Below are 288,358 nucleotides of genomic sequence, written 5' to 3'. Positions count from 1 at the left end.
TACATCCATTTGTGTGATTCATGGGTTTAGTGAGAGAATATTCACTATCAATCAAAGGTCCATAACTTGAACATCTCATCTTTCTAAGGAATTCATAGCCTTTTCCATATCTTTTAGGAGAAATAAGAGTTACAAGCATGATTTCATTTGATGTCTATTCTTCTCTATTAATCTAGTCTCTAATAACTTGGTCTTCCTTTTCATCTTTCAAAGTAATTGAGGATTGAACAAATTGTTATATATAGTCATAGCTAAAGAAAAGGGTTCCATGTTTTCAGATGACTTCCCATAAGAACAAGGAGAAACTAGAAGCACAACAATGGAGTCAAGAGTATAGTCTCCCATACCAATGTTCATCATCTTGAGCCTCTTCTCACAATTAGCAAGTGGTTCTAGCTTCATTATAAGCTCTGTTATTTGAAGCTAAGGACTCAATAATGGTAAGTGTATTTACTAAAATAAAATTATCTCTAGGAATAGAGACTTTAATGTCATTGAAGGTAAACTTGATACATTGATGATAGGTAGATGAGATAGCCTACATTCCATGTATCCAAGGCGTTCCTAATAACAAGATGCAGTTATATGCAAATGGAATATCAAGAACTTGGAATGCCACATATTTCTCTATAAGACCCACTCAAATAGGTAGAAAAATTAGACCTTTGGAAGGGTGCTCAACTTCATCATAAACTTTGATAGTGATTTTTCTTCTAGGGTCAATCAAAAACTTAGAGAGACCCAATATTGCACAAAAATGATGGAAATACTATTCAACCCCACACCATTGTCTATCAACATGCATCTGACTCAAGCACAATAAATTTGAACTTCAATATGAACTGCAAGGTTATGTGGGTGACGAAGAACTTTATCATCTTCTTTAGAAAATGTTAGGTAATGCAGAGTGGAGATATGGTTGACCGTAACTTGGAACTTATCTACATCAATGTTAGTAGGAACACTAGCCATTAGTAAAACTTTTTGTGAGATTTTATTTTGGGGTAAGTGCACCAAGTTGTGGTGCCAAAAAGATGACACCCATTTTTTTTCTAACTTTCAATAGCGCATACGCGCTATAGTGCATACACGCTTTTTAAAATCCCAAATTATTATAAATGGGTTGCAAACTCGTAGCCCATTCATTTTTTCCTCATTTTCCAACTTCCTCTCCTCACACTGCATATGTGAATTGAGAAAATTGAAGATTTTTGCCACTCGCCTCATCAATATGCCTCCTCATTGTTGAAGTTTGAGATCATGATCACGTCGTATGTTGTCTAACCTTTTTGCATTGTTTTATATATTTTTGTATTGTTTTGTAGGTTTTTTTCAATTTTTCTTTAAATTTATTTATTTATTTAGATTGCAATTGATTTCTTATTAGGAAATGTGAATGATGAACCACAAATCCCCAACAAGATCAAAACCAAAACCCTCAACAAGATCCAAACCAAAACCCTCAACAAGATGAGAATCAAAACCCTCCACAACAAGAACAAGAAATTTTACAATCTGCATTGATTGGAAGACCTCCTCCTGGCACACAAGAAAACATAATAAATGAAATATAAAGAGGAAAAAATGAATTAGAAGTACTCATTAGAAGGTTGAAATCTTGTGGACAAACCAATCCAATGTGAGCTCAATTGCCATCCTCCCTCGAGTCCATTATGACTCACGTAGATTCTGTTAGTGGTCAGTTCGATATATGGCAGGTTAAGAGGGATGAAAAAAAAGATATTATGCAAACAAATTATCATATCAAGATGTCAAAAAAAATGATATTCCAAAAGGTAGCATTTGTGCATTATTTAGAAAGCCAGGTGAACAAGATACTGTTACAGAGACAACTAAATGGCTCCCCATCCATTGGTACACACACGATGGTATTAGAAATGATTTTTGGGATAGACGGTGGATGGTTTTTGATGACCCTCCCTACAATAATCACGAGGTCCCAGTGTATTTCTTAAGTAAATTGTATTGTGAGTTTGTCCTTGGGGAGATCCCTAATTATTTTAATATATTAGAATCGCAGGGTAGAGGGGGATCATCCTTTGAGAGCTTGGGGGCACCTCATTATCCTAATGTAGTTAGGGCACCTATGGTCAAGCCACAGGATGAGCATGTGACTATTACTTTAGTTGTGAAGGAACATGTAAAGGCCAACACTCTAGGAACTATTAATACTTTGATGCAAACCCTCATTCATTGCACAAGTCCATTAGTTGAGGGGGAGTCTTTTGCATGTCGCAGTCACATGTGAACATCATGTAAATCCTTATGTATATTTGGTAGTCATGCTAGAGATGGTGTGGATGATGGGCTAGTCACTGATCAGTTCCAGAATGAGACATTTGGCATTGACACATAGGTAAATTACAATTATAATAAATTAATTTGATCACATTTCATATGTATAGTGAATGACTAATTAATTAGCATGTATTGACATTATTCAAAATTCAAGGTCAGAGTGTTGGCAGCCCTAGTAGCAATCCCCCAACCCCATTTTTCATCTCGTTGATGAGTCCAAAGGTATGTATCGATTTAATCATTTAAATTAATACATATATTTATTAAGTAATCATATGAAGGATTGACAAAAAAATTTATGCATGTGCATTAGTTCTCTATAGGACCATTGACATTCACTACAAACTCTGAGCCTAGACATGATGCGAGCTTCATAGAGGTACATTATGTTAATTTACTTCGTTTGATTATATTTTTTTCATGTTTCATGTTACATGTAACATGTATTGTATGACATGTAGCTCTTGACATTTGAGACTCCTCCTCATCTTCGGTAGTTTGTCGATCGTGGAGTGGCTACAGCTATGGCTAGTTCACAGCCATTGACTGAGGTATGAAAGAATTTTCTTGGCTTTAGTTGTTGTTTATAATAGTTAGTATCAAAATTTCTAATGATATTTATAAGTGATTATATTGATTGAATTGTTGTAGGGTCTTGTTACACCCGATTGTCCATGAGCCTTCGAGGTGGACTTGTAGAGCAACTATTTGATGGCAGTAAGAAAATAATTAATTTTGTGTGTACATATATTTTATTTCAATGTATAATAATTATTGATTCATATCTACTTTTTTTGTATCAGCTTGAGTTAGAGAAGAGCCTCAACAAGAGGATGAGCAGGTGTGTGAGGAAGACTCCATCATTGCCATCATCTCCCTCCACAAGACTGAAGACCTCTAGAGATTTGTTTCCTTCCCCTCATGGGAAGGAGAAGATATAGTTTATATACATACATGTATAGGCATCAACAGACATATATGTTGGATTTTATGTTAGTGGACATATTCGATATACATTTGATGTATATATGAAATTTTATATTTGATGTATGATATTTATTTGATGCATGACATTATTAGACTTATGATATTATTGGTTAATATATGATATGTTTGTTCATCTATGACATTATTGGTTATCATAATATATTATTTGTTTGTTAATGTATGATATTATTGGTTATCATTTTATATTATATGTTTGTTCATGTGTGACATTATTGGTTATCATAATATATTATATGTTCCTTCATGTATGAAATTATTGGTTAACATAATATATTATATGTTCGTTCATGTATGACATTATTGGTTGTCATAATATATTATATGTTCGTTCATGTATGACATTATTGGTTATCATAATATATTATGAGGTTGCATGGGTACTTGTACCCACACCCCTGGTACTCGTACCCACGTACCCAAGTATTGGGTACACATATCCCAAGTACCAAATACTCAATGGAGAGCATCATAGCTAAGGACATTGATTGAGATTTTAGATTATTTTTTTCAATTTTTTGTTTGTGTATCAACTCGTTGTTTATCAAGCTTAATTCAATACCTAATTAGTTCAAAACTTTGATAGAATATTGATTAACAACATGAAGGGGAGTGGGCAGGGGAGAGATCGGGAAGTGCATGTTCAAATTTCAAACTTGGCACTAGGCAGGAAATCTTAGGGGAGTGGATCTTGAAAACCAGGTACGCAGGATGGGATCTAGGCTGACTATGTAGAGGCAGAGCCTGGGGATGGGGACCCACATGTAGATGGTGGAACCTAGCAAAAGCCAGAAACACAATCCAAGGTGGACAGACCAAGGAATCTCCCAGTAAAATGGGCCTCACTCTTTGGTGTTAAGCCTTCGGGTAAGTCCTCTTTCCCTCCGGTTAAGGTTGTGTCAAGTCTGGAAAAGGGATCGTGCATGATTGCCATTCCAGATGAAATTGTTGACCACACTATTGCTATGATGGCTTCCACACTTGTGAGGAAGTTTATGGGTCAGAGACCACACATTGATGTTGTCCAGTCCTTCACATCGAAGAAATGGAGTCTAAAAGGGGAGGTCAGTGTTACTGCTATGGCAAAGGGATTTCTTTCTTTTGAATTCACCTGTAAAGAGGATATGGCCGACATCCTATGTAAAAAACCTTGGATCATTGGAAGGGCTACCCTGATGTTGCAAAAATGGTGTTCTAAACTGGATTTAAACAAATCTTTCTATCAACAAGCTCTAGTATGGGTAAGACTCCTTGAGCTGCCCTTGGAATTCTAGAGTGAGGATGTTTTTATGGGTGTGGCTAGTTCTTTTGGAGAGCTTCTCTCCATAGACCCAACTACTGCTTCTAAGAGAAAGTTGACCTATGCAAGGATCTGTATAGGGGTAAGGGAAGGGGATGATATACCTGAAGTGGTGTGCTTTTAGTCAAAACTTGGCACACATATTTAGCAGTTGGATTATGAGAGTGTCCCTTTTGGATGTTTTCATTATTTTAAGATAGGCCATAAGGCCTTTCAATGTCCGAAAGCAAAGTCAGTTTAGAAGAAGAAGAATCCCTCTGCTGCTTCTCTCTTAAGGGTCAAGAAAGTATGGAAAATAAAGACCACCAACTAGGGCTAGAAGGGTCCTCTTTCGGCAAATCAGAAGGTAGCATAATATTCAAAGAAGGTAAATCATTTGCAACCCTCTGATTCGACTCTGCCTCTGGGCATGGATGGAAAGTCTATTCCTCAGGTTGAGCTATTGGAGTCAGCCCCAAAATCCTCTCTAGTCATTAGGGAGCGACAAATGATTAATGTCCAACCCCAACTGACTGAGGGTGATCAGGCTGAGGGATGGTTGGATCCTCAAGTGATTTCAGGAGATGAGGAAGGCATGGAAGCCCCACATCAGGCTGTTCAAGAGGCTGTGATGTTAAGCTCACCACTTTTTGTGGGTAGGCTTGACCTAGCTTCCTTTGAGGTGGAGAATGATAGAGTTAATAGGGATATTATTATTTATCAAGACCTAGAAGAAAATCTTGTTTCCTCTATTGTTGGAGGGACCAGCATAGGAAAGTTGGATGTTTTGGTGAAGGAACTGGACCAGTGGGAGGATCTTCCAACCAACCCAAGGATTGCTCTTAAGGCTTCTAGGTCCTTGAATTTTGGCATGGAGAGTGAATTTCTTCTATCCCCTAATCCCAAGAAGAAAAATGTGAGAGAACCTTCTTTGGCCTCTCCGATGGAGACTAGAAGCAGCTGCAAATCGGATGTGGGCTCAATGGCCAAAAGAGGCAAAAAATCAGAGAAGGAAGCCAGAGAGGAGGAGACTAGAAGAAGCTTGGAGAATGGGCACCAGAGAAATCTTCAGGAGTGTTCCAAGAATTAATCATGAAGATCATATCATGGAATATTAGGGGCCTTAATGGAGCCCATAAGAAAGAAATTATTAGGAACTTGATCAAAGATCAGAGACCAGACATTTTGATGATCCAAGAAACTAAGATGAAAAAGGAATTTTTGGGGAAGATTAAGTTTAGCAACTTGATGAGTGGGGAGGCTTTGGACTTTGATGGTGCCTCTGGGGGACTGCAGACCCTTTTTAACACCAAAATTTTTAGAATGGAATCTGCTTACAATGAAGGTAATATTCTTTTGTGTAAAGTTTTTCATATCCCTTCCAATGATAGCTTGTTCTTGCTGAATTTATATGCTCCCAACAATAAGAGAGAAAGAAAGAATACTGGACTAGAGCTTGGAGTGTGGTGTAGAGTAGCAATTTAAAGAAATGAATTATTATGGGTGACTTTAACACTCCTCTATTGGACCTTTCAAACTTCATTAATGGTGTGGCTTTTCTAGATATGGACCTCATGGGGGGTGCCTTTACTTGGTCAAATAAACACATTGGTCAGGAATGTATTTAGGTCAGATTGGACAGAGCTCTTATCCCTCCCGACTAGCTACAATCTTTCTCTTGCAAATTAGCTCTTTTGCCCAGAGTGGGTTCTAACCACTCCCCTATTTTCTTTTCGGTTGTTCCTTTAGGCCCCAAAAGGCCTCCCCCTTTTTGTTTTGAAAAATGTGGACTTCCCACCCTATTCTTTTAGACAAGATTAAGCTCTGGTGGAGTATTGATGTGGAAGGCACAACTATGTACAGGGTAGCTAGAAAACTTAGCAACATTAAAAGGATGGTTAAAGCTTGGAACAAGTCTAATTTTGGCCACATATTTTTTGAGAAGGAAATCCTATTTGACAATCTTTCTTCTATCCAAGCCTCAATTCAAGAGGATGGATATGACGAGTTAAACAAGGAGCCTGAGTTGTCTATCCTTTCAGATTTACACAATATTATCAGTAAAGGGGAGAAGTTCTAGAGACAAAGATCAAGGGTTAACTGGCTCAAAGAGGGAGACCAAAATACGAAGTTTTTTCATCTTACTACTCTAAAACATCATGCTAATAACATAATCACCAGTTTAAAGAAAGTTTAGGGAATGCTGACCAAGGATGAGGAAATCTCAATTGAGGTTGTTTCTTTCTTCTCCTCCCTGTTGTCTTGGGATCCTCTACTTTCCAAAGTGGATTAGGATGACATTGTTTACTACATCCCTCAGATCATCCTCCCTCCCCATAATAAACTACTTTGAGCCATTCCCTCTGCTTTAGAAGTTGAAGAAGCTCTCTTCTCTCTGCCGACAGATAAATCTTCTGGCCCTGATGGTTTCCCTTCTTTCTTTTTCCAATTGTTTTGGTCTGTTTTGAAGAAGGATGTGGTGAAGGCTATTAAGGAATTCTTTGGGGCTAGAAGCATTCTCAAGGAGATTAACTCTACTTTTTTAGTTGTCATTCCTAAAGTTCCTAGAGTCAATTCCTTGGACAAGTTTAGACCAATTAGTCTTTGCAATTCTTTTTACAAGATCATTTTGAAGGTTCTTACTTCCAGGTTGCTCAAACTCCTCCCTTTGATTATTTCTCAATAGAAAACTGGTTTTGTCCCAGGCAGACAAATTTAGACTCCATAATGATGGTGCACAAAGTGATTCACTCTATGGAAGCTGGAAAAAGGGAAGGGATGTTACTTAAACTAGACCTTTCAAAAGCCTATGATAGGGTTGACTGGTCTTTCCTAGATATGGTGCTTAAGGCTTTTGGGTTTGATGAAAAAACTTGTAAGCTAATCTCTCAACTGGTTACTACTTTCTCACTTGCTATCTTAGTCAATGGATCCCCCTCCAATTTTTTCAAACCTTCTTGTGGTCTTCATCAGGGGGATCCTCTCTTGCCTATTCTATTCATAATCTTGGTGGAATGCATAGGCAGACTTATAGAGAAGAATAAGAAGGAAGGGAGAATCAAAGGTTTTAAACCTTCTTCTAAAAGTGCCCCTTTTACACATCAACAATTTGTTGATGATACTATAATTGGAGGGGAGGCTTCTGTTAAGGAGGCAAAGGCAATGAAGGACATCTTGGATATCTACTCCAGAGGGTCGGGACAGTCCATCAACTGGGAAAAGAGTTCTATTTTCTTTATCAACACTCCTGAGGACATACAGAAGAAAATCTCCAGAATTCTAGGATGTAGTGTGGGGAAGCTTCCCTCTACCTATCTTGGGCTTCCTTTGGGCTCGAATCCTCCTGATTCTTTCTGGAACGACATTATGGAAAGATTTGGTAAGAAGTTGGTTGGTTGGAAAGGGGCCTCTCTTAGCCAAGCTAGAAAATGCCAACTGGTTAAATCAATCCTTCAAAACTTGCCTATTTATGCTTTGAGCTTTTTTGTGATCCTCGGGAAATTTGCTAAGAGGATGGAAAAAATTTAGAGAGACTTCTTATGGACAGGGGCTGAAAAGAATAAAAGGTATCCTCTTGTTGCTTGGGAAAAAGTCTACCAACCCAAGAAATATGGAGGTCTAGGAAGCTTACTCACCTCAAAAAGGCTCTTTTGGCTAAGAAAATATGGCATATCTTCAGTAGCATAGGGGAATGGAGTGACATTATGGAAAACAAGTATATAAAGAGGCCCTCTAAATAGTTTAACCTCTTCAACCAAGATATCCCAAGAGGTTTCGCTATTTGGAATGGTTTTTTAAAAGCTAGGGACCTGGCAAATTCTAGAGTCTCTTGGAAATTGGGAAATGAAGAGGATATCTAGTTCTGGTCTGATAGCTAGCTTATTTAGGGCCCTCTTATGAACAACCACAGCTATGAGGTTTGGGTGAATGACTGCATCAACCATTTTGGGCAAAAAGTTAGTAACTATAGGAATGACCTGGGATGGATAGACCTATCCATCATCTCTGAAGATCTTAATCCTATCATGATAATGCTTAACTCTATGGCCCTAAATAACAATAGGGATGAATTGGTTTGGGGAGATAATGCCAATGGGCTATATATTGCTGCCTTTGGGTATTCAACCCTTTGGAGATTAAATGAGATTCCTCCTTGGTCAAGGGCTTGGCTTCCTAGCCTCATTCCAAAATTTAATATGTTCTATTGGCTAGCTCTACAGGAAAAAATCCTCACCTAGGATAACCTCATTGAAAGAGGTTACTTTATGCCCAGTAGATGTGTGTTATGTAAAGATCAGACAGAGACTGGCAATCATTTTGTTCATTCATTGCTCTTTCTCCAGGGAGGTTTGGGTTTTCCTAACCCATGACTTGGGCTTCAGTTGGTGTGTGCCTTTTAACCTTCTAGATTTCTTCTGTTAGTGGAAATGCATGTTCAATAGGTCTGATTTGTAGGAATTAAGTTCTTGGATCCTGCCTCATTTCTGTTGGAGCATCTGGAAGGAGAGAAATAATAGAATCTTCAGAGATAAAGAGGAGCCAGCTATAGTGATAGGAAAGAAAATATTTACAAACATTAAGGAAAACTATTTAGTAAGGAAAGGGGGAGCTATAGAATTAGGTGGCAAAAAAAAGGAGAAAGCAAAAGACAAAAAGATGAAAAGATAGGAAGCCAAATGGCTTCTCCCCTTGGAAGGATGGCATAAAGCCAACTTCGACAGAGCATCCAAGGGAAATCCTAGCTCCTTGGGAAGTGGGGGCATAATAAGGAATGAAAATGGTGATGGTATTGCAGTTTTTTCCCTACCGCTGGGATTTCAAACCAACCACTTTGTAGAAGCAAATGCTGCATGTAATGCTGTCTAACTGGCATTTGAAATTGGAGTTACTAACCTTTGGCTTGAAGGGGACTTGAACAACATTATAAATTTTATTAATGGCAACTGTCAACCATCATGGTCGATTGCAAATCTTATTGATGAGACTCGTGAGACTCTTGCCAAATTCGGATGATAGGTTTGCTAATATTGGGGTTGGCGCAAACCAAATTATGACATTACATCCCGAAAATATTTTACCAACAAATGTCAAAATCATGATCGAACTAGACAAGATCTAAGGAAGTATGAAGAAGATCAATGTGCAATTATGAGTATGAATGGATCAAGGGGAAAAGGTACTTCCCAAAAAGAGAGCATGGGAAATTGTAATTGTTGTAATTTATTACAGACTTTTCGACACGCTTTCTAGGTCTTTTTTTTGCATTTGCAATAGGAACAAAAGAAAGGTTATTTCTTTCTGTATTCTGCTCAACCAAAGAGGTTCCTATCAGTCACAGTGTGAGGTGCATATGAGAATTGAGGGTGCATAGAGTGCATATATGGTAGGTGAAAGGTGCAGAAAGGAGCCAGTTGGTGAAATGGAGAAATGGAGTAGGGAAAAAGTTTGGGAGTAGCTAGATCAAGGCAGGATTACCAGATTATACATTGCAAAATTGCATGGTTTTGATCAGGAGGTGACCAATAGTATGGTTGGTTCATGGAAGGATGACAAAGTTAAGGTGGACGAGGTTTCTTTCATGATCACTGAGGAGGTGATATTGACCGTTTCTGAAATCCCAATTGAGGGTTTTAAGTTTTTCAGGGACAAGAAGCTCTCGGCTAACATTGTGCGAGATTTTGTGAAGGATACGGAGGAATTGAAAGCCTTGAAGAAGATTGAAAAATACTATGTTCCTGATACCATTAAGAAACTGTGGACGTATGTTCTAAGAGCTGTAATCGAGTACATTACGCTGGACCCTCGGTTTGATCGAGCTCGTACCCACCACTTTGTTCTTTTGAATCATTTTCAGCACAACTATAAAATTTCTTTTCCTTTTTACTTGTTAACTTCCATGAGCAAGGCGGTGGTTAGTTTCAAAAAGAAGCCCACTAATAACCCCGCTCTACATGAGGGGCTCTTGCTGCTCATTTATGAGCACTTTAAGGCTTAGACTATAAGCAATGCCCCCCCTCAGACTGAGAATGTGACCTCTGGAAGCTCCAGCTTCTCTTCAAACTTAGATAATATTCAAAGCTTTAGCTCTAAGGATGGCAGGATTTCTTCAGTTGATAAAATTGTCACCCTTCAGGTCAAGAATTCACCTTCTTCCATTACCCCAAGTAGGAAAAGCCCTAGGGCTCATGGGCAAAAGCAACCTGTGAAGGATGTGAAGGTTGACAACGATGATGAGGAGGATGTGGAGACAAAAGAGGAGGAAAATAAGGAAGATTGGGGAGGGAAGAAACACAAGAGGGAGGGTCTACAGGATGAGAGATTGCGGCAAGAACGGGATATGTCTTTGCTACTTCTTTCTCCTATCCATACTCAAGCCCAACCTGAGGAGCAAAAAATGGATTCTGAGACTTAGTGTGGGGAGGTGCAGGTTAAAGAAATGAGGAAAGCTTGGAAAAAATTTAATGTTAGGACCTCAAAAATGGGCATTTTAGGGAGGCCATGAATCCGTAGGTCCTTGTGGAAAACCAAGAAGAGGAGCGGCTTGAAGAAGTTATAGACCCGACGATTATGGCTATTTCGGATAATGCAAGGGAATCTGGGCTGAACCTCTTAAACAATGCCCGCAATAGTATGATTGATATCTTTAGATCAATCAATTGGCTTTTCCATGAGCTGGAGGAGGTCAAAGAGTAGGTGGGTCATATGGAGGATAACAGGAATGGAGTGGATTCATATAATAGAGATGGCAATAGTGAGAGGCTCGGCCTAGCAGAGAGAAGGATTAATAACCTCAAAACCTACAATCATAATCTCTCGAACCAAATGATTTCGCTACTAAGCTCCATTAACAACAACATTATTTCTTTAACTGGCTAGATCAAAGACAAAGTTATGAGGGAAGAAGAGGAAGGAAAAGATAGGGAAAAAGCCAGATTGGAGGTCGACACTACAAAGGACAACATCAACAATGGTTAGGACTAGGAGGATCAAAGGGCACACCACCAAGAGGCTGAGGAGAACTAGATGACGTATGAGGCTGCTCAAGCCATGCAAGACCTGGAGAGAAAGAACGAGGACTAATCCACTACCTGTTCTTTTGTCTCAATCTATTTTTTTGGCTTTTTGTAAGGGCTTTTGCCTTTGTCAGTTCTAAGTAGTTTCTATTCTTGGTCTTTTCTATGATCTTTGTTTTTAGGCTAGGCCTTGGGCTTATTTTCAGCCTTTGAACTTGAACTCTTTTGGCTAGGCTTTTCACACTTATTATCAGCCTTGTTATTGTTTTAACTCTTGAGTTTCAAGGTCCCTATAAAACCTGCTTATCTAATAAAAAATAATAAACTTTATCACTATTTAAGCATAAGTTTATCATTTACAATATGTCATCATCATATGATTTATGATCTTGTTCCTGTTTAAAGTTTTTCTTTTCTATTTTTTTTTTTATCAAGCTTAATTCAATACCTAATCGATTTGAAACTTTGATACAATATTGATCAACAATAAACTTTATCAGTGTCAAAGCCAAAAACTTATCATTTGCAATATGTCATTGTCATATTATTTATGATCTTCTTTTTCATGTTTAGACCTGCCTTCTATATTATGCATCTAAACACTTATCATAAATTGTTATTACAAACATATAACAAATCTAAAACTGAAAATAATACATTACATTTGCAAACTTTATCACTATTCTTGATTTGAAAAATCATTGTCATGACTCATAAATTTAGGTTTTCTATAAATATAAAAGTATAATTAAAAATAAAGTTTGACATACCCAAGTACCCCCATCCCCTATTATAAAAATAGTTGTACCCATACCCGTACCCATACTTGTACCCTAAGTACCCCAAGTACCCCCGTCCCTATGCAACCTTGTATATTATATGTGGATCTTGGTGTTTTATGTACACCTATGTGGTCTATAGGATCTCTTACTACTTAGAACATCCCTTGACCTTGCCCAACCTCCTCACCAAGTTAACTGATCCAAACTTGCAACATCACTCCCTTACTCTTCTAGGAATAATATCTCTCCAAAGGTTTTATAGGTCTACTAGGGTACCATAGCACTCCCCAGTCCAACAAAGGTTTCCATGATGTCCTAAGGTGTTATTGGAACACTTTTACTATGCTTGAATGGATGACAACAATGGATTTGTACCCGATTTAAGGATTTCTTCACAAAAGGGCTACAAGGAGAGCCCCTAATTAGGCCTCCACCCAGATTTCTAGGGCCAATAGCTCCTTTGTATTAGAGTTTAAACACCTCTACCCTTAAGAATAATTGATACATAGGACTCATGCTCAAGGATTTTTAGGGTCTCAGGGTGCGTACAGGTCGTACAACAAAAATAAAAAAAATTGAGGGCTTGGTAAGGTTTTCTTGGCTGCCTATTGTTCCCACTTTTAAGACACCTTCCACACTTCATCAAGACTCCTCCTCCACAAGTAAGAACCTCCTCATACCCCTCTTTAATCCCTTAGAAGGGAAAGTCTTCATTCTTCAAGCTTTGCTCTCAAGAGCTCTTTCTTTGCTGACAGTCCCTAGTCAAGCCTTGCTTAGCTTGCCTAGGGCTTGGTCAAAGAATTCCTTGTACTCACTTTTAGTGTCCTTTCTTGCATAATATAATACATTAGGGTTTTTAGCCTTGAAATCTAGAAGACCATGGAATTTCCATGATGGAGACAAGATTTATAGCCCTTTCATGATAAACAACTCCAAAACTAGCAGTAGACAAGTATCTTTGAAGAAATTTACAAAACCTTTCAAAAGTTGGTCACAAACTATAACTAATGCATGGAAAATGGAATCCCAAATATCTTAGTTTGTGAACCATTGTTGGGAAAATTGGAGTTTGTATTCTCTAGACAATATAGTAGATCTCAAAAAAAGGAAGGTATCCTTGATTCTATATTTCAATAATTACAAGACCTTAACTTCTCACCAAACCTTACAGGGTCTAGGAGAAAAGAAAAAAGTAGACCTTCGTCTCCTTTGAAGGAAACCTAGTCAACTCCTACCTTACTATTTGGAAAACTTAAACTTTGCATGGGACAAATCTTCCCCCTAAAGTCACTATCTCAATTTTAATTTTTGTAATAGAACTACTCAAAAGAAATTTTTCTTTGCGAAATAAAAAAATAGTCATTAATTTCTCAAATATTTTCCTTTTTCAGATTTCTTTGTAAAATAAGCGAATAATCATAACAAGATACAATCAAATTGTAAACTCTAGAAATAGAGCATGCATAGTAAAAAATATTCAAGCACAAGAGAAGTAGAGCATTTCCAAATCCCGACAACAGTAATAGAAAGATGAAGAAAATTAAATCTTACAAACACAAAAGCAACCAGAATTTAAGATGTTTTTTGTCTACAATTTATGTATCTCCAAGATTTGAAGACCTAGAAGATTTTTTATATCATGTTTACAAAATTATTCATTTACAAGTGTAAATAAGGAAGCCATTCATACAAGATTTTTACTCACCAATTGAGCGAAGAAGTTTCCTATCATGACCTTGAAAAATGAGGCTCCATCATATTTCAAAATCAAAGATAAATGCAAACACAAACAATTGTGCGTGTACTGTTCACATGCCATTGATAATAACAACTTCCTTGCTTGCTCTTCTCACATTTCAAATTTTAGAACCTATAAATTCATGCATTTGTTAGAAGGTACTAAAAAAAATCACTATTGGCAAGAAACAAATTAAAAATCTCTAAAAGTTTCCATAACCTTCAGAGGAGGTGTGAATCGATTTGAATAATGAAATAGAGAGGCAAATGATTTAAAAAATATTTTCTAAGTTTTTATTGGCCAACACTACGAGTTTCAACATCACCCAAGATGGCGTCGCAAAATTAAAGTGGAGTAAAATCTCCAAAAAGTGAGAGAGGTTATTATACGTCTCCATAACATAGTTCTATAGGACCTAGAATCACATCCATACCTCATACGAGCTTTGAGATATGTCCCATCAAAGATCGCTACCCTATGGCATTTAGTGACCCTTAGGGACATTTCGATTTGGCATGCCCAAGAACATTTGAGTTCTCAACATGATGGGATGAGCTTGGGGATAGGGTTTACCCAGCCACCTAAAGCTAAAAGAATAGATAGTTCAATCCCATAATGAAAGGTGAGAGAGATTTGGTAGCTGGAAACTTTCTACTAGCCAATGCTACAAGTTTTAGCATCAACCGAGATAGCATCGCAAAATCAAAATGGAGTCTCCAAAAAGAGAGAGAGATTATTGTAGGTCTCTACAACATGATCCTATAGGACCTAGAACCGCATCCATATCTCCCATGAGCTCTGAGATATGCCGCATCAAAGATTACTACCCTATGACATTTAGTGACCCTTAGGGACATTTCGGTTTGGCGTGCCCAAGAATGTTTGAGTGCTCAACAGGATGGAACAAGCTTGGGGCTAGGATTTACTTGGCCACCTGGAGCTAATGGAACAGACAGTTTGATCCCATGACAAATTGTGAGGGAGATTTGGTAGTTGGCAACTTTGTATTGGCTAACGCTACAAGTTTCAACATCACCCGAGATGGCATCGCAAAATCAAAACGGAGTAAGATCTCCAAAAAGTGAGAATTGCATCCATATCTCGCACGAGCTCTGAGATATGCCCCGTCAAAGATCACTGCCCTATGGCATTTAGTGACACTTAGGGATGTTTTAGTTTGGGATGCCTGATAACATTCAAGTGCTCAACGAGATGGGACAAGCTTGAGGCTAGGGTTTACCCAACCACTCAAAGCTAACAGAATAGACAGTTTGATCCCATGAAAAACAATGAAGGAGATTTAGTAGTTGGAAACTTTGTATTGGCCAACACTACAAGTTTCAGCATCACCCGAGATGGCATTGCAAAATCAAAACAAAGTAAGATCTCCAAAAAGTGAGAGAGGTTATTGTAGGTCTCTACAACATGGTCCTATAGGACCTAGAATCACATCCATATCTCGCAGGAGCTCTGAGATATGCCTGTCAAAGATCATTGCCCTATGGCATTGAGTGACCCTTAGGGATGTTTTAGTTCGGTGTACCCGAGAATGTTCGAGTCCTCAATGGGATGAGACAAGCTTGGGGCTAGGGTTTACCTAACCACCCAAAGCTACTAGAATAGGCAATTTGATCTCACGACCCTTTTTTCACTAAGTTACAAATTTGAGCAACTCTTACAACTTTCAACAATGCAAATTTGCACAAAAAGTGCAATTTTTACATTTTTCACTCGATTCCACTACTACAACTTGGAAAAGGTTCAACAACACTAAAATAAATTATTTCCAAATGCTCAGCCCTTCGCCAATTTTCAAACTCTTGCCATTCACAAATCAACACACTACAAGAGGTCAAATCCTTCATGGTACTTGACCTAGGGCTTGATTCAAAAAATCAAAAAATACATCCTCCAATCTTGAAACCCTAGAATCTTAAAAAGGACCCTACTAACTACGATTTCCAAAGTGGGCATGAAATTTCAACCAAGGAAATTGCAGTTAGAGGGCCATTTTTGCTATTGCACCAAAATGTTATCCTAAAAACCTAGTTTCACTAAAAATGCAATAACTTGAGTTAAAAAATATGTAGAAAAAAAAGACCAGAAGAAAAAGAAAGCTAATTCGAAGTTATATCTTAAAAATCTATCACATCTGGTCTAAAAGTTTGTACGTTTTGTGCAGAGTGAAAACAATAGTCAAAATAACTCGAAAACTAAATTTCTTTCTTTGTAACTTCTTCCAATCCATATATTAATGCCCTCTAGAATCAAAAAAACCACTTGGGACTCTTCCTCACCATGCCAGAAATCCATTCCACCCTTCGCCTAGGTCATTACAAAAAGTTTGAGAGTTTTACACCAATTTCTCTTCAAAACTAGGCTAAACACATGATGATGTTCAGCCTAGGGCCTGCAAGAAAAAATAGTAAACCAACTTTTTTGTCTCTAAAATTATTGCATATGTAAGAATACACCCCTAAATTACTTCCCACCAAATGGCATCAAGATCCCATTGTTGGATTGCAAGTTAGAGGGCCATAAGTGCAATCTAGTCAATTTACAAGCTTACCCAGGCATCCTTCAGTAAAATGGCAATATCTTATACAAATGAATAGATCAAAACCTCAAACCAAATGAAAATTAAAGATACTTAAAATACCTATCCAACCATATCAAATTTTTACATGTGACAATTTGTACACATCTGTACAATAGTAAAACACAAGAAATATGGCAGTAAATCAAGTTTTTATTGCTTCAAAAGACATCAAATCCGTACAACCATCACCCACTGAGGCCTATATGGTCATCTCATACATATGTGCTTTGATTACAACAGTTATAACCACATTTAAAATGGTGGTTGTAATGTACACTTGGTTTTTCAACAAAATTGCAAAGTTGTCAGCATTTTTGCAATTTTGCTTTGACAACTTTTGCAATTTTTTGCAATTTTTGACATCTTAACTCCTAGACACCTAAAGCTTAACCCAATGACCCTAAGGAACTTTATAACTTTTTAAGAAACATAAAAATCCTTTTTTCCTTGAAAAATCACCTATATTGCTCATTTTTGACCCGTTGGTTCAATTTGGCACTTTAGCTTATAATGGCACCTAGAGTCCAATTGACCTTACATCTTGGGTCTTATTACATCATTTTGCAACTTTATTCCTAATTCAAAACTAGGATGACACCTATCTATTTTCCTTGGTTCCCTGCACCAATGATCATCCAATTGGACAAGTTTGGAGTGCTTGGGTGCATGAAAATGCATTAAATTTGATGCCATAGGTATAGCAGCGGGAGATCTGCCTAAAGGAGGCCATGGTTTTATGTAAAAAATTCAAATTAATCATCATAAATATGGTGTAGGATCAACTAACAGGTCCTGAAAGTGATTTCTTAGTCAAATTTGAAGAGGCCCTAATTTTTGGCCTTGTTTGGTGAGGGTTTCATAAAGAGCACATATAGAGAGTTGATGGGTTCATTCTAGTTGAAGAATCCTCACTTTAGGATCATATTAAGATACTTTACCAATTTTTATGGTTGGGGGATAATTATTCCATATAGTTCCTTTGTAAATGGAGGGATTTTTATACCTAAAAAGTGGTCCATAGTGTAACAGCAGAGACTTGGTCCAAAATAACCATACCTCATCTTTTGATATGTTATATAGAAGCCAAATGGGTATCCTAATCTTCAATTTATTTTCTTTATGTTATGAAAAAATGTAGAGAAAAATGCAAGAGGATAATATTTTATGCCTAAAAATTGGCCCATAGTGTAACTATCATCGAATGACAGTTGTTCCAAGCCTATAAAACTTCAAACTTGTTCTTGGTTGGTTAGGGCAACCTATACTTGGTGTTTCTAATTTTTGGTCTATACTAGTAAGTTAGTGGGGTGTTCACTTGTCCATCTTTCTTAGCATAACTTATATTGCTCTTTTTATCTTATTTTTGCTTGCTTCACAAGTTTTGTACATAGAAAATTTACCCATCACTTAAACATCTTTGGACAAGTTATATTTTCTCTTCTTACATCATCACTTTGAAAAAGTGGAAATATTACTAACCTAGTTTGAAAATCAAGTCTATTTTAGTTATCCTATTGAATTATTATATCATCTTTCATGCCAACTACAACTACATATAAGATTCACCAAGGAAAATGACCTAAGACTATATTTGACATATCACCTAGAAGAGAGTTAGAATTTTTGGGTTTTAATCCATTTTCTACTGCCTTTAGTGAGTATACACCCTCTTTACCTAGATTTGGAAATAGTGTCTCAATGACATTATCTAGGGAGGAGCATAAAAAGAGGATCAACAAACTCCTATCTAGGATGGTAGAAAAATGGTTATAGCATATAGAATGAGAAAAATAAGCCTATATGGAAGAAGCATGTCAATTTTCTCAAGGATTTACCAATTTAATTTCTAGACATTGTTCACTTTCACCTCAAAAGTCAAAACATACTAAACATGGTTGACAAGATAATGATCTAGATTTAGAAATCACTAAGAGATCTTACAATTTCAACAAGAGAAATATTGACAAAAGCTCATGAAATTGAACTTGGATCAAGAAAAAGATAAATGCTTCGTGCACTTATTCTCTCAAGGAGTAAAATTTCGACACAAACTCAATGTTGACAACTTGATTCAAAAGGAGGAACCTTCACCTTTAGAAGTTGTTATGAAACAAATGGAAGAAATGAGGAAGGATATGTTACACATGAAAAATGAGTAAGAGAAATCTAAGCCATCTTTTTCACTTGAGTTTATATGTCTATTTTCTTTTGATATATTTATCAACAATCTTGTGCCTTAATTGCGACATGAACTTAGCAAACAACTATTTTCCAATTCCTTTCAAATTGAGGATGTTTTAGTTAAAAAGGGTGATCTCAATTGATAAAGGACAAAACTGAAATAGCAACGATTAAAACAACAATAATGTAAAGGGTAAATCATACTCATGGAATAAGAAAAAGAATGTGGTAAATGATGGTATAGTGGACACACCCAAACCTAAAGTGCCTAATATGATCAACTTGACCAATGACATTCAAACTACAAAACAATATGCTTCTCCAAGAATATTGACTCAAACAAATCTAATGACACTAGTAGAGATAAACCATCATGGGTTTCCAAATCTAAGCATACCTGTACACTTTTAGGAGACTCACTTGAACTAGTGTTGAATACTTTGATATCAAATAAGATCATTACACTACCATATAACTATAAACTTTATGAACCCAAGGTTAAACTTAAAATTTGGAATGACAATCACTATTGCATCTATGATAGGAATGAGGGTCATAAGACTAAAAATTATGGTGCAGAGCACCTAACTTTCATTTATCAATATGTTTGTAATAAGGTCAGGGGATAGATCTCATGATCTCCCTATGACCCATCCATTTTGTTAAGGACACAAGACCCCTTGGTGTGTTTATAAACCTTGGGCATCATTTGGTCCTAATAGATGATATGTTAGTCATTTCATGTTTTTCTAGGTTGGCTTAGGGGTTTGGAAGCCTAACAAGGTTTCTAAGTGTTAATCAAGTTTAAATGCAATATTTCTTGCTATAGCGAAAAAAGTTTCTTCAAAGTTGTTAGCAACTTTTACAATTTGCTAGCGAACTCTTGTCAATTCTCCAAACTATCTTAGACATGCTTTTGTTGATTCTAATATTCCAAGCAAGGTTTCTTTGGTAAACTTCTCAGTACAGGGTATGAGTAGTTGAATCATCTGTCCGACTTTCTTGAATGGTGGTGTCAAATTTTTCAAGATCTTTGATACAACATCATCTTCTTCCTTGGATCCACCATATGATTTGATTCCTACAACAATCTCAAATATTCTACCAACATATTTTCATACAAATTCATCTTCCATCATTTTAGCATCTTGAAATGTGCATATCCAATTCTGTAATCTTATTCTCTTCATATGCTTATCACCTTCAAAAGTAGATTCTAATGTTTTCTAAATCTCATAAGATGCTAATAGAGACTTTACCTGATTGTATTCATTCTCTAAAAGAGTTGATAGTAAGGCTTCTTTAGCTTGCATATTACACATAGACATATCTCTTTCTTCTTCACTACATTCTTCAAGCTTTTCTTCTTTTACAAATTCCTTCTTGCCTTTTTGCGAAAGCCAATAACTTGGATCCATACATAAAAGACGAATCTTCAAATTATCCCTCCAACTATCTTAGTTTACCCCATTAACTTGAGGACTATCTTTAGTTGTTAAGCTTTTCCTTCGAGGGCCTGATGCTCTGATACCAAATTTTAGAATATACAGTCCACTAATATAACTAAGAGGGGGGTGGGGGTGAATCAGTTATCCAAATATTATCACAACTATCAACCTTAATAAAAATTAACCATGTGAACAATGAAATCAAAAATCATAACAAGATGCTCATACACAATAACACTAGATATGTTAACTAAGGAAATCCTTGATCAAAGGGAAAACCCTAGTAGGGATGGTACCCACAAAATGATGTACTAATATAAATATTCCTTGTTAGAGGATGGACTCTATTAGGAGTCAATAAAAAATATTTAGTACATATCAATCCCTATTAGGAGACTTTGAATCCATGTTAGGAGATTTCAATCCTATTAGGAGTTTGTAGAAAGCATATGGACTCACTGTCCAAACATCTTCAAGGGAAAGATGAATGAACTCACTGTCCAAATGATCTCTATATTATTGCTTACAAAATAATATAATTGTACTCTAGCACTCCTTCCTCTTTCTCTGTCCTATCAACCAAACTTCTACTCCTTTTGATCTTGATACCAGATCACAAAATTTGCATCTAATAATCCCTTGGATCACTTACTCGCATTTACCACAACACTCTACTCTAATTTGCACTTCCTTGATCACCTCACATGCTCCAATCACATTCCATACATTACAAACAAGGAAAACATCTTTCCTTTATACCTTGTCTTCAATATAATTCCTTGAGTTGGACTCAAGGCTTTCCCAATTAATTATAATAAGATAACTAATTAATTTATAATTATAATAGCATTTTCGGCTCATAGTCTATACAAAACATCATACATGTGACTTCAAGTCTTTCACACTTACTGGTGTTACTATGAAACTATCCTAGATCATTGTCTAATTGTGCATCACTAGATTATATCTCTTCTAGAAGATATAATAGGATCATCATAAACTACTTTCCATGCACTATGTCTCTGCACTGCTCTGTGTAAATCACTTATAGATTTCGTACATTTGTAATTGAGACTCCACACAATTAACCTCATCATTAGGACATAGGGTACAACATGTCCTTAATCGCACTTCACTTTTACATCAAAAATTTGTCTCTAAAAGTATGTCTCTATCTGCTATTCTACCAATCTTCATAGAGTTATTGCTATGTTGACATCAATGACAAACACAGTCATGAATGCAATATGTCAATGCTCTCTGATGCTTAGATACACCCTCAAAGTAGTATCATTAGCATTCATGCTAAAAAATCCCATTATGGTGTCATGGATATAAAAGTACATCAATGAAGAAGGTGATGAGTTCTTAAATGTAGATCTCCTCCCTTGATGTCCAACAATAAGCTAGATCTTGAAGAGGAAATGCTCACAAAGGGTCCTTCAACGCTAGATAGAAATTTCCTTTGTTAAATGCTTAAAAATATTGAATGCTCGAACTTGTTGGATGTAAAAGGAAGAAATTTGGATTTGAGAGAAAGAGCTTGAGAATATGAACTTATTTTATGAAAATAAAACATCCAAGTCTCCTTGTTTATGAGTTTTTGGGTGGGAAAACAATACAACATGACTGGAGAATGAGAAAAAACTAATTAAACCTCTAAGATCTTTCAGGCTCGAGACCTGAAACCTCCAAGGACTAGGGTGACCTGGATTGACCTAGTCTAGAACAAGTCGACCTAAGAAAACCTAGTCTAGGAAGCCACAAAAAGAAGGGGAAGTTACCAGATAGGATAAGGTGGAAAGAGGAAGAAGATAAGGAAAAAGAAGAATGAGCACATGCATATCCATGGTTTGAAGAGGGCATTATGAAGAGGGAGCTAAAATGTCTTAAAAAGAAAGTGCATCCATTTTAAGATGGCACATTTAGTTGGAGTATGAGTTTTTTCAAACTTACAATAAAGTAGATCAAGAGAAAAAGAGAAAATCTTATCATGATTTAGGAGGAAAAGAAATCATCAAGACCCCAATAGACTTGCATCTTTATTACATCTAGAATCATAATAAGAGAGATAAATGTTACAAAAAAAGGGGTGTATTTACTTTCCCAATAAGATTTGTGTTCCTTATTGTGAACCACATAAAAAAAAAAAAATCAAAAGAGGGGGAAAGATATTTGAAAAAGAAATAAGGGATGTCATTGAATAGTCTAGAAAGTGTGTGTGGCATGCTAGTCAACCTATCAAAGCTGACCCAAATGGTCTAGAAAGTGTGTGTGACATTCTTGTCAGTCCATCAAGGGATTCAACTTCAAGAGAACACCTTGTCCCAAAAAGAAGAATCGAAAAGTGACCAGGCATAAGGATGTGTGTGTTCTTAAGGGATCAAAACAAGACTAGGCTTCCCAAATTGTTAATAGTCAAAAGAAGGGTCAAAATATGGATTGGGCCTCCCAAATTGTTAATAGTAGTTTAGAGAGAGATCCAAAAAGAGACGAAGCACCTAGGAATGGTTCCTTGAAACTAGAAGGAAAAAGTGAGAGAGGGGATAAACATGAAATAACAATGCATAGATTTGGGTATACCTTAGAAATCATACCAAGAACTAAAGAATGAAGTACTCCAAGTTATACACAAAATTCATATTTGCATTCCATGGAAAAAAGATGAGCAAAGTGTATGCCCCCTTGTTAAAGAAATTGTAAACACCTTGATGAGAGAAATGACTTTAATAGAATTGTACATTCATCCACTAAATAATGTTTCCACTATGACATGCCTCCAAGAAGAGAAACATATCAAGGGAAATAAACATATAACAAAAAGAAAGAGCACAAAAGGGGTCTACTAACTTTGGGGTCAGTAAGATCATATGAAAATATATAATAGTATATCAAATATGAAAATATCATCATTCTCCAAAGGAGGTAGAACTACAATACAATGGAGGAAAAGAATATAGAAGAGCTATGAAGAAAAGTCTTTTTGAGCCAATAACATGGAGACTGAAAAGAATCGGTGCTACCATATCATAAGCAACCAAGAAGACTATACAAGATCATTGGTATAGAAAATAGAACAAGAATGACATATATGTAACAACATATAGAAGAAAAAAGATACAAATAAAATAATGTGTATGATAGGGCGATTATTTTATCCTCTTGAGCTCAACAAAGAAACAAGGATTGTCTAAAGCAATCAAAAGACAACATAAAACATAAACACAACATGAGGGGAAACACAACAAAAGAACACAAAGACTACTATGATGAATGAAGTCCACACCGATCATTCCATGTTCCCCCCAATTTTGGTCTGAAATATCAGGGGAAGGATGGTGACTCATGAGAGGAACACCGTCCATTACAGTAGGAGTCACAATGAGTTCTAAGCAAGGACTTTGGGAGTCACTATGCTCAGTACTAGGAGTGATTGTAAGTTGCATAGAAAGCATGTTAGGAAAATCACTATCCATATCAATTAATTCTACATCACTAATAACATGTTCATCATCTAAAGTATCCTCCATTTCTAGATTAATAGACTCTAAAATACAAACATAATCATCATATTTATCCATATGCAAAATATTACCTTGTTTATCTTCCTCCAAAGACTCACACATGGTTTGATCAAAGGAAGGTAAGGGTTGAGATGAAGATGTACATTGAGAAGTAAGATAACAAGATTTAGCCTTAGCTTTAGCTTGACCATTCTTGCAATGCTAATGAGCATGTTGATTATGATAGTCTTATGAGATATAATAGAAGGATTAGGATCAACTACCATAGGTTCCTAAGAAGGAAAATTAATAGGTTTAATAGATGTAGAGAGAAAAATAGTTTTAGAAGTATAAGGAGCAATAGGAACAATAGGTACTAGTGAACAACCTTGAGGAAGATTCAACTCGATGATCTTGACTACTTTGTGCTATTGATAATTTCTATGGAGATGATCATGATGAGTAGGTAGTTTTTTAGGATGAGATGGCCAATAAAAATAAATCTTAACATTATTGTTGGAATTCATTAGAATAATTGAGAGGGGGTGAATTAGTTATCTAAGGTCTAGATGCACAAATAAAACTTTTCAATGCTTAGTAGACTCATACCCATAAAACTTTATTATGCATGTATTCATTAGATCATACAACACTTAAAATTTGTAGGTTATTGTCCTAGGTCAAACCAACTTTGCATAAATGTAAATATGAAACATAATAGATTCAATAACACATTTGACACAAGGATTTTATGTGGAAACCTAATTTGGAAAAAACTACTAGTATCATGCTACTCATTCTCATTCTTCTAAAGTGATGCCCTGTGAAAGGCTAACCCTATTAAAGGTTAAAATACACACTACTAAATGTGACCTGGTTAGAGGATTTAAATAACTCTATTAAGAGTGAGCCTTGCTAGAGGACTTTAGACCATTCACTTGGAATGTCACCCAATTAAAGGATTTACAAATGACTGTTAGGTCAACCTGAATCCAAAGGATTTACCCCAGATTGATACAATGATTAGAAAATAATAGTAAGGCTTGATTTGATAACAAAATACAACTCACTTAGAGATTATAGATCTATGTTTCAGTCCTCCATTTTGCTTGTCTTTCACACACTTCAGCTTTGATAGCTTGTTCACCATTCAAGCATTCATACTCTTTAAGCCTTCTTGCTTTGCATGCCAATTATAGTCTCTTCTATTCGTCCACTGAATGAAGAAATGCCCTACACTTCTTATCTTCCTTAGGTTTTCGCACATGACAACCTTTTCTTCTAACCATCTCTCTCTATATATAGATATTTAAGATCTTTTGCCGCTTAACCTCAATCATCCATTTTAGGGTTAGGTAGGATTAGGTAGGATATAATAAACCTACCCACATTTCCATTTGGTTCCTCTAGAAACTTCTTCGATCTTCCTTGAATTTGCCACAAAATGGTTTACCTTAAATTTTGTGCCACCAACTCATCATAGTTATCTTCTACACACTTCGTACAATTCAAAAAAAAAATAGTTGTCTTAGATTCCTCAAATCTATGATTTTAACATGAATACTAGCACTCAACATCAATATGTTATCACTCAACTTCCATATTGTTCTTCCACTTAGTCAACACTAGTTTACTCAATGAACACTAAAGTTTACTGATGCTCTATACCAACTAAACTTTACTCAGCTTACACTATATTCATTTGGCATACATTGAATGTTCAACTTGGCTCCAACTGATTTTCTTTTCAATTTTCTCTAACTTTGTTCAAAATCTACTATGCACTCAGTCAAGCTTGGCAGACACAATTCTTCTTACTTGTTCTTCTAGACTTAAGCAGTATATCCAATCTTTGTAGCTTTAAGTAGATAAATAATACACTATATCATCACTGTCTTACTTGATCTTTGTACTCTTTTTTCAGATCATAACACACCTTTCCTCAATGTGCTCTTGTTATCTCATTTGATCAAATCCTCTTCATCAATCAAACAAATGATAGTACTCAAATCAACTAAGTAATTGTCTTACCGGTAAGTAGCATGTTTGACATCAGTGACAAAAAAATGCTTGAAACATATCCTCATACTTGTATCAATCTACATATTAACAATCTCCCTCTTTGGCATTGATGGAAAACCAATACCAACAACAATATTGAAAAGAAAATAATTTTTTGTATTGAAATCTCTCCCTCTATCAAAAACTTTCATCCTTTGTATAGGCCAAAAAATTATGTTCTAATCAATAGACAATCAACTATTCCTTATGACTCCCTTCATTTGTCATCTTGCAGGGCTTCTCCTTCTGACTTGCTCTAATCACTCCCTCTTTCTGATATTCAGGTATCTATCTCTTTGTCTGTACTTATTTCTCCCTCAGGATTATATATCCCTCTAAGTAGATATTTCATATTTCTTTCTCCTTCTAAGGTATTTATCCCTCTTTCTAACTTTGTTTGGTATTTTTTATTTCCCCCTCTTTGACAACAATGCCAAAGACTTGTCATCTCAACATGCATATGTTAACAATTTCAATTTCTCCCTCTGTCACCTAACTTGTGACTAATAAATCTTCTAATTCAATTCCCTCATTACTTTAGGAAACTCCTAAAGTAATATCCATTGCATCAATGTGTAATAAATTTCATTCATCTTAGTTGATGCAGGGCACTTCTCATGCTTCTTAAGAAGCTTTAGATAGGGGTATCACCCCTAATTTACCTTTTAGATATTCATGAGCATCCTTAGGTAATGCTTTTGTGAAGATATCATCTATATGTTCTTTTGTATTCACATATTCCGTCTTCACTTCTTTGTCTTGAACTAACTCTCCCAAGTAATGATACTTGATTGTAATATGCTTAGTATTTGTGTCCATCACAGGTTTATTGGATATGTTTAGTGCACTTGTATTATCATAATAAAGTACCATAGGTTCAATAATTTCCTCCTTCATACCTTTGAGTAGTTGTTTGATCCATACAATGTTTGCACAATTTATTATAGTAGCCACATATTAAGCTTTAGTAGTAAATTGAGACATGCAGTTTTGTTTCTTGTTGGTCTAGGTGACCAACATCTTTCCTAAGAAAAATGTTCCTCCACTAGTGCTCTTTCTTTCATCAATGTTTCTAGCCCAATCAGCATCAGTGTAGGCTCTCAACTCAAATTTTTCATTTTTCTTATAGTATAGACCATATTCTTCTGTTCCTTTCAGATATCTCATAATTCTCTTAACAACCATCAAATGATTCTCCATCAGATTAGTGGAGAATCTTGTAACAATCCCAATAGATAATGCAATGTCGAGTCTCCTATGTACTACATATTGAAATTTTCCAATCATAAACCTATATAGTGTTTGATTCAAATCAATTGAATTATCATTCTTTGATAGTTTATGTCTTGTCACCATAGGTGTGCTAACTGGTTTTGAATCTTCTAATCCAAAAATTTTCAATATTTCCTTCACATGCTTAGACTAAGTGATGCATATACCATATCTCATATGATATACTTGAAAACCAACAAAGAACTTGATTTATCCAAATATAGACAGCTCAAATTATATCTTCATTTCATTTGCAAATGTCTTACATGACCCATCTTGACCTCCAAATATGATCATATCAACAACAAAAAATTCAGCTAGTAAAATACCTTTACCTCCTTTTGTCTTCAAGTGTAGATTGTTGTTATCATCAATCCTCTCAAATCCAATCTTCACAAGATAATTGTGAAGTCTTTCATACCTTGCTCTTGGGGCTTTCTTTAAACCATATAAAGCTTAGTGTAGTTTATATACTATGTTCTTGTTGTTAGCATCAACAAATCCTTCTGGCTATTCTATGTAAACCTCTTCTTCTAATATACCATTAAGAAATGTTGACTTCACATCCATTTGATAAACTTTGAAACCTTTTTATGCAGAGTAAGTAAGAAAAGTTCTTACTCCTTCCAATCTTGCAATAGGAGAAAAATTTTCTCCATAGTCTACCCCTTCTTCTTGTCTATACCCCTTGCAAACTAATCTTGCCTTATTTCTTGTGACTTCGCCATTCTAATCTAACTTATTTCTATACACCCACTTGGTTTCAATCACATTCTTATCCTTTGGTTTGGGAACTAGAGTCCATGTCTTGTTCTTCTCAATCTGCTCAATCTCTTCTTTTATGGCTTTACTTCAATCCACACTTTCTAAGGCATCCGTCACTATCTTAGGTCTATGCATGTTGAACAAACATTTATCACTTCTCAGCCTATTTCTTGTCATTGGTCTAGCATCTCTGTCAATAATAATTTTTTTAGTAGGGTGATGTCTTTTGACATACTTTGACAATCTTGGTTCTACTCTACCTTCCTCATTAGGTCTATCAACTTCTAAATCACTGTGTACTTCTATATTTGGTAATTCAACATCTTTTTCATGTACACTAATCTCAGAATCAAAATGTGCCTCAATTTTTGTCTGCAACTTGATTCTTGATTATAGCTCGATTTTTGAATGCAACACGACATTCATTATATGTGACTTGGTAGTCAGTGAAACATGTTGATTTGCAATTTGATTTACAACATCTTCATTAGCAAGCATACCTTCACAAAAATATACAAAAGATTTGTATTCCTCTGGTTCTTTCATAGGTTCAACCTCATGTACCTCTATATATTCATCAAACTTCACATTTGCACTTTTCACAACTTTGTTAGTGTTAGTATTTAAACACTTATAAGCTTTACCTCTTGTGGAATAGCTAAGGAATATACCTTCTTTACTTTTAGCATCTAATTTACCATTCATGAAATCTTTAAGAATGTAACACTTACTTCTAAATACCTTAAAATATTTTGCATTGGGTGAATATCTATACCATAATTCAAAAGGTGTTAAATGAGTACCTTTCTTGACTTGCACATGGTTCAAAGTATATATAGTTGTACTTATAACCTCTCTCCAGTATTTCAAAGAAACATTTTTCTCCATCATGAGTGTCCTAGCATAGTCCATTACATATTTGTTCCTCCTTTCAACAATTCCATTTTGTGGAGGGGCCCTATGTACAGATGTGTATCTTTTGATTCCTCTATCATTATAGAACATCTCAAACTCATTTGATGTGAATTCTCCACCTCTATCAAATCTTAGACATTTCAGGCTTTTGCCTGTCTCCTTCTTAACTCTTGCTAAGTACCACTTAAACATTTGGCAAGTATCATATTTCTATTTCAAAAACATAAATGTCATCATTGTAGAATAATCATCAACAAATATGATAATGTATGTATCACTCTTATAGATTTGTACATTAATTGGTCCACACAAGTCAGTATGAACAATCTCAAGAATTTATTTAGAGGTGTGAGTCTTACTTTTAAAACTAGATTTTGTCATCTTGTCTAATGGACATTATTTGCAAAGTATATTTTTAGATTTCTTCAAATTTAGGCAAACCTCTCACTCTTTTCATGTTACTAATACTTACTAAGTTATTAAAGTTATCATGACATAACCTCTTGTTCAATAACCATACATCATCAAATTCTATAACAAGACAAGTAGCATCATTCATATCAAGATAAAATAGATTACCTTTAGTTTGATCACCTTTCACAATTAGTTTCCCATCAGTGTCATAGATCTTAGCTATCTTGTTCTCAAACTCAACCTTGCAACCTGAACTATTCAATTGTGACACACTCAACAAATTATAGTTAAGTCCTTCAACATAATAAGCATTGACACACAAGATCTTTTCTATGAGTTTGATAAATCCTTTTCCTTTTATCAAATAGGGTGCATCATTACCAAACCTTACATTATTTTCATCATAATAATTCAGGATAATGAACTTACTTTTATCTCCAATCATGTTATGTGAACACCCACTATCAATGATCCATCTATCATGCTTGTTCACATCAAAATACACCACTTCATCACCATGGTCATTAGATCCATCTTTGGTTTCTTTTGTTGTAATGTAGCAAGACTTCTTTCCTTTGTCTATGTAATCTCTATTGTCCTTATCTCTTTTACTTTTGTATTTTTCTACTTCTATTGTTCTTCTTCTCTAGACATCTAGCAGCAATATGACCAACCTCATTACAATCAAAACACATGATAGGTAACTTAGCTTTGAATCTTCCTTTGCCTCTGTAAAATGTTCTTGCTAGCAGTTATTCAAGCTATTCTACATCCTCCTCATTTGTGTCACCATCACTAGAAACATATTTGACCTTTTTCTTCTTCTCTTTAGGTTCCTTTAATGATAGATTAGCTTTGAAAGAAAATTCAACATTGTTAGATTTGAAATTATCAAAATTACAAAGCTCAAAAGTAGTGAGCCTACCTACCAAATCTTCAAGAGTCAGATTAGAACATGGTATACATTTTAATTCTTGTATGGAAGAAACTCTAATAGCATAGATGGAAGACAATGTTCTCAATACTTTGCTTAATATAATATCATCATCTATCTTACTAGCAGCTCCTTTTATAGCATTAACAACATCTTTTATTTTAGAGAAATATTGAGAAACATTCTCACCTTCTTGCATCCTCATATCATCGAACTTACTAAGACTTCTAGATTTGGCTCTTAAAACATTTGCATCTCCTCCATAAATGGTGTAAAATGCATCCCACATCTTTGTAGAATCACAACCCTCGATGTCATCAAACTCAACATAACTTAAGGTAGAGGCAATCTCCAACATTGCCTAACTATGTTCTTTCTTCTTTTTCAAATCATCAAAAGTTAGGGCTCTAGCAGGATCGACATGCTCAGTGGAGATGGTGGATTGTGCATGGTCTCTAAGACCTCCTAGGTGTAGCTTCATCAAACTTTGTCATGTAGGGAAGTTCTCTTTTTTAAGCTTAGGTACCTCTCTTTTTGACATCTTGATCTTTTTCTTATAGTACCTTCAAACTAGTCCTCTTAAGCATTACGGTGCTCTGATAGTAATTGTTAGAATTCTTTAGAATAACTAAGAGGGTGGTGAATGAGTTATCCAAGGTCCAAATGTAAAAATAAAACTTTTCAATGCTTAGTGGACCCATATCCATAAAACTTTATTATGCATGCATCCATTAGATCATACAACACTTAAACTTTGTAGGTCATTGTCCTAGGTCAAACCAACTTTGCAAAAATGTAAACATGAAACATAACAAATTCAATAACACATTTGACATAAGGATTTTACATGGAAACACAATTTGGGAAAAACTACCAGTAACATGCTACTAATTCTCACTCTTCTGAAGTGATGCCCTACAAAAGGCCAACCTTGTTAAAGGTTAAAATACACACTGTTAAATGTGACCTGGTTAGAGAATTTCAATCACCCTGTTAGGAGTGAGCCTTGTTAGAGGACTTTAGAACTTTCACTTGGAATGTCACCTAATTAAAAGATTTACAAATGACTGTTAAGTCAACCTTAATCCAAAGAATTTATGCTAGACTGATACAATTATTAGAAAGTAACAGTAAGGCTTGATCTAGTAATAAATTACAATACACTTGTAGATTATAGATCTCTATTTTAGTCCTCTATTCTACTTGGCTTTCACACACTTTAACTCTGATAGCTTGTTCACCCTTCAAGCATCCATACTCTTAAGCCTTCTTGCTTTGCATGCCAATTGTAGTCTCTTCTATTCGGCCACTAAATGAAGCAATACCCTAGATTCCTTGTCTTCCTTAGGTTCTCACACATGACAACCTTTTCTTCTGACCAACTCTCTCTATATATAGATATTTAAGATCTTTTGCCACTTAACCACAATCGTCCATTTTAAGGTTAGGTAAGATTAGGTAGGATACAATGAATCTACCCACTTTTCCATTTGGTTCCTCTAGAAACTTCTTCCTCAATCTTCCTTGAATTCACCAAAAAAATGATTTACCTTAAATTGTGTACCACCAGCTCATCATAGTTATCTTCCACATGCTTCACACAATTCAAAAAAAAAAAATACTCATCTCAAATTTGTCAAATCTACGATTTAACATGAATACTAGCACTCAACATCAATATGTTGTCACTCAACTTCCATACTGTTCTTCCATTTGGTCAACACTAGTTTACTTGGAGAACACTAAAGTTTACTGATTCTTGGAACCAACTAAACTTTACTCAACTTACACTATATTCAGTCACCATACATTGAATCTTCACTTTGCTCGGCTCCAACTGAGTTTCTACTTGGCTTGCTCTACCTTTGATCAGCACCTACTATGCACTAAGTCAAGCTTGGTAGATACACTTCTTCTTACTTGTTCTTCTAGACTTAATCAGTGTATCCAACCTTTGCAACCTTAAGTAGATAAATAATACACTATATCATCATTGTCTTAATTGATCTTTGTACTCCTTTTTCATACCATAACTAAACCTTTCCTCTATAGTTTCTCTTGTTATCTCATTTAATCAAATCCTCTTCATCAATCAAACAAATTATAATGCTCAAATCAACTAATTTGTTGTCTTACCAGCAAGTAGTAGGTTTGACATCAGTGACAAAACAATGATTGAAACACATCCTCATACTTGTATCAATCTTGTCTCAAAAAAAATCTCTATAATGCAATGGTTTATAAAGAGAATTATTAATAGTAATAATGTTTCTATCATGAGAAAATTTTAAGGCATTTATGAATAGGAGAATCTACAACTTTTTCATGGAAGAAATCCATGGAATAATGAGATTAACTTGAAATTGATTAGAAGTAGGAATAAAAAAGTTAGTAAAAATAATGTTCACTAATAAGGTAATAGTTAAAGTAATTGAACCTTGAGTACGATAAAGAAAACCATTACAAGCTCAAATCCACAAAGAAGTAGTATCATAAGTATCTATATGTAGACCTTTGTTAACAATATGTTCTTCCGTGATAACATTCATAGAAGAGGAAGATTTAACCAAATTACCATGAGAAGGAATATAAGAAACTGTAGCAGTAATCCAAAGAGGATCATTAGGTTCCTTAAACATATTATCATGACTAAAGCTAATAATAGGTGTCTGTTTTGGTTTAGGTGGAGAAGAAATTGAAGGTTGAGGTGCTAACTCAACATGATTAACCACATGATTTTCTTCTTGTATCTTCTCATCATAGTCAATATGGTGATAAGAAGAAGAAGGTTGATTAATAACATTCACTTAGTGAGAAGGTAAAGTACTAGTGCAAATTTGTAATTGTGATTAGGTGGCACAATAGAGTTATTTGTGTTACTAACTAGAGAATCAATAAATATCATCTTAGAATCAATTAGGTCCTAAATTCTTCAAACTATAACAGTTTTGAGTATGATGACCTAGTTGGTGGTGATATTGATATAAAACATTTGAATCAAAATACTTACGAAATGGTTTACTAAGAATCAATAGGATGAATAAGAAGAAGATTAAGAACATGCACATGAATCAACTTAATCATCATCTCAAACAAAGGCTAGATAATAGAGTATACTGATGATTACGAAGAAATACTTTTATAAATAAAAAAGTAGTCATACCTCTAGATGTAGTAGTCACTTGATAATAAACTATATTTGTAGACTTCATTTTGATGAAATTGTTACGTTTAGAGAACTTGTTTGGATATTTGATGACATCACTCTTATCACTAGAAATAGGAACCATTAGAGTAGAGCTCTTGAGTTAACTCACTTGTAATTGGTAATGGTGAAGCACTACACATAGATGTGAAAAAGAGGTATACTCAGTAAGGAGAATCTTATCTTTAATATCTTTTTGTAAATTAAAAATAAAGATATGTTGAATATCATGATCAAGCACAAGATAAGAAATATGAGCATACAAATGTTTAAATCTATCAATAAATTTAGTAACTTTCTCTTTAACATTCTTCTTACAATGCATTAAATCAACAAAAGAAATTTGATGACCAATATTATTATCAAACTGTTGAATAAAAGCATTAGCAAGAGTTTGAAAAAGAATCAATAGAATAAGGGGGTAGAGAGCAATACCATTGCAAGGCTCTATCCCTAAAAGTATGCAAGAATGACTTAGCAATAAGCCTATAGTCATGAGAAAAATCACCACATATAGTTTAGAAAATTTTAACATGAATTATGGCATCTCCCTTTCCATTATAAGTCTCAAGACGAGGTACCTTAACATGTTGAATAATAACAAAAAGGATATCTAAGGAAAAGGGATTAGAAGCATCACATGTAGGAATATTTTACTTAGATTGAGTCAATTGAGCAAGTTGTTGTTGTAAAGGGATGGTAGTTTGAACCAATGCACGAACGATAGGATTAGAAGAAATGCTAGTAGGCATAGGTATGCTAGATGGATTAGGAAAGTTATAAGAAGTAGAAGGAATATATAAGGATGTTAGTAGAGGATGGGAAGGAATGGGTAAGGGGTTCAAATAAGTAAAAAGAATTGCATTATACAAAGGTAGTAGGAGGAACACTCACAAGAAGTGAGGCTAGGAAGACCAACACTTAAAGGAGTGGACATTTGGGTAGAAGTATTCATAAGAGGTGGATCATATGTAGGCGTGCTAGAAAGAGTGGTAGAAATTGGGATGGAAGGTTGAAAGGTTGTGGAAGAAGGAGAATATCCTATCTCTTGAGAATATTTTGTCAAAGACTTAGCATGAGTATTTATAAGGTGAGATATACCATGTAAGATAGAAATATTATTTTCATCATTTAATAATTAACAAGCTTCTTAAGAGCTTCAACAATAAGAACACTATCAAAATTATAATTTTATTGAGCAAGCTAAGTTTCCAATTTATCAAATTTAGTAGAAATCTCATCAACTTGTGAAGGAGGAAGTCTTAAAGAATCATCTTCATCATGAGATGAGTGAGAAGAGTTATGCTCCATTCTATAATTAAGATCATGGGTAAAGATGTGAGTGTCATTGTGAGTCCTAGGAAGAAAAGAGGAATCATGATCAAATGAGCCCATGAGTCTATGACTTTGCCTAACAAGAATGCTATAGGTTGGACTTTGTGTAATTAGGATCATAAAAGAAGAGATCACAAAAGGAAACCCTAATGATATTTAATTGTGAAAATGTAATAAAGAGTACAAAAAAGAGATCTTACTATACACAAGATAGAAAAATCAAACTCTATGAAAGGGGGTAAGAAAAAACCTCAAAATAAACTAACTCCAAAAATAAAGGGGCACAAGTTGGGTTCAACCAACTGTTTAGGGGGAAATGAGAGACACTTTAATAGAACTATAGATCTAGTGTAGGAGCACCTAAAGTACAAGAAAAAAAGGAGGTTAAGATTCTTTATATGAGATATTGAAATTCATTTGAGCATTTATGATGTATCTGAGTCCATAAGGTCAAGATGTCTAAGGCTAGAGAAGCCATTTGTAACAAGTTGTTAAAATTGTGCAAGGAGGTCTTAATGTGGTCAATAATGTCAAAATTATTATTTGATATGTTAATGGACCTATTTATATCTACATAAATTCATTTGAGCAATAGGTTTGGTCTAGGCTGAATTTATACATAAGTTGTGCTGCAAAAGAGCATAAAATGTTTAAATAAATGTCAAAATAAATGCATAATATTGTAAAGGGTTAAAAGAATGTAAGGAGTTGGTTTAAAAGGTTGTTGGTAAGTTATAAACTACCAAAACTACTATGAAATAATTTTATTGGTCATTCCAAATCATTTAAGGAAAAGAAGGAAACATTTTGGAGATTTTAATATTCCTTTTTTTATTCGATTTTTCAGATTTTGTATTATTTTCAAGCCTTGTACGACCATAAAATCATGTATAATCTACATATTTGGATAGTAAGATGAATAATATTCCTTTTCTTTTGGTTTGGATGAATTTCATCAAGTTTTACAGAAGTTATGAGTATTTTGGTAAAATTGATTGTTTGTAGATTTGGGATTCCCTGACTATAGTCAGATTAAAGCATTTGGTAAGGACACATTTGGAAGAATCAAGAAATCTAAATGGATTAATTGGAAATATATGTGAATCCAATTTCATTTCCTTTTGGTTTGATTCATTTTAATGAATATTTGTGAAAGTTATAGACAATGTAGTGAAAATTGGTTTTTGAATGCATTCAATAGAGTTATACGCATAGATTTGTGCTTGTATAATGATTTATGCATTGGAAGAATTTATGGCTTACATATTCTGAAATTGGACTCAAAATATTTCATTAAAATTTTATTTACGATCATTTGAATTTATCTTGAGGAAGATATTGGATGTCCTAGGAAGGTAGGGTTACATATGTTATTTTTGGTTTACGACAAAAAATATGGGTCTCAGTGAAGAGACCATAACTTATAATTGGTTTATATTATTAGGCTCAAATTGGGATATGATTTATTAATAATAGTATTAAAAAATTCCTCCAAAGGGTTTGGAAAGAAAGTGTCAGAAACAAAAGCCATGAATGATATGATCAGGAAAAGAAGTCAGACTATGTGAATGGAGAAATGTGGATGAAACTTGTGTTGAAACTTATTTTGTTTTACCTCATGAGATGCCTCATTAATGAATTTATTTAATGGATGTTAAAGGGATCAACATGTACATGAATACAAATTATATAATGAAATATCTCTAATGAATAACATCCATTACACATGTCACATGGTATGTTAGAATAGATACAAGTACATCCAAATACAAGATACATGTAAACATCTATACATTAACTGAATAGATGTCTCCAAGTTACGAATAGGTATGATAATGGTACGTATGTATCCATGAACATGTAACAACTAGTAATATAAGGGGGACCTAAATGGTAAGAAGACCTAAGGGGGACCCAAATGGTAAGAAGACACTACCTCTCAATTGTGTGGTCACCTATTCAAGCTTCCATTCCCATTGTGCAAGAAAGATAATGAGTGATCTACATACAAATAATTAAACCATAAAATAATCTTTGAAGAGTAATCCTAGTTTCCAAAGCAACCTCAAGGGTACACAACTACTGAACAAGGAAAGGTAGTCAAAATAGAAATGATATTCAATCCAATACCAACATCACATACAAAGTCAATAGTATAAATTAACTATCATCAATCAAGAGACAAAATTAATAAAAAATATCCACTTCAAGTCAAAAGACACATGTGAAAGTGTAATAGCTTCCAATACAACAACTGCCATCAATGAAAGTAAATCATCAACAATGAATATATCCAACGAATAAAATATCACTAGAGGCAAATAAAACATCTATGCAGGATACTCAAGCTACATACTAGGAAATGTCATCCCATGGGAAAACTACTTGAGCTACCCTAGACTGGTCTATCATTAGACCCTGAGCGCTCAAGTGTTGAGTTATGCTGGACTAGTCACTCCAGACCCTAGACCATAGTAGAACCAAAATACTCTCACATGAAGATGAGAAAAAACCTATCATACCTCTCACTAGGTATCATCCTATTCGCATCCTTAGCCTATACAAACACTCAAGGTATGAGTGAGACAATAGCTCCAACTTATATTTTTAGTGTGTTTTTGAAATATTAATTACTAGATTATCCCTTATTACATAACTTACAATAGGTTATCCTAGTACTGACCACTTTGGATTCTCGACCCCTATTGCAAGACACTCCCAAAGACATGTACCTAGACTAGCTTCATAAAATCTCACAAGTCGCAATTGTGTCCCATACCACAAAAGCAATAGAGATCAAATTTGGTTCCATTATAGGCAACCCAAAAATAACATTAGTTCTCAAAACCCAAGTTCTCATAAATGCTCATCAAAATAAAACTCATAAAATAATATCAATTTGAAAAATAAAATACATCATGACATACAATTGAATAATAATCATAAAAATAACTCAAAGACACCTCCATTGTACATCCTTACTTGGCCAACTACACAATCCACAAAGAAAACCATCACGAGAATAAGCATCACAAGACAATAAAGAGAATATAAGAAAGCATATAGTTTTTAAGCCATATGGCTTAATTTCATCATTTTCTATGTTTAGATTAAGCCACAAGGATCTGTTTAGCAATAAAGTAAGAATATACATATTTACATAAATTGTTAAGTTAATATACTTATATAAATGGATAAGTATTTAAATCTCAAATATCTTTGTGCATATAAAATGTCATGCAATATTATCATGTTATTAATTTAAATAATCTTAAAACATAAATGACTTAGATTAAAAATTAATATCAATTTTATTTTTAAAATATTAATTTGACTTTAATTTAAGTCATATTAATATTTACTTTGTTTTAATTCATAATGCAACTACAAATAACTCAAACTTGAAATGATAATTTTAATTAAATTATTTATAATTTCTCTGATAATAATAAATATTATTAACTAGATGATTACATAGTGAACTCCACAATAAATTCTCTTAAAATATAACAAAATCACAAATACTTATTTATTAGCTTCCCACTTGCATTAATAAATATATAATCACTTATATGCAACTAATAGTTTAACGACTTAAAATATCATTAATAATATCCACTTTATAAACAGATAAGTAATATTTAATTAATTTTTGAAAGTAATAAATAATATTTTAAAATATATATATATTTAAATTTTTTTAAAAAGAATTAATAAATAATAATAAAGAGTTTTAAAAAAACATAAATAAAAAAATTATATTATATTTTTATGAAATAAAAATAAATATGCAATTAGTATTTTCAAATGTCCTTGATCTCTCAAATCATGAAAACATAGCATATTTAGCTATCTATCTTTAATCTATTTGTTTTCACATGCATGTATAAATTTAGTTACAATATGCTTTCCTCTCAATTAATCTTTTGCTTTTCCAATAAATTTTGTAACTAGATTATTTTACCTATAAGAAGAATATTTATCTTTATTTAGAAAATTCATGATAATCACATAGTTCTAATACAAAATATATGTGTGAAATAATAAAGCAAAACCCTCTAATATAGAGCCCTAACTCCCTTCAGGGTTTCCATCTCTAAAAACCCTAAAATAATAATTATTTTATTCAATTAATCAATTCATGCATATTTGACTCACTTTTTAATTAAATATATTCTTTGATTTTAGTTTCTCACTTTATTACTTGATGCAAGCATGTTAAAGCAATTATTTGTTATTTTAATCACTAAAGATAATTAGAGTTTTTTAAATAAATGCAACTCCAATTTTAATCAATATTAATTAAATATTCACACTAAAAAAATGTTTAATATTTAATATTTGAATTCTTCTTATTTAGATTTTTAATTTAAATCTTTTAAACTAAGCATTTATTCAAATTATTCCAAAAAATTAAGTATTATCCTTTTATAATATATTTATTCTTTTTAAATCAAATAACATTTAATAATGCATATATCAATGATTAATCCAAGAATCATAAATTAGAATTCTACCAAGCAACTCGTAGAGTGAAACTCATGTGAAATGCATAAGAAAATCCAACCAAAGTAAAATTCAAAGAACAGATGCACAAAAAGACTCATGGGTTTCAAAAAGGTAGATAATCACATGCAAGTCCTCCTTGCAAGATAAGTATTTAGGCCATATAGATAGGATTGTATCTAATCATTAACTTCCCATTGAGCTAGCCTTTGAGTTAGTGTTAGTTTATCAATACCACCATTTCCAACTACTAGATAGAAGTGTAGTTAGAGATTTCATCTTGCCCATTACTCGCTCTACGGGTGAGTGGATTTTTTCTTAAAAGTTAAGAGGAAATAATATTGGTAACACCCCTCACAAATCTCTTAACTTCTTACTCTTGCCTAGAGTTGATCCAAGGAACAGTGAGAAGGGGAAGTCTTCCCTTTAATATAGGAGAGACTTTGTCTCACATGTTGTGGTTGGTTTACCTATTTTGTGACTAGATTTTCTCAAAATTGTATGTTGCAAAGTATCCATCCAACAGTTTTTTGGTGACTCTACTAGGGATACAACACACATTTGAAAGCCTCATGCTTTCAAATGAAGTAGACTCATGTCCTTTTTCATCATAAATATTCATTATAATTTTATTTCTTGTAATTGTTTCACACATTTACTAAGGACATGTAAATGGCCCAAGGTCCTTGGTGAAATGCTTTTGGACCATTGAATCTAGCTCCACCTAGAAATGATCTCCCTAATGACTAACAAAAGAATTTTTCCAAATTATTTAGTGAAGAACCACATCCTGATAAACATATTGTTGCTTTCTACATTGCATGTGGTGTTCATGTTGTTGAATATGAGGATGTGTTTGTAAGGTTGTTCGTGGAAACTCTACAAGGAATGGTTGTTGATTGGTTTTTACCATTTACTACCACGTATTATCACAAGCTGGGGTACCCTCATAGCCAAGTATGAGGAAAGGTTCAAGCCTCTAGAAGATGCTTACGTATTTTTGGACCAACTTGCTCAGCTGAAGAAGTCATCTCATGTACATATGCATGAATTTGTTACTCATTTTAACAAATTGACATGAAGAATTCTAGTTGTTGCTCAAACTACAACTGCAAATTTGAAATGTTTCTTTGTCAAAGGTAAAAAACCTAAAGTTAGTTTTCTAATTAAGGAGAGAAGCCTCAACTACTCTTGCAGCTACGTAGGCATTGGCGATTGAAATTGAACATGATCTTATTCTTGCTAGGAAGATAAGAATTGTAGCAAGTGGGTTTGAAGAAAGTTATTATTTCTTCTAACTCATCTTCCTTCGGCACAAGGACAAATCATGCGATGTAGAGATTAGCAAATGGAATACTTGCCCTCAAAAAGCAAATAGCTCATGACATGTTCTTTGTTCCTCATGAAGATGTACCAATGAGGCCTCTTCCAACTATTCCGCATAGTTCTATTGTTGGAAATCAACAAAAAATAGCTTCACCATCTAAGAAGCTTGCAATTGAAGCACCACTAGCGAAGGCAATAGTGAAGCATTATGTATTCAAAGCTAGTGATCTTATTATTCTCTTCTAGGAAAATGAACAAGACATAGCTAGTGACTCTCATATCTGGTGCATGTAGTCTTAGAATGTCAATGATGAAAAGATGAGGAAGAAAAAAAAATCATTCAATCTTCAAAATAATCATGTCATTAAAGTGGACATGCAAGCAAGTTTGAAGCAACCTAAAAGTGATGAATTTGTGTCTCAAGATCATGAACTTGAGCACACTATGCATAAATGTTCTATCTCAGAGCTTGAAAAGGAGTTTTTCATTATAAAAAAAATACTTTCCCAAGTCAGAAGTTTGTGAGTAGTATGTTGAGGCAATCATTGCAAGCATATCCTTACTAAAATCACATGACCAAGGTTTTCTTGATCATTATGACATGTTGGTGATTGATGAACCAGTCAAACAAGTTGTAGTTGGCAAAAAAAATCAAAATTTGTTCAATCAAGGGGATGTCAAATCTGACATCTTGCTTGGTTGGAGGCTAATGGAAAGCTAAAGGTTCCACACGTACCTAAATATGAAAATACTATCAAAGAAGATGTCAAATAAGATTTTTTAGTTCTGAAGGAGCGGTTTCAATTCATGGATGTATCTTGGAGCAGTAGTACACATGATTCATCTGAAAAGGGCTATTTCTTCCGAGACAAGTTACATCAGGCATTGACATTATTGTTCCAGTTGTTTGTGTTCCATCAATATGAAGTTGCATGTCTGCAAACTGCTAAAAAAAAAAGATAGCTATTTTGTTGAGCCCGTAAACGGATTCATCTAAAAGTTTTTCATTTTTGTCTAGTTTTAATCAAGTAGGTTTTTCTTTGTTTTCAATAAGTGTGCTTGCACATTGTTGTTTAAATAGATTTTCTTTTCTTTAGTCGCATTAGTTTTTTTTTTTTTTTTTGTCACCTAAATCTATAGCCCCATGGAGTAGATGAAGGCACTTAAAGAACTAGATTCATGTCACTTGTTTTCCAGAATAAATAAGTAACATTCCCCAGATAGAGCTAATTGTTGTCCTGCATTTTGTCACCACAAAATGTATGTAACAATATGAAACTTATTCAACTTAGTTTCACATTTCTCCGAGTTTAATTCATTATTTAATTAGTTAGTATTGATCAATCAATCGACCCCAATTGATATAATGAATCCTTTTACTTAAAGGCTTTCGTCAAGTCTTTTTAGTTTTTTAATTTGTTGAGCATATGCTTAATTTTTGAGCCCTTCAACGCCATTTTTCTCATTTTTGAATGTATGTTTGTCAACTTTTGGTCCTTTGGTTTTGCTTAAGTTATTGCTTTTGATTTTTCCTTTGATTTGATCTATCTTAGGGCTTAATCAAAGTTGGCAATCAAAAGATATGATCATTTTAGTGCCCAAAATGTGAACTTTTTAGGTGCAACTACACAAATTAAAAATATCATGTTATATTTTTAAGTTGACATTCACTTTTTGAAAAATATAATATAAATTCACTTTATGCTATGTTTTTAAGTTACTTAATCCTTTTAATTTTCAATTAAAGTAACTATACTGCACTTTATGCTATATTTTTAAGTTGAGTTGCTTTATGATTTTTCACTTAAGTGACTATATTTAACTATATAGTTTGATTTTATTTTTTTATTTTAAATCAAAATGTCCTAGTAGATATTACTTTTAAAAAGATATTTGCACATTATATAGTAACTATATGGTGTAAAATACTATTTATGACCCATTTGAGTAATATTTCATTAAAAATTAAATTGACATGTGCTTAATTCATCACTTAAGTTGTGCAAACATGTCTACAAGCACATTTTCATCAAAAATATGCAATTGCACCAAAAAGGTGTGATTTTGAATGAAAATGTCATGTAAAAACACATAAAACATGTTATTACATGTGTTTTAAAATATGCGAAGACTCCCAAAAGGAGAGAAATGCATATTTCAATATTTTTAAAATATGTAATGACTCACAAAATGAGACAAGCATATTACATGTGTTTCTAAAACATGCAATAGCACCTAAAAGGTGTGATTTTGCCTAAAGGACATTTTTGTGCAAAACTTAAAACATGCATATGCACCTAAAAGGAGTTTTTTTGCTTGTAGCTTCAATTTCAAACATGCAATAACAACTAAAAGGTACATTTTTTTCTTATTGAGCCATTTTTAAAGATTTTAAAATGTGTTTACGCGCAAAAGGTGTGTTTTGTCTCCAACAACATGCATTTGTCCTCAAGAAACTAGGTTTTGAAGATTTAAGGACAAAAAACTTTATGTTTTCCTCCTCTAAGAATACGTTTTTCATTTTTAAAAAAAGCTTAAATTTGACCATGTAATGATTTGAAATTCATCCAAGAAAGGCATTTTTTATTTTAATACATCTATATGCATTTTGAAAAGTGATTTTTGCATTCACAAGTCAAAAATGATCAATTTAATCTATTTTGAGTCACGTTTTAGTGAAAAATGCCCAAATTTGGGGTAGTTTTGATCACCTTTTTGGCTCAAATAGAAGTCATTTTGAAGTTTCGATCCATATATATACTATTGAAGAGCACATTTTTGCCTCTAGATGTCAAAAAGCTTCATTTCATGCCTTATGAATCACGCTTTTGCTAAAAATGCCTAGAAATTTGGGTTTTTCATTCACTATTTTGCATTTTGGAGCCAAGTCTTTGCATTTGGGTCCATGTATATGCATTTGGGAAAGTCATTTTTGCATTCACAAGTAAAAAATTATATATATATATATATATATGCATTTGGGGAAGTCATTTTTGCATTCACAAGTAAAAAATGATCAATGTGTGTGTGTGTGTGTGTGTATTTGTGAGCAAAGTTTTTGCAAAAATGACCCAAATTTTTGCATGAAAAGGGCACATGTTTTTGTTATAGAAAACTCAAAAATTGGCATTTCCAGCCCATACATTTGGATCAATAAGGTTTATTATTTAGTTTTAACGCATGTTATTGTCTTTGAAGACCATGTTTTTGGCATTCTCATGTCAAATTCGACCCTTCATTGCTCATTAATATTTGTTGAATGTAAGTATAGAAGAACTCAAATAATTGTTTGAGAATCCAAATTTGGAGGAGAATTGGTCTTCAAAGTTGATTCTTGCTATTTTCACTCTTTGATCTCCAAATAAGTGGACATTTTCAAACTTGCTCATCAATTCATGTTTATCTTGTTATTTCCATGCATATCATGGCTTGTTATTGCACATTTGTCCAAATGTATGTCATGCAAAGTGCAAATTCTCTTTAAATAGGATGAAAACATTCATTTTTAAGTGTTTGGAATTTACCTAAACTCCAAATTAGAATTTTCACACAAAAACAACTTGCTTATTGACATGTTTGAGTCTACAACCAAAGTGTTTATTTTGTGCTTGTTTTCGTTGTTTGTTTTCATGTTTTCTCATTTTTCTTCATTTGGAAGAAATTGCAAGTTCTTTTCCAAGAATTTGAGCACAGTTCACTTCACTCCACCTTCCACCTCTTCATGCAAGTGCATCGTTTCATTTCTTATTCGTCATTACAAGCCAAGGCACAAAGCATCCAATCCTTTCATTTGCAATTACACTTCAAGAGTAGTTACATGTAATTCCACTTTTCATGTCATGACAAACTGCATTTCATTCTCCATATGTGATTACATGCAATCTCACCCTTCATCCACATCTACATGCAATCTCATCCTCTATTCCATTTTACATGCATCTCCATCTTTCGAACCTAAATGCATATTCATTTTACATGTAATCCACTTTATGTGTAATGATATCCAAAGAACCCATTTTTGACTAAAGGTCACACTTTTAAAGAAAAGTTATCATTTGCATGCATCCATATGCCATCCCAACTTGCATTCTTGGCCATACCCACCAAAGCTCATCATTGCCCATATGTAATCAATCTTTCCAAGTCAGCCTTAGGGCCTTTCCAACCAAATACATATGCTTTCTTGTTCATTTCCAATCATCATATGTGTTCCATAAGTGTCTAATCCATACTTTGAACACCCACCCCTCACGGATTTGTCATTCTAATTTGAATCTTAAAGTTCTCAAATATTCAATCTCATTGGAAGATGTTATCATCTTCATGTTGCGGCACACTCTTCAAAATAGGTCAAAACTTCTTCAAAAATAAAGCAAAGACATCCTATCAAGAAGGCATGTTTTGATTCTCAAGAAGCAATAATTAATATGATCTTCATTTTCCCAATTCTTGTCTAAGAACCTAAGTTCGTGTGGGAATGTGCCAAGCACTTTGTTACAAAAGGAAAAACAAGTTGCAGATGTTTGTCAAAAAGTTATTATGAGTTTACATCCGGACACCATCGAGAAGGTTTTCAAGTGTTGGAGACTTTAGAATGTGTCAATCTACAAATGAGAATTTATGACAACTTGAACAAAAAAAGCTTGATCACATCAAGATTTCAAATGACAACATTTCATCAAAGAGAGTCAAAGGCTATCAAAAGACATAACACTAGGATTATTGAGGTGAATGCAGTGACACAAAATACAAGAACTCCCAATCCTATGATCATCTAGGATAGTATTACCAAGTAGAAGGCCTTTCAAAACAATCCCTAGGATTGTTTCAATTCTCTTGTGTCTTTCTTCTTCTTCTTTCATGTTTGTAATTGAAGAAGATGCCTTACATGAAAATGTGTAACTACATGTAATATGGCTTACATGTGTAATGACATGTAATCCAATAATTTCTCTTGTTAGGTAGATCGGGTCAAAGTTCATTGAGTTGCTCTCACTTTTTCCTCCATCTTTTTCTGAACTCCTTTGCCTATATAAGGAGCACTCCCTCATTGCAAAAATCATCTTTTTTGGTATGCAAGAAGGCTCTGCCAGACTTGTGCAAGCATACCTTTGATTGTGTAGTACAAATTTGGGAGAAAAGAGAATAAAAGAAGTAATTGGATTCGAAGCTTTAACTGGAAGCAATTGTGATAGAGCAAATTAGAAGCTTTGATTGTAATTAGTGTCTATTGTTTTTTATTCATGTTATTATTGTGTGTTCAATAATAGAGTGTAGTGAATTAAGAAGCAATCGAAGTCAAAGCTTTGACTGGAAGCGATTGTGATGATACATAGACTAGAAGATTTGGCTATAGCTTGTATTGTCATCTCAAATTCACGAAAGATAGTTGGAATTTCTCTACTTCTGGAAGTCTTTGTGCCCCAATGGTATGTATTTTTCTTATAAATTAAACAAACAGGACCTAGAGCCAAACTGGTATGCTTTCAGCTAGCCTTTGAGTTAGTGTTAGTTTATCGACATCATCATTTTCAGCTACTAGATAGAAGTGTAGTTAGAGATTTCATCTTGCCCATTACTCGCTTTGCAGATAAGTGGGTTATTTCTTGAAAATTAAGAGGAAAGAACATTGGTAACACTCCTCACAAATCTCTCAACTTCTTGCTTGCCTTGAGTTGATCCAAGGAATTGTGAGAAAGGGGAGCCTTCCCTTTAATGTAGGAGAGTCTTTGTCTCACATGTTGTGGCTAGTCTACCTATTTTGCGACTGAATTTTCCCAAAACTATCGATTGCAAAATATCCACCCAACAATAGTCAATTCAAAGAACTCACACTTTAATCCAATTTTATTTTTCTTTACTAGTTGGGATGCCAAGCGAAGATTGAATTGGTTAAATTCAAATGTTACCTATGGACTGATGATGGGCGTCTGACCTTTTCATCTAGGAAAGAAGTGTGCTAGAGGCAAATTCACTATAGGTGGTTCAGATTAAATTTTAATGGCTCCTCAAGGGGCAACTTAAGTCAATTTGGGGCTATATATATATATACTAACAATTAAGTGGAGTTTTTAGGAAGGTTTTTAGTGGTTATACATGGTTTTTTGTTGAGCAAGGATGCAAGGATTTATAAACTAGATTTATTGAATGTGATTTGAGACTGGTAGTTAAACATTTTTGGTTGGGATCCAAACTCACCTAGAAGCTTCAAGTTCTCTTAAAAAAGGGTTGAAACTCTACTTGATTTGTTCAAAATTATAATATCAATCTTATTTATAAAGGGGGGGAATAAGGAGGGACATGTTGGAAAATGAAGTTGGCAGAGTAGAGAAAATCTACATTGGTATCAATTGAATTCCAAACAAAGCTTAATGGCTTAATTTATTAACTTACATGATTGTCACCAATGAGATGATTTATGTCCTCTACTATTAGATGGAATGAACATTAATATGGTTGTAGAGCTAAGGTTGTTTCATTACTTAGTTTTTAGGATTTTGGATAATTTATTATGGTGTATGATTGAAGGGAAGTTGGCATGCTAGTCTCTTTTGAAAACTGTGGACAAAGAAGTAATAAAAATGTCTTAATGATCATGGTTGATCAAGGCATTCTTTATATTAGTCTCTTTTCCCCTTGAAATTGATTGCATTTTGTTCATGGAAGCCCCACGTTAACTCTACGAGGAAAGACACATGTAATTTCTTAGATTGATCACAAGCTTGAGACTTCAATCAATTTACAAGTAGTTGAGACTTCTGGGCATGAAAGCAATAAGGATAGCCTTAGGACAGAAAATTCTTTCTTCAGTAAAAAGGTATTGTGTCAATACCAATATCTTCTTTCACTTTCCAGTGACACTTTTAGGTTAGGGTGGAAAAAAAGTTGGGATTCTTCCATAGTTGCACAAAGTCTTCAAGTCAAAGTATTTGGTAGGGTGATATTGACATAGTTGTCTATTGAACCAAAATTCAATATCTCATAGCCAAATGATCTTACTAAGCTTTTACAACTAAGTGTGGAGGTAGGCAAACAACCATTTATTTTGAGTTTGGACGTGTCTGCATTCACTTGTCATCATTCTAGCCTTAGGTGGCACAAAGTTTCTTGAAAAATAAGGTAGGATTTGATATGAAAAAGAACTTTCAATGGTTGGACTTCTTTATAGATATGGATTGTTCAAATGATTGTTATAGGGAGGCATGATGGGATGTTGTGTGCACCTTCTTAGACATTGTACTCAATACTACTTTGGAGTGGCTTCTACTCTTGTGAATCTTGAGTTTTGTTGGTTTGTGAAGTCAGTTCCTTAATGTTGACATTTTTTTACCTTGTCTAATACTACCCATCTTGACATCTTTTTAGTTGTTTTTCCTATGTATGGATTGTAATGGATGCACTTGTTGATTGCTAACTAGTTTAGTTTAGGGACTTTTTCATTAGCATGGTAGTGTTATTATGGCTTGGTTGACCACCCCCTCATTTAGGTCAAATTCATGTAATGTTTTAGTGTAATTAATTTTTCAAATTAATATTATCTTTCACAACCTTGTGTTGTGTCTTTTATGAATAGAAAACAACAAAATCAATCTTAAAAGGTGAAGTCCTCTATCAATCTCCACTATATTATCTATAAGAAAGTAACTTAATATTTGAATAGCTAATAGTTAGATGAGAAAATTGAATATAAGATGAAATTGATATTGCAAACAATATAATATAATTAGCTTAATATCCCAAAATTATAAATGAGAAGATTTTCATTCTTATTTATTTAATAATTTAATGCTCATCATTTTAATATAATTCTTTCTAGCAAAATTAGATATTTTAGTTGGGGAAAAATAAAAAATAAAAATAAAAATAATGAAGTTTTTTAATGTGAAGGCAAATTATAATTTAAAATATATAAATAATTTTTTTTAATATCCTTACTTGCAAATTCTTCTCGCAACTGAATCTCCAATTCCTGGTTTTTCTTTCCGTATTCATTGCATCCCAAGGATGTAAATGCTAGTTCAAGATCTGTTATAACTTTGCTTCAATGAAGAGACGGTATGCAATAATAATAATTATTTCTACAGTTTAGTTTTTCCAAATTAACAATCTCGCATATACGGTAATTTTTCAATTGTTTATTTCTCCACCTGAAAGACACGTGGCAATAAAACCAAAAGTTGTGTTTCATTCTTTAGAATTTGTTTTAGTCAGAAATTCTGTTATCTAAAAAGAATATTTGAACAGAAACATTAAGAACGTATACGAACCCTTCTTTGTAGAATTTAAAGCTCCATGTATAGATGCAATCTCCAATTTGGGCTAGACCACATTTCAGATTAAAGTTCTTTTTCCTATGAAACTGACCGCGGGCAATTATGTTCTTTAATTTACCATATCATTCACTTAGTATATGCCTTCGCATGTCCAACTTATTAGTTTAGTGTCTCTGAAGTGAAAAATTAAGTTTCAATCCATATCTTAAATCAACCCATCATGAACAATTTATTTTGCATTGAATATTACTTGCATACTTAAGATTCTGTTAGCTATATTCACCAACTATGTGAATTTTAATTCTCGATAATTCTCGATATGAGTCGAGCCAAGTGATATTAGCATAGTTCCATTGTAAATGGTGGCATTGAGTGCATACAAGTTACTAAAAATAACCCCGCGTTTTTACAGATATCAGTGATCAGCTGGACCGATAAGTGAATCAACAAAACTCAAAGCTAATGGCTGATACTACTACTGAAACAGATTAGTTTGATTCGTCACTTTGTATATCAATTAATACAAGTTGTACCGTAGTTCCATTGTAAATTATTTAATCAAGATAAGCAAATTTTTAAATGTTACCCATTTCGGTTGGTGCCAATGATTTACTATAATTGATCAGCATGTCATAAAAATTGCTAATTGTTGGTGACAACCACTCAAACATGACAGTTTAAGTCACTTGGTTGTAATTACTACATTGGTTTATTGAGAATATTAGAGAAAGGTCATTAGGAACAATATGATGTTGTCTTTTCTCTGTAAGATATAGAACTCAATGTGTAAATTTATTAAAATTAATGCATGTGAGCATCACAGTGTAGAGTGTAGACACTAGAAGATTAATACATCCTCCAGTTATTATAGAACAGTTTCTAATTTCAAAAACAGGTTTGAATACAGAACGGCAATGGCAAATTACCCGACCCCGTCTGAATTTGGAAATATTGGAGCTTATCCATCTTGTCTTTTCAGAAGAGGTTCCAGATGTATCATAATTTCGTTAAGGGAGCAACTAGAATTTGCTTCTAAATGGATTTGATAACCTTCAATGGCAGGTCCCTGTTGCAATTTCATCCAATATGAACGAGCAGATTTTATCATTTATCTAATATATAAGAGATTCAAAACAGTAAACAAATAGACAACCATCACAACATAGTTGTTTCACATTTAAGACAGAATTAGTCGCTAATACTAAATGCAACCAGTTGATTCTAAACAAGCCCACCAAATTACTGGAATCATTCCACTAGTATTCTTACACACCACAGATAAAAGTAACATAACAATTTTGATTATGCCAATCGCCACACACAAACCATACAATGTTAGAATTAAAACCTAACAGGTTTACAAGGGAAGAACAACATCAAGGTGTGCAATCGTTGATGTTCATTGCCAATTCGATTGGTATCCCTGACACACTAATTTGAGACTCCAATCAAGGTTTCTTTTCCCTCTACCCTAAACATTGTCACTTAACTTATTTACATTCAAATTAAATAACATGGCACTATCCCAAGAATCTACCTCAACTTTAGATTTTCTGTTTCATACGTTCTCTTGACCATGACTTACCGATTAATGTTCCCTAAATCAACCAAGCACAACCACATAATGGATCAGCAACCTTGAATAGGCCTTTTCAAACTAGTGAACCACGGGGAGCCTTATTTGAGCTTCAGCCATATTTACTGCCTACAAGCAACCTCTACTGAACCTTAACCAAATTGCCTGAAAAAAAACCTCATATAAGTTCAATAGGCTACAAGCAACCTCGATTAAGTTCTGATGGAGCCCAAAATTTGGTCTCCATTTTTTATTGAAGATTGAGTAAATATGAAGTCTGGAGCAAGAAGGGATTCAGAAATTTAAGTTCACATACAGAACTTGCTGGACAGAGGATGCAGTCATGACAAAATATTACTGATATCAGAGATAATTACACATATTGTCCATTCAACATACCTGGGCTTGCTGTCTCTGTTCAGTGCTCATTCAGTAATAAAATCATGCAAAGCAACTTGCAAGTCATGATCAAAAGAATATGGAAAGGGAAATTGTTTCATATAGGCATGCATTTCATCACTATCCAGAATAGCTTGATATCAGACTCACCATGGTGGACTTTCAGATTAATACCCAACCTCATTAATTGTGAAACATGAAGAATGTTATATGCATAAGAGAACTTGGTCCAGAAAATCACTCAATGTTTTCCAAGTTAATGAAGATTTCATTTGTTTTTAATCAATTTGTGGATGATGCTGTAACAGGATAGTTCTATAAGGACTGTGTTTGACATATGTTTAGCTGAAGAGTCTTTCCCAAAGAACTGGTTGAGATACAGTCAGATATGCTGGAATTAACCCATTCCTGCTAAAGACTGTTCTGAAATGGAGTTTTATCGTAGATTATTATATGCAAAATGGTCAGCAATCAATACATGAAGTCCTGTCATTATGCATTATGTTAACAGTGATGGGTAGACATCCTTAGCATATTAACTACATTTTCTATGCAGAGGTAAATCACACAGGCATCATAAATATTCAGTAACAACAGGTTATGGCAGAGTATGTGCGGCAGATTGGATGAGGCAATGCGTTGGAGTTTATATCTGTATATTGGTGATTTCTAAACCATCAATTCCCTACTGTACACACAAGATTCACAGCGACATACATGGCAAGAAGTAATATGTGTATTGAAGTGAGGAACTCTTTAATGGTTTGAGCCTCAGGTCAGACAATTCGTGCAGCAAAAACAACTTAGAGACAAAACAAAGATATCTGCCACAGACAATGAATATAGTTGTGTAATAAAATTTGATAGTTCACTGAGCAAGAATTTGGAGGCAAGATTGGATATAAGCCTAATCTTCAGAATTTGACCCGTATCAGATTTCAGTTACAATAATAAGTTTGGAAAGCATATAGTATATACAAAGGATTTGAGCATTTCCTCACCTACAGCATGAAGTCTATTCCCGCCTCCACATGCTGGTTCGATAAATTGAATTAAATAGTTTTTGGATACTGCCCAGAGTCTCTTTTGTTCAGAGAGGGCCACGAGCCATATTTATGAATCATTGGTAACAACTCTTCAATGATTTATTTCTGATGATATCCTGTATCTATTGCAAGTCTTGAGGAATATGCGGGAAAAAGAAAAATAAGTAAAAATGGTTGGAAGAGCCTATGTGGACTAGGAGATCGGATGATGTGTAGCCCAACTTGATTCTCTCCGGAGTGACGAATTTATATCCCCCGTGTTACCTGTATCATGCAATGAAGATTTAGTTTGCACAATATAAAGAATACTGGACACCTACCGAGTAATCGTGGATTACCAGTTATGGAATATCATGTAAGAGAAAGGTGCTCGATATATAGAAGGACGCAGAAGTATGGAAGGCAATCGATTCATATGCGGCTCCAGTATACAAGAAGTTTTGTGTCAGATATTACTAATCTAACGATATTTCATTTTTCTTGCAGGTATGAAATAAACACATGAAGAGAATGTGTCGGTTCAAAGTGAAGATGAGTTTCTGAAGACATGGACGTGACCCAGTGGAGATGCCAAGTGTGGGCGCCAAATGTTTTTATTTTAATGTGTTTCATTGCTCTTAGGAGAAGGATCAATATAAATTCGAAGAAGATCTCCACGCTCGCTGGCTTTTTAGGCATACTTTGATTTATTATTAGTTGTGAAGGAATTTAATAATATTTTGTAAAATATAACCAATTAGTTTTATATTGAAAAGGTGCAATGGTTGGGTAAATCCCTTTCCATCAGTTATAAATATAGATGTAAAAAACCAAAGGGGGGAGACAGAATTCATATTTTATTTTAAAAAATTTATATACTATGATGCATTTATGATGTATTAAATTTTCTGTTTGGTAAAGGAATGAGCGATTGATATGATATGATGTGATAGATTTTAATGACGTTCACGAGACTAAAGTAGTCTATGGGACCCATGCAATCACCCTCCCGAGTCAGGAGCAGAACTGGTCAATTGTAAAGTTTTGGTTAACTTGTCTCTCCTTCTCTGAAGTTTGGTAATCAAATCCGCTGCTCTCTTCACTTGATCTTCCTCGAATAAATAGTTGAAGTCCTTGTTCTGCAGTATTTTTGTATAACCAGATCTGATGTCATTGTAAGCTAGGCAGTCTTTGACAAAGTGCTGCTCTGTCTCAACTATTCCCATATTACAAAATAAACATGTTCTGTCTGCCCACTCTTCCTTTGGAACTTACCACCGACCAGTTTCACATCGCAACTGATGTGAACTAGTTCGAAGTTGTGCCATCAACATTTTTGTTTTCCAGTTAATAGGTGCTCTTATATAGGCCTTTTCATCATGACTAGAAGTGGGATTAAATTCTTTAATGTAATAAGATTTTTTCCGCCCTATGCGTCTTGTCCACAGAATATTGCGAAATTTTTCATTGACAAACTTTTTTATTTCTATAATGTTATCTGGGCAAGTTTGGATGTTGATATCCCATTTTCGCATCCATTTGTCATTTTGCTTCATCCATGTGCTTTTCCGCCTCACAAGTTTTTCCTCTATGATCAACTTGGGCGAACGATGTGTTTCCAGCCCTTGGGTTTTCTTTAAGTAGCTTATCATCCGGACCAAAGCAACGGCTTCTAATGGAAAGGAACCCACCTCTGCCAAAAGGATCTCATACGGAACTGTGGTCTTGACTTTAAGATTGCATGTGATGAAGTGTTTTTGAATTCTTTCTACTTGCCGCCATTTCTGTTCGGACATACTACCTCCCCACACTTCACATCCGTATAGAATAACCAGAGTGACCAGCAAACCAAAAAGAGTTTTCATGGTCGTCCAATCCCATAACTCTGCGTTCCTACACTTGTTTTGTAAAGAGTATAACACCTTCCAGCCCCCTTGGATCCTTTTTGATCTGCAAGTATCCCAATTGAGTTTGTTATGAAAATCGATGCCCAAGTATTTGTACTCTTCCACAATCTCAAGTGGTCTATTTTCAAATAGAAACTCGTCTTGTATGCTCCTATTCTTCTTCAGCAAGAAGATCATAATTTTGGTTTTGCTAGTGTTAACTTGCATTCCTACTTCATGACAAAAAATTTCTAGTGCTGTCAAGTGCTCTTTCAAACCTTTAGCTGTTCTAGCAAGAATTATGAGATCCTCTGCATATAAGAGCAATCTTATCACAAAGTGGGCCAGCTGCACCCCCTCACCATTGGTCTTGTTTATCCACTCTTCTAACTTGTCAATATAGAGCCCAAACAATGTTGGAGATAGCGGACACCCTTGCTTAACCCCGATGTTGCTGTCAAAATTTTCTGATAGCCCTTTTGTCGTTCTGATTTTAGCTTTGACCTACTCATATAATCTGTAAACCGCTGACCTAAGTTCTTTAGGAACTTCCAACTCTTCCATTCTATCCCATAATTTATTACGTGGCACTGTGTCGAATGCTTTTTTAAAGTCCACGAAACAACAAAAAGCCTCGTTCCCCGGAGTGTCCCAAACTTTCTCAATCAAGTGTCTAAGAGTGATGCCATGATCTATAGTAAAGTGTTTTGGTCTAAAGCCTGCTTGCCTTATTGCACGTTTCCCTTCCGTTTCAGCCCAGTTGCTGATTTTTTGTTCTACCAAGCTGCCAAATAACTTGCCAAAAAGTGGATTGATCATGATGGTTCGGTAATTAGAAGGATTATTTATATCTCCACTTTTGTGGAGTGGGATCACCACACTTGTTGTCCATTTTATAAAGAAACCTTCTCTATTGACACTGTTGAAAATTTTAGTGATGTGTGGTGTGAGGGTTTCAGCACCCCATTTTAAGTATTCAGCTTGAAGCCCATCTATATCTTGCGCTTTACCGGCAGCTAACCTCTTTATGCCTTGGATAATATCCTTTTCACTGAATAACTCCCCTGTAGTCTCTGTTTCCATAGTTCTACGTTCTCCTAGATCACACTCGTAGAGAGTCTTGGCATATTCCAGCCATTTGGTTCCTGTTATGTTGTTCTCTATTTGAGTTTTTCTCTGCTGAAGTTCTTTCCAAAACTTTCTGGGGTTGTTTTTACCAAGATTAATCAACTCGATTCTTCTCTTGTTTACATACTCTCCTTTCTTCTTTTTAATCAGCTGATCATACTCCTTTGTACTTTCTTTATTTATGTTCTTTTTCCAATTTCTTTTTGCTATTTTGCATTCCTCATCAAACCACGGATTGGCCGGAAAAGTGTTCTTGGCTTCTCTTGTGGCCCTAGATCTTTTACACTCCTTCAATGCTTTAATGATAGTAAGAACAAGATTATCCTTGTCCATGAAATGATGTTTATCAGACTCAGGATGGTTTCCTGGAAACCTAGACAGCCGCAAAAGAGATTTTTGGAAGGTAACATGGTTTTCTTGTGTCATTAAAACTTTGCCAATCAGAATCATCTTCCTCTTTTGTAAAGGTTTTGGGACAATATGTTGATCTTTAAAGTGAGTGGCCACCCTAATCAAGATGGGGTTATGGTCAGATTTTAGCTCCATGGGGCAGTTCTCTATCTCAAAGTTAATAATCTTTGTGACATATTCTTGCGAGCATATTACATAGTCAACAACATTTTGTCCATTGTATCTTTTGCATGTGATTCCACCTGATTTAGGCCACTTCTCCAAACCATTACATATGACCATCTTATATAAGCATCATAAATCTAGTAATTCAACACCAAAATGATTAATCTTTCCCATGCTATCCTGTGAAGATCTTTCCCATTTTTGTGTCCCTTCTTCTTCAAGCCAAACTGGGTCTCTGCTTTCATTGTAACTCTCCTTAAGATTGAGAGTTTGGTTGTTTGCTGTTCTAGCATTGAAATCCCCTATTATCATTATTTCCCCTAGAGAGCTAAAGGTTGCTATGTCTTTTTTGAGTGCAGCAAATGGGTCTTCTTGATCCAATCTATGCTTTTTATAAATTTTTGAGCCTTTTGGGGCGAAGTAACAGACAACCACCCTTGTAGAAATCTGATTCTCTGTTATTTTAATCCAAATATATTGCTTGTTTACATCTTCTTTCTCTAAGTTTACAAATCTGCTCCAAGTTTCTTTTATTAGAACGGTAATGCCTCCATGCCCCTTACCATTATTTATCTTCTCATTCCACAGTGATACCTTCTTATACCCTTCAAAATCTGGAACCCTACATCCATCATGCTCATGCGTCTCGGTAAGCATAATGATGTCATTATCTTTAGCTATCAGCCCTAACCCAGGTCCTCTTCTCCAAGGATAACCTCTACAGTTCCAGCTAACTATAGTTAAATGTTCCTGGGTGGGCCCGAGTTCCTATTTATTGCGTGTGATTTTGTCGCTGATTTGGGCTTTGCCATTTTGTAGCCACGCCCACTTGCCGTTATCTCTTGCTGTTTTCACTTTTTCCCATTCCTGCCTCCTTTGTTCTTGTTGAGTTACAGTGAGGTCATCATCGAGATATATGTGTGTGCCTCTAAGAAACTTCCTCTTGCTGAAAATGTTGTTTTTATCTCCTGTATTCCTCATTGTCACTCTAACATGTCTGTCTTTGCCTCCTCTAATCCATTTTCCAATTCTTTTTGCTTGTATGATTGTTCCATGCCAGTCTAATTGGTCTTTAAAGAAGTCTTTAACTAAATCTGTTGTTTTCTCCTGTTCTCCATAGTCTCGTAGCCCTTTGATGACGATATTTGCTGCTTTCTCATTTCTTTCTTTTTCCTCTCTAATCTGTCTTCGAACTTGTTTTTCTATGTTGTCAATAGGAGTGTTTGCTGGTCCCTTTACTATGTTAGCCCATGATCTAACTTCTTCAATTTGTTCTCTGAGTTGATTCTCTTTTATTTCCATATTAGCCATGGCATCTTGTATATTTTTCATTTGCGGATTTTTATCTCCTTCTGTAGCCTCTCCTTCTTCCGTAGTACTTGCTGCTGTCCTCTTTTCTCCTACTTCTTTCTTTAACAATATTAATTCATACTCTCATTTTTCCATATTAAATTGCAATTTTTGAATTTGTCCTCTAAGTGACTTGACCTCCGCTGCCAATTTCCAGTTATCCTCAGTAACTCTTTTCATTGTGATACTTTCTATCTGGCTTCTCTCTTCAAGTGCCCACACCCTTTCTTTCATATCTACCAAATCGTTCACAAAGATGTTTGGATACCACGTCATAGGTGTCCTTGTGGGGCTGTAATTATTTGGCAGCCCATCTTCCACTGTGTCTATCACTTGAGAATTATTTCTCTTCTCTTTACCGTTAATATCTCTGATATTATCAAACTGCTTAATTGTTTCAGGGATTTCAGTCGATCTCAGATTTATTTTTCCCTCCCTTGAGCTGTCTCAGGTATGTGGAATCGGTTTCGGAAGTAAAGCTGCTAACTTCCCTTTTTTTGCATTTTTAAACTTTCGTATCTTTCTCCACCTAATTATTCTTTTATATTGCTTGGCATTCACATAGGTGTAGTTTCCTCCTGTGGGTGTTCCACTGGCTTGTGAGAAGCCCAAAGTGTTTGCGGGTAAATTACCATTTGTCCCTCCAAGATTGAATGAACTCACATGTCCGGCTGAGGGTCTTGGAAGAATGAGGAAGCTCCCTTGATTCCACTTGATGATGTTGCTGTGCATTAAACTATCCTTGTATGTCAGGACCAAGCCACTGTTACCAGAGATGTCATTGTGTTTCGTAGCTTCTCCCAGATTAGTTTGTTGTTCTGCTGTTATAGGTGCCCTGACTATCAAATTCTCTGCCACCCAGTTACTGACAGGTATTTTGCAAGGTGGACCCACCTAGTTCTGGTTGTGCCTCTATTATCTTTGGTTGATCAATCAATGATACTTGTACAAGTATCTTCTCTGCAAGTGTTTCTATGATTTCCTCGTTTGTTCCTTCCCTGGGGACCATATCGTACCCACTGGTGCCTTGATATAGATTCTTTATGTAGTTTTACCGTTGTAAATTTACCAAAGCCAAGAGAAGTAATACAGGAACCCTGAACAAGTGTAGACTGGAATGTAAGAGGTAAGAATAAGGGAAAAGGCGTACCTGGGATCTACCTCTGGAAGCCCGCAAATATGGACCCACTAGTAATAGCAAAGCCTTTAGCACTGGATGATTGGGCCCACTGGTTGCCAAAACTGCCGACCAAACCAAATCTGCCCCTGCACTAACTGTCGTTGTTGCCGGCCCTACCTTGGTTGCTGCACGCTCCACCTTCAACGAACTGCTGCCGCCCTTGCCCAATTGTAATAAGTCGGCCCTACCTTGGATTGTCCGTAGCAAAAAAATGATGTATTTTATATCGTGCGCTTGGAAAGTCCCTAAACTGGGATCAGAAGACGATTGCAAAGCCGCCACTGCAAAGACGATCAGAAGACAATTGCAAAGCAAACATAAACGATTGAACAAAGCTCCTGGATTACCAAGCAAATTTATATGCGATTCCAAAATGAAATTCGCAATAGATTGATCATCTATAAAGAGTGTCTTTATTGTAATTTATTTCCGGCATAATTATTTATTTTATATTTTAGAGTTCTAAATTATATTAAGTTGTGTCCCTTATAAATATTTAATTTATTTTCTATAAATATTTTAAAATTTAGATAAGTGGATTGGGTCATTATTGCATTTTAAACTTGATAAACATAGATATTGTGAAATATTTGATTGTTTTCGTATTTGTGTCTAAGTTGTCCCCACAGGACTTAAAAGTGCATCTTAGACTAGTTTAAACTTGCATTTATATAATTCAACCATCGTGTCTAAATTGTTGAAATTGTTTATAGTTTAAATACATTGAACTTTATAAAGTTGTACGTTCCAACTTATAATATTGACACTGATTGCCCATTTAATTAAGCACTGGTCTTTATATTGCTCTTGATTCATAATCCATATGCTGGTAACTGTTTCATTTATTTCTTTGAAGAATTAATATATTCATTTGTTGCATTAATCTATAATTATTCTTTATTTAAAACATTATCACATTTATACAATCATTCATTTGTTATTCGTAATTTGCAAATTTGGAGTATTCCTATAACTCTTGCCATTTGAAAAACTTTCATTGTACTCATGTTATAATCGATTTGCTATAAGGATCTTGGACTTGAGTGCGTTGTTAAGGATCACGTACACCTGCCTTGGTTTCGCAGAGCCTGAAGTGCACAGGATTTGGATCGCATCGATCAATCCCGTCAAGTTGGCCATAACCGATTGGATATCCCAACATCAAGCAGGCAAAGCTCGTAGGATTCCAATCTGCGGTTTTGAGAACCAACAAGTTCAATGGCCTACAGAAAACCTTAACAAAGTCTTTACCAATTCAATAGATTGTAAGATCTTTAAGGCTTAATCAAATATGATTCTTAAAAGTTTTCTTGAAACTAAGCTTTAATTAATCAGATTAGAACAATTTTATTACATTGTATCAAATTTCACTATTATGGAATTCAAAATCAATTTTGATATATAAAAGATTTACACTTTTCCAATTTCTAAAATACAAATTATATATAATAATGTAACTATATGTAAAATAAAATATAAGTCTTCGTAAATGAATGATTAAATTTCTCTCAGATTAGAACAATGAATGTCTTTTCTAGTTTCAGAATATTATCTGTTTATCTCTGAATTCTATCTTTCAGATGTGATCGGAATTTGGTCTTTGTGAAATGAGTATGCAAATAATACTTCAATATCGATATATACTGAATATTGATTAGTAATTCTGAATCTGTTATATATAGTTGCCGAACTCCAAAGGGCAGAACATTAATTGATTTCGATGCTCTTCTCAGCCAATTGGTTTGACTATGTATATGTAATGGATAGTCATGTCAATGAGTGGACATGTCTCCACAAAGTGGAGACATGTTTATTCATGACATGCCTGTTCATTTGCAACTATTTCTTTAACAAACAAAAGCCCGATCTACTTGGGATAGTAATAGTTTGCACTTATCCAATTTATATGACATATCGCCGATCTGAAGGAAGTATAATCAGACTTTGTTCTGATTGCATTTAGTCAAATATTTGATCATTGATCGATCAGAATATGAAGAACATGACAATTACCAAAAATAGAATTTGCAATTGCAGATATTAGAATATACTTGAATCTAAATAATGTTTCAATCTGATGTAGAGGATAATCAATTTCAATAAGATTAATATTATTTCAAGTAATATAAATGTGTATATATATCCATATCAGTATACATAATGTATACTGATATAGATATATATACATGCATAAATATATAGATCATACTATTGATTACCATGAATTTGACCAAAGCTATTATCTTGAACACTCCCTCTTAGCTAGGGAAGATAAAATTAACCAAGTATATATAGTGATATCACTTGACTCATGATATTGGAATATATGGTATGCTTCTTACGAATATCAAGTCACATGACATTCTTCATAACACATCTTAATTATGGTATGTGCACTAACATCAAGTCTCATGATGTCTACCATAATAAATAATGGCATATCCATGGATACACTTATCCAACATGATTATCTCATAAGGATCATTATGATCTTCAACTGATATCAAGTCTCATGATATCCATCAAAATGTCCAAGAGAAACTATCATGACATGTCAACAAATATCAAGTTACATGATATCCATCATAATAGTGAAACTAATCATTGTAAGTCCTCACCTTACAATGTCAAATACAAATGTTCATTATCAAAAAGATCATCACCTTTCAATGTACATAGGGGGGCCATAAAGTCATGGAGTCACATACATGATAAAAGAGTTTACACATTAAAATCTTTTAAGACACACACACATATATATTAGTACAAATAAACAATTTGAGACTTAATCTCAATAATAATTTACATTTCAACCATACCAAGTTTCTTCTTGAAGTGTTCAACTTTCACTCTAGAGAGAGGCTTGGTGAGAATGTCTGTTGTTTGATTGATTGTACTATTATATTCCAACTAGATCACATTTCTTTCTACAATGTCTCTCACATACTGGTAAGAGATCTCTATACGCTTTGATCTATCATGGAACACTAGGTTCACTAAAAGCTTAATACAACTTTGATTGTCACAGTGGATATTAGTATATTTCTTCTCTTGCTGCCATAGAGGCTGCAATGTATTCACCTTATGTTGAGGTTTGTGCTATTGAAGATTGTTTCCTACTAATCCTAGATATCATAGCCGATCCTAAACTGAAGCAACATCATGATGTGTTTTTCTGATTGGTTACACTTCTAGCCCAATCTGAATCAGAGTATCCATGTAGATCTAGGTCAACATTTTTGTATTTAAGACCATATCCAATAGTACCTTGAAGGTTTCGCAGCAATAAGATGTATTTCCTTTGGTTCATACATAAACTAGCTTAGAGCATTCGTTGCATAACTATCTGATCTAGTGTTCACCAAGTACATGTGGTCCAATAATGTTTGTAGGGAGTAGGATTTGCAAATTTTGACTCTGCTGCTGCCTCCTACATTTTGTGTTGGTTTCCATAGGGGAAGACATGGGTCTACAATTCAGCGTTCCAAATATCTTCTAGATATCAATGGTGTACTTTCCTTGATTAAGAATTATACAATTTGATTTATGCTAGACTTCCAACCCAAGGACGTAATGTCAAATGCTTAAGTCCTTCAAGTCAAATTTAGAAGCTAGGGATTTCTTACATTGAGTAATAAGGTGATCTTCTCCTGTGATATACAGGTCATCAACATATAAAATAAGTGTGAACATATCATCATTAATTGCCTTAAAAATAGAGATTTGGATTTGTTTCGTTCTTGGAAAATCCTAGTTCCATGAGATAGCGACCAATCCTCTCATACTACGCTTTGGGTCTGTTTAAGTCGATATAGGGCTTTCTTCAATTTGCATACATGTGAATTTGCATATGTATCACAAAGACTCCAGGTTGCTCTAAATAGAATTCTGCTTCAATTGTCCCATTTAAGAATGCAGTCTTCACATCTATTTGATGGATCTTCCAACCTTTAGCTACTGCAATAGCTAATACTGCTCTAACAGGCATATACCAAGTAACAAGTGCAAACATCTGTTCATATCAATACCTTTTTCTTTTTAGAAACCACTGGCAATGAAACTTGCTTTGCGTTTCTCTATACTATCATTTGCAATATGTTTGATTTTGAAGAGCCATTTCGAAGAGACAACAAATTTCTCTTTTGGCTAGTATATCCCATACGTCATTTTTCAAAATGGATTGATATTCTTTCATCATAGCATCTTTCCATACTTGATGCTTGAGAGCTTCTATAACAATAGTTGGTTATAAACTAATGATCTCACTTATTAAGGCAACATAGCTTAAGAATCTTTTAGATCTCTTACTTTCTCTAATGGTTCCTTTGGATGTTGCATTATTCTCAACTTCTTCAATCATCTTTTTGGCCCAAAGTGGTTTCTTTTTGTTGTTATTAGGATTCTCTTCTGGAGCAATTGGGTTTTCATTTATGGTTTCTTCAGGATACTCCTTAATCTCAGAAGTAGGATCCTCCTCCATTCTTTAGGAGAATCTTGAATCTTTTATCTTAATAGAACTCTCAATAGAACTCTTTTATCTTTTGAAAGAGATGTCTTCCTCAAAGATGGCATCTCTACTTAGTTCAATTCGTCTCTGTCCAAGTGTATATATTTTGTAAGCTTGTGAGGTTTCATTATAGCCTTTAAATATCCCTTTCTTTCTAGTACATTCTAATTTAGACCTCTTTTCTTTAGGCACATGATTGTAGATAGAGAACCAAAGATCCTTAAGTGACTTTCAGGTTTTACACCAATAAATGCTTCTTTGGGTGGTTGGTATCTAGATGAGAGTGTGGACATCTATTTTGAATGTAGACAACAATCCTAGAGGCTTCTACCCAAATGAAGTTTCTATGTTTTGGTCGTACAACATTGCTCTAGCTACTTTGTGAGTAATTTTATTTTTCCTTTCAGCAGCACCATTTTGTTGTGGATTGTAGGGTACAATAAACTCCCTCTTAATCCCAAGTTCTACTCAAAATTCATTAAAGGCTTCTGAGATGTATTCCTTCCCATTATCTGTTCTTTGTACTTTAAATATCTTCCCGGAAAGGATTTTTGTAAGAGCTTTGAATTCTTTAAACCTTTTAAGGATTTTCTCTAACTCTTTACATTTAAGAAAATATATCTAGGTCTTTCTAGAAAATTCATCTATAAATATTACATAAAATAAGAATCCTCCCAAGGAGGGTACATATTGTTGGGAGGTTAGTGCCTCTGTCCCCTCTAGGTGAAGATATTGTTTAGCATAGACCAATGGATTTGTGACATGTGCTCAACCGCCTCCCTTAGATCCTTGTCTCTGATTACAGCTTGAGCTTTTGGTATAACGCCAACGGTGATTCCAACAAGTGGTATCAAAGCATTGAGTTACAGGTTCAAATCCCTCAGATCATGCTAAGGGGGGATCGTTGGGAGGTTGGTGCACTTGATTGTGTAGTGTCCATATTGATCACATATGAAGCATTGTATTTGGGAAATATCTTTCCTCTTCTTGGATGATCCCTTTCCATAAGAATTTCTCTTTCTTTGGAAGTTCTTCTTACCTTTCTTATGAGATTGTGTTTAATACCTGAATATCCTCATCCGTAGGTTTATGCTTGTTTTCTTTTATCATTAGTCTAGCTTTTTCTTGTAAGCAACATGTTCTTAGCCTATCAAATTTATGAAGTTTTGATCTAGCACTTATTCCTTGAACAAATGACTCCTATGAGTCTAGTACCCCACCTAGAGCTATTTGGGTTACTTCCTTGCTATCATTTTGATATCCAACTGGCGACAGTCGATCTCTTAGTTCAGCGATTCTCATGAAATATGCATTAATGATTTCTCCCTTGTTCATTTGTACATGATTAAGTTGTCTCTTTAGAGAAGGGGTCCTATTGGTGTTCTTTATTTTAAAAGAGCTTTCAAGGGATTTAAACATAAGGTATGCAATCTCATGCTTTGCTAATAAGGGTACTATATTGTCCCTACCTGCATCTACTATAAGATTCATAGCTTTCTCATTGTTCTCAATCCATTGAGTTTTCTTTGGAATATTCTCTCATTCTATCTTGTTTTCTTTCACAAATGAGTCTAGCTTATTTTCATTCGGTATCATCATGATTTTGAATTTCCATGATGTAAAGTTGTTTGCACCTTCAAGACAATCCTCAAATCTGATTACATTTGTCATTATGAAGAATGAAATGTGATTGCAATTTCCAAAAATAATTAGAGTAATCTGATATCTCAATTTTAATTGGATCTTCCTTAGCAAGGCTCTAATACCATGTAAATGAATGATAAAAGTTATCTCATGTAGAACTATGAATGTCTTCTCTATTTTCATAGTATAGTTTGCCAATTTCTGAATTCTGTTTTGCAGGATTAATCAGAATTTGGTCTTTGTGAAATGAGTATGCAAATAATACTTCAATATTGATAAATACTGACTATTTATTAGTAATTCTGAATCTGATATATATAGTTGCTGAACTCCAAAGGGCACAGCATTAATTGATTTCGATGCTCCTCTTGGCCGATTGGTTTGAGTATGTATATGCAATGGAGAGTCATTTCCATGAGTGCATGTGTTTCCACAAAGTGGAGGCATGTCCACGCATGACATGCCTCTTCATTCGCAACTATTTGTTTCCCAAACAAAACCCTGATCTAATCAGAATCAGTAATAGTTTGCACTTAACCAATTTATATGACATATTGCCAATCTAAAAGGAAGTATAATCAGACTTCGATCTAATTGCATTTAGTCAAATATTTGATCATTGCTCAATCAGAATATAAAGAACATGACAACTACCAGGAATAGAAACTGCAAGTGCAGATTTGACAATACACTTGAATCCAAGATATGTTTCGATCTGACATGGAGGATAATCAATTTAAATTAGATGAATATTTTTCCAAGTAATATAAATGTATATGCATGTCATTATCAGTATACATAATGTATACTGATATATATATATACATGCATAAATATATAGATAATACTATTGATTACCATGAATCTGATCAAAGCTATTGTCTTCAACAGTCTTTGATAATGAATATCCAACATATATACATAACAACTTAGTACTTGATATATATATATATATATATATATATATATATATATATATATATATATATATATATATATATATATATATATATCAAGTACTAAGTTGTTATGTATATATTTTGGATATTCATTATCAACAATATATAATCACAATTAAACTGTAATTTTATAATTAAAGTGAAGTTGAAAAATCAAACAAAATTACTACTAATGAGGTGCTCTGAGTATAGAGAAGTTAGCCAGGCATGAGAGCATCCTAGAAGCACTAGTGCCGCTACTTTGTTTCTGGGTACTCCCAATGGCTCCCATGTGTAGAAAACATGAAAAGCATCCAAAACAATGACTTCAAAAATTATTCCCTAAAACATATATTAAGAAAAGCATATGTTTAACCATAAAACATATATTAACCGAGCAGCATTATAAAAAATAAGAAAAGTGAGCAGAGTAAAGAAGGACTATAAGGTCTTAGCTTTTATTCTCATGCTCCATACAACATCCGTCAAACCAACAAATTCATTTCAGATTGCTTTTGGCATGACTACAATTACTGTAGCCAACGTTCAAGATGGCAATATCTTCAAAAGAAATGGTGGGCCACAATTAACTAGTTCGATTGGACAAGCATTTTGACTTGATAAACAAACTAGCATAACTTAATAACAGAGAAGATTTATAAATGAGACTTAATATTGTAGATATTAACATTTTCAGTTTGATCAAAGCTAAGCTAACATTAGACCTTGCATTCAACTTACAGAACTAACACAACACATGAAATTAACTTGACAACAGACATTGAATAATGAACATAAAAATTTAAAGAATGTTGATGTTAAGTAACATGGATCATTTTTGCAAATGTAATTATATCGCCATTGTTATAGATATTTTCCAAATGCAGATCTGAGGGCACATAAATATGAGGAGACATGTCTCATGAAGAGACTTGTCTCTATAGTTAATCATCATTAATTAGTACATTAATAATATAAATAACCATATGTATAATATATAAATTATATATATATATAAAAGAATATTTATCTAATGATGATTTACCATCAATAATGAATCTCATGATCATATTAATTTGACTATAACTACAAACTTAACACTCCCTTTTAGTAAAAAAGGATTGATATAGAACATATTATGTTCTTCAGTATATGAAGAGATATCATCTCAGTATGATATTCCTAGAATGGCATATTTAAGGATGTCAACATAAATCCATCAACATGCACATATATTACATATGGAATTGGCTTTGATTCACAATGAGGCTAAATTTCTCAACACTTCTTCTTTAGCAAAAGAGGGAATTGAAGCAAATTCTATAACTTCAATATAAGTTTAAACACCACCTTAAGTGTTGTCTATAATAAATGTATGTTATGGTGTCTGGCAAGATCCGGCCTGAAGAATCATTAAAATTTAGTTTCATGGCGTTTTGCAAAATCCGACCCAAAGAACCATGATGAGTTGGTTATTAAGGTGTTCGGCAAAATCCAACCTGAAGAACCATGACAACACTTGCTCCAACACATTTTGGTGTTAAGAAATAGGTCTATCATTGATAAGATCGTCACCTTTCAATAGCTCCCCTCTAAATATATACATCAATGAAAGATCATCACCTTTCGTGACATAATCACAATAGCATCATGTAGTAACTCACATGATATCCACCATGAACCAAAGGTGGACCCACCATAGCTGCTACAAAAGGGTGAAATTGTTAGAAGTTGTAATCTTTCCTTGGTGTATTTATAAACCAAGGTTAGAACTCCTTTCTTTATTGTTGTAATATATTAGGATATAAGCCAAGGTATCCTAATATATTTCTTTTTTGTCCTTTTTCCACAACATCTTATTTTGTCATCTAGTGGAATATGTGAGGACAAATATTTATTGTAATTTCTAATTTTAGATTATTCCTCCTTAAGAGGAATCTCACACTTGGCCTCACACACTTATGAATGGTGGCATTCATAGACATGGGAGTTACATTCCAACTCCTCTCTCTCATCTCTATTTAAGAGATGACCCTCCTCTCTCATTCAACAACAATGAGGTTTCTTCCTCTTCTCAATTATTGTATAAGCAATTGCTCTCTTGCTCTCTCTCTCTTCCTTCTTAGGCTTTTCATGCCTCATTCATAATGTCACAAGGGGTTTTCTTTGCTTTCCCCTTTCCAAATATCTTGTCTCATGGTGTTGGAGCTTGAAGCTTTCTCTCTCCTATTTTATGGTAATATCTTTTCATGCATTTACTCACTTAGATTCTTTCCTGGTATTGTTTATTTACAGATTTCTTTTTCCATTTCTAACAGAAACAAAGGTTTTCACCTCAAACTTCTCTCTCATAGAGGAGAGCACATTACAAAAAATTTCTCTTAGAACTTGTCCTCATAGAGAAGATATCATCTACAAATGATTACATATCACAATTTCTCCCTCGGAACATCAATCCTAGGAAGTCAAGTCCTCTAGTTACTTGCTCAGAAACTCTCTTCACCCAAGGATGCCTGTCAAACTCACTCTGAATCTGATATCAAACTTTTAATTTTCTAGTGATAAGTCAATAAATCCTCATAATATACATAAGAATAGGTCCATCAAAATCATGCAGTCACACACATGTATTTCTAGACTCCCTTTGAGTATCAATCTTCTAAGCTCTTGCATTGGTTTAGAAGAAGTGTCGTACTCCCTCTTAATGTAGAAGAATCTCATAATCTCAACCATCACAGATGTTTGCTTCAAGAGACTCTTTTTATCCATCTTGATCATTAGGGTCTTTGCGGTTACTATCAATAGATTGAGTCTGCACAATATTAGGTAGCATATGTAAGTACCAAACTTCTTTTCTTGTAAGAATATCTTCAAACATAAAGAAAAGATCAAGGCAAATAACCCTTATAGTATGTATAGAATAACAAATAAATGTCAAAGATAAAAACACTTATCTGCACATGAAGATTAAGAAATTGTCTTTTTAGATTATTTGAAAATGGAACATCTCCCCTCTAAATAAGGTTCAAGTGGGAATGGAACTATGACTATTATTCCCCCCACAATGTAAAATTATTGTTGAACAATTTTGTATCAAATATTACAACTCCTCTAAGTTCTAACTTGCTCTTTATATCCATTGAAGGTCCAAATATTCATTTAGCTTGACAGTAAAAGCAAACATGTCCTTCCATTTTCTCAAACTCGTCCACAATATACCAATATTTTGATTGAGTATGATTGTGCCACATGAATGACTCTATAACTCGCACGTCGAGTTTCATTTATCAAAGAGAGATTTGTAGATGATTCAAATGAATTCTTAAAACTTCATTAACGTCTCACAACAACTCAAATTTCCTTTGTTCATGCAAAGGTATTTGTTAGATCTTTTGATTGAGCCTATATTATTGTCATCATCTATTAGGGGGCAAGCCCATTAAAAACACAGTCCCGAGGTATATTCATGAATCTCAATCATCTTGACTACTACAATTTATTGATCACTGAAAAATCTTTCTCAACATGGTTTACTCCCTCTCAATCAATATAATCGAGACCATCGAAGGTTGAATGAATCATATCCTCTATTTTATCGCTCTCTTTCAAGGTTGCCTCTAATGAAATGTCAGGCTCCCTTTGAATCTCAATCTTCCTCATCCTGCAATAACATTTTCGGAGGAAAGGATCAAAGCACATAGCTCTTATAATTTAAATATAAATAAGAATGTTAATATTAATTAGAATGTTAGTAATTTAACTCATGCTTATTGCTAAAAATAACCTAAATAATTTTGAACATAGGTCTTTAGTTTATATTTCCAATAAACTTAATAAGAAAACATAATACTCAAATCTTTACTTTTCAAACTCCCATAATGAATCTTTCTATATTTAACAAAATTATAAATTGTCATCATTTCCTTACACTATCAAATATCTACCATTTTATTTAATAATGCAAGGAATTAAAGGAATTAAAAATATATAATTACCTTGGACTATTTAACATATCATAATTATGTTCAAGTTAAATAAGAAAAAACATTTATTTACATACCTCTTGAATTTAAATTAAAAATGCATTGAATATGTCGTTACCCACATCGATGCTCATATGCATGCACTTCGTGCAACATTTTTACTTTTCAATGGTTCCACCCATCCTTACATATTGCCTTTACCTTTCTTTATTTCACATTATAGCCTAGTTCATAGTGGGTCACCTTTCCATGTGTCATGCTATGTAAGAATTTGTATGGTGAATTATTTGTCACCTTGACATAACCTTTGATTATCGGGTCACCAATTTGCACCATTACATTTACAATTGCTTTTCATGTATATATCTTCCACCCTCTTACAAGATATCATATTGATCTCCTCAATCCTTTATATCGAACTTGATTGGATTGGTACGTGAAAGCTTATCTCTATATCACAGTAAACCCTTGTTTTAGTATCTTTAAAGGTTTCATGAGCCCTCACTTATTCATTGGTATGGTCCGCTGCATGTGGTTTTGAAATGCTAAATAAATTCTACTCATCCATATTTAGATTGAATGAAATGTCACATAATCTCTTCTTCATACAATTCTTTCCCGTGATTCGTCTTTCTATCCTTTTGAGTTTGTTGTGTGCGGTTAAGGATCTTTGTTCTTCCTTTTCGATCGATTAATGATAGTATATATGATTCTCTATATTATGCACATCTATGTGCAATATCCTTTGTGATGTTGAGCTACTATTTCCTTTTGCAATTTATCATGGTGCTGCATATGCTTCATACTTGTGTAACTTTAATCTTGTTACAGTAATTGCTGAAGGTATTATGAATAGTGTAACTGCTATGTTTGCTGGCTGGATGTCATTTCTTCAATTTGATCGCTTATTTGTCCATGTCCAACCCCTCATCTCCATGACATGGAATATTTTATATGTAACTAGAATTAATAGTAGCTCGCAGTTTGTGGTCACAACATGACACATCATTTGGATCTCAATTCGCAGCAATATTTTGATAATTCCTGCCGATTCAGTAGCTTGATTCTTTCTAAATGTTTTCTTCCCATCTCCGATGCCATCCTTTGACATTGGCGATGATTGGGATAATTTTTGTTTTTTCTTGAGGATGCAAGATAGAATCTATAACAATCCCATATCCATAGATTACATCATTCACAAAATTCAAATTATATTAAGTTTATTTGACACTTCCGAAATAATATCGTATGAATCTGTTTTAGTGTTGTGTAATATCGATGAAGTTGGAGTATACATTCAGTAGACAATATGTTTAAAAATAGAGACTTCAAACACAAACAGGCTGAAGAGAAATTTATGTTTCGACAAGCTCTTCAAGTCTCCTTAATGTTTTTCATACCAGACTAACACGATACTCAAAAACTCAATAAATATTTTGCAAACACCAATAACATACATAAGTGCCCCTACTGTCATAATACAATTATCAAAATTTGTTATGATCATAAAAGTTAAACACTCACAAAGATATGTATGTAATTAGATACCATTACAAGTTCAACTTGTTGCTCGCCAATCATTCCATATTAAAGCAACACAACCATCACTACATAAATTCCTAACATGGTTGTTGCTTCTCTTTATGAAATGTATTTACTTTCTTCTCCATGACTTGCTTTATTTTTGTAGCCTTGCTTTGATACCATGTTCAATAACATAGATCGTTTCTACAATGCAATTATATTGCCATTGTTATAGATATTTTCCAAATGCAGATTTGAGGACTCATAAATATGAGAGGAGACATGTCTCTATAGTTAATCATCATTATTTAGTATATTAATAATATAAATAATCATATGTATAATATATATTATTATATATATAATATATATTATATATAATGTCCCCATTTTTGTTAGTATTAGAGTTTGAGAGATTAACCTATTATTGTAATCCTCGTAGGCTAATTATTGTGGATAGAGGGTCATCTAAGGCAGTGGCTTGGCTTGGGAGGGTCTTATCGTCTCCACAATTCAGTAAGTTATAGGTTAATCTTTGTTTGGCTTAGATCGGACATCACTTGAGCTTAGTTTTGTGTACTTACTAATTGTGGTAAGTTGGGTGTTGATTGAGATGGACCCTTTCTATTTTGGAAAGTGCATTTGGTCACATGGAGAAATAATAGGTGTGACTCCTATTTCAGATGACAAATTTAAATAATGAGTATTTTGGAAGTTATAATATTTTAGTGGCCAAATTATTATTGAATCATTAAATGACTTATTATAACTTTATAATATCACTTGAGGGTTGAGTCATCATTGGAAGGGGCCATTTATTTCATTAATATTATGCCTAAGCCAAGTATTAAATGTTGCCATCAGAGTTAAGTTGGAAAGTTTCAAAAGTTGAGCTCTTTTGGGAAACTTTCACAATTTCAGAAGTTGAGTTCTTTTGGAAACTTTTGTCCACAAAAGCATTATAAATATGAGCTTATTTCATTGGGAAAAACACACTTGGATATTTATTTGCTTTTGTTTCCTTTGTGGCCTTTTCTGAGGTTCTAAATTTTGTTGCCCTTGCTGAAGTATAAGGGTTTCAAGCTGAGAGGTTTTTTGAATCACTACTGAGGTATAGTGATTTGACTCTGAATTTGGTTAAATCTCCTTTTGTATTTCTCTGTGGCTAGGAGATATTGTTGTAGCTGAAGACTTTGAGGTGATATTGTGAAGTCAGCGATTTCCCTGTTGTTCATTCTATAGCTAGGAAGATTGTGTTGAATTTGTCATTGAATTACATTTAAATCTGGAGACTGTTATGATTTGTTGGTGTCAAAGAATTCTGGGACAATTTCTTTGCAATTTGGCTTGGACAGATGGTGTCTTGTTTGCACTTACAGCTGAGCAATTTCTTCTATAATTTGGGTGCACCTACCCTTGTGAATCCATGCCACTTTTCTCCTGCATTTGGAGCTGCATTTGGAGCTGCATTCTGAAGTAATCTGGGTGGTGTTTACAGTCCATACCAGTCAGCCTGCAACACTAGGATTTGGGCAAACCTGCATTAGAATATTGGAGGTTTTGTTATTGTGGAATCAGGACTTGTCAATGGACATTACAGGCCTGCAATCAGAATTGGAAGCCTATGATTGATCTGCTAGAGGCCACGATCTGCTCACAGTAGCTTCACGTGGACACTGGAAGGAGTTGTTAGGGAATTTTGGAGTACCAGGTTCACTCATTGTAACTATTATTGTTCTCTCCAACCTACAGCCAACTAAATGAAAATTCCGTTTATCTCTGTAAGATAATATATATGTGAATTCAGGAGCTTTGAATAATACATTGCAAGTTAAAGTTTGGTAAGTGCATTGCTTTATTTATTTTAGTATTTTGGATTTACTATTGTCGCCTGGCTGCTCACTCTTAGCTATATCAAAAGAAATCAAAGTTAAGGATACAGAGAAGAGACAATTAAATTTACACAATTGTTTTAACTGAGTTGTGTATGTGAAATTAAAATTTGAATAAGTTTGAGAGAGGGCATAGTATCTGGTTATATAAATAAGCTGACATCCCAAACAAAACTATCATTCAACATTTCAGTGGAGTAAGAATTGCTTGCCAAATGTTTGACAAAATGTCAAACAACTGCTCTTCGTAGGAAAATTGTATGTATCTGAGCTATAACTGACTAGGGTTGTTAAAGTGGTATCAGAGTTTGCTTACAAATTGTTTGACAAAATGTCAAACAACTGAATTATAAAAGAAGTTGGTGTTTGTGAAGTTATAACCGGTTGTCGTTATTACAGTGGTATCAAAGCGGCCATCCTATGGGGTAAGAAAGTTATTTTATTTTTAGAATTGTTGTTACATTTGGAGTGACCAGCACTCTAGCATTTTCTAGCCATGGACAAAGAGGACTTGCAGTTCTAGAAGTCGATGGAGTAATGAGGAGATTAGCACGAAAATGAATCATTTGAAAAAGACTATGGAGAAACTTAAGCTTCATCAATAAAGGATGGCGGAGAGCTTATCGAAGCCAGAGACAGTAGAGAGGGCAGCAAGGTATATGGTTTCCACCTTAAGAAGGTCGGTGAGAAGGAGGCTTAAGTTTTCCCCGATGGGTGTCCTTGATGCAAATGTACTTATATTTAGTACGCCACTTGCTAGTCCTATCCGCAGTATTGATGATGGACTTATTTCACAGGGACATGTGGTTGTGTCAGTGGTAGCAAAGGATATCAGTACTAAGCTTCAGCATGTTGAGGCTCCCAGAGTTGTACAAAGGGCAGCTGCTTCCTCAGGTGAGACCGATGCATGTATGGAGTCACCCAATTGTGATGTTAGTGATTTGGGTGATACAACGGAGTCGGTAGATGTGGGTTGATGCTCTAGCATTATTGTTTCATGGGTTGACATTGAGTCATGTGTGCAGAGTTAGGTATCAACAGTTGAGGCTTTATTAGGAAATGTGGATGCAGATAATATGGACACAACTGATGATACATTTGATGATGCTATGAGCTGCACTGGGTATGATATCCCTTGCCAAGTATTAGCTGATGACTCCGAGGAGGTTTTGGATGGGTCCCAAGATCAATGTTTATAGGATCTATCTTTTGAGGTGGAAGCTGAGACATGCGAGGATATTGATATTTCAAGGGCTTTCATTTCTTTAGATGAAGAGTTGATCAAGGTACATAGTAGTTGTATCTTGGATGCAAAGTTGTGCGAGGTCAATAGCACACATGCAGTGAGTGATCTTGTGTTGTAATGTCCCCACTTTAGCTGTCGACCAAGTGTGTGTGCGTTAGCCTAGTTCTACATGGTCCCAAGGGCTAACAAAAGGTTTAAAGGAATCTTAGAGTGTTTTGGCCTAGTTATCTCCAATTTGGGCCAAAATGGAGTTGATTTACTTAGTCTCAAGCATACTATTTTTAGTACGTTGGCAAAACAGAGGGGAGGCTAGTTTTGGTGATTGAATTTGATACTACTCGGCAAGAGCTTTCCGACGAGCTATCACTCGTGCTATTCGGAGTCCGATAGCTAATATATTTGAATGCCTGAAGTATTATTAAAGTAACATTTAATTTAGTTGTAAAATATTAAAGTGTTACTTTAATATTAGATTTTATGGGAATGTGTGCAAATCAAAAAGGGGCGCCTAAGGGAGACATAAGTGATTATTTTAATATGTTTTATATTGTAATGATCCTAGCTCAAAACTGATCACAAATTGCCTTATTTGTTACTTGTAAAAAACAATGCTACAATTACTATGCAAGCTCCTCAATGACATATTAGGCTTTCTTTCACCTTTTAATGTATTTAAATAAACAACCAAGAGAATATGATGCATCTATAGCCAAGACATCTTTACAAGATCTGAATACAAAACTATTATTTGTAACAATCTACTAATCCTCCTCATCCAATACAATGCTAATATCAAACCCAAGACTCTGGTATTATATATATGAATGAATGCTTAATTTGATAAGACCTCCACCTACAGCAGTAGCATATAAGATGCATGAATGAACAAGGGAAACCTGGTTATGTTACGGCCTCCTTAAAGTATTTGATTCTTTAGAATGAGGTTGCCGAATAGCTCCAAAACAATGTGCCCAAAATGATGCCCTAATGACAAGTAATGATACGTTCCTACAACAGGTGCCTGTAGCAAACACCCAACTTATTCTTCCTCTTTACACTTGGCCCTTGGCTACAAATTTGGCACAATGAAGTGATTGAAATATCACCTCCGATCTGCAATAATTCAGGTGATGTCTCACACCCTCAAAATTGCTATCATTGGGAGTTTTCATTCCCAAAGACAAATTGATTATCTGCAGGCCCTTGGCTCCACAAATACACATGCAAATGTTAATATCAAATCCAGATGCCTTCCCATGAGGCTCTCTCCTCTATTTATTTTATTCTTGCCCCCCTTCTAGAAGAATCATAAGTATTATCTTATTGCACTATTCTAGAAGCTTCCTCCTTTCCAACAATAATTAGTTGTGCTTCTCGACGATTCCCTTTTCATAATATTAAATTAATTAAATATAAAGTCATCTTTTAATTTTTAAATTATTTAATGACTTTATAAGAAATTAACTTTATTATTTCCACTTAGCCTTCGAAGGACGACATGCTAAGAACTATGTTGAGAGGCTAAAAAGATGGGGACATTACAGTCCGCCCCTCTGGAAATTGCTTGTCCCCAAGCAATCTCAACTCTAGATGTTGCAGAATCTCTTCACTCTCCCATGTAGCATCCTCAATAGGTAGGTCCTTCCATTTAATCACATATTCTCTAATGACACGGCTTCTCAACTGCTTCTCTCTAAAATCTACTATAGCCTCTGGTATCAAAATTAACTTACCCTCATCATCTAAGGGTAGTAGAACCACAAAAGGAGCCACATGATGTCCCAAAGCCTTCTTGAGGCGTGATACATGGAAAATATTGTGCACTTTGCTGTCCGCCGGCAACTCTAGCTCGTAAGCCACTTCACCCACACCCCTAATGACCTAGAAGGGTCCATAGTAACGTGGCTTGAGCTTCTCTGCACCACTCTTCTTGAGAGTAGACTATCTGTAGGGCTGTAACATCAAATACACCATGTATCCAACCTCAAAAAAGCGTTCCACTCTCTTCTGATCTGCATACTATTCCTGCTGATTTTGTGCCTTTCGGATGTTTTCACGAAGAGCACTCATGATATCCTGATTTTCCTATAACATGTCTCCAGCACTAGCCACTCTACTATCACTTATCAACAAATCAAGAAAGCTAGGAGCCTCATAACCATACAAGGCCATGAATGGTGTCATATGAATAGAAAGATGGTAATTGGTGTTGTAGCAGTACTCACAAAGGTAATACCACTTAACCCATCCTTTTTGCTACCCAGCAATATAATTTCTGAGGTACCCTTCCACCCATTTGTTGACTATCTTCGTCTGTCCATCTATCTGAGGGTGGTAACTAGTACTCGAAAAAAGCTCGATCCCACACACTCTGAAAAGCTCCTTCCAAAAATTGCTCATAAACCGACTGTCTCGGTCACTAACAATGTTTTGTGGTAATCCATGCAATCTAAACACCTCACGAAAAAATAGTTCAGCAACCTGTGTGGCTGAATATGAAATAGTGACAGGGAAAAAATGTGCAAACTTGGTCAAGTGATCAACCACCACATAAACGCAATCCTTGCCTTGCACTTTTGGCAATCCTATGATGAAGTCCATAGATATACATTCCCACTTCCTGTTTGGAATTGGAAGTGGCTATAATAAACCAGTAGGATATGTATGGTCTTGTTTGTTCTGCTGACAAACAACACACTCCCTCACATATCGTAGAACATCAGATTTTAGTCCCTTCCAAGTGAACCTCTCCCGAACTTGTCGATAAGTTTTGAAATACCCAGGATGGCCTGCCAATGGTGAATCATGAAAAGAACTCAATACTATATTCTTTACTTCTAATCCTGGAGTCAAGAAAATCCTCCCCTTGTAAATGATAAGATCATTCACCACCGTGTACCTATCATCCTGCAGTGACCCATCAATAATACCTGAAGCCCAAGAATCCTTAGCATTTTTTGCCACAATCAAATGACTCCAATCCTTTGAAACCTCAGCCATAGAGCTCAAATGTGGTCGGCGAGATAAGGCATCAGCGACTATATTCTGTGAACCTTTGACAAAGGAAATGTCAAAGTCATAAGATTGCAACTTGCTTACCCACTTCTGCTGACGGTCATTAAGATCCCGCTACCCAAGGAAATGTCTCAAGCTATTATGGTTAGTTTTAACAACGAACTTACTGCCCACTAAGTACTGCTTGAATTTGGCCAATGCATGCATAATGGCCAACATTTCCTTGTCATATATACTGTAGCTCCTCTCAGGGCCTCTCAACTTCGTGCTCTCATATACAATTGAATGTTTGTCTTGCATAAGGACAACTCCAATCCCCTCACCTGAAGCGTCACATTGCAACTCAAAGGGTTTAGTGAAATCAGGCAATGTAAGCACTAGGCAAGTAGTCATAAGTCATTTGAACATCTCAAAGCATTCCTGTGCCTCGTGAGTCCAAACAAAAGCCCCTTTCTTAGTCAAATTTGTAAGTGGTGCTACATGGCAAGCATACCCATTGACAAATCTGCGATAGAATCCACATAAACCCAAAAATCCTCCAAGTTGTGTCAAATTCGTCGAAGTAGGCCACTCAGCAATTGCCTTGACCTTATCTAGATCCATCTGAACTCCTTCTGCACTAATGATATGACCTAAATACAATAATTCTGTCATGCCCAAGTCACATTTAGATTCCTTGGCATATAGAGATTCATTACTAAGAATACCCAAAACTATGTCAAGATGTGCAAGATGCTCTTCCCATATCCAGCTATAAACCAAGATATCATCAAAGAAGACTAATACAAATCGCCTCAACTGTGAATGAAATACCCTATTCGTAGTAGACTAGAATGTAGCAGGGGCATTAGTTAGCCCAAACGGCATAACCACAAACTCAAAATGTCCACAGTGGCAACGGAAAGCTGTCTTCTCAATATCTTCTTCCCTCACACGAATTTGGTGGTAACCCGATCTCAGATCAATTTTGGAGAAGTACTTGGCACCATGCAATTCATCAATCCTTGGAATGGGGTATCGGTTCTTGATTGTTCTCTTGTTAAGCATTTTATAATCAATACACATCCTCAAAGTACCATACTTCTTTCTAACCAATACTACTGATGAAGAAAAAGGTGACTTACTTGGTCTAATATGCCCCATAGCTAGCAACTCCTTCATAGTTTTTTCTATCTCATCTTTGAGCAGCTTAGGGTGCCTGTAGGGAGTGACTATCACGGGCTTAGCACCCTCCTCCAATTCGATGATGTGTTCTATCCCTCTACCTGGAGGTCTACTAGGTGGTATCTTGCTAAAGACCTTATCATGCTTGATCCTCAACTCTTGTATATCAGGATGATAAATAGGTTTTTGCTGCTCTTCCTTTGTTGGCTTCAAAACACAACCTACTACCCACTCAACAGTGTCATGACACGAGATGTTCCATTTTCCTGAGAGAAATAGTTTTGCAACTGGTGTCTTTGAGTGCCTTCAACACATGAGTTTTTCCATCCATCTCACGAAGGTTGAGGATGAATATTCCCATGTCATGTAACCATGTCATTCCCAAAACCATATCTGTGTCTCCCATGTTCACCGCATAAAAATCTGCCTTGAACTCATAATTATTCAAGCGCATGGGCAATGTTGAAATCATTTTGTCACACCTAAGAGTGAAACCATCAGCAACCTTAACTCGAATTCCCTCAAACTTCTCAGTGTGTATACCACGCCTCTCAACAAGCCTAGTATCAATGAAATTGTGTATCACACCTGTATCAAGAAGAGTAATAATCTTTTAACCAGCAAGAACCCCTCACATCCTAAAAGACCCTTCTTGCTGAATACTTGTGAGACGAGCCTGTTTAAGCTTCACTTCTTCCTCTAATTCTTCATCATGTTCTGATTTTTCTGATTCTAAATCATTAATTTCAGATTGCTGGGCTGAATCGAAATCTTCAAAAAGTGCCCACATTGCACAATTTGACTTCCCCTTAGGTTTCATAGGGCAGTCATGGTTAATATCTTATGGTCCCTTACAATAGAAGCATAGTTTCCTCTTCCTCAAATCATTAAAAGTCTCACGGTCAAGCGGAAAAGTAGACTTATCTTTAGCTTTGTCCTCCTTAGGAAACTTCTTGTTGTCACGACTAGAAAATGTTCCCTTTGATGTAAACTTGCTAGTAGGGGCAGTGAACTCCATACTTCGTTCCTTCTTCATTGCTTCCTGTAGTGAGGGAGAATCGAAAGCTTTCAACCAACCTTTCAATAGCTCCATCAATCCTTCCATGAATAAGACCACCAATCTTCTTTCACTAATGTTAGGAACCATGACCAATAACTGTTGGAAGTCATTCACATAAGCACCAAGGGAACCATGCTGTTTTAGTTGTGCCAATTTGCGGAAACTCACCTCAGGATCTTTGACATCAAACCTTTCAATCAGCCTGTTGGTAAACTTCTCATATGTATTGATAAGGTTGTGTCCAAGTGTGACTAACCCATGATACCACCACTTGTGAGCAGCTCCTTCAAGATGTAATGTGGGAAATCTTATGGCATCCTCTTCAGGCATTGGTCTCAAAGAAAGATAATTATCAAGCTTTTGAACCCAAGATCTAGCTGTGCATTTGTTACTTCCATCATAGTAAGGCATGGAAATCCTACCAAGTGTTTGTTGATAGTCGTTTCTTGGAGCATAGTGATCATTCCTTCCTCCTCTCCTATTCCTTTGCTTCATGAACTGAGCAAACGTCCATATTTCTCTCATATCAGGAGGGAGAGTGGTATACTTCAAGTAGGCTTGTCTAGCTTCGTCTCACTCCAAAAGAAACGGCTGGAGCAGCATGTGGTTGTTCTTCTCTTGGTGTAAAGGTGGGAAAAAGAGGCCTAGAGGCTGATCCTCTAGTGTCTTCTGCACGATGTATAGACCTTTCCTCATTATCTCCACTGTGTTCAGCTTTGTTTTGGTTTTGAGTAGCTGTGTTGTGATTTTGAGTGGCTTGCTGATCCAATTTTGCTAATAAGCGTGACATCATATCAAGCATGGTATCAAATTTCTTTTCAGCTCTTGCATCCCTATTTTCCTTTTCTACCATATTTTGAACTATTTTGCTTGTATTTCTTTCTCTTAATACTTCTGAGGATGTATCCCCTTCAACTTGTGGATTCTGATATTGTTGTTTCCGTTGTTCCCTGCTATAACATCTGATTTCTTTCTCACTCATTTATTGTTTGATTGATCACAAGATGACAGGATGAAGGCTCTGATACCACTATAATGAGCCTAGCTCAAAACTAATCACAAATTGCCTTATTTGTTACTTGTTAAAAAGGGGCGCCTAAGGGAGACATAAGTGATTATTTTAATATGTTTTATATAGTAATGAGCCTAGCTCAAAACTGATCACAAATTGCCTTATTTGTTACTTGTTAAAAATAGTTCTACAATTACTATGCAAGTTCCTCAATGAAATATTAGGCTTTCTTTCACCTTTTAATGTATTTAAATAAACAACCAAGAGAATATGATGCATCTACAGCCAAGACATCTTTACAAGATCTGAATACAAAACTGTTATTTGTAACAATCTACTAATTCTCCTCATCCAATTCAATGCTAACATCAAACCCAAGACTCTGGTATTATATATATGAATGAATGCTTAATCTGATAAGACCTCCACCTACAGCAGTAGCAAATAAGATGCATGAATGAACAAGGGAACCCTGGTTATGTTGCAGCCTCAAACTATTCAATTCTTTAGAATGAGGTTGCCAAATAGCTCCAAAACGATGTGCCCAAAATGATGCCCTAATGACAAGTAATGATACGTTCCTACAACAGGGGCCTGTAGCAAACACCCAACTTATTCTTCCTCTTTACACCTGGCCCTTGGCCACAAATTCGGCACAATAAAGTGATTGAAATATCACCTCCGATCTGCAATAATTCAGGTGATGTCTCACACCCTCAAAATTGCTATCATTGGGAGTTTTTATTCCCAAAGACAAATTGATTATCTGCAGGCCCTTGGCTCCACAAATACACATGCAAATGTTAATATCAAATCCAGATGCCTTCCCATGAGACTCTCTCCTCTATTTTATTCCTACCCCCCTTCTAGAAGAATCATAAGTATTATCTTATTTCACTATTCTAGAAGCTTCCTCCTTTCCAACAATAATTAGCTGTGCTTCTCGACGATTCCCTTTTCATAATATTAAATTAATTAAATATAAAGTCATCTTTTAATTTTTAAATTATTTAATGACTTTATAAGAAATTAATTTAATTATTTCCACTTAGCCTTTGAAGGACGAAAGGCTAAGAACTCTATTGAGAGGCTAAAAAGATGGAGACATTACATATATTGCACATCTTTTATCCCACATTGCTCATGTGAGTTGAATCGACTCTTGGAGAAAGAATAAAAGAGAGCGTTAGTGGCTTCATTCGGCAAGTTGAATATGAGAAGAAAACTAATGTGTGAGTTGTAGATCCGTTCTTGGCATTAGAGAACGTCTATCCTCTCTTATGACATTCTAGATGTCATTCCCTTGGGGTTTGCCCTTTAGAAATCATTGCTATTAGCTTTATTAACAGGCAGATTGGGTGCATTTCTAGCCACAAGTGGATTGAGTGTTTGCTCATATCATTCCCGCTTCTTGTCTGACGCTTATGTCATTCTGAAGGGATGACTTTATGAGGGTCTTGGACTGATATAAGGCAGATTTTATTGTAGCAGCACCGTAGCGCAGCACTAATCATGTTACTATAGCATGACACTATTCACATCATTGTAGCACAACACTATTCACGTTACTGTAACAGCAAGATGGGAAGTCATTACTGAAACATTGTGTTATAATGCGGGAGTAATTAGTGAGTTGAAAAGTCTTCTATGTATCTGATTTTATTAGTTTGAAAATCAATATTATTTCAACAGTAGTTCAATCTTCAGTTTGCATGTTATTATATTTTCCTTCTTGTTCATGTTATGTGGTTTCAATTCTATGCAAAGATATTAAAACAAACATTTTATTTCCAGAGCCATAAAGAGGGTTTACCATTTAATGGAGAAATTAAGAGTTGGATACAAATTATTTGACTAAATTCTTATCAACAGTTGATTCCATTTTTGGGCATTTCTAGGGTGTCCATTACATGTGGTGGGTAGTTCTAATTCGATTTCCTATCACAGTGCAGTTAGTGAGACAGAGAGCTTGCATAGGAGGCAAGAGTTACAAAGGCAACATGTGACCACTCAGTTGAAGGTGAGCAAAAGAGACATCTCTTCGGCTTTCAAGCAATATAATGTGATTCGTCAGACGTTGGCTACATCTGGTTGGGGTGCTCCTATGTTTGATGAGTATGGTGATAGTACTATTTCTCTAACAGAGGTTCATGCGCTTCAAGAGGCTGTCAGGGTCTTGGAGCATAACTATTTGCAGCTAGTTGCTGACAAGGACTACCTTCTGGAGTGGGGTAGCACCTGTTATGAAACATTATTAGAGAAAGAGGAGGAGATGGTTGAGCTTACCTAGGAGCTTGAGGTGACTGTGGACTCTCTTTAGTGTACTCAATTGGCTCTTCAAGAGTCACAATCACAGTTGGATGAGGTTACCGTGGATTTAGAGCAGATACAATCGACACAAGCCCCAGGCCCTATTCACTTACATATTGTGGTTGGTAGTAAGTTTGCTTCCACGTTTGGGGATAAGGGGCGTGATGATGTGGTCGACACATATGTTCAGGATATGGGTACAGTTTGGTATGGATGAGGTGACAGTATCAGTGGAATCGAACTCTCATGATGGTTTGCTTCCTTCTGTTGGAAGTGAATCTATTTCTTCATCTCATACAGATGATAGCATGGGGCAATTGGCAGTGCCACATTTTCATAGGGATTAGCTATGAGTTGCTGGGGAGCAAGTTGATGCTTCCACATATAATTTCTACTACAAAGTCTTTCATGGAATATCTTTTGGAGAGTTCGAATGTGTAGGAGGATTCATACAGAGTGTCTAAGGGTACTCTCATTCAAGGTTTCTGTGTTATTCAAAGGTTGGTGAGAAAGATTGTAGAGACTCTATCTACTATGCTTCCCCACAAGGATTTCAAGGTTAGATTTGCTGAGAGGATTGCCCAAGATTATGCCCAACTGGTAGTTCAGAGTCAAAGATTGGAGCCCTCTCTTGATTCCCATATTGATACTGATGAGCCCTTGACAGAGATTGGGAGTTTTTATTGGCATTACACTCTGAGGAGCACATATCACTTTTCTTTTGACCCACAAGTAGAGAATTTGGTTTCATGTCGGTGTGGGTTGGCTCCAGTTTTATACCATCTATTATGGGATGGGTTAGCACCATCTTTTGCAGATGAAATCGACAGCTGCAAGTTTGACCCATTGCAGCATCTACACACCCAAGATAGTTTGGCAAAGGTTGGACTTCATGATAGTGTTTCAAGCACCTATGGTTGTTACCATCTCAACAGTACAATTGGGTGTGAGTGTTAGTTTGATGCGGACTTAGGTCTCGATAGAGTTGGTATTTCAGTTGGGTTGAGTTCTGATGTGTTGTTGCCTTCCTCAACACCTAGAGTCGGTTTTCAGATGATTCTGATGTTGATGTCAGTTATTTGGGTATTGGTGCTACAGTAGTTGCTTGTACACAGCAGGGATAGTACGCAGTTCTACCCTTAGGATCTAGGTGGTTTGTGATGTTCATCTTACTTTGGGATTGCTTGGGGACAAGCAATCTTAGGGAGGGAGGACTATAATGTCCCCATTTTTGCCAGTATTAGAGTTTGACAAAGTAGCCTATTATTGTAATCCTCATAGGCTAATTATTGTGGATAGAGGGTCTTTTGAAGCAGTTCTCCACAATTTAGTAAGTTACATGCTGATCTTTGTTGGCTCAAATCAGAGTTCATTTGGGCTTAGTTTTGTGTACTTACTAATTGTGGTAAGTTGAGTGTTGATTGAGATGGACCCTTTCTATTTTTGGAAAGTGCATTTGGTCACATGGAGAAGTAATAGGTGTGACTCCTATTTTAGATGGCATATTTAAATGATGAATATTTTGAGAATTATAATATTTTTAGTAGCCAAATTATTATTAAATCATTAAATGACTTACTATAAATTTATAATTTAACTTTATAATATCACTTAAGGGTTGAATCATCATTGGAAGGGGCCATTTATTTCATTAATATTATACCTAAGCCAAGTATTAAATGTTGCCAAAAGAGTTAAGCCGGAAAGTTTCAAGAGATGAGTTCTTTTGGGAAACTTTTACAATTTCAGAAGTTGAGTTCTTTTGGAAAATTTTGTCCACAAAGGCATTATAAATATGAGCTCATTTTATTGGGAAAAGCACACTTGGATATTTATTTGCTTTTGCCGTCTTTGTGGCCTTTTCTAGAGTTCTAAATTTTGACGCCCTTGCTGAAGTATAAGGGTTTCAAGCTGAGATGTATTTTGAGTCACTGCTACGGTATAGTGATTTGACTCTAAATTTGGTTGAATCTCCTGTATTTATCTGTGGCTAGGAGATGTTGTAGCTGAAGACTTTGAGGTGATATTGTGAAGTCGGCGATTTTCCTGTTGCTCATTCTGTAGCTAGCAAAGACTGTGTTCAATTTGTCATTGAATTACTTTTAAATCTGGAGACTCTTATGATTTGTTGGTGTCAAAGAATTCTGGGACAATTTCTCTGCAATTTGGCTGGGACAGATGGTGTCTTGTTTGTACTTGCAGCTGAGCAATTTCTTCTATAATTTGGGTGCACCTACCCTTGTGAATTCATGCCACTTTTCTCCTGCATTTGGAGCTGCATTCTGAAGTAATCTAGGTGGTGTTTACAGTCCATACCAATTAGCCTGCAACACTAGGATTTGGGCAGACCTGCATTAGAATATGGGAGGTTTTGTTATTGTGGAATCAGGACTTGTGAATGGACATTACAGGCCTGTGATCAGAATTGGGAGCCTATGATTGATCTGTTAGAGGACATGATCTGCTCACAGCAGCTTCACGTGGACACTGGAAGGAGTTGTTAGGGAATGTTGGAATACCAGGTTCATTCATTGTAACTATTATTGTTCTTTTCAGCCTATAGCTAACTAAATGAAAATTCCATTTTATCTCTGTAAGAGTATATATGTGAATTTAGGAGCTTTGAATAATACATTACAAGTTAAAGTTTAGTAAGTGTGCTGCTTTATTCATTTTAGTATTTTGGATTTACTATTGTCACCTGGCTGCTCACTCTTAGCTAATTCAAAAGAAATCAGAGTTAATGATACAGAGAAGAGAAAAACAAAAATTTATACACAATTGTTTTAGCTGAGTTGTGTATGTGAAATTAAAATTTGAATAAGTTCGAGAGAGGGCACAGCACCTAGTTATAAAAATAAGCTAACGTCCCAAACAAAACTATCATTCAGCATTTCAGTAGAGTAAGGATTGCTTGCCACATGTTTGACAAAATGTCAAACAACTGCTCTATGTAGGAAAATTGTATGTATCTGAGCTATAACTAACCAGGGTTATTACAATAGTATCAGAGCTTGCTTGCAAAATGTTTGAAAAAATGCCAAACAACTGAATTATAAAAGAATTTGGTGTTTGATGAAGTTATAACTGGTTGGGGCTATTACATTATATATATATATATATATATATATATATATATATATATATATATATATATATATATATATATATATATATATATATATATATATATATATATTTATTTATTTATTTATTTATTTATTTATTTTATCTAATAATGATTTACCATCAATAATGAATCTCATAATCACATCAATATGACTGTAACTACAAAGTTAACAGTTGAGGCAAAAAAAGGGATAATAGTTGGCTTTAACATGAGATGAGGACCACACAAATGTAGTAAAACCCAAAATCTCAAAAAAGACGAGTGTTTCGAATGGAAGGAGTCAAAAGCTAAAGCAACATGTTGCATAGTGGAGAAATAAAAACTCCAATAAAAGCTAAAAAGAAAATGAACAATGAACAAACATGCACAGACAATATGATGAATATGACAAAAAGGCATTGCATACTTATAAAGATAGATCAAGAGAAGTAAGACACCACATTGCTGTAAGCACTAGAACCAAATTGAAGCATATTTTTAGTGCCATAGCAGAGACAACTATCAACAATATTGATCAAACAATCCGTATTGTATGTCAGAACTGCAGATCAAATATATAAATCAAAGATCATTCTTGCATAAGTTAAACCAAAATATAACATCATATTATAAGTTGTTTCATAATCTATCATTCTTATAATTAACATCAATTATAATCATTCAAGTGCAATTACGGTTTTTTTTGAAAAAAAAGTCTCTTGCACTTGAACACTGGGAATCAATTGTCCTTATTTCCTAAGTATTAACATTAGTAGATATTACATCTTGTCCATTCCGAATTTACCATCATCAATTGTAAAAGGTCGTGCATCTTGTAATGTCCCCTTCAGAGTTTGAGGGATTAGCCCATTATTTGACCTTTGAAGACTAATTAGACGTTAGATGATCTTCGTGGTTGAGCCACAGATTGTGTTTGATTTATGGGCATCAGATTTTGACGGGAAGCACTTGGATTTTATATGGACTATTCATCAAGTTGTAGGCCATATATTCGATTTGTAATCATTAATTAAGTTTTACTTAATTAATGGTTAATTTTCTTAAAATTCATTATAAAGGTGTTGAAGGATGTCCGATGAATTATGTATTATTTTGGACTTTGACGCCTAAGCTAAAATTGGGGCTGGTTTCTCATGATTAAATGATTATTACTTAAGTTTTTACTTAATAAATAATAAAATGGAAGTTTTGTTGGGTATCTATGTAAGAAAAAACTTAAGGACCAATACCCAACTTCGTCCTCTCAATGCCTCTTGAGTTGGCTTGTATCTCTTTATATTATGAAATCAATGGCTTCGGCCTCTTGCTTATCAAATAAATAAATACATAAATAATGTAGGTTTTGGAGTGAAGCAAATTGGCTCTACATGCGAATGCGAGACAAGGGAAATATGTAATTTATGGTAGACAAAAAAACTTTATCATTGCAGAGCAAATGAACTACCCTTGGCTTGAAAACTGCTTTACTCCGCTACATTCGCAGATTGTGCCACCCAAGAAGCATTCATCAAATTTCAAGTAAAATCAGCAACTGGAAATGCTTTCAATAAAAATCTCAAATTGTTAATTTTGCATTACAGAATAGGCCTCGGGTTCAAGGCTCCATCCACCTAGGAATAAAAAAAGTGGAACAAGGGCTTTGCATCTACTAGTATACCCAATGCACGAAATTGAAAGAAAAGAAACCCTAGCACTGATCATAACATGGTCACAAGTCTTAGGAATGGAAAAGATGGCTGGCAAGTGATGAGAAATCATAGGGAAAAGCATGCCATAAAAGCTAGGGTAACACTTGAAGGTGGGGTGAATAGTAGCAATGATCTAAATGGGTCATGGGCAATCCCCATTACACATAAGACACCATCCTTTGTGCTTAAAGCCAATAAAGCCCCTTTGAGTAAAATTACTACTACAAAACCTCTTGGAAAAAACGCTTCAATACCCTAGGAATCTCTCTACAAATCATCAGCCAAATCCCCCTGTGCCTAGATTATCCCTAGACTAGAAAATGATCAAGTCCGGCGGGAGGTCCCTATGGCTCCCAAAAATCCTAGCAAAATCATATAAACCCTACCAAGGTTATGGACCTATTGGTCATTTCAACACGTGGAAGGATTCCTCAACAAGTGGATAAGAAGGTTAATACGATGATTATAAGCAACATTTTTACAAAAGCTTTATGGGAAAAATGCAAAACCCACAACCTCTATGCAAAATGGTGTGGTTTTAGATCTTTCATTAATTGCATTAGCAAATGGCTCAAGGAACTATTCAGGGACTAGGTAAGTGTAATTACTCTTGATGAAGATTTTTTGTTTATTGATTGTAAGGACAGCTTTAAAAAATCAAAATTTAGGCAGAAAACCAATTTATTTTAAGTGATTTAATCAAAAGTTTTTGATTTGAAACATAAATTTGATCCAAAAGATTTCTATGATGTTAGATACCTAGATGGGTCATCATACCTAATATACTTGCAGAATTATTGCATGGTTACATTTTGATGAGAATTGGAGATCTCTTAGGGGATTTGAGGGTTTAGAGGAAAACTTTGTATCCTCATCTAATGTCAAAAACTTAGTCAAGATGGAAATAAATTCATAATTAATGAAACTGATTAAAATTATCACTAACCAATCTATATACCTTTTAAAACGTATAATATAAGATGGGAAGATTTATGATAATGTTGTTTTTAATAGATTCGATGATAGGGATTCTATTGAAACTAGTGAGTTCATTACTTTGTTCAAGGTCATAAATTCATAGAAGGATCTTCAAGATAACTTCATTATTAATCTTAACAATGGAGGTGGGTTTACTATTTCATAAGCTGACTTTTGCTCAAACCAAGAATGATGAAGTTGGGGCAGTAGTTAGGATGTATTAGAGGTGGAAGAAGGGGAGATTCTAGAGGATGATAGGCAAGTGATTCCTTGCTTGGAGATGATCGATGCCCAACCGATAAAGGAGAATGTACAAGTTGTGTGATCCATTGAGGTAATGGTAACGTATGATGAGGGGATAGGTAAAATTGATGTCCACGACACTTCCATGGAGAAGAGCAAGGTAGTAGAAACAATATGGGAAGAACCCAATATGAGAGAGCAAAAGGAATCCAAAGTGAATGATACAATTAGGGAAATTGATGACATAATAAAGACTCTCTGTAGACCCAATGGACGGGAAAGAATTAGCGACTATGGTCAATATGGATGAAGATAAGGAGAGATTATAGATAATGGAATCCACCTAGAGAAGACTATATCTATGGATATTTAAGAGAATCCCTTGGATTTGAAAACTAGCACAATAACCGATGAAGGTAATGCTATAAATGCAAAACAAGAGGAATTAATACAGAAACAAAAAGAAAGCAAAATAATTAATGAGGGAATTTATACCCTCTATCAACAACATGGCTCAGGAAACAAACCCAGAAGCTAGGGATGGGAGTGAGGTTGAGGGACTGAAGGTACCAAAAAGTAGTGAAAAGAGTGGAGGAAAAACAAGATAATTACAAATTATGTATGTAATGAAGTAATCAATGACCTTATGATGAAATCTTTTGATTAAGTTATTAATGAAGATGGATTTGTATTACAAAAACAACTAGCATTTGCAAAAACAAATGAATTTTATGAAGAGCAGAGGGGACTAAAGGACGCAAAAATGGTGATAGAATTGGATAACTAGGATAAAAGACAAAGGAACTAACATCCTTCATATTGCAACATCTAAGGAAGGAAGGAAACACTAGATTGTGCCAAGCAAAACAAAAAAAGATAATATATGTCAAACTAAACTGACAACCATGATATATGTTTGCTAGGGGAAGATCCTTCCCAAGGAGCCATAAAACATACTTGGAATGTTAGAGGCATAGTTCCAAGAATCGTGGGGATTCACGTGATTCACGCGATTCGGCGATTCGATTCGAGCCAAACGATTTTTCGTGAATCAGTGAATCGAATCAGCAATAAAGGGTTTATGAAATAAGTTACTAAATTTCAAGGGTTTTTTAAATTTGCCAATTCATGGTCAATTCAATTCTGATTCATGGCCAATTCATGATTCAATTCGGCCTTGCCAATTCCGATTCTCGTTACTTTGGCATGAGTGCTCCTAACAAGAAACGGATAATCAAACGTTGCATTATCACAACAAATGTCATGTCCCATTTTTTATCAAATAAGATTAAATAATAAATAAGAAAATAAACAAATAATAAATATAATGTTAATAGCAATAAAATAAAGATATGAAATTGTATATAATAAGAATGAAATATTATTAGAAACTAAAGATATCAATATTGTTCAATAATATTATTATTAGTAATCAATTATAATATTAATATTTACCAATTTAATAAATCAACCAATATACTATATCTAATAAATTCATTAAAAGAATTCATATTATCCTTCATTAAAACAATGTAAGGAAATTATTATCCTTAATTTATTAACAAAATAAAATGATTAATTGGTGACTTCTTAATAATAATGAAGAATTACGTCCCTTCAATAATTAGCCATATATGAGGAATATAAGCATTTTGGTGTGGAAGATATATAAACGACGAGGTTGGAGGGGATTCATGAATTAACTTTACTTATTCTGGCAGACAGAAACGTCAAATTCAATACATTTCATCGGGGATGTTTTTGGAAGGAGGACAACATTGTTTGGAAGAAAAAGCAAAGGAAACAGAGACGGGGAAATATTGAGCACAAACCCTTTAAGTAAGAGTATAATCTCATGCATACCGGAATATACAAAAGGAAGGATATGAACATAAAAATTGAGAATGAGTTTTGATTTTTAAAGCGATGATACCAAGTTGTAACATTAATATTTAGACATCTTGTTGGAAGTTCCAAATCATAGAAACTAGGGGGCACATCCTGTAGAGGCTTAAGATGGCAACTACATACGATCAAGAATAGACAAACCAAATATATTTTATACTGCACATATTTAAGGAGAACCACGAGAGAAATATATGATAATGGAAAAACTCTAAATTGAATGGATTCCTAATGGAGAGTCATATATGTGGCACGAAAGAGTCTTAAAACTTAGCACATGAGACAAAGGAAATTGTTGATTCATTGCCTTTGAACCACAACAAGATAAGACATCTACAATCCTTATTTGGGATGAAGCTCAATACAAATCATAGAACATGTACAGTTTGTATCTGTTGGGTAGATATTTTGCAACTGACAATTTTTGGTAAATCCACTCACAAAATAGGTAGACCAGCCACAGTGTGTGAGACAAAGTCTCTCCTACATTAAAGGTAAGTCTCCCCCTTCTCACCGTTCCTTGGATCAACTCAAAGTAAGTAAGAAGTTGAGAGATTTTGTAACGGGTGTTCCCAATATTCTTTCCTCTTATCTTTCTAGAAAAGAATTCACTTACCCGCAGAGTCAATAATGGGCAAGATGAAATCTCTAACTACACTTCTATTTAGTAACTAGAAATGGTGATACTGATAAACCAACACCAACTCAAAGGCTGATTGGAAGTGTACCAATTTGGCTCTAAATCTCATTTGTCTAATTTATAAGAAAAACCACTACCATTAGGGCGCAAAGACTTCCAAAAGTAGATGATCTCTATTGTATAAGAAAAACCTCTACCATTGGAGTGCAAAGACTTCCAAAAGTAGGGAAATTCTAACTATTTTTTGTGAATTTGAGATGGTAACACAACCTACAGTCAAAGCTTCTAGTCTATCTACTACCACAACCGCTCCTAGTTAAAGCTTCAGCTCTAATTGCTTCTTAACTCACTACGCTCTATTACTGAACACACAAAAATAACAAGAATTAAAGACAATAGGCATAAATTTCAGTCAAAGCTTCTACTTTGCTCTATCACAATTGCTTCTAGTCAAAGCTTTGAATCCAATTGCTTCTTTTATTCACTTTTCTCCCAAATTTGTACTACACAATCGAAGTTATGCTTGCACAAGTGTGACAGAGCTTTCTTGCATACAACAAAAGATGATTTTTACAGTGAAGGGGCACTCTTTTATATAGGCAAAGAAGTTGAGAAAAAGGAGGAAAAATTAGGAACTCAACCAACTTTGACTTGGTCTAACTAACAAGAGAAATTAATGGATTACATGTCACTACACATGCAAATCGTATTACATGTAATTACACATTTTCATGCAATATGTTGGTTCCCAAAACCGCAGACTGGAAATCCAAGAGCTTGCCACTTCTCTGATAGGATTCCGCAATCAGTTCTGGCCAACCAACAAGAATCACCTTAATTCCCCTACACTTCAGGTTCCACTACACTTAGGCGGGTAGACCTTCTCCTCAAACCTAATCACTTGGTTCAGAGCTTTCTAAAGCAAATTTAAACTTTGGAGTTCTCTAGCTGGCAATGTCCTTGAGCTCAATTAAAATGAAAACTGGATGTTGGATAATGGTTTAATGTTTTGTATAATTGAATAATAATTAATTTGATGCTTGTAGGAAGGTAGTTATAGATTTTCTGACTTCAATAATAAAAAGACCAATACCTTTTGCTCATCCAGGCAATAGAGTCAACTTCAGTGAATTTTCACATACAACTTTATAAAGTTCTTATGCACTTATACTGCCAACAATTAAATCATCAAAATGCGATAGACCAAATATTACGCAATCTTAAATTAGTCCAGATTGAATTTTAACTCCTTTGAGAGACAAACTGGACATAGATATGGAAACAATTTAATATTTTACAATCTCTATGATGATCCTATTCAAGATGCTAAATGACCATGTCCACTTATCTGACATTTCAATGTATACAAAATTGCAAAAAAAATTACAAAGGACGATTGATTGCAGTTTAAATCTCCATGCCATTTAAAAATAAACAAAGGACCTTTTATTTTATTATTAAAATAAAATAATAGAATTTATATTACAAAGTCATAATGAGCTCCTTATCCCTCCATACAAAATAATATCAAATACTTCTTGTGAATATGATTGTTCTGATCTTACTTCTTACAAATAACTTGTCCCTTATTTATATCTTAGATATAAGGAGACATGACTTTTAAAATGAAGAGTCATAAATCTCTAATAATTATAATTTTATGGTTATTAGCTTTATGTCTATCGTGACTTTTAACACAACTCTTCATAAGCGATGATTATAATTTCCTCCTTTTATGTATAATCACTATATTTGATTTTATTTATCGAATCTGTTTAGATCAGATATAAGGAAACTATTATTATATATTCATAAACTTACATGCACCCACAGTATATGTTTTTCAAGCTACGATGGCTCCTCAGTCTACATTGCATATGAAAAAGTGTTGTCGCGAATGAAAGGATGACTTCGATCAGGACATTGGACCTTCCTTCCTATCGTTAATCTCCATCACTATGTGCATTTGGCTGTTGAGAAGTGAATAGGGAGGTTGGTTGATGAGAAAGAGTTTAAAATAGTGGGCCAATTGTTCCAGACGCTCCTGTATAGTGATGTCTAATACATGCGGACCTTTATCTGACAAATTTCCATATTCGAAGGTGTATGTCTTTGAAAATATAGGATTATAATCCGTAGGTGATGACTTGGTTCAAATTTTTCTATCATAATTATGTGCTTTAGTTTGACATGAAGAAGAAATTGCGTTAGATCTTGGGTGCCAGTCACTGGAAATAATTGTGTCTTTTATGTTGTCATTTCTAAAGTGAGAGGATGTCTATTTAGTTGCTCACATTGTGAAGTGCAAAGCCACCAATTCTAACCTTAATCCAATGACACTGATTTAAGACTTGGAAAATTTTACTTTGCCGCTACACACAACCATCTCCATCATGGCTTTCATCTATATACTGAATATCACCTATGAATATAAACAAATGATATTGTCTCATGGTTGGATCCTTCATTTGATTTCTTATTTGTTCCTGTAGTTTTGTGGACATTTTAGGCATGCCTGAGAAAACTACTCTTGGACTTAAACCTGTCTACAAATCATTAGTTTTAATCATACACATCTGCAACTGTACAATATCTCCTGAGAAGGATTATAAAGTTTGGGAACTTGACAGAGTTCTCCTATGCATCACGTATATATGTGATTGTATTTAAAGTCAATACTGTGTTTCATTGATATCAATGACCTTTTCCATTCACAACATCTTTCCTTTGCAAGTGCTGCTACAGGTGCAATGTAAACAGATCAAGATATACTCTGTCCAGCTATGTTTGAATAGGATTGAAATGCCTAAATTGCTGGTGAAACAAGTCTCCCTAACAAATTGGTTCACTGTATAATATCAGTTTGGATATGTGTCTCTCAACTCTTGTCATGAGACTCAATAGATAATGATTACCTTAGCCTGTATCTCTCTGAACATTATATGAGAAGTTACTGTGTTGGTATGTATCAACGATTGCCCTTCATGATGTCATTTCCTCATGACAGTCAACACGTAATTGGTCACACCTTTCAAGATGTCCTATGTCTGGTCACTGATCTTTAGTTGTATAATATTGAGAAGTTCCTCATAAGCTCTAATCTCCCTTCTCTTGTCAATAGACAAAACACTCTCTTCTTGAACTTGCCTTATAAGAACATATTATACCCACTCATTGTAGAGGATGTAATGAAAATTCTTTAGATCATTAGCATTGATGTGCAGCATGTTTACTCAAATGGAGGCCCAAAAAATAGGGTTCCATCACAATACATCCTCTCCAACTACAAACATGAAAGAAGAAAAAGAAAGACTGAAGAGAATTGAAACAATTCTAGGGATTGTTTTGAAGGGTCTTGTACTTGGCGATACAAACCTTGATGATCATAGGATTGGGAGTTCCTATATTTTGTACCACTGCATTCACCTTGATAATCATGGTGTTACGTCTTTTGATAGCCTCTGACTCTCTTTGATGAATTATCCGCTGTAATTTGAAAACTTGATGTGATCAAGCTTTTTCTCGTTCAAGTTGTCATGAATTCTCCTTTGTAGATTAGCACATTATGGAGTTTCTAACACTTTGAAAACCTCCTCGATGGTGTCTGGACGTAAACTCACATTATGGAGTCTCTAACACTTTGAAAACCTCCTCGATGGTGTCCAGACGTAAACTCGGAATAACTTTCCATCAGCACTTTTAACCTTTTTTTTCTTTTTGAAGCAAAGTGTTTGGCGCATTCCATCACGAATCAGGTTCTCAAACAACCATTGGGAAAATGGAAATCAAATGAATTATTGCTTCTTGAGAATCACTACATGCCTTCTTGAAGGGGTATCTTTCTTTTTAAGAAGTTTTGACATATCTCACAAAGTGTGCCACAACATGAAGACGATAACATCTTCCAATGAGATTGAATCTTTTTGAACTTTGGGATTTGAGTTACAATGACGAATCGATAAGGGGTGGGTATTTAAAGTATGGATTAGACACTTATGGAACACATATGATGGCTGGAAACGAACCAGAAAGTATATGTATTTGGTTAGAAAGGGCCAAAGTCAGAATTGGAAAGATGGATTGCATGTGGACAATGATGGGCTTTCGTGGGTATGGCCAAGAATGCAAGTTGGGATGCATATGAATGCATGCAAATGATAACTTTTGACTTTACAAGTGTGACCTTTAGTCAAAAATGGGTTCTCTAGATGTCATTACACGTAAAGTGGATTACATGTAAAACGAACACGCATTTAGGCTCAAAAGATGAGAATGTGTGTAAATGGAAACAAAGCATGAGATTGCATGTAAATGTGGATGGAGGGTGAGATTACATGTAATTGCATGTGGAGAATGAGATGTAGTGTGTCATGACATGGAAAGTGGAATTACCTGTAATTGCTCTTGAAGTGTAATTGCATATGAAAGGAATGGATGCAATGTGCCTTGGCATGCAATGACAAATATGGAATGAAACAATGCACTTGCACAAAGAGGTGGAATCTAGAGAGAAGTGAAACATGCTCAAGTTACTACCAATTTCTTCCTAAAGAAGAAAAACAAGAAAAGAAGCAAGCAAACAACGAAAACAAGCACAAAACAAATACATACCTTTGGTCTTAGACTCAAACATGTCAACAAACAAGTTGTTTTCATGGGCAAATTCGAAATTTGGAGTTTGGGAAAAATTCAAAAGTTCAAAAATGAGAATAGCTAAAATATGTTCAACATCAAGCTAAAATATGTATGGAAATAGCAAGATAAGAATGAATTGGTGAGCAAGTTTGAAAATGTCAACTTACTTAACGATCAAACAGCCAAAATAGCAAGAATCATAAACTTTGAAGACCAATTCACCTCCGAATCTAGATTCTCAAACGATAATTTGACTCCTTCCATACTTGCATTCAACAAATATTAATGAGCAATGAAGAGTCAAATTTGACATGAGAATGCCAAAAACGTGGTCTCCAAAGGCAATAACATGCATTAAAACTCAAAAACAACCTCTATTGATTCAAATGTATGGGCTGGAAATGCCATTTTTTGAGTTATTTTAACAAAAATGTTCCCTTTTCATGCAAAAATCTGTATCATTTTTGCAAAATTGTGGCTCACAAATGCATATATATTGATCATTTTGACTTGTGAATGCAAAGATGACTCTCCCAAATGTATACACATGGACCCAAATGCATAAAAGTGTATTAAAAACCCAATTTTCTGGGCGTTTTTAGCAAAAAAAAAATTCATAGAAGGCATGAAAGGAAGCATTTTTGACATCTAAAGGCAAGAATGTATTCATCAATAGGATATATAAGGATCGAAACCTCAAAATGACTTCTATTTGGGCCAAAAAGTGATCAAACTTGCTCGAAATCTGGGCGTTTCTCCCAAAAACATGGCTCAAAAATGCAAAAATATGGGTTGTTTTTGTCTTGAATATACAAAATCATGACCCCCAAATGCATGTATATACATTAAAACTCAAAAACACCCCTATTGTGATGGATTTCAAACCATTATAAGCATTTTTTTATGATAAATGTGTTCTTTATTAAAATAATCTGTATGTTTCTTTTTAATGCTCACTATTGTATATTATTGTATCTCTGTAAATATTAGAATGTTTCTAATATTAAGGTGTAGTCTAGAATAGAATGTTTCTATTCTATTCGACTCTCCTCTTTGTATATATAGAACATTTTGATCTCTAATTAATTAGAAAAGTATTCTACCATTTACATTTGTAACATGGTATTACAGCTAATAGTTGAATTTTTTTGAAAAATTTATAATTTCTTCTTGAAATTATTTGTTTGAATTTTTTCAAAAAAATTTCTGTCAATTTTTTAAAAACCCACCTAGGGTTTTTCTGCTTGGAGAAATTCGAATCCGACTAGGGTTTATGCTCAGTCAACAAATCGCGATTTTGGAGTTTTCAAGTGCACATTTTTTGCAAACCACGGGCAGATTTTTTTGGGCATTTTTCGTGGCCCAGTCTATAACTCGTGATTTGTTATTGGATAAACTCGTGATTTGAGGAAGAAAACACTGTGTTTTTGCCATGCTTCTTAGCTTGTGTTTCTTTCTGATTTAAAAAAACGGCTCTCAATCCAGCCTTTGCAATTTTCCTAAATCCGCAACTATTTTTGGAAGGTCCTCAGTCTTTTTGGCCACTGTTTGCTTCATATTTGGAGTCGTTTTTTGCATACTCAATCTATAATCGTGCTTGGGAAGCAGAATCGACCATTTTTTTCAAGAAATCCGCCATTTTTTTGATCTCCAATCCGATAGCTAGGGTTTTGCTCAAAACCCTAATTTTTGGGGTAGCAAAAATTTTTTGATTGCAAATTCTTGGTGGGTTTTTCGAGAGCTCAACTGGATTGTCATCCGTTTCTTCTGGGTGCCTTGTTTTTTGTGCCTCGATTTTCGAGCCAGCAAATCCAAAAAATGACAATAGATTCCTTCAAGGTTTTTCAAGCTCTCTTCTGAGAACTTCACTTTTTTCGGGTCTTTCATTTTCTCACCTCGAAGTTTGTGCCATTTGAGATATTCACATATTATGAGCATGAGCAGAATTAGAAGTCAGACTCAATTAAAAAGCAAGCCAATGCTACCCAACACTCAAAGCAGAAAGAATCTATCTACCATTTGAAAGTTTTTGGCTCTCTAGCATATGTATCGATTCTTGATGCCAAACGCACTAAATTGGATTCCAAAAGCCAGAAACTAATGTTTACAGGATACAACCACACACATAAGGCCTACAGACTAATTGATGTAAATACTGATCGTTTAATCTTTAGTCGTGATGTTGTGTTTGATGAGGAACTCGGACCATTTCCGCTCTCTGCCTCCCCACTGCATTCTAAGATTCAGTCTTCAGCAATCTCTGACTTGGGTTTTTCTATTTTATATGAGTCATCTGATGCTACTGATACACCACCTTAGTCACTTCAAGATAATACAGCTCCTGCTCCTCATCCAACTATTCCGACAGCATCTGATATTGGCTCCTCGACTCTTCGGCCAAAATGGTGGGCTTAAACGATTAGTGATCTTCGTCCTGATGAATTCACTAAGGGTAGAACCTCCAGAAATAAGAGCACTCAGCACAACACAGTTAATATAGCTCTTATGGCCAACATCCACAGTATCCCTGAGCCCTAGACATATGCAGAGGCCAAAGGAATTCCAGAATGGGAAGAAACAATGGATGCTAAGCTTCAGAGTCTTCAAAAGAACCACACCTGGGTTCTTTCAGATCTCCCTCTTGGGAAGAAACCCATTAGTTGTAAATGGGTCTATAAGGTCATGTACCATGCAGATGGTACCTTGGACAAATACAAAGCCAGACTTGTTGCTTGAGGATTCACCCAGCGCGAAGGCATTGACTATGAGGAGACGTTTGCTCCGACAGCCAAGATGAGCACTATTCGCATTCTTCTTGCCATTGCAGCTCAGTATGGGTGGAAAGTTCATCAAATGGATGTGAAGAGTGCTTTTCTCAATGGTGAATTACAGGAAGAAGTCTACATGACGCAGCCCCCAAGTTTCAAAGTTGCCGGTTTAGAACCAAAAGTATGTAGACTCTAGAAGGCCCTCTACGGTCTTAAACAGGCCCCTAGGGCTTGGTACATAAAGATTGATCAGTACTTGGTTGCTCAGGGATTTCAGCGTAGTCCGTCAGACAGTAATTTGTATATTAAATACTTTGGTAATGATATTCTTTTTCTTATTGTCTATGTGGATGATTTGATCATTACTGGGAGTTCAGAACATTTGATTTCAAAAATCAAACAGGATCTATGCAGAACTTTTGCTATGACAAATCTTGGATTGCTTCATTATTGTTTAGGTATTGAGGTTTGGTAGACTGACAACAGTTATTTTTTGTCTCAGTCCAAGTATGCTAGAAATTTGCTTGATAGGTTTCGAATGCAGGATTGCAAACCTGCCACCACTCCTATAGAGACTGGTTTGAAATTGTCCGCATAATCTATTTCTCCTCCTGTAGATGAAACACTCTTTAGGCAGCTAGTAGGTAGTCTCATCTACCTTACTACTACTAGACTCGATCTTAGTTTTGTAGTCAGCTACATCTCACGGTTCATGACGAATCCCAAAACTGATCATTGGATTGCAATGAAACGTGTGTTACGCTATGTACATGGTACTTCAGATTATGGTCTTCTTTAGACAAGGAGTACTACTCCTCAGCTCACTGGATTCACCGATTCCGATTGGGCCGGCTCAATTGATGACAGGAAATCTACTTCTGGCTATGTGTTCAGTATTGGATCTACAGCAATTACCTGGACCAGTAAGAAACAACATGCACATGCACTCTCCTCTACAAAAGCAGAATATAGAGGAGCTGTCAAGGCAGCTTGTGAAGCAGTTTGGCTCCGTCAGATGCTTGCAGATATGCATATTCCTCAAGCAGGTCCGACTTCTTTGTTTTCAGACAATCAGGGAGTACTCAAACTTGCCAAGAACCCAGTGTTTCATGAACGAACCAAGCACATAGAGCTTCATTGCCATCACATCCGACAATTAGTAGAAGATGGATCTATTCAGTTACTCTATGTCCCTACCTCAGAGCAATCAGCAGATATTTTCACAAAACCCCTTGGTCCTAACAAGTTTGTTAAATTTAGGGGATCCATTGGTGTAGTAAATAGATTGAGCATTAAGAGGGGGTATTAAAATAATCTTTATGTTTCTTTTTAATGCTCACTATCATATATTATTAAATCTCTATAAATATTAGAATGTTTCTAATATTTAGGTGTAGTCTAGAATAGAGTGTTTCTATTCTATTTGACTCTCCTCTTTGTATATATAGATCATTTTGATCTTTGATTAATTAGAAAAGTATTCTGCCATTTACGTTTGTAACATTCTTGGAGGAGGAAAACATCAAGTTTTATGCCCTTGAATCTTCAATTTTGGGTTTCTTGACGACATAAGCATGGAGATAAAGACAAATCACACATTTGGGGTGCAATTACATGTTTTAAAATCACCAAAAGTGACTCCTTATTCAAATTGCACTTTTGGATGCAAGTGTATGTTTTAAAAACACACGTAATGGAGTCTCTAAGCAAAATCACACCTTTTCATTTAAAATTTGCTCTCAAATGACCCTTAGTGCACAATCGCACCTTTTGGGGGTCACTGCATGTGTCACCTTTTGGGAGTCATTGCATTTTTTAAAACACGTGTAATGACATGTTTTATGTTTTTCTAAATCGTCTTTTCATTCAAAATCGTACCTTTTGGAATCTTGGATGCAATTGCATATTTTGATTAAAATGTGCTTGTAGACATGTTATGCACAACTTAAGTGATGAATTAACCACATGTCAAATTAATTTTTGAAGCAATATTACCCAAATGGGTCATAAATAGTATTTACACTATATAGATAAATATATAATGTGCAAATATCATTTTAAAAGTAATATTTACTAAGATGTTTTGAACTAAAACTCAAAACTTAAATTAAACTATATAGTTAATATAGTCACTTAAGTGAAAAAATAAAAAGGAATTCAACATAAACATATAACATAAAGTGCTCTATGGTTACTTTAAGTGAACAATAAAAATGATAAAGTAACTTAAAAACATAACATAAAGTGAACTTATATTTTTCAAAAAGTGAATGTCAACTTCAAAATATAACATGATATTTTAATTCGTGCAGTTGCACCTAAAAGGTCTACTTTTTTAGAACTAAAATGGTCATATCTTTTAAATGCCAACTCCGACTAAGCTTTGAAATAGATCGAATCGAAGGGAAACCAAAAGCAATAACTTGAGCAAAACTAAAGGACCAAAAGCCAACAAACACACTCAAAGAGAAAAAAAAATAACATTGAAGGCTTCAAAAATCAAGTATAGGCTTGACAAATAGAAAAACTAAAAAGACTTGACGAAAGCCTTCAGTAAAAGGATTCACTATATCAATTGGATTTGATCGATTGATCAATACTAATCAATTAAATAATAAACTAAACTCAAAGAAATGCAAAACTAAGTTGAAAAAGTTTTGTATTGTTACCTACATTTTGTAGTGACAAAATGCAGGACAACAGTATCAATATTCTAAACATAGTGATCTAAAGCATAAAGTAAGATAAAATGGGAATAACATATTACAATAGTAATATGGGAGGTGTTGAAGGGACATTTCAAAGTATCCTATTGTAAGAGAAAACCGCAAATGATGGACATCATAAGATCATAATAGTAAATATATAGCTGACAAACATCATATAGCTCTACTCATCAAAATTAACATATTATAACAACCTATTAACAGGAATTTTTTTAAAAAGATAAAGGGGTATTATGTGCAACACTCATATAACATCAATACAAGAAATGATTTCCAGGATTAAGATTGCAAGGCAGTGCTAATGGTAAGTTAGAACGGCAAGTGTTGATTATACATCATAGACCCATAATACATAGTTGTTTATATACATACAACATAACAAGCATAAGAGTTTCTTTATACAAAGGCAATTAGATTATATAAAAAGTGGAGATGTTTATAATAAAAATGAAATGTCAAGTATATCCATTTTTGGTATTGAGTTTCTCATAACGAGAACTCAAAGACTAGAGGACATTCATTTTGAGTGTCAAGATCTCTAAAAGAGAACTCAAAGATTAGAGGGCATTCGAAATGGATGTCAAGACTCCGAATTGGAATCCACAGAGAGATTTGGTATGAATCTCTAGAGACAATATATATTGCAGTGGGCAATCATATGCATATGTTAGAGATAGGAGACTTGGTTAGAGGTGAGATCTCTACCAAGTAGTGTTATAAAGAGCATAATCAGAGATCCCAAGAGGCCTTAGGAAGGGCGCTTTTCATATGTCGATTGCCAAATTGAGAAGTAATTCTCATTTAAGGGTTAGGTTATTTGAGAAAAGTCTCTTTTGAGGGATTAGGAGGGGTTACCAACTGATAGTATTCAGATTGATATTTAATTAGTTCAACCTTTCTAACATGTTTTGGATTATAATATAAATTTTCTATATTGTACTAATGGTTTGTTGTAGATTCCATACTTCACTGCTTAAGCTAGAAGACAAGATGTTACAAAAAAGTCAAAGACAACAATAATATAGGAAACCAAACTTATTGCAGAAGAGATAGAAGTCTTTAGAAAAAAATTGGGCATAAGAGATAGTTGGATATTGTCAAATGGGGCCATAGGAGGGTTAGCAATAATTTGGGATTCAAGATCGATCTCTTTCATAGAAGAAAAGTGTCAAACCAACTAGATGGATAAAAAGCATTAAAAATATCTTGTAATTCTTCCAAGTACATATGACCCAATACAAAATAGAGATAAAAAAAGGATATAGAATGAAATTGAACAATATCTACAGACAATTCCTAATCAGATTTGCATAATTGGTGTGAACTTTAATACCTTATTACACCACAATGAGAAGTTGGGAGGAAACCGGATAGCTTCGTAGTCTGAGAAAGATTTTAAGACATGAGTTAAAAAAGGCTACTTGTTGGAAGTAAAACCCACTAATGATTAATTCACATGGAACATCTAGAGGAAAGGATTCAACAATATAGCTAGGAAAACAAGATAGGTTCTTCTTTAAAGGAAGTTTGATTGATCTACCTAACACTTTATCTGTGGAAATTCTACCTATTTCTCAATCAAACCATTACTGTGCGCAACTATCCATTACTAAGGACATTAGACTCAAAAGATGTACTTCTAAGTTTGAACAAATGTGGTTAAAGGATGAGAAAGTAATTGGACTAATGGAACAGTGTTGGAAGGAGACTAAAATAGCTAGATCTAAGTTATATAGAGTAGTAAGTAAATTAAAAGTGGTAAAGAACAATCTACTATTATGGAACAAAACTCATTTTGGTAATAATATTTTTAAGGCAAAGTTCAGACTAGCAGGGGAAATGGAAGAGGCTAACAAGGAGGTAATTGAAAGAGGGATGGACGAGACACTCTACCAAAAAGAAACAAGGTTACTGGCTGAATATGTAGATATCCTAGCCAAGGAAGAGATCTTCTAGCAACAAAAATCTAGAGAAACTTGGTTAAACATAGGTGATAAAAATACAAATTTATTCCACAATAGCAAGAAACAAAGAAGATCTATGAATAAAATAACTAAAATCAAGACCAGTGATGGCATTATTTATGAAGACCCTAGTCAAATAGTAGTTGACGCTATTAGGTATTATGAGAATATTCCTACCAATCGGGAAGGTTCTAACTTAGGTACTAGGAATGACATCCTAGCAAATATCTTGAGGATAATCATTGAAGAAAAACAAATAAAAGTTTAGATACTAGATTTTCTAAGGCTGAAATTGAAACTACATTAATGTAGATGAACTTGGACATGGCACTAGGACTCGATGAATTCTGAGTTGCTTTCTTTCAAAAGTGTTGGTGTTTCATTGGAGATGAGATCACTAAGACCCTAGAAGCGCTGAGAAACTTAGGTTACACACTTAAAGAGATCAATAACACTTTCTTAGCCCTTATTCCAAAAAAATGGCCTATGACAAGGTAGACTGACATTTCCTATGACAAAATTGGAATAACCTTATTTATGAATGCATTTCCTCCCCCAAAGTCTTCATCTTGGTTAATGAAACACCTGAGGGCTTCTTTGGCACATGTAGGCGTCTGAGATAGAGGGATCCTATAATGTCCCAACTAAGGCTAAGATCCAAATTTTGCAATAAATTATACAGACATGGATGTGGTTGTAGACACAAACACAACCACAAACACTAACATGGATATAGATGCAATGCAAACATGGGCATGGATGTGGGGATAGATATGGATGCAGGCATGAGCACAAATGCGAGCACAACACGGGCATGATCACAAACACAAGCATTACACAGGCATGGACACAGAGGTGGAGACAAACACAAACATGAGTATGGACACGAACACGAACACGGACATAGCAAGCACAGGCATGGACACGACCATAGACATGAGCATGGACATGGACTTAGATACAAACATGAACATACACAGACATGGGCATGAACACGAACACAACCATTGACACAAACATGAACACGACCACGGACGCAGACACAGGCATAGATATAGACACAAATGCAGATGTAAAGTGGATCCAAACACAAACATACACACGAACAGGCATGGGCACAACCACAAACATAGATATGGACATTCATTTGACCATCGACAGACACGGACACGAACGCAACCACAGACATGGACATAGACACGACCACAAACATAGAGGTGGTGTAGATGTAGACACACACACGTGAGCACTATTACAAATGCGAAGGCAGACATTGACATGGCCATAGCCACAAACACAATTGTGGACATAACCATAGACACGGACATGGATATGGGCACAAACATAGACATGGCTAAAGAATGATCCCATCGTTAATAATTCCCCTTAATATCTCTTGGATCAAGAGGCCTCTCCCAAATCTCACATTGTCACCAATCCTGAAAGATATCAACGTCGAGACTTCCAACAATCTGATTGTCCCATGTGATTGTTGTTCTTTGTGAAAAGCAATGACCACTTCCACTACATGTGGCAGAATAGGAAGGACTCATACTCAAACAACTATAGGCTTGGTCTATGAAATGAATTTGTGGCAAAGCTCATGTCTCCCTGATCGGTCAATGTTGATTTGGCATGTATCATGCAACCATCATCTTCACCTTTCTAGTTGTCATATAGGCTTAAGTGTTCTCCATGTGTTTGTTCAGTACCAAAATCTAGCAAACCCTCATATGACTAGAATGTTCATGTGATTGTGCCTTCACCCCCCTCATGTAGTGCATCATTCTTATTGCCTTCGCCTACCTTTCCACTTATGCAAATGGGACATTAGTTTCTCTTCACAATGCTTGAATATGTTATTGATCAATTTACATGCTACAATAGAAGGAACACGTTCTAGATTGCGAACAACCAATAACATAGATATAACAGGATGGGATATATCATCCATCTCTTCAAAGAACGAAATCACAAGGCTCCCCATAGCAACCGAAACCTTAGTATAATGGCATTCCATGATTATAATCAAGAACTGATGAAACATATCATGGAGGAGGAAGTCTTGCAACTCTAGATCTAAGAGGAGGTTACTTACTTTGACATTTGCACAATTCTCCAATATTGTAGATCTCCACCAAAATGATCACCACTGATGTCATCAAGGCTCAGAAATCTATCGACAATCAAATGCAACATCTCTATCATGTGTTATCATCATACAATGCTCTAGGAGTCCAGATTTTGAAGGTCTCACTTAGACATGTTGAAACTACCAACATGATTTCCTTGTCATGGAGTCTCAATAACTTGGGTTAACTTAAAGCATCCTTAATTGGAGAAAAGATCCATTGCCTAAATCTTGAACGTCATTGGTCCACCTTACACAAACATACTTTTGTTATACCTAATGGAAGATTAAAACCATCGTTGAGCTCTTTACCAATATTTTGTAAAGCTTTAAACTACTACTATTCATTGTTGTTGGGTGCCATAGTGTGATCCAAATCCTAAAATATTTCAATCATTTCAACAGATTGTCAAGATCACCAACTCAAATGCCCCCTATATACTCTCCTCTTGTCTGCAAACTAACAACTTCTTGAGAAGAAGTCCTCAAGCTCATCGATGCATCTTATCCACTCAATTAATGTCATTAATTCCTCTCCTTTATTAAAACACTAATAATTTATTAGCTGATTAATTATATCAACCGATTAATAATTAATAAATTACAATAATGATGTATGAAAAGTCTTAAAATCTGGACATTTGAAGACGCTGAATTCTAGGCATTTTCAGTTTATACACTGAAGTTTTGTTACAAACATTTGTGAAGAAATATTACAAATCTCATTTTTTCCATGTGTCTGAATTATGGTTGCTTCTCACCATTACAGATATGTTCTTTCATTTTCAGATCTGGTATTTACAAATCATCTATTCCATCAATTCAAATATATGCTTCAGCACACATTTTAACAAGACAGTTTTCTGAAATTGAATTAAATGACCCTGTAAACGTCAACATAAATTTTTCTGGTAAGAAAAAAGTTTGTTCATAACATAAATATCTTACTCTTCACCAATTTATAGGGTCATATGAGTTGCTATGTAACCATACTAAAAAAAAGTTTTGGCTGCAAATTCTGAATAAACATTCCAGGTAAGGTGTTGTCACTAAAATGGACATAACTTTTCCATTTCCTCATGAAAATGACTCAAACCTGATTTAAATGAAAGTGTACTCAGATACCTTTCATTTGAATATGTTATTACACATTCATGTATCCATACAAGTACATACCATATGTGCAAACTGGCTGCAAGAATTAAAAAATCAGAAAACAAGTAAAACTGTACACTTCCTACAACAACATATAACTTCAGATTTCTTGATGACAATGGTCATTATTCATATTCTCATTCTTGAAGTTGTATATTCCCTACATCATGTATTTTTCCTATTTCTCCATTGTTACTTCTTGTAGCTACACTTCACTTCTTTTTGCCACACTTTACTTCCTGTGGTAGCTTGCATTATGCTTTCTCAATTAGCATGTATTTCTAGTCTTTTCATGCTCTTATAGCAGCATACTTATATTTATCATTGAATACAACTTCCTAAAGTATAATTTATCTCTTGTAGCATGTCATCACGATTGAGCGGCATAGGGTGAAAATTAGACAACAGTTAGAACAGAAGTTTGGTCGGGTCTTGTCGATTGGCTTCACCACTTTGGGCTTGGTGAAGTTGAGTTCAGAGTTGAGTAATAGATATCAAAGGATGTTCTTCTTGGTGGGATTTTGTTCAATGTTTGGGATCCTCCTAGTCATTAGGAGTTCAGGTGGGGCCCACAAAGGAATTTTGGGATGCGTACATGGTACCAAGAAAATATGGTTTTACTTTTGACTCTAATGTGCATGATTGTTTTTAGGTGCATGTTCAATTGCGTAAGTAAAATACTTTGTGCAATTTGGGGAAGCAAGCTTTGTCATCTTTTCAAGTTACTTCTCTATGAGATATTCACTCCTACGACATCTATAGTCAAATTCCTTTCAATTTGTCAAGTTTTGTCAATTAGATTGGTTATGATGCTACAGGACCTAGTTGGTGATTTCAAGGATATTACACGATTCCACCCATGGGACCTGAGTGGACTAATATATCATTTGTTTCTGAGATTGCTTGGGGAGGAGCATTCTTAGGGAGGGGTGGACTGTAATATCCCCATTTCTGCCATCATCAGAGTTTGAGGGATTAGCCTACTTATTGTGATCCTCGTAGGCTAATTATTGTGGATAGAGGGCCTTCACGTGCAGAGGCTTAGCTATGGAAGGGTCTTGTCTTCTTCATGATTCAGTATGTTCTAGTTTGGTCTTTGTTTGACTCAAATTGGACTTCATTTGGACTTAATTCCATGGACTAGATATATGGCAAGTTTGGTGATGATTGAGGGGCCCTTTCTATTTTAGGAAAGTGTGTTTGGTCACATGGGGAAATAATAGGTGTGTCTCATGTTTCAAACGACATTTTTAAAGGATAAGTATTTTGGGAGAATTTATTATTTTAGTGGCCAAATTATTATTAAAATAATTAAATGGGAGATTCTAATTGAAAGGTGTATAGACAAAGGCTTTTTAATGAAAAGTGTGAGGAAGAAGTCAAGTTGCATTATAAAAGAGATTTCATGGAGAAAAAGAATCCATTCTCTTGGCTATTGTTTTAATTATTTGGTGAATTTGTTGAAGGGTTTCTTTAGGACTAATTCCTCTTCGGATTCACACTTTGAGCCATTGAAAGACAAGGTGAATTGTGCTTGGATTATCTGGTGATTAATTTTGATTCTACTGATGATAATTTTGGTGATATTGTATACCAAAATTATTAAATTTTGCTGAAGATTCATCTGGGGTTTGGACGCAAACGATTTCCTTTTCTTGGCGTGAGTTTGTAGCTGATAGTTAATACCATTGCTAGCTGTTTTTGGTGTCTAAGAAGAGTTGCAATCTATATCAGGTTTGGCATGGATTTGGTTTTTCTTCATTACTGTTTCTAACTGTGACTTTTGAAGGCAACTTTGCTGCTATATATTGATGCCTACACCCTGCAACTCCTAGACCATTATGGCAGCCAGTTGCATATATTCTAGCTGCTATGCATGCCAAGTGTCTGTAGAAATGCTTAGTGGATGTATGTGTATATTGGGATAGTGTTTGTTATTATGTCTATTGGCTATAATAGTTAATTTTAGACACGTAAATGTTTGTCAAAGGTCTGAAACAGCTATAATATTGTTTCTACAAAACCTTGCATTGCTAAAGGCATTCAATGACCTCATTTGCAGCCTATAAACTTAAAGAATTCAATCTGGAAATTAAGGATAACGAGATAGAGGATACATGCAAAGTGTTTGACAAAATGTCAAACATTCAAAAGTGGAGTGATTTGATGTTTGTTGGAGTTGGAACCATCTGGGGTTCTTACACCAACTTTGATACCACTGCAATGTCCCAAGTAAGGATAAGATCCAAATTTTGCAACATATGGTGCCTCAAAAAGTCTGGATAGAAAAACCTATGCCCATACGATAGAACTAGAAGGTGCTTCGATGTTTAGGTAAGGTATATGGAAAGAAGTTGGTAGCCAAATCTCATGGAGGGAGAAATCAGGACCGTGTGCAAGGATAGGATGATTGTACAACATTTGAGGATGCAGTCGTATGGTCTAAGTGCGAGAGATTGTACGGTGGGTAGGACAACTAATGGTCATACAATGGGTGGTCTGCAATAGCATGTACGATGATGACAAGGGCAAGCTAGTGTACGGTGGAAGAATTATTGTTGTCGTGTTGTGGAATAAGGGAGGTATATACAATGTTGGTGAACAGTTTATGCTCCTTCGCACATAGTTATACCTTTGTATGTTGAATCTTGAGCTGCAGATGATGATGAGGTGAACGATTTATGCTTCGTCACAAACAATCATCCCTTTTTATGTTTAGTGTAATGGAAAAACGATAGTCTTTGATATGCCAGATGAATAAAGATATTTCACAATGTATTGAGCATATGCCCGACACAAGGAAGATTATCAATTCGTAATCAAAACAGATATCATAATTGCTAACAATGATGGTGCTCAAATTTGCCAATTCCGAGCAAAGTAATTCAACAAGCAAAATAGATTAGGACTGAAACCCACCGATTTTGCATAGTCCAAGTAGGGAAGGTCTTTCACCTCCGAAATGGAGAACAAAGCAAAATTCCACAGAATTCACAAGCACAAAATAAATAAAGTCTCATACCTAAAGTAATCCAACATGACAAACATGTATACCATGTTGCAGAAAAAATCACCAAGGAGAAACGTGTTGACACATGACACGACAAATACCTTCACCTACGGAAACTTAAAGATGGGCCCAAGATATACATAAATCAATGGAGACCCCAAATATAGAAAATTATTATTTCATTTTTTTAATAATGGTATATTAACGTGTGTACATGGCATGGATTACTGGCAGTTTACTTTTGATTCTTGTAAATATAAATTGATTCAGATGCACAATTTTAGTGCACAAAGGTTGGACAAATAGATCTTTGTTCATTTCTACGCAAGGGTGGTTATTGCTGTTGCAATTGTGCTTTCGTATGGAACAGCTCTTAGCCTTCCTTTGATCTTCTGGTGCAGTGGAGTTTCCTTGTAGTCATTACTGCTCTGAGACAAGCAATCTTAGGGTGGGCGAATTGTAATGTCCCATTTTTCAAGAGCATCAATGTTTGAGCAATTATCCTATTATATGACCTTTGTAGGCTACTCAGAGGGTTAGAAGGTCTTTGTGGTTGAGCCACAGATTGTGTTTTGATATTTGGGCTTAAGATGTTAATAGGAAGTGCTTGGATTTTATTTTTAAAGGTGTTGAGGACTTTGATGCCTAAGCAAAATTTAGGGTTGGTTTCTCATGATGAAATGATTATAATAACATTTTTGTTTAATTAATAATAAAATGGAGGTTTTTGCAAGCTATGGCTACACATTTTATATGCCATTTTAGAAATGTGTTTTGGTGCTTAAGAAGGAATTATAATTGGACATTATAATTTAAATATTTAAACCTTACCAAAAGGGGAGGAAATCCTAATTTAACATTATAATTCAAACATTTGAATGAAGGGAAGAGATGATAATTTAATAATATAATTTGAACATTTGAACTGGGCATTTATCCTTCTTTGCCAGCAGCATACGGTTGAAACCGTGGATTGAAGTTGTGAATCTAAAGGTTTGATCTTAGAAAGAAAGAAGGCATATATGCAAGGTCTAGTTTGATTGACATAACCATTCTGTATGCTTGTGAACTTATGAATTTGGTATCAAGAGTTTAAAATTGTTGTTAGTATGAGAATTGTGAATTCTCATTACTTCATCACACTTTGAATTGGCTGAGATAGTAACAATGAATTGTGCCTGTGATAGCTTCAAATAGAGGCTATGATTGAGATTAAATGATTGAACTGTTAAGAAAGTCTAGCATTTTGAATATAAGAATGTAATAAAGGTTAGTGTGATGCTTTTGGAGCAGCTCGCAAAACTTTCTTTAAGTTTGAATTAGTTTGTAAGTTGTCGTCATAATTTGTGGGATGGAAAACAATAATCAGAGGCCACGATTATTGTTTCCTTGGCTGCTGTAAAAATCAGAGAGGGTCTGCAATCAAGTTCTGGGAAGCTGTGAATATATTAAGCTGTCATGGCTCCTTACTGAGCCAACATACTTAATTCTTGGCTGCAATGTTGCTGGGGAAGTTTGTGATACAAATTGAGCAGTCAGATTGATTTAATAAGTGTAGACACTGCCATTCTCAGCACCCATGTTAACTGCAGCAAATATTTGCTGACAACTGTGATTATTTATAGGGGAGATTCAACATCATCTATTTGTAGTCCAGGTTCTTTAGCTAGTTGTAATTATTGTTGATGCTCTTACTCTTTCTTGTACATAATGCTTTCAATTATATATATTGAATAAAACATGGATATGCTTAGTTGCACCATTTGCTGTCAAATTTTCAAGATCTGTTAATCAATTTCCATAATCTCGTTCAAAACTCAAAAAAGGAGTATACAGTTATGTCTAAAAACATATTAAAACATTGCAAAAACACAAAACCATGAAAACATACACAGAATTCAGCATACACGAAGCGGTAGAACCAACAGCCTTCTTACATATCTCAAGCATCCTCTCTAACAAGATGAAGTGGCATACCTTGTTTCACTAGATTTGAAAAACTCCTTTGAAAATGTCCTATAGAAAACGAGGCGAGATAGTTGCAAGTGAATATTTGAATTTATCTAGCTTTTTCCACCACTTGCTTTACCCAATCTATTTTCCCTATCTTTAAATGCATTGTTCAAGGCATGAACACAACATTGGATCCAAACGATGCGTTTGTAACCAGCTTACACCATCTATCTAGCCAATTTACAAAAGCATGCTAAATCAGTTATAACCTGTACAACATTTGAGAGCCCTGCTGGTTCCCAAAACTGCAGATTGGAATCCTACGAGTCTTGCCAACTCGATGCTGGGATATCCAACCAGTTATGGCCAACTTGACAAGATCGATCAATTCGATCTGAATCCTCTGCGCTTCTAACTTTGCAAAGCGAAGGTGGGTGTACCTAATCCTGAACCAATCACTTGAATCCAAGATACTTATAGCAGATCAACTTGAACATAAATGCAATGAAAGTTTCCCAAAAGTGGCAAGAGATCAATGAAAACTTTTAACTTGCTTTCGAGATTGCAAAGAGTGCTAAAATTATATTGACTTCACAACTTCAACCTCAGAAGGTAAGTGCTTCAAACTTGTATGTTCTGAATTGAAATTGAACCAAATGATTATATAATTGTAAGAGTATTTGATATGAAAAGATATTATAAATTAATAAAACGAGTGGATATATCAACTTTCGAAGGAAAGATATAGAATGGTTGCTAGCATATGGATTAGGAACTATGAAAAAATTAATGACCAATGACAGAGTTCAAAGGAGGTGATAGAGTCAATATTACAAGTTTTAACGTACAACTTTATGAAATATTATATATTTAATCTATAAGCAATTTAATTACCAAGATGCCACGAATCAATTATACTTATGCATATTCAAACTAGTCTAAATTGTTTTTAACTCATACAAAGACAAAATAGGCACAAATATGGAAACAATTTAGTATTTCACAATATCTATGATTATCAAGCTTGAAAAGCTATAATTGATTCAATCCACTTACCCTAATAATAAATTACTTACAGAAATAAAAAATATCATAAAGGACAAACTATATACTATTCTGATTCTAAAGCTTTAAAAATAAAAACTCTTACTGATTGTGCAAGAAATTAAAATTGCAATGAAGACACTCAGCGATGATGCTCTAATTCGTTGCAATTCAATCCCAAGCAACATTAAAATTTTGCTCAATATTCCAAGATCCACCACCTTGGTTCAAGAATCCAGTCTTTGCCAATGAAATATTAATATATCAAGAGTTCGTATATAATATGCAAAAGAATTGCAAGTATATATGAATTGTGCATATTCCATCTCTTGATTTTTTATCATATATTTATAGAATTAGAAGGGTGTTGGATGCCTTTCAAAGCATCACACCTTTTCTTAACAAATAATTAACAAATATAAAACTTTAATTCCTGACCAAAATTTAACCCGCAGTATAATGACTATGCCTTATATTCTCAGTGATGATAAAACTCGGTTTGAATAGTTCGCTCAAATATGTGAATATCCCAGAATCCTCTAACTCCAAATCTGCACATGTTTTTCCTCTTGCACGTATGTTCAATAAACATGAAAGCTTAATATTGGCTTTAAATTATGACAATGGTGACCTCCGCTTATGAATATGAGATATGTGCCTTGTTCTTGTTAAATAAAAATCCTCTCTTCAACAAACTCTCGAGCAATATAAAGTTGTTGCTAATACTCCTTCGCAGTGGATGTTCCTCATATTTTTTCACATGATGGTTCTTAAACCGGATGCTTTGCAATTTTGAAATCTTCTGGTACTTTGAAAATTCTGATGTCGTTTGATCAATACATATCGAACATCCCTTCCATATTACTCATGTTTCTAAATATTGCTAGCCGTCTAAATGAGTGACAAGGCGAAATTAGAAAATCCTTCATGGTGATAAAATTACAAATTTCATTCAATCAATGATCATGTTCAGAGAGTCCTTGTGTCACTATGCATATATTTCCAGACTTTTCCATGTTGTATAATTTGTAACCTTCTCTCAACGTTGCACATCCTTGTATCATTTCGGTGAAGATTTCATCCTCTCATTGCCTTTTCATGGATGCACAGAGCCTCTCTTCTCTCGCACACGTTTATTTCACTTGCAACAAAACAAAGTATTATCAAGTATGCATGTAATGAAACAAAAATCGATAAGTGGCAACAAGTGACTTAAACAATCCTATGGTTCCTAATAAAGAGCATATGATTATCAAAATGCAGGAACAGTATGAGTGTTGGCGATGCTTTCTCGAAGGCTCCACATGACTAGGTAACTCCCATCATGAAATATGTGTCATCCTCTTCCTAGGTGAAAATAAGTACTCCAACTTTCTAGATGCTGTAAAGAATGAATATGACTATGGTAAAAAGAAAAAAATGAATCATAAAGAAGAAGCCATGGAAACATCACTATTTGTCGTTAAGAGTAACCACACAGACACCATAATCAAACCAATTTATCGTCAATCACTTCTCCTATCAACGTCAATGGCTATGGCTTTGTGCTTACACATGCAGGCACCTCTCGATTAGTGCATCATCGTTTTTCAACACTGATGTATAAATATTGTTAATCAATATTTGATTTAGCTTTACCATTATATGAACATGTACATTCTCTTCGTCAAAGTATATTAGAACTCCACTTATTATGTTCATCAGGTCCACTGTTGGGTGCCTTGACTACCAATTCATCAGTTTATGTAAATCACCCGGAGAAAGAGAAACTATTGAATTTTGCATTTTAACTACATGCTCACGCGAAAACTCAAGCCCAAATTGTTAACCCATACTTGGCATTGTCTTGAGGTTGGATCCTTCATTTATTTTCTTATTTGTTCTTGTAGTTTTGCAGACATTTCACACATGCCTGTGAAAGTCACTCTTGGACTTAAACCTGTCCGTGAGTCATTAGTTTTAATTACACATGCCTACAACTACACAATATATTGTGAGAAAGATTACGAAGTTTGGGAACTTGATGAAGCTCTCCTATGTATCTAGCATATATGTGACTGTATTTTAAAATCAATATTGTGTTTACATTGATATCAATGACCTTTTACATCATGAATCTTCAACATTATTCCACAAATGAAGACCCTAAATTTTGGAAAAATGTGGGCTCCATCAAACCCAACCATGCATCACTCAAAATGGTAAATTGGAAGTTTGTATCCTTAAACTTCCTTATAAAACCCATCGCTTTGAGGAAATAAGAACTAGCACAACATATGACTGATATGGATGAGTTGTCAATCTATAATATCAGTCCACCCACCCATCACAATAGAGCAACCTGTACCTATCCATCTTTGCCTCATCCTCCATTAGCACATTATCCATGGAAAAGGTATTGAACGAAGTATGATCTCCAAGGGACAAATGAGGGACCAATAGAGGCTAACTTTCTAATCATTTGTCTAAAGTAAGGGAAATGGGCCACATGAAATGGGATGGCATGAGAAAAATAATTGACAATGATAAACTTTGCAGAAAATTGTACTTGCACAATAAACTTAGCTTCAACTAACCCTGACTTTTCATCACCACGCGCCCTCCTCTTTCCTCTTGTTGCAACTCGATTACTACCAACCCTACATGACATAGGCATAAATCAGTGTGTACTTGAAAAATAAGGTGCAACCTTGTCAAACTTTGAACATCCATTTCCACCTCCAAGTGCAACATATTAAACTCTATCTTCTCAGTTTATATTTTAGTGCTAAAGAAAATTCAACTTCGTGGCATTTAACATCCAAAAAATCAGACCATAACATTGTGTAGCTTCCTCTAAAATCTGTCTTGCAAACATACTCCCTATTGATTTTTATTTTTTTTCATCCACAGGTGTAACAAGTTGGAGAAGAGATTTTTTCTTGGTTCAGTGGCCCTTTGCATATTTTTCCAAGGTTTTTGGAGGGCACTTAAATGTGCTTGGTTGCTGTCCACTACCACTGACAACACATGTTCTTGCACTCCCTCCATATACTTTCACTCCATTCTCACTACTACCATTACTCCCACTGCTGCCCTTGCTTTTTCAGGATTCAATGCAACTTTAATCTGAAAAAAAATTTAAAAATTTCAGACATTTCACACTTCAAGTTCTGAAAAAACTGGGAAAAAAAAAGACTTATCTCTTTGAAGAATTTGGAGTCCCACTACCCTAGATCGAATCTCTTTTCTAGCTAGTTCATTCTGCCCATGCCTAAAAGAGGAGTTCTTCCTTCATAACCTACTATTGCTCCTGTTTTTTTCACACACAAATGTCAAAATGAAAGAAAAACAACTAATCCTCCTTTAGGGTGACCTCAAAGGTTGGTGTTAGAAGAGTGCTTCTGTGCTAGAAATGTAGCGTGCTGAAACCTTCACAGAGAGAACCACTCATTAGAAAAGTAAAGTGATTATTAGATACAAAAAATAAATAAAACCTTGCTTATAAAGGCAAGGAATAATCTGGTAGATAAGAGTAACTGTACAACTACCTGTAACTAAAATATGCACCTAATCAATAACTATGCCTAAGTAAACTTAACCATAGAGTAAATAGTAATTTACTCCAATACCACCCATTAAGCATAATTTAGGAAGAAGAATTGTCATGCAAGATGAGAAAAATGCAAGATGGGTTTTCACTACACAACCATTTTAGGTACCCATGTACAATGCAAATGCAATAAAATCTCTCACAGCCAAAGAAAAGGAGAAAACCTCATGGGACAATACTCCTCTCCAAAAATAGGATAATGCAAATCAACATAAGTGATAGGATTAGTGATGTATAGAGGTATCAATCACACCACCCAAGGACTACATCTATTGCAGAGATCCAAATGATGTCCCTACAAAGGAGGAAAGGTGAGAGACTATGTAACCCCTCAATAGTCAATAATATCTTGCAAGAATGGTAATTATTTTAAGATGATGTATAGTTATACAAACAACTAGTCTCCATAGGAAGACACAAATCCATGCAAAAATGTTGGAATGCCTCCCAATCCGGATAGGAAATAATAGGAAGTTGAAGATGATCTCTCTAAACTTCTCTCATCTCCGTGTCCATGTTCACAAAATAATAATCCAAACAAGTACATGCCTAATCAAGGAAGAAAATGACAACCTAGAGCTGATGTGGAAATTGATTTAGCACAAGCTTCAAAGATAAATTGACAACTAGATTAAGCCATCAAACATACATGTCCTCCATCAAATATGAAAGACAAATCAAATAAATTGACCTAATAAATGGAAAAATCAGCTAGATTAAGCTACTCCATTGCAAAGGAAAATCAAGCAGATTGACCTGTTTAACTACGATGAAATAAATTGCTGATATTATGCCAAATCAAATGAAGGGAGACAGATGAAGCTCTAGGGAAGATTGACCTTTGGTCACATACATCACTAGCTACTAAGAATGGGGAAAAAAGTTGCTTGAAAATGAAAGTTGGGTTAGCACCTAGGGATTGGCCCCCTAGATGCCCATGTGACCTGATGGAGCCTGGATTTTTCACAAAATTTAGAGTCCCCAGTTGTGAAGAGATGTTGCATATCAATGTCCCATCTTTAAGATGTTAACAAGGATTACTCACCTCAAACAAGAGCTTCTTTAGGGATTCCTATTTGAACATTATGCAAGCATGCGGCATTGACATATACAAAGAATTAATATGTTCAACATAAACAGCCATATAGAGATGACAGTATGCATTCTCATGGCAGACTTTATGAGATATTGTGCGCTTCTTAATCTATTATGAAATGCTTTCTCTGAATATCTGTGTCCCTATCCCTTCTTATTGTTTAAATTTCTATAAACATTTTAAAATTCGGATAGGTGGACTGGGTTATTATTGCATTTTAAACTTGATAAACATAAATATTGTGAAATATTTAATTGGTTATGGATTTATGTCTAGTTTGTCTCCATAAGAATTAAAGTGCATCCTAGACTAGTTTAAAATTGTGTTTGTATAGTACATTTGTCACATCTGGCTTATTAATATGTTTATAGTGCAATAAGTTTATAAAGTTGTACGTTTCAACTTATAATATTGACTCTGTTTGCACATTCAATTAAGCAATGATCTTTACATTACTCTCAATTCATTATCTATATGCTGGCAATTGTTTCATTTCCTTCCTTTGAAGAATTAATAGTTTCATTTGTTGCAATATTTCATAATAATTACTTTTACTTAAAACACTCATGTATTCATTCATTATTCTTAATTCATAATTTGCAAGTTTAAAGTTCTCTATAATTCTTGCCATTTGTAAAACTTTTGTTGTATTCATATTCTAACCAATCTACTATAAGCATCCTGGGCTTTAGTGTTTTCTTCAGGATTTGCTACACCCTTCTTGGTCTTGCAGACCCAGAAGTTCAGGGAACTTGGACTACACTATTTAGTTCCATCAAGTTGGCCATAACCGGTTGGACATCCGGGTATCGAGTTGGCAAGACTTGTAAGAATCCAATCTGCGTTTTTGGGAACCAACATGACCCTCAATGCCCTATGGTCAATCATCTATAAGTTGGTGAGTACCCGTGGAACCAAGCACACTAGATCAATCCCCAAATCAATGAGCAAGCTTGTGGATCAAGGACCACCACTGATGTGAAAGAACTTTCACAAGCAACATTTTCCATCACACAATAAGGATGGTGAGATGTGGGAAATACAAATAGAGAGTTCTCCTTTTGTGCAACACATAATACCATTGTGAAAGTGTCGCTCATCGAATCATGGGCTCATATTTTTTTTCCTCACGTAAAAAATAAACTAATTGCCAAAATAATTACTAGAGACTTGAGCAATATTTAAAATCCAAAACATATTGCCTGTGCAATGACCACCACTAATGTAGCCAAGCTCATTGCTAGAAACAAAGAAGGGAAGAAAATATAGAGCCTAGGCAAAGGCCTCAAGCATGCAATATCAAGCATTAAGTTCTCAAAAGATGGTAATTACTTAGCTAGCTCTTGGGCAGTTAAAGTATGGTTTGCTTTTGATAGAAGCTTTTGAATGGAGCTTGACAGGCACATGGAATACAGCAACCCTCTAGATAGTGTATCACTATCAATAGCACTACCAACCATACCAGAATACGAGGGTCCAAATATATGAGGATGCTAACCTAAATAAGCTAAAAATCCTGATGAAAACATTAATTCAACCAGCAAAAGAAGTCAGCCAATCAAACTTGACATAGTTGGCAATCCAAGTGAACAAGGAGCACATCTCAAAGCATGCAGTAGATTAAAAAACTATTGCTGGGTTAAAAACATGCTTCAACCAAGTCTTGCACTAACAACAAATCTATCGTTGTCAGTATATACAATTCCCAGTTATTTTAAAAAAGACATTTAATGCAAAATGATGTGGCAAAAAAGAATAAGTGCACTAAAAAGCCTCGCTAAAAAGTATACAACCCACCAACAATTGATACCGCAAAAAACATAGATATCTTTCTCACCAAATGGAAGTGCACAGATGTGTCAGTGACAAAGGATAGGGATTCTCCAAAGGTGCTAATAACCAGAAGGAATTGTTGCAGAAGGGAGTATCTATAAATATCAAGGATCTAGAATGAATAGCTTCTAATTAAATCAAGGTGATTGTTTGATTAAAAACAAAAGTGCGAATAATCCATCTCACTTGGTTGATAAAGGTCTCAGACTGGAAAGAGTTGCAGATTGTTAGGCTTTGATACTATGTTAGAGAAATAATCTTGAGCAACGATTGAAACCTACAAAAACTTTCATAGAGAGAACCATTCACCAAAAAAATAGATTGATTAATCAATACAAAATTAATGTACAAAGCTTTTATAATAAAGTTGAGGAATAATTTGGTAGACCGGATTAAAAGTACAACTGCTAGTAACTAAAATATAAGATAATAACTATACCTAAGTAAACATAAGAGCAGAGTAAATAATAATTTACTCCAACAATTTGGGCACACATAATTATTAAAAAAAAATGTTTACTTTCACTTGAGATGTTTTCCTTTTAAGTTTGGGTTTTGAGGACATCCCAAATATCCCCTATTGCTCTTGAGAGGATTGGACATCCATGGCAGCAATCTACATCATCCATTGCTTCCAAGGAGGTTTCTCCCAATTTTCAGGTGAATTTGGGATGACCCAGGGATGTCCTTGAGTCGTCCCCAAGAAAAGAACATATTTTTAGGCCTAGAGATGCATCCCTAGATAATGTTGTAAATTTGCCTTCAATAATTTCAAATTGGAGAGATCCTAAACATGCCTAGTGGCAAGATGATATGTTACCAGCATTTGAGTCTCCTCATCTATGGTGTATACATTTTTTATCCACTTTAAGTGATAATATTTTGCATGACCAAATTGACACAATTGACCGTGGTGTCCTGAAAATATCTACAACCTAACCAAAGCACCTACTACCTTGAAATGCTTTGCATCATCCATACTAATTTCGATGTTGTCAATGAAGGAACAACTACAAGAAGTGGGTTCAACAATAGTTGTTCCTTTGCTACTCTACCAAGCTTCTGCAAGTGTGAACTTGATTTCTCTAATTATCCTCAAATACAACACGTAGATCAAACCTCTCATGCTCAAACACATACCCTACACCTCTAGTTCTAGTTGTTGGGGATGCAAGATTGTTCATATTGGCCCCAGAAGAGTCCCCTAATAACTAGAAGTTTAAAGAATGTCACATTGTTTCAATATTAAGCTTTTTTTATACTTGGGGCTCATTTCTATGTTTATGCATTCAACCTAAGTCAATCCGCAAGCATGAATTTGACCCAAAATGAGGAAAAGTTTGTTTTCTCTCTGCAAGTTTTTTCTTCTATCATACTCTTCTCCTATCTAACTATTTCATAAACTCAACTTACTATTCATCTTTTACTACCCTAATCCATATGGATCAACTACCCATAGAGAATGTGGGCTTACATGGGATGTTTTTGATGGACCAAAATTATGGTAGAGAGGAATAGTTCAAACTTCAATATACAAAACCTTGGTGATTGCCAAGGAATGCATGTATGCTAAGCCTATCTTTCTAAATCATTTCCTAGTGTACGATCTCTAACATCTAAAACTTATCTTTAATAGCATGCTAGCATTACATATAAAAATAATTAATCATGTTAGTTTGACTTCCTAGTTTGTAATCAGAAGAGGTGCTAACTAAATGGTTTCATTTCTCTACTTATATCAGTTTAACAATTTAATTAACTTTTCATTTACATATGTTGATAACTGAATACTAACCTTGAATTTAGCACTAGAGAAATGCATACCTTAAATGTACCAATATTTTGTTGATGTGCAAGACTCAATAAAGCCATGTAATATCTCTGTTCTGTTACCGTACCATCTCCATGATGAAACATCCCTACAAAAGTAGATAATAGTAGTAAATTACAGCATATCTTGCAATTAAGAACCATTACAGAATGAATTATGTGAGACTCCTTGAGAAAAAAAAAATTCTCATTAATTTAAAACAATATAGAGATTACTCCATAAAGAGAAAACTTCTCACTCATATTATTTGTATACAAGGATTTCATCCTTCATTAAATCTTCTCTAGGTCACATAGATATTTGTCAACATTCTTTCCATTAACATGTTTCAAAGGAAACAGTGTTTAGTTGAAAGGTTTGTTCCAAAGTTCAGATTGTTAGTGTCCATAAGAATTTGTACATAAAGGATAGAAGTTGAAATTTAATTAATTGATTTTTTTATGTTGGCAAGTTGGGTTTTATTAACTTAATTAATTTTGGCCACTTGAATAACACAATAGTAGTACTCTAGAATTTAATATGAATGGTATATTTGTTGGAGAAGAAGATCGCAAGGTTCCAATGAGAAAAAAGAAAGAACCATACCCAATAGCATAAATTAATTCAAATACAAAATATAAATGATGGGGTAGAAATACACAAGATGTATTCACGCATACAGCTCCCAATGACAATGCAAAAGAGGATTGAGTGAAGCCTCTTTCTCTTAGGGCCCGTTTGGTTGCTGGAATACAATCAGAATAGGAATAGAAAATTAGAATTCATTTTTAATTCTCTGTTTGGTGCACCAAATCAGAGTTGGGAATAGGAATACGTATTCCCATTTTGCCCCAAAATGAGCATTTGTCCATTCTCCAAAATACTTGTAATTGGAATTGCTATTCCCATTCCCATTTTAAATTTTTCTTATTTGAAAATGTTTTCAGATCTGCTTCATTATAACTTCCTGTTGAAGCTCCCCAAAATGAAAAATCATGACCATTTTCAAACTGATGATACTGAAAGAATATATATATTCCTCTTGCAAAAATAACAGCAATTTCGGTTTTTACACAGCTCTACGAAATGGAGGACACGAAAATTATGAGTGACGAGGAATACCAAGAAAACATATATTTTTAGCCCTCCAACTGAAGAAGACAATGAATGGAACGAATATCTTTTGATGGGGGGAGCATTGTTTCTGGGCATTCTTCTTTCCATCTTTGTTTTCTTCTATTACGTCTACTTTCAAATGGATTCACATGCACAGCCCCACTGGTGCCGGAGGCCCTGGATTTCCAGAACTTGTTGGTTTTCTTTGAGAGGAGGAGCAGGTGTTCAACTCTTCTTTTCTCCGGCGAATCACGGGCTTCGCCGGGAAGTTGTAGATGCTCTCCAGGTTTTTGTCTACAGGCTAGAAAATTGAATAGATAAGCTGAAAAACTGCAGATACTAAAACCCTCTATAAATTATGTTCAATTCAAGTTTGTGCAACCAAAAAAGAGATTAAAGGAATTGGATTGTAATTTCCTATTCCCATTCCCCATTTCCATTCCCATTCAAATTTTTTCTTATAATTCCCAATTCCTATGCCTGCAACCAAATAGGCCCTTAGATTAACAAAGAAAAATGATGAGGATATATATATATATATATAGCTTAGGATTTTCGTCCAATTAATACTAGAGTGTTGTACCCAATCCAAAAGCTAATATTCATACAGCTTGATAACCATTTGCTATTGATTGTCAAGATTCATCATTATTATTTCTGTTCCAGAAGTAAAGATGTCATATCAACGCCCATGATTTTAGCTATCTAATTCTTGTAGATTGATCATGGTTGCAATATTTTAAGTTAAAGATGAGTCCTAAACTATGGTGGCTCTGATTTGGAGCTGCAAACAAATAAATTGGCTAGTGAAGGCCAGTTAAACAATCCTAAGAAGTGCAATTTTAGAATGCTAAAAAGTTTAGCCAGCGAGTTGATTTGAACAAAGGAGCGATGAAGATACAAAGGCACAAGTTTGGATTTAGAAATGAAAACATAAAGATAGTGCACATTCTTCCAAATCAGCACATGATGATATGGATCAAAGGACGGCAATAGCATGCAAAATATCACATCAACAAGAGTTTTGTTGTTCATCATATATCCCAAATAATAGATCAATGAAACTCACCCTTCATATTTTGCATTCTTTCTCAAGATAAATTCATTTTTCCGGATCCCATACTTTTTTCATCTCTTCTAGAAATAACATTTTTTATGATAGAGCACACAACCTCTAAAACTAGCATACAAACACTAAATGCTTACATTCAAAACATATTATCTACAACAATGCATCAACTAAGTAAACTAGCAAGATCACCAGTTCTAATACCACTATAATAACTACTTTAGGGTCTTCGCTCAAATCCATACAAATTTTTTGTGATCACTCAAATTCCATCTCTGTCTAATCATTGTAACGTCCCATTTTTAGGGACATTAGAAATCAATCATATAATTAAGTTTTAAAGTTGTCAAATCATATCAAATTAAACGACAACTTAATAATGTATTGAAATGACTTCATTGGAATTTAATAAATAAATTGTCATTTTAATTTAAGAGAAAGGAATAAAAAAGAGACAAAAAGGGAATTCCAAGAGACACATAGAGGGAATACGAAAAGTCACAGTAATGTGGTATTAAAGTACATGCAAAAGCTCATTTTCAGCATGCTCGGTTTTATATTTTGGTTTCTCTTGGAGAATCGGGGAAGCTTTGGTTTTCAACAAGTGTGAGGATAGAAACCTTCAAACTTATAGGCAGCGGACGGAAACCCATTGTCTAATGAAGATATCATTCAAGTGTGTCACTTTGTGCTTCAAATTCATACTTTGGTTATGCAACCTAACTGTAAGTTTTATGGCCATAATTAATTTATTTTTTTGTTTCTCAACTGAAGATTTAAAGGCAAAATTCATATTTCATTTCAAAATCTCTAGTCTAGCCTGATATTTTATGATTTTCAATATGATTTGTTCGATTTATTGAAATTTACTGCGTGCAAATTGTTGTGAAATTTTGTTGATCATTTGGTTTAAAAAATGTAGAGAAATATCCTAGGGGGATAGTACATTGGTATCAAAGCCTACTTTCTTGCCAATTTGTGGGATAGTACAGGTGTCTTCTGCCAAGGAAGAAAATCACAAAATGCAGGAAAAGTCATCCTCTCTTACATTTGACAGCCTAAGGGTTGGTGGTATCAAATATTAATATCTCAAATAGTTGAACTCTTCATATTATAGTGGCTTCCTTTGAATAATTTATCATTTTCAAACATTAACGCATACCTTATCATAATGTATTACCCCAGATGGATATTTTCCCAAATTTCTTCATCAATACTTTATGAAATATAATAGATAATTTTATGTAATAAACACTAGCAATATTAAACAAAACATACTCTTATAAAATACACAAAAATTGTTATTGCGTTATAAACCAGCAATACAACATGATATAGATTCCAAACTTACAAACAACAACAAGAGTCAGAGTGAAAAAATGCATAGAAATGAACCTGTGATTTCAATCTGTACTCCATTACGAGTTCATCCCCAATAATGAACTAGTTTTGCATCTGATTTGTTGAGAAGAGTATGAAGGTCTTCGTTCTCAGGTTTGGAAATGAAAGCTGGTCACTTCCAAGTTTCTCCAAGAGAAAACTGCTATGAAATCCAATAACCAAACATAGCTGCAATTGAGTTCCTCTCCCTTCTTTAAGCTCAAGTAGGTGATTCTTCACATTCCTCCTTTTGTCTTTTGTCTTCTTCCCCTTTCGTCACCTTTTGATCTCCCTTTTAATATTAAAATGCCTTTAAATAATCTCCCTTTAACTCCATTTAAGTCGCTTTAAATCCTCCCTCCTTGAGATTGATTTCCCTCAAGCAATCATAAGTTTGCAAACCAATACCAGAGTCCCATATCCATCTACACGTTGCTCCAAAGCTCAGATCTATAACTATGTAATCAAGATGTGTCATACTGTGGAATCAAGATTAAGGGCGAAGCTCATCTATTAGTAAAATCTCTGGATCTCATGTCAATCTACGAAACACCACTACAACTATAGGTTGCGTTACTATAATCATAATTGCATCAAATCACAAATTGTGTAGTATATCAACATAATCCACACAATATATCAACATAATCCATGAGGTGCAAAACATTTATCTCGTCAACTCTTGGATCCCAAACTAGCCTATCAAATTGATCTTGGGCGTAGAAATAGATATCTAACAATCCACCAAATTCCTGAATCAGCCAACTAAACAAGTAGATGCCAAACACACTCCTGATATGCATGAAAATCAACTCATCAGATCTCCCAATATCGCTTCCATAACTTGAATCATCAACAATGATGTTGTTGTGCCTTTGAGCATGAAAGGTAAACATCTCATATGGGATATGCCTTTAGTAGAGATGACTCCTCAAATTTGCATACAACTCAATGCTCTGTGTAGACCATGTCAATTTTGAAAATATAATAGTAGACCAAGTTCAACAACCACTGACAACTAAAGTAGGCATAAAGATAAAATCACCAATCAATAATTAGACTATTATCATGTCATAAGAACCTAGTATTAAGGCTATAGTTGAGCGGTGGGAACCTTCGATGCTCGCCAAAGCTAACTCTAGACTTTCCAATCCACTACCAAAGTGATTGATCAAATCATTCTCTTTACCAAAGAAATGACCATCGCCGAATGAAATTTAAAAATTGGTATCACTTGATTCGTTCCCAACCTTATCAGAAAACATTGGTACCTTATGATAATGTAAAGCCATACAGCTACTATTTTATAAGTCAGAATGTTTTAATCTAACTTCTTGTTAGTCCTTTTCATTATTATTAGCATAATATGACTCATTGGAATAGGAGAGGTGGAAATGAAATGACCAATTTCATCTTCACCAAATGGTGTTGATTCCTTCAACAAGTTGTTTAATCTCCTTGGCCTTTAAATTATGATCATCTTCCTTGTGAGTGACTGACATAGAAATCTGATTTTCAGTCTGTTGTAAGGATTAGTACGTCATCCTCCTCTTTATCTACCGCATGTTTCATGGCCATATATCTATCTTTGAGCAAATTCAAGTAATCATATTTCATTCTTTCCAATGCCCTTTTTGGAATGTGAAGGTACGCACTATTAAATTCATTTCTTTATCCCCCTTTTACTTTCCTCGATTTGCACCTCCCACAACATTTCTTCAAGGCCTCTATGGGTATTATCAAAATGTACCAGGGCAGCAACAATCCTTTCATTTGAGACCTTTAGGTTATCCTCCGAACTATATGCTCCAAATTCCTCATCTAAACAAGATTTTAGATTGATCTTTCTAACCAACCTCTATAGTGTCATCACAATGATTTCGCTCATGTGTGCAAGTTTGCACAGTCCTTTGGTTGGAAGTAATTTTGTCATTTGCTGCAATATTCTCCTCCACCTAAAATTGCATAACCCCATCTTCTATAAGGTCATCGTTCTTAAATGGTTCATAATCATAGAGAGATTCATTTTCTTCATTAGAAACGTCAAAATGCTTGTTAATAACAACTTCCAAGTCACCAACTAAGAGGCCGGCGTATCCTTTACCATTATCCATAGCTGATTCCAACTCCTTGCAAGCTTGGGGATCATTATAATGGAGCCACCCTATTGGATTCTTATCTTCTTCAATGCTGATCTAAACCTTTTGGGGTCACTCTGCTTCCTTGTTGTTTTCACACATGTGATGGGTACATGAAATGGGACAAAATGAAAAGAAAAAAATCTAGCAATGGATGCCTCTATAGCTTCCCGTTGATGTGCACTAAACATAGCTTCAATTGATTTTCCCTTGTCACCCATCTACCTCTTTCCTCTTGTTCCAATGCTACTAGCACCAATAGTGGGTGAGAATGGCCTAATGATTGTACACTTGAGTGAGTAGGTGTTAGACTTGTCAAACCTTGTCTCCCAATTTCAGTCTCATTATGCAATCTATGACACTCTAATCTCTCATCTTCGATTAAGTTTGGACAAGCTATAACCCCAAGACATGTAATACTCAAAAAATGAGACTTAACCCTTGTATAGCTGCCCCTAAAATCATCTAGACAAACATGACAATACCATACGTTAGTCCCTCCTATAATTTTTTTTTCTTTTGACCCCTAGGTGTGACATAATGGAGAAAAGCCTTTTTTCTGTTGAAAGGACCCTTTGCATAATTGTTCATGATTTAGTCTCAGGTTGAGTCTCAGATTGTGGCTGCCCACTACTAGCTACAACTACTCTTGTTGCTGCTCATTTTGGTTTTTGTGTTTTTAAGAGATTGAAGAAAGAAGTTGAACTGAAACAACACAAAAATTTAAAAATATATTAAAAATCAGACTACTTTTAGCTAAAAATTTGGAAAAAAATGCAAAATGCAAGCATGGAACCATGAATAAACTCACCTCTCAATCTCTTGCTTTCTAAGATGACAAAATCACTCCAAAAGGCCCTTCTTGCGCTCAAACTCAACCTTCAAACCCTTGTTACTGCTGCCATAAGAGAGAAAAATGAAAAACTTGTGCATGACCAATGAAATCACCATGTGCAAATAAAAGCCAAGTTTTTGGCTTTGTAAGGAAAGGAGGAAGGCGAGTCCAATAAAATGACCCCAAAGAAGTAAACCACATTTTTTAATTGTTTTTTATTTTTGTGTTTTGATGTCCATTAACTTAGGGATGGATGGCCATCCCCAGATGGTCCAGGGTCAACTGCAGCATTCTTGGCTGTACCTGACACCATAGTTGAAAAACTTGGACTCAGCAACAACTCACCAAGCCCCCTAAAATTTTAATCGGGAAAAAATCGGCCATTTAAAAAAAAAACTCAGGAAAACTTGGGAACCTAAAAAAATCGCTAAAATTTAATTCAAAATACATTTTTTTGCAAATTTCAATGAGAAGATGCATCTAATCCACTTTGAATTGCTTGCAATCACCTAAGAATACCTTGGAACCCTTCTTCTCTCGTCTCTTCAAGCCTGTGATCGCATTATAGAAAATTGGTGTTGCAAAAACGAACTTTTCTGGCCTATATCGCTCCTGCTAACGTGCAATTGAGTTTTCCTTTAAAACTCGTGATTGTTTCGTAAAAACTCACCAAAAAATCGGCAATTAGTCTGCCACTTTTTTAGAGGGGCCAAATTTTTAAAATGGCGAGTTTTCCTGCCAAATACTCGTCGGCCGAGAAAACTTGGCGATTACCTGCTACTCGCAGAGGAATCGACGAGTGTGCCAACTATGCTTGAGACATTCGAACATCCCTAGTTTTCCTGGGTGACATCTACAAGTTTACAAGACATCCCTAGTGTATTTCCAAAAAGGGAGATAGGGAGGAGGGGGAATTTCCTGGCCATCCCCAAGTCCCAAAAATGTCTCTAGGACTGGGAAGGGTGAAAAAAAAGTCGAGGACACATCCCAGAGTAACCCAATAATTTACTAATTATTAATTTTAATCGCTTTTATACAGTTTTACTTGAAATTTATTTCACGGAGAATGCTACAAGAAGGAACACAATCATACTAACTTGATGGAAAAGCAACTGAACCAAATAAGTACTAAGTATTATATGCACAAATAGGCATAAGGAAAATGTTATGACATCTCCATAACATATTGAACTTTTTGAATCACACATCTTCAAGTACAACAGGAGAAAAGAATAATAGAGATGATGCAATGCAGCAACATGAACAACAAAGGACATCAAGCGAACCAAAAATGCAGAGTTGTTCATCATAGGTAAGATCTATCTTGCAGTTACCAGAGGATTTCAATAGTAGTGAATTAGAAAACTGTTGGGTGGATATTTTGCAACTGACAATTTTGGGTAAAAATCTAGTCGCAAAATAGGATGACCAACCACAGTGTGTGAGACAAAGTCTCTCCTACCTTAAAGGGAAGGCTCCCCCTTCTTACCGTTCCTTGGATCAACTCAAGGTAAGCAAAAAGTCGAGAGATTTTATAAAAAAGGTGTTACCAATATCCTTTCTTCTTATCTTTCAAGAAAAAATCCACTTACTCATGGAGCAAGTAATGGGCAAGGTGAATCGCTAACTACACTTCTATCAAGAGCTGGAAACAGTGATACCAATAAACTTTCACTAAGTCAAAGGCTAGCTGAAAATGTACTGGTTTGGCTCTAAGTCCGATCGTACTTTTATATGGAAAAGCTTTACAATTAGCGCACAAAGACTCCTAAAAGTAAGAATAACTTAACTATTTTGCGAATTAAGAAAGAAGTATAAGCTATAGACAAAGCTTCTAGCTACATATTTCCACAACTGCTCCCAATCAAAGCCTCCGCTCCGATTGCTTCTTAAATCACTATGCTCTTTTATTGAACACACAATAATAACATGAACGAAGACAATAGACACAAATTATAGTCAAAGCTTCTAATTTGCTGTATCACAATTGCTTCCAATGAAAGCTTTGAATCCAATCACTTCTTTTATTCACTTTTCTCCCAAATTCATACTACACAATCAAAGTTATGCTTGCACAAATGTGGTAGAGCTTTCTTGCATACAACAAAAGATGATTTTTACAATGAGGGGGTACTCTGTTATATAGGCACGGGAGTTGAGAAAAAAGCGGGAGCAACTCAACCAACTTTGACCTAGTGTAACTAGAAAAGAAAATATAAGGTTACATGCAATTGCACGTGCAACTTGCATTACATCATTTACATACAGATGTAACTTGCATTACATGTAATTACACATCTTCATGTAATACATCCTCTTTAACTAAAAACATGAAAGAAGAAGAAAGAAGACAGAAGAGAAGGAAACAATTCTGAAGGGCCTTGTTCTGAAAGACCTTGTACTTGGCGATGCTATCTCCAGTGATAACATGATTGGGAGTTCCTATATTTTGTGCCGCTGCATTCACCTTAATAACCATGGTGTTACGACTTTTGATAACCTCTAATTGTGAGGAACTGTCTGTTGTCATGTGGAAACTTGATGTCATCCAACTTTCCTCGCTCAAGTTGTCATGAAATCTCCTTTGTAGATCAGCACAAACTTGAGTCTTTGACACTTCGAAAACCTTCTTGACGATATTTGGATGTAAACTCAGAACAACTTTCCATCAGCACCTTTACCTTCTTCTTCTTTTTTTTTTTGAAGTAAAGTGTTTGGCACATGGGAATGTGTGCAAATGGAGATTGCTGATTTTCAAAAAGTGACTTGGGCTTTCAAGATGTCATTGTACAAAAAATGGATTACATGTATATGCAACATGTAATGAGGAATGAAAAGTGAGATGGATGAAAATGGAAGCGGAAAATGGGATTACATGCATGTGCTGATGGTGAATAAGATGAAAAACATGTAATTGCATTTCGTTCAGTGAGAGATGAAGTGTTGTGACATGGAAACAGAATGTGGTGTAATGAAGTAAAAACAAGTTTTTGGGAAAATACTTGTAATTTCTCCAAGTTGAGAAAACCGGCAAGCAATCACAAAACACAAAACACAATAAAAACAATGTACCTTCGAAAATAACTCAAAACATGCCAAGATGCAATGTACTTCAAAGCTCAAATTCGAAATTGGGACTCGGAAAAGAACCAAAAACATGAAAATAAATGAAAACTTCATCTTTAAAGGAAAAATGCACTTTCCATGGCAAAGATTTTCACAAATGGCAACCATCTAGTAATTTAATGCATAAAATCAGCAAGATAAGTATGAATTAAATTGCAACAAGGAAGAAATCTACTTACATGAAGATTAAGTGCCAAATATGAAGGAAAAAGATGCTCCAATGTTTGAAAAATTCTTCAAAAAAGGTAAGACCTTTTCCAACTTTGCAAATTCGAATGAGAGAGGGCAGCAAACAAGGAGAAATTGTTAGAAGATGCCAAAACATGCCCTAAAAACTCTCCATATTCCAACATTTTTGAAGATTTAAGCTTGCAACATGTTTTTGGTAAAAAAACATTTTTCTTCATGTTGCAAGATCAAAACATTTTGATCATTAAACTTCAAAATGTGAACTCCAATGCAATGTAATCCCCAAAAGATGCCAAAACGATTTGGTTGGGAAGAAAAACATGCACTAAAAATGGATTTTTTTGCATATTTCTCCAAAAACGTGATCCATCATGAAAGTTTCAAAAACGTTTTTGAGGCAAATGAATCCATTTTAGAAGCAAGGAAACTCATTGCCATCCAAAAACATTTCAAATGGAACAAATCCCATGCAAATCCATAGAGAAAAACTCAACTTATAAGCAAAAATGAAAGAATTTGGAGTTTTTCTTCAAAAAAGAGCCCTAGGATTGATCTCCAAAAACAATTTTCACATGCTAAATCCATTCCTGATGCAAAGAAAATCATTGCCAAGGAAAAGCGTCTTGAATGGAGAAGATTTCATACAATTCCACCAAGGAAATCTCAAGTTATGGGCAAAATCGGGTTCTTGGAGGTCAAATGCATGATTTCCTCTCAAAATCGGACTTTTTGGGATGCATAGCATATTTTAAAGCGTGCTTTCCTTCCAAATCGGACCTTTTTAGGTGCAATGCATGTTTTAAAATATGCATCAAGTGAAAATAGGACCTTTTTGGAGGGGAATGCATATTTTAAAATGCATCTCACTTTTAAATGCATAAGCATGAAAACATCACTTTTCATGTCATAGCATCAAAAAGGTCCACTTATGGTGAGCTTTTGATGTAATGACATCAAAAATGTCCACCAAAGTAAAGTTTATACGCAATGACATGTAAAAAGTCCACTTTCGATGGATTTTACATGTTATTGCATATAAAATCTCCACTTACGAAGTCTTTAAGTCATTTAACTCACTTAAAATTATAAAAATGTTACAAGATGGGTCAAAAATAATATTTATATATCATATTATGAAATATAATACATAAACATCATTTTAAAGTAACATTTAAATAAGTATTTGATTTTTAAAACCAAAAATTTAAAATGAAACTATATAGTTATAAGTGAAAAATTAAAAAGTAACTCAACTTAAAATTATAACATAAAGTGCACTATAGTCACTTTAAGTTATAAATTTGAAGTAAAAGTAACTTAAAAACATAACAAAAAGTGAGTATAATGTTATATTTTTCAAAAAGTAAATGTCAAATTGAAAATATAACATCATATTTTTAATTCGTGTTGTTGCACCTAAAATGTCCACTTTTGAAGCACTAAAATGGACATATCTTTTGACCAACAACTCTGATTGACCTCTATGTTAGGCTGAATCGAAGGGAAAAACAAAAGGCATGACATGAGCAAAACGAAAGCGCTAAAAACAAGAAAACACAAACTCAAAAGCAAAGAACGGACTATGAAGGCTTCAAAAATCAAGCAAAGGCTCAACAGAAAGCAAAACGGAAAAGACTTGACGAAGGCCTTCAGTAAAAATATTTGATATTTGAATTGAAATGGATCAATCGATTCACATTAAACAATTAAATATCAAATTCAAGCTTAGAGAAATGTGAAACTAGCTTGGAAAAGTTTCGTGTTGTTACCAACATTTTGTGGTGACAAAATGCAAGACAAAAAAATCCTCGAGCAGTCTTTGATGAGTAATGAAGGCAACTACAATTCATCCTTTGATTTGTCATTGATTTCTTATGACATGTTAGTTCTTTATTTATTGTTTGGCAATGTGATCTTCAAAGATATTTCAGCTTTTGGTGGTTGTCCTATATGGGTTTCCATTGTACTTGAAGATTTGACTTGTTCTACAAGAGCTAGTGAAGTAGGTAAGAGTTTGTGGAGATATGAACACTTGTTAGTTATTGTATATGAGACGGATATTTCCCCAATACATGGGTACTATGACACCTTCAACATCATCCTTGTGACTTATGTTATACCAATGGCACTTGGTGGCCTAATGAATCGATCAGTATGTATTTTGGAGTTCCTTTTACATCTTTTGGATGGTCTACTTATTCATATGGATGTTAAAGAAAGATTGTACAATGATAGACAACTATTTCTACTCCCATGGTTGGATGGATAGATTGGTTTGGGATCCGAGTATTGATAGGATCAGTGCTTTGTTTCTTATGGATCATGATGACTTGCTTCACAACTTAAAGCATACTACTTTTATTTTCAGAGTGGTGCAACGGATTAGTGAAGAAATGTTTTTGAAATTGACATGGGATCCTAGTGTTGTATGCAAATTCACAATTGCTTGCGGAGAAGAAATCTCTAAGAAGGTTGTAATGTCCCTTTTGGAGGACACTAGCAATCAATCAAATAATTTAGTTTTACAGTTGTCAAATCATATCAAATTAAATAGCAAGTTAATAAAGTCTTAAAATGACTTTATTGAAGCTTAATGAAAAGTAATAGTCATTTTAATTTAAATGAGGGGAATAATAAAGAGAGATAGAAAGGAATTCCAAGAGATAGGTGGAGGGAATACAAAGAGTCAGAGATATGTATAAAAACATGGAGAAGGTCATTTTCAGCATGCTTGGATTTAGGTTTTTGTTTCTCTTGGAAAATATTGGGAACCTTAGGCTTTCAGCAGGTTTGAGAATGAAAACCCATTGCTTGTATCAGTATGAGATATCACTCGAGTTACTCACTTTGTGCTTCAAATTAATACTTCTATTTATCCAACCTGACCATAAGTTTTGTGGCTACACTTGGATATTTTGTTGTTTCTCAACTAAAGATTTAAAGGCAATATTTATATTTCATTTCAGAATATCTAGTCCAGTCTAATATTTTATGCTTTTCAATATAATTTTTTGGATTAATTGAAATCAATTGCATTCAAATTGTTGTTAAATTTCTGTTGATCATTTAGTATAAAAATATGGAGAAAATATTCTACAAGAGATATTACAATCACGGGGTCCTAGTGTCAGCAATGTGAAAGAAAATAATTAGATAATAGCAATGGAAATAGTTAAAAGATATCGGTAGACAACCATACAATTCACATTACAAGAAATCAAAGAAACAATCAAGCCAAACCAAGCAAAATTATGTCAATGCCAAAGTGGAAAATGTAATGTTCCCATTTCAAAGGCTAAATTTAACAAGTAATATTATATAATAATAAATAAATAAATATTATATTAACTATTATCAACAAGATATCAAATTGATATAATATTATATTATATCAATTGATATAGTGGTAATATTTAAATTATATAATTAGGCAAGAGCCTACAACACAACGGTAACTTGTGAGCCTCTCATGTGGGAGGTCTTGGGTTCAAATTCGCTTAACACATAAAAGTAATTAATTATAATAAATAACAATAATTAATCTAGGCTTCGGTTGTTTATCGATTCAAAAGAAAAAATGTAAATTATATAATTATATAAATAATAATATAATTATATATTATAATATCATCTATACTAAATAATTAGTTGATAAATAATGAATATATTTATCAACATAAAGATTATCAATGATTATAAATTTATAAGTAAAATATTCAAACAAATAATAATATTATTAAATAGATCATAATATTAAAATAGAAAATTATTCAAAGATAGATAATATCATTAGTTCCATTAGTAAATACAATTTAAAATATAATAGTCATAATAACAATAATAAAAAATAATCCAATACCAAACAATTGACATATACTTGTCTTATGCATTGCTTATGCCAAATGGCATGACCCGTCACAAGAGAGTTTGACCAATATGTATGTTGGGTCAGGTAACGAAAGAATGGGGAGAAGGAAAAAAGGACGAAGAAACAGTGGTGGAAGACACCAAGAGCAACTGAGTTGGGGCTAGACGAATTCAAGAAAAAAAGAAGTGATATTCCATGTTGAAGGAATTATCAATCACCTCATTACGAAAGTACTTAGATATATTCGGGCAACTAGAACAATATATATTCACTCAAGGATATCAGAGGATATGAAGAATGGAGGGGAGGAGAAGAAGGGATGTTGCCTATATCATCCGTAGCAAAGATTAGGAGACACACGACAGAGATAGAGGAAAAATGATTGAGTCAGGTAGACACCAAGGAAATCGTGGCAAACGAGAACCGATCCAATCCTAACATAGCAGATTGAATCCAATTCGGCGTCACCATCATCCAAAGAAGAAAAGGCCCCGCTGAATACCAGAATTAACTCCAATCTGACCCTGTCTAAAGTTCAAGACCAACCACCGGGATATAGGGACTATGAAACAATCAGAGGATCAGGTGACAGGATACAGTGAGATTTCATAATGTAATAACACATACAAGGCAGACATCGAGCACTGGAATAACACATACAGGGCAAACATTGAGCACTCTACAAAGTAAAATAACAATCCACTTGAGAAACAAAAAAATCGAATACTGCTAAGTCAGCGATTGATACATCAGATATAATGAAGAAGAAAATATAAACTAATCATATAGAAACATATCTCAACGTTGCACTTAGACATTACCTACGTAGACTTGTAAATCAAATATATGATTAAGTTTAGATTGAGTTGGTCATAGGGTGGGAGAGAACATAAATAAATGGAAGCATTCTAGTAGGCAATGATGGATTATAAGTAGTCACCAATATAGTGAAATTGGGAGAATAGTGAGCATGAGAGATTAGCGAACATGCGGATTCCAGTCATCATCAAATAACACCAGAAATCAACATCGTAAGCAATGCTAGTATCGTCCTTATGAAAGCTTGAAACAATGGAGATCGGATAGCTAAGAGGAAGATATTCATGTTGAACACAACAAATAGCACCGATAAAAACGAGAGGTATCGCCAAAGCGAAAAAGTCCTTGGAATAAGACAGGACACACGCTCAAGCTGGCCATTGCAAAATTAGTGTTATCTTCTGAGTAAGACAAGGAAAGACTACACAGCAGTAACAATAGAGATGAAGCCAACTCTTGACATTTAGCGAATAATTACATAAGGTAGAAGGCCAAACAAATTGTGATGGTCTAATTAGAGATATTCAAACTACATCAGGTGTAATCTTGTTAGCATATCACCGGAACTTAAGAAAACACACGAATAAGACTTGGATGCATAATACAAATATTTTCTATAATTATAGGAAGAAGTCTCTTACCATTGAAGATATAGTAGATAATTTCAAACTTCAAGAGATTAAAGTCAGGGGACATTACAGAAAACTACTTTACCCAATCCCAATATAGACCTTCAAAGGTAGAAAATGTACTCAAATAAAAATAGGATCCAACAAATAAACTAACGAAGATCTAATATGATGATAACTAGGATATTGGAGTAAATTGTGTAGGATCTTAAGAAATTCCATTAGTGACACTATGATATGGAAAGCGGTCACTTCATTATAACAACCAACTCTAGGTATTATCTCAAATAGTTTCAATCCTTAAGAAAGGTTACATTTTGTGAAACAATTGAGTGTAAATCTGCAAATAATGTAAATACTTCTAGTACAAAAATTTGTTTTTCAAAGAATGATGAAGGATTGATCCAAGCTGGAATTTGTACCCAAAATACTAAAAGCTTTCCATAGACAGCTCTAGAATCCATATAAAATACTTGCAAATGGTAATCAAATTATGATGTCTTGCTAAACTAAAAGATATTGTGCATCCATAAACATACAACTTTTTTAAATATTATTTCAGCAATACAACATTCTCACAACTAAAATAAACCAAAACACAAGACCAGTCTATCTAATTATTTGAATGATTTATAGATTGATCCATGCCTGCTGCAACCTTCATAGTTGATCAATTTATAATTCAAGCAACTGACCAATATCCATAAAATGGAAGTGCAGTAATCAAATCAGTTTAGTGCATATGTGGACACATTTTACTAACTTCAATATGCTTTCAAGTTTTCAACAACCCCTACCAACCAGTGCAACTCTCTCTTTCTCTCCCTCTCTCTCCCTCACTCCCTCCCTCCCTCCTGAACTATCTAGCAACAAGAAGCTGTTTTATGATTCTTGAAGAGCCATTTGACTATTCACCATGGCACCCTTATAAACCTCAACTCCAAGGAGCTTATTAACCTCCTCTTTTCCTTTCAATGCATCAGAATACACTCCAGCAATCTTGAATATATGAACTGTCTGAAAGTAATTGCAAATAAATTGATTTTATTGACCCCAAAGCTTCTTTAAATATTTGCAATCTGCTAGAGAAGATTCTTCTTCCATTCATTTTCGTCTCCCCACAATCTTGGCCTTCCAAAAGAGATCTTAATGATCTTGTAAACACTATCAAACTGTATTGAGGCTACAACAATCATATCTTCCATGACATTAAATGTATTCTTCAAAGTATGTAACTCAGATTCAGGACATTGCGACAGATTTTCTGGTTAGTTCTCAAAATCAGCTCCCTCAATGTCATCTTTTTTGCATCATTTACAATTAAAAGTTAGGACAACAACCTGGTCAGAAAGACATTCATCAACTGTTGTAACTTCATTTTCTATGCCTGCAATAATTCAAGGTTTTTTGGGTGGATATTTTGCAACCGGCAGTTTGTTAAAATTCAGTCGCAAAACAGGAAGACCAGCCCCAGCATATGAGACAAAGTCTCTCCTACCTTACAGGGAAGACTCCCCCTTCTCACCGTTCCTTGGATCAACTCAAGGTAAGCTAGAAGTTGAGAGATTTTGCAAGGGGTGTGATGGAGCCCAATTTTTTGCAAATTTTAAGGCCTCCATTTATATATAATGTTGGAAACTTAAAGTATTTTCATTGATGCCATTTTCTTATTAGAGGTGTGAAAGAGGAAGTTATGTATGTCACTCTTGGGGTTTCCTGAAGAAATCTAATACATTGCCTGTAGGAAGAAATTGGTTCCAATATTGTTTATAAGTTTCACAAATGGCTTGGTTATTGCAACAAAAGTTCAATATAAGACATAATTGATGGAACTCATAAATGAAAAAATTCCAAAAACAAGGAATGAAGTCAAACTACTCATTAAGACAGCTCAGGAAAGTAGATTAGAGGCAGAACTGGGTCAAATAGTGATGGATCTTTTAAAACAGAGTCAATCAAATATGACCTGTGTTAAATACAGGGCGCATAACATAGATAGCTGCTGCGGCAAAATCTGTGCTCTGTCCTTTCTCGAGAGATTATACAAATGCAGTTGCAGAATTAACTAATGTATTGTCTGGAATACCATTGTTCAATATTGCTTGTGTACGAGAGAAATTGCAATTGCTTTCAAAGACCTGCTCAGTCCAGATGAACTTCAGGAATCAGACTTGTATTACATTTATAATTTTCATCTCATAAGGTTGGTACCAGCCACCCAGCAATTGTTGAGAATATTATTCTTCCATGCCTAAGAGTTATAGCTTATGCCTACACTCTGCCAAACAACAGTAATCAAACAAATATTGAGGGGCTATGTGTATGAAGACATTTCAAACATAGAACTGCGTAATTCAAATTTGATGAGAAAAGAGCTATAGTTGTCAATATTGTGCAGTCCAGATTCCAAGAAATGTTCAGATGAAATTAGTGGCAGCATTCAATATAAGACAGTGATATCAACAAGGCTGGGGTGTGCAAATGAGTCTTAGAAATATCCCAAATTGGATTGATGCTAGTCTAATATATGTTTAAGGACTCAGAGCTATTCATTTACTCCTGCCAAGGTCAGAGGGTGCAGATAAAGCTATTGAACTGTAGCAGCGATAATATTTTAAGAGCAATGAGCGATATCAACTGACATGAAGTTTACATTCAGACATGTGAAGGAAAGGCTATGCAATATATGTGGACTTCAGGGTGAAGTATCTGTTGTTTTTATGCAGCAGTACAATAAACAAACAGTGGGCATTATAGATAGGCAATAATAATATTGAAGGGAGTTAAACGAATGTCCTATGTGGTAAACAAAAATACAATCTGCTATTGATCTTTCAAATATAGTGAACAAGTAGTAGTTCCAGATATATACATGCATAGCAGAAGTATTTAAAATATTCAAGATATTCATCTAGTTTACCGGCAAATGTAAATTTTCAAGTTATTCTGAGTCAGGCAAGTGTTGAAATAAAAAAGTAACATACAGTGATTTATATGTTGGAACATGGAGTCTATATGTGGGAGCAATAAGGAACTAGTAGATGAACTACAACTACAGTTGTCTTTTCATATAAAATGGTTGTTTGAACATAAAGGAGGTGATTAATAATAGGACTGTAAATGAAATTTGGCCCTGGATGTCCAATGACAGATATTAATGTCACGAAAAGAAAGCATGCACTAGCGGCATAAGAAGATACACACACAACATAATTGTCCCTGGCTGGAAGAAAGTCGGATGTCTTATGTGCTTGAATCACATATGCATAGGAAGCCATAGACTCCCAATCAAGAAGTAGAAGGAATAACGATAGAGGAGCCACTTCAGATTGGAGGTTAGAATTGAACCATGATAAATGTATGCCTGATGAAAGATAGTCTAAGGAATTGAAGAGACTGATAAAATCACAAAGTCATGAGTGCCGCCAGAAGTCTCAATACCTCACAAATCCTTTTGAGTATGAGAAAAAAATTATTTGTCATCAGTCATTGGCCTCTAACGTTTTTCTCTGTTTGTTGCAGGATGAAGAATCACCATGGAGAGACAGAATTTGAACCAAGCAACCAAATTGATGCAGGAGTATGAATAACAATATGGAGGAGTTCCGGCTCGAATGCAAAGCATAGAGCAAAAGGCTGAATTTAATCTTCATTCACGGCAATGGTTTGGAAATGTACGCATGGAATGGAAAGACCTGTGTGGTCAGCCGTCTTCTGTACCCAGCAATATTGAAGAGTTCTGCTCCATACATAGTTCAAGGGACACGCCTAATGGAGGAAAGCCCCACGCAAATTTGGAGAATGATCCTCAGGCTATACATCTAACAATACAAAGGATTCAAATATATTTTTTGGTTTATAATCTTCCACCGCCTGATTTGTAGTAATATGTCTTTTTAATTAGAAATTTGATTATGGGGTAAAGTTTATATTTGAAGCTTATAAAAAGCAAGTGATTAGTTATTTGTTACAAAAGGGTGCGATGGTCAACAATGCCCCTTCATCCATTATAAATTTAAGATGTAAAAGTCAAACAAGGGACAATTCATATTTTTTTTAAAAGTTTATATACTATGATGCACTTATGATGTATTATATTTCCTGACTGGTAAAGGAATGAGTGATTGAACAAAGCTCTAGGATTTTGGATTACCGAGCAAATTTATATGTGATTCCAGTATTCAAATTCGCAATAAATTCATCATCTGTAAGGAGTGTCTTTATTGTGATTTATTTCTGGCATAATTATTTATTTTATATTTCGGAGTTTTAAATTATTATTAAGTTGTGTCGTTTGTAAATATTTTATTTATTTTCTATAAATATTTTAATATTCGGATAAGTGGATTGGGTCATTATTGAATTTTAAATTTGATAAGCATAAATATTGTGAAATATTTAATTATTTTCATATTTATGTCTAGTTTGTCTCCATATGACAGGAGTTAAAGTGCATCTTGGACTAGTTTAAAATTGCGTTTGTATAATTGATCCGTCACCTCTAGATTATTAATCTATTTATAGTTTAAATATATTGAATTTTATAAAGTTGTACGTTTCAACTAATAATATTGACTTTGATTGCCCATTCAATTAAGCACTGGTCTTTTACTCTTGATTCATAATCCATATGCTAGCAACTGTTTCATTTCTTTCCTTTGAGGAATTAATATATTCATTTGTTGCATTAATTTATAATAATTTTTTATTTAAAACATTATCACATTTATACAATCATTTATTATCAGTTCATAATTTGCAGGGTAAAAGCTTTGTATAATTCTTACCGTTTTGAAAGCTTTTGTTGTATTCCCATTCTAACCAATTTGCTTTAAGCACCTTGGATTTAAGGTTGTTGTCCAGGATCAGGTATAGCTGCTTCGGTTTTGCAGAGCCGGAAGCGTAGGGGATTTGGATCACATCGATCAATCCCGTCAAGTTGGCCTCAACCGGTTGGATATCCCAACATCGAGCAGACAAGGCTCATAGGATTCCAATCTGTGGTTTTGGGAACCAACAGGGTGTGAACAATATTTTTTCCTCTTAGCTTTCAAGAAAGAATCCACTTACCCGTAGAGCAAGTAATGGGCAAGATTAAATCTATAAACTACACTTTTATTTAATAGCTGGAAACAGTGATACCGATAAACCAACACTAACTCAAAGGTTGATTAAAAGCTTACCAGTTTGCCTCTAAGTCCTGTTTGTATAATGTACAAAAAAATCACTACCATTGGGGAACAAAGACTTCCAGAAGTAGATGATTTCTATTCTATAACTTATTTTTATATTTGATCTATTCTATAAGAAAAACCTCTACCATTGGTGCGTAAAGACTTCCAGAAGTAGGGAAATTCTAACTATTTTTTGTGAATTTGAGATGGTAATACAAGTTACAATCAAAGCTTCTAGTCTATGTATCACCACAATTGCTCCCAGTCAAAGATTCAACTCCGATTGTTTCTCAATCACTATGCTCTATTACTTCAACATACAATAAACCATGAATCAAAGACAATAGACACAAATTACACTCAAAGCTTCCAATTTGTGCTATCATAATTGCTTCCAGTCAAAGCTTTGAATCCAATTGCTTCTTTTTACTCACTTTTCTTCCAAATTGGTACTACACAATCAAAGTTATGCTTGCAATAGTTTGGCAAAGCTTCCTTGCATACAATAAAAGATGATTTTTACAATGGGGAGCACTTCTTGTATAGGAAAAGAAGTGAAAGAAAGGAGGTAAAAGTGTGAGCAACTCAACCACTTTGACCCGGTAAAACTAGTTGAGAAGAATTATCGGATTAAATGTCATGAGGACATGCAATCAAATTACATGCAATTGCGTTGGCACATGAAGATGAAAACATTTTCTAATGAGTTTAAATCCATGAGGGATGAGTGTTCGAAGTATGGATTAGATATGTATTGAACACTTTGGAAGGCTGGAAATGTTTAGGACAGCTGGTATTTTGGGCAAAAATGGCCAATTTCAGGTTTAAGATTGTGGATTGCATGTAGGAAAATGAGGCTTTTGCTTTCAATGACAAGAATACAAGTTGGATGCATATGGAAATGTGCAAAAGTGAGAGTTTTGGCATTTAAAAATGCGATATTTTACCAAAATCAGGTTCTCTAGATGTCATTGCATGTGGTGAAAACTTCTTATTTTACATTGTGTAAAATATGCAATCAGGTGTAGAGTGTGTAATTGCATGTGTTGGAGAATGAAGTTTGGAAAATGTGAAGTGTGGATTGGCATGGAAGATGAAAGCATGTATATGCACTTGCATTGTTGGGTGGGAATCCTCAACTTTCTTCCAAAAATGAAATCAAAACAAGCAAAAAAAGTTAAGAACAAAACAAAAACTTACCTCTTGCTATTGACTCAAACATGACGAACTTCAAGGTATCCCTTTACATGCAATTTCATTTTTGAAATGTGGAAGATTTTTTTACATTTGCAATGAAAGGATTCCGTACTTATTTAAAGACAAAATGAAAAAGACATGGGCTGCATTTCAACAAATGGACAAAAATGAGCCGAAGAATGCAATATTGTAGCAAAACAAGTAAGAAATACAAGCAAAGTTGAATCCTAGTACTTACTTGGAGCTCAATGAACCAAAAATGGAGGAAAGAGAAGTTTAAATGAACAAGTCTTCTCCAAAATCAGGTTATCCAAGTGCAAATGCATGCAACAAGATGAAAGACTGCTCGAAAAATATATCATTCAATCTTCCTCCTGCCCCAACCTCTGCGAGTTCACAAGCCTGTTACCTAAAAAATAGCAAAGTCTAAGAAATATTTCTAGCTTGTGTAAAACGATTGCCTTGGAGCTCTCAAATATAGGGCGCATCAAAACCATCTTCAGGCCACTTTACATATCTTATGTTTCTTTAAACATCATCATTTCTCATTATTTGTCACCTCTGAGCGTCACTTTCATGCTAAAGCATCGTCATCTCCAACTGGATATTTGTTCCTCGTGTTTTTCTACCGCCAGTTATACCTACCTTGGTTTTTCTATGTGTCTTCTTCCTTATGAATTGTCTCTTGGGCTGTTGATATCAGAGTTAGTGGCCTTGCTATAATTATAGTATTCTAAGCTTCCTTTTCTTGAGAAATTTACATTCCAGAAAGAGTAATGTACAAATAGGATTACACAAATGTCTTGGAATAGAATCGTACCTACCTTTTTTTTTCTCTGTGTCTTCTTCCTTATGAATTGTCTCTGGGGCTGTTGATATCAGAGTTAGTGGCCTTGCCAGCCTGTTGGGAAACTAATGTCTGTTGGAGTTTCTGAGATTGCATGTTAGTGTGGAAAGCACTTAAACTCAGATTTTTTTTCCGGCTAGTGCAAATCAGAACATGAGTTCTTTCTCAAAAATTTCAATGATTGATTCAAGTGTGTCAAATCCAGAAATATAAAAATTGAAAAAGAAGTCATATCCTCTAACTAATGATAAACTCAGATTTTTTTTCCAGCTAGTGCAAATCAGAACATGAGTTCTTTCTCAAAAATTTCAATGATTGATTTAAGTGTGCCAAATCCAGAAATATAAAAATTGAAAAAGAAGTCATATCCTCTAACTAATGATATATTTTTAAAAATTGAAAAAGAATTGATCAAACCTGAGAAAGATATCAAATATTCATTAGAAGTAAATCTCCTGTACTTTGCATTTGTCAAGTTCTATGAAAATAAAAAGATAGAGAATTTTGTAAGCCTTGTATTTGAAGAATGACCAAGATACTAAATAAAGCATTTCATTCCAAATTAAACCCTAGCCAAAACAAAATCTAATATAGTTAGGAAAATTATATGTATTTCAAACAAACAACAAAGGTGGACATGAATTGTGTTCAATTCCTTTTACATAAAAGATGGGTCAAGGAACACTGTTTACCTTTGGATGCTTCAAGTAGCTGTTTGAAATGGAAACTTGTTACAGGTTCTCGATGATAAAAGGAATAAATTTGAGCTGCTAAACTTGAGGAAAGTGGTGCAAGATCAAAATGAAACAAAGCCTTTTGATGAAATTGGCATTCACTTGTGATCACATCTGCTATCAAATCATCTAAGCAATATCTTTTCCTCTGCTTCAGTCCATTATTGCCTTGTCCATCAGTTTTGCATTCTAAATTTTCTTTAACGGAATTTGCTGGTACTAATGCCCCACAGACATCCTCACTTGCACATTGAGCTATGCTGCTTTCATTATATATTTCGTTAGTGTTTTCAATACCTCGGTCCAGTAAAAAATTATCATGTTGATCAGCTGAATATGCAGCTGAATCTTCTATATTTCCACACACAATGCTAATGTGTAAGGGTGCTATTGAATTGTTTGTTTTCTGATCAAATAAATTTTCAATAAAATCGTCAAATTCCAAGAATTCCTCTGAACAATCATCCTGTTGAACTTTAAGCTCTTTAAAAGTCTCATCAATTTTTTCAGAGTTAATAGGAATTTTCTCTATGATTGGACCGTTAGGTGCATCACACCTCTTTACTGGGGAATGTTGAGGGTTTTGCATGTCATGTTTCTCAAATACATGCATTGTTGGCATAGAGCATTCTGGTTCTTGAAAACCACTCACTGAAATGTCCTGAATAGAATTGCTCTGCTGCAGCATTTCACCATTCTTTGCAACAGAGAAGAAGTTTGTAGTAGCAAATAACTCAGCTTTTCTGTCATCTCTCAACCAATCCTCCTGTTGCTGCCAAGATATATCATCCCAGTTGACCCCAAGCATGTGAGTTTCACTGCAGAGATTCCTCAAGATTGGACCATGTTTTGCAGAATCTTCAGATGATAATTTGTTTTGTTCCTGATTATGAATAGGGTGGCTGGTTTCTGCATTTTAGGAAATCTGGGTGAGTAAATTGAACATATTTTTATTCAATGATTAATGACAGAAAGAACAGTCCATACTGGTGAAGCCTGTCACTGAAAGAAAAATTTACTGCTAAGCATTTCTTACAGACATTCGATTTAGTGACCATTTTCAAAAATATATACCATTATCATTAACATCTTGATTCCGTTCTGCCAGATCAAAACGTTGCTTTCCTTCTTTGGGTGCAAAATTAACCAAACCAAACATCTTGTAAAAGTCACAGGGATAGAATGACAAGAATCATAAGAAATCAATATAAAAGTCAACCTATATACACGAAGATAAAGAAATCCATGAATAATACTGAAAGGGGGAGAACAAATGGAGATGATTATTAAAAGAAAGTGTCCCTGAGAAGTTACCTTTGAGCAACATCCCTGTAGTTGTTTTCTGTGCTCAACAAGATTCATTGGTGCTGAAGGAAAAATTATACCATCCAAGTTAGAAGCATAAAGCCCAAAAACAATATTTCTGAGACCATGACCAACTTCTGGGTCCTGAAATAATATATGGTTTGCTGTAACATAAATAAATATGATGGGTTTTGACAGGATTTTACCAGTGATTGTCAATATATCCATAGGATCTAAATTAGATTTTTTTTCCTCCAAAATCAATCACAATACGAAAGATGCTTTTGTCTCTTAAAATGAATCTTGAAAGACAAGCTATGAACAACTCCAATCAAGTTTAAAATACCTTCCAAAACAAAGAATTATTTTGCAAATTGATATACTTATGAAGATTCAGAATACATACACCTTGAAAGAGAGTCTGCAAACATCTTTGGACTAACCATGATTCTATCCAACAGAGACTCTGGAATACAGTCAACATCACTGTTATTGTCCAAATGCTCTGTAACGTCCAACAAATTTTCCAAGTCATGCACCAACCTACATGTGGGTGTCAAACATGAAGTTTAACCAAGATACACCATCATTTGCATTGTTGCAAATAGCTTGATAACATTGCACTACTAACCCTGCTATAAATAACATTTGCTATAACATGGACCACAAAATATTAAGAAGACACTCTCCCAAGAATTGAATTTATAGGAAAATGTTTTTTTCTGTAAAAGTATAAAGGAGGCCTGTCCAGGGCTAAAACAATACTCTACACAAGAGGTCCTGTCATATATCTCTTATAAAGGTATAATCATTTAGAGATGGAAGAACTGAGCTAAACAGTCTCTAGGAAAATATTTCTGATCTCAAAGAGCCAAAGCTAACAAAAAAAATTCTTGGTTACATATTAGAGAGAAAAGCAAGAAAATGCACTGAATATCTTTTTCAAATTATTCCTGAAAGAGGACTTAAAGGTAACTCCAAAACTGAAATTGAAAAAGCATCACATAGTTGTATCGAGACATGGTATATGCTCACCTGTAGAAGTCTCAATTCTTGAAATATTCTTAACAATTCCAAGCATATCAGAAAGTAAATAAACTTTCTCCAAATTCCATGTGCATGAAATCGAATTTGCAATAATCATTAAGGTTAATGGTTACAGGCACAGCCATCAAGTTTCAAACTTAAATTATCAACTGCACTTCAATTCTTCAAGATACAAAGTATGCATATATGATACATATGTTTATATGCATGGATATGTATGTATATATAAATGAATGTACGCAATGGAAAGCCTAAATGTTGTTCAAAACTAGATCTAACACTTTAGTAAAATGCCTTTGTAAGAATCCTTTCCTAGCAGATTTTTGTAAATACAAATTTGTTGCCTTCTTTGTGTTTATTTTGATAATTGAATATGGTATATTTGCAACATTTCACATGACAATATAATGCAGCAAATAAAAGATATTGCAATAATATTATTTTTCCAACTCAAAACTGAATTTGAATTGAAAATGCACAGCTGCAAATTCTAGATAATTATACCAGCTTGAATACTCAAAGTTTTCACAATTTAATGACAACCTTCTTCATTAAATAACCCCTATTTAAAAAAACAATACTCAGAAAATGTAGGAGTTATAATTAATGAGCTCTCATGTAACACGTGCCTTAAAACCCTATAAAGGGATGAATAGCAGAAGCAGGTGAATTCTTCAACGCACAAAGGCAGAAAACTTATATTAGACACTTAGCTGTCCCAAATATACAAGTCGACTCAGCTTAGAGAGAAAATGCCTTGCATAGGAGATTGTACGATCTGCATAGTATTGGGTTGTACAACCCAAAAATGGCAGATTATTCAATATTGTCCAGCAACAACGGATTCATTGATGTCAACCAAAATCTTCTCTAAAACCTTTATAATTTAATAGATCATCGCTCCCAGTATGCACAATATAAACCCCACATGCTGAAGAAGAATGACACACAACCAACAAGTATTCTCCAAGAATTAATCTCTAAACTTCTGATCAGCAATTATATATTCTTCAAACCCCTTCAGATAATCTCCAGTGAAACACAATGCTGACTTCTGGATGAAGCCAATCTCACAGAAAAACTTTACATGGTCCTTCACAACTTCAGAATGCTAAAACAATGAAGATTCTCCATTCTCCAATGCCAATGGCAATAAACCCTGGTTTCTATTTCACTATGAGAAGAGCACAAGCACAAATTTCAAAGTCTTCAATTGTCAAAATGAGTGAATGCCTTCTCTTTTCTCTTCAAAAGCCTTATATATTTTCCTCAAGATGTCGATTTCCTTCATGTGCACTTTAAAATCATTTTTATTAATATAAATTCTTTTCATTTCAACTTGATTGAATGCTTTAAATAATGACACCTCAAATGTAGTGTGATGAGTAATCATTTTAGAACATACTTTACATTTTCTTTTTCACTTTCTAAAGTGAATCAATAAATGGGCATCAAATATTAAAATAATTAATTGCACTTTAAGTCACTTAAATGAAGAAAAATGGCCCCATTGGATATGAAGTGTACATAAAACTTTATATTATGATTTTGTAATATTTTCTTATCATTAAAATGACTTTGATGATAATAACTCATTAAATACTCATCAAATGGCCAAACCAACTGAACTAGGAGATCATCACTGCAAACCTATCGTGTCCAGCTCGCTTACTATAAATCATAAATTGGACTCCTTGATAAGGTGACTTACTATAAATAGTCCCTAAATATTTCATTAACCCATTGGTGTCAAGGATCAACACTGCAAACATAACTCATTCACGTGCCTTGCAATAATTATTAACCTCGACTTTTCCTGAAATAGTCACTATAAATAGTGCATCAAACTAAACCAAACGAAGAGCAATCCTAAACACGTTTGACCTTTGGAATGGAAATAAACCTCATGCACTGCCAACTAGGAACCTCTAAAACATCAATCTTAGCCTACGGGCTAGTAATAGGATAATCCAATCATAAACCAAATCATCTCAAAAAGGGCATATTATAGTGCGACTCTTGAAATTGCTCAGCCCCAAGCAATCTCAAAAACAAAATAACACACTAGTCCACCTAGAAACCAAGGGCAAAACTGTGTAATGTCCCTATTGATATGAACTACCCTCTATAATGCCAATTCCAAAATAATTTAAACTACTTGTTGAACCAAATCATGTAATATCCTATTGGACATTTCCCAATTCTTCGCAAAATAACTTCAAAAATATATAATAGATAATTTATGCAAAATAAACCAACAAATGAACCAATAAACGCTCATTAAAATACTCAGTTTAAAACAACTTCATATTTGCTATTGTATTATAATAACAAGGAATACAATAGCATGACCAGATATCCAATCTTCTTGAACCAAACCATGTAATATCCTGTTGGACATTTCCCAATTCTTTGCAAAAAAACTTCAAAAATATATAATAAATTATTTATGCAAAATAAACCAACAAATGAACCAATAAACGCTCATTAAAATACTCAGTTTAAAACAACTTCATATTTGCTATTGTATTATAATAACCAAGAATACAATAGCATGACCAGATATCCAATCTTAATACAATGACAACACTCAAATTAGAAACTGAGAAAGAACTTGTAAGCTTGGCATGAACTTCACCTTGAATCCACTACAATGATGAATTGGATCTACGTTCAATCCAACAAATATGGCCTCAAGGTTTCTATCCTAAGGTCTGACTAAAAAGTTGTAAGCTCTCCCAATGTTTCTCCAAGAGAAATTCAAAAACCAAGTCCAAAAAAATAAACCAAGCATGCCCAAAAATGAAATGCCTTCCTTCTTTTAATGCTCAAAGTTGTGACCCTTCAACTACCTTCTCTTGTCTTTTCGTCTTCTCAAGGTTTCTATCCCAAGGTCTGACTAAAAAGTTGTAAGCTCTCCCAATGTTTCTCCAAGAGAAATTCAAAAACCAAGTCCAAAAAAATAAAACAAGCATGCCCAAAAATGAAATGCCTTCCTTCTTTTAATGCTCAAAGTTGTGACCCTTCAACTACCTTCTCTTGTCTTTTCGTCTTATCCCTCCTTTTTCACTTATTTGCTTACGTTATAATATTGAATTGACCTCTTTATAAACATACATTATGCTCTCATAAGCAATTTTAATATTACCTAAATATTTCTTAATGTCCTAAAAGGGGACATTACAAATCAATACCAATAATTGGCATTGCAAGAGGAGAAATTTTAAAGGGAAGCAACACACAAGGTTGACAAAGTTGAACTGTCCTACACACTATCTAACAAATGTGCAAACTAAACTATGCATTTGAAAGGGTTCATGCACGAGGATCAAAACTAAAACTGTAAGCACTCCTCATTATATAAATTCTTTAAAAAGTCCCTAGTGAGCTCTATCTAAAGCCATAATGCACTGGAAGGATCCCAAACTCTGCATAGAAGCATGCTGAGAAGAACATCCTCAAAATTTTGCGGCTGAACGCTGAACTCAACATTACTATGCCAAAAGTTGTAAAGCCAATCAGTTGGACCCATCCAAACCATGGGCACACACCAATAACTAAGGAACTCATGTTATATACCTCAAAGGATTACTCAACAAGGAAAGTAGAAACTCTTGATATAACAATATCTTCACACACTTCCACTTTGAAAGTAGCTGCATGTCCATCCAAGTCATTGTCCTAGGATCCAATGCCTTAAATGAATTATCTAACTTGTTTACTAAAGTTTGATTTGCAAAATCATACTTCTTGTGGCTTGAATCTGCATCACATAATTCATTTCTAACACCCAAATCTTGTGTATCAACACTAGAGTCCATATATCCATCTTTCACACATGGAATGGTTGTTATCTCATGCATAGGGTCAGCATTATGACTGTTGTCATAACATCAGAACTGTAATTAGTGCTGATAATAACTTCTTGGGAACTGTTTATGTCTACTTCCACCTCAAATTTCATCTTTTTATCACTAGATGCAATTTATTTGTCATTTCGTGGCCCATCTCTTGTTGCAAATAGATCACTTGGCTATCCTATGAAATTATCTCTTTACAAAACCAGTATTATTGCATAGCGTTTGATGACCGTCAATTAAATAATAGAAAGATAAATCTCTCTTGACATATTGAAGAAGGATATATATCACTCAAATATCTCTTCCCTTCTATCACCCATCATATCATGTGGTGCCCAAGGTTTTGTGGCTGCATATGAAACTTTAACCCTTCAAGATGGCAAGAAACCCCTCTAATACCATTGTAAGCACCGTATCCAAGTGGATTCTTGTAAATCCAAATTTCTTGTCTTGTTTGTGCTTGTTTGATAAGTGATTATGGTATATTTTCAATGTTTCATATGACAATATAATGCAGCAAATAAAAGATATTGCAATGATAATTCTTTCCAACTCAAATTGAAATTCCATTGAGAATACAAAGCTGAAAATTCCATATTTTTATACCAGCTTAAATACTCAAAACTTTAACAATATAATGACAACCTAGTTCATTATATAACCCCTATTATCTAAAATAATAAAACCCAAAAAAATCTAGGAGTTACAATTAATGAACTCATAGGTAATACATACATTAAAACCCTCTAAAAGGATGAATAACAGCAGATACAGTGATGTTTCATCCCACTACTTTCTTCAAGAAAGATACGTGGAAGACATTGTGGATGTGCCTTCCTTCCGAGAACTCAAGTTCATAGGCAACTTCACCTATGCGGTGGGTTACATGGTAGAGACCGTAGAAACATGGCCTCAGTTTTTCTTTGCCTAGAGCCTTCAAGGATGATTGTCTATGCGGCTGGAGTTGGAGATAGACCAGATCATCAACCTCAAAACTTCTCGCAATTCAATGTCTATCGGGATATATCCTTTGTTGATTTTGTGTCTTGAATGTCCCTATCACAATGCTTTGGGGCAAACTATGCAAGCGGAAAACCTCCCGGAAGAATAATTTTGCCACTTGTGTGGCCTGGAACTTGGTAGGAATGGCAAAGAAGTGTGTACTTTGTCAACCTGTCAATTACCACAAAAATGCAATCCCTTCCATTTACTTTCAAAGGTCCGATGATGAAGTCCATGGAAATGTTATCCCATTTTTGTTCCAATATTGGCAAGGGTTGTAACAAACCTGTAGGTAATGTATGTTTGGATTTGTTTTGTTGGCATGCCACACATTCTCGCACAAATTGCAATACATCATCCTTAAGTCCTTTCCACAAGAACCTCTCCCTGATCTATTTATAGGTCTTGAGAAATCTTGGGTGCCTAGCAAACAGTGAGGCATGCAATTCTTTCAAGATTTTTTTATTTCAATGCGGATTTAGGTACCAAGTGTATCTGGTCCTTGTAGTAAACTTTGTATTGGTCGTCTTGAATGTTGTCATCCATTAGCTTACATGCAAAGTTGTTTTTTGTTGTACTCCACCAATAAGTGTGCCTTCCAAACAAATGAGATCTGGAATAATGAATAGATGGTCACTTTTCTTGACCTAACACGACATTATTCTTTCCTTTCACATTTCCAATATCAAAATCAAAAGTTTGTCTTACCCATTTTTTTCTCTCCCATTTAGATCCTTTTATTCCAAGAAGTACCTCAAGTTGTTGTGATCAATACATGAAACAAACTTGGCACCCACCAAATATTGTCGAAACTTGGTCAGGGTGTGCACGATGGTCAATATTTCATTATCATAGATGGAGTATAATCACTCACCTTGAGTATGCTTCCGACATTCAAACATGATTGGGTGTCAATCCTGCATCAATACAGCACCAATGCCCTCCCCAGATGCATCACATTCCAAGATGAAGGGTTGACTAAAATCTAGTAGTGCAAGAACCAGACAAGTACTCATTGTCTCCTTCAATTGATTGATGATGTGTTGTGCCCTTTCACTCCACTAAAAAAACCTTTCTTCATTAGATCTATTAAAGGTACTTTGAATTGAGAAAAGACTTTTACAAATCTCTTGTAGTAACAGCACAATCCAAATAGTCCTTGCAAGTTAGGGAGTGTTGTAAGCAGAGGCCAATCAAGAATAGCCTAGATCTTTTCTTGGTGAACCTGTACTCCATATCTACTAATAACATGTCCCAAGAAAAATATTTATGTTATCTTGAATTCACACTTTGAATTGGTTGGCGAACAGTGATTGGGCCTCCATGATCTCAAGAACTTCATCCAAATGCCTCAAATGCTCTTCCCAAGTTTTACTATTAATAAGAATGTCATCAAAAAATACTAGCAAGAACTTATGCAATATTCTAATGAAAATGTTGTTCATGTAGGACTAAAATGTGGCTAGTGTGTTTGCTAACTCAAATGGCATGACTAGGAACTCATAATGTTTGTAGTAACAATGAAAGGTTGTCTTCTCCACATCTTGCTCCCGCATGTGGATTTGACGATATCTGAAATAGAGATCTATTTTTGAAAAATAAACCACACCATGCAACTCATCAATTAGATCGTTGATCCTAGGAATACGGTATCTATTTTTGATGGTCTTCTTGTTTAATGCACGATAGTCCACACACTTGCACAACATCCCGCACTCTTTCACTAGCACCTTTGATGATGCAAAGGGGATAGAACTAGAATAGATCCATCCCTTGTCGAGCAGTTCTTGAATGGTTTTTTCAATCTCATCTTTAAACTTTCTAGATGGCAATATAGCGTGGTGATGATAGGCTTGTTGTTGGCCTCAATTCAATGGTATGCTCAAAACCTCGATGGGGAGGTATGCCATGAGGAATGTCTACAAAAATTCTATCATGTTTATCCAAAATGACCTAAAGCTCATCAACTTGGTAGTATGTTTGTTGCCCCTTTATTGGTTTTGTTACAACGACGCAATGTGTGGCTCATGCAACATCGTTGTGCCTAAAGATGGCCTCCATCCGACAAGCTAAAACCTCCTTTGGACCTTCATTTGTCATTCCCTTCAATACTACCTCCTCTCTAGAGACTTAGAGACATTGGGTTCTCAGAGACTCCATTGATTGATATCATGAGATTGTATCAACGTGTGGTTGGCACGTTTAGGACTCAATAAGGATTATGGGATCCTATTCAAAGCACCATTGGGATGAAGTAGGGTTTCCCTCTCTCCGCTCTCTTCAATATTTACATTGATGAGCTCGAGACCTTCCTTCAAGACTTCTTTCTTCTTGAGGACAGTTGCTACTCACACCGGATTCTGATTCCATTTTTCTTTTTGCCAACAACATGGTTCTTTTGGCTTCTTCCGCGTTTGGCCTCCTTCTGTGATGCGAGGTAGTTAGCTGTGAACCTAGGTAAAACCCGGGTGAAGGTCTTCAACTGTATGAAGACCTCTCATCTCCACTTCTATTATCAAGGACATGAGCTTGAGATCACTTCCTCTTATATTTACTTGAGGGTAAAGTTCTCTAGGCCTCATTTCAGTTTGAGACCATCCATGTAGCTTGGGTCAATAAAGGACTTGTCTCCCTAGCTATCCTTGAGCGGCAATGCTTCAAACACCACTTCCATGACATCATGACCAAGATGTCTCTCCTAGACTCCTTGGTCAGACCGACCGTCATCTATGGTTCTACTGTTTGGAGGCCCTCTCTCCTAGAGTCCAATAGGGTTTCGGTGGAGAGTCCAATTAGGCTTTGGTAGAGAGTCCAAACACTTCTTCTTTAGCGCATCATCATATGTCATCGGTTCACCCCCAATAGTATCATCTTGGCCGAGTTCGGTGATCTTCCCTTCAAGCTAGGGACCATCTTTGATTTGGTTGGGTTTATTCATTGACTTTGGGGCGTCGTTCATTCCTCAGAGGGCCACCATAGATATTCTCTCCTAGCCTATTACTCTTTCAAGGCAGTCACAGGGTCCAATCCTACAAGCAATGCCCACTATTGATTCACGCAGGCCTATGGTCTTCTTGGCTTGATCGAGATCTCGATTGACTCCCTTCTTCCTTTTTCAGTTCTTCTTGGATGCCCTGGCTCAACTCCTTCCCTCTCAATAAGAGCTAAACAGGTTCGTCAAGGCGAACACCTACAAATAGTACATTACCATGACTTGGAGTAATCCTCTGGGGGGTACGGCCAAGGATGGCATTTTACATTGACAAATACATAGATATTCAGAACGGGATGATTCTTCGCCCTTAGTACCTCACTTGCCGCAAGACTCATGTCCCCTGCACCTCTTTCGGATCTTTTAGGGTGGGCTCACACTAGCTTCGTCAAGGCGAACACCTACAGAGAGTACATTACCATGACTTGGAGTAATCCTCTGGAGGGTACGACCGAGGATGGCATTTTACACTGACAAATACATAGATATTCAGAACAGGATGATTCTTCGCCCTTAGTACCTCACTCGCTGCAAGACTCATGTCCCCTGCACCTCTTTGGGATCTTTTAGGGTGGGCTCACAGTAGCTTCGTATTCAAATGAACCGACAGATTGTCAAAAAAGATAGGATTTTCCGCCTCTGCTCTCTTGGGGAAGTGGTGTCAGAGACACATTTTGTTTTTCATTGCCCCATTCACTATGAGATCAAGGGGAGATTCTACTGCCTATTCAAAGGGTGCCTATCCTATTTCTTCAAATACAAAGATCAGCAATGCCTTGCATTTTATCTGCAGGAAGCCATATGGCTTTGTGTTCACACTCTCAAGTCTAAATGCTTGCTGGGAAAGAATTCTAACCATCTCATCACATCCTTCACTCTTGGGTCTCCTACCTAAGGGACAAAGAGGTCGCATGACCTTTCCTCCGGTTCTACGAGCCACTTGATCTCTATGAGTCATTGCAATGGGTACACTCGGCAACCCCACCCTACCACCAACAATACCTCGAGACAGCCCAAGACCATTACGCGCCTTTGCCTCAAGCTGTATTCTTCGGTTTTGGGGTACTTCTCGCATGTGAGAAGTACTTAGGCTCTTCTTGCTTCTTATAGTCTCCTTGCTTCTTGTTTTTTGCCTTTCGTTTTCCTATTTTGTTCTTTCCACGAACACCATTTGGTGCTCCCACTGCTGGTTGTAGGCCTATTATAATCTCTTTACTCCCTTAGATCCATTTGTGACCTCCTATTGGACATTAATAAATTTATCTTATCTTATCTGCTGCATCCAACGATTTTCTTTTTGCATTTTCTTGTTCCTTTCCTTTTGCTGATTTGCGTTCTTCTATTCTAATTTCACCTTTCAAATTGGTATTTTGTTATGATGTCGAATTTCCAAAATTTAGCTTTAGTGGGTGGGTTCCCGCTCCCTCATCTTCCAACCTAACCCACCCATCTCCCCACTTCCTAGTTCACCAACTTATTTGGTACAAGAAAATAGGTTACTTGCCCTGAAAGTTGACAAAAACCAAAACTAATAGATCTAGAACTATCTTACAAAAAGATATTAAACTCCCTTCTATCAACTAGAGTTTACAAGTGCCTCAATAAGAGCTATTTTTTGGTCTCCATTCTATGAGAATGAATGGGAGACCAATGATTTCTCTGCTTAGTACATTGTCCAAGCGAGGAGTAACTCAAACGCATCAATTGTTCCCTCTTTAGTACAAGTGGCTCCTTCCATAAACTAAAACAGAAGTCTAATTGAGCAACCTTCATTTTATCTCTATTTAGATTACATGGACATGGCAAGTAGATCATAACTAAGAATTAGTAAGCTACAATTCTAAAATGAGGATTTCAAAAGTTCAACCATTGCAGGATCACTATTTGTCATACGTTTGATGATGACTAGGACTAAGAATTACATGGACATGGACATGGCAAGTAGATCATACTAAGAATTAGTAAGCTAGAATTTTAAAATGGGGATTTTGACAAGTTCATCCATTGCAGGATCACTATTTGTCATAGGTTTGATGATGACCAAGACCTACTCTTACCCTACACTTTAGATTAAAAGTTTCTAGCTACATTTTTGTCTCTAAAATATCTAAGTACATTGTATTATCATGCGAAAGACAAGAAATATATTCTACCTACATTTTTGTCTCTATAAAATCAAAGTTGATTGCATTATCATGTGAAAGACAAGAAATATATTTTGTATTCTCTCTATGTTTGTGTGTAATCACATGTCTAAAAATACATTAAGGGGTCCAATAATAGCTGTGACATCAACAAAACATCTTATTAGGATATTCATTCGCAATACAATAGAAATTATGGTTAGGCATACAAGCATAGGAGCGTAAGATGTGTCCCTTAAGACATCCAATGAAGAACAGGCAACCCCTCTTATTAGAGCGTCAAAGCAAGTGCTAGAGAACACTTTGGGATCAAGGCCCTCAAACATTTTCAGAAGAAGAACATCATTGAAGCTAATAAGGAAGAAATTATCTCTGATACGCAGCAACTTTACCACCAAATTTGGTTCTAGCATCGAGTTGTTGGAGAACAAAGTAAGACAAGGGTTGAATAGAAGTTATGCAGCAAGTTCAATGACCCTCTCAAGTTTAATGGAAATAAGTTGTGTCCCTTTTCCCTGGCAGTTACTTTTGAGTCCTGTATTTTTTATTAGTAAAGTGTTGTATACACATGAATCAAAACCACATTCCTATTCCTAATGCCATGCATATATTAAAACCTTATGTTCAATGTTAGGTAAATGTGGACTCAAATCATAATATTAATTCGATGCAAATCAAAGACATTAAGCATTAAATTGATGATGTGGTATGACTAAAAAAAAAATAGATGGTTGATATGTGGTTGATCACAGAGATATTTTAACATTTCAGAATCATACTTCGGTGACAACCCTACATTCTGTTTACCCACATTTATTGTATTATTAAAATGACTCTACATTCACATATCTGATTTTATTAATGCTTATCTATGCATCTAAATGCTTTAGTTTTTGATGTTCAAGAAAATTTAGACTAGGAAGACATAACAATCAAACCACCTTCACTCTCATTGTGAATGTCTTATTCATTTCTAGCTCCTATAGATGATAACATATAGCTCCCATATAGTTTAGCATATAATCTGGAAAAATATCCCTTAGCAAATCTATATGGATCTAGTTAAATTTGTTTATGAGTTGGCTATTAAGATATTATTCGGAGAAATGAACTCTTCGTCTGAAAATAGGTTTATTAAACTGGCAAGCACTTGCCTATCTTGCAATCAACAAGTACATAATGTTCACATGATAGAGTATAGTATATTCAAATCACTATGACTTAGACATTATTCATTCTTGACACAGGGACAGGGTAAATTCAAGCCAAAACACTTTAAATATATCACAAGCCCTGCTCAGAGTTACAAACGGAATCAATATAATTATCACATGAAACAATGGAAACATGATCCACATAAGACTCAGCAATTGGCAGCTTAAAAGAAGTTTGTCAATAGGTTCGACTGTGAGGCCTTTCGGGTTTCGGTCATATACAATGAATTTATTAAGTTATAATCCAAATTCACATCCTATCCTACTTCTCCATATATCATATATCTACTCCCTGCCTCTTCTATCTCTAACCAAGCTTCTTATATAGCCAACTAAGCCACAAGTAGGCTAGTCAAGCATTTAATTACATTATAGGTCCAACCTAGGAAGAGTAAACCAAAACGACGCTAAATGGAACATAAGGCAAGGCATACTTGAAGGTGGATCCACACATGTCCTAGGAGTCGACTCCTAACTTCACAACACGTCATGTTAACATAAGAAACCGTGCCAAAAGAAACAACATGCCTCGCTAGAATGAAATACACTGAAGACAAAGACCGCAAAGAACGGTTCACAACTCGAGAAATACAAACGATCAAGGCTTGCACTCTTAGGAGGAGGATCAAGGATAGGTCCTCGTCATCATGTTAACTGTGCACAACACGACACTAACAGTAGCAACGACTACTTCACGAACAAGAGATTGGTACAGAAAACTATATATATATATATATATATATTATTATTATTTTTTTTTATTTTTTATTTTTATTTTATTTTTTGGTTGATGCCAAATTGCTCCATGACCCAAGATGCTCCTGCATCAAACACCTAGGGTTAATAAAGAATTGATGTCCACATCAGGCACTGCTCATATTCTGACCTAAATTATATAGATCCAACTCAGCTTGTGTAATCCATGAACTATCTTCAACTAGTTTGTCTTTCCATTGAACTAAGTATTCCATGTAATCCTTTCCTTTGGTACTCTTTCTTACTCTGCTATTCAGAATCTTTTCAATGCCCTTCTTTTTTCTTTCTAGGATAATCTAGGTTATTGTCATTCTCATCTTCTAATTCATATTACTCAAAGATATCTGCAATGTTAAATACAGGCGATATATCCATATCTTCTCGTAATTCCACTTCATAGGCATTTCCACTGTCACATTTCTTCAAAATCTTACAAGCTCCAAACTTCTTCATTTTCAGCATACTATAGGTACCAACTGGAAATCTATACTTCTTAAAATTTATCATAACCTCATCACCAACTTCAAAAGATTTTTGTCTCTTCCTTTTATCAGCACTCCGTTTATAATTTTGATTACTATCTTCCAAATTTCTTTCAACTTCCTCAGGTAAAGTCTTCATGAAAATTGTAAAGTCCTCAGCTTTAGCACTCCTTGTCTTAGTAGGCAATTCTCTCAACTCTGTAATTCCTTTAGGGTGAAATCTAGTAACAATCTCAAAAGGTGTCTTCTTAGTGCTTCTTTCCACAAAGTTATTGTATGCAAACTCTGCTTGTGCCAAGACTAAATCCCAATTAGCAGGCTTATCTCCAACAAAGCATCTTAGTAAGTTACCAAAAATTTTGTTCACCACTTCAATTTGTCCATCTCTCTAAGGGTGAAATGTAGAACTAAACTTCAACTCTACATTCATCTTTTTCGAAAGTGTTCTCCAAAAATAACCAGTAAACTTAGTGTCTCTATCTAAAGCAATAGTCTTAGGCAAACCATGTAATCTCACTACTTACTTGAAAAATAACTCAGCAACATGCAATGCATCAAAAGTCTTCTTACAAGGTATAAAATGTGTCATCTTTGAAAATTATGCTATTTGACTAGTTCCTTTTGCTATTTGACAAATTATGCATCTTCAAGCGATTCGTTGCGCATCCCTATAAATTTGTGGCCAAAAGTATCTCTGAGAAATCAGTAAAACAGTCTTGTCAACCCCAAAATGTCCAACAAGTCCACCACTATGTTTCTCTTTTATTATGTTCTCTCTCAAAGATACACTAGGTATGCATAATTGAATTCCTTTGAACAACATATCCTCTTGAATGAAATAATCAGTTCACTTATCACTCACTGTCTATTTCTTACAAACTTTCCAAGGTTCTGCAAAATCCAAATTAGTCTCATACAAACACTTCAAGTCATCAAAGCCAAGTACCTCAACTCTCATCTCTATCAACAAATTTCTTCTTCGGCTCAATGCATCAATAACTTCATTTAACTGCCCACTCTTATGCTTCAATGAAAAAAAAAAACTTTGCAAGAACTCAACCCAATTCATATGTATCTGATTCAATTCTGACTTCACAAATACTGCAAAGTTTTATGGTCAATGTACAATACAAAATCATTAGGTATTAGGTAATGTTTCCACTTCTTTAGAGCTTGAAAAATAACATAGAATTCGTGATCATAAACTCAATATTTTCTCTTAGCATCATTCAATTTCTCACTAAAGAAAGTTATAGGTCTTCCTTCTTGACTCAAAACAGCTCCAATTGCACTCCCACTAGCATCACATTCAACTTGAAAACTTTACTGAAATCAAGCAAAGCAAGTGTAGGCAATTCTACAATATTTTGTTTCAATATTTTAAAACTCTTTTGTGCTCCATGTGTCCATTTGAAATCCCTTTTATTTGCTCTCATAGTCTCAGTCATAGCATTACAAATAGAACTGAAATTCTTGCTAAACTTCCTGTAAAAACTTTCCAATCCATGAAATGATCTTACCTCTCCAACATTCTTAGGTATAGGCAATCAAGAATTACGCTGACCTATTCAGGGTCCATCTTTAATCCATCAGCTAAAATTACAAAAGCAAGGTATACAATCTCCTATTTCATAAACGAACATTTCTTCAAGTTAATCAGCAACTTTTTCTCTTTCAATCTCTACAATACTTGTCTAATGTGTTCAAGGTGCTCTTTCTTACTTTTATTGAATATCAAAATGTCATCAAGGTATACAATCACAAACTTACCCACGAAACTTTTCAAAACTTCATTCATCAACCTCATCAAAGTACTAGGTGCAATATAGTTAGACCAAATGGCATAACCAACCATTGATACAAACCTTCATTAGTCTTAAAAGCAATATTTCATTCATCTCCTTCTCTTATTCTAATATGGTGATATTCACTTTTCAAAACAATCTTTGTAAAATATTTTGCTCCACTCAAACTATCATTATGTCATCCATCTGAGGCAAAGGAAATCTGTATATCACTGTTATCTTATTTATAGCTCTAGAATCAGTGCACATTCTCCATTCTTCTTAGGTGTTAATATCACAGGTACAACACATGGACTCAAACTTTCTTTGATCAACCCTTTCTCTAGCAATTCCTGCACCTGTCTATTCAGCTCAATCTTCTCATTAGGTGTTAACCTATGTGGTGCTTTATTAGACAAACTAGCTCCAAGTATCAAATCCATAAAATGACTTATACTTCTCATAAGAGGCAAACCATCAAGTACATTATCAGAAATGATGTCATAAATTTTGTCAGCAAAGATTTAATCTCGAGTGCATGTTCTAATTCATCTTGTTTCTCAGTTTTCCTTGTAATCAAACATAAAAAAACATTCAATTCTTTCATCTCTCTTGCAAACTTATTACCCTCAACTAAACATCTTCTAACTGTAGTACAGTGATTGTCACTCAACTTTTTCCACCAAAGCTAACAATATTTGTTTCATCCCATTCACCCAAATAGTCTATTGAACCAATCTACCATCATGCAAAGCTTGTCTGTCGTACTACCAAGGTCTTCCCAAAAGAATATAACAACAATCCATAGGCACAATATCACACAAGACTTCATCATGACAATTCCCAATTTTAAATTTGACAAGGCATTGTTCACTTACAAGTAATTTATGCTCCTTCTAGATACAAGCAACATGGTAAGGCTTAGGGTGTCTCAACCTCTGCAACTTCAATTTGTTAACTAGCTCTTTAGATGCCAAATTATCATAACTTTCACTATCAATGATTACCTTGCAACATTTTCTAACAATCTTATATCTAGTCTTGAATAAACTTCTTCTCAAAACTAGTTCTTCATCAGTTTCTTCATTCCACAAGACTCTTCTCACCCTTTTCAGGTTCATTAGATGTTTCATCAAGTTATTCACAAGCCAAAGTATTTCTGCTATACCTCGAGCTTTCGTTCCAGAGTTAGTATATTCAAAAGCTCTATGACCTTCTCCACATTTGTAACAAGTACCCTTAAACCAAGATCTCTCTTCGCTTTTTCCATTATTGTTATTCCTAGAGTAACCAGTATAGCTCCCTCTAGAGTAATTACCTCTTTTACCAACATGCTCATCCTTTCTCTTGCACTATATTGTCTAATCTACTACTTTCTCCATAAGTTTTGAGTCTGCTTCTTTGAAATCTACCAACTCTTCCTCTCTGTCTTTGATCATGTTTCTTTGTCAATCTTTCTTCAACCTACAAAAGCAAATTGATATGCTTCCTCCACACTATCCATCTTAACATAGTTGATATCATCTTGAATTGATATTCTTAGGCCATTTAGGTATCTAGTCACCTTTTCCACTTCATCATCCACGATTTCACATGCCCAGATTTGGTATCTAGTTTGTATATTCCTTCATACTCATGTCTTTTTGCCTTACATTTTGCATCTTCCTCAGCAAACTAACCTGGTAGTCTGCAAGGAGAAACTTGTTTTTCATCTTTCCAAGCATTTTTATCCATGTCTTCATCTTTTCCTTTCCTCTCTTATGTCTATCAGCTTGCAAATGATCCCACCAAAGAGATGCATGACCTTTCAACTTTGCACTGCTATCTTAACCTTCTTATTATCAGGAGTAGCTTTATACTGAAAATACTTTTCTATTTCAAAGATCCAATCAAATACCACATCAGTCTTATTAGGTTCTTCATCATAGCAAGCAACTTGAACAGCAGGTCTAGCATTTTCTCTAGACAAAACTCTCAGAAGACTTTCTTAATCTTGTTCAACCTCAAGTTCAGGATTAGGGTTAGGTATTGCTTCTTACTTGTCACTAACATCTTCATGATGTACTCCTCTTCTCTGGATTGTCTCCATAGCTTTAAGTCTGGTTGCAATCTGCCTCAACATATCCATTATAGCACTATCAACATTTCCTCTTCCACGAACTTCTTGACAATAGTTCCTACAAGATCGTAACCTTCTACAAGTTATAGGTCAGATCTCACACCTGCCACCCTACAACCAATCCAATAAGGTTCCCCACGATCCAATCCACAAGACACAACTCGCTCTGATATTCATTATAGAGTTACACACGGAAGCAATATAATTATCACATGAAACAATGGAAACATGATCCATATAAGACTCGGCAATTGGCAGCCAAACTGATGTAATAATTAAAAGAAGTCTGTCAACAAGCTCAGCTATGAGGCCTTTCGGGTTTCCAACATATACAATGAATTTATGAAGTTAGAATCCAAATTCGCATCCTATCTTGCTTCTCCATATATCATGTATCTTCTCCCTGCCTCTTCTATCTCTAACCAAGCTTGTTATATAGTCAGCTAATCAAGCATTTAATTAAATTATAGGTCCAACCTAGGAAGAGTAAACCAAAACGACTCTAAATGGAACATAAAGCAATGTGCACTTGAAGGTGGATCCACACGTGTCCTAGGAATTGGCTCGTAACTTCACAACACGTCATGTTAACATAAGAAACCATGCCAAAAGAAACAACACGCCTTGCTAGAATGAAACACGCAACTCGAGAAATACAAATACAAATGATCAAGGCCTTCGCTCTTAGGAGGAGAATCAAGGACAGTTCCTCCTCATCATGTTAACTACGCATAACACAACACCAATAGCAGCAATGGCTACTTCAGGAACAATAGACTGGTACAGAAAACTATATATGTATATATATATGTTTTTTTTTTTTTTTTTTTTTTTTTTTTTTTTTTTTTTTTAATTTAAATTTTAGGTTTGGTTAATGCAAGATCCCTCTAAGACCCAAGATGCTCCTGCATCAATTCCCTATTACAAGGAGATATATATTCGTTAAATGTTTAACAATGATTTATCTATATACATTATGTTGATGCCCACTGACTACTAGCGTGTCCTATTTAACCAATACCCTACATTTGACTAACAATATAAGAAAACACAATAAAAGTCAGTCCAACCATTCCTATGCCATTTCAAGATTCTTCAAATCTGTGTTGTAAATAATTGCATCTACCTCATCATTATTCAAATCTAGAAACAGTTCAAGAGAATAAAACTTAAGAAATAGTGTTGATTTATTTCTTCCAATTAACATTCATAAGATACCACGCATCATATATCATTTGAGAGAAAAGACAAACATATCATCCCTCATCAGACATTTGTCACAAATTCTTACCATTGAGCCTTCTTTTTATTTTTCTTTGCCTTTGCATAGTGAAATTTGGCCACATCCATAGAACTCATGTGTATGCCAAAAGCTTCAACAGGACAAGTCTGTAAATAGAAAATACCAGTTTCAAAGTCAGTTTAATTTTAACCAAAAGGATCATCCACCAGTTCCTTAACCTTTCTACACTTCACCTAAAAGCTTGCCATTGATCCTACGACAAACATTCTTTTAAAATGTTGATCACTTGAGAAAAAATAAAAATATCATAAGAGAATTTAAATTTATTGCATGAATTGTCTCATAGATCACTCAACATGATAGGTGATTATACTAAAGATAAAAAATAGGAAAGTGGAACAGAAGAATCCAGATGATTAGTTCTGATTACTTACTTCTAGAGATTGACTAGAGCAAAAAGAGGCTTCATGTGCCAACATATCTGCTCTCCATGTACAAGCTCAAATAAAGCATTGAATCCTCAAAATAATGTCTAGGTAAATACAATAGCTATGCAAAGAAAACATTATATATTATACTAAAATAGAAAATGAGATTTTAAACTCACAGTTGCTATATGAATCAGTATTCTCGATCACTGAAGAAGATTCTGCAAGTATATCATAATTAAATTTGACTGGTTCATTTTCATCAAACTCCTCGATAGGGTCTATATCTTCAAAGAAATTTGTTTTAGAATTACTCCGGACCATGCCACCTCCCTGTTTTAGTTCTCCAGAAATCTTCTGGCTCCCAGTTTGTTCAGTGAAACCCAAATCAAAATGCTTGGAGTGGTTAGCAGGTCCATTCTTTTGGACTTCAAGACCTAGAGATTCCTTCCTCAAAGAACTATAAATATTTTCTTCATTTTCAATATCTTCCCAAGATGTGGAATTATCATTTGCATTTTTGGTCAGCACCTCAGTTAGTATACTTTGTTCTCTTTCTTCCAAGGAAGATACTTTACCAACATTGACAGTATAATCAAAGACCTGAGTCCACAAGATCAAAGTCTGAATGGCATCATCGTTATGCATCCTAAAATGTTGTAAATATCATGCTTAGACTTAAAATTAATTTCTATTTCAAATAATATGCAGTATATATTTGTCATGCATGCCATTTAATATGCCAATCTTCTCTCGTTTCAATTACCTTTTCTTCACAATTTCAGATGAACACTCTGACACAGTAAAAGAATTAGAGTATCCTAACATCTATAACTCTTAAAGGCTCTTTTAAATGCTACAGATGCAGCCATCTATAATATGCCAGATACACAGAATAAACAAGAAAATTAAGTGTATAAACAATCTTGTGTTAACCTTATCTGAAACAGAAGTACATGTAGCATGTTGATCTTCTTGTGGGATCAAGTTTGTGCCTTGAAATTCTTCCTCGGTATCAGACAAACTGCCATTTAGAATAAGTTCTTTGGCTACAGTATTGATGTGCTCTTTGAAACATTTAATATCTGCATCTCCATCAAAGTTCACCTCTAATATTGAAGCTTCTGTAGGCCCATACCTGCAATTTTAGTTTAAAATGTCTCTAAGTAAATGGTGTACACCCATAAACTCAATAGCTTTGGTGAGCATAACTAAGTAAATAAGTTGTAAAAATATTGATAGTTGTATCAACCAGATATATTTTACAAATTATGCACTGAAACTAGGAAAGCGATGCCATGTACTTACGTAGGATCATCCAAGTTCAAGTCTATGTTAATTATTATTTAATCTTCACCAAAGAATTATATTGTGCTTCCAAAGATACATTTAGGTTTACAACCTAAGGTAGACAGAAAAGATTCACATCATGAATCTTGGGTTCCTTTATATTATCAAACTTTGCTATGCATTAATTTCCTCACAGCTTCCACATAGTTTATAGGAGTAAAATGTTAAGAGTTGTCAACAATTGATCTTGTTGAGTGGATGTTTTGCAAATGACAATTGTACAAGCATTCTTGCAAAATGGTGTTACCAGCCACATTGTATGTGACAAAGTCTTTCCTACCTTAAAGGGAACACTCCCCCTTCTCACTATTCCTTGGATCAACTCAAGGTAAGCAAGAAGTTTAGAGGTACTTTAAAAGGTTGTTACTAATATTCTTTCCTCTTGTTTCAAGAAAGAATCCACTTACTTGCGGAGTGGATAATGGACAAGATGGACCTCTTAACTACACTTCTATCCTAAAATTGTAAACAGTGATACTAACATCCCCACACCAACTCACAGGCTGATCGAAAGCGTATTGGCTTAGATCTATTCTATTTTTTCTATATTATTGAAGAAAATCACTATTATTGGGGCACACAGACTTCCAGAAGTAGATGATTTCCGAATTCTAGGCCTGTAAGCTATTCTAGTTCAGAATTATGAAAGTAACTTAATTCCAATAACTTGCATGAATATGAGACAGTAATACATACTATAGTCATAACTTCTAGTTTGTATTACAATCACTGCCTCCAATCACAACTTCAAAACAAATTGCTTCTTGTACTCACTTTGCTCCAAATTTACACAAGATTAACATGAACCAAAAGATAGCAAACACAAATTACAATCATAGCTTCCAATTTGATCTACCACAATTGCTTCTAGACACAGCGTCAACTCAAAATGCTCTTTATATTCACTTTTCTTTCAAATTGTACAACAAATCATAGTTATGTTTGCACAAAAATGGCAGAGCTCTCTTGTATATAAAAAAGATGATCATTTACAATGAAGGGCACTCCTTTACATAGACAAAGGAGTAAGAGAGAAATGGAGAAAACAAGCGGGAGAAACTCAACCGCCTTGACTAAGTCAAACTAAGAAAGAAATTTATTGGATTACATAACTGAAGATATGTGTAATCGGATTACATGCAAATGGATTACACACAACATATCTTTTGAAACTGCAAAGCTGAAAATATTTGAACAAACTTGAAGAAAAAACTGAAAAATGTTGAATCAATCTTAAAGATTGTCAGCCAAAGCCTTCCTTGTATTTCATAATGCAATCATGAAGCATTGAAGGATCTGGAATTCCCATCTGCTATATATTTGCATTCACCTTAATTACAGTGTTGTGACACTTCTTGACAATTTGGTAGTTCTATGAAATAGACTCCCATATGTGTTTTGCTGAAAACTTGTAGGTTGAGAACCTATTCATCACCTGTACTCTAAGTTCATCTGATTCAAATTTAGCATTGACCTTGTCAATGAATTTTGAAGTCATGTCTTCCTCTATCCTCAATTGCTTTAGATCATTCAAAATGTCAATTTCCACAATATTGCAGCTTCTAAGGGCTTCTTGTACCTCTTTTACCAACCTTTCGATTACTCAAGCCTTATGACCCATGAGCCCTTGGTATTCATAGCACAAGTCTGTAGATGGGATGATATCATATATGACCAAGACATCCAGGTCAGAATCTAACATTTTGTCCCATATGCTCAGATCTTCGTCCAACATTTTTAGTTCTTGGTTGAAGGAAGAAAGCATATCATTAAGCCTTTCTTCAGTACCTCTGAGACGTTCAAGAACTTAGCATGTCTTTGTGGACTAAACTCCCTTTGTGATGATTTGTTCAACCAAGACTTTGCCACTTCAGCCCTCCGATTCACCTATTTTGAATGTGGTGTGGTGACAACAGATAGTGAAGATTGTTGGTGAATGATCTCAGGAAGGCGAGCATTCTCCAACTTGAGTTGGTTCTTCTCCCAGAGTTCATTATTTCATTTGGACAAGGTAGAAACTACATCTTGTGCATCCTCTTGGCATCTCACTTGCGACTACCTTCCAAGTTCATTTTTTATGAACTTGCAATCTGAGAGATGAAGCTCTTTGGGCGGCTTCTCCACTAAAGGTTCTACAATTTCAGCATACTTGGTTTTCTCAGAATAAACTAGGATTCGTTGGACAACCTCTGCCTTACTTCTAGAAGTTTGGATTTGTTCTTCTTTGGAAAAAGGTCATCTATTGGTAACTTGATCTTCCTCCTCTTCATAGTAATATTGCCCAACCATGCTCATAAGCTGAAATATTCTTTAGTTGAGACTAGGATGGTGGCTATGGCATACATTGATCTTGATTGTATCTTTGTTGCCATAGTACAGGCCTCGTTTTGCATGGATATAGCCATGGGCATTCTTTGCAATGATCCTGACATAAACATTTTGAACCCTGCAAGTGAGGTATCAAGTTGGGAAACTTGTTCCTCTGTGAGAGTCGAGAAATTAGAGAAAGCTTTAAACACAGTCTCCAAACTTTCACATTATTTCGTTGTGAGAACGGAAGGAGCCGCATTAGAGATAAGCAATGTCGAGGTGTTCACTTCGGAAATAGGAATGGTGAGTGTGAACATTGTACAGAAGAAATCCACATTAGTATCCAATGCAGCTAAGAAAGGTTCAGGATGGATGGTTCTCAGTTGCTTGGTCGTTGTGAGGAGAAAGGATCACTACTTCTTCCTCCTCATTTGATTCTTGTGCTTTGACAGAAGCTAGAGAAGAATGCGATGTTGGAATGACAGCCTTTCCTCCCTTGAGCTTCAATTTGAAACTCTTTTCCCGCTCTAAGGTGAACGAATCGTCTTTCTTCTTACCTTGAACCTAATATTTCCTGCCCATAGGACCAAAATGGTTTCAATCCACACTAGCCTTCAACTTTATCCTTTTTAGCTCCTTACTTTTCAGCCATGAATTGGTGTTCATCAAGATAAATTGAAACCAGTAAAATATTGGGGTTGATTCCTTTTGCTGCCATAGAATGGGGGTAGGAAGAAGCTCCTCAGCTTAACTACTGTGATATTCTTGGTCTAAGGTCATGTCATAATCCTCAACCCCTTCAGGAATAGGGACTAAGTTGAGATCGACAATTTGTTGTAATGTGAACAAGCTATAGTCTATTTTGGTCACATCTATCTAAGCATCCTCCATGAGGTGAACATGGGCGAATGTCGTCTTCATTTTGGAGTCGATGCCCCTATAATCAAAATCTGCCCTGGATTTGAACTTCTTCAATGTGATTAGCTGAAGTTCAAATTCCATAACCTTGGCTTTGTGCACTGTGGTCAATGAATTCTTGCCTATCTAAAAAGGATTCGTAGATGAGATCCCAAATCCTGGCTTGTGTTGACTGGTTTAATACACCTGCACCGCCATCAGCTATGAGGATAATCCTATCAATAGGATACCTCGATAAAGTGTAGGGCTCTCCTTCAAAGTAGTCAACTCTCATAAAGGTGAATTGGGAACTATAAGAATAGACACCCATATTGACTTACCTTTTCCCATGCTTCCTCAAACACCCTCTTTGTAGCCAAAGATTTGTCAAAGCGACACTTGAAATGCCCATAGAAGGTGTTAATGTTTAGCGTCAGAAGAAGCAAAACATGAATCTCTTATCTTACCACTATTTGCTATGCACCACAGAGATATAAGCATCTGAATTATGTTACCACTGTCTTCTATGCACCACAGAGATATAAGCATACGTGCATATATCCATATTGACATATGCATGCATATACGTATACTTACACCTCTGCCATGCATCAAAATTATTGACAATGAAGAAAGCATATTATTGACCAACTTATAATGGTCGGGCTTCATATTATCAGCGACTTTAATGTCCTGCTTGTATCAGGTTTCATACCCTCGTGCTTTGCCTCTATCAAGTGTTAATAATTATCGGGCCCTTGATTTATTATCGGGCGGTGGCTTATGAATTTGTTTTGGCAGTTATCTTAACTAACATGCCTCTGAAGAGGCATGTCCCTACGTGGCTCTTGGGCCACGTAGAGACATGACTCTTAGGAGTCATGTCTTTCCACTGCCTATATATACTTACTCACTGCCGCAGGGAAAAACATCAATATAAGGCATACAAGTACCTGCAGAGAAACATCAATATTGTGAAATATTACTGTTATCATCTTCACCTATTTTGTTATACAGCAATCCAGTGCATTGACTACTGCTGAAGGAGGAAGACAATCAAATATTTTGCTGCAAGTCATAGTTAGAGATAAGTACTTATATTCTGCATAATTCAAATTAGAACTTATCTGCAACCATTATTTTGTAATCGTTTATCTATCAAAGATCCACTATATTTAACAAAAGGTTTCTTGTACCCTCTTGTAGTGGTACTTACTCTGTGTAAGAGTGAACTACTCATGATAGCTCCAAACAGGAACTAGGGCGCTACCTCCCTTGGTGGAGAGCACTGAGAATGTCCCCATAGTTGCAGTAATGTGAACCAGATAAGAATTCATGTGGAATGAGATAGAGATCTTCACATTATCCAATTGTTCACATATTGTTGTACTTATGATATCTCCCCAATAGATGTGTTCTCTCCTTTCAAGAATTTGGTAGATGGACTTATACATCCATAGCTCAAAGCGATTGGATTCTCTAAGGCTACAAACTATGCTCAGATGAGTGATCAACTCATTGACTTCTTGGGAGAAATCAGTCATGTGCATTACTTTGGGCCATCTAGACAAATTTTCTCTCTTGTTGATCAACCACTTGTCGTTAGAATGCTTGATGTAATCAAGCTTGTTCTCATTCCATGGCTGCAAAGATTTCTCTTTGGTTAAATCCACGCACTACAGACTCTTGCAAACTTTGAAAATCTTCTCTATCACATCTAAATGTAGGCTGAAAACAACTTTCTCATCTACTTCTTTGACCATTATGGATTTGGCATCAAAATGGTTTGCACATTCCCATACGAACTCAGGCTCAAGGGCTGCCATGGGAAAGGAAGACACCAAGTGAATGTTACTTCTCTTGATCCACAATATGTCTTGTTGGGAAGACGTCTCAATCCTTTATAAGAAATCTGCCATGTCAATATGACCAATTTCCATGTCTGTGATCTCATCGAAGGACAATGAAACTAGAGATGGGGCGCTATGTGCTAGTTCCTTTTCATATTGGTATTTCATTTTTCCTAGTCCTCTTGAAGACATGGATTTCTCGAACATATCTTGAGCTGCAACATGAAAGTTCCAAAGGGTGAAAACGTCATCTGATGGGATTGGATCCAATAAAGCTTTGCGATTTGAGTCACAATGTGTAATAACCACCCTTTTTTTTGTTTTTATGAGGAGACTTGTAGACTACTAAGTATTATCAATTAGAGTGCTATTTTCAACATGCCATTTTGACAAACACTTCGCAAACATACAACAATAACTACGCAAAGTCTAGAACCTCCTTATTTTCTGATAAAATATTGATTTTGCAATAGAAATGTTTACATACAATTGCCTTATAGGCAGCAGCAAATATTCAGACTAGTATTTAACAATTACAATGCCTAAAATGAACAGTATGATGAAAGGTACCTGGAAGTAAATGCTGTAGTGATCTGCAAATGAAATGACAGCATCCCAACATTTAATTGGCAAGAGTGGACAAGAAACTCAATGCAACACTGTTCGTGCACTGTAGCAGCACTATTCATGACACTATAGCAAAATCATTATTCACAAGACTATAGCAAAAACACTATTCATGCACACTATAGCAAAACACCATTTATGCACACTATAGCAAAAACACTATTCACACGCACTGTAGCAAGAACACTATTCACATGCACTGTAGCAAACACTATTCATGGCTGCAGAACCTGAACTTCAGAGCTCTTAAATTATGTATGAAATCACCAATAAATCCCATTGTGTTTCCTGAATGAAAACACCCAATAATCCTCCTGACTGTGTCTTTCAACAGTGAAGAGAATGCTAGCAAAGAGAGATTTCATCCTTCAAGCTCAACAATTAGATTTCCTAAAAATCCAATAGCATAATAGTAATATCATCCAAGCATCCCCAACTCATTCCAGCCAAGAGAATATAAAGTCCTCCAAGAAGTCGACTTCATTTGCATAAGCAATGTGGGATAAATGAGAAACACCTTTTTAAAATAACTTTATAAAAAGTGACTTAATTAACAAGTCTTTTATTTAATTATCACTTTATAATAAAGTAAATTAACTTTGGCATTAAAATCATATAAGAGTCGAACCTAGAATACAATGTATGATAGCTCGTCGAAAAGAGCTCAACCAAATCCACCAAACCGAACACTGCAAATTTCAATATCACTTGACTCCCACTGACTTACTAAAAATAGTAACTCCTGAAAATACTACCAAATGAACTCTCTAATCACTTCATTAGCCTATAGAAGCTCATGTCATAGGCCAATCTATTGACCCTGATGGTCACATTAAGTAGGGGACATTACAATCCGCCCCCCTTGAAATTGCATGTCCTCAAGCAATCTCAGTTCTTGATGTTGCAATACCTACTCTTTTTCCCAAGTAGCATCCTCCTCTGACAGGTTTCTCCACTTAACCAAGAGTTCCTTAACTACCCTATTCCTAAGAGTCCTCTCTCTAGTATCCAGAATAGCTTTAGGGACCAATGCAAGCTTACCCTCATCCAATGGTGGCAAATCTGCAGAAGGCACAATTCATTGACCAATGGCTTTCTTAAGTCTCAACACATGAAAGACATTATGTACTCGATTGGCTTCCGAAAGCTCAATCTCATAGGCAACCTCACCCACTTTGCGAATCACTCTGTAGGGTCCATAAAACCTAGGCTTCAGCTTCTCGGCTCTGCTCTTCTTGAGCGACAACTGTCTATATGGCTGTAGCCTTAAGTAGACCATATCCCCTACCTCAAAACTGCACTCTACCCTGTGCTGATCAATATACAACTTATGTTGATTCTGAGCCTATTGTATTTTCTCCTTGAGCACTTTCAAGATATCTTGACTATCTTGCAATAAGTCTTTCATTTTGGGCACTCTGTTGTCCCCCAAAACTAAATCAATAAAGCTATGTGCTTCATAAACATGTAGTGTCATGAAAAAAGTCATCTTGATGGACATATGATAAGTGGTACTATAATAGTACTCTCCCATATGCAGCCATCTAACCCAAGCTCTCTGTCATGCACTCACATAGTTTCTCAAATATCCCTCCACCCATTTTCACAATCTCCATCTACCCACTTGTCTACAGCTGGTAACTAGTGTTAGGTGTAAGATTTGTACCACACAACCTAAACAATTCCTGCCAAGAAACACTCATAAATTTACTATCCCGGTCACTGACTATGAATCTAGGCAGCTCATGTAATCTGAATATCTCTCTAAAGAAAAGATCTACCACCTATGTTGCTGTATAAATGGATGGAATAGCAAAGAAGTGAGCAAATTTCATCAAGCGGTCTACCACGACATTGATGCAATCTCTCCCTTGCACTCGTGGTAACCCAACGATGAAATCCATCGAAACACTTCCCATTTCCCCTCGGGAATAGGAAAGGGCTGAAGCAATCCTGCGGGAAAAGTGTGCTCTCCCTTATTTTGCTAACACACCTCGCACTCTCTGAATCTCTCTTAAGAAAAGGTTTGCCACCTGTGCTGCTGTGTAAGTGGATGTTAGAGCAAAGAAGCAAGTGAATTTCATCAAGCGATCTACTACCACAGATGCAATCTCTCCCTTGCACTCATGGTAACCCAGTGATGAAATCCATTGAAATACTTCCCCATTTCCTCTGGGGAAAAGGCAAGGGCTGAAGCAATCTTGCGAGAAAAGTGTGCTCTCACTTATTTTGCTGACACACCACACACACTCGCACATATCTCTACACATCATCCTTGAGTCCCCTTCAGGTGAATCTCTCACGGATCTGCCAATAATTTTTGAAGACCCCAGTTTCCAGTTGTGGGCGCATTATGAAATGCCCTCCAGATCTCTTCTCTAAACTATGATGTAGGAATCAAATAAATCCTGTCCTAAAATCTAATTAACCTATCCAAAACCGCATACCTATCATCCTGACACGTGCCCGCAACTATCCCAGAAGCCCAATCATCTCCTACATACTCCGCTAAAATACAATCTCTCCAATCTCCTGAAATTTCTGCTAGAGCACATAAGTTAGGTCTCCGAGATAAAGCATCAGCCATCACATTTTTCTTACCTTTGACAAACTCCATGACAAAGTCATAGGCTTGCAATTTGGTAACCCATTTCTGCAGTCGGTCATTAAATCACGTTGGCCCATGAAGTGTTTAATACTATTGTGATTAGTCCTGATCACAAAACACCCACCTACCAAATAAGATCAGAATTTGGCCAATGCATGCATTATGGCCAACATTTTCCTCTCGTAGATAGAATAGCTCCTCTTAACTCCTCAGAGCTTCCTACTCTCGAATGCAATGGGGTATTTCTCTTGCATCAATAATGCCCCTATCCCATCTCCTGAAGTATCACACTCAAGCTCAAATGGTTTCATAAAATCCGATAAGCTCTAGTCAGACAAGATGACATTACCTGTTTAAAGTGGTCAAAACATCTCTGTGCTGCCTCTGTCTATGTGAAGGCTCCTTTCTTGGTGAGATTTGTCAAAGGTATGGCAATCTGTGAGAATCCCCTAACAAACCTCCTAAAAAAATCACATAAACCAATGAACCCCTTAAGTTGTGTAAGGTTTGTGGGAGTAGGCCAATCCACAACAACTCTAATCTTTTTGTGATCAACCCGACGACCATCTACACTAATGATATGCTCAAGATAAAGGAGCTCAGTCATGCCAAACTCGCATTTTGATTCCTTGGCATACAATGACTTCCTATCCAGGATAGATAACACCTCCTCCAAATACTGCAAGTGCTCCTCCTAGGCCTTACTAAAGACCAAGATGTCATCAAAAAAGTTCAAGACGAATCTCCTCAACTGCCCCCTAAACACCCGGTTCATACAACTCTGAAATGTGGCGGGTGCATTGGTTAGCCAAAATGGCATAACCATAAACTCGAAGTGGCCATAGTGACATCGGAATGTTGTCTTCTCAATGTCCTTTGCTCTCATCCTGATCTGGTGGTATTCGGATCGTAAATCAATTTTGGTGAAGCGTGCACCATGCAACTCATCAATCAGCTCATCAATCCTAGGAATAGGATACTTGTTTTTAATTGTTTGCTTATTCAGTGCCCTGTAATCAATGCACATGTGCATCGTCCCATCCTTCTTCTACACTAGAACCACTGCTAAAGAAAAAGGGTTTTTGCTAAGCCTAATGTGCTCCATCACCGATAGCTCCTTAATTGCCTTCTCTATCTCATCCTTGTGCTTCTTAGGATGACAATAGCGAGTAATCATGACCGTTTGGCTCCCTCCTCTAGCTCAATTACATGCTCTATCCCCCTGTCAGGAGGAACCCCATACAAAATATCACCAAATACTTTGGCGTTCCTGTCAAGTATCTCCTGGATATCTAGTGGATGATTCTTTACCTATGGCTCCTATGGAGCTGGCATAATGAAACATTATGAGGCCCACTCTATGTCATTATGCCAAAAAAGTCTCTGCATTCTCCTCAAGAAGACTACTCTACAGCTCCCATCTGAAAGTCCTTTGAGTACAACAGTTATGCCCTCATGTTGGAATCTCATCTCCAATTTTGCTAGGTTGAGTGTGAACTCAACTAGCGAGGCCATCCATGTCATGCCAAGGATGACATCATAGTCTCCCATGTATACTACATAGAACTCATCCTCCAACTCATAGCCATCTCCAAACTTGATGTGAAGATTAGATATCTTCCAAGTGCATAATAATTTGTCACCATTAGCTACCATGACTCTAAACCCAGCATGCCCCTTGGTCTGTAAACCTCTCGTGGCTAACAACCATGCATTAATGAAGTTATGTGTAGCCCCAGCATCAATGAGAGAGATCACTTTCTGCCCCTAGATAGTACCCCTAACCCTAAATGTGATCGCCTTTTGAGTCCTCGTCAATCATGCCAACGACCTATCATCCTTAGGAGCGTTGCTCCCCTTTGGAGTGCTACTTTCATCCAAATCAGAGTGTTGATCCTCCCCCTTTGATTGTGACTCCTCTGCTGAAAAATACTCCATTTGATTTGCCTTAGTCTTGGGAGGGCACTTATGAGATAAGTCCCAAGGCTCTCTACAATGAAAACACAACCTCTTCCTCCTCAACTCATTCATGGTGTCATTATCCAACTTCCTATTATCCCCTTTTGGTTGTGCATCTTGGTAAAAAGGCTTTTGTCCTTAACCTTATCCTTCTTCGTATGTGAATCCCTAGGCTGAAATCTACTCTTAAAAGAGGAAGGTGCTAAGTCACAAGCCTTCTTAGTAGCCTCCTATAATGTAGTTGGGTCATGTTCCTCGACCCAACCCTTTAAGGGATCCGAGAGTCCGTCCATAAACAGCACTACTAATCTCCTCTCTAAAATATTTGTAACCAACACAGCGAACCTCTAAAATTCACTTATAAACTGTAACTCGGAATCTTTGGTATCAAATCTCTCTATGAGTCTCTCAGTGAACTCCTCATAAGATGTGATCTGATTATGCCCCAAGGTTGCCATGTCATGGTGCCACCACTCATGCACTGGACCATCCAAATGAATAGCCACATACTTGATAGCATCCTCCTCAATCATAGGATTCAGCTGGAAGTATGTATCTACCTTTTGCACCCAAGCTTGTGCAGTCATCTTCCCTCAAGCATCATAATAAGGTAAAGAAAGTTTTCCATTTTCTTTCTAAGCTCAAAGTTTTGAATTCTCCCTCCTGCTCTAGGCATGTGTCATCCTCAAGTCCATATAATCTCTAAGGGAAATATCTTCCTAAATCTCCAATTCACTAGCCTCCCAGTCCTTTCTGAACTGACCCTGTAACTCGATAATCTGAGGTTCGTTTACTGGTTGAACCGAATCTTTGGGTGGGAAGGTGGGTAGAAGAGGTCTCGAGCTTGCTGTCCAAGCTAGGCGTGCAACATGTCTAAAGTTATCAGCCTCATTTCCATTGTTGCCATGTTCGTTATTATTACCATTAATGTTATTCTCAGGACCATTGTTGTTGCCTCAGCCTCCATTATTATCATTGCCCCCATTTCCATTGTTTGCATCACCTAGATTATAATTGATGCCCATCTATCTAGCCATAAGCTGTAACATCATATCCATTTGCCTATTATGCTCCTATAGCATACGCTGCCCGTCCTCTAATGTCCCCAGTAACCGTCTAAACATTACCTCCTCCTAATTTGGACCGGCATTCCTGCCTCCGACTAGTCCTGTATTCCTGTCATCTTGGTCACCCATACTACTTTCTTGTTCAAAGAATATCTCTTCTGTGTCTGTATGACTGGATTCTATGTCCACCTGCACGGATAAACTAGACTGCTCGCTCTATGAGTCTGAATCTTTGTTGCCTTGCTCTGGTATGGTAGAAGTTAATGGCCTTTGTTGCATGCTCAAACATACATTCTTAACCTGTTTTATTTCTGACTTCAGTGTTTTGACATTTCATCAAACAGTTTTCCCTCCATCCAGCTGTTCCAAATTCCCTGTAAAGCCTCCATAGGATGGCAAGACTTAAAGGCTCTAATACCACTAAAATAACCACCCCTTTTCTTCTTTTTTTGAGGAGACTTGCAAACTACTAAGTATTATCAATCAGAGTGCTATTTTTAACATGGCATTTTGACAAAAACTTAGCAAACATACAACAATAAATACGCAAAGTCTAGAACCTCCCTATTTGCTGATAAAATATTGATTTTGCAATAAAAATGTTTACATACAGTTGCCTTATAGGCTGCAGCAAAAATTTAGACTGGTATTTAACAATTACAATGCCTAAAATGAATAGTATGCTGGAAGGAACCTGGAAGTAAATGTTGTAGTGATCTGCAGATGAAATGACAGCGTCCCAACCTTTAACCGGCGAGAGCGGACAAGAAACTCAATGCAACACTATTCGTGCACTATAGCAGCACTATTCACGGCACGGTAGCAAAATCACTATTCATGGTACTGTAGCAAAACGCTATTCACGCGCACTATAGCAAAAAACACTATTCACAGTATTGTAGCAAAAATACTATTAACGCGCACTATAGCAATAACACTATGCACGTGCACTGTAGCAAACACTATTCATGGCTGCATGACCTGAACTTCAAAGCTCTTAAATTATGTGTGAAATCACCAATAAATCCCATTGTGTTTCCTGAATGAAAACACCCAATAATCCTCCTAACTATGCCTTTCAACAGCAAAGAGAATGCTAGCAAAGAGAGATTTCATCCTCCAAGCTCAACAATTAGATTTCCCAGAAAACCAATAGCATAATAGTAATATCATCCAAGCAACCCCAACTCATTCCAGCCAAGAGAATATAAAGTCCTCCAAGAAGTCGACTTCATTTGCATAAGCAATGTGGGATAAATAAGAAACACCTTTTTAAAACAGCTTTATAATAAAGTGACTTAATTAACAAGTCTCTTATTTAATTATCACTTTATAATAAAGTAAATTAACTTTGGCATTAAAATCATATAAGAGTCGAACCCAGAATACCATGTATGATAGCTCGTCGAAAAGAGCTCAACCAAATCCACCAAGCTGAACACTACAAATTTCCATATCACTTGACTCCCACTGATTTACTAAAAATAGCAACTCCTAAAAATACTGCCAAATGAGCTCCCTAATCACTTCATTAAACTATGGAAGCTCCTGTCATAGGCTAATCTATTGACCCTGATGGTCACATTAAGTAGGGGACATTACACAACGAAGGGTCCTTGTTGAATTTGTCAATGAGTCTCCTAGTAATCTTTGCATGAGAGGTAATTTGATCATGTTCTTTCTAAATCAAATGTAGTTCTATAATATGAATTAATACATGTTTCTAAATTACATGTAGCCTTTGTCACGTTATTTCTATGTGCTCTTGCATTGAGTTTTCAGTTTCCATATTTGGGCTGTATGAACTGATGATCTTTCATCAGACCCTTTATCCATGAATGCATCATATTGTCAAGCCCACGCAAAAAATACATCTGCCTTTGTTCTGTCAGAGATTGTACCATACAGATCAATATGAATCTGTAAGTTACTTTAAATTTCTATATCTTTTTTTGATTTTGAAGGAAGAAATTCTTCCTTTATTGCCTTTTTTATTAGTGTCCTTAAAATAAAAATCAGAAATATACATCAATTAAAATAAAATGCAGTTCAAATCTTGGACCACTTTTGTTTGGATCGAATAAGTAATTAATTTGGACAATGCTTTAATGTGTGATTTCATTTCAAATCTAAGAATTGAACCAACAAATGCATGCCAAAGTTCAGATTGAGGATCTGAGCACAATGAGGATGCAAGAAAATGACCTCATTAAACTTTCCAGTGTTTCTGTTGCTTCCTTGTCAAGGTTGAAACAAAGAGCTTCATCCTGTAAGAAGCTTGGATTTTCTTTGGCCTGATTTTCCTGCAAATTACCCAAGATATGATTATGTAGTTATGATGCAGGACAAATACAAATGAACTGGCTCATATAATACTGTCAATTTTTCTCACTCACTAGCATAGCAACTGCTGTATGCAGATTAACAGGAATAAAGTCTTCCTCAGATAATACTCTATCTTTCCCATTTTCTGGAGCAATATTGCCATATTGCTTACATTTTCCTTGCAAATTCTCAAAATAGGGTCCATATGTTTTGAGATAAAATTCATAGACTTCACAGCAAAAGAATGAGTCTTGCCTGCATTCCAGATCCCAGCTTTTCCTAGATGCTACAAAAAGTTTAAAAAGATCAAATGCTGTAGTGAACATTGAAACCTTGCAAAAAAATTAACCAAACACCAGACTGCTGCTCTGAATACCAGAGTTTTCAGGCTTCTCCTCTCCAAAATTTCCTGCACCATCCAACTGACCCTTTATGTGTGATGATCCCTTGTAATGTCTGAGAGCCTCTGAAGTATTCTTTGCTAAATTTTCTGGAAACCAGATTATGATATTAGACCTATCACTTCTCTGGTTCTTGCAACTAGAGATAAAGCTGATAAAACCAAAGCCATGAAACATTGACCCCATTTTTTTCAGCCATACCCTTCATTGTCTTTATTAGCTGCAGACATGAGAGGAGGATAAATATGTTTTATAAATCATCCAAACAGAATATAAATTCAGAAATACAGTCAGAGCTGCCAGAAATATCAAATTAATATATTATCATGAGAATCTTACAATTCAAAACTTCATTATGGTTGATGAAAAGTTCTCTTTTTACAATATTGGTTTATTTGTTCTTGGATCGATGTCAATGTACTAAAAGCATCAATACAATGTAAAGCAAAATGGCAATATTGAGAATCATTAATTTAAAGTAGAAATATATTTTGGTTACAGTCCAACAGCTACAGTAGTGCTGATTTAAGAAAAACTATAATTCCATACTTCAATACAGTCTTGCCGCTTCAGATGAGAAGGATTCATTATATACTACTCTTTAAGCTCTTAGACTTTCTTGGGTTTGGTACTTGAACATTTCATATACCATACCTGTTTCATGTTTTTGACCAAGCTGACTTTGACAGGCGATTTCAGAATTTTTTGAAGTTGTGTTTTTTTCAGCTTCAGTTTTGTAGTTCTTTTAAATTTTTTTGGTTTTTTTAAATTCTGAAACAATGATTGCAATGCTGATAAATAAAATGTTGACTCTAATCCTAAGAAAATCACTAATTCTGAAGAAACATTAACTTAAATTAAAATCAGAGAATTCTGGAAATTTCTGAATATTATCAACACATAGATGGCATACCAGGGAATACTTCAGATTTATTTGTTTGGCCCCAAGATGGTTTGTTCATGCCCAGAATTATCGAAATCAGTTGCAGAAGTTTGAAAGTTTGGCTGAAAATTGTCTAACAGCTGAGTGTGACCACCCACGGCACTTGCTGGAGGTGTTATTTTGTTGCCTGGAAGATGCACAGTCACGTAATGTGCTCCAGACTTGCTTATAGTTTTTACTGCACTCCCATTTCCCTATTCAATCTGCGTATACTATTGGCGATTTTCACTAAGAAGCTGCCTGATTATTTACTTATGTTTCTTGCTGTTATTTGCTGAATTGATTTGCCACATGTCCACCTGCAGGCACTAGATCAATTGCTGATGATGTACAGTTGAGCTGGACTCCCTGGAAGCTCAAACACCCCAATTTTATCACTGTCAACAACTCTGAATCACCCGATCTGCTACAGCAGGCGTTTTTTCTTAAAAATTTTGCCTGGTAATTCTGAAAGCCATGTCTAACCAAGATCTGGTAATGATTATGCTACAGAAAGTGCAGCTAACCACTAATATGTAGAAGATTGATCCTCAAAATCCTCCAATCAGAAGTTACTGATGTGATTTTTGCCCCAATAAAAATCTGATCCAATGATTTTTCTTCCTTTCCAAATGAAATCTATCTGATCTATGCAACTAGAAACCCTTGGATGCTGTTTCACACCTACAGGTCATCAAACTTCTGGGAGTTTATGTTCTTAGAAGCTGAAAATGGCTGAAAACCCTTCAAGAAAAATCTTAGTCCCAAAAGACTTCTAGATGCCAAAAAGAACCTCCAAAACTTCATTTTATGCCTTTTCAATTTTCCCTCCAAGAGCGATTTCGAATTAGGGTTTCTTTTTCCACCTTTTTGACACAAACTAATGTTCTATTATATTTTTACCCCCTCTTAGACATTACTTCATAAGGGGTCATTATTCATTACAAACTTGGCCCCCTCTTACGTTTTCACTTAACTTGATACCTAGGGACTTGGGCCCAATATTACAAAACTTTATTATATAATACTTGATTATAAATAATCACTTCTTTTTTATTAAAACCAACTTAGGAAATACTCCAAGTTGTCGGTTTGGGTTTGGTTCCAAGATCGAAGTTGCCGGTTTGGCCAAGTTCGTCAAAATTTTGGAAAGGGATTTGGGTCCATTTCGGTTCATTAGTACAAAAACATGTAAAAATTTTAAATATATATATATATAGACACACACATATTTATGAAGCATGGGTTAAAATTAGAATGTAGAATAGTAGTATAAACACATTTAAGCAACATAAATAGTTAAACTTGTAATCATAGTGATCATACCATCATATAATTCAATCAATTTCAACATCAAAGATTCAAAACATTTGACAAGATACCCTGTTTGGAAGCATAAAATGACAATGACAAGCCACCAAAAGCAATGCATAACAACTTGTAGGGTTGTGGATGCCAAAAAACATTTAACTTTTCCCCAAAAAAGCACTTTTCAGCCTTCCACAAGGCCCAATTCACTACGGGTTCGAACTTTTTGGTGCTGGTTTTGCCCGAGTTCGAACCTGCAAGGCAAAAACAATACCCTGGTCGAACCAAGTCCAAACCATACCAGAACTGCAAACCGGTTCGAACTTTTCCTGGTGCAAAGGGGGGGGGGACAAGGTACCCATGCAACTTCTAGGCTCGTACCCGTCCCAAGGACGAAACGGGGACGGATTTTTGCCATCTCCCAAAGCTGTCCCCTTCTTGCCAAATTCAGGAACGTCCCCAAAATGGCAAAAAAATTCGGGCAAGAAACTTCGGGATAGTCAGCAGAACTAGGGATGGCTTTGAGCTGCCCCCTTTTTTCCAGCTAGTCGGGTAAAGGCAAAACGGTAAATTTTGCTTTTTGTGTGGGTCCGTAGTTGTCTTAAAGACATAATAAAAATGTGCAAACTATATTTGCCCATTAAAAAACTACAACACTAACTCTTCTGCTCATTTTAAGATATGATGTACTTGCTAAGAAGGAGAAAAAAACATAGAGCAACAGTGGTAGCAGCAGTGAGGAAAGATTGCATTTAGTTTTTCTATTTACTACTTACTATTTTAGTTGCACTTCTCTTTATTCCATTCTGATTTCATGCATAATATAGGATATTCCATTCTGATTTCACGTATGTATGTGATATCTTATAATGGAGGTACTTAGTATTTGTCATTTGATAATTTTCCATGTATTGATCTTCTAAATTGTCTATGGTGAATCATTTACCAATGTTATGATATGCATACTTGAATTTTGTCTCTCTATATAGAAGAATTCCCTATGTTTTTATTGTCGTCCCCTAAGGTCTCGTCCCCTAAATTTTGGCTTTGACTCGTCCCCATACCGAAAACACATCCCCATCCCCTAAAACATCCCCATCCCAGAAACTCCGTGGAGCATAGGGAAATACTTAAGAATTATTTTCAATTTATTCATAACTCACTCATCCGAATCACAAATTGTATTTTGTTTGAAGGTCCCTATCCATTGATGTTGCCTAACCGTGGTGAGCTAGCTGACAGTTCTGCCCTAAAATTTAGGAGCGCTCCTGGAAAATAGGAATTGTGCTATTAGTATCTAGGATGATCTCAGAGGCCCCCTAGTGTGTCCTTGCTAATTGCCAACTTATCCCTAAAAATAGGGATTCCTTCTAAAATCTAGGAAACCACCCAAGATTGGACAAGCTGCCTCTCCAAGCCTAATATGTCATCACAATCCTTAGACAAGATTTCCTATCTATCTCATTGGCTTACGGACCCCTGCCAATAGAACAATCTTGGTGGCTAAACTAACACTAAGGGAGGCATAAAAATAGGGTCATCAGACCCCTGCCCAAAGATTGTCCTCAAGCAATGTCAGTATAATCCTCAACCAATAAGCTGATCCAAACTAGAATCAAGAATGTTCCTAGGGTCCCAAATCATCCCCAAGAAGCACTTGTGAAGTCTGAAATATAGTTTTATGTAAACCATCTATTGACACACCATGTAAAACAAATGTTTTTCTTTCTTTTCTTTCCACAAAGGATCAATTTTCTTCAACATTCTTTTCAATTTAAAATGGAAAAACATGCAACAAATTGAAAATGTAAAAAGGATTTAACTACATAGGTTTAAAATGGGAAATGCACAACAAATTAAGAGCACTAAAAACTAATAAAAACGAGGAATTCTTATTGTGTAATATCTCCATTTTTTAGCAGGTTTCTGCAGATGGCTTGGTTATTTCATCATTGCAACCCTTGTGAGATGACAGCGGGATTTGAGAGTCTCAGTTGTGGACTTGCTATTTTTAGCTAAGATACCAATGCACCTGCCTAGCCCTGGGATGTAGAAGCAGATGCTTGCAGAAGCCAATACAAGAGTGGTTGCTCTCTGGTGAGCACAACATGCATTGTTGTAGAGTTCACACGGTTTGCAGAAGTATAGTGTCTGTATGTATTTTATAATCTGAAGTGGCTGCTTGATAATCTTTCCCAAGCTATTTGATAATACATGAAATGTAATCTTCTCACAATCGCAGCTCCTCTCGCCATGGCCTTCCTACCTCTAGCAGCCTCATCTCTACTATTGCTCCTACTTGTGGCGACACCCTCTAGGTCCTTAATTTCAGTCTATGCAGCATCCCAATGGCTGGTTCTCTCCCTCTTTCCTTTTCAGCACCAGATTTGGGGATGTTGGACGACCATGCCATTGGCTTAGGTTTTGCAACACTTAGAACAGGGGGTGATTACCACAGCATGGTTGGGGGCACCTAAACCTCCATTTACTTATGCATTATTGATCTCTTTGTTGCCCTGCTGCACACAGGTTTTGGCCTGATCAGATGGAGTTTTTGGTAGGCATATGTAGACAATTGAGGTCTCAAATGTGACTCCCCATTTGGGAAAGATTATCAAAGAGCCACTTCTTGTGCCTATATTTTATAATTATAATCTTATTGAGTATATGAATTGTATTGGGGAAGTTACAAGCTATATACACACACACACATATATTCACATGCCGCATCCCCCCCCCCCCCCCCTCTCCCCCCAAAAAAAAATCCCGTATCCGGCACCCGCTTGTGAATCTGCATCCAAATTGGTAACATAGATTTTTAGCAAGTCTATTTTGGGAAGTTGCCATATTTGGCCGTGAAGTTGGTGGTGCTGGCAGTTGGTCATCACCTACATTGGATGGAATTATTTATTGATGGGTTCATATTTATTTATTAACTAACAATGATTTATTATTATTAGGGCACTTCATATTATTTAATCTTATAAAATGGAATTGTGAAGATGAAGCTTCTTAAGTGAGAAGTGCAATGAGTAAGCTATGTGCCGAATTGCAATATAAATATGAGCCCATTTGGAGAGAAAAGCATCCAATTTGTCTATTTGCTTTTGTTGACTTGTGAGAGTTTCTGAGTTTGGTGTTTTCAAGTCCCTTGCTGAGGTATAAGGGTTTGAAGCTGGATTGAGCATTTAATCCATAGCTGAGGTATTGTGGATTAAATTCTGAGATTTATTAGTCTTTCATTGCCGTTTCTTCTGTGGCTAGGAAAATTAATGAATGTTGAAGTTATTCGTATTCTGCATTTATAAATTGGGGAGTTGTTTTAAGGAACTTGGTGATTGTTTGTGAGGTGATTTGTACTACTGTCGGGCGTGAGTTTATCTCAGCATCTTAACACCATTACCTGGAAGTAGTTAATAATAAAATTCTGAAATGTGACTGCAATCTTATATCTGCAAGTTGGGACACTTGGCTCTGTCATGTGAGCAAGTGACATTTCTGATTATGAAATGCCATTTCCTTGTTGCGATTTGGGAAATTGCAGCTTGGTACTTGAATATCTACATCTGAATGCTGCTATATTATCATTCTAGGCGAGATTACATTCTGGCAACTGAAGCAACTGTGTCTGGACGTTAGATACCAACGATTCTGGCTGTGGCATTACATTTTGCTACTTTAGGGTGAGCCATTACTGTAACGTGCTGTTGTATGGAATCTCTAATCGGGTGACGTCTAGGCAGGGGGTTTGGTGATCAAGATCTGAATTTGGCACCTGCTAAAAGACTACCATAGGATGCAGATTTTCCTCGTTCTTCTTTCCATTACTGTGGCATTAATGTGCAGCATATAGGATGCCTCACAACTGCACATTATCTTGATTCAGGCTGTGATATCTCTCTGCCATATCTGGTACTGCCTAGGTCTGCAAATTGACAGAAAAGTTTCTTGTCTTTCGGCATGTGCAATCCTGCAAGAGCACATGTGCTTACTTCACAATTGGGACACACTGTGGCAGCCATTAGGAGCATACTGGACAGTGAGAGGACTGAATCTATATGTTCTGCTACTAGCATGTCAACTATCAGGTTCATTCCATTTGATCAAGTTAGACTTTAGTAGTGGAATTGTAGCTGGAGTTGGGAATTAATTGCATTATGAAATAAAATTTGCAAACTAATACTGCATCATATTTGGTTATTAGTATGACATGTTATATTTGCTTTCATATTTCCCACATGTCTGATTTTGACATCCTAAAATAAGTAAAGAATCATAAATTTGCAAACATTCAAAAACATCTATCTTCAGTTGCTGGTGAGAGAAAGTTGGGTTACTACAATGATATCCAACCTTGCCTGCAAAGTATTTGACAAAATGTCAAACAACTGAAATTGTAAAAGAATTTAGTGTTTGTCAAGATTATAACCAGTTGGTGTTATTACATATTGCTATTCCATGCCAAATTAAGCACATAGAAAGGGAAACAAAGTCCAAATCATTGTAGGAAAACTCAGTGAGTACTTAGATTATTCACCACAACCCACGAGTTTTCCAGCTCAAAATGTTGAGTTAGGGTGTGTCAAGCCAAGTAACTTGACATGTTTTCCTCATGAATCAACCGTGATTTTTATTGTCACAAGTATTTTGCACAGACTTACATAGAGACAAATTAAAACAGATTCCATGCAACTTTTAATATTTCACTTTAGTTTTGGCATTTTTTGCTATTATATTCCCCAACAAAATACGTCTTTGGTGTCCATATGATGAAAACACATTGAAAGGAAGTGACCAGAAGGAGATTTTAAGGCACCTACAAATATTCCACCTGAGATCTAAAAAAAATGAAAAAGATTAAAGGTTGAGGAAAATTATTCTATCTCTAAACTAGACCTATGAGCCTCTGGAAACGAGACTACAAAAAATGGAATCTGAAACCTATCCTTGCTTCGCCAAATTCAACAATTGCACAAGAACAATGCAATCTTCTAAGGTATTCTAAGATTTTTCACATCACAAATATTCACCAGCATTCAAACAAAGAATACAGTAATGGAAGCTAAGTTTCTTATCACAAGTTCAAACTAACTTTGTACAAAGGTTGAAATCATCCAGCTATCAAAAGTATGAACATATTGATTCCATAATTAACATTCTTATCAAATACTTCATTTCATTTAGCAACTTAGAAATAAAAAATCAACTCTGAGTGAGAGACAAGAAACCATGCAACTTGCAAAAGATGTTAAATTCACCAACAATCAAACAATGAATTTACTTAAGTGTTTTCTGTAACAAACTCTCCAAATCTCTCTTCCAAATGAAATACGAGGAGTTCAAAAACAAACAAATGGCTGTCATGACCCTCTAATGCTAGCCTTTACAACTCTTATAGGCATATATATAAATTATTTGACAAATGTACTAATGTATGATATTCTTGTATTTGAACATCATTTATTATGGTTCTTAACAATATTTATTTAATTATTTAATCATTCCGAGATAAACTATTTTGATTATTTTGTGATGAATTAGACTATTCTCTTTCATTATCTAGATTTTCAATTAAAGTTCATTTTTTAAAATTCATCATACATTATTGTAGTTTAGTGGATTCTAATGTATTTCTCTATTTGTCCATCTCCTTTAACGGTAATTATTAAAAATCAAATCAAGATAAAATTATTTTATGTGTTGCCTTTATTTTAAAAATCCTATTATTTTCCAAATGACTTTATTAAGAGAGTTATAATACGAAGCTAAGGTTTCAAATAAATCGTCAAAGAATTAATAATAATGATACAAGGGATTTGAGATAAGGGAAACATTAATAAGTAAATTAATATAATTCTTAATAAAATAAATATTAACAATATAAGTAAAAGGAACCTAGCACAAATAAATAATAAACATAATCACTTAAAAAACCATCATAACTACAGGGAACGTATTTATAACTATAAGAGATGTTCATATAAATGATCAAATAGTCTAAAACGACAAATACAATAAGCATATAGCTAAGAAAAAAAAACATTTTTCCAAAAGTCCCTTCTTCATTATCAAAATCAAAAGAGTACTTGTTGGGTTGCAAAAATTGGTAGAGTTTTCTCACTTCACAAGTTTAATAACTTTTATAGGCACCAAGACTTGCCAAATTTTTGGCAAAAGCTCGTCAAGCTTATCAAGTTTTGGCCAAAAACACAGTGAGGTTTTATTAAAAACTTGGTCATAGTTTTATAACACCATTTAAAGGCAAAAAATGGCACACAACCTAAATTCATTTCTCATTTCTTCACTTGTATTTTGTTGAGCGGGGAAAATTAGTCTTCCAAACACCTGCAAATTGATTTTTATTGATTTGAAGCGAATTTGAGGTGGTTTTTGAAGAGGATGACATCAATGATTTGGAGAGGTAGGCTACGGAGGGGAATGGATTTAGTTTCTCACTAGATTGTTGACATTTTTCATTGATGTTCTTTGTAGTTAGTCTGTCTTGGTGGCACTTTTATCCAACATTTACATGTGGCTTATTTTGTTCATGAGACAAGTGGCCTATCTCAACTATCTATTTGGTTGATGTGATCTTCATCTCACCCAGTCCAAATTAGTTCAGTGATCACCCAAACTGCCACCAACATTTGTAACTACCAAACTACAGAGAGAATAATGGATTTTATAAATTGTGTTAGATGTATCTTTGCAAATTGAATTTGTGCAGTGGCATTACCCAATACAAGAATTTCTACAAGATATTTGTTGTGTCATCAATTAGTCTATTATGCCCAGACGTTGTTTGGAACTATACTAATGCATTTTTAAATGATAAATATCAACATGTGTGTTTATGGGAATTTCCTGGTCTTGGACCATTTTTGTTTTAGACTACTGCAATTAGTTCGACCTAAGCATTACGGCAAGTTCTAGCATTTGATAGTTGGGTCATTTAATGGCATTGGTTCCTTATGAACATGTTGCAGTCTCGTGCATTTTTTATTAAAGCCATTCATACTCTCTACCTACATGGTGTCCAATTGGTGTTTCTAAGAACTGGATTATCATTGCCTAACTGATAACGTGATCCTTGGGACATACCAAGAAGCAGATGATAAGCAGCTAAAGTAGGCATTGGTATTTGTTGTTGCAAATGGATAAATTTTTTATAATTAAAAGTTAGAACAATAGCCTAAAACCAAATCTTCCAAGTGGAGCAAGTGAACAAATGACAAAACATCTAGCATACTTCTGGTTTCCGGTGACAAGAAAGCATGTTTCCGAATGCAGACAAAGATAGGTGTTTTTTTTATAACGTTGATGTTCTAATTATGTATGTGTTTTTATGAATGTTGTGTAATAACGTCCACATCCAAGATGACAGTTGGACATGGTTCTAGCGTTTGAGATAACTGATAAGGCTTTGGTGTTGGCATTAAGGGTACGATTGGTATTCGAAGGTATAAAAAAGGCTAAGGAAGTTTTCATAGGAGTTTTTTTTATGAAAGAAGTAAGGGTTGTAGAAATGCGAGCATCTATCTGTCTTGAACACATGATACTGAAGCAAGAGATACGAGGCTAAGAACGGGAACATCCTTTTTCAGCTAAGTACCTTAAAGTGGGTGTCAATCAGAAGCTGTTGAAGGAGTATAATGAATATTCTATTAGGTGTTGATTAGAAGCTATTGGGTGTCAACTAGAAGTTGCTATTTGAATCCTTGCAAGTAGCTTCAAAGCAAACTTGTCCCGAGATGCAAATAACTCAAGAGCTTTCGCATTTTTCATTGCCTTCTATAAAGTAGGTGGGTTCTGTACACTCGAAAGTGTCCCACTCTAAACCCTTCTATCCAAACAATTCCATGAGTTCGGAATGCTTGGATGCCGGCTTAGAGCTCCCTATCCATGGAGTGCAAGAGAGTGTATTTCAAGTTCAAAGGCTCTCAGATGAGCCTTAGAGATACTCTTCTTACTAGTAAACCATGCAATGGGAGGTTCCAAAGACAAGATGCAAGAATGCAAATGTCCCAAGGAGTTCTTCAAGAATGCAATGCAAATGAAAATTAAGCTAGAATGAGATGCAAAGTGGAGCTATGCTAAAACATGTATGAGAGTGTTACAATACCATTATTAAGCTATGTGAGATTAAGCTACATGTAAAAATGAAAGCTAAGCTAAGATGCTATGGTATGAGAGAATGTAGACAAGAAATAGAAGTTCTCCACAAAGCTCCAAAGAAACCTGTTAGAAAACCTGCAGCATAACAATATTCAAATGAGGATGGATTGAGGGGGAAAGCTCTCTCCCTTTTAAAGTCATACGGACGGTAGAGATCAAGATGAAGATGATGGATGATCAACGGTAAAATTTGAAAAGAGGAGTGATCCATGTGCACATACAAATCAACCAATAGAATATAAGTTGACTTGTCATATAAGACAAAAGTCACAAAGCCTTTTCTTTTAATTGCAAAATAGAAAAAGGACTTTATGTGTGCACTTTAAGTGGGTTAGAAGAATGGGGTGTTTTATTTAATTAAAAGGGGGCATGTTCTTTTAATCAAATAATGAACTTAGGATAGCATAGTCAAACTATAGGTTATAATCAAATAAATTGATTATTAGCAATTTGGTCTAGGTAAATGATTAAATTAATTTAGCCAAAATGCTGAGAAGGGGGCTAATAGCCTAGATGACCATTTTTAGGTGATTACATTTGCCCCTCTTTGACTAATGTGTGATCGATCTGGGAACACATTACGTCAAAGAAAATCGAAGCCAAGTAGGCGATGATAGATATAGATGTCTAATTCCAAAGAGTGAAATGCAGAAATAGATAGCAAGTCCTGAATGCACAGCCTGATAGCAGTAGTACTGAACACTAGGAAGAGATGATGTCAGAATTCAAGAAGAATACTAACACTTAGATAAGCAGATAGAGTGAGAGCAAGTGAGAAGATCAAACAAATGCTCCTAAGCAGTGATAGAGTATTTCTGCCCCCTCGGGATCGAAATTGAAATGAGGTAAGGGGATGCAAAAACTGGCTAGAAATGAGAAAATTAGAATATAGCAATGTCCAAGATGATAGATAGATGATTAGAACCCAAGAATGACTATATAAAAAATTTGATAAAATGCCCCAGTATGGAAATGATGAAGACATGAAGAAATGAAGATGCCCCAGTGATGATTCAGAGATTAGACCTCAAAAGGTCAGCTAACTGCTCAGAAGAAAGTAGAATTTTAAAAGACAATTTTGACCATCAAGATGAACTCGAATTTGGATTTCGATCCCAAAAATGAATCTAAGATGTCAAAATTATTTAAGAGGTCAAAACTTTATATAATGTGATGACAAGATAGAAAAAGATGAAGCGAAAGATTAAGAAGGTGAAAAGACATGAACAAGAAGAAAGTAAAGAAATATATGAAAGGAGTTAGCTGATATGTCCACAAAAAGATGAAGAAAGAGAGCTCTCCCCATATGCAAGAATGCAAGACTAAGCTAGAAAATGAACCTAAAATGCAAGCTAATATGCAAAGTGGTTTACCAGCAAGAAGCGCATAACATTTAGACTCTTAATTTCATCATTGAGCATTTATTAGGGACATCATGAGATCATACAACCATCACTAGTATAACTATGAGGATATGAATATGATTGAGATCAGATAGGTATGTGGAAATCTAATCTAAGCATCAAAGACATGTAAGTCAAGATAACTACGTGATTAGATTCCCTAAGTTTAATTTAGCAAGATTACACCTGTATCAAGGCATAAGCACCAGGATAAACCCTGAGTGCGGTCTTGTAAAACAGTCAAGGATGATACATTTGTAAGTCAACGTGTTGAATAGGACCAGCATAAATGCTTACAACACTATAGACAAACAAAGTATACCCACAAGCAGAAATCAAGAAGACATGCCCCATGCCCCCAGTCTTCTAGTCAATGACATTCTCGAAAGACTATTAGGGAGGGAACACATGGCAAAGAAATCATCATAGACAGCACACAAAGTAGATAAATGTCAGCATAGCTCAGTCGTTTAAGTGTTAAAGTGCGTGTGTGTAAGTCACTTGGCCATTTCTTCTAGACTTGATTCTGATAGTGAGAAATATCACGACATCGGAGACCGTAGGTAAACTATCTGTAAAGTGTTGAAAAACACTTGATGTCAAGGTGGGGGAAGTGTTGAGAAACACTATGTTGTGAGTTGTCAAAGAAACCCTAATGCACAAGAATACCTCAATAGGCTAAGTAGCTATGCCCCCAAGATGAGGACAAGAAACAATTCCAAGCTAGGAAATGTGTAGCGAAGTGGATGATTGAGATTGATAGACACAGGTGCAAGGGTTTCAAGTAGCGCCTGTTTCCAGGTTTTCACCACTTGACAGATTTTTGTTAGGACTTTTTTCAATTTTTTTGTATTTTTAAATTTTTGATTTTTTTGGTGATACATCAAAGCACCTATTGCTAGGTTTTCACTAAGATGATCATTTTTTCAGGATATTTTCTAATTTTTAAGATTTTTTCAGCATCATATATGATTTTTTGGATTTTTTTAGAAGGTTTTAGATATCACCAGTTCTCAAGCAAGATCACATTATTTTCTCCCAATGTCTAGCAAGGTATAGGATATGATGGAGCAACGAGCCAGTGGATAAGCAAAGATGGATGAAAAAAGAGTATGAAGCAAGTGAAAGTGATCCTCAAGGACTGACTCCTCAAGAGTACCCAAGCTAGGGAAAGAGGTGAAATAGTCATATGAAGCATATTTTGGATAAGTAATGGAAGTAATGAGAAAGATAGCATGTAGGATAAGCAATGAAGCCAACAAGTGAGATAGCATGAAGTGTGTAGTCCAAAAGAGTAGCCATGTCAAGAGACCTATGAGAACCATGTTTCATTTATTATGATCAAGACCAAGGGGTCAACTAGATAGTATAGCAATGGGATAGAGCAATAAGAATAAAGCTCAAGATAGAGGCTATGAGTGAATGGGAGAGCACAATAGAAAATATGGTGGTTAAGATAGCCAATATGCAAAGATAGCTCAACATTGTCAAGATCAAAGAGAGAAGAAGGGATAGATGGATGATGGAAGAATTACACATGATGCCTGTTTGCCAGGTTTTCATCATGGTACTTATCCAAGGTGCCAAAAGAAGTAGTTTTCACCATAGGATAAATTTATTTCTCTTTACTTTTGCTACCAAGGTGCCACAAGAAGTGGTTTTCACCAAGGCACATTTTCATTTTTTCTTTTTCTTTTTTCTTTTTCTTTTTTTGAATTTTTAGAAAGAGCTCAAGCTTTGTCAATTTAGATAGTGCTCTTATAGGAAAGATAAGCCATGATAAGACAAGACCATAGAAAGGTATGCTCAAAGATGTTGATAGGGTGATGAAAGAGAAATGGTAGTAGGAAGAGTATATGGAGGATAAGAGTTCATGTATAGAATGTTAGTGTAAGCTTTAGAGGATTTCATGAGGGTAGTTGAAATATTGTACAAGATCAACATTGACACACACTTTGAAGGGTATTGGAATGATGGAGGAATCATGGATGAAATAGCTTGAGATTTAGATCTATGAGAAAGCAGAAAAGATTTGGAATAAAGTGGAGTGGAAGGCTTTGGAATATTTTTAGGAAGATTTTTGGAAGAAGATGGAATGGAAGCCTTTGGAAGCTTGAATGTCAACTTTGAAGTATTTTCAATATTCAAGTCTTTTAGAAGAGACTTGGGAATCCACATAGCTTTAGATTTTCCTCGTTCTTTGGGTGCTTGAGAGTGCCTTTGTATAATGATGGATTTAGGAACCCATATTTTCTTTGGTTTAGCTCTTTGAGTAGTGGACCTTTGCGGTCTCTTTTGTGCATTCTCCTTCTTAGTATTCACATGTTGATTAGATGGGACATAGTGATCTTTCTTTTTCAATGGATTCTTATGTTTATTCTCACTTCCAAAGGACTTGGGATTTGTGGATGAATAAGGATGATATGACTGGTTTAGATGTATAGATGGGAGAAAAGTCATCAAGGATGAGTGTCTTTGTTGATCTTGAGGTAATATAGGAGAGCTAGGGAATGAGCTATGAGTAAATGTAGGAGATGGAGGAACATAAGGCCCCAATATGGATGGAAGGTTTGAATGCTTTAGCTTAGATGGATAAGGACCAAGGATAGATTTAGAAGATGCAAAGGGATAGTGGGAAGGGATATCAATATCTTTAGAGTGAGCAACATGGTCAAAGCCATCAATAGACTCATGAGTACCTTTGATAGGAACAACATTTTTAATAGAAGCACTTGAAGCTTGAGCACAATTTTGAAGTGGATGTGGAGAAATAGAACATGAAAGGATGCTTTGATCTTGACAAGTAGCTTTGGATAGCATATGAAGAGAACTTTTCTCATAATTTTCAGTAAGCTCAAGGGAGATAATGGAAGTGGTATCTTCATCATACTTAGGAGGTGGACAAGATATAGGATACGAAGGGGTGAAATTTTGAAAGAGATGAAAGGGTGCTTGATCTTGATATTTCTTGACATTTATAGCTTTTTCTTTTTGAGAGTCCTCTTGACATGGAGCCACTTCCAAGGACAAGGGAGAATGAAGAGTGAATGGAGTAGTGTTTGGATTAGGCATAGTAGTGCATGAAGGTTGAGGATGTTTAGGATTAGTAGCATGGAAAAGGTTTGCAAGCAAGTGAAGGTTAGCTTGAGTTTTTTTTAGAGATAGCCCTTGAGGATACACATAGTGAATGTGGAAAGCATTAGCTTCTTTATTTGATGGAGGCATGTTGGAAAGATTTGAAGTGTTGGGAGATGTACGAGTGTTGGAAGAAGTGGAGGTATCAAGGAAACCATCACTAGACATAGGCTCATTAATATGATCTTGTTCAAGAAAAGTATTCTCATCACATGAATCATTAGAGGTATCAATAATTCCATTATCAATAAGATCTTGGATTTTATGTTTTAGCTCAATGCAATCCGAAGTACTATGCTCATTATGTTGATGATAAGCACAATAGATATCCAAGAATGGGTTTCCATATGAGCTAGACTTAGGTAACATGATGATCTTATTGCCAAGAAGTTTTTGCAATGTGTCATCATAAGAATGTTCCAAGGGAGTAAAAGTCCTCTCAAAAATATGTCTAGGATCTTCCTGTTGTTTCTCAAGTGAATAGAATGCATCCATGTCTTCATTATTATCTTGGTCAAAGATAGGTCCATCATGGAATTTTAGCATAGGCTCAAAGGAGGTATCACTTGCTTGTCCTCCAAAGAAGTCTTTAGATATAGAAGATGAAGACATTTGATGTCTTGAAGTAGAGCATGTAGACCTAGAAGAAGAGGATGACCTCAAAGAAGGTGACTCACATGTATGTAAAGACCTTAAGGACGATTCATGTAATGATGCAATTTTCTCCTCTAACCTTTTCTCAAGTTTAGAGTTCATTTTTGTCATGCGGTTAGAGAAATGAAGGTAAGAAAGATCATTTGTCTCTTCTAGTTCTTTGTATTGCACATATAGATCTTGAAACTCTTTAGTGACATGGAGGATATCATGATCATCTAGATTTGGTTGAGGTTTGGTAGCACAAGCTTTGAATTCCATAGTGGTAGATAGATAATCAAGCATGAAGGAGACTAGAGGAAGCTAATAGGGTGACACAAGATAACTTGATGTCCAAACTAGAGAGGTAGAGTGTTCACTTGCCAAGATATTAGAGAGAGATTAAAGCGACTTGTCAAACAATATGTCCAAGAAACTTACGACATGAATGACTCAAGTCAATAGCTAGGCAAGATGCCCAAATAGCCAAATAAATAGAGCAAGCAGGGTGACAAGTGAACAACTTTCCAACCCAAGAGTGTAGTCAAGAAATCAAGGCAACCATTTCAGCAAAAGGATAACTAGCAAGCACACATAGACCATGAAGACAAAAAGACCAAGAGCACTAAGACCAAAGAGCCACTTTAAGCATGTTCCAAAACTAGAGACATAGCAAATCAAAGTCAAATGATGAGACTCCCCTTAGCAAGCAACACAAGAAAAATGTTAAGACTTGATGCTTTGACTTGGTTGACAAAGTTTGACAATAATTGATAACATAGCAAGTTTGATGTTCAAAAGCAATTTCTTTCCAAGCAAGATAGTGACACATGGAGTATTCTTCAAACAATCAAGCAAGGGGCAAAGCAACCTTGCATGATACAAGCATATGTGACGTCTCAAAAGAATTCCCTCGAATTATCATAATGTGTATGTTCAAAAGATTTTCACTGGTATACCACATTCGAGAATAGATCAAGCAATATCTACCTAAAAGTCATGGTTCATTACTCAACAACTTGGCCCACGCTTGATGCTCCTTTGCCTCACACCAAGTGGTTTCCCACAAGAGATATTGGCTTTGTCATGGAAGTGCCATAAGCACAACCAAGGGAACACATATGGTGAGTGTAAATCTTGGGGTGATCCGGGTAGTCCACTAGGATCGATCCTTGCACCAAGAAGTTGAGCGGCTAAAAAGGGTAGTTACTAACTTAGGGTATTTAGATCGGGCTTACGTTCATAGTGTTTCTCTTGCTCCCAATTACGGGACACCTCACCTTGCGATGAGTAACCGATCTCATGATCACAAGAGTACCTTAAGCATTCTTGCCTAGTGATCTCCTTATGGTCGAAATCCCATAAGCGATCACACTAGGCGAAGACAAACACTACGTCTACCAAAGTTTTGTGTCCTTGGTAGCCTTGAGTTTATTGTGGGTTGGAAGAGCCAGGTAATCCGCTTGTCCCCACTTGGGTCGTTCCTCTCAGGTTGTCCGAGAGCAGGCCCTCTAAAGGATTCTAACTACACAAAGTGGATCAACTTTTGAAAGTCAAGATTTCTGATTCACCACAAGGGTGAAGAGCATACTCTCCTATTCCAATTGTTTTCTCCAAAACACACCAAGAAGATTTAGTTGCCTCTTACTCTTGAAACCAAATGGTAAGTCAAGATTTCTGATTCACCACAAGGGTGAAGAGCATACTCTCCTATCACCAAAAGATCCCAATTGTAGGTTTTAATGTGCCTAAAAATAAACAAATAGTATGCGTCGCACATGTAAAAGTAAAGAACAAACAAAATTGGGTTTTTATGCATTGGGCAGCCCTGCAAACAATCGTTAGTAGCCCTTGTGCATTTGAAGCTTTGACATGCATTCTTTTTATGCAATGTTTTAATTTTTTTCATAAGGATGGCAACCTGTAATCACAACTTGTTAGCACCAAAAGTTAGTGTGAAATAACATAAAAATCTACAATAAAAAGTTGTGAGTTGCCTCAAAAATCCAATTTATCTTCCAACCAAGTACATGCAAAGAAAGTGCAAGTTAATCACAAATGTTCTCATTTTTACTCTTTGGTTTTGACCTAGTCAACAAGATTGGACTTGTTTGCTATGATTTCGTATCCAAAAATAAAAATGAAAAGAAGAGACCCCTGTTAAAAATCAGAGAGCTTTCCAAAAATGCAAGAAATTTTAAAAAAGCTCTTCATTTGCGCTCTAGAGATTGATTTTGTCAAAACAGGCCAAATTTCTCAAATCAAGTTTTTGATCCTTAATATGACCTCAAAATTCAAAATACAAAGAAAGAACCCCCATTAGAATTAAAAACTCTTTTTGGAAATGTAAGTTTTTTTGAAAAAAACGCTGATGTGCGACCAGAAACGACTTTTTATGAAAAAACAAGAAAATATATTAACTTTCGCAAATAACGTCAAAATTCTCTGAAAATCGGACTGAAATATTTTGAACACATACCCAACTTGTAAAAAAAATTTCAGAACCAAACTCCAAGCGGTTTAAAGGATATGATCAAATCTTTAAACCAGCTAGATTTTTGGCCTTCAAATCAATCTACTTATGGGTTGGCCTTAAAACCAAAGTGATAATTCTACAAAAGCACTTGATTAGATCCAATATGCTGCTGTAAAAAACCAGAAATAAAAAATGAAAGCAAATGGAGCTAGAACTTGATTCAAGCCCCACGGTGGGCACCAAAAATGTACACTCGAAAGTGTCACACTCTAAACCCTTCTATCCAAACGATTCCATGAGTTTGAAATGCTTGGATGCCGACTTAGAGCTCCCTATCCACGGAGTGCAAGAGAGTATATTTCAAGAATAAGAAAGCTCTCAGATGAGCCTTAGAGATACTCTTCTTGCTAGTAAACCATGCAATGGGAGGTTCCAAAGACAAGATGCAAGAATGCAAATGTCCCAAGGAGTTCCTCAAGAATGCAATGCAACTAAAGATTAAACTAGAATGAATATGAAAAGTGCAGCTATTCTAAGCATGAATGAGAGTGTCACAATACCATTATTAAGCTATGTGAGATTAAGCTACATGTAAAAATGAAAGCTAAGCTAAGATGCTATGGTATGAGAGAATGTAGACAAGAAATAGAAGTTCTCCACAAAGCTCCAAAGAAACATGTTAGAAAACCTGCAGCATAACAATATTCAAATGAGGATGGATTGAGGGGGAAAGCTCTCTCCCTTTTAAAGTCATACGGACGGTAGAGATCAAGATGAAGATGATGGATGATCAACGGTAGAATTTGAAAAGAGGAGTGATCCATGTGCACACACAAATCAACCAATAGAATATAAGTTGACTTGTCATATAAGACAAAAGTCACAAAGCCTTTTCTTTTAATTGCAAAATAGAAAAAGGACTTTATGTGTGCACTTTAAGTGGGTTAGAAGAATGGGGTGTTTTATTTAATTAAAAGGGGACATGTTCTTTTAATCAAATAATGAACTTAGGATAGCATAGTCAAACTATAGGTTATAATCAAATAAATTGATTATTAGCAATTTGGTCTAGGTAAATGATTAAATTAATTTAGCCAAAATGCTGAGAAGGGGGCTAATAGTCTAGATGACCATTTTTAGGTGATTACAGGTTCAAGGACATAACCCACCCTCGAAGAGGCTCAACCAATTCCTCCATAAAAAGCATCACTCTCCTCTACTCAGAAACATCATATAGACTATCTCAAAAACCATTGGAACTCAGTAATGAAGGGCTCCAAACCACCTATCTTCCTCAGTCGAGCTAACTCCCAAAAATATACCTTGGGATCCTTCTTATCAAAACGCTCTATCAATCTATCCATGAACTCCTAATAGGAAACAAACTGATCATGATGTAAAGAAACCAACCCATGGTACCACCAGTCATGAGCTACTCCATCCAGAGGTAGCACAGTGAATTTGATGGCGTCCTCCCAGTCATAGGATGCAATGCCAATTATATATTTAGCTTATGGACCCAAGCTTGAGCTATCACCTTGCTACTGCCATCAAAGTGGGCTAAGGTCGTCTTACTAGATGCCTCTTGCAAATCTAACTGTCTAGGCATCTATCTCTCAAGTGCAGGCCTACCTCTAGTATGACCCCACTTCTGTGTCGAGAATCCATCAAAGTTGAGATTTTGCTTGATGGCTTGCAAAAGAGCATCCCACTCTGCGAAATGCGCCACCACGTCATCAAGGCGTGCCCTCAATCTCAGTACTAACCACATATGCTTCAAATCTCAGAAAAGTAGGCCTCTATAGCCTATCATACACTCCAATATAACTAGTCTTGTTAATCTTGTCATCAATCTTGACTCGATTCTCTACTCTAATCTAATCACCAGCTCTAGACCTATCATCAACTCAGGACTTGTGTGCATTGACTGAATCATAGAGTACCCCTCTCCCTACTCCATCCTCTATGGAGTGCAATACATTGTAATGTGTCAAAAAGTTGTTGCAGCACATCAACGACATGATGTTATCGATCTGCTAGATCTCTGAAAACCTCTTTTGCCTCTTTATTGATGTCATAACTAGTGCCAACATCTCTATACATAGTATCTCCTGAACCACTAGCACCCCTGTCACCGATACTAGCACCCTTGTCACCAATACATGAGCAGGAAAACATTAATGAAACGATGATGATTTCACTGCACTCAACATCTAATGAAATCAAAGGTTATGATTGCAGGATTTCTATGTTGAAAATATTCAAAAGACCTGAAACCCGTGAGAAAGTTTGAGAAGATTATGCACCATCATCTTGTGCGTCACCATTCATGTCATTGCAAGATGTGAGAAGTAAAAACACAAACTATTTGGCTAATACGACAACGATAGAGATGAGAAGTTTGAAGATGGTGGATGCACGATAATAACATGTGTGATGTCAAGTGCATGGCGTGAATGAAACGAGCATGTGTAGTGAGGAACAACCATGAGAGCATCTTCTTCTACAATGAGCAACTATTGCACAATTTTGAGCATGTGAAGGAGAAACCTTGTGAAATAAAATAACAAAATCTTCGAGCGACCTCTTTGCACACTTAGATTGCCATAATCAGGAAGTCATTCAAGAAGCTAAATCCATCAATAAATCTAATACATATCGCAGTTACAATAAAGTTACAAAGAACAATGAATGACACAAATCATGGAGGAGGTGCAATTTAAATTTGCGGGATGATTATGATGACAGACTACTAGTTCAATCCATATTAAAGACATATTGACACCTCGTTCTATTTTAAATCAATATTTTTTCAGAATAATTATTGGTTGGCAAATGATTATACATTTACTAATTTCATAACAAATGTAACCGATTGATTACGAAAGGACATGCTATTTTGGAGAAGTTTAGCACCTATATATTGATATATAAATAAGAGGTGTAAAAGACAAAGATAACAGGAAGCAAAGAGAGATATTTGGAGGAGAAATAAAGACTTGCAAGGGGAATAGGAATTATAAAACATGGCTTCTATTATATGAATTCATATATATTATTTTAAATGATAAATAAGAGATTTCTACTTGTATTTATTTAAGGCAAATAGACTAAAATTACTATTTGAAGTCGTCCTTTATAATCAATAAAGAGATTATTCAATTATTTTGACAAGGCTTTTTTGCATTAGTTTTTTCCGCATTCTTTGTTTGACAATCAGGGAAATTGAGGAATAAATACGTATTTCCTTGTCTCTACCTAATCGAACTTCCAACCAGAGAAGTTAAATTCCTTTTGGACTAACAAAGAATTGCATCTAAGATTTGTTTTTTGTAGAGCATAGGAGTAATTAATGATATTTAAATAAATATTGTCTCATAAGGTTTACATAATAATCCTTGTTGTAGTTGACTCTTTTAAAATGATTGAAATATAGTTATTGGATTTATAGCTGAAGTCGGTAATCTATATACTTCCTTCTTGCAAGCATCTAATCAATTATTGATTACATTACATAAACTTCAGCCATTTCAAGCAATAACATAACCTCATATTGATCGAGTTCAAGGACCTTGCCAGCCTAAGAACTCACCGAGTTTAAATTCGCTATAGAAAAGCTTTGAACCAATTGCTCGGGGTTCGAAGTCAAGTTTTACCCACCGAGGTGTAGCAAAGCATAGAGAGCAGGGGAATTTGGATTCTTCCCATTCGTTGGCTAGAACTAATTGAGGAATCCTACTAGAGAATTGGCAAGGCTCTTGGATTTCCAATATGTGGTTTTGGGAACCAACAGTAATATCTACTCGGAATAACTCTCTAAGCCATAATGTAATCCAATTCCATGCAAGCTGGTAAGGAAATCGATCTAATACCATCGTAACAAGACCTGCTAGTTCTAACTAACTATGCTAAGAGAGATGATATCGATTTTGGAAAATTAGCACCTTTTTGCTTTTTTGTATTTTTTAATTTATAATGCTTTTTTTGGAATTTTTGAGATATAGAGAAAGATTTATTGAAATGCAATTCAATAACTAAAAACAATGTTAAACTCACAATCACAATGAACTTGAATTAAGTGCTACCATTTCAATTCTATATTTACTCAAGAAGATTATGATTCAAAATGTAAGGAACATGGTATTTGTTGAAGATGTCTAATATGCAACAGTTATGAATAATAATTTCCGACTTCCCCTTCAGCAAAGCGCTAACCACGAGTAACAAGAGTTGCCATCGAAAACACTGAGGCTACCAAGAAGCCTCATGCGACCCAGATTGAAAGCCACACTACCAAATGAGATTCATGCCCAAGCGTGGATTATTTGCAACCAATGAAATGTCAATATCGGCATATAATCGTAGCAGCAGAAATCACCTGAAAATGGCAACTAACAGACACAACCAAATAGGGTTCTTTAACCACCCACAGTGTAACATCCAACAAATGAGGAAAATCACTCAAATTGGATTTTATATACGACAATTGAGGCATCCAATTTGTAAAGAATGAAGACACCTAGAAGCAAAATTACAAATGCTAAAAATGCAGACCAATAGCCTCTTCAACATAGAGATAGAAACAAATATATCAAAAACACCATTATATAGATAGAATCAACGCAAAACAAAAGAGGTAATTGGGCACTCTAAACAGACATCAATCACCAAAATTGCCTTCCCAACAATAGTGATTATAATATAGAAGACGCCAGATTCAGATTGCAAATACTCAATTCAAATCCATTATATCTTAGCAATGGATTGAATGCACAAACTCAATTTCAAACCCTCACAAGAAGATATCAAAAGCAATAGACAATGAGATGATTGATTCTTCTCATTGGAGTCATATTTATGACTCAGTTGTGCAAACTAGCTTCTCTGTTACACTTCTCACTTAAGAGGCTTCTCATTTACACCATCCAATTATAAAATGAAATAACATAAAGTCCCTTCATAATTAAATGCCTCATTAATAACTTATTAAGTATGAACTCCATGAATATGCTCAGTCCACTGCTGATGAAGATCAATGGCTAGGGACTCCACTGTACTACTAAGAATAGAAGCTACCTCAAAATTAACTTACTAAAAATAACAGACCCTCCAAAAAAACTGCTAACTCACAAGGGTTTCCATAATGAACTGACTTAGCCTAGCCGTAAGAGCCTACAAAAAAGAGTCCATTACATTGCTAATCGTTTGAATTCCACCTTTTGATATCCAACTAAGAGAGTTAGTGCTTAAACAATTAAAGCTCCTAATGGCAATACTTTCAATGAGCTTATCGTCTAATTCAAAGTGCAAGACTGAACTTCCTACCCTTAGACTTGATTATATGCAAAAGAATTGAAGAATTCAAATTCAAGCAATTCAAACACCAATTTAGTCTCACTCACAACCCTTATACATGATGCACTTAGAGCCTTCATAGTCAATGTTTCATTGTTTCTCATTCTTATTTTCATCCTCAATTGATTGAAACTCACCATAATCTGATTTTCTCCCCCATTTTGTTTCAAAATCAGATCACTCTCCAAATTTCGATTGATATTCATATTTCATCCTCAACTTGTACCATTTTCATCACTTGGAAATTGAAATTGCCTTGACATGCCCCTAAACTTGAGTAAAATATGACAATTTGTCTGAACTTTTGCATAATGAAAGGGCATAACTTTGGGATCCCTCGAGACTAGAGTCCTAAGAGGTGATCAGAATCCAATCTCCTCTCAGAAGTACTTCCACTATGGTGAATTAACTCCCAAGATCATCAATTTGTTGCCTCCTTCCTTACTTTTCATATCTTGGATTTCATTTTTATGAATTCCTTTCATTCTTGATCTGATTCTAGTGTATTGTTGCCAAGGATCTGCACTTTCAATCTGAAAGCATGTCCTAACACTTCACTTGATTTATTTCTTCACCCACTATTCTTGGTTTCTTTTACCAATGCAAACTTGAATTTCACCACATGCTCAATTGGAGACCTTATCTTGGGCAGAGTTTTAGAGGAGAGGGCAAATTTTCACTACTTTGCAAGTGTTTGAAAGACTATTTTCCCCCTCTTTGCAAAATACAAGTGAAGAGATGCAAGACAATTAATTTGGGATATTTTTTGCCTTGAAGTGTTGTTATAAAACTACAACCAAATTTTCAGCAAAATAGTCTGCAAGTACTTGACAAGTTTTCAGTGCCAACAAAATTTGTAAAAACACGGCCGATTTTCGCAACTCAATAAGTACTCTACCAGCAGTACATCTATGATGCCAAGTGTACATGTGTGTAATGTCCCCATTTTTAGCAGGCTCTTGCAGTTGACTAAGTCAGTTCATCATGGCAACCCTCATGAGCTGGCAGTATGTTTTCAGGATCTCTAAGGTCGACTTGCTATTTTTAGTAAGTCTATTGAGGTGGTGGTTGTTTTTAGTAGTGCAATAGAGGTACCGACAGTTGATCTTCATCAGCAGTGGACTGAGCATACTTATGAAGTTCATATTTATTTTGTTATTCATGAGGCTTTAATTATTAAAGGTACTTTATGTTATTCCACTTTATAATTTGAAAGTGTAATTGTGAAGCCTCTTAAGTGAAAATTGTCTACATGAAGTTAAGTGCTTAAAACTTATTTATTTAAAAGAATTAATTGGAAGCTTCTAATTGAATGGTGTGTTGATGAAGCAACCTTAATAAAAGGTGTATGGGAGAAGTCAAGTGCTTTATAAAAGAGGCTTCATGAAGCAATTAGATTCATCTCTTGTCTATTGCTTTTGGTTAGTTTCAGGTGAGGGTTTTGGAGTTGTGAATTCTTCAGGACTGATTCCTCTTGATTTCGGCATCTATTTGCTACTGTGGTATAGCAAATTGGATTATCTGAATTTTCTTTTAATTCAATGCTGAAGTATAATGAACTGAATCATTAATTTGGTCTGATTGGGGTGTCTTCCTATTATGTGACTACTGTAACTATGGAGGGCGAATTGGTGCTGTAAGTTGGTATTAATCTCTCTGTTATTGAGCATGAATTATATCTGCAATACAAGTATTTTAATCTCTGCATCTGGATGCCCTTGAATTCATGTTTTTGGTGCTATTATTATCTGCCAATTTAACGTCTGATATATCTGAAATCAAATACCTAAACCTCTGCATATCTGGGGGTTATTATCTGGGATTTTCAATGCTGCAAATTGGGCACCTATTGCTACTGATCTGGGATGCCATTGTACCTGAAATTCTGGGCATCTTATCTCTGTTCTGAAGCAGCATTAATCTCTGTACTGGCGTCTGATTTTTTACTAGTATCAGGTGAGCTGTTTATGCATTTATTGTTGCGTGACATTAGCAGGTGTGTGGGGTTACAAGACTAGGCATTTGGATTCCCCAGTCAGGTCTGATTTCCAAGCCATTGTTTGGTGTCTGAAGGCTGCTTATCAACACCTTGAATAGGCATGTGCTGTGACTGGAGAAGGAGCATGTGCATTTACCCCAGCAGGCCACGTGGAGTTTATCTTTCCCATGGCGTCTGGCAGTGACCATTATGTGCTGTGGTTCGTATGTAGGCTGTGAACTCGGAAGGACATAGTGTGGAAGGCAGCATTCAATCCACTGCTAGAAATCAAACCTTAATTGGGAAACTATCAGGTTCCTTATTAATAATTGTAATTTTCAGTTTTGTTGAAGCAATAATTACAATTTCCATAATCATAAGTTTAGTGGACAAAGGGTGATCAATCAATTCATGTAATTTCTAGAGTAATGAATAATTTAGTTGCAGCACTGATTGGTCAGTTAACTGTGACTGAGGCTTTGGCATTTCCATTGGTTATTGAATTTTCATTTTATTTTCACTGTCGTATAATTCTGAAAATCTAAATCCATATATTCTGAAAAAACAAAAGAGTGCAATTTTCTTCATTGTTCAGCATTACAGTAGTGTGAACCAGTTGGGTTCATTACAATGTGGATCCACAACTTGCTTCTATCTAACTAATTTTTTGATTGGTTGATTAAGGCTTTGTAATTTTCTTTTTAATCCAAAAGGTGATACTTCATGTAATTGGTCAACCATTAAAAGCTTTGTTAGTTGGATAAGGGCCTTGTTGTCATAACCTAGGACCTTGATCTTGAATTGTTCAGAACCACTCACCATACTAGGATCACACAATCTAGTATTCAAGAGGGAATTGGAGATTTGGTGTTTCATTCTAGAATACCAAGTATTTGGTTTTGCAAGATGTAGTGGCATAAAACTCACGTCGTCTCCCTTTCTTAATTGGCATGAAAACTTCAATTTTAAATTCCAATTATTGCTTTTCCTAGGCACTCCAATAAAGTACTATTTATGTAGTTAATTAATATAACATTATTTTTTCTATTTATATTTTTTGAGGGAAAAACTTTACTTGTGGCCTAAAACTTGTAATTGCCTAAAAGGCAAAGCTAATGCTCCTCTTGATGGCATTCATTCTATCATTATTTTCGAACAAATTTTCAAATTCAAGCTCTCAAGGACAAAACCCCTTGATGTTATTATCTAGAGGATGAAAACCCTTTAGAATTGCTAAGTAGGTTGAGGATCAAAATTGAAAACCATCAATCTTTCATTATCTTCTGCAAGCAAATTTCATACACGAAATGGGCAAATTATAGAGCAAATTGCCCGGATTATAGACACTACCACTCCAGTTAATAACACACCATTGTGCGCTACTGGAAGATCAGAATAATTTATACTTATCATTAATTATTTGTGGTAGTTTATACATTGATATTGGCCTCAACTCAGTCATGTGTGAATGGATGAGGGTTGAGATTATTAACCACCTTATCTTTGCATCTTATATTTTTCCCTGTACTCCATTAAACAATCTGCAAATCTAAAATGGTAAATTATTGTTGACACTGTTACTCCTATTAGCAATTGATTGTTGTCATTAGTGCAAAACTATGATAAAGAGAAAGGTCAGTTAATATAAGACAGAGAGGTCAGTGAACCTTGTCACCGAACAGAACAGTCTTACCGAACAAGCATTCAGGCACCGAGCAGATATAGTTACCGAAGTGAAGTTTAAGTCAGCAAGCAGAATGATAACTGAGCATAGTATTAACCAAGCAGTATGGAGCCCGAGCACAGATATTACCAAAGGACAGCAAGTTTACTGAGCAGATTAGTCAGTGCTTATTGAGCAACACAGAATGCATATAAATGTTTGTATTAGCACAGAATTTTATGTAGTTGAATTGTATTAGCATATAAAGGAAAGGTTTTACACAGATTGAGACAAAGATAAGGTAAGATTATTGGGATTGATGCATGACTTTATGGATCCCAATGCATAAGTTTAGATGAATTTTATAAAGCAAGGAATATTGGTAAGGGAGAATGAATCTGGATCATTGATTCATTTGATCAAGAATTCCAGAAGGATCTAAACCCTAATTAGGTAATGTATGATGGAAGCCACTGGATTCCTATATAAGGAAGGATCCAGATCAGATTTAAAGTTGTAGAGTTGTTAAAGGGATGACAGTTTGAAGATCAAGCTAAGTAAAGGAAGAACAGAGCAACCAAGCAGTGAACAAGAGCATATTGGTTGAGATCAGTCACAGGAAGGTGCTATCAGTACAAAGCAGATTGGATCTGAATCAGGCAAAGTTCGTTGAATTATTGTCAGATCACTTTACTATTACTTTCTTACCACTGTAGCAGAAAATCTCCTAGCAGAGTGGACTTGACAATCTTTATGTAAAATCTCCATACCGTGTGCACACTTGAAGAGTGTTGCTAAATCCTTTAATAAGGTGGACTTTAGCAGGTTCTATTGTCATAATCCTAACAGGGTAAGTCACCAGAAGTGACATCTTTGCATGCCCTAACAGGCAACATTATTACTGCAGTAGTGAAGGATTTGTGGGTGTATCCCCATCGCAGCTTTCCCTCCACCCAAAGGTTTCTATGTGACCAATCAGTGTGTCAAATGTATTGAATGTGTTGATGAATGCTTGTGAAATGATTACAATTATAGCTTTTAGATTTGTTTAATGTTATTCTACAATTGTTATTATGAATGTGCATGCAAACTGAGTTCAAAAATCAAGAGGGTAAAATGAGTATTAATGAAAAAAAAGTTTTAAGAGAGACTGATTCACCTGCCCCCTTCTAAGCATCTCACCCTTCCTAAACTTTCGAAAAATTGTTATCAAAGCGTTATCGCTTGATAAGAAGTTTAATAACTTGAGAGAAAAGATCTGAAGAGATGGAAAGGTATAGACTTGATAAATGAATTGAGAATCAAAGATTGGCACTAAGGATTGCCCTAGGTCAGATCAGTGATATGAGAGAGAAGCTGAAGCAAATTGCTATGCAAAAGAAGGGAATTGGCACATCAACAAAATGACATACTATATCAAGAAGAAGAGTTTGAAGAACTATCAGAGGGCAGTATGTCTAATGAATCTGAAGCTGCAATATCAGATCTGATGGAAAACCCGTTGGTTCCCAAAACCGCAAATTGGAATCCTACGAGCCTTGCCTGCTCGATGCTGGGATGTACAACTAGTAATGGCCAACTTGACGTGATTGATCGATGCGATCCAAATCCCCTACACTTTTCACTCTACAAAATCAAGACAGGTGTACCTAATCCTAGACAACAACCTTAAATCCAAGATGCTTAAAGCAGATTGGTTAGAACATAGATGCAATGAAAGTTTTCCAAACGGCAAGGATTATAGAAAACTTTAAGATTTCAAATTAGGAATTAATAATAATAAATGAAAAAATGAACGTTTTTAAATAAGTACAAATTAATGCAACAAATGAATATATTAATTCTTCAGAGGGAAAGATATGAAATAATTGCCAGCATATGGATTATGAATCTAGAGTAAAATAAAGACCAGTGATTAATTAAATGGGCAAACAAAGTCAATATTATAAGTTGAAACGTACAACTTTATAAGGTTCAATGTACTTAAACTATAAACAAATTAATAATCCAAACACACCGGATCAATTATACGAATGCAATTTTAAACTAGTCTAGGATGCACTTTAACTCTTATGATATGGAGACAAACTAGACATAAATACGGAAATAAATAATATTTCACAATATTTATGTTTATCAAGTTTTAAATGCAATAATTACCTAGTACACTTGTCTAAACATTAAAACATTTATAGAATTTAAAAATAATTATAAAGGACACAACTTAATAATATTTCAACTCCAAATTATAAAATAAATAGTTATGCAGGAAATAAATCACAATAAAGACAGTCCTTACAGATGATCTATCTACTGCGAATCTATCTGGACCGCACAAAATTCACCCTATAATTCAAATCCACGAGCTTTGTTCAATCGCTCATTCCTTTACCAATGAAAGAATATAATATATCAAATTGTGCATAGGATATGTAAAAATTTTAACATGAAATATGAATTGTCCTTTGTTTTGATTTTCATCTCCTATTTATAAATTATGAACAAGTGTGCAAGGAAAAGGTACAACCTTTTACGTGCACCTAATCTCTCTTTAAAATTGGAGCTACCAGCTAATCTTAATAAATTACAAACAATTTCATCTTTATAAAATAAACCTTGCTTCAAGATTTAATTAAATAGGTATAGCGCTCAATTATATTTTCTTGCATGCATCGATTTTGTTCTCCATCGAGTATGTTGTCGAACCAAATATTCTCCCTATAATCCTTCTTCGAGAGACTCTAATATTTCCATTGCGTTCAATGTTCTCTTCTGGATGATGACAAGCTTTCCAAGTGTATACTTCTGGACATTTGAGTGAGGATAAATAGGGACAGGGTGACTTTTTGGAGGCATGTATGTGTCAAACTTGGCTTCTTTGTCATGCGAGGCTTTTTGTTGCTTTCCTTCTAATTAGTCATTCATTTGCGAAGACACTCCTCCCGTATCCATGACATGTTACATTGTGTCCTCTCCAGTGATTCACGTGACTTCATTTTCCTATGTACATAATCTAGACAATTGTTTATGTTCATATCCTCAGAGGTGCGTAGCAAATCTCCACCCAAAGAATCACGGGCTCTAAAGTGAATTCTGGAAATGAATTGGCTTCTACGTTTTTGCTCTTGCCACTCTTAATGTATGAATACATCAGTTGCCTTCACTCTAAACTCCAAACTCGTGTATCTATTGTATCTCATCTCCCGCATGCTTTTCCTTAAATCTGCAACAAACACAAAGAAACAATAAGTAATGCTAATTCAAACCAGAATAAACGATTTGGATTTTTATATATTGGCGTCCAATGGGTCAATGCAAACATTCATTGCATATTTGAAACTCATCTATTTGTACGATGACTTGGTCATCCTCTTGGCATATCAACATCTAATATTTCTGTGACAAATGGCATCAGAAGGAAGTATATTGTCATATAATATCCATTTATATTCTGTTAACACCATCTGCAGATCTGCAACTTAGAACCTAGGAAGGCTTCAAGCATAATTAATGATGTTCTTTTGTGAACCTCCAACTCTTTGTAAAATTCACAACTACCAAAATACTAAGCCATATGAGAAAATCAATAAAACATAGTAACTCTTTATACAAGATTAGAATGAATAATTTTTTATGACACATGACTATGTTGTAGTAGTGCTTCAATTCATCATTGATGGACATGTATACTGCTCCATGATTAAGCCCAAGTATGTTAAGTAGACATTCACTATAAGGATATATGAAATCAATAACATTTTGGCATTAAACTATCTCTGTCCAGTGAGCCCTGCATATAAACATAAATATCTAAACCCCTTCTTTCTCTAGATTCATATTTGTTCATTCTTCAAGATTGAAAAATGGAGACTATAATTTTGGGCTCCATCAGTGGCTCTTGTTGGGGACATATGCCCTTTGTGGGCATAGTGAGAATTCCAGTTGTCTCTGGAGGAGCAAACCGAACATCCATGCTTAACATGGTGCATGGCGAAACTGGGTGGCCCCTGGCCCCCCAAAAAAGTGAACAATACTTCTTTCCTCTATCGAACACTTGATTCTAATTGTGTAACACTTTGAACCTGCCAAATATGGTATTATATTGTTCCTTAATAAAATCTGATCCATTAACAAGTGTTAGAAAACAATCATTGCATAACATGTGTATTTCATTCATCACTTCTCTAGACTTGAATCTTACCATTGCCTTATCAATTAAAAGGAAATAAATTTCAGTGTCATTTAATCCAAACATCTAATCTCTTGCTTTATTTATTCGATCAATATATGTAGAAGAAAAATCTTCAATTCGATCAATATATGTAGAAGAAAAATCTTCAAAAGAAAGATGATAAAAACTTAAAAACATCTCCCTAAGCATATTGTTAACAAATATTACCACAGGGTCTTCAAGGATACTTACCTCGGTATGCTGCTCATACTTCATACCTGTATCAAATGCATCACTTTTATGAACAATACTTATTGATCGTGCTTCATCAATGCAATCCCTGGTATTTGACTTTTGTTGTGCTGTTGAGAAGTTATTAAATATATTGTGATCTTTGCTGACTAGAGGATCCCCATGCAGTTGATTTGTTATACCAATATCTAGATTAACTTTCTCTACTTGGACATCTTCTAGCACACAATTTGCTTGATCTTCATACTCCAAATGCTGATTTTCTTCCCAAAAAGATTTTGAAAATAGTGCACTTTCAAGAAATACAATTTTTCTTGGATCAAAACTTTTAGTGGATACGACACTTGAAAAAAATTTAGAACTATTTTCGCATGATTGTATTTCTTGCTCATAGGATGGATTGGAAGATTTCTCATCTTCTAAATGCATATCATGAATTGTGTCAACTTCAACATCATATTTAGGTATATTATCTTCACCATAGTGCTGATATATTTGACTGCATAAAATACCTTCTTCAAACAATGGACTGAACATAGAATGCTCGGGCATATCTCCGTGAGATAACATTTCCTTGTGCTCATATGCCACATGTTCTACTTCATCTCCACAAAATACTCTGTCAAGATTCTCCATTGTTTCACCGCATAAAAGATCTGAAGTGATTTTGTAATCCTTCCTGGAAATGTGTGCCCCTTTTGGTTCATTGGCTTTGTCCTCATGAAAGTAATATGGATCTGACGAGATGAATGAATTTTCTTGTTCACTGAATGTTTCATCGGACACATTTATAGTCTCATTAGCTTGCTTTTCTTTGTGTATGGGAAGAAAAATTTGACCACCCTTTTCAACATGCTTTTGATATTCCATGTCTAACAATGTCAAAATCTCATCCACACTCAGAGAATCCTCTTCAATATTTCCATGTTCTTCACAATCTAATTCCTTACCGGTCTCATCATGATTGGATTTTTCTTTTATTTCTTCTACATTTGAATCTGAAACATCATTATGTTCTTGTATTACTTTGGCATCCTTCTCATCTTTAATGGCTTCATCCCATATCTGAAGAAGAGGCTTCCAATATTCTCAACTTAACAATTTTGTTCAGAAATTCCTTGTAAGGAGGCTTGAGTTTTGATGGAAACTCATGGTAAGCGTTTTGCATCCTCAAAAACAAATGTGTTGAAGTCTCACCTTCATATCTCTCTATAACAAAAAAGGCATCCATGTCTCTTCATCTATGTTGCAGTTTTGATCTTCATATTGTTCATAACACATCTCTTCTTCATGGCCCGCATCATGAAATTCGTATAGGAACCATTGTTCAAACTCTTTCCAAGACGAGATACACTATGTGGGTAATGATTCGTATGCTTGTCTTGCATCGTTTTTTAAATTTCAGGCAAACAACTTCATCACTTAATCTCCCACACAAATCTCATTATCTTCTATAAATGTATAAAATGCATCCAAATGTTGAATTACCAATTCATCCCATTCTCCATGGAACTTTAGTACTAGTTGTGAAAGCTTTGGAGATAAATTGCTAGGTTCATAATCAAAATTGCTGAAATCCAATGGCCTGATGTCATCTAGAACAAAAGGCTTTCTTTCAAATGATCGATACATTTGAAATACCATCTACCATTTCTTTCCGAGTCCTCTCCCTCAGCAGAGCCACTGATGATCTAGGCACTCCTTTTGTCAAAGTACCAATCAAAATACAATAGAGTCGCCATATCCAAATGAAGGAAATGAAAAAATTTCAAGAATTTGAGTTCTTCCTTCCAGCAGAGTATACATCACCAAAGTTCGAATCTACAGAAAAAGCTTAAAGAAAAACATACAATGCTTCTACAAGATCAAATCTTCATAGAGCAATTAAAATTTATAAAATAACTACAAGAGATCAAAATCTTTAAGGAAATTAAATGAGCTGTAAAAAACTTATCAATTTAGAATTTCAAATATATCAAAATATTTTAACAAATTAAATAGAATCCAACTCTTACTATTCTACAATCAGGAACTCTTAGGGTCTGTTTTGCAACTCTCCCAATAGAGTTGCCAATCTGTTGGTTCCCAAAACCGTAGATTGAAATCCTACAAGCCTTGCCTGCTCGATGCTGGGATATCCAACCTACAATGGCCAACTTGACAGGATTGATCGATGTGATCCAAATCCCCTACACTTCTGGCTTTGCAAAACCAAGGCGGGTGTACCTGATCTAGGACAACAACTTTAAATCCAAGATGCTTAAAGCAAATTGATTAGAACACAAATGCAATGAAAGTTTTCCAAACGACAAGGATTACAAAAAACCTTAAGATTTCAAATTACAAATTAATAATAATAAATAAAAATATGAACGTTTTTAAATAAGTACAAATTAATGCAACAAATGAATATATTAATTCTTCAAAGAGAAAGATATGAAATAATTGCCAGCATATGGATTATGAATCTAGAATAAAATAAAGACCAGTGCTTAATTAAATGGGCAAACAGAGTAAATATTATAAGTTGAAACGTACAACTTTATAAAGTTCAATGTACTTAAACTATAAACAAATTAATAATCCAAACGTGATGGATCAATTATACGAATGCAATTTTAAACTACTCTAGGATGCACTTTAACTCCTGTGATATGGAGACAAACTAGACATAAATACGGAAATAATTAAATATTTCACAATATTTATGTTTATCAAGTTTTAAATGCAATAATTACCTAGTCCACTTGTCCGAACATTAAAACATTTATAGAATTTAAAAATAATTATAAAGGACACAACTTAATAATATTTCAACTCCAAAATTTAAAATAAATAATCATGCAAGAAATAAAATCACAATAAAGACACTCCTTACAGATAATCTATCTACTGCCAATCTATCCAGACCGCACAAAATTCACCCTATAATTCAAATCCACGAGCTTTGTTCAATCGCTCATTCCTTTACCGATGAAAGAATATAATATATCAAATTGTGCATAGGATATGTAAAAAATTTCATATGAAAAATGAATTGTCCTTTGTTTTGATTTTCATCTCCTATTTATAAATTATGAGCAGGTGCACAAGGAAAAGGCGCAACCTTTTACGAGCACCTAATCTCTCTTTTAAAATTGGAACTACTAGCTAATCTTAATAAATGACAAACAATTTCATCTTTATAAATTAAACCTTGCTTCAATATTTAATTAAATAGGTACAGCGCTCAATTATATTTCCTTGGATGCATCGGTTTTGTTCTCCATTGGGTATGCTATCAAACCAGATATTCTCCCTATAATCCTTCTTTGGGAGACTCTAATATTGCCATTGCGTTCAATGTTCTCTTTCGGATGATGACAAGCTTTCCAAGTGTATACTTCAAGACATTTGAGTGGGAAAAATAGGGACAAGGTAACTTTTTGGAGGCATGTATGTGTCAAACTTGGCTTCTTTGTCATGTGAGGCTTCTTGCTGCTTTCCTTCTAATTGGTCATTCATCTGCAAAGACACTCCTCCCATATCCATGACATGTTACATTGTGTCCTCTCCAGTGATTCGTGTGACTTCATTTTCCTACGTACATAATCCAGACAATTGTTAATGTTCAACTCCATATCCTCAGAGGTGCGTAGCACATCTCCACCCAAGGAATCATGGGCTCTAAAGTGAATTCTGGAAATGAATTGGCTTCTACATTTTTGGTCTTGCCACTCTCCTCCTTTGGGCACAAATAACGTATGAATTCATCAGTTGCCTTCACTTTGAACTCCAGCCTCATGTATCTATGGTGTCTCCTCTCCCGCATGCTTTTCCTTAAATCTGCAACAAACACAAAGAAACAATAAGTAACGCTAATTCAAACCAGAATGAACGGTTTGGCTTTTTCTATATTGGCATCCAATGGGTCAGTGCAAACATTCATTGCATATTTGAAACTCATCTATTTGTACGATGACTTGGTCATCCTCTTGGCATATCACTAGAGACTTTGCTATTTTCAGAATACACCAGTCCTTCATTGCTGTTTTGACATCTTGAAAAGTCTACTACCAACACTCTTAGATGTCTGTTGTCTTTATTTAACCATTCTCTCTGTCACCAGCACAAACTCATCAATATAATCATCAGCAACTGGACACCTCTGACGGCAACTTTCAGAAATGGCAATCTGTAAATCTGTTGTGTTAATGGAATCATATGTATATTAAGCTTTAATTAATTGTCTGCATCCTTCTTATACATATGATCTGCACTATCTTTTAGTTTTCAAAACTCCTTATCAATGCCTCAAAAACGGGCTTTACTGAGGATATAGACGAGCATATACAGCTGTATCTGCTAGCACTAATGGCAGATGCTTCAACATAAAATATTTCACTTGGCACAATTGACTGATACAGCCAGCCCCTTGGCAAATGCTGCCCAATCGACATCTGATATTTCTGTGACAAATGGCATTAGAAGGAAGTATATTTTCATATAATATCCATTTATATTCTGCTAACACCATCTACAGAATCTGCAACTTAGAACCTAGGAAGGCTTCAGGCATAATTAATGATGTTCTTTTGTGGACCTCCAACTCTTTGTAAAATTCACAACTACCAAAGTACTAAGCCATATGAGAAAATCAATAAAACACAGTAACTCTTTATACAAGATTAGAATGAATAACTTTTTATGACACATGATTATGCTGCAGTAGTGCTTCAATTCATCATTGATGGACACATATACTGCTCCATGATTAAGCCCAGGAATGTTAAGTAGACATTCACTGTAAGGATATATGAAATCAGTAACATTTTGTCATTAAACTATCTCTGTCCAGCAAGCCCTGCATATAAACATAAATATCTGAACCCCTTCTTTCTCCAGCTTCATATTTGTTCATTCTTCAAGATTGAAAAATGGAGACTATAATTTTGGACTCCATCAGAACCAAACCCTAACAGAGCAGGTAAAATCAATGAAGAAGGAACAAGAAGCTCAATCAATGAGAATGTGTGAGATCCTAGAATAAAAGAGGCAAGTTGAGGATAAGAGAATGGTAGAGGATGATAAAAGGCACATGACTACAAGGCTTGGAGAAAGATGCTGAAATACAACGGTTGACACAAAACCACTATGATATGGTCAATCAGCTACTCGGTGTGAACAATGAGATTGGTAGAAAGATGGAAGAGATTGCTAAATTGAGGTCAGAGAATGAAAAACTGAACAATGAACTGAAAACTGAGAAGTAAACAAATGAAAGACTGGAGAGGTCTGAAGAAAGCATAAGGAAATTGGACGAACAATAGAGAAGTCAAAAAAGATTGAGAGACACTACTGGACTAGGCTACACCAAGCACTCTACAACCGAACAAGGAGAATCATTAAAGCAAGTTGAGTGGAAGAATATTTATGCCAACCCAAAACCAAAGAATTCAACATGCTATCACTGAGGAAAGTTGGGACATACAGCCAATGTATGCAGGAGCAAAGTCGGTAAGACTGCTATTACTGCTATTACTGGGATGGGTGACCTCCCGGGAAGTCCCGGTGCTTCACCCCTGTGAGCATCACCTAGATACAATAAGTGCTAACTGTTCCATTTATTCTCATGAGAGATGGATTCATGTTGAATCACTACTCATGAAACACAGGTCAATGAGTTTGACTCAAAATCACGCAGTTAAATCCTAATAGCAATATCATAATTTGACATGTTGTGGATATCTCCTACTTATCAATTGATGAGCTTAAGGGGCTTTCTAATGAATGGTTCATACGGCACAACACTTGGTGAAGGTTTTGCAAATGGGGTATGGGGTTGCAAGCTTTGGGTTTAACCATGGAGGAAACACCGTAGTTAAGCGCGCTCAAGCTGGAGTAGTACTGGGATGGGTGACCTGCTGGGAAGTCCCGGTGCTTCACCCCTGTGAGCATCACCTAGATCCAATGAGTGCTAAGTGTTCCATTTATTCTCATGAGAGATGGATTCATGTTGAATCACTACTCATGAAACACGGGTCAATGAGTTTGACTCAAAATCACACAATTAAATCCTAATAGCAATATCATAATTTGACGTGCTGTGGATATCTCCTACTTATCAATTGATGGTTACTGTTATAACTATGATAAGTATGGACATCAAGCATTTGAGTTTATATCAAAGTTCAATAAGATCTCAAAGCAATCGAAATTTGAAGGTTAGTGCTACACATGCACTAAGTATGGACATAAGACATGAGATTGCAGATCACTGAGACAGCAGAATTAGAAACTGGGCAGACAAGGTAATATAGTCAATTGGGATGGTAGAGGTCTGAAGGTAGCAACAATTGGTGATCTTGAAACAAGGTTCGACACATATGTCATTGCATACAAGATATATCAATCAAGCAGGCCAAATAGTGTACCCTATGGTGCAATAGACGTGGCATAGAAGATTGTGAAGAAGGGTCTTAAACTTAACCTTTTGTTGTTAAAATAATTTGACGAGAACATGAAGACAATTTGAGTTGCAAAGCCCAACACGTGTAAATACGGCTCATTGTTGGTATGTATCTTTTTCTATCTGCAGAATTATTTTCCTACAATTGGAAATGTGGATTGCGGTGTAAATTGGCCAGTTGTCAAATTAATGATTGCATTAAGAGTCTTGGTGACAACTTTTAACGAGTTATGGATAAGTACTTTACACAATTTAAGGATAGGATTCATAAGAGATTCAAGATACCTCCACAGTTAGTAGAAAATTACAAGGACTCAATTTGCTTCCTGGTAGATACAGACATAATTTTGATTAAGGTAGTAGAACAGAGGACTGCACAGCTTGAACCTATGGAGTATGAGTTAAACATTGACCAAGCAACAAAAGCCATAGAAGCCTTGTTGAATGAACGTGTTGATAGAAAGGCCAAGCCATATGGCACATATGAACAAGCCAAGAAGAGAATTAAGATGGACATATTGGTGCCAAAGATAGAGAAGAAATCAAAGAAAATGATTGATACCTTGGAAGGCCAATTTGGTGAAGGAAGAGATGAGTCAATTGTAGTGATAACCGAGGGAAATGAAGAAGTCGAGGAAGAGGAAACTGAACCAGAGGAGCTCAAGACAAAGAAGGGGAAGAAAGTTCAAACGAAAAAACCACAGAATCCTAAAGCTACCCGAGCCAGGACTAGAGCTGCCACAACATCCACACACCCAGCAAAGAGAAGTAAAACAAAAAGTGTTCAAATTGAGTAAACACAGACCAAGACATATCAGAAAAGAAAGAACACTCAACAGTCGGTAACAAAGCCATTGAGGAAACAGAAGAAAACAGATGAAGATGATGATAATGAAAAGATAGAGTCAATGACATCTGTCAATTTAAGGTCGTGAGCAATATATTTCCTAAAACTCTAGATGAGCAAGCAGAAGCAATAAGACAAACTAGAGGAATAGGCTCCATAAGACTTCTGAAATATCACACATTGAGTGATGAGGATGAATTAAAAATTGAAGAAGCTATTGTTTATTTTATGTACAAACGAAAATTTGTTCCCATTGACATTGCAAGCTATGTCCCAGATGATTTGTTTTATAAACTTTCTGCAAGATGGAAATATGCACTAGAGGCCAAGAGGCAAATAAGAGAAAGAACACTTGTTGCGGCATTACGAAGCCTCGTTGTGGAATAAATTGATGAAGCTGTGAAATTGCATAATAATCAATTCAAAGTAAAGAGTAGAGCATTGAAGATAATGATGGGGAGAGCTCAAGAAGTAGAGCCAGAAAGCTTAAAGCTATGGAGAATCATATATGACCTTGATAAAGATCAAGATGATGTACTAGTTACTGAGACCCAAGAAAACATTCAGCTAGAAAATTCAGATGTGAATCCCACTAACAAAATAAATGATGTGAGTGATAACATTCCACAAAAGGTGGTGAGAACTGAACAAAGAATTGAAATTGAGGATATCAAAGAAAATGATCCAGATGAACAAGTTAATAAAGATCAGGACGTTATGGAGGACATGGATCAACCACCTGAAGTGACTCAAGTTGTCAAGTCAGCTATTGCATAATTGATGAGTGGAGTACCAATCTTGGAACAAGTCCAAGCATATTCAGCCCCTTCAAGTACAACTGTAACTGTAAATATTTCAATTGATTCTGTTAACTATTTGGTTACTAATGATCCTATGGATACAGATGATACAAATAAGGGCACCGATCAACCAAGTGATACAAACAAGAATGATAAGCCCAAGGCTACCAAGCAAACTGAGGGTCATGCTGCCACCAAGAAGAGTAACGATAACACTACTGTAGGCACATCTACTGATGGTACAGCGTCAATCACACAGGACCCCAAGCACAATAAAGAGGAACAAAAAGAGGTAAAAAAGGTGAACCCATCAAGCACTATGTAACAACCTCAGCAAGAGGACAACTCTACACAAGTTACTACTATACAAACTGAGGCCCCTAAATAGGTAAAGGAGAGCAAGAGGAAGGAAGATGAACCTTCTAACACAGAGAAACAAGCTCCAATGCCACCCAAAATAATGTCGTCGAGCACAAGCTCAATTACCTATTAGGAGAAGGACAAGAAGAACAAGAACAAGAACAAGAAAGATCAGGTCACACTTGATGAAGTCATTGAGATACCTTAATGTGACCCAACCAAGCTTAAGCCTAATGAGTTAGCCAAGTATGGTGTATTGTGCAAGAGAAAGGTTGCACAAGATAAATTAAAGAAAGAAGTGAAAAGTAAACAGGTGTTGTCAGATGTCAAGGATATACTACTTCAAATTGTTCTAAACACACCAACGGATGATAAGGTACAAACTATTGATCAACTTGCATCACTAGTCAAGCAAGTCAATGCACCTGATGTAGATGCTCAAGAGAAGCTAATGGAAAGAGCCAAGAAGAAGATGGAGCATAAAATAATGGAGAAGGTGAGTGATTTCATCGTAGTTCAGCAAGCTGAAATTGATATCTTAACAACTGATTTGGATAGCATGCTGAAAGATCTTATCCAACTATTCTAGAAGTTCGTGTGATATGCCTCACTTCAAACAGGAAACTTCAGAAATTTTGAAGAAACCTGAGGAAGAATTGAAGGCAAGTGTCGATAAACTAACAAAGGAACCTTGGTCGTTCCAGGTTCACTATCAAAAGGTTAAGCACTTTATGGGTTTACAGTTACAGCTAAGGAGAGAGGAGGATAAAATAAGAGCTGAAATGCTTGAGCTACACACATTCCTCATACCCTTACTAGAAGTTATGCAGAAGAATGTAAAGAAGGCCAGAGAGTTGATCACATCACAGGAAATGTCAGTGATAAATCACATGCTTGAGCTATCATCACAGCAACTGGCATTGCAAGCTTTAAAGGACTCATGGAACTCTGCCATGGACAGTGCAAAAAGTGTACATAAAAGTTTGTTTGATAGAATGTAAGTATATCTTGTCCATACTTTCATTTATGTAATGACTTTTTGGCATTATCGTCAAAAAAAAGGGGATAGTAAAATTGGTGATTAAAGAGAATAGTATGTGAACAATTTTGAGTATGTGAACAAATTTAATATGGCATTATAAGGAAAAGGAGATATAAGGATGATATAAATTTTGAAAAAGATTTTGAAAAACTCAAGTAAACTGAGAAGCACAAGCTTAGGAGGAGCACTCCAAATTTTCACGATAAAGGAGATATAAGATGATATAAATTTTGAAAAACTCAAGTAAACTGAGAAACACAAACTTAGGGGGAGCACTCCAAAGTTTCACTAAGTTCAGTTATGAGCACAAGAACAAGTTTTTGCCACTAATGCCAAAGAGGGAGAGTGTTACTCCTATAAGCAATTGACTGTTGTCATTAGTGCAAAACTGTGATAAAGAGAAAGGTCGGTTAATATAAGACAGAAAGGTCGGCGAACCTTGCCACCGAATAGAACAATGTTATTAAACAGGTATTCAGGCACCGAACAGATATAGTTAGTGAAGTTTATGTCAACAAGAAGAATGATAACCGACCATAGTATTAACCGAGTAGTATAGAGCCCACGCACAGATATTACCAAGCATGAATACAACCGAAGGACAACAAGCTTACCAAGAAAATTAGTCAGTGCTTACCGAGCAGCACGGGATGTATATAAATGTTTTTATTAGCACAGTATTTTTAATGAAGTTGAATCCTGCTCAGCTAAGAAACAGTTTACACAGATCGAGACAATGATTAGGTAAGTTTTATTGGGATTGATGCATGACTTTATGGATCCGAATGCATAAGTTTAGATGAATGAAAATAAAGCAAGGAACATTGGTAAGGGAGAATGAATATGGATCATTGATTCATTTGATCGAGCATTCCAGAAGGATCTAAACCCTAATCAGGTCATGTATGATGAAAGTCATTGGATTCCTATATGAGGAAGGATCGAGATCAGATTTGAAGTTGCTGAAGAGTTGTTAAAGAGATGACAGTTTGAAGATCAAGCTAAGTAAAGGAAGAACAGAGCTACCGAGCACTGAACAAGGACAGATTGGTTGAAATCAGTCACAGGAAGGTGATATCAGTATAAAGAAGACTGGATATCAATCAAGCAAAGTAAGTTGCATTATTGTCAGATCACTTTACTGTTACTTTCTTACCACAGTAGCAGAAAATCTCCTAACAAAGTGGACTTAACAGTCTTTATGTAAAATCTCCTAACCAAGTGCACACTTGAAGGGTGTTGCTAAATCCTTTAACAAGGTAGACTTTAGCAGGTCCTATTGTATTACTCCTGACAGGGTAAGTCACCTAAAGTGACATCTTTGTATGCCCTAATAGGCAACCTTATTACTGTAGAAGTGAAAGATTTGTGGGTGTCATCCCCATCGCAATTTTCCCTCTAACCAAGGGTTTTTGCGTGATCACATCAGTGTCACATGTCTTAAATGTGATGATGAATGTTGGTGACATGATTATTGTTATAGCTTTAAAATTTGTATAATGTTATTCTGCAAACCAAGTTCAGTAATCAGGAGGGTAAAAGAGTATTAAGGGATAAAAAAATTTAAAGATACTGATTCACCCTTTGTAAAAGATACTATTCTGCAATTTTTTCATAGCTAATTTACCATTTGTAAAAATTATTATTACTAGTAGTGTTTAGTTAAGTTATTCTGATTTGAATTCATTGGCTAGGGTTTTTACAAGAACTTTATTCCAATTTTTATACAAATTAATGCAAAGTTTAGCTTAAGACTTGATATTCTAGCTTTCGTATCACCTCCCATTTTTTTACATTTTCTAATAGAAAAATAAGATGTGTGTGTAGAGAACCTAGCCAAGAGGGAATCCCGATTCTTCACTAAAGGCTCTATCTACGGCAGGAGAGGCAACATTCCTTTGGTTCTTCCAATAATAAAATAGAGGGGCGTCACTCAACTCGGAATTGGATGATCTGGCCGACTCACTTAGGTATGATTCTTACACCAGATGTCTACCCATAGCCTCCCGATTGATAAATCTATGCATTTTGCTTTTTGGCAAGCAAGGGCCTACTACAAAGTTTTGCATTCGTAATGATTCTTCCCCTTTTTTATATTATCGATAGAAGCGATCCCCCAGAGGGCATATTCTTGTAAATAAACTTGCACCAATGTGATGAATGAAAAGGCATAACCATTTATGCAATTGGAGCTCACTCAACTTGCCTACATTAATGAAAGTCCAGGTGGGGTTCCGTTGGAGCAAAGATGGGAACAACTAGAGCATAGTGAGTAACTAGAGCATAGGAAGAGACGAAGCAAGTGTCGTGAAACCTACGAACAAATAATCAATTTATAGGAAGGCAGGCCACACTTCCTTACCTCCATAATACCACATTTCTATACTTCCACGTTACTCTATACATTACCCATTAAAGCAAGATGGCCCACAACTTATCGCTTAAAGCAGGTACTCTCTACCCTGCCCCACCTCCCAATTGATAAATCCGTGAATGTTGCTTTGGACAAGCCGGGGCCTTTTACAAAGCTTTGCGTTCGTAATGATTCCCCCCCGTTTTCATATTAATGATGGAAGCAACCCCCCAAAGGGCATATTCTTGTAACCAACCTTGCATGAATGTGAGGTCGCTCAACTTGCCTACATTAACGAAATCTAGGTGGGGTTCTGTTGGAGCAAAGATGGCAGTAGTTGGAGAGTAGTGGGTAGCTAGTGCATAGGTAGAGATGAAGCAAATGTCATCACCCCTACTGGAAGAAAATCAATCTATAGGAAGGCAGGCCACGCTTCCTTATCTCCATGATGCCATGCTTCTATGCTTCCATGCTAATTTACACATTACTCATTACTTATTGCTTAAGGCAAATACTCTCTCCCCTACCCCTAGCTCGGATGCTTCTATCGTGGAATCCTTTAGTACCTAGCTACGCCCATTGCTTGGCAACATTGAAAATCCTCCACTACTCATTTACACATTTTCCAACCTCTCAGAAATTAAAAAGCTAGTGCTGGCCTCTTCTTGTTCTATCACTCCTCGGCCATCTTAAATCCTCAAACACAAGCAATAGCTATGATTTAAATCTTTTTTGGACATGTATATTCCACTACCACTACTACCTCACTGAAACCCAAGCTACAAAGGCATATGACCAATATTCAATGAAGCTTAATTTTTCAAATAAACCAGATAAACATTAACAATCCTACACATATAATGGTGCAATATCAAAAAATTTAAAACTACCACAAAATTCAACTTTCAAGAACTAATAGCCTTGTCAAAGACATATCTTTTGCAATCATGTTAATTTCTGCAAAACAGCCCTTTTTCCAAAGAAACAAAAGAATGATTGAAACTTCATCAATGGATCAACAAAATAAAAGTGAAAATTTCTCTAAAAAAAAAGACAAAATACTCAACAAAATTAAAAAACAGCAACAGAAGTTCCAAACAGGATATTATCAAAATAATATTGTTTCTATGGGTTTTTCCACTGTTCCAACAGCACTCTACATTCCCTTTAGCAAGAGTAGTATCCATAATGAACTCTGCACGTTTATTAGCTGCAAAAACTTTGGGAAGCCATATACTACTCCTTTTCAATTTAGGTATTTTCCCAACTAGGGAAATCTTTGAATAATTTTGAGATATCATACAACAAAAGAGATTTGATGCTCCCACGGCCCTTAGTTTAAAAAAGGAATCTTCTTCAAAAACTTGCATGGACTTTTTAATCATCTGGTTTTGGTGTCTGTTGCATCGTCCACAAATTTTGATATATTATATTTATTTCTGCAGGTGTCTCTTTGGTAGGGCCCTCAACTTCCCAAGCAATCCAGGAACGAAGCTTCCTGCTGGAAGGACATGAAATGTACATTAACACAACATATTTTAATCTGTAATGTGATAGGTAGGTTCATTCCTAAGCTTATAAGTTCAATGTTAAGTTGATGTTTTACATAGGAAAGCTCAAAAGTCTATGTAGATATAATTCTGGGAATATACTTTATGTTAATTTTTTAGGTGACTTTAGGTTAGATGTATAAAATCGGAAATGATATCAGAGTTGGATTAGGTGCCATCTGTACTCTTCCTAAGCAAATGTATCTCCTACTTATTTTATGTATCAATCAATTTAATCTTTACTAATATAAGTTCTCAATTTATAGTCTGGAGAAGTTAACTCCATTTTTTTTCCAAATGTGCATATGATATCTAACTCACATGCAAGTGCTACCTAACATTTGTCATTGCTGTCATATCTATAATTTACAACATTTTGTGCAGTTACATTTGTTATAGCATGCAAATATGCCAAACTATTGTAATTTTACATCGAAGGCGTACAACTCAAAGGTTCTCTGATTATCCCTCAAAATTGATTTATAAAGCTATGCTTCTCTTTTCCACTCCCGTATTACTAAACATGAGGGAGTAAGATTTATATGTTATACAGAGAATAGATATACGTAGATGAATCGATGGAAAGATATTAAGAAAAAAAGACCAAAAGTTCTATATTTTAAGTCACAATTGAATCATTTTAGGAAAGACTAGGAAATCACATCCACCACAGTGAATTCCTCTAGAATTTACAATGTATAAATTCATCATCAAATATCTTACCTCCATCCGAACATGAACATTGGCTGAAGCAGCTTCAACTTGAGACCTTGAAATAGACCCATGATTGTCAGCTAACCGTATCTGTATAGAAGTTTAAACCAAAGATCAGTAAAAATAGATATTTTTGAGCTCAAGGACAATAGCATATTGTACTTCTTGATCTTGAACAAAAAAATGTACTTGAATCACTGTTCATATTACTACAATATATTTGATACAAGACAGATTTGAGGAAAATACATAACAAAAAAATCACTCATTGAGAGAGCTTAATTTCTAGCATGTTGATCACAACGAGTAACAGATATCAAATGCAAGGTGTTGAATCATGGAGATCATATAGGAATAAGCTGACCTTCCATTTACTCCTATGTTACTGAAAACAGTAGGAATCAATGCAGTAGTGGAAGAAGGCACAAGACAGTAGGGATGAAAGGATATGTCCATGCCTCTGCCATCCCGTGACATGCATGAGCACTTCCAACCATCCTGATAGATATATTTATAGGAAAGTTTCTGTGTATGTAACCTGTCCCAAAAAAGTTCACGCCTTTCATGTGAAAATAGAACACCAAAAACAACCACTCCATTGATTCAGTAGCTAGAGCATTCTCTCACTTTTCATAAATACATTGGCATGTGAAGCACATTACAGAATCAAGTCTAGAGTCAAGCAAACACTGGAATTGCGATTGGAGTTCCTGCTTCCAATCATTGTAGGAATGCATAGCTTCTCCATGTATCATTTTAAAATGATTTTTGAATGCGGGAATTTCATGCCCAAATTCATACCAAGAGACATAACACACTAACAAATATTAATTTTAGAAGTTAGGTCTAGTACATTTAATGTAAGATAAGATCTTATAAATTTAAAAAATAAAAATCAAATAAAAAAACATACACTTTGGGCATAATAGAATTTTAATGATGTCCGCAACACCCAGCAGTCTAAGGGACAGACCTTGCTAATTATTCTGTTATGTATCTTGAGCAATAAACTCACCATTTTGAATATGGAGTTCCCAAGCAAGAGCACGTAGGCCAGACTTAACATCTACAGTAAACTGCTAGTAGAAAAGGAAATTTCAAATTTTTTAAATACAGTAATACTAAATAATAAGGGAAGTTACATATTACATTGAACACCCATGTATTAGAATTCTAAATATTAAACTGGCAACACAAACATTCAACTATGTTTAACAGTTTACATGGAAACAAGGCTCGCATAAAAATTACTTTATAACATTGTTGACTCCTAATAATTACATAAAAATTAAAGAAAGACGCTTGTTGCAAACTATAATGCTAATAGCACTAAAACCTATACAAATTAGAATATACTGTATATCATATATTATATTCATAATTTTAAATATAGATTATTATATAATATTTTATATTTAAATAACTTCCTCCCCATGTGAAACAAGTCAAAGAGCCAACCTGCAGCAAACTACGAAGTAGGGGCAAGTCAATATGAATACAAACCCTTCGCAGTTCCATGTTTCTTAATGATGTCGTCTCCATATTGGAAGTGATTGTTGGTGTTTTCTTATCAAAATGGTCTTTGACAGTGAAGTAGGAAATTGTTTTGGGTTGTGGTGTATTCTGATTATTTTCATGTTTTGGAGTATTCTAATTTTTTTGTGTTTTTCCAATTTGAATGAAAAGAAAAACTACATACAGCTAAATTAAATAAGAGCTGACGGAAATTCTATGACCAACAAATGAAATACTCCTCAAGAACTTAATGTTAATGAATTGAACGGCATAATAAACTTATTATTTTGACTGCTCTGAATTCTACAATGCTCTGAATAGTGGATTACATGTGCTGGACAATTGAAATATTCAATGCAATTCATGCTGAGACTTTGAACACTGCAATCTGGGTGCTTCCTTGCAGCATTTAGTTCTTTTCCCTTTGCTGGTCAGAACAATACACTCCAACAACCAGGACAGAAGGCATCAAATGACCAAATCTGTAGCAATATAAGTCTGAAAATGCTGCCCAGGTCTCAAGCTGAGGGTCTTCTATAGTTGGCGTCATCTTTTGTGAGATATATCGCCCATTTTCAGGCTGTTGACAACATAATAACTCTGAATTTGCTGACAGTAGCTCAACTGCTGCAATGAGACTGCAGCTGTGCTGCTCTTGATGTAATATCCCCAATAAATATTTTTCCCAATTTTTTTCAGAGTAAATCACAGAAAGTTGAACAGATAAATTCATGCAAAGATTTAAGATAAACCCACAGAATACCAGAAATAATATTCTCAGAAAAAATTATTTCCTTACAATTTTCACCAGTACATATAAAATAGCCAGCAGCAATATGATTTCCCAGAATGGATATTACAATCAACTCTTCAGTAGAACAATAATCAGATCCAATCATAAACACAGAAATAACAGTCAGATTGATTAATAAGAGATAATGTTTCAAGCACAAGTCTACCTAATATGACATCGCCTATGGACAATGGGTTTCCGTCCACTGTCTTCCAGCTCAAGGGTTCCCGTCCTCAAACTGGCTGAAGCTGAGGTTCCAAATCTTCAAGAGAAGAAATCAGAAATCAAACATATCCAAGCATACTGAAATGAATCAAGCTTTCTTTTTTTAATGCCTAGTGCAATGCTATTCAGTTTCCCCTGCCCGCCTCTTCATCTTTTATTCTTTTATTTTAAAATGCCCTTTTTTCACTGAGGAGAATAAATGGCCCTTTTAATAATAAAGTGACTTATTAATATGTACCTTAATTTAATAGTCACTTTATTAAAAACCTATTGAATCATTTGACATTAAAATAAAAAAATAATCGAACTCGGAAAAACATGTGTGATAGCTCGTTGGAAAGGTCTCGACGAGCCACTCCAAGTCCCATACTGAATTGCCAAAATACAGAATTCTGTTGACTTACTATAAATAGTATCCTGGAAACCTTGCTAAATCATTTTGATTGGACTGAAACTAAAAGTGCCTAGGCCAAAACACACTGTGATCCCTATAACGTCTTGGTTAGCCCATAGAAACATGGTGGGAAGGGCAGACGATGCATCAGGAAATAATGGGGTAGAAATGGGGACATTAAACCTTCGCAAATCAAACCCAAAACAAAGGAAACAACCCTCTAATTTCACATCAAACACTAGTTCCTGTTGTGCAATCTTTGGGAGAATGAGATGGAGAAATCACCAATCCACCTGGAGTCTATTTTCTTGTTGATTGTTTAATCTGCATCTCATGATTCTACCTTCTACTTATTGGCATTATGCAATATCCCTTTTTTGGTACATTAGGAAATTAAGGACATATTCATGTAATATTAAATTGACTTACGAGAGCATAAAGTAAATCTATAAAAAAGGGTCAATTAAATATTATAAAGTGGGCTAAAAAATGACAAAGGAGGAATAACTCCAAAAGTCAAGAGAAGGCAGCTGAAGAGTCATTGTTTGAGCATTGAAGGAGGAAGACACATTCATTTCAGCTATGCTTGGATTTTGGAGTTCACTTCAGATTTCTCTTCGAGAAAAGGGGGAACTTTGACTTTCAGGCTCTTCTTTGTTGATCGAATGCCAACCCAAATCAGCTTGAAATGGATTCGGAATTCACTATTGTGCTTACAGATTCTTTATGAGATTTCCAATTTGATTGCAATACTGTTTTTTAGATTGGCTATTTGGTGTGTGTTATTGTATTGCTGATGTATAATGCAATAACGTGTTCTAAAGAATTTGTATGGGCTTTTGTTGGACATGTTATTGTATTGCTGGTTATTATAATACAATAGAAAATCTATAGTTGTTTTAAACTGCATATTTTAATGAGTGTCTACTGGTTCATTTGTATGTTTATATTGCTGGTTTTATTTGCATGAGCTATCTGTTGTGTTCTGAATTTTGTTTTTGAGATAAATTTGGGAGAATATCCATCAGGGATATTACACATTAGTTTCCTAGAAGGTGATCAAACAAAAAAGAAACTCTCAGGCCAGAACCATGCTGACAATAGTCCATCCAAATATGTGTCTGCAATTCCTTTTTTTTTTAGTCTGAAAACAAAATACCATGTTGTTTCAGCAATACATACTCACTTCCCCTTTCCACATGACAACTAAGAATGCCTAGTGTGTTGGGGGTTACATTCCAACTTCCAACTTCCTAGACCTGAAGATGATCGTCCTCGAGCCCCAAACATTTGCTAATGCTCTTTGTAGAGGTTTCTTTAGGTTTTGTCTTCAAAAAAGATACCTGGAATGAAATCGCATGAAGTCTTCTCTCCTTTTAATTTCTTCAACTTTCCATTTGCTGCCCAAAATACCCATTTCTAGTTTGACCGGGACTCCATTAAATCAACTTCTCCATTGATGTTCCATACGTGGCAAAATTACCAAATATTTGTGCCCCTTCTAAAGTTGCATGGAAATTAATAAATTTTTTAAAATCAGGCTTTCCCAAACTTGCAATTCACCAAAATATATCAACTTATAATAATTATTCAATAAAGTGAATATAAAATTCAATTAACGATAATTTATTTAAAATAACACAACTTATGAAGTTTATTTATTTAAGTTAAATTAATCATTCACTTATAATATATTATTTAGTAAAGTAGATAAAAAATTCACTTATAATTTCCTCATATTTTAATAAAATTTAATCCCAAGCCCAAATTTAGCTCCCATGGCCTCTGCAACATTTGTTAACCTCCCGAAGAATCCCCTATACATCGTGTTGGCCTATGGGAACCAGGTGATAGACCAACCTCCTACTACTCTCTCATTGCCTAGAAAAGAGACCTTACAATTTCACAATACGAATAATCGATATATTTTTAGTCTAAGCCTCTTGAGTGTACGAGGACATCCAGATTCTAGACAATCTTTATTTAAAGAATCAGTTGGTTGTAGACACTTTTCTAGTACTAATTTGTAATATAGTCTTCGACATAATCATCCACAAACTCTTTTGTCATACACCATTGGGTTGTTAACAAGGCTCCATGCTTTGAGGAGTGGACTATTAGTAACTATCTTATGCTATCACAGTTTCTGATTTTGATCCTTCTAACACCCAACTTTGTCTCAATTCAATGTTAATAGTTTACTTTATTAAAAAAACAAAAAATAATAATTAGATAAGACGAGATAAGATAAATTTATTAATGTCCAACAAGAGACCACCAAAAGGGTCTAAGGGACTGAAAGCATATAGACAAGGCAATAGCCAACAATGGGAGCACCAATAGTGTCTGAGAAAGAGCAACCTCGAAAGGAAAAGAAGAAGAACCACTGAGTCAGGGATAAGGGGTCCTTCCTCAGTGGGAGGAAGTCTAGTACCGAAGGGTGCAGTCCAGGGCGACTAAGAACCTTGGGCCATCTCTGAGTGTCGTTGAAGGACTGGCACTGCTGAGTGAACCCGCTACGAGCTCTCACAAATCTGGAATGGCAGGAGATAGGAGTACTAAACGACCAATTCACACCCCCAATATTGAGACATGGGTGAGAAAAAGGCGGTGATAATTTAATCTGAGGCCTGGCTTTGGGAGAAAAGAGCTACAAAGTGTGGTCGCATAGCGAAGTGGCCTCATTGAATCTAGTTGCATAAGTGAGTGGGCTCCTTGAAGAAAACTAAGAGGTACATGCAATCTCTGAATATACAGTAAAATTTCCCTCTAATCTTGCAGTAGATGGGGCATCAGATAATGAAGTGGGTCCCAATTTCCGCTTCAGCAATATCACGTATCAAACAAATCTAGTCCTCTCTATTAATGTGGTGGTCTATCTGATTCCAAAGTTGATGGGAGCCAACTCTAAAGGAACCCAAGGAGATACGCAAGGCATGGTTGTAGAGCCGAGATAAGTAGCCAAGGCATGTAATAATCCCATCTCATATATCCAAAAAGTGCTCAGCATAAAAAGTCATCCACGGTCATAACCCCCCAAGAGGGTTGCTCTAGGTTGTGGTAATGTAGTGCCTATATATATCAAGTCTAAAATGTTTGTTCAACTCCTGCTGTGTGGGGAGGAGGTGAATGGGAGCTTCCAACGAGAACTGAAAGAGAGGGAGGTGATCAATCTCAATCCCAATCAATCTCGATAGAGTAGTGGCATGAGTGTACTAGTAGCCGACCCAGGAGGCGGTGTTAGAATTGACGATATCAAGTGAGGAACAATAAACCAAATAGGGATATCTGTCGCAATCATCTACAAAGTCCGCAAAGTTACGGAGACGGTGAAGAAACCATATCATATCAAAGATGAAAAACACTATGCCGGGTGGACCGGTGGCATCTAATGATACGTCGGAGGAAAAGGGTTTGGACCCTCTCAATTGAGGTCCAATCTAAGTCCAAAAGAGAGGGTCCCCACACCACAAAGCCATATAGCACTACTGGCCTGACTAAGGAGTCTAGGAGGGACAACTTAGATGTAGAATCCTAAAAGTGATGTCTGAAGCATTGTCTATCCAGCATGGCAAGGGAGCCCATCCCTTTGTTGACCCTAGGTTGAATGGTGGATCTCAAGTTGAAGCGGGGCCCAAAAACTTAACCCCAAGATATGTGTAAGACAAAGCAATCTCAAACTCCTAGCCCTAAAAGCAGAAGTGCAAATGTGAGGTCTTCAAACAGTTGAAGATCATGACCTAAGATATACTCAAGTTCACAACAAGCTATCGTAGGTCACAAAAGGATCCTAACCCGTCAAGAAGCCTCTGAAGACCCTCAGGGAGATGGCCATAAGAACCACATCATTGGCGAAAAGGAGGATGGAGATCAAGACCTAGTGCAAGTGGCAGTTGTCAACAAGGAGCAAGAAATCACTAAGAAAGGCCTCAACCTCACCAATGTAGCTATCGAACGGGGAGGGGGAGAGAGGGGAGCCCTGCTTCACCCCAATGGTGTTCTCAATAGGATTGGAAAAACCCTCAAGTGTCCTGAATCTGCCCACCATAGTCTCATATAACCTCATAATTGTTGTCAATAAAATCTCTAAGATCTCTATGTCTCTAAGCCTCTAAAAAAGGGCCACACGCAAGTTGGAGTTGAAGTGTAATGTCCCCATTTTTAGCAAGGTCCTGCAGTTGGCTTGATCACTTCACCATCGCGACCCTCATGAGCTGACAATGGGATTTGAGGGTTTCAGTTGTGTGGTTATAGGCTTTTCAGCGGCCTATGGTGTGTTTTGGCTCCATTTGAGGGACTTACTATTTATAGTAAGTTAATCTGTTTCCAATGAGCTCAATTGAGTTAGAAGAGTTGAGTGATGCTCTCAGTTTTTATTTCGAGATTCTCATTTGGGCTCCAAGAATCTTGGAGGGAGCGTCTATTTTTAGTAAGTCACCCCATCAAGTTCATTCATCGTCTTTCATCATCAGGATCGCTTTGGTGTTGTCCGATTTCGATTCTAATGCTTCTTCAATTATTTTCGCAAGACGGGTGAATTATTATTATTATTCATCTATATACACTTAGGTTGTTATTTTTGTTGGTGTTGTTGGTTGGTCACCTCTGTATCATAGCTCGTTGGAACCAGGACGAAAAGTTTTAAATCGTGGAAACAAAAAACAATGGCATTGCATGTCAAAATATTAAGTTATGGTGGAAAAGATCATTTTTGGAGCCAAAAGCAATTAATAAATTATAATGATGGCACTTTATTATATTTTAATGTTATGTGGAGGAAGCCTCTTAAGTGGAGTTCTTTTGGGAAACTAGTGTCACTTGGAGATTATAAATATGCGGACATTTGATGAGAAAAGCATCCAATTAATTATTTTGCTTTTGTTGGCTGGATTTCTAAGTTGTTTTTTCTTTGCCCATGCTAAGGTATAAGGATTTGGTGATCTTGCCTAGAGACTGATTCTCCTTGATTTATCTGTACAATTGCAGTTGAGCTATTGAAATTGTTGCTTCTCTACTGTGGGATACTGTTTCTAAGAAGTTGGAGTTCATTGTTATAGTGGTTGGAATTCTGAAGTGATAGGGTTTGAATCTATTTGCTGGGAGTTGCTTTGAAACTTAATTGCAAATCGAAAAATCTATTGTGGGATGCAATCTTGCTATTGAATATTTATTTATTACGGATGTTGGTGTTTGCAAGTGAATGATTTTCCTATCTGCTATAGAGTGTTAATGAGTTCTGCATATTGGCATAAAGCTGGATGTCAAACTCCTGTTGACTGGCGACTATTACAGAGGTCTGTAGCTGCGTCTGTCAGGTTGGAGGTCTGTGGCCCTTATTTAGTGGCCTATGGAACACTTACTTGAGGTCTGAAATTACACAGCAGGGCCTGCAATTAACTACATTTGGTCTGCAAATCATTTCCAGAAGCCTGTGCTTCAAATTCAGTGACCTGCGATTTGAAATATAGGCAACAATTGATTTTGAAAGGCTTGTGAACTCCTTGCTGGAGGTCTGCGTTTTCACTTGGAGGCTTGTACATCACTGCTAGCAGCCTGCGAACTCTATTCTAGAGTTATTTTTGGAAGCCTTGTGTCAAGAGCTGAAAGACATCATTGGAAGATGATCATGGGGAAACCAAGTTCTTTAAGAAAATTGTAATTTTCTCTTTTCCAATACAGCCATAGTTCTGAAACAATTATTAATATGAGTATTGAATTGATCAATATATATTTTGCACCATTCAAACAAGTATTTCAGTGTCATGCTATTTCCTATTGAGAATTAAATAAACTTAATTTGTAGAAGTTCAGATTTGTTGCACAATTAATGTAAGTTATCCATGGCTATTGGTAAACTCAATTGAAACTGCATTCATAAGCAATACAGAATTAGCCAGGTGTTTGACAAAATGCTGAACTACTGAATTTGTCAATAATTGGAATTGTTGAAGTTACAGCTAGGACTGGGTTGTTACATGAAAGCCTTATGAATGTCCACAAAACAGCAGTAGACTTCCACTGAGCAGTGCCAAGTTTCCTCAATAATAATCCACAATGTCAAAATATGGTCTATAGTCTGGTAGTCAGCCCAAAAACCGGTCTGACCCCTAGCCTGGCAAAGTCTCATGTCTAGCTCTTTGCATAAGGTAGTGTTCAGTGTTGTGGCATAAAGTTTGGCAAAGGTGTGCCCAATCATGATGGTCCTATAGTTGTTGGGGTGAGAAGCCAACCTAATCCTAGGGATCGAATAGATCACGTGTCTCAAGCAAGAGTCTGGAAATCCACTGCACATCACTCTATTAAAGAGTGTGAGGAGAAAGGAAACCAAGACCGAGATGTCGAGCTTGAAGAGCTCTACCTGAAATCCTTTCTCATCTGCAGCCTTGTTAAATCTCATAGATCTGAAAGCCTCATAAATGTTGGAAGGAATGAATAAATGGCAATCGAGAGGAGGGGTGAGGTGGAGAGAAGGTTACCCAAGAATGTCATAGAGAGTGGTGGTATGGAGGTGAGGGAGCAAAGGTCAAGGGTGGAGGGCGGTGGGGGATGGCAAGGAAAAAGGGTGCGCAATAAGAACTTGGGGCTGCGAAAAAGCGTGTCATGAAGGGATCTGCACTATGACACAATAAACAAATGCTTCTTGTAGCAAAGAAAGCGGTGGTAAGTGTCGCAGCCCAGTGTAATCAAGGGAATGAGCAACAAAAGTCATATGCAAGGAGTGGTGGAAGTCTTTACAATCCTCATCAAACCATTGGTTTAAAGGGGAGGTGTTCCAACATTTGGGACTAAGGCAGGGGGAGTGGTGCAGTGGGGGATGGAAAGGAGAGTCGACCCCCAAATCGCGGTGGCCAATAAGTGGAACATCGAAGAAGCTTGGCAAGAGGAGTCGTCTAAGATGGAGGGTGAAGAGGTCATGGTCGCTCTCGAGGAAGCAGAAGAGTGAGAGGCCGAGACACAGCGGACGAGGAGTGGGAAGGGTGAGGCAAAGGGTGGTGGGAAAAGAAAACCACAAGGCTAAGGAGGGTATGATCGGCCAAGGGGAGGTGGGAGATAGTGAAGTTGTAGATGGAGGGAATGAAGGAGGCACAAGTGAGAGTATAGTCCACTACACTTGCACCACCACAATGAGGCTAGCAAGTAAAAAGATCAAAACCTAGGAAGCAAGAGAGGTGGTTAAGAATCACCAAATCAGAAGACTCGTATAGCTTAAGGATGTGGCAATCTTAGCAAGAAAGAGGCTTACGACAATGCTCGAAAAGGCACTAATGACCCATAATGGAAGGATCTTTCTCTGAAGTACAAGACAAGTTTGAGCTTCAACCATAAAGAGGAGTCTGAAGATCTCTAGTTTGTGCATTAAAGTCCCCTTAGATGATGATTACGCCAATGGCCGCAAATTTGGAAATACACTCCTGCAAGTCCATAAAAGGGTCCCCATCCTCGATAATGTGCAAGTCATAAGCTGAAGAGGTCGGTAGGAAGTAATAGATAGCTACAAAGATATCTCTATGATAACGGCTAGTATGATCAATACGGAGCCACAAAAATCTTGTAGAGGTGTCAGAGTGGACCATCGAGGTAGTACTGAAGAGACCATCTCTAATCAAGCAGGCAACACCCCCTAAACCGCACACAACGTTCAAAGCCCGGACCTCATCCCTACACATTGGCAGCCATTGTTATCTGGCATATCCAAGTAGAGAACATACAAGGCTCTCATGGGTCTCAATGACAACCAAAATATCAGCAGACCCAACCGCATCCCAAAAAAGACTAGGCAAGGACCATAAAGAGTCATTGTCATTCCAGCTGTTGACAAGCAAAGAGCTAGTGTGTTACATCCCAATTTCTCACCCGTTTTTAAATAATAATGAATGACAGTTAGACAGTTGAATGTTATCATCTTGTGAAATGGAAATTATGGTTAACCATTTTGATTCATGTGAAAACTACTTGTTAATTTCTCATTACTACTCAATTAAAAATGAATATTTACATTTCAAGAATTATAAAGATAATTATTAGTGGTATGGTGGTTAGCCATTGTGACAAGTATGAAATGTTTTTGTTTATAGTTATCTTGATTTAAATTTGAGGAATATGTTATTATCGTGGAAGAATTTTTCTTCTGGATGCAGGAGTAGACAAAGAGAGGAGAAGCATTGCTAAACGGGATTTAAGGAATGGAGCACCAAAAAAGTCCATTGACAAGTTATCAAGTATGGACTCTAACCATTTGGTGAAGGATTTAATGGCTAGGCAACACAGAGTATACACTGGACAATCATGAGCTACCCAGTTTGTTCTCAATGTAAGAAAAACATTAAACTTTTATTAACATAAAAAAATGTTACCTTCTTTCTATTTTGCAACCATGTTGTAATCATCAGAATGTAACTCTATATAATGTCACCATGATATTTTAACACCTATAATTGCACCTACATGTATAAATATACACATAGATACATGTGTGTGGATAAATTAATATATTGATAAAAAGAATCCCATCATTCAAATTACACACACATGTATATATGTGTGTGTGTGTGTGTGTGGATGTATAGGTGTACGTACAATTATACACGACACCAATAACATGATGCCAATATATATTTGATATAACTACGTGAAAGTATAATCTTCATGTCTTTTATTTGGCTCCATATCAATGAGCGTTTGCCACCTCCATATTGGCATTATTCCATTTAAAATTTTATAAGATTTGAAGAGTTTCCTGTGACCAATGATGGTCATGCACGACACTCCTTTCTTGTGACCAATGGAGCGTGTGGGAGTTTTATTTTACACTCCCCACTACCAAGGAAAGGCTCTCTTGATTTTCATTCTCTTGCACTTGATTGCTCTAAGTCAGCAAGCAAGAAATCTTTCCCATTACTACAACTCCTTCCGAAGACTCATTACCACACCTGTTACATATCACGATACCACAACTGCAAGATCAGTCACGCCATTGTCGGCAGTACAAGAAGCTCATTTTCGTGTTGAAGCTTGTGTTGTCAAACCACGACAACTGGTCATAAACATCATTCTCAGGTTATGCAATCACTTACTCAAGCTTCTTTTTATATATTTCTCTGTCTTTTCCGATTGTTTCAAGATAATTTTCCACAATGGAAGTAAATGACTATGGTGATAATGTACATCAACAATCATGGATAAGCATGTTGGTCATAGCCAAAGGCTTAAAGTGTATTAATTCTGAAAGCATATGAACTACTTCATCTTATTATATTTTATTTATTCATGCATACCAGGTGTTATCATTTATATAGACCCGCATAATCATGTATAAATTGACTCCATTGTAATTGTTTAATAATCACTTGTAAAATGCATATCATGTACATTATACATAGAGTTGGTTCCATTCTATTTCATGAGGCCTACGTCTGACTTGTAAAATGGTATCACCCATATACCATTGAGATAAGAATCAAATTGGAGTAAGTAAATTCTAAATGAAAAGCTTAATGCATTTTTTTACCCAGAAATCTCCCAAGATGCACCCAAGACCAAAAGGGTCAAGCATAAATGTGTGAAGAGGAGAAGTATCCCTAAAATAACAAATTGAATGTCTGTAACAAAAGTAAATAAACAATTAAAACTGCCTAGACCAAGACAATTCATGATTGTCCAAAGTATATTCAGTTCTCAAGTTGAGTGGTGGTGATCGGGTTTATATAATGCCCATCTAAATCTTTGACCAAGGTAGGTTAGAGGCATGTTTGCCACAATTGATCACTAGAGGTCAGGATGCTAGCTGACAGAGGGGAAGTTGTTAGAGGAATTCCACTGCCTTGTCTGTTGCTTAGCCGACACAACGTTGGAATGCTCAAGTGGCAAGACTATGGTGCCCCAAGCCTAACCCTGGGGTAGGGAGGGCCTTTCTCATATGAGATTGTATGTGGGGATATGTTACAGTCCACGGTTGGCAAGTTAAGCCTAAGTTAATGCTTCTCCTCTTCACCAAATGTCAAGGCTTGCACAACACATTGACAGTTATGTTGACTCATGTATGAATCTTTATCTTTAGCTTGTTCTTAATTTAATTTCATGTTACCCTTGAGATGCATGTGTGTGTATGTGTCTGTGTGTGTATATCTGTGTGTGTGTGCGCAGTTTCTATCAAGTGTAATTGTAGAATTTACCTATGGAAGTTATATCAGTTTCCTTCATATGAATATGAAATAGTTGTTGCTTTTAATTCTATTTACATACTCTTGTGAAATGAAATTAATTATTTTTTAAATATGTTCTCTAAATTCCAACCTATGAGAAATGGTTTGTTACATATGGTATCAGAGCTTGGGTTCAACTCTCAACCTTGGGCTCATCACTTAATCACACTAGGAAAACTAAAAAATACAAATCTAAATGTAGCAAGATGTATATCCGGAAAAATCCTCGCAAGAAACCTTGGTACCCTATATTCTTTCACCTGATAAAGAACATGTTGAAGCATGATTACTCCTATTGTTCCATGCCCCAGGATGAGGAAACCCTGGCACAAGCCATGTAGCGGATAAAGAAGGAAAGAGTTATGGACTCCTGCCATGAAGGCTATACTGAGAAACAAACTTATCGAGGCATGGAATGTCTAGCAAACTAATCCCCTTATGGTACCCAAGAATAGGGTATCTAAATTGTATTTTTATTTTTATTTTTTGTGTTCTTAGAAAAGGAGATTTTGTAAATAAATTTGTTATAGTTGTAACCAGCAATTTTGAATATAGTAAAATGAGCAAATAGCAAAAACTCTTTTGTTGCCCTTACAACTTTCTGAGCAATTCTATACATCTAAATGCGAGCATGATATTGATTTTTCTTTTATATTATTTATTCTCAAGAAGCTGTGAAGGGAAAAATAGGAAACATGAACAGCGATGGAAACACTATAGACAATTTAGTGACCAATGATATCAATCTTCATATTCCCTCGAATCTATTGCTTCAAGTTTTGCACGACACACAAACGAAGCTAGAAAACATGGAAAAGAGAATGAATGAACTGGCAGCATTGGTCGTGCAAGGCCAAAAGGAGACACTCCTAGCCTCCACCTAGAACTGAACTTGAAAATTCTGATCATAGTGAAAGAGGTACTCAAGCCTCACTCACCCAAGCTGAGAAACAAAAGAAACTAGAGATAGTTAGCAATTTGTCCTCAGCTATTAAAAAGATTAAATCGCCTAAGTTCTCAATCTCCGAATCTGGGGAGGATTCAAAAGCCTAGTTAACTGAAATGGAACAATACTTTGAGATCAAGAATTTTTCCAAAATTTCCAAGGTAGTATGGGGAATATATCACTATTCAAGTGAAGCAGCTACTTGGTGGGGAAACACTAAGATAGAACTCAACATTAAGACAACTGAAGTTACTTGGGACCAATTCATCTCCCTTTTTAAGAATCGATGGTTACCCCAGACCTTTTACGATCAAAAACTATTAAGACTTTCACAACCTTAAGCAAGGGAATTTGTTTATACACAATACTGGGAAAAGTTCACCCAACTACTGAAGTATGTACCCTCGTACCTACGGGACAAGAACATGAAAGTTAGAAAGTTCGTTATGGGTTTGAACAGCAAGATCGGGGGAGCAGTGGATGTCCTCAATCCACGAACTATGAAGGAAGCTCTTGAGAGAGTTGTTAGGAAGGAACATAAAATATATAGGGATGACTCTATTCGGGATAATAAAAGGAAAAAAAAATTGGAACATGGAAAGCTCAAATTCAAGACCACATAAAAAGCATTTTAAGAACTTCAAAACCAATAAACTAGAACCCAAGGTAAATGGTGGTAAGGAGTTCAAGGGTAACTCCAACTTTAAGGGGATAATAGAGGAAGTGATAAGAAAGGACCATTGTCTAGGTGTTTTACATGTGGTGGAGACCACTATGCCAACAAGTGCCCTAACAAGCCAAATACCAACCAGTCATCCCCACCCCCATTACCACCATAGCAGGTTGTCTATAAACACAGGATTCATGCAGCACTAGGTAATCAGCAAGCAGAACAACAACTAGGTGTTGTGAGGTTCTCACACCATCGCCCCAAAACTTTGGGGACCCCCTTTTTAATTGCCTTGGCAAATTTTTGGATTGTCCAACAATTTTGATTTGATTTTTTTTTAGATTTTTAAGCCTTGGACACCTTTAGGCCAGTAGGGGGAGGGCTAGGTTTATTTTCACCCGCTTTCAACTTGATTTTCCAAAACAACCAATTTCATCCTTAGGCCGGACAAAATTTTATGAGACAACATTTGGCAAGATAAATTGTAATTTTGTACTTAGACGTTTTCTTTTGAAAATTTGGATATAACTGTGTGAACTTAGATTATTTTCAAAAGGGAAATTTTGTTAGACTTGAGTTTTGGAAAATCTTAAATTTTTCTTTGGTGAAAAAATTAATTTTGTGGAGATGAAGCCAAAATTGCAAAATCGATTTTAAACTCTAGAGGTAATTTTATTTTTGTCAAAAAAAAAATTCGCATAGCAAAATCGATTTGGATAAAATTGCAAAAATTGACTTAAATGAACTAAAATTGCCTTGAAAACTTTTTTCCTTTAATGAAATTGGTAATTTAATATTGAAAAATGGCTTTTGGTCAGCCAAAATCCAATTTTAATGACGTATTAATTACTAAATCCTCATTAAATGGAAGTATTTAACATCTCCAAGGCATTATTTAATTTCATTTTGCAATGTGGATCTTATTGGCAATTTAAAACAAGCAATTTTCATTTTGGCAAAGTTAATATTTAGCAAAGTATTTGTAGGCCATAATTGTGCATTAATTATTATTTTTCTTGCTCCCAGGGTCCCAATCGGCCAGCTAGGAGGGAGTGGCAAGTTGGGTATAAGAGGAAACCCCGTTCCTCTTTTCTCCTCACTTCTCATTGTTTCTCTCCATGGTGTGAGCAATTTTGCAAGAGCAGATTTTCTTCTTATTTTGGCAATTTTTGGCTATGGGTAGATTTCTTCTTCCTTGGACGATTTTTGCAAGGGCAGATTTCTTCTTCCTTGGACAATTTTTGCAAGGGCAAATTGGTATTTTCATTGGATGATTTTTTTTGCAAGAGCAGATCTGCACTCTTCTTGCTTGGCAAATTTTGTGGGAGCCGAAATTTGTGGAAGATAGATTCTAATTTTCAAGAGGGGCTGCAATTTTCTCCTAGAGCTAGTGCCTCAAAATTTGCAAGGAGTTCGAAATTCTCGAAGTCTAATCCTAAATTCCAAAAAGAAGATTCGGCTATTGGTAAAAGTAATTTCAAATCATTTACAGTTAAAAGGGGTCCTTAAACTGATTTGCTTCTTTTGTTCTTGTCTAGATATTGTCTCCCTTGGTTCTTCTTGCATTTGTCCACCACTTTACCATCCCGTAATAGGGCGACGAGATGGAGGATGGTAGTGCAAGCAAGAATCCTAAGGGAACAAACACTCAGAAAGACAGAGGATATGATGCCCAAAAAAACTTTCTTCTTGAAAATGAGGCGAATAACAGATCCGGCTATTGGTAGAGGTGATTTTTAATCATTTAGAGTTGAAAGGGGTCCTTAAGCTGACTTCCTTCTTTCGTTCTAGTCTAAGGATTGCCTCCCTTGGTTTTGCTTGTCCAACTGTCCACCACTTTACCATCCCGTAATAGGGCAATGAGATGGAGGATGTTAGTACAAGCAAGAATCCTAAGGGAACAAACACTAAGAAAGACAAAGAGGATATGATGCCCAAAACACCTTTCTTCTCGAAACTGAAGCGAATAACCAATACCAATGTCGATACAGTAAACATGATACAGGTAAAGGCTAGACTAAAGGAAGGACAATCCCCTTTGGCAAAGAAGATATACAGAAGGCAGTTACACATCGCAACCCAAGCATCGATACTTCCATTACAACCATGATGAGCGACATCGGAGCAGAACTTGATTTTGAAGATATTAGAGAAGAGGACATCAATGAAGAAAGACTTGGATCAAGATTAGATGAGCTAGTAAAGGCTACTATCAAGAAGAAACATTTGGGCACCCTTTCCTCTCTCAACGCTTTTATTGGATTCGCAAAAGAGTATGAGAAGGAACATGAGAAGACGCTACAAGCAGCAAGCAATATGGTGAAATCAGCTGAACTCAAGATGAAGTATACACCTTGTCCTCCCATGGAGGAAGTCAATGAGAGGTTAGCTAGGTTCATTGCCTTAGCTAAACGAATGAAAGAAAAAGGGAGATTTATATTAGATCATTTGATGTAAGCCCAAGTGGCAATTTCCCTTTCTTCTAGGATAGGACAAGTGCCTATTTCTAACTGGCCACCATTTTGGTGCCTTCTCATTGGTTGCCACTTCTCCACTTTTTTCATTGGTCCATCGATGAGGTGGCGTCTTCTCATTGGCCGATGGGGTGGCAACCCTAATTAGAGTTTCTAGGATCCAATCTAGATCATTGATTTTGCTTTTGATCTCTACTGTCGGTTGTAATTTTGGCATCTATAAAAGGCCATTTGCTCTCATTTGTAAGAGGTCGGAGAAAATTGTTGCATAAGATAATGCCAAAATCGCTTTCTTTCTCATTGTTGTGATTTGCATGGTGATTAAGAGCCTTTGGTATTATTGCATGGTTTCTACTTCCAAATAGTTAGAGTAACATTTGTGAGGGAGTTATGTTGGAGGATTGTTGCCAAGATACTATCAAAATTGTTTTCTATTCATTGTTGTAACTTGCATGGTGGATATACATGATCATTTTGGTGTATTGCATGGTTCTTCTCATCTCCCAAATTAAAGTGGGATTTCATTTCATGTTGTTAGAGTAGAAGCAAATGGCTAATTGTATGGTGATGTTAGTGAATGTTTGATAGGGATCAATACTAGACCACTAGCATCCTAGCGATTTGTTGGGAAGCCTTGTGTGGCAAACTAGTTTATTTTTCCTTTGAATCATTGCATCTGTAAAGGTGGGGCCGCTGGTTAGCTTTCACTAAATTCGATCGCCGTCCATTTGCTAACCTTTCCATTCATAGGAGTAGGAGTAGAATAGTGAGTAGTTGAAGGAGTAGGAGTAGAATAGCGAGTAGTTGGGTAGTCAAATTTCACTCTAAGAAAGTTAGAAAGGTAGAAGCCATTAGAACCATTCTCGCCTCCTCCTCGCACAATCAACATTATCTGGCACTACATCCTCCACCATCACTGTCACCATCAACATCACCTAACACTAATACAAAATATCACCATATTACAATAATACAATAAGACGTCTATTATTAGTTAATGGTTATCTTGTAAATATCTTTAGCTTTAGTTTGCTTTCGTTTTTTGCTTTCTCTGGAATAGAATGTTTCTATTCTTTACGATCGTTTCCTAAGGAAACATCGTCTCTTCCTTTTGTATAAATTGACCTTTCGGTCTCTGTTATTAATAAGCAAGTATTTACCAATTACCTCGTAATATGGTATCAGAGCTAAATACTTAAAAATTTTCGGAAAAATTTTAAATTTCTTCTTGAAATTATTTGTTTAAATTTTTCCAAAATTATTTCAGCTAATTTCTCCAAAACCCACCTAGGGTTTTTCTGCTTGGAGAAATTCCCGAATTACGGGTCTACAAATCGCATGGAAATCGTGGCCATTTTTTGAAGACTCGCGTTTTTGGGGTGAAAATCTGCATGTTTCTGTATCAAATCTTCATGCTCTTAGCCGTCTCAGTCTGTCATCGTGCTCTCGGAAGCAGATTCGACCATTTTTCATCAAGAAATCTGAAGTTTTTTCAAGCTTTTTTCAGCTAGGGCCGTTTTTTTTCGAAACCCTAATTTTTGGGGTTAGAAAAAAATTTTGTTTGCAGACTATTGGTGGGTTTTTCGAGAGCTCAACTGGGTTGTCGTCCGTTTTTTTGGATGCCTCGATTTTTGTGCCTCGATTTTCGAGCCAGCGGATTCAAAAAATGACAGCAGATTCCTTCTAGGTTTTTCGAGCTCTCTTCTAGGTCATTCTCTGATTCTTCTGGGTCTTCCGTATTTTTGCCTCGAAGAACGTGCCTTCACAGATTTTCACAATTTTTCATTGAAAAACGTGCCATGGCATCTCTGACAAATATTCTGCTAGAGCATAATTCCAAATTCAATGGTCACAATTATGGAACCTGGAAGAAACGCATCATTGCAATCTTCGAATATCGAAACACTGATCAACTTGTTCTGGGTGTTACGCAGCGTCCGACTTCTCCGGGTCCTGATCAAGATACATGGGATCTGAATAATCGAGAGGCAGTAATGCTTCTCAAACTATCCGTAGCTGATGACCAGCTTTCTCAGATTCCATCCGGCAAGACAGCGGCCGAAATCTGGACACATCTAAAAGGTCTTCATGAGACTTCCGACAAGAGCAGAGCCTTCTTTCTGAAAAACACTCTGTTTTCTATTGTCATGGATGAGCGCACCTCGCTCTAGGCACACCTGAATCAGATTCAGGAAATCCGTGATCAGTTACTTGCCATCGGTCGCAAGATGGAGGAAGAGGATATTGTGGTAATCACTCTTCGGAGTTTACCAAATTCCTATGAGCATTTTATCGAGACTCTCAACATCACATCTACTGGTGTTGATCTAAAGTTCACTGATCTCTGCACCCTGCTACTTCAGCAAGATCGGTGGAAACAACAGTTCGGTAGCAGCTCCAGTTCCACCTCCACTGAGCAAGCCTTTGCTGCGAAATCCTTTCAGAAGGATAAGGGCAAGTTTCAGCAACCATCTCAACAGAAGTCTTCTGCTCCAGCATCCGATGGTACCAAAAAGAAGAACATTCAATGCAACTATTGCCACAAGTATGGTCACATGAAGGTTGCATGTCGAAAACGCTTAGCTGCCCAGTCTAAGCAATCAGGTTCGCAACCCAAAGCGAACAGTGCAGAGCACACTGAGGAGGCGGAATCTGCCTTTTATGCCTTCATGGCTAAAAGACCCGCAGATCATGTACAGTCATCTGCCTGGTACATTGATTCAGGTGCCTCTCGACATTTCACTCACCGCAGAGACTGGTTTACTGACTACCAGCCTTATTCAAATTCTGTTATCTTTGGTGGTGGAGAAGAGTACATGGTTGTTGGTAAAGGCAACATTCAAATTCAGTCTGTTGGGAGGAAGCTCATATTCCTTGATGTGTACTACGTTCCAGGGATGGAACTAAATCTACTCTCGGTCAGTCAGTTGCTGCGACATTCTCCACACTTGGCAGTCACCTTTAGTTCACATCAGTGCACCATCACTGATCGGGCGACTAAGTCTACTATTGCAGTTGCTCTTGAGGATCATGGTCTTTTCAGACTTACTGATTCTGGTGATTCTCAGGACTTAGCTATGGCTGCTCGGCGATCTTCCATCAGCACACTTTGGCATCAGCGATATGGGCACTTAAATGTGCATTATCTCTCACAACTTGCTCGGGATGAGCTTGTTCTTGGTTTGCCAGAGATTCAAACCCAACACCTTGGAGTTTGTGACGCATGTCAGGCTGGGAAGCAACATCGCACACCTTTCCCCAGTGGCGATTCTTGGCGAGCTTCTCAAGTACTTCAGCTTGTTCATGCTGATATCTGCGGCCCTATGGCCACTCCTTCTGTTCTTGGGTACAGGTATTTTCTGTTGTTTGTAGATGATTTCAGTAGAAAAATGTGGGTTTATTTCCTTAAAAAGAAATCCGATGCATTTATTGTATTTCAGAAGTTTAAACCCTTAGTTGAAAAAGAGTCTGGGAAATCTATTATTACTCTTAGATCAGACAATGGGGGGGAATTTTGTTCTAATGTTTTCTCCAGCTTCTTGGATACACATTGCATCCAACGTCAGTTCACCACACCCCACACGCCACAACAGAACAGTGTAGTTGAACGTCGGAACAGGACAATCACCGAGATGGCTCGTTCCATGCTCGAACACAGACATGTTCCGAAGCGTTTTTGGGCAGAAGCAGTTAACACTGCAGTTTATCTGTTGAACCGGTCACCCACAGTGGCGGTCAAAGGTTAAACTCCGGAAGAGGCCTGGTCAGGTCGCAAGCCCAGAATCAGTCACCTGAAGGTTTTTGGCTCTCTTGCTTTTGTTTGGATCCCTGATGCTTCACGCACCAAGTTGGATGCCAAGAGTCAGAAACTGATGCTTGCTGGATATAGCAGTCTTCACAAAGCCTACCGCCTTATTGATGTTGAGACATCTCGTCTCATATACAGCCGCGATGTAGTCTTTGATGAGCAGCGAGGACCATTCATGCCTGTTTCTCCTGTTCCTGATCCAGCAGACCAGCCTATGCAGGTTCATGATTTGGGAGTTTGGCTTCCATTAGGTCCACCTGATGGGAGGGCTCCAGTAGCTCCTACAGCTCCAGTCCTGCCAGTGATACCTGTATAGCCACCTCCGGCTTCTCCTGCAGGATCACCTCGTTTTGAAGATGCTTCACCTGAGTTTGATCCAGATTCTTCTGATCAGGATCCTGCTGATCAAGCATCTCCTAGTACTACTGTTGGTCATTCTCCTCTCCGGCCTAAGTGGTGGGCTAAGACACTTGCTGATCTTCATGATGATGAGCTCATTGATGGGAGAACTACTCGGAAAAAGAGCAAAACTATAGATTCTATTAACTTTGCTCTTATGGCCAACATTCACAGTGTGTTTGAACCTCAAACATATTCTGAGGCTAAAGGAATTCCAGAGTGGGAACAGGCCATGCAATCTGAACACCAGAGGAACCAAAAATTTATTTGTGTTTTATTCCTTATTTTTAACTATGTTTCAATCTTCTTCTTTTTTTTTTATTAGTTCATTAATTATTGTGTATCTTCGATTTTTCTTCTTCTTTTTTAATTCTCCCTCCTTTTTAAAAATTATTTTAGGCGTCTTTTCTCTTTCCTTTCTATTTTATCATTTTTCTTAATTATTTTAGTAGTTTTCTTCATTATTCTTTTGGTTCTTCCAGTCTCTTAATTAATTTTTTCTTCTTTTTCTTCGTTTGAACCTCTTTTAATTTTTTCAAGTATTTTCTATTCTTTTTAATTTTTTAGTGTTATATTCTCCTTTCTTATCTTTTGGGGTCTTTAGGCTGCTCACCAGGATTTTCTCTTTGGGTCTTGCAACTCTTTTCCCTCTTCAGGTTGGCTTGGTTGTCTTTTGGGTTTCCTTTATTTGGTAGTTGTCCTCGTTTTGTGTGCTTTCTTCCTCCTCTCCCCCCAACCCCCTACCTTTTATTTGAAGTCTGGTTTGCTAACTTTCTCTTTTATCCTTCTCTTCTTTTGTATGCATCCTGATGATGGATCACGGAGTGTGATCGGAAACGTTGATGTAAAAAATTGGTCACACAATCAAATCCAGATAGCAAATCTCAGCATTTGTGCCTATGTCATCCATGGTTGGCAATAGTAATAATGATAGTATCACAAGAGGAAATTAGAAGATTAACATTGATGAGAGGCTAAGGGTAGTTGTGAGTATGACCATTGTGCAAGCACAGAAAGCAAAAGTCCTCCATTGCCAAAAAAATATAATGCCCATGCCATCCCATTTTATGTTGTTAATTCCTCTTACTTCAAACCATAATCACCTAGAGATAGGGCAACTTGGAGATGTTGGAAATTAGTGTCCATACTAGTACACTAATTTTCAAAAATAGAAAACTGGACTACTTGGAGATGCTATTTCTTAAATATATAATTTTGACAAAAATTATCGTACCATAGAGCTTTAAAAACAAGAACAATGGAAAAGTATAGGATTGGATTTCAAACATTAACTAACAATTTATAGGGTATATTACTCTAAGAATCCTATGACAATGTTGTGTGAATGTCTCCACATTTTGCATACATTTTAACTAGTGCAGTTGCATGCAACTACAATGCACTAGCAAAAGTGTATATGCAACTACACTAACAAAAATGTATTCAAAATGTGGAGGCATTTATACAACATGTGAAAGCTAAAATTTAAAAATATAAACTTGAAAGACTCTCAATCTTGTTGAATACCATGATTGCAGACCCATAGGAGGTTTAAACAATAAAAAAATTTGAGAGCAAATGTAAATACAAATATGGTTGCAGTCTTATGGACATGTTTCACTCTTCTAGGGCACCTTTCATGCTTCCAGTGGAAGATGGAGAAGGAAAATAATGTTCAGTGTTATTTGTTGTCTTTTATGTGCCATTTTGAGTAGGAGACACTCAGGAGATGCCTAGAAATTTGATGGGCGATGGGGAGATAGCAAGAGATGTCAAGAAAAAGCCTCTTCCCATTTTTGAGGTCTCTAGGTTCGTGTGAAGTCTTGGAGATGCATCTCCATCTTCAAGATGTATCTTAGAGGGGTGGAGACGCATCTCCCATTCCCACTTCTTCAAACAAACGATCAAAGATGTAGCCTCTATAGGTTCCAGATTTGTCACCCTAGAGATAATAACCTACACACTATCCTCTTAGACAAGGAATATTTTATGGGCAGTTTTCTAATGGATAATATGAGGCAAACTTGAATCAGAACAGGTCGTTCTATTGTGATGGATGGGTGGACAAATATTAAACATTTGTCACTCGTCAATATCATAGTTCACATGCCTACTAGGCTCTTATTTTCTTAGAGTTGTGGAGTCCAAGGAAATGTAACGATGCAGACTTGTAATTTAGCATTTTGAAAAAGCCACAAAAATTATTGAGGCCTCAAATATTGTACAATTGATTGCTTATTCAGCATTTGTGTGCAGATTGATTAGTATGATGTTGGATGCTTACAGACACAACTTTCGGACCATATGTTGTCTAGGGAAAAAGCATTCAAAAGCATATGGAAAAAAGATTGGGCTCATTTTCTACCACCACACATTGCTCTCTTTACAACATTTTGAAAGAAAAAAAATCCTCAAACCTATATAAACAAGATATGCTAGTTACTTAATTTTGTTATGAAGATAGGCACTTGGAAGATTTAGGAAATCCCCCTTAATTTTTTCCCAATTTTTTTCCTTATCATATAGTAGATAGCTATTTTACATAGTTTAAATATAAAGTGGCAAATTAAATAGAGACTAATTTTTAGTACTAACATTAAAGCACAGTCTTGATCAACCTTTTAAACTCATAAATGTAAAAAGGATTTTATTGCTGACTTCAAAACTTGCCACAACAACTAGAATATTATATAAAAATTTATAGAGATGCCAACAAATGCTCCAAATAACTAGGATCCGCAAAATCAAGGACCAAATTCCCTTAGTTTTTGAAGAAGACTGAACAAATGCCCAAGTTTGGTCTATAATACATTTGAATTGACTCCTTTGATTGTTGTGGCTGATAATAAAGGTTAAAATGACTCAAACATCCCTTTTTGAAAGCTCCACCAAGCAGTAAATGTTGAGGCCTAAGGTGCTGGTCAACTTAGGAGTTTGGTTCTTTAGAACCTACTGCCACTGTTAGAAGACCACACCCAACCAAGAACAGGCTCTTCTAAAAGAAATATCCCTTCTAATATTGCAAAATCGGCTTAAACCAATCATCCAATCATGAGGACAACACTTCATGCCATCAAATAGAATGCACTAATTTGCCAATGTTATTGCTAGTAAACATTATCCCTAGGGCATATTTATTCATACATGCAACAATATTGTGAGTCGCAATAAACACCACCCTAATTATTAAAAAAATTGGGACATGCATAGATCCCATGTTCTATAACAGAAAAGTTGTCCAAGTGCCCAAGATGCAAGAACTATCACAATCATAAACTAGCAAAATATTCTTCAAAGCTCATGAAATCTCTTGCTCAAGGGACTTACAAAGTTATTATCATAAATATTGATGTGCAAGTGCAAATTTTGAGTGATTCCACCTATAACTAGCAAGGGTGAATAGTTTTACCATCAAGACAGACTACCCAATGGTTTTTTCCATAGGGTTTGGCCCTAAGAAAGCTCACAAATTCAAATAAAATGGCCAAAATGAGCCTCAAACTATTTTTTCTTATAACAATCACCCTTCCCACTCTTTTCATATTTTATTTAAATCCAAGAAATGAAGTGGCATTGTTAATCTGCTTTAATATTTCATTAAGTCAGGTAGTAAGGCACGAGGTGGCAAGTGAGTGGAAGACTACGCATTTCTGCAAACAATGGCAAGCAACAAAGCAATGGGCAAGCGTGACTAATTTCTAAGGCAATTCAAAGGATGGAGTCACGCATATTATGGAAAGGAAATACATCTTTTGGCTTGGATTGTGAGGTGGAAACTAGGGGTTAGGGCTTAGATCCCTTTTCTCAAGGCATAGTTGGGAGTAAGGGTTCCCCCTCTTGGGCTGTCATTCTTCTAAAGCCTACTCGCAAAAGGCACGTACAACCTAAGAAGTTCAATTACAAACTTTGCAAAACTACAAGTAGTCCTTTTTGCGAGTGAAGCAACTATTGCAAGGATCAAATTATGAAATCCAATCCATCAAATGATCTAGGGTTTGCCTCTTTGAGCCCCCTTTACATTGCTTGAGGAAATACTTCCTTAGCTCCAAAACCTTTGTCACCTCTAGTGGTTTATATTTCTTCATCCTTGTTTTTGGGTCAACACTAAGGTGGATCTAGCCTCTAATCTAGTTGTCTTCCATATCTCATATTATTGCAACAAACAGGCACACTCAAACATCAGTTTGTGCCCTTTAGTTTCAAATGTGTGGGAAGGTGGCCTCCCTATAGATAAATTTGTTGCCTAGAGCAAAAGTATTTGTGGTAACTTAACTACTTCCTCTATGGGGCTACTAGATTTTGGTTTCCATCTCATCAACTTTCAAAAATCTGTGAATTGCAAGTTTGTTTTGGATAGTGGTCCTTAGTTCTTATGGCAGATCTGGTTTATATATGACCCCATGGAACCCTTTTCTTGATCTTGCAAATGTTCATGCTACATCCATTCTGATTTGGTTATGACTCTAGAATATACCTTTGGTTATGCATGGTCCGAGACTCATTGAATCCTTGGTCAATCAAATTGGAACCTTCATCAAAGTGAAGGATCTTCCTTGTTAAATTTAGAACCAAAATAGATTTGAGACAAAGAACAAATAAATCAAAATACAAGAACATAAAGACATACCTCCACTTGAGGGTGAAAAATCTAGCCACGCCAAAAGGCAATCTTTATTGAATAATAACATAGTCCCAAAAAACAACACTCATAACCTTTAATGTATGCACACTCTACAAATCATAACCAATACTCACTTTACAATAAACATGAATCTTCAACTAGAAGAATGATGTGCATGAGAACTACTACATGCAATATCAAAAACAAACAATATTCATGCAAAAACAATAATAAATACTAATGATCAACAACTCTAAAGTCCCAACATGATTCTATAGCAACCTCCCAACATGATTCTACAGCAACCTCCTATCAAAACAGTAATCTTCTAGTATCCCTACTTCATCAAAAGAATGATAATATATATACCTAGGAAGAGCAGCAACTTTTTTCTTTTTCTTTTAGAATCAGACGCTTATAGGATATAAACTTCTCTTTTTAGTCACAAACAAGATAAATAAGACTTACCGTATGATGATTACACACAAAATGGTATCTAAAAAAACATTGTAAACGCAGCTGCAAATATTATCATTTCTCATGAACACATCAATTGTTGCTATTCATTCACCCCAAAATATCTCCTAGACTTGCACTTCAAAAATAACCATGATACATGAAAAACTCCTATACAAGTAGACCTTGGCAAGGGAATGTCTATACCGAAGGGAGAACAAAGGACAAGACAGGATGCACAATAAAGACTTGACAGAAATAACATTTCATGTCATTCGAGTTCCATTAACCACACAATCTCTATTGAATTTTTTTACATGTTGCAATAACACCCAATGATAACTTTAGGTTCTCACAATTAGTCAGTTGCCAACAAGAACGACAATATCAACTAAGTTTTTTTGTCAGACAACTCTTGCATATCATCTCCATTAAACTAGGCAGAATGGTTGTGAAAATAGTGTCAATACTCCTTCAAAATACACAATGCCTCAAAAAGATGACCATCGCAAAGAAGATACAATCATAGTGGCATGAACGTGTGCAGTAATAAGTCAAATGTGGTTGAGCCATCAAGCATAGCGGTAACAAGGAAGAAAGATGAGAAAGGTAGAACGACCAACAAACAAGACAAAGAAGAATAACAATGTTTGGCTCAATATATTCAAACTAAGTAAGCTTGAGATAGAATCATCAACCAAGGAGATAACATGACCATCATAGGTACAAATGATGTCTCTTGTCGCTACAAAACATTAACACTCCCTCTTAGCAAAGGAGATATTAGTTATGGATTCTCGTGTCATGGAGTCTCTCAATATGACAAACACAATGGCTAAACTCAAGTGTGTTAAAAGCAAAAAAGAAAAATATCACGAATTTTCTCAATGTGATAGCATCATGGACTCACTCAACATTATGTTCGTCGTGGATACTCCCATGAGTGAAATAGAGTCAAGCTCACATCACGAAGTCACTCAATGTAATGTTTCATGGAGTCTCACAACATGACATCCACTAGGCTACTTGTTGTGAGGTTCTCACACCATCGCCCCAAAACTTTGGGGAACCCCCTTTTTTAATCGCCTTGGCAAATTTTTGGATTGTCCAAAAATTTTGATTTGATTTTTTTTGAGATTTTTAAGCCTTAGACACCTTCTAGCCAGTAGGGGGAGGACTAGGTTTATTTTCACCCGCTTTCAACTTGATTTTCCAAAACAACCAATTTCATCCTTAGGCCGGACAAAATTTTAAGAGACAACATTTGGCAAGATAAATTATAAATTTGTACTTAGACATTTTCTTTTGAAAATTTGAATATAACTGTGTGAATTTAGATTATTTTCAAAAGGGAAATTTTGTTAGACTTGAGTTTTGGAAAATCTTAAATTTTTCTTTGGTGAAAAAATTAATCTTGTGGAGATGAAGCCAAAATTGCAAAATCGATTTTAGACACTAGAGGTAAGTTTATTTTTGTCAAAAAAAAATTTGACATAGCAAAATCGATTTGGATAAAATTGCAAAAATTGACTTAAATGAATTTAAATTGCCTTGAAAACTTTTTGCCTTTAATGAAATTGGTAATTTAATATTGAAAAATGGCTTTTGGTTAGCCAAAATCCAATTTTAATGACGTATTAATTTCTAAATCCTCATTAAATAGAAGTATTTAACATCTCCAAGGCATTATGTAATTTCTTTTTGCAATGTGGATCTTATTGGCAATTTAAAAAAAGCAATTTTAATTTTGGCAAAGTTAATATTTAGCTAAATATTTAATTGTGGGCCATAATTGTGCATTAATTATTGTTTTTCTTGCTCCCAAGGTCCAAGTCGGCCAATTTGGAGGGAGTAGGAAAGTTGGGTATAAGAGGAGGCCTCTCTCCCATTTCCTCCTCACTTCTCACTATTCCTCCTCAAGGTGTTGGCAATTTTAGCAAGCAGTCCTCTCTCCATTTTGGGCGAATTTAGACTTGGAGCAGCTCTTCTCTTCCTAGGCGATTTCTTTTGGGAGGCAGATTTTTTTGCATTTTTGGGCAATTTTGCTTGCAGTCAACCATTTTCAGACCTTGGTGATTTCTCTTGGAGGCAGATTTTTGCATTATTTGGTGATTTTTCTCCTTCTAATAGGGCTGCGATTTATGCCCTAGGTGACTTTGGAGGGCAAATTGGAGACTTTCCATGCTTGGGCGGATTTGTTTGATGGCAGGACTTTGCACTCTTGGCAAATTTTGAGGGCAGACCTGATTTTTGTGCCATAGGCAATCTACAATGGAGATCTGATTTCCTCCATTTGGAGACTGTATTTTTCACAACAGACTTAGGCGACTTTATTTGGGAGGAGATACATGAGGAAAGTCTAATTTTTGTGGACAAATGGTGAGTAGTTTTTAGTGTTTGAATTTCTGATTTGCAAGAGGATTTGAAATTCTCAAGGTCTAATCCTAAATTCCAAGAGTCAAGATCTGGCTATTGGTAAAAGTAATTTCAAATCATTTAGAGTTGAAAGGGGTCCTTAAGTTGATTTCCTTTTTTCATTCTTGTCTAGATATTGTCTCCCTTGGTTCTTCTTGCATTCATTGTCCACCACTTTACCATCCTGTAATAGGGCGACAAGATGGAGGATGGTAGTGTAAGCAAGAATCCTAAGGGAACAAACACGTAGAAAGACAAAGAGGATATGATGCCCAAAACAACTTTCTTCTCGAAAATGAGGCGAATAACAAATTCGGCTATTGGTAGAGGTGACTTTTAATCATTTAGAGTTGAAAGGGGTCCTTAAACTGACCTCCTTCTTTCGTTCTAGTCTAAGGATTGCCTCCCTTGGTTCTGCTAGTCTAATTGTCCACCACTTTACCATCTCGTAATAGGGCGATGAGATGGAGGATGTTAGTACAAGCAAGAATCCTAAGGAGACAAACACTAAGAAAGACAAAGAGGATATGATGCCCAAAATACCTTTCTTCTCGAAAATGAAGCGAATAACCGACACCAATATCAGTACAGTAGACATGATACGGGTAAAGGCCAGACTAAAGGAAGGGCAATCCCCTTTGGCAAAGAAGATATACAGAAGGTGGTTGCACATCATAGCCCAGGCGTCAATACTTCCATTACAACCATGATGAGCGACATCGGAGCAGCACTTGATTTTGAAGATATCAAAGAAGAGGACATCAATGAAGCAAAGCTTGGATTGAGATTGGATGAGCTAGGAAAGGTTACCATCAAGAAGAGACATTTGAACACCCTTTCCTCCCTCAATGCTTTTGGTTGGATTCGCAAAAGAGTATGAGAAGGATCATGAGAAGACACTACAAGCAACAAATAGCGTGATGAAATCAACAGAGTTCAAGATAAAGCACACACCTTGTCCTCGTATAGAGGAAGTCAACGAAAGGCTAGCTAGGTTCATTGCCTTAGCTAAAAGAACGATAGAAAAGAGGAGAAAATTGTTGCATAAGATAATGCCAAAATCGCTTTTTTTCTCATTGTTGTGACTTGCATGGTGATTAAGAGCCTTTGGTATTATTGCATGGTTTCTACTTCCAAATAGTTAGAGTAACATTTGTGAGGGAGTTATGTAGGAGGATTGTTGCCAAGATGCTATCAAAATTGTTCTCTATTCATTGTTGTGACTTGCATGGTGGATATAAATGATCATTTTGGTGTATTGCATGGGTCTTCTCATCTCTCAAATTAAAGTAGGATTTCATTTCATGTTGTTAGAGTAGAAGTAGGTGAATAGTAGTATGGTAGCATTAGTAGGTGTTTGATAGGGATCAATACTAGACCACTAGCATCCTAGTGGCTTGTTAGGAAGCCTTGTGTGGCAAACTAGTTTATTTTTCCTTTGAATCATTGCATCTATGAAAGTGGGGCCGCTGGTTAGCTTTCATTAGATTCGATCCCCGTCCATTTACTAACCTTTCCATTCATAAGAGTAGGAGTAGGACTAGGATAGTGAGTAGTCGAAGGAGTAGAGTAGAATAGTGAGTAGTTGGGTAGTCGAATTTCACTCTAAGAAAGTTAGGAAGGTAGAAGTCATTAGAACCATTATCGTGTCCTCCTCGCGCAATCAACATTATCTGGTGCTACATCCTCCACTATCACTGTCACCATCAACATCACCTGGCACTCATACAAAATCATCACCATCTCACCAAAAGCCCAAGTCATCCTCGAATGAATAGCGAAAGGCCGCCTATGTGATTACTAGCAAATCACATCGATAAAACTGAGCAAGTATCCACAAGTGTAAGGAACATTGGAGTTATTCTCATATCCCATGAGCAATAACTTTTCAAGAGAGGAATTGCATGTTTGATACTCCGTATTTGATATCCAATTACTAATATGTTATGTAGTGGTACAAAAACTCACATCAACACTATTCTCATGAGTGGAATAAACATAGGCTCTCATTACGAAGTCACTCAACGTGATGGTGTCATGGAGTCTTAGGCTCTCATTACGAAGTCACTCAACGTGATGGTGTCATGGAGTCTCTCAACATGACATCCACTATGGTTACTCCCATGAGTGGAAAGAGCAACAACAGCTTTTACCTCAAATTTCTCCATCTCAAAGAAAAATGCATTACAAGGGCTTTCACCTCAAATTTTTGTCTTAAAGAAAAAATGCATAACAAGGGTTTTCACCTCAAATATCTTTGCCTCTAAGAAAACTGCATTACAAGGGCTTTCACCTCAAATTTCTCCATCTCGGAGAAAAATGCATTATAGCACAAAAGAACAATAGATTGGTGAGACTTCCTCTCAATAGGGGCAGCCTTCTCATAGCTTTGATTATTACAATAAATTTCAGTTGGCTCCAATGTTTGACCATACAACAAGGTTTTAAAGCTACACAATTTCTCAAGCTTCTTGATCCTCTGAAAAGGAATTGGCAGTCTCCATCTGCTGCTCAAGCTCCCTTTACATCTTGAAGCACATATATCAACCTCTTCACCTCCTTGTTCAAAAATTGTCTACAATGCTTGCCTTGGAGGAACTAAATTCAACATATACCTCTGAAACTTTTGACGTGCTTAATTGCAGGATTGTCCTGCTCAAATTCACCCCAGATCATTCTATACTGAAAGTTTACAAAGCTACTAATGTCAAATCCAGATTGACTCAGCAATTAGGTTCACTGCAACACATTTAGCTGACACCTTCAATTCTTCACAGAGCTCCCTCTTGATCCCTGTTGCCTCAGAGGTTGGAAAGAAATTCTCTGGAAGTGAACTCCCCTCTATTAACCTTAGAACCTTTATGCTCTTAACTCGTGCCTGGAGTTCTCAGAATTTAAATCCCTCTGAATGTAATTTCCTCCTCTAGAAGAAACTGAATGCAAAGACAATCTGTATAGGTTCTTCCTTTTCAATGAAGTTATGTGTCATTAACTCAGTCTCATAGCTGCAAACAATGTCCTCATGTTTGTTGCTTGCTACAACCTGACATTCAACCCGCGTGACATACTTACAAGATGCATAAAGCTCTTACTTCCTTGAAGCATTTTAAAGAGATTAGTAATAGACTCAACCTATGTCTTGAAGATAAATATATAGACTAATGCTAGAAACATACATGATTCACTACATAAAAGATTCATTAACATCACTCAGTAGTACGAAATACTTATCTCGAGATTGTCTGAACTTCCTCACAATCCACCAATTGATCTTTGTTGATCTTTGCACCTAAAGATTCAAATCTCCAGATACACCAAAAATTGTCTAGCAAGAGACCTGAAATACTTCAGTAGAACTTGATACTGCTCTGCAAGACTTCCCATCAATAATTCTGACTATGCTAACCCAAACTCATACAGAGAACTGCTTGAATAAACCAGAGATAGCAACAACTATAAGGTGTTCAAACTTGGAGCTGAAGATTGGACTACAAATTTCCTCCTCTCAAATCTACCTAACACTTTTGTCTACTCCACTAGCTTAATTTCAGTCAGCACAAAATGTAATAATTTACCCCTTACATATCAAGTCCTCCAACTTCCCTTCCACTAACTTAATTTCAGTCAGCACAAAACGTAATAAGGTATCCCTTACATATCAAATTCTCCAACTTCCCTTCCCAAAGATGATGAGTAATCATTGACTCATTTACACAAACAGATTGCAAGCTTGAGGTTTGTTTGTAATATCCAAGTATGCATTTCCAAATTAGTTCACAGCTGACAGAAATTAGATTACACAGCAGAGAGCCAAATGCTAACCTTAAATCACATAATCAGATCTGGAAAATGTCTCGACAATGTTCACCGACAATGCTCTGAACAAGAAAAAAGACTTGTTTTTCCGCCAGAAAGTTTGACAACCATAAAGACTAAAAAAACCCTCAGCATATTTTGAAACTCAAAGAACAATAGAATACAGGGCAGACCTTCATAAAGTAGTATGGAGCCATTCACAGCTTTCCTTTATCACTCAATGCCACCAATAGATAGCCAAGAGAACCTTCTATGCTTAAATATAATGTACACAAAAGACTTTATTTGTATCAGACTATAAGTTGAAAGTCCTAATACATCCTTAAAGCCACAACTTCAAAACTTAACACAGGATTATAATATGACATCTAAATTTCAGAAAAGTAACCCTTCAAAGTAAAATTCCCTCTGAAGTGTCACAAGATTCTTTATGAGTTGAAGCATCCTCAACATTTGCAGTAAAAGCTTGATGTTTTGATCTTGACAAACAATCTCTGGCAAAGTGACCATACTTGTAAGGGGCTGTCAATTCACAAGATGCAACTCTAAGAGTATGGGCATGTGCGGCAAAGCTAGGTGCACATAAGTGTGGCATAGGTGAGGCCTTGTGCTGATCCGAGGAGTATCCAATGGGCTTGTGTGGCAAAGCTAGGTGTCCACAAATGTGGCATAGGTGAGGCCTTGTGTCAATCCAAGGTGTACCCAATGAGGCTATGCCATGTGCTGGTCACGCATAGTTGTGGTGTAGGATCCCATCATGGGACGGATCTGAGGTGCATCCAATGGGGTTGTGCTATGTGATGTTCCCACTACCATGGTTGTAGTGCAGGCAAGGCATGGGGCCGAGCTGAGATGTAACCGCAGAGGGTAAGTGTCGGTGTGCATCAAGGGTGGCTTAGGTAGTCGACCTCCCTCAAGGGGGACAAAGCAAAGTAGTCCTTTCCTCTAGTCTCAAGAGGAGATAGAGGTGATGCATAGTTTTAGGAGTGAAGAAGAGTAACTCCGCCTTATCGTGTTCTAGTGAGGTTTGGTGGTGATGCAAGTGTTCCTATCTCAATGAAGAGAGTAGCTGAGCCAATGTCGATGATGACTCAGGGGAGTTATCTAACGTTTGAAAGCTAGGGAAGCGGAGTAGCTAGTCCTATGGTAGGAGGCAAGCGGTTTGTCCAAGTAAGAAGCATTGAGCTTATAGTGAGCTATGTGGGAAAGTGTTGCAAAGCCTGTTATATATGCATGGTGATTTGGTTGGGGTGTTGCACATGGTGCACATCCAAGTTACTTGGTAGATTGGAGATGCATTGTGATAAGGTATCTCAAGGGCCATGGCAGTCCAAAATGGCAATTGAGATATGGTGTTCCAAGGGAAGTGCTCAAGGTGAGCTGAGCCATGAGGAAAATCCGTGTCAAGTGACTAAAGAAGCAGTTGTATGGCATGACCCGAAGAGGCGGGTCATGATGGAAGGCTAGAAAGGGTATTTGGATATGGTGTTCCAGGGGAAGTGCTCAAGGTGAGCTGAGCCATGAGACAAATCTATGTCAAGTGACTAAAGAGACAGTTGTATGGCATGACCCGAAGAGGCGGGTCGTGATGGAAGGCTAGAAAGGGTATCTTGTGATGCATGATTGAAAGGGGTGAAGTGATTCAGAAGTGAAACTATGGTGGCATAGCCAAGTTGGAAATGGAGTACAGCATCCAAGGGATTGGGTGGATCATGGAACAAGGGTATTGTGCTCAAGTAGGTATGCATTGCAAAGGAATCCAGTGAGTAAGATTGCATGTGTGCATGAAGTGTTGGTTTGAGTGCAGTCGATGCATGAGTAATAAGGTGTTCACCAACAAGGCATGTAGACTAGACATAATGTCGAGGCAATTGAGGCTTACGGTTAGGATTCTATGTTTGGCTAAGGCAGTCCACAATTCTATGAGGAGCGAGGTTGGTGCTTCAAGGTTCATGGTGAACTGGGGAAGACTAACATGGGAAGGTACATCGTGGAGACACAGGGCGTACTAAGGTAGAAGCAAAGTTGGACTTGAGGACTCAAGAATGTTCCAAGGTTCTCTAGTAGTACTGAGTATGCTTTGGCAATATGTGCGGCGAACAGGGGAGGACTCATTGGTCTAAGCCACTCAGGGTGGATATATTGTTTGGTGAGGGAGTTACGGTTATTCTTGATGCAATGGTGCAATGCATTGCTATGGCAACATGCATAGTTGAGCAAGGGAGCTATAGTAGTTATGGGCATTTGTGGAGTGGTGTATCGATGAATAAAGGTGATCAAGAGACTCAGGGAGTTGAGATCTCATTTGGCCAGTGCTGGGGTAAGATTGCCTTATGGGGGACAGCGAGGTGAAGACATAAAGGGTTGAGTAAAGGGTTCAGCATGGGTTGAACAGGAGTACAGTCTGGAGCTTGAGGATGCTCACATGGTGCACCAAAGGAGTTAGAACCATAGTGCTTCGGCATACACTTCTATTCCACAGGGGTGTATGTCAAGGCAGTCGAGTGTGTAGGCACTTGATGTAGATTGGGGGTAAGAAGTAGTCTAGGTGAATGAAAACGATTGAACCAGAAGGGGAGTTGCTAGTGGTGATCACCGGTGTAGCGCATGGTTGGAGATTCTAAGAGAGAAGGCTCATCCTGGGCGTGAGCTAAATCCAGCCCCATGACAATACTAGTAGTCACATATAAAACATTGAATTTCTGAGAGATCCTTCTTCTTCTTCAGTTCAAGAGCTGAATTTGAACCCTTATCTCTATTTCTCTTGAAAAATCCTTTTCTCCATTCACTTCCTTTCCCTTTAGATACCATGTTAAATTTAGAACCAAAATAGAGTTGAAACAAAGAACAAATAAATCAAAGTACAAGAACAGAAATACACGGATTTATCCTGGGAAAACCCTTCACTTGAGGGTGAAAAGCCCAGCCACACCAAAAGCTCTTCTTTATTGAATGATAACAAAGTCCCAAAAAAACAAGCCTCACAACTTGTAGAGTCTACACACTCTACAAATTATAACAAATACTCTCTTTACAGAAAACATGAATCTTTGACTAGAAGAACTATGTAAATCTACATGAACTATAAAAAATAAACAATACTCCTACAAAACAAATAATGAATAATAATGATCAACAACTCTAAAGTCACAACATGATGTTACAGCAACCTCCTGTCGAAACACTTATCTTCCAGCATCCCTGCTTCATAAAAAGAATGATAACAAATGTACACAGGAATAGTAGCAACTGTTTTCTTTTCCTTGTAGAATTAGACGTCTACAGAATATAAACTTCTCTTTTTAACCACAGACAACATAAATAAGACTTATGATATGATGATTACGCACAGAATGGTATCTAAAGCATACATTGTAATCATAGTTGCAGATTCTCACATACACACCAATTACTGCTATTTACACACCCCATGATATCCCCCACACTTAAGCTTCAAAAATAATCGTTATACATAAAAAACTTTTATATGACTAGACCTGACCAAGAGAATGTCTATACCGAAGGGAAATCAATGGACAACGCTGGATACACAATAAATACTCGACAACAATTACATTTCATGTCGTTCCAAGTTCCATTAACCACACGGTCTCGATCAAACCTTTTTTTACATGTTGTAATAATTCCCTGTGATAATTTAAGGCACTCACAATTAGATGGTTGCTAATAAGAATGGCAATCTCAACTGATCTTACTACCCGACGACTCTTGCACATCATCTTCATGAAACTAGGTGGTGACAGTTATAAAAATAGTGCAGAAACTCCTTCAAAATACATGATGCCTCAAAACGATGACCACCACAATGAAGATACAATTGTGATGGCATAAACACGAGCAGTAATCAGACAGTTGTGGTTTAGCCATAAACTATACCAGTAACAAGGAAGAAAGACGAGAAATGTAGTATAACCAGCGAACGAGACATAGAAGAATAACATCATTCAGATCAGCAAATTTGAACAGGGTAAGATTGAGAACAATAGAATCAACAACAAAGAAGATAACATGACCATCATAGATACAAATGATGTCTCTTGTTGCTACAAAACATTAGCATTCCCTGAAAAGGCACTTCAAAATGTAAAGCCCTTACTGGTATTTTTAGGCCACTACCTCACATGGTCCATATCAATTCTTTCCATGGCTCTTGGCTGCAATATATAAATTTTGAAGGGCTTCATAAACATTGTTTTAGGTGCAATCAACTTGGACACAAGGTTGTTTTTTGCCAATCTAAAAATTGTCAATCATAGACAGGCCCTTCATCTCAAAAGATGGATCTGCAAGGGGGGTAGTCCTGATGCAAGTTTTATATATAGAGATCATGGTATTTTCTGTAGGCACCACCCCCTAGTTCTCATAGATGGCATACTGTTGTTCAAATCTAAGAGAATTCGGCCCTTCCAATTGTACCTGTGGATAATCTTGATCAACGAAAGCATTTGGATTTGGAAATGCAAGATAATATTGCGTCTTCAAAGGATGAGGAGCTTTGGATAGCTCTTTCAAAAGATCATGTTTTTGTTTTGGATTAGGCAAATATCCTGGCTTGCTTAGATATTTGTACTATTTCCCAAACAGCAAGCATGCTTTAAAAGCCACACATTGGCAAGACTAGCACATGTAGGGGAAGAAATTCCAAGACTAAGTATTAAAGCTTTGCATTCTATTACTCGATCTCCTCTTGATGATGGCACTCGGTGGACTATGGAAGTGGTCCTGTCTAGGACCAAACGGAAACAAATTATAGAAGTGCTTCCCTACGAAAACTCCTAAACTTTTGAGCAGTACTTTTTTTCTCTAAGAGGCTACACGGTACAGGCGTTGATGTTAAGACTGACGCGAAATAAGCGATCACGTTTCGTATAGATCTAAACTGGTAAACTATAAAATACATTTAGCTTGCCATATTTCTAAATTTGATTATTTACATGAGCAGATATGCTGTGGAACGAAAATCTTGGATAATATTCGAAAAGCCAAAAGCTCAAGAGAGGCAATAAAAAAAATTAATTCTTAAAATGAGCAAGGTAATGCGGCAACAATAAATATTTTCGGGGCAACTGAGTATAATTAACAAGATTGAGGTTAAAAGCATTTTGCAGAGAATGGATTTGGTTACCAATTCAAATGTTGAGAGGACCGCTTGTAGATATTTAATATGAAATGGATTCCTACGGTGTCGTCGGTGCTCCACGTCATCTGCGCATGAAAATACTGAATAAACAGTAGCTCCCTCCTCTGTTCTCCATGATTTCACCTTGTACGCCAGTCCCTTCGCCATCTTTTTTCTCGCATCCCGCAAGCAACCGCAGTGGACCTCTTTATTATCGAGTTTGCCGCGCAATGACGACTTTAATCTTTGCATAGTGGATGTTAAGGCTGCCGTCTTTAAAATGTATGCCAAGAAAAAATAGCAAAAAAACTTCTAAATTTTATGATTTATATTAAATGTAATAATAAACAAGTGTCACATAGTGACATGTATAGTGGTTTTAAAAGTTTCAACAATAGATAATTAAATTGAAAATATTAAATAATTTATATTTTATCAACTAATAATATTTTTAATTTTTTAAATATTAGATTTAGGAATAGATATGTTTTGTAGATTTTATTAAAAGATAAAATAATTAAATTTTCATTCTATTTGTACTATTGAGTTAAATAGAAGAGTAATTTATTAAGCCATTTTTAACAATTTATATTTAAAATTTAATTAATTTATGTATTAATATTATTTTATTATAATCTATACATATCTAAAATCTTATCGTTAAAAATGCATTATGGAGAAAAGAGCTCCTATAAGACAAAATGAATTGAGTCAATCATATAATTGTAATCACCTAAAAATGGTCATCTAGACTATTAGCCCCCTTTTCAACATTTTGGTTAAATTAATTTAATCATTTACCTAGACCAAATTGCTAATAATCAATTTATTTGATTATAACCTATAGTTTGACTATGCTATCCTAAGTTCATTAGTTGATTAAAAAAGCATGTCCCCTTTTAATTAAATAAAAGATCGCATTCTTCTAACCCACTTAAAGTGCACACATAAAGTCCTTTTTCTATTTTGCAATTAAAAGAAAAGGCTTTGTGACTTTTGGCTTATATGACAAGTCAACTTATATTCTATTGGGTGACTTGTGTGTGCACATGGATCACTCCTCTTTTTGAATTCCACCATTGATCATCCACCATCTTTATCTTGATCTCTACCATCCATACATCTTTAAAAAGGAGAGAGCTTTCCCCCTCAATCCATCTTCATTTGAATATTGTCATGCTGCAGGTTTTCTAACAAGTTTCTTGGGAGCTTTGTGGAGAACTTCTCATTTCTTGTCTCATTCTCTCATTCCATCATATTAGCATAAGATCATATGGCATTCTTAGCATAGTTGCATGTTAGTTTAGCTTTCATTCTTGCAAATAATCTCACATAGCTTAATATTTGGTTTTGTAATACTCTCATACATGTTTTAGCATAGCTCCACTTTGCATCTCATTCTAGCTTAATTTTCATTTGCATTACATTCTTGAGGAACTCCTTAGGACATTTGCATTCTTGCATCTTGTCTTTGGAACCTCCCATTGCATGGTTTACTAGCAAGAAGAGTATCTCTAAGGCTCATTTAAGAGCCTTCTTATTCTTGAAATATACTCTCTTGCACTCTGTGGATAGGGAGCTCTAAGCCGGCATCCAAGCATTCCCAACTCATGGAATCATTTGGATAGAAGGGTTTAGAGTGACACACTTTCGAGTGTACAATAATCTATATAGTATTTAAAATATATAATTAATTAGAGTTTTCATAGAGTGAATGCAATAGTATTTGGCTAAGGCAAGTGCAATAAGATTAGATTAAAAAGTAATAACTAAAAAGATTGGCCATGAAATTGTTTTTCAATTGATTGGAGGTTTAAATATATTTAAAAAATTATTAAGATATAATTAAATAATACTAATTGCCAATAGTGGCATGTTGTGATGGTTAAGTTGTTGAGTTGTTAGCCTTGCCATCAAGGTTCAAATCTAATGGAGATGAAGTCCCCCGTTTGTGGCCTCACTAATTCATAGCTCCAGGTCAAAGCGTTTACCCCTCTTTATTAAAAAATAATAATAATAAATAATACTAATACAATTAATGTATCTCATATACATAAATGATACTCTTGAAGTATAAGATATTGTACCATTTAAAGTGAGATAAGTAGAATATTGAACAATATTAATTCAATAACCTATCATTGAAACATTAGTTATCGCATTTTAGTGAATTGATCAAATATATAAATTTAAATTTCAAATTAATAACAATAATAATAATTGAATCTTTGTCAAAACATTAACATTTATAATGTTCCATAATTTTGACAACTTAAAGGTGGTTACTAGAAGAAATATGTGTTGGAACACCCCCCCCCCCCACACTGGCTTCACAGCCAAACTAAACTTTGATGGGGCAACACGTAAACGGCTTGCGGCAGTAGGTTGTGTGTTGCAAGACAAAAAAGGCGATGTGCTACTTGCCTACTTAGGAAGTTTGGGTCAGGGAACCAACAATGTGGCGGAAGCCACAGCCTTACTATGGGGGCTAAAAATTGCGGTGGAAATGAAGGTTAGAAGACTTTCCATTGAGGGAGGACTCTAAACTCATCATTGATTTGGTTCAGGGTCGGGCTTAACCTGGTTGGATACTGAGGCACATTCTGGGGGACATATGGCATTATCTTACGAAACTGGATCATTATGATTTATAGCACAGTTACAGGGAAGGCAATGTGGTGGCAGACACCTTGGCTAGGTGTGGTTTTGATTTCATGAATATTAAAAGTTGGAGGGGTATGAAATCACTACTCAAGAATGTGCATTCCCTTGTTTGCAAAGAAAAGACCCTGCTAAATCAGGTTAGATGACTCTCCAACTTTGGAAAATGGACATTTTTGACAAGATTGCTATTATTATGATAGCTAAGGTTGCCATAATGTTGTCAAGACAACTCACAAAGGGAAATAATACTAATTGTATCATGAAAAGGCATGGAAAAGGTGAATTAATAAACAATACATTCTTTAAAATTAATGACATTATTGTGTGGTGTTATAGCATGATTCAGGGAAAAGTTCACATTAATACCAGGGCCAGATCATTATGGTATTATGTGTGGAATCCTCACACTTCCCATAATGATAACACTAACTGGCTTGTACATTGCATTCACAGGCTAGTGAAGAACAAAAACTGAAAGTTTTTATCCACTGATTGTTTTATTTTTAGGCCCGCCTTGGTGATTTTCTGGGTGTAAATGAGAATTACTGAGATTGTGGAAGGAGATTTGGTTGAGGAGAAAGTTGCCATGAGTAGGGACCTAAATAGATTGGAGCCCACAAAATTGGAGGACTTCTCAAAGAGGTAGACCACTTGGATTATACTTAAGGAAGAAGGGTTTGTCCCCTACATGCAGGCCATGGCAGGGTACGATGAAAATTGTTCGCAATAGTTTGTCGCTACTTGGAAGGATAGGTAGGTGAACATTAATGGCATTTCTTTTCAGGTGAATGAAGAATATATTGCTATAGCAACAATTTTAGAGATGAAGGGAAGGAAATGGAAAAAAATCATGAAGGTGGCAGATGGGGTGAGCCTGTCCAGTTTCTTCAAAGAGAATGAGGCACTTGACTGATACTAGGGAGGACTTAGGAGAGACAAACTTCTTTAGCCATGTGATGATGTATGTTTCATGATAATGAAGTATTTGACGCTGGAGGGTAGGCACAATGTGTATTACTTTTATCATTTCCCTCTATTGAACCATTTTCATAATAAGGAATTTGTTAGTATTCCTTTCTTCCTGTTGCATGCCCTTGAGGACACTATCATTGATGTTAGAGAAAAGAAGAAAAAATGGGTCAATTCACCATTCTCCACCAAGGGCTCATCTTTCGCCTCTTCCAATTTCACCTAACCCTCTGCCCTCCTCATGTGATTGTCATTGATAAGATCCTCCCCTCTAGGGGGGCCTACATTCGAAATTTGCTAGTGGTAGCCAAGGCCCTACTCCTTAGCCCTCTCCTAACCAAACCCCTGCTAAGGGAAGGAAAAACAAAATTTTGACCCTTGAGCCGAAGACCAATAAAAGAATTAAAATGGACAAGAGGGTGGAGGTTGAAACTGGTGACTTTGATGAGGAAATTTGTGGGAGTAGAAGAAGGTTGGGAAGAATTGCTTAGACCCGGGTCGATACAAACAAATGGCCAGTCACTCTCAAGAAGAGGAGGAGGATGATGCCAAATCTAAGGAGAGTGACAAGAATTCAAGGGATGGTATGGATAAGGGGAAAGAGGAGACAAATAAAGAAGTCAAGAAATGGATGATATCCTTGATGGTACATGGAACTTTGAGGTAAACAACACTACTAAGGACCCCTTCCTTGACCCCACACATGTCTCTGCTACCATCACCCTACCTTTTGTTGTCAACCAGGAGCACCCCAATCAATATCACCAATGCCTCCCCTCAGACTATTTCCTCCTTGGTTGGTAAAGAGGGCTAGGAGAACCTGAAGTGCAATGCTAACATTTCTGATAGGCAGGTTAAGTGGAACCTCCTTCCTAGAGAATTGTAGCAGGACTCTAAAGCTATAAACCAAGGAGAATGAACCTGTTACCCGCAAGGAACACAAGGAGTTGATGGACAGGTGCATAGCAGTGGAAGAGGGATTCAACCTTTTCTTCAAATTCACTCTCAAAGTGACGCATGCAGTGGCTACCACTCTTTCGCTATTGGCTAATAATTTGGAGGAGGAGAACTTTGGAAAGGAGGACATGAAGCTTCTTTATAGCTTCCTTGTTGATGACTAAGTTAAGGTTCTCATGGTTGGGAAGGGAAAGAAGAAGGAGGCTAATTAATGTCTTTCTAGTTTTTATTGTTTTTTGGTACTCTTCCGATCTCTCCCTATCTGTTGTTGATTTATTTATTTTTAATGCTAAACTTGTTTATGAGTTGTAGGTGGTATGATGCGATGACCACCTACATGCAGTTTGTTAACTTGTTAAACTCTATTGGTTTTAAAAGTAGGAATACTAGTAACTCTATATTCTGGTATATTGTTTTTGATATGAACCGTTAGGGGGACTATTTGGTTGTGTGTTGGTTGCCAACTAGTTTTGTGTTGGTTGCCAACAGGTTTTTGATGGTTGTTCAACCGCTATTGTAAAGGGCTAGCCCCCTAGTTTTTGGCTACTTTTTATCAAAAACATTTATAATGTTCCTTATGCATTATGGTTTTGTCTACTAGAATACAATAACTATCACTCCCAAACATGTATTTATAAAATTAAAAAAATTATTGCACATTGGGTAGGGTGGAGGCCACAAAAGGTTTTATGGAAATTTGGAAAGATCTTTTAGTCAATTAACACATGTGATCACTTTTTCTAAAAAGAAATTTGATGCAAATTAACACTCCTCGTTTACTGTCGGTTGTTCTCTGACACTGCAACTTTTTTAACCTCAAAGTTAAAAGCTTTGTTGGAAATTATAAGTGGATGGTGAAGATTCAATTTGGACAAGCTTGAGTGCATTCTTGACAGGGTGTGAATGATAGCTATTATTGTAATTAATGCTCTCTGTTGATATGTCTTCTTATTTGGAGAAGTTTGAAAAATAATATTAAGCCCAAGAAAATTGCAAGGGACCAATGAAAAATTCAGAATAATTAAACATAAATTAATTTAAAACTAAAATTTATGTCAAACTTTAGAAATTAAATTTTTGGGAACTACACAAATTAGTAGAGGAGGTCTACTAAAAACATTAGTTCCTTGCCTATATATAGGCAGGGACTAATAATTAAAAGATGTATATGATTTTAAATTATAATACTACATAAATAAAATAAAATAAATTATTAAATTTTATTTACAAATTAAATTTTAAAATGACAAAAGTTATTTTACATTAAATAGGAGATTCAACTGACTAGTAAACTTTTCTTAGGGAGAAATGCCTAGACTTCCTTTTGGGAGAATTGCATAGGAGCAAGAGTGTTAAGTGTTCCATTCATTTGATGAGAGATGGATTCCTGTGATCCACTATTCATAAAACATAGATCAATGATTTTGACACAAAACAACTATATATATATAAATTAAATTTTAAAACGACAAAAGTTATTTTACATTAAATAGGAGATTCAACTGACTAGTAAACTTTTCTTAGGGAGAAATGCCTAGACTTCCTTTTGGGAGAATTGCATAGGAGCAAGAGTGTTAAGTGTTCCATTCATTTGATGAGAGATGGATTCCTGTGATCCACTATTCATAAAACATAGATCAATGAATTTGACACAAAACAACTATATATTAAAAGATGTATATGATTTTAAATTATAATACTACATAAATAAAATAAATTAAATTGTTAAATTTTATTTACAAATTAAATTTTAAAACGAAAAAAGTTATTTTACATTAAATAGGAGATTCAACTGACTAGTAAACTTTTCTTAGGGAGAAATACCTAGACTTCCTTTTGGGAGAATTGCATAGGAGCAAGAGTGTTAAGTGTTCCATTCATTTGATGAGAGATGGATTCCTGTGATCCACTATTCATAAAACATAGATCAATGAATTTGACACAAAAAACTATATATATATTGTTGGTGTAAATACGTATTTACTATTTACACTTACTTAAGTTTACTTAGGTTAATGCATTATTTTATTATTTTATTTTGTGAGACACTTAGAAGTTTGCGCACCTTTTTGAGTTGTCATGTTGCCAACGCAGAAGTATGTAACTCTATTAAAGCACATGGTGTCTACAACACTGGATTTTGCATCATTCACTAAGTTGTCATGTAGACAGCATAGTTATTCGCACTCCTTTTCTAGCACATGTTGTCTACAACACTAATTTGCATGTTACACCCTTATAGGCTTATCCTCTCATCATCGCACTTACTTATATGCTTAATGGAGGATAACCCATATCTGGTGGACATGTGCCTAGTTGTATGACTTATCATGTAGCTAATTTCGAGGCACTCTAGATGCATCTCAAAGGCATTTATATATAGACACTCCTAGTGTGCTCTCAATGCATATTGAATTGAATACATTGTTATTCTAATCATACTCCTTTCTAGTCTATAGTTGTGCTTGTGTTTGAGTTCTTAGTTCTTGGGTGAATTTTTCCCTAAGGAAAATTCTTACATGGTATCATAGCTTGGAGATTTTCTCTTCACATAGTCATTCGAGACCATTATTGCTTCAACACCTTAGCCCAAATCCAGAGTACTGTAGAAATTGGGAGCATCTAGAGCCAAATCTGGCCTCACCATTACGTCTGAAATGTTGATTCGGTGAAGATTGACTATAAACTCGGCTACCTTAGCCCAAAGTCGACCGTGAGGCAATTTTTTTTTGCAAATCGGTACCCGGAAGCCTCGATTTGCAACTAGGGTATGGTCATTTTGCAAATTTAATTTATTTATTTTCCAGATCTGCAATTTTTTGCAATTTTTTGTCTATGTTATTTCCAAAAAAAAATTGCCTAATCAAGCTAGCAGAGAAAAAAACAATTGCAGAACCGAGTTATCAGATCTCGACCCTACGATTTGGGAGGAATATTGTTTAATCACAGAGCATATTCCAAAAATTGGCATTAGACTGTACAAATTAACTGGCTCATATAATCCTATCAACGATCCTCAACTCCTACTTCTGGCCCCGCCTTAGACTCCGGCCAATACTCATAACTTGGCAGTGAATATTCTCCTCAACTCTGGCTTACATAAATTGGTAGGCCTACCTTGTTATTTGAATCTCACAGCCTGAGTGTTTTAAACACTCCACACCGCCACACACCCATGAATTGGTATAAAAATAATTAAATTCTGGCTATTGTCAAAAACTTTCAGGTAGTAATCCATCGGTGTGGCCTAGATATTTTGACCACCATGCGGCCTCTCTGCAGCGCCCACGTCCACGCCAAGATTGCCACATGGCATCATATCTAAAGCACACATGGCATGACCACTCCATGGTGGATAACGACAGACAGCAACCACATAGGCCAAATCTCTGCCATGTGGACATCTTCCCACATCAGCCCTGCACATGATGGACAATCCACTCAATGCCACGTAGAGCCCAATCAGCCACCTACGTGGAACAACCACATGGAAAGTCATATGCCAAGTCATCAATGACTCATCTGCCACATCAGACCATACCTTATCACATTAGACAAACACGTCATCCCTCCATGTGTCATACACATCTACAATTTTTGTATGGCCCGTACGACTGTACAAGTGCCATACTGTCTAGTCACCTACCATGTCAACGTAGTCCATACAACACGTCACAACACATGTTAGTCATAGACCTAACATGTCATTTTTTGTCAAACCCATCCGTACAGTTTCATATGTGCTGACGTCATTAGCCATATAGGTGACATCATCACCACGTCAGTAGGGGAATGCATTTTCGCTGATGTCAACATTTTACCAGGTTAAAATTGATGGTCGTCTAACTGTCATTCCTAGTCATTTTTCAACTACTGTGATGACTATTTAACCATCAAATTTAAGCACACAGTTTTTCTTCCATACCCCTCTCTAGATTCCTTTTTAATTTGGTAGCCTGACTTTGCAAGGTCATAACTTGGACATCCACACTCCAATTCAGGTGCAATTTTTTTTTTTGAAATTGGGTAGAATTTCCAAAATTCTCTAGTGGTGGTGTTCTTTTCTAGTTTTGGCACAAGGATTTTTTAGAAATTGTATTTTTTGGTGATTGTACCTGTTCAATCCTACATTTTGCAACTTCAAACGCTCCATACGGGCACATCTGGTCACTTTTTTAGGTTCTTTTTTTTTAAGTGCGTATTTTTTCATCTATTTTCTAGATCTATAGTCAAATTCTTGAGTTGTGTGGACAAAAATCTCACTTTTAGAATTAGGGCTTTTTCTGCATTGTATTGCTTTGATTACTTTTCAGAATTATTGTACATCTGAGCTATAGTGCTTAGTGACAGATTTAGGCCTCAAAAGATAGTTGTAAAAGCAAAATCAAAAAGTCCACTTTGTTCATTTTGACAAGTGGCCTATTGTACACGCACTACATATAAAGTGCCAAAAGTATCTTCTTCTATTTTTTTTTAATTTTTTTTTGGGGGGGGGGTCTTTTGATTGAGTGAAAGGGGGGGTATGTACTATGTTCTTGTGTCTCTCTTATATGCTCTTTTCATGTCTGCATCATGAGTTCACCTAAATGTCCACTTCTAACTTCATGTAATTATTCTACATGAAAAGATATTGCATGGAGTAGATTAATGGAAAAAGGTAACAATCTTTCTGTTGATGGTACAATTACCAAACCTACTGATGCTAAAGAACTCTTTGAATGGAAAAAAAAAAAGATCAACGAGCTTTAGGAATTATTAGGATTTGTGTTCATAGAGATCTCTTCTTTCACATTGCTAGTTGTACAAAATCCAAATGAGCTTGGGACAAACTTGAATCATTGTATGGTAAGGTGGATGAGGAAAAAGAATTTTAGATCGAGGACGATCTACTTCTCTTGGATCCAAAGAATTTTGACACAATTCAGGATTACATCAACAAAGCCAATGAGTATAGGGCACTTCTTAAATATTGTGGAAATCCCATGAAGGATGAAAAGTTAATTCATCACATCCTGAAGAGGCTACCTTCAGAGTATGCTTCCTTTGTTTCGAATTTTAATACTCAAAGGTTGACCTTGGGAACTGCTTACCAAAAGGCTACATTTGATGCATTTGTAGAGATGTTGATTGTTAAACAATCTCACTTGATGGATTTAGGACTTCTCATGACATCAAAGACCAAAGCCTTGGGGGCTAGTGATGAGCACCAATCAAGTCAAGGAGGGAAAAGTTCTAGCAACAAGAAGCAGAAGCAGTGGAAGTAGAAATCACAATCTGAGACACAACAGTCCTCCTCACAACAAGGCAATTATTCTTCCAACAAGAAGGGAAGTAATGACAAGAAGGACAAACTTTTTTGTGCATATTGCAAAAAGCCAAATCATGGCGAGCATCATTGCAAGACTAACAAAATCAATGAGTTAGAAAATCTACTTAGGAGTGCTAGATACTTCCAAGGATTCAACTCCAACCTCTTCAAAGGGAAAAGGGCAAGCAGTTATGGCAAACACAAGTTCTTCTTTGGAATGGATACTTGACTTAGGTGCCTCTTACCATATGGGTTCTTCAAAGGGAGACTTTTCTTCATTGAAGCAGTCAAAGGTACCACACATCTTTGTGGGAGATGATACTAAAATGGAACTTGAAGGAAAAGGACATGTGGAAATGGACAATGGGGAATTCAAAGATGTTCTCTACATTCCAAACCTTAGCTCCAATCTCCTCTCAGTTTACCAAATCACTCACCTTGGAGATGGTCACAAAGTTGAGTTCCTTCTAGATTCAGTGATGGTGTGTAGTCTTAGAGATGATTCATTGGTTGCAGTGGGGAAAGTCAATCATGACAAAAGGCTTTATTCCTTCTCCCACTTTGTGCCTAGGTCTCCTTCACAAGCCTTGTTGACTCACTCACATTCACACATGAACTTATGGCATGAGTGGTTTAGTCATCTTGCCTTTCGCTTCCTTTGACAACTTTGCTTCAAACACATGGTCAAAGGTCTACCTAACGTCAACTTTTCTAAAGGTGATTGTTCCTCATGTTTAGTGAATATGTTCTCGAGGAGAAGTATGATAAAGGGAAGTCTTCAAGAGCACCAGTTGTTCTCTAGTTGGTTCACATGGTTTTGGCAGGTCCTTTTATATTGACTTTAGTCAGCCAAGGCTGCTACATCCTTACTTTTGTTGATGACTTTTCAAGATTCGCATGGGTCTACTTCCTTCATCATAAGAGTGAAGTGGTTCATAAGCTTCAAGCCTTTAAGAGTCATGTTGAACACAAATCAAGGAAAGCCATCAAGGTTCTTTGGATGGACAATGAGAACAAATATGTGGACAGAAGACTTATTAGAGACTTTTGCAGACTTGAGGCGGTTGATCTTTAGAATCCACCAACATTCAGTCCGCACTGAGCATTAGGACTCTCAAATCCATGGCAAGTTGCATGATAAAAGCCAAGTCTCTTGATCCTACACTTGAAGTTGAAGCCATTAGCAGTGCCACTCACATACTTAACAGGGCTTCTCATAATGCCTGAGATGGAAAAACACCTTTTGAGGCGTGGTGCAGTAGAAAACTAGTTGTGAATCACTTCAGAGTCTTTGGTTGTCTAGCATGTGAAAACCTATCTTCCAGGGGATACAAGGCATCATCACCTCGGCCTTGTACTTTCATCGGTTACGAAGAAGGAGCTAAGGCATATAGATTTATAGATCTAGAGACTCGTGAGATTTTTGTGGGGAAGGATGTTCACTTTGAGGAAAGTTCACTTAGCTTATCCTCTAATCCTCTCTGCACTTCATAGACTATGGAAATTGATAGTGACACCAGTGATAGTGCTTCAACATATTCAAACATGTGGGGTTCTATTGACAGTTACAGGGAGAGGTCACGTCATTACAGTCCACATGCATACATTGCCACAATGAAAAGTCCAACACAACATGGTACATGTTGTCTTCCAGATCCAGCTTCAGTTAATGACTACATGGCAAACATAGCAGGTTTGTTCATGGAGTCACACACCATAGATTTGGGAAATAGCCTTGAGGACTTACTTCTTCTCATTGATGTTGATGATCCTTCTACAGTTGTTGTGAGGGCTCACTCTGACCCTCGTGTCCATTCTCTACATGATCAATCTTTACAAGTTGGTGTGATTGTGGATCCTTATGAACAATAGTTATCAGAGGTCTCTTTATCAGTTGAGGAGACAGATGCCTCATTGGGACATGTTCAACATACATCCTTGCCAGATCTGCATTTGTTCTTTTCAACATAGTTGGAAGGGGAAAAATCAACATCAACATAGGGATACTTGAGTAGGTTTCACAACCACCGTACATCTTTAGGATTGTACCTTAGCCATTGTTTCTTCCAAAGGGGAGGAACATCATTCTACACCCTTCGACCAACTTCTTCCTTGGAGTAACAATCACTAGTCGGCATTCTTCATTTGGGGGGGGGGGGGGGGGACTACCTTGTCTCTCTTCCTCTTCTTTCTTATGGGGGGGGGGGGGGGGGGGGTGTTTCCTCTTATGAGGTTTTGTCTCTCTCCTTCTTCACTATTGTATATACTGGATGCATGTCATAATGGGAGGGTCTTGATTACTCCATCCATTCATGCATCCCTTTTTCATCTCTCTTTTTGGGGTACGTTTTCCCTCTTTCTCTGCTTTATGAGAGATTGCATTTCATTATGTATGGGTACCTAACACGGCCTAGTAGCCAAGACCCATCTTGAATTTCATCCTAGTTTTTGTAATCTTAAGGACATTCCTCTAAGTTGCACTTAAGGGGGGGTATTGCAATAAATACGTATTTACTATTTACACTTACTTAAGTTTACTTAGATTAATGTATTATTTTGTTATTTTATTTTGTGAGACACTTAGGAGTTTGAGCACCTTTTTGAGTTGTCATGTTGAACATAAAAGTATGCAACTCTATTTCAGCACATGGTGTCTACAACACTAGAGTTTGCACCATTCATTGAGTTGTCATGTAGACAAAACAGTTATTCACACTCCCTTTTTAGCACATGTTGTCTATAACACTGATTTGTGTGTTACACTCTTGTAGGCTTATCCTCTCATCATAACACTTACTTTCGTTCTTAATGGAGGATAACCCATATTTGGTGGACATGTGCCTAGTTGTATGACTTATCATGTAGTTGATTCTGAGGCATTCTAGATGCATCTCAAAGGCCTTTATATACAGGCACTCCTAGTGTACTCTCAATGCATATTGAATTGAATACATTGTTATTCTGATCATACTCCTTTCTGGTCTACAATTGTGCTTGTGTTTAAGTTCTTAATTCTTGGGTGAATTTTTCCCTAAGGCAAATTCTTACATATATATGCACACACACACACATATGTACATATATATACATATATATGTATATGTATGTATATATATATATATGTGTGTGTGTGTGTGTGTGTGTGTGTGTGTGGCAAAAGTTACTTCGCATTAAATAGGAGACTCAAATAATTGGAAAACTTCCTTTTGGGAGAATTGCCTAGATGCAATGAGTGTTAAGTGTTCCATTCATTTTTATGAGAGATGGGTTCTTGTGAGCCACTGCTCATAAAACACAGGTCAATGAGTTTGACACAAAATCTAGATATATGGTATTTGATAGCAATATCGTGCAATTGGAATCACTATAGAAATATCTTCTACTTATTCAATAATTTATAATCAATGCATATTATATTTACTAGCACTTGCATCATAGGAGGTGCAAGGGAACAGTTGATAGGAAACTTTGTATGTAATAGTTTTGATAATTGTTAACTTATAAAAAAAGTTTTAATCCCTTTTAAAATCTTGTAATGATTTAAGTAGCTAATATTAATTTTTAAATATAAAATATCTGTCATGTGTGATCAATATGGAAACGTTGATTCATTGGTCAAAGTCCGTGTTAGAGTATTTTTGTTTAGATTAACATAAAAACAGGTTTTATAGGGACCTGAAACACATTAAGTAGTAGATTACATTAATAGCAATTAAGTCCAAAAGTAGGATTATGTTGGACAAAAAATGAACCTTAAAAAATATATAGCAAACCAGCTAACAAAATCTGCAAGAAACCAAAAGACCAAGGCTAGAACTAAACACATAAAACCAAAAACCACCAAGACGAGACATAGACATTGAAATTAAACCATCTCCTTTAAGAGTCTTAACTACTCAAACCTTTGTTACCTCATAATCCTATTCATTGTTCCTCAATGTTCTTCAATATTGGAGTATTTGTTTTATCTTTAACTAGAATTGATGTTATTTTTTGTACAAATTTGAAGGAAATGTTATTATATAATTAGAATAAGATTTATTTTTTGCAATTATAATATTTAAGAAAATTTTAGGAAAGTAAGTATCATTTGGGTTTGTGATATTTGTTTTGATTACTTATCTAATTACTAAACATTCATTTAGTATCAATGTATTTGTCATGGTAATTGGAATGCAATTTTAAAATTATAATATTTGGACATGACATTGCATGTTATCATCAAATATAAATTCAATGATATTTACTATTAGCTACTAGATTATGCAATAACCCTAAATCTTAGAGTAATAATATGCATATATTTCAATTGAATACACGTAATATTTTTCATTATACAATAAGATGTTTGTGAAGAACCATATTACAATAGGTTATTTTACACAATATTTGTATAATGCATCAGTACAGACTACCTTTTTTAGATTCACACAATCTCTTTTTTCATACACACTTGTGTAGCCCCGAGGCTTGGATGGAGAGATATGAGGTGTGAAGGGACAAGGAAAGCATGGGAAGAAATACTTGCATTAATAGAAAACTAAGAAAGTTCAAGAATTGTGACGTAGAATGAAAAATAGTTGTACAAATGAGGGGAAGAGTGTGGTGGTACTACAATGCAAAATATACGACAAACTAAATTATTGAGATAATGAATTTTGCACACATTGCATAATATTGTTATATTATATTATTTTATTTTGTTATGTAATGTTGTACCTAGGAGCACCTAGATGGATGTGCAACATGAAGAGATTCCCATGAGATATACTTTATGAGTTGTACTGTAAAATTGTGATAATATTTGATGTAATTATTTAATATAGGGAGAAATATTAAATGTCCAATATTAAATGTGAGGTCAATGGGTTAGGTATCGCATGGTTTTTGTTGTCAATCAAGATTGCACCTTTAGCAAGATGAAATATTTAGTTATCCTATTGAAACATGGAAACTCTCTCGGGTGGTGGGTTGTCCTAAAATGATAGATGAATTTCTAAATCTGGCGTTCCTAAATAGACCTAAAGTCTTAATTGTATGCAGAAAAAGGGATAAGAAGATGAATGATAAAATGAAAAACTAAACCTAAGTGAGGTGATACACCAGTATTTTGTTGGCAGTTTCAATTAGCTCAACACAAATTACCCATAATATGGATGATTCACATTACCCAAACAAGCATGCAATTACAAAACCTATGCAAGGACCTAGGATATTTTGTTTTGAAAGGAAAACCTAGGATTTACCAATAATCTACAAAAAAGAACAAGGACACAAACAAAACCTAAAATAAATACCTGCAATTACAAGTATCAAGATTCAAATAGGCAATAAGGAATATAACTTCACTGAAGGATAAACACAACATAAAAGCAAAAGAATCCACAATATTGCACAAGAATCAATGAGAATGAATTGTTGAATCTGTATAATCAATGCCAAAAACTTATGCTACAAAGTGCTTCACAATCAACTCAAAAATTTACAATGTGCAAAAATCTGAGCAAGAAAGAAGAGACCTCAAAATGAGGTGAAGTCACAAGAAATAGAGCTCCAAAACCCCAACTCGAATATGGAAATATGCATGAAAAATCCATCTAGAAAATCATCCAATTTGTGAAGAAATCCATCAAATCTTCCCCCAAACTCAAGTACTATTAATAGCCACCTCAAAACTATGTCCATTTGCTAAAAATTCATGCAAACCCAAAGCTCAGATCTCATAATAAACCCAAAAATATGGCATGTTAAACTCCTCAAAAATATACAAAAAAATGCTCAATAAGGGCCTCCAAGTGATCCACATGCATAATTCATCCTAATAGGATTACAACTCATCTAAAATAGCACTTAAGTGCTTAATAACTGCATGAGAAAGTTAAACTACCCCTCATCTGAAAATGAACTCTAAATCACATATAATTAACTGAAATAGTCTCTTTTAGCTTAAAATAGGACTTTGAGTTCGCATGAAAGTCACCTCAACTCTCAAAAATTATAACTGCAAGCTCCATTTCTTTATCTTTACATTTAATATAAATAATAATATTAGATCCATATAGCAATTTGACATATTAATTTTATAATGAATTTATGCAAGATTGGATTTTTCTTTTGAAAATATCAATTATATCTAGTGTTTTTCATGAAGAAGGCTACCACTGGTAAGATCACAACCTTGAGATTTATATTGCAATTATTTCTTGATTTTGTTCTCACTTATTTCTTATTTGAAGCTCTACACCTTCTTCAATATGTATATTTCTCTCAAGCTAAAAGTATTGTGTTATTCTATATTTTTTGAGAAGGGTTTTATTTTTGAAATAAACAATATCATACTTTGGGTGTCATATGGATAACTCTTCTCCTTATGGTATAACAGCTGCTTTTGGTCTAATTTTTTTTGAAATGGTGTTTCTCTCCATTATATGACTCATATGTATAATACTCATTTGTGTGCTAATGAACCCAATAATTCTTTCGATGAATGTGTTGTGTAGATACCATTTTTGGATATTCCATATGTTGCTCCTACATTGTGACAATAACTCACTACTTGGGAATACTAATTTTGCCTATTGTATATGATTGCTTGCATTAATTATCATGAATTAGATCTTATTTGCATATATTCATCTGGGAATGATTAAAACTCTCTTGGATATTCCTTTAATCATAGCATGGTTGGCTATTCTCACTATCATTTTGTATGCTGCTATAACATTTCTTTAAATAGCTCTCCATTTTTAGAAATTACACTATCTTTATTTTCATTGAAGATGATCAATTTATGTATCTTTTGATGTAATGAATAGAAAACTTTCCCCTTTTTAGGTTATAAACAAATTATAACTTAATGACATCAAATTCTTCCTTTCAAAATCAATAATGTATTGTAAAACATATAGATTTTTACCTTGCATTGCTTATCCTTTCTTCATATATTGGTTGTAACTTGTAGCCTCATTTCTAGCAATGCTTTAAATAATTCTACTATTTTGAGGAAATAATACCACTCAACAACATGCTTTGTTTATATAAATAATCTATTTGCACTCTTATTCTCATGTTATTTCTGGAACTTTTATCATTATTAATCTGGTAAGACTGTAAGTCAATAGTAGTATATTTTTAGCATAATTTCAGCATGTTCTAGTTTTACCTTTATAATCACAACCTTTCCTTTGTCGAATCATAGTCTTTCCTTTGTCAAATAGCTCCTCTGTAATCACAACTTTTATTAATCTTTAATAAATAAAGATTCTAAAGACTTATGGTATTACCTTCATGTAGAAATGTAGTCTTTCATATTACTTTAATAAATATTATGTTGAAAACAAAAAAGTGTACATCTCTCACCTTGTATTTAAGCAACTTCTCACTATAAATTATTGGGTTCAATTTGCATAAGTTGTGTATTGGATTCACCTTCCATAAATTATAATGAATAAAGTTTTTGCTTCTATTGTATTGACAAAAAATCATGAACCTTTGATATGTTGGTACATAATTTTCTTGTACATAATTTTGTTGCCGGTTGGGCTCACAAACATGCTAATTGAATAAGCTGCAGGTCCATCACCAGCTTTGGCCTCTGGAGTTTTGGTGTTTGGATACATACTTGCTAACTTGAGGTCTTATGTTCTACTCTCGCCCCTCTCCCCATGTGGTGTCAATGCTGGGCCAATGCACCCCAAGACCCATGTGGTAGGTGGGGTCCCTGACCTATTGCCGATTGGGCTCACAAACATGCTAATTGAATAAGCTGTAGGTCTATCACCAACTCCGGCCTCTGGAGTTTTGTGTTTGGATACATACTTGCTAACTTGAGGTCTTATGTTCTACTCTCACCCCTCTCCCCATGTGGTGTCAATGTTGGGCCAATGCACCACAGGACCCACATGGTAGGTGGGGTCCCCGACCTATTGTCGGTTGGGCTCACAAACATGCTAACTGAATAAGCTGTAGGTCCATCACCAACTTCGGCCTCTGGAGTTTTGGTGTTTGGATACATACTTGCTAACTTGAGGTCTTATGTTCTACTCTCGCCCCTCTCCCCATGTGGTGTCAATGCTGGGCCAATGCACCCCAAGACCCACATGGTAGGTGGGGTTCCCGGCCTATTGCCAGTTGGGCTCACAAACATGCTAACTGAATAAGCTGCAGGTCCATCACCAACTCCGGCCTCTAGAGTTTTGGTGTTTGGATACATACTTGCTAACTTGAGGTCTTATGTTCTACTCTCGCCCCTCTCACCATGTGGTGTCAATGTTGGGCCAATGCACCCCAGGACCCATGTGGTAGGTGGGGTCCCTGGCCTATAGTCGGTTGGGCTCACAAACATGCTAATTGAATAAGCTGCAGGTCCATCACCAACTCTGGCCTCTAAAGTTTTGGTGTTTGGATACATACTTGCTAACTTGAGGTCTTATGTTCTACTCTCGCCGCTCTCCCCATGTGGTGTCAATGTTGGGCCAATGCACCCCAGGACCCGCGTGGTAGGTGGGGTCCCCGGCTTGTTGTCGGTTGGGCTCACAAACATGCTAACTGAATAAGCTACAGGTCCATCACCAACTCCGGCCTCTGGAGTTTTGGTGTTTGGATACACACTTGCTAACTTGAGGTCTTATGTACATGCATGTTGCAAGTTTCCTCTTATTGTTGGCTTCAATATAGTTCACATTATATTTATCGTTCAAGCACATTTGTAATTATTGTTGCTATAAGATCTCTGGCTACAAGTTCTTCTCAGAGATATTAAAGCTCTAAATGGTATTTTCCTTACAATCAAATGAAGACAAGACTATTGAAACTTGTGTGTTGAAGATACAATTTTAATGTTGGATAACATCATTACACTCCATTTTGAAAAATGTAGATATATCTTCCATTGTCATTTGTACTTAATCATTCCCTTAATATAAGTTCTTATTGCTAACAATGTTTCTAATATGTTTTAACATATTTAAAATTTGGAATAATACCTTAGCACTCCTTGATGAATACTTTTATCTGAAACATTGATTCACATATTTGAAGCATTTAAATTCTTAGGCATGAAAACCTTCACCAACGTGCTATGTTCTAATAGTCATGTCTATTTAAATTATTTTAAACCTTAACTATCTAGATATATGATTAGAAATTGATAAAAGATTATGATTGAATGGCCTTTATATTCACTATATTGTAGATCATCTTTTACTTTTATAGGATTAATCCTATTGCCTTTTGTTATTTATTTGTTGGTGTTTCCTCTACATTGAGTTTCCACCTTGTTAATGTAACATGGTCTTCTAAATATAAACCATTAACTTTAATTTGCTCCCATAGTTGATCATCTCATACTTTGGTATTATTATTTGGGGATATATGCTTGTTGTTTATATTTTGCATCTCAACCATAATGATAAATCAGAGAATGTTGCACTAGAAAATAAGTGATATCTCCTCACCCCTTAATGTTATAAAGATTTGTCCCACATTGGGACCTAAAACACCCTGCTCTAGAGAAAGTATTTTAAAAATTCATGCTCATTTTCTCATAAAACTAGACACAAGATGATTGTTTTGTTATTATTTTTATAAGATTGTTGTTTGAATATTGTACTGCTAGCTAAGCATTTCAATAGATTTGATAGTCATAACATGGCTCTGACTTGAACTGTCACTCACAAATATAATTTTACTTTGCATTCATACCATGACATTCTAGTAATTTTTCTTCTTCTTTTATGCACAACCTCTCAATAAGTGTCCATAAGCACAAACTAGCAAAAAATTGATATTGCTGAAATTTGTTCAAAATAATGTATATTGAAAGAAGAATACCTTGACCAACTTGATTTCACTAGTAGAATTTTAACAAATAAATGACTATGTGACTAAAACTTTTAGTCACATGACTACAAGTGATCAAATTATAGTTATCTTTTACAATTTGTAAGTATAATTGACTAAATAAATGACTAATTTGGTCATCAAGTAAAATTAAAAGATTAAACAAATTTATGTGACCAAATAAATGATTAAATAAATGACTAAATAGATGGTGATAATACTTAGTCACCCAAATAAATGACTAAATGAATGATGAATAAATTTTTTAGTAACACCCACACACACAATTCTCTTAGGTTTCAATTATCAAAACCAAAAGTTTCTTTCATGTCAAAGTACACGACTCATATATACATATGTATGAGTCATGTACTTCAACACGAAAGAAACTTTTGGTTTTGATACAAAATGTCATAAGATATTTATGTCTCCTTTCATTCACTACTATTTGTTTTGTTTTTTTTGTTTTTGTTTTATATATTATAATTATTATTATTTTATCAGTAATGGGTTGAAGTCTACATTTATTATTATTTGTTGAAATTAATTATTATTATATGTTAATCTTGAGTAGATTCACACCCAAGACCTCCCATATAGTAGGCTCACAAATTACTATTGTGGTGTAGGCTATTTCCTTATATTATAATTATTATTATTTACAATTGCTACCTTAAAATTTATCTCCTTTGATTGTATTGTTACATTTTAAATATTCAATAGATAGTAAATTATACTATTTAATAAGTATGAAATATGTCAAAGAATGATGTGATATATTATTATAATATATTTAATTGTATATAACTTATATTTATTAAATAGTACAAGCATATGAGATCATATCTCTTTGCATCTTCATCTAGAATGCGTATTTTATGCATATTTATTAAATAAATTATTATAGAATATTATTTTGTGCACACAATTTTTTTAATAAAATATCTCATAAAAATATTCAATATTCAATATTATTTATTAATTAATTTATGTTCTTTGAATATATAATGAAAATTCAAGGTTTCTAATAACCATATTTTTTAATTGTAAAATAATCATTTTCAATATGAATCTTAAAAATATAATTGAGTTTCTAATTTTGAATAACTACTTCTATTATCTTTTAAAATTGATATTTTTGATTACATTTTATTTATTAAAAACCCAATTCCATTATAAATGCTTTAAAGTTTTAAGGTTTTAATAGATTTATTTAATTTAATTTTAGATTTATTTATAATATGCTTTCTAATTCTCTCAAATAAATTAAACTTAATTTTTACTTTTAAATATTCATATTTTCTAGTTGTAAAATAAACCTTTTTTTTATAAAATCTTAAAGTATAATTGAATTTTTAATTGTGAATAATGTTTTCTAGTATCATTTCTAAAAACTGCACCTTTTAAAATTGATCTTTTTCATTATATTTTATCTATTAAAAAAACCTATTATAAGTCTTTAAAATTGAAGTTTTTTATAGATTTATTTAAAACATCTTAGATTTATTTCTAATCATCACTCTTTCTAATTTTAAAATGAATTAAACTTATTTTTTTAGTTTTAAAAAGCTATATTTTCTAATTGCAAAACAAATCTTTTGATTATAAATTCTAAAAATGCTATCATTTTAAAAAAATCAACTTAAATTTTTATATAAATCTTTTACAATTGTGTATTTTTTTTATTTATTAAAAATAATTCTATTATAAATTTATTTAGTTTGATCTTAGATTTATTTAAATTTTTCTATTATAAAATGAAAAATCAAATTCTAAAATTTATTTATAGGAATAAAGTTGTAATTTAAAATGCACTATATGCTAACATTGCAAATGTATGTATTTGATGTATTTCTTCTCATTAAAAAAAAATAAAAATAAAAATATATATATAATATAAACAAAAAATAATAATAAATATAAGAGCAATGAAAATCACAATGTCCAATCTTCATTGTGAATAAGGCTCATACCCTAAAATAACCTTATTTGCTCATTCATAATTTGCAATTGGCTTATACATCCATATCTATGCTATGTTAGGGTTTGAATGAGATATGACAAAACAATGCGTTTCACCTTTTGAATTTAGGGTTTTGATTACAATTTGGAGTTTTGAATCTCTATTGTAAGCCTTTGAAAATAGATTACAACCTTCTTTTGCATATACAAGTAAGCTTTTATCATTGATATGGTGTGTTTTATATTATCTCATTGGAGCCCAAGGATTTATATAATTGCTCTACATTTCAGTTTATTGACTCATGTGGCAAGCTCCAATTGACCACACTTCTATACTTCTCCTCTTCGCTAGGGCATGATTGAGGGTTTGTCAATATTTTTATTTGTGATCACTAGCTTGGTAACTAGGACTCGAGTTATTGTTTTCATCTTCTAATACACTATTTTATAGTTGTAACTCTTAAACCCTCGAGCATTTTATATTAGCATATCAAAAAAATAAAATTGTAAATGGTATATTTAAAACCCTTGATGATTTCCTATGATTCTGAAAAATCTTGTAGCTATAGAGAGCTTCATATATTTTTTAGAATTTGATAATGAATGAAGTCATTTGGTTTTTGGATGAGGGCTTACTTTTGTTTCTCTTTTCTCTTCTCTACAAAATTTATAGGAGTGTATCCTTGTGATCATGTTGATTAAATATCAATTTTGGTTTTAATAGACAATTTTAATGTGCTTGCACTATCATTTATTTTGATTTAGATTTTGAAAAGTATTTTTTTTGAACTTTAATGATATTTAATTCAGAATATGTATTTAAGTCTTTATTGGCCATTGATAGAGGACATTTATAAATGATCAAGAAACTTTTTCTATATTTCATCCTCTACTTAACTCTTATCACTTTCAAAACTAGATTAGGAATATTGAACAATATGCATCTAAAAATGTGAATAAAATATTTGTTTTTGCCATTTTCCAACTCTGTTACCTTATATTCTTGTTTTCTAATGTTTCCCACTATAGCTATGGAATCCTATTCATATTGTTGTGCTATGATGCTAATCTAGTTTATGCAAGTTGAGAAAAAAGTCTTCAATGTCATCCTCAAGTAGATACTGAAAACACAATTTAATACACCAAACATATACAACTTTCCTATCAAATATCTGCCACATGTTTTTGAACCCATGCAACTTCCCTTTGTATACTTAAAGTTGTCTTCACAAAATCCTACAATATTAAGGCACTTGCAATATTGGTACCTGCTATCACTACAATATTGACCTTGTCTAGTTTAACAATTGCCTAACTTGGGGACCTAGGCTTCAAGATCTGAATTATCTAGACTTCTATATTTGGATTACATAACCATGTCTTGAGATCATCCAAAGATCTTAATAAACTCCACATGACATGAATTATCTATTCATAAATGGTCTTGATTGAGGACATAATAAAATACACTTGATTAAGTTTGTTCGTTATCTATCTTTTATATACATTGCAAATATGAACTTGGGTATGAATATAGTCTCATGTTAACTATTTTGGTTTGTATTAAATCAAGTATGATAATATTACATTGATCTATTTGTATGTCTATGGCTCTATAATTGATAAAGCAAAATTTCATTATTTTGTGAATCAAAGTTGTATTATTGTCCTCATAATCTTATGATTATCCATTTATTTTGAATTTAGGAGATCACTTTAAGCATGATTTATTTTCTTTTCTTATACTTTGATTGTTCTAAATGAATTTCTTTGCATATTATAAGAAAAACTACAAGAAAAGTGGTAAATTTTAGGTTGTCTCTTCTTAAAAAACTGGTTCAATTCAACTTCACACGGGACTTCAAAATTTAGCATGCTTTAGAAACATTATAAGTGGTGGCATTTTCTAAGGGATGTTTATTTTGATAGTTACATCTACCCAAGAAAATTATACGAGTCATCTCATGAGTTCTGATATATTTCACAAGTTCTTGAAATATTGTTTTATTTGACTTTAGTTGAGACTCATGCAGTTAATTTACTAGCATATATCATCTAGTGGGTGTATGGTGGGTTTGAGCTCTATTATTAATTATAAAATTTAGGAGATGGATAATTATCTATGACTTCTGATAGTCTTGCCTCTTAATTTATTAGGTTCTTGACTCTTTGACTTCAAGTCCATTGATCTTGCACCCAAATTTAAATACTAATGTAGTAGCACTGCACTTATATTTTCTGGTATAAATAAAAAATAGGATTTGAATTAGAGATATAATTTTAAATAGTAATTAGATATAATTTATAATAGTAATGATGGATCCAGCCTCTAGTTAAGCCTAAATAATGATGGCCAAGTAGAAAATAAGACTTAAATACTTTAGAAATCTATATTTTGTAGTTTGGCCATAGGTGACACAAAATATGGAAAATGAAATTACTTTTTTGAATTAACGTTCTTGATAAAAATTAACACAAAATATTTTGTTTTAGAAAAATTGTGTTTAACTTTTAACCATTTGAATTTTGAATTTTGTTTACTTAAAAAATAAACATTTAAAAAAGTATAGTTTAGCTCTACGTATATATATATATATATATATATATATATATATATATATATATATATATATATATATATATGATGTCATGTAGTAAACAAGCACATCCTGGATAAGCTGGAGAAATCTAGAGGATTTAAACAGAAATAAATGTACTTCCTTGAGAATTTCCTAGGATCCAAGACCAATGTAATGCTAATAATAAAGGAGCTTATAAGAGGTAGTACACCATGATGGGGCAATTTTATTTTGATTTCTCAATTGCATGGGTTTTTTTTACTCAAATTTAAGTTTAAACCTTATAGACTGAAATATGAACCAAAATTATTTCTATGCTATTTCTTAAACTACTTGTATATTTGTAGTAAGAGTAATAGAATTGTGATATTGCCATTAGGATTTAATTGTGTAGTTTTTGAGTCAAACTTATAGACCCATATACAACTCAAATGTGCAAAGCCAAACCTGCAACCTCTCATTCAATTTTTTTCTACGTCAATAATGAAACTTATTGACACATATATCTTGACCTGCAACTATTATCTTCCTATGTCTTCCAACTGCTCTAGAGCACTATACAACAACCTTAATGCTTTGACCCTTCATTTCCTTAAACATTCAAAGCATCCATCACTTGTGACATTTTCTCTTGAATTTCTTTTGTTATTTCCTCTTTTTGGCATTTCATGAACATCCAAGTTCTCTTTAAATTAATACATTAAGGACATGTTGGTGGCTAGAGTAATAACTTTGACAAGTATCAAGCAAATATAAGCCAAATGATTTTGAGCTCTAAGCTATCAGGCATGGAGAGACCAAGAATGATGTCCAGGGACCATGGAAGGAAAGAGAAACAAATAGTTTAATGTCAGTTTTCATTCCACAGCCTTCTTTGGCACATCAACCTCAACCAAGAAATTCATTTATTGCTACTCCTCAGGGCAGCAACCTGAAGTGTGTTGTATGTTGGGTGTTGTAGACGTGATCACACTAATTACCAAATACATAATCGACCTTTGATAATTCTGTAGAAACTTCCAAAGCTACATTGGAACTTCACATGATTATTATGTTGGCATCCCTTCAATATCTGAAGAATTTGCAAATAAACTTAGAATACAACCTCATGCAACTGATCAACTTATTATATTCACTAGC

At 35.5% G+C, this 288,358-nt stretch overlaps 1 protein-coding gene and 1 long non-coding RNA gene across 4 annotated transcripts; one reads left to right on the top strand and one right to left on the bottom strand.

Annotated features, from left to right (window-relative positions):
- Positions 1-48,553: 48,553 nt before the first annotated feature.
- Positions 48,554-277,543, top strand: LOC149534953 (uncharacterized). Its single transcript, XR_016357041.1, has 3 exons — positions 48,554-48,655; positions 224,247-224,358; positions 277,299-277,543. It is a non-coding gene; the product is annotated as an uncharacterized LOC149534953 (long non-coding RNA).
- LOC149534954 (uncharacterized) lies at positions 49,469-263,231 on the bottom strand. 3 transcript variants are annotated; one of them, XM_089804695.1, is made up of 16 exons: positions 262,946-263,231; positions 225,075-225,155; positions 179,682-179,700; positions 179,456-179,569; positions 179,151-179,365; positions 178,960-179,057; positions 165,023-165,224; positions 164,266-164,710; positions 164,093-164,139; positions 163,707-163,804; positions 145,422-145,558; positions 145,025-145,077; positions 144,785-144,869; positions 143,669-144,619; positions 120,604-120,698; positions 49,469-49,939 (listed from the first exon to the last, which is right to left on the bottom strand). In XM_089804695.1, the coding sequence occupies exons 1-16, from the start codon at positions 263,189-263,191 to the stop codon at positions 49,832-49,834; spliced, it is 2,994 nt and encodes a 997-aa protein (XP_089660821.1). In that variant the 5' UTR covers positions 263,192-263,231; the 3' UTR covers positions 49,469-49,831. The 3 variants fall into 3 exon arrangements, with proteins under 3 accessions (XP_089660821.1, XP_089660822.1, XP_089660823.1); XM_089804696.1 differs by having other exon boundaries at positions 164,266-164,689; XM_089804697.1 differs by lacking the exon at positions 120,604-120,698 and having other exon boundaries at positions 164,266-164,689.
- Positions 277,544-288,358: the final 10,815 nt, after the last annotated feature.

The sequence above is a fragment of the Cupressus sempervirens genome, chromosome 10 (genome assembly GCF_028749045.1).
Source record: "Cupressus sempervirens isolate cs-2001-9-10 chromosome 10, ASM2874904v1, whole genome shotgun sequence".
In the NCBI taxonomy this organism is placed as follows: domain Eukaryota; kingdom Viridiplantae; phylum Streptophyta; class Pinopsida; order Cupressales; family Cupressaceae; genus Cupressus; species Cupressus sempervirens.
Note: the sequence above shows the minus strand (reverse complement) of the source record. Positions and strands in the feature narration are given on the sequence as shown.

What these genes read in the sequence shown, in the direction of transcription:
- LOC149534954 (XM_089804695.1), bottom strand. Translation starts at nt 263,191, where the DNA reads ATGCAAAGATTAAAGTCGTCATTGCGCGGCAAACTCGATAATAAAGAG. An exon ending in TCCTCTCAACATTTGAATTG is followed by an intron (nt 225,156 to 262,945) that starts GTAACCAAATCC and finishes ACTTCTATACAG; the next exon opens with ATACGGTTAGCTGACAATCA. An exon ending in GCTCTAGTCAATCTCTAGAA is followed by an intron (nt 163,805 to 164,092) that starts GTAAGTAATCAG and finishes TTCTATTTACAG; the next exon opens with ACTTGTCCTGTTGAAGCTTT.